This window comes from Pan paniscus, chromosome 18 (assembly GCF_029289425.2).
Source record: "Pan paniscus chromosome 18, NHGRI_mPanPan1-v2.0_pri, whole genome shotgun sequence".
NCBI classification, from domain to species: domain Eukaryota; kingdom Metazoa; phylum Chordata; class Mammalia; order Primates; family Hominidae; genus Pan; species Pan paniscus.
The window spans coordinates 79,499,178-79,776,949 of NC_073267.2; the positions used below are offsets into that span (position 1 = coordinate 79,499,178).

Consider the following 277,772-nt stretch of genomic DNA (forward strand, 5'->3'; position numbering starts at 1 on the left):
TGATCTTTTATCCACTCAGCTTCTCTTCTGGCCCATGAACCTTGCTCTCCTGGGACTCTTTTTTTTTTTTGTTTGAGGGGTCGGGGGTGGGACAGAGTCTCGCTCTGTTGCCCAGGATGGAGTGCAGTGGTGCCATCTTGGTTCACTGCAACCTCCGCCTCCCAGATTCAAGCAATTCTCCTGCCTCAGCCTACCGAGTAGCTGGGACTACAGGCACCCACCACCCTGCCCAGCTAATTTTTGTATTTTTAGTAGAGACAGGATTTCACCATGTTGGCCAGGCTGGGCTCGAGCTCCTGACCTCAAGTGATCCGCCTGCCTTGGCCTCCCAAAGTTCTGGGATTACAGGCATGAGCCATCACACCCGGCCTGGGACTCTTCTTGCAGTGAGCCAGGGCCATGGGACCCTTCAAAAGTTGCTCCACCCTAATCCCCAAAATATCTTTTTCTCCCACCTGTCCCAAGTGCCTGGCATCATACTATATGGGCCAACTGGCCGTGTTTGCTATGGAAGCCCAATTGTAGGAAGTGGGTCTTTTATCACCCGGCATAGCAGAGCTGTGGAAACTGCACTGGGAAAGATCAGGATGTGAATTAAAGCATTGGGAATGGGAAGGCAGAGACCTTGGATTAGCTGGGATGCTCCACGCACTCGCTGAGTGACCTTGGACAAGCCCTTTAGACACACTAAGCCCGTTTCCTCATCTACACGACGGGCATCCCATCTGCTACTGCACCAGGTTCTTGTGGCAATAACTTGAACTCACACATGCAAACAGGCTTTGTGAACTCCATAAACACAGGTGGCTTGGCCAGGTGTGGTGGCTCATGCCTGCAACCCCAGCACTTTGGGAGGCCAAGGTGGGAAGATCCCTTGAGCCCAGGAGTTGGAGACCAGCCTAGGCAAGACGATGAAATCCTGTCTCTACCAAAAAAAATAATAATAATTAGCCAGGCATGGTGGCACACACCTGGTCCCAGCTACTTGGGAGGCTGAGGTGGGAGGATCACTTGGGCCCAAGAGGTCAAGGCTGCAGTGAGCTGAGATTATAACACTCCAACCTGAGTGGCAGAGTGAAACTGTCTAAAAAATAAAAATAAAAATACATCAAAAAACAGGTAGCTATTAAGCATTGCTAGGACCCACACGCAGTGACCCTGAGGGTGCCGGGTTTCTGTTTGAGGGAGAAGAAACTCCTGAGCCCCTAGGTATTGTAGGGGACACGCAGTTCCAGACTGCCTTCATGGCCTGTATGCCTGGCCTCATCCCCATCCCTGGCACCCATGACGATAGCCACATTCCACTGGTGTTTCCCCAGGAAAGCCAACCCTACCTGCATCTCAGCAGAGCTTCCACGGAGTTGGAACCCCGCTCCGAGAGGGTGTGGGCTCAGGGGCCAGGGGTCACACAAACTCCAGAAGGAGGACGTAGTTGGTTTGCAAGGCTGTCCTTTGCCCTGGTTGAATAACCTTTGGTCTGCCCTGAGAGGAACGTGGGCATTAGGCTGCAGCCCGCAGGAAGCCATGTATTTTCTGAGAAACTTGGCCCATGGTGCAGATCTGCTCCAGCTCACTCTGGTGGGATCACGCCAGCCACGGCCGGGCCACGGCACATCATGGCAACGTGCTGCCCACCTGCTACGCCACCTGTTTTTCTAAAGGCGGACGTGATCCCAGCAGGACTGGAGTCAGCCCAGGGCATCACGTGCTCTGGTCCCTGCCTGCTTTGACTCCTCCTGCCTCACTCCCCCCCTGGCCTGTAGTCATGTGGGTGAGGGTGGTGGGCACCGGGGCTGGGCCCAGCCCCCGACCCTGCCCAGACAGACTTTCCTAAGGCACCCTTTTCCTCGTGCAGGTGCGGCCTCAGCCCACCCCCCTTTGAGCCCACAGATTGCACCCCTCTGGTGTGCGGTTACCTCTTGCCTATGTTTAATTCATGGCTAGGGGGTTGGGACGAGCTTCCCAAGAAACGAAAGAACTCCCCTGGGGTCTTGCCCAGTTCCTGCTCACCAGAAGGACCATAGCCGAGGTCCTGCTCCCAGGGCCCGGGGCTGGGGAGCGGAAGCCATCAGTGGGCTCGGAGGACACTGTCTCAGCCAGGACACGGCCATCGGTCACTAATCTGCAGCACTGGAATGTCCGCGGGCCAATCAGCGGGGTCTCTGGGGGCTCCCCAAGGGTGCTAATAATCCCACAATGATTAGCAGGGGCCGCGGGTCAGTGCACACCACTCTGCCTGCTGTCGGGGGCGGGCTGGCCAGGCCGAGGCCGGAGCAGGCAGGCATCCCCTGGAGTTGTCTCTTTTCATGCCAGCGCCAACAGGAGGCTGTTTGGACACACTGATTACTCACTCACCAGCCTCCCTCTTTTGTCCACCAGCCCAGCCTGACTCTTGGAGATTGTGAATAGCTCCATCCAGCCTGAGAAACAAGCCGGGTGGCTGAGCCAGGCTGTGCACGGAGCGCCTGACGGGCCCAACAGACCCATGTTGCATCCAGAGACCTCCCCTGGCCGGGGGCATCTCCTGGCTGTGCTCCTGGCCCTCCTTGGCACCACCTGGGCAGAGGTGTGGCCACCCCAGCTGCAGGAGCAGGCTCCGATGGCCGGAGGTAAGGGACACCTGGTGAGGAGGTAGGTGGAGGCACCATTACGAGCTCTGAGGAGTGGGTGCTAGGAGACTTCTGGAAGCCCGGTCCCAGGCCTGAGCCCCAGGCCGTGCGGGTGGTTTAATGAGGAAGCCCTGGGACAGCCCGGGGGCGGTCAGGGGTGGATGCTGGACTGGGGAGGAAGGAGGAGGAAGGAGGGCCAGGGCTGGGGTCAAGGAGGAACGCCCGAGGAATGCTGTGGCTGGGGCCTGGAGAAACTCAGTGGCCCAGAGGAGCCCCAGACAGGGGCCTGCTGGGAGCCAGGGCTGGCCCCCCTACACCCAGCCCCCACCGCTGTTCCCTCCCACCACCCCAACCCCAGCACTCAGCCCACGCCTGCTGTACCTGGTCTCTCTCTCAGCCTCGCTCCATTGCTATGCCCCACGTCCCCTGCACCCACCACACTCCTCTCCCATCTTGTTTTCCAAGGGCAGGGACACATGCTTATTTTGCCGTGTGTTGGGTTCAGGTCCCCCCATCCTCGGGCTGCCTGACCTTCTCTCTCCACCCCAGCCCTGAACAGGAAGGAGAGTTTCTTGCTCCTCTCCCTGCACAACCGCCTGCGCAGCTGGGTCCAGCCCCCTGCGGCTGACATGCGGAGGCTGGTGAGTACCCGACCCAGCTGGGCTCTGCCAGGGGGGTGGCCGGAGGCGCGGACCCCAGAGGGCGGCTCAGGAGGCCACGCCTGTCCAGGTGCCCTTCAACTTGACCAGGGTGGGCAGGCACAGCCAGCCACCTTGTCCCTGAGGGACGGAGGCCCTGGTTGCTGGGGGTCTCTGCAGTTTCTTAACCCCCCACCCTCAGTTCAGGAGGTCGGGCCCCTTGGCTCCCACTCGCCTGAAGGGCAGGACCTTGGGCCTTCCCTGGCATCTTGTTGCCACAGAGACCAGGAGCCACAGGAGGAGCCGGATCCCCTCCTCCAGGGAAGGGGAGCTTCACGAGGAGCCCTGCAGGATGGGCGGCCGGGCCAGGGAGGGAGAAGGTGGTGCTGGGCTGGGGAGGGGCTTCTGTGCGGCCAGGGCCCGGCGCCTCCTCCTGAGCTTATCTGAGCCACTAGGACAGGCCTTGCCCGTGTTCTCTGCTCACTCACTCGTCCACATTTTCCACATTTTCAGCAGGGGCCGGGGGTCGGGGGTATAGAGTTCCCCACCAGCCCGGCTGGGGCTGCGGGGTTGGGACTGTCATCTGGAGGCTCAGAAACGCTGCCCCCCATTGTCTGGGACTCCAGCAGCCCCAGCCCATGTTAGCAGGCCAGGGAGCCAGGGCAGGGTGGTGGGGGCGGGAGGGTTACCCATGGCTGCTTCCCATGAACTCCTCCAAGGCAGGCGGCCACGGTGGCGACCTTGAGCACTCTAGGGTCAGTTTCCCAGGAGGTGGGGGTGGGGTGGCTAAATGCGGGGGGTCGCTTCTCCCCCATTCCCAGCCCTGAGTGGCTCTGCCTCTCCTCAGGCTCAGACCCTGGGCAACCAGGGGTGCTCCCAGCTGTGACCTCCGTGGTTGGATACTCCTGCCTGGGACCCCAGGAGGGGCTGCGGTGGTCGTTGGCTGGCAGCTGGCACCCTTTCCAGGGCCCTTTTGTCAAAGTCCTAGAAAACTTCATTTCCATAAAGGTGCAAATGGAGCTCCATGGCTCAGCCTCCCTCGTGGCCCGGCCCCGAGCACCCTCCGGGCCTCTAGGGCTCCAGGGCACCCCTTCTTTGGACACAGTGGAGACTGAAGGTCTTGTGGGGGTGGAGGGCTGCTGAGGGACCCCGGGGAGCCCCCAGCTCCTGGCCCCAGCCTTCATCAGAGGTAAAACCCCGATGGACATTAGTGCAGGATGAAGTTGGCTTGGGGTGCAGCCCCGAGGGGCCCCCCTCCCTGCATCTACTCAGTGCTTGTGAGTCCTATCCTGCAGGCACCTCCCTGCTCCGTTTACAGATGAGCTCAGGGAGTCTCGGGAGATCAGGGGACTGCACCGAGTCACCCAGGGGTGGTGATTGCCAGGCCCCTGGTTTAAGAAGAGGGAGGGGGCTGGGCACGGTGGCTCACACCTGTAATCCCAGCACTCTGGGAGGCTGACACAAGCAGATCACCTAAGGTCAGCAGTTTGAGACCAGCAATGGCCAACATGGTGAAACCCCGTCTCTACTAAAAATACAAAAATTAGCCAGGCGTGGTGTCACATGGCTGTAATCACAGCTGCTTGGGAGGCTGAGGCAGGAGAATTGCTTGAACCTGGGAGGCGGAGGTTGCAGTGAGCCGGGATTTCTCCACTGCACTCCAGCCTGGGCGACAGGGTGAGACTCTGTCTCAAAAAAAAAAAAAAAGGAAGAGGGAGGGGGCGGGGTCAGCTGTGCGTGGTGGGGAGCATATGAGGCCAGGCTCCTGGGGGCAGGAGACTAGGGCAGAGAGGCGTGGCTGTAGGGCTTTTTGCATCACAGGAGGGCAGCGTGGCCGGGTGGGAGAAGTGGAGCCTTTCTGACAATGGCCAGGGCCCAAACACAGAACCAGTCTGCAACGCGTGGGCACTGCTCACATGACCAGATGGGAGAAAGACAGGAGGAGCGGGTCCCACTGCCTGGGCAGGGCCGAAGGATGCCCACGACAGGATTTGGAGATGGAGGCTCAGTCGTGAGAGGAGCCGGGCTCCTCCTGGAGGGACATCAGACAACACCAGTGCTTCCTCCAGCAGGACTCCTCATCCAGTGCTCTCTTTGCCACCTGACCTGGCACCCGGTGGATGCTCAGAGATGGCAGGGGAGTTGAATCTTTGAGGCCTGGCCCAGCAGTCAAAGGCCTCCCACAGATGTCTGTTTGTGCTGCCCCCAGGACTGGAGTGACAGCCTGGCCCAACTGGCTCAAGCCAGGGCAGCCCTCTGTGGAACCCCAACCCCAAGCCTGGCGTCCGGCCCGTGGCGCACCCTGCAAGTGGGCTGGAACATGCAGCTGCTGCCTGCGGGCTTGGCGTCCTTTGTCGAAGTGGTCAGCCTATGGTTTGCAGAGGGGCAGCGGTACAGCCACGTGGCAGGAGAGTGTGCTCGCAACGCCACCTGCACCCACTACACACAGGTGAGTGTGCTGCAGGTGAGGCCAGCGTGCCAGCTCCCAGATACAGACTTCCACTGGGCCATCTCAGAAGAGGCTGCAGTTGGTCCTAAATGTTGGGATTCCTTTTCCTCCAATTGGTTTAGTTTTACTTTTTTTTTTTTGATACGGAGTCTTGCTCTGTCGCCCAGGCTAGAGTGCAGTGGCGTGATCTCGGCTCACTGCAACCTCTGCCTCCTGGGCTCAAGTGATTCTTGTACTTCAGCCTCCTGACTAGCTGGGACTACAGGCATGTGCCACCAGGCCTGGCTAATGGCTTTATACTTTTAGTAGAGATGGGGTTTTACCACGTTGGCCAGGTTGGTCTTGAACTCCTGGCCTCAAGTGATCCACCCACCTCAGCCTCCCAAAGTGCTGGGATTACAGGCGTGAGCCACTGTGCCCCGCCACATTTTTTCTTTTTTTGGAGACATGGTCTCACTCTGTCACCCCAGGCTGGAGTACAGTGGCGTGATCTCAGCTCACTGCAACCTCCGTCTCCTAGATTCAAGCGATTCTTGTGCCTCAGCCTCACAAGTAGCTGGGATTACAGGTGTGCGCCACTACACCCAGCTCATTTTTTTGTATTTTTAGTAGAGACAGGGTTTCACCATGTTGGCCAGGCTGGTCTTGAACTGTTGACCTCAAATGATCTGCCTGCCTCAGCCTCCCAAAGTGCTGGGATTACAGGCGTGAGCCACCATGCCTGGCCTAAGCCACTTTTTTTCAATCCGAAATATAAATAATTTCAAACATAAACGTATTTATTTATTTATTTGAGACGAAGTCTTGTTCTGTCACCCAGGATGGAGTGCAATGGCTTGATCTCGGTTCACTAGAACCTCTGCCTCCCAGATTCAAGTGACTGTCCTGCCTCAGCCTCCCAAGTAGCTGGGACTACAGGCACGAGCCACCACACCCCACTAATTTTTGTATTTTTAGTAGAGATAGGGTTTCACCATGTTGGCCAGGCTGGGTCTCAAACTCCTGACCTCAAGTGATCCACCTGCCTGGGCCTCCCAAAGTGCTGGGATTACACGTGTGAGACACCGCACCCAGCCTCAAACGTAAATTTAAAACGGCCCCACTCTTACCCACTACCTAGGTTTAGAAGATGCTACTAAACTAAAGCCCTGCTCCTCCCCTTTTCCCGCTGTCCCTCCCTGGAGGGAATCTTCCCAAAGTTCAGGAGCATCACTGCCAAGCAAGTTTCCATTTTTTCTCTTCATTCAACAAATATTTGTTGAGGGTCTTCTACACACACCTGGCGCTCTTCAGATGCACTGAAAAACACAAGCAAAATCCCAGGAAATATTTAATACCTCTACTACCTGCGCAAGTGGGTTGTGCATGTTTAAATATTATACAAGGCTGGGTGCGGTGGCTCACGCCTGTAATCCCAGCACTTTGGGAGGCCAAGGTGGCAGGATTGCCTGAGCCTGGGAGTTCGAGACCAGCCTGGGCCACATGGCAAAAACCTGCCTCTACAAAAAAATACATAAATTACCCAGGTGTGATGGTGTGCGCCTGTAGTTCCAGCTACTTGGGAGGCTGAGGTAGGAGAATTGCTCGAGCCTGGGAGGTGAAGATTGCAGTGAGCTGAGATTGTGCCATTGCACTCCAGCCTGGGCAGCAGGAGTAAAACCCTAGCTCAGAAAAAAAAAGAACATGTGCCCCTACAACTAGGTGTTGCTAAAGTGCTTACACCAACTGTGCAGACCAGCAAACCAGTTCCCGCTTCCCGAAGATCTTCTGGCTCCTTAATTTTTTTTTTTTTTTTTTTTTTTTTTGAGACGGAGTCTTGCTCTGTCGCACAGGCTACTGTGCAGTGGTGCCATCTCAGCTCACTGCAAGCTCCGCCTCCTGGGTTCACACCATTCTCCTGCCTCAGCCTCCCTAGTAGCTGGGACTACAGGCACACGCCACCAAACCCGGCTATTTTTTTGTATTTTGTTTAGTAGAGACAGGGTTTCACCATATTAGCCAGGATGGTCTTGACCTCCTGACCTCATGATCCGCCTGCCTCGGCCTCCCAGAGTGCTGGGATTACAGGTGTGAGCCACTGTGCCCAGCCTTGGCTCCTTAAGTTTTGTCAAACTCAAAGGTGTGAAAAACCTAACTCTGTTTTGTTGGTGGTGGTTGTTTTTTGTTTGTTTTGTTTTTGTTTTTGTTTTTTTGATTCAGAGTCTTGCTCTGTTGCCCAGGCCAGAGTGCAGTGGTGCGATCACAGCTTACTACAACCTCCGCCTCCCCAGTTCAAGAGATACTCCTGCGTCAGCCTCCTGAGTAGCTGGGATTACAGGCGCCTGCCACCACACCTGGCTAATTTTTGTATTTTTAGTACTCCTGACGTCAGGTAATCCACCTGCCTCGGCCTCCCAAAACTGTTGGGATTACAGGCTTGAGCCACCATACCCAGCCTCTATTATTGTTCTAATTTTCTTGATGTGAATGTTTAGATCATTAATTTTAAATCTTTTTTTGTTTCTACTATATACATTTAAAGCTATAAATTTCCCTTTAAATGATTTCAGCTGCATCCAATAAGTTTTGATGTTTTTTCTATTTCCAGTCATGATGTTTTTGTTTGTTTTGAGACATGGTCTGGCTCTGTCGCCCAGGCTGGAGTGCAGTGGTGCAATCTCAGCTCACTGCAGCCTCAATTTCCTGGGCTCAGGTGATCTTCTCACCTCAGGTCTGGAGTAGCTGGGACTACAGGTGTGTGCCACCATGCCTGGCTAATTTTTTGTATTTGTAATAGAGACGGGGTTTTGCCATGTTGGCCAGGCTGATCTTGAACTTCTGAACTCACATGATCCACCCAACTCAGCCTCCCAAAGTGCTGGGATTACAGATGTGAACCACCACACCTGGCCATGATGTTGTTTTAGATTTTGAAGTGTATCTTTAAGTTTCTAAACTATGTTATCTTCTCTATTTACTTGTAAATTATTTACTTTAAATTTCATTGCATTGAATTCATAGAATGTGGCCTGTAGGATGTGCTGATTCTTTGCTATTCGTTGAAACTTGCTTAGTGGTCTAATGTGTGGTCCTCCTTTGTGGTTTGCAAAAGTCCCATGCATTCCTAAAAACGACACATATTCTTTAAGTGTTGGATACATGTATATGATCACATGTTCACATCTGCCTGCTACAAGCCAGTCTTGTACATGTCATTTTTAGTCTCTACTGGAGAGTTTGTTTCACTCTTCTTATATATTGCCCATTTGTGCTATTTCCAAGCTGTTGCTGATTCTAAGACTTTAAACTGGTTTGCAGACCTGTATCCATTAGCTTTTATTTCATGACATACTACCCCAAAATTTAGCAGCTTATGATTCTGCAGGTCAGCCACTTGGGTTGGGCTCAGCAGGGAGGTTTTCTGGTCTTGGCTGGGCCCACTCATACACCTGCAATCAACTAGGGGGCCGGCTGGGAGCTGGCTGTGCAAAAAGGCCTCTAATGGTTCATCTCTGTTCCATGAGGCCTTCCAAACTCCACCAGGCTATACTGAGTTTGTTCATGTGGTGACTGAGCATGGTTCTATGAGAATGAGTGGAAATGGCAAGGTATCTTAAGGCCTAGGTTCAAAATTGGCTCAGTATCACTTCTGTGGCATTCTGGTGGCCTAACCAGTTACAGAGCCAGCCAGATTCAAGGAGCAAGGAAAGAGACACCTCTCTTTGCTGCAAAAAGCTGCAGAGTCACATTTAAAGGAGTGGCCTAGCGCAAGAAATGAATGGTTGTGGTCACCATGCAGTCACAAGGCCCTTGATGTTCCAGTCTTTTTTTGGCTACTCCCCTCCACCCATCAACAATCTCCCCTCATTTCAGGTACCTCCCCTCTCCATCCCCCTCTCAACTAAGAAAGCCTTCCTAGGCCGGGCACGGTGGCTCACACCTATAATCCCAGCACTTTGGGAGGCCGAGGCAAGCAGTTCACCTGAGGTCAGGAGTTCAAGACCAGCCTGACCAACATGGAGAAGCCCTGTCTCTACTAAAAATACAAAAAAATTAACCGGGCATGGTGGCAGTCGCCTGTAATCCTAGCTACTCGGGAGGCTGAGGCAGGAGAATCACATGAACCCAGGAGGTAGAGGTTGTGGTGAGCCAAGATCAGGCCATTGCACTCCAGCCTGGGCAACAAGAGCAAAACTCCATCTCAAAAATAAATAAACAAATAAATAAATAAAAAAGCCTTCCTGAACTATTCCCACCCATGCTTCTACCCCTGCCCAGGACAGCTGCTGCTCCTGAGCCCTCGAGGAGGTAAGGGAGCCCTCTGTTCACCTGGATGATAGCGAAAGCTGTGTCCCCCTCCCCAGGGGTGGTTCACAATAGGGTTTCTGATCCCCTGTGTCTCCTGTAGCTCGTGTGGGCCACCTCAAGCCAGCTGGGCTGTGGGCGGCACCTGTGCTCTGCAGGCCAGGCAGCGATAGAAGCCTTTGTCTGTGCCTACTCCCCCGGGTAAGCCCTGCTACACCCTCTGCTGGGATGTCTGGGAGACAGGGAGGGGTGCTTTCACTGAGGGTGAGATTCCCACCCATCCACCCGAAAGTAAAGTCCCTGATGCCTTGCTCTGCACCCTTGGTGGGAGAGGGGAGGAGAGGAAAGGCAGAGGGTGCTAAAGATTCTGGCCACGTGGAAGGTGCTGCTCTGCGGATGTCCCTTCCTGGATACTGGTCCTGGTATCAGGGAGTTTGTCCAGGATTGGTTTGGAGGCCATCTCTTCTCTCCCAGGGAATCTCCCTATCTCACCCAGCTCCCTGACTCCCTGGCCTGGCCGCAGGAGCTGAAGGGGCCAGGGGGGCAGGCAGCAGGGCCCTGCCACTGCCTTGCCCAAGGCCAGGCCCTCCCACACCCTGTGGTGCCTGCTCGTCCTCACAGAGGCAACTGGGAGGTCAATGGGAAGACAATCGTCCCCTATAAGAACGGTGCCTGGTGTTCGCTCTGCACAGCCAGTGTCTCAGGCTGCTTCAAAGCCTGGGACCAAGCAGGGGGGCTCTGTGGTAAGTGCATGAGGGCTCAGTCTGGTGACCCTGGGGTGGGGGTGGTAGCATCCTACTGGGCTGTCCCAGAAGCCCTGGCCCTTAGCACCCAGGGAGTCTCCTGCCTGGCCTGCTGGGAGGAGACCCTTTTCTCAGAGTCCCCTCCTCCTCTGACCAGAGGTCCCCAGGAATCCTTGTCGCATGAGCTGCCAGAACCATGGACGTCTCAACATCAGCACCTGCCACTGCCACTGTCCCCCTGGCTACACGGGCAGATACTGCCAAGGTGAGGGCACTGGAGCCTGGGTGTGCCCAGCCCTGCTCTCGTGGCAGGTCCTAGGGCTGCTACACTTCCTGAGAGTCTCAAGGGTGTCAGAGGTGCTGACTGTGTACTCCCTGAGTCTGCCCACTGCATACATTCTTTCAACAAGCATTCACTGAGCACTAGCTGTTTGCCAGACCCTGAGCTGTGCAGGAGATTCAAAGTGAAATCAGGTTCAGCCCCTTAGGCTCTGGGAGGAGGACAGAATTAGGACCCAGAAGTGGATTCTTGCCCTACTGCCCCTCTACCCTAACCCACTCTGTGACCATGGGCAGGTCACCTCCCAAACTCCAATATGCCTCACTCTGCAATGGGGACCAAACCAAAGACACCAGGCGTGCCAGCAATCGGAAGCCTTGGTGGGTTCTGTCTCTGGGAGGGGTATTCTTGCTGTGGTTGGCATTCCCTGGATGTTCGAGGCCTTTGGGGGGCAGCGTGGGGTCCAGAAGGCTGGGGGCTGAGCGTCTGCCCCACTGCCGTGCCCTGGCAGTGAGGTGCAGCCTGCAGTGTGTGCACGGCAGGTTCCGGGAGGAGGAGTGCTCGTGCGTCTGTGACATCGGCTACGGGGGAGCCCAGTGTGCCAGTGAGTCCTGCCCCAGGGCCCCCAAAGAGCCAGCTCCTCTCAAGACCCCCCTTCAATGGGGCATCAGCTCCCAGGAGCCCGCTGTGTGCCTCTCTTTCCAACTCATTCAGTGACAACACGTTGAGATCTTGAAACTGGCCACAGCATGGATATTTACACCAAAGAAATTGGCAAATGCTATAAACCATGGATTTTTTTTTCTTTTGAGAGAGAGCAAGCTCAATATTCCAACTTACCAGCTCACTCCTGACCCTCACCACCCACTCTTTTGGAGCAGGTGGCCAGAGGAAGGGGCACCCTGAGCTTAGCTCCCCAGCAGGGCAGGAAAGGGCAGGGATTCTGAAGTCCACACACAAACTCAGGCTCCCCTACCCCAGCCAAGGTGCATTTTCCCTTCCACACCTGTGACCTGAGGATCGACGGAGACTGCTTCATGGTGTCTTCAGAGGCAGACACCTATTACAGAGCCAGGATGAAATGTCAGGTGACAGTCACCCCTAGCTTCCTAGGAACCCCCTAGGGCCTCAAGTGAGGGTCTTAATGCAGGGACCCTGGAGTGAGAGGTGGTTCCTTCAATGTCTCTGACCTCACCCTATTCATCAGCATAAAGCAGGGGTCGTGGACTCCAAGGCTCATAGAAGCCAGGAGGTCACTTATTGACCTGAGGGGCCAAGGTCAAGACCAATCTCTATCTAAGGGAGTTCCAGCCACTGGTTGCCTTGCAGGAATGCAAGGTCAGGGTGGCCAGAGCTTGGGGTTGTTCAAGAAAACCAGCAACCCAGACTTCCACTGGCAACTCTCAAAACCACAATTAATTACTGGGGTTGGCAATCAACTCGGATATATTTAAGACACTGTGCAGGTGAAACAGAACCTCCTCAGGGGCCAGACCTTGCCTGGGCTTGTGGGCTGCTGGTCGCGCCCCTGTGCACAGGGAGAAGAGAAGCAGACGGGAGCAGAAGGGACCCCTGCTCTTGGAAGGGAGGCTGTGCGGGCTGGGGGTGATGATAGCCCGGCCAGCACACACACATGGCATCTTAGGCCATGGGCAGGGGTGGCAGGAAGGGGCAGCCTGGGCTCTGGGAGCCTTGCCTGTGTGACCCAGGGTGGGGTTACAGAGGAAAGGCGGGGTGCTGGCCCAGATCAAGAGCCAGAAAGTGCAGGACATCCTTGCCTTCTATCTGGGCCACCTGGAGACCACCAACGAGGTGATTGACAGTGACTTCGAGACCAGGAACTTCTGGATCGGTGAGTGCCCAGCTGATTGGGGGTATGGTGAGTAAGGGGTTGTGATGCCCCACCCTGCTGCAGGAACCCTGGGCCATGGCGGCTGCCAGCAGATGGCAAGGGTGTGTTGAGGGCCTGGAGCCCAGAGCAGGGCCAGCTGCTCACCCCCTTTCCCGGGGAGGGCCCAGGTAGGGAGCACATGGGGGCTGCCAGCGCTGGGAAGAGGGGCCAGAAAGGCAGCTGGCAGCAGACTCCAGGGTCTGAGTGGGCCAACCTTGACTACCCCGGCCCAGGGCTCACCTACAAGACCGCCAAGGACTCCTTCCGCTGGGCCACAGGGGAGCACCAGGCCTTCACCAGTTTTGCCTTTGGGCAGCCTGACAACCACGGGTAAGTGTGGGGTGCCTCCCTCCCCTGGGCCTCCTTCTCACTTGGGCCTGCCTGGTGGAGCCCCCCATCCCGCTGCCTGGCTGGGCCCTTTGAGGGTCTGATCCTTCCCTGGTGCCTGCCCAGGTGCCAGAGAGTTGTGGGCACAGCTGGTGTGGGCCGGTGGTGGGGTGAGGGAGATGCAAGCCGGAAGGCACGTCACGTGGGGGAGAGAGGGACCCAGGAAGCCTCCATCCATCTGTCCATCCCCAGTGTCCCCTGGCTGTGACTCCATCCCTCCAATTCTCATCCACTCACCCCTCCCTCTGCATGCCCTCTGCCTGCATCAGTTACACTGATGCCAGCATTCCTTACCTGTCACCCACCTGCACTCATTCACAATACAACCCTGCACCTGCAGACCCACCAGCCATCCTGTAGCAAGAACCCTCTGGTCACGTGGCCCCACCCTGCTCTTCAAAGCCCAGCAATGCCCAGGGCCAGGGTGGAGGTGGTCCGGCTGTGAGGCCACCAAGGGCTCCAGCGATTTCAGCCAGCCCTCCTTGCCAGCAGCCGGCCTGTGCCCCTGACCTGTTGCCTGGAGGAAGTCTGGGCCTTGTTGGGTTCCCAGGTGTACCTCTCAAGTGGGCTGTCTATTCCAGTCCCCACCATCCCCACAGGCTGGTGTGGCTGAGTGCTGCTATGGGGTAGGCAGAGCTGTTACCCCAGGAAGGGGCTTCCCTGAGAAGTGGAGCAGGGCTGGGGGCTTGGGGACGGGCCTGGCTCCCAGCAGCCCCATCGGCAGGTGGGGGCACTGGAGCCCCTGAGATGCAGGGTCCTGATGGGTGGAGGGCTTAGGCCTCTCCCGGATCCCTGACTTCACTCTTGCCTCCTGAGCGCCACACCCTGGCCTGCAGGTTTGGCAACTGCGTGGAGCTGCAGGCTTCAGCTGCCTTCAACTGGAACGACCAGCGCTGCAAAACCCGAAACCGTTACATCTGCCAGTTTGGTGAGGGACTTCCTGAGGCTCCCCTTCTCTGATCCCTGACCCTGGGGGTGCTGCTGACCCGGTCCAGCCTGCAAGGGTATCTAGGTGGCAGGTTCAGAGTGGGTCTGGGCACACGGGGCCATAGAGGATGCCCTGTTGATGGCCTTGTACCTGTGGGCTCCTGAGCCCAGAGGGGCAACGACGGGCCCAGCTTCATACAGCAAGGCCATGCAGGAAGGACTAGAGCTACAGCTCTGCAGGGGATTTCTCCAAGGACCCTCTCCTGTCATGAAAGCTGCTGCCTGGGAACCTGTTGGGTTCCTTGGTGTTCCCGGGAGCCCCATGAACTGTGGTGGAGGCAGAGGTGAAAACTAGCATGGCACCAGCTCCCAGCAGCCTCTGCTATGAAGGCCTGGAGCGCCACAGGGACCACGGCCATGGGCACTTCCAGACCGAGTGCAGCAGGGCTGCCATCTTGGGACTGCCTGGGCTGCCACCGAGCCCTGCTCTCTTCTGCTTCCTTCCAGCCCAGGAGCACATCTCCCGGTGGGGCCCAGGGTCCTGAGGCCTGACCACATGGCTCCCTTGCCTGCCCTGGGAGCACCGGCTCTGCTTACCTGTCTGCCCACCTGTCTGGAACAAGGGCCAGGTTAAGACCACATGCCTCATGTCCAAAGAGGTCTCAGACCTTGCACAATGCCAGAAGTTGGGCAGAGAGAGGCAGGGAGGCCAGTGAGGGCCAGGGAGTGAGTGTTAGAAGAAGCTGGGGCCCTTCGCCTGCTTTTGATTGGGAAGATGGGCTTCAATTAGATGCCGAAGGAGAGGACCCCGCCAGTGGTCCAAAAAGGCTGCTCTCTTCCACCTGGCCCAGACCCTGTGGGGCAGCGGAGCTTCCCTGTGGCATGAACCCCACAGGGTATTAAATTATGAATCAGCTGAACCTGTGCATGCTCATTTCAAAGGGAAATTCAGATGATCCAGGATGACCCTGGAGAGACCAGAGGGGGCCTGAGGCTTCACTGCAGCGGCCTCCACCCACCTATTCCCTTTCCTGGTCACCTTCATGGTCCAGGACACTCTGTGGAAGTTCTGGGTCTCCCCAGTAAGAGGAAGACCAGACTCTGCCTCAGTGAGGGGCAGTTCTCATGGCTGGGGCCCAGGCAGGCAGGGTATTAATAGAAGTTGCTCTGAATGTCTGGGAGACGACACGTGTGTGTTGCCCCCACTGGCGGAGTGTCATCGCACCAGGGCCAATGGTAGTCAGAGCCTGTGCAGTCCCGCTCCCTCACCCAGCTCCTCAGACATCACCCACAAGGGGTTATCACTATCCCAGTTTACAGCGGAAGAAATGAAGGCAGAGAGATTAACTTGCATAACATCATACAGCTGGGAGTCAAACCCAGTGAGTCTGGCTGTCATTTATTTATTTTTTTTCTTTTCTTTTCTTTTCTTTTTTTTTTTTGAGACGGAGTCTCGCTCTGTCGCCCAGGCTGGAGTGCAGTGGCATGATCTCGGCTCACTGCAAGCTCCGTCTCCCAGGTTCATGCCATTGTCCTGCCTCAGCCTCCCGAGTAGCTGGGACTACAGACGCCTGCCACCACGCCCGGCTAATTTTTTTTTTCCGTATTTTTAGTAGAGACGGGGTTTCACCGTGTTACCCAGGATGGTATCGATCTCCCGACCTCGTGATCCACCCGCCTCAGCCTCCCAAAGTGCTGGGATGACAGGCGTGAGCCACCGTGCCCGGCCCTATTTTTTTTCTTTTTTGAGACAGAGTCTCGCTTTGTCATACAGGCTGGAGTGCAGGGGTGCAATCAGGGTTCACTGCAGCCTCGAACTCCCAGGCTCAAGCGATCCTCCTGCCTCAGCCTCCCAAGTAGCTGGAACCACAGGTCCGCACCACCACGCCCCGCTATTTTTTGTGTTTTTTGTAGGGACGGGGTTGCACCATGTCGCTCAGGCTGGTCTCGAACTCCCGTGCTCAAGCGATCCGCCATCCTGGGCCTCTCAAAGTGCTGGGGTTACAGGCATGCGGCCCCGCGCCGGCCCAGTCTTTCCCTCTCCCACTGCTTCCCAGGGCTTCGCCTGTCTAACCGGGCGCGGGCAGTTGTCCTGTGTCCTGGCTCAGCGCGGACCTACGCAGGGTGATCACACAGATGCCCCCAGCTCTCTCTACCTCCCGCGAAGGCGCTGAGCCCCCTGATCCCTGCCCGGGCACTGGCACAAGGTCGCCTGCGAGCGCCAGGCCTTCCTGCCCGGTGGGAGACGGGCGGGCCCTCTCTCCGGCTCGGTCTGGTTCCCCGGTCAGCCAGCAGCCGCGCCTCTTCCTCCCAGACCCGGGACCCGCCCCTTGGCCGGGGCCGCGGCCGCAGCGCCCGGAGGGGCCGCCCTGCGCATGCCCGCGGGAGGTGGGTGACCCGGGCGCGCGCTGCCCGAGGCCGGGGGGCGGTGGGGACAGCACAGGCGGGGCGGCCGAGCCGAGACCTTCCCACCCCGCCCCACGCCTGGTTGGGGACCTGACGCGCCGTCGTGAGTGGGGCGGGTGCAGGTGTCCCTGGGGGCCGGGGGCAGACACTGGTGCGGGACGACCTGCTCCCGAGGGGGTCCGCAGGCCACACCCAGAGAAACTGGGGCGCCTCCAGTCACCGCCGCGGTCCGCCCCGCCCGAGGCTTTGACCCCCTGAATCAGCGTCGGGGCAGGGATCCGCCTGGGGTGGAAGAGGCTGGGAAACTGGGGAGTCCCGGGCCTCCTCTGGAGCCGCCCGCCCTTGGCTGGCTGGTCCTTCTCTTCCGCGGCTCCCGCCGGGCTGGGCCCTGGGCCGCCCTCACTCCCTCCCCTCTGCAGCCTCCCTTGCGTTTGTCATTCACTCTGCCAGGCTCTCCTTCTGCCTCTGCATGCCCAACGATCCGGAGAAAAACACGGACCATGACATCAAAAGGCCTTGGCAAAGGAATCGTGATTATTGTGATACAAGATTCTGCACCTCAAAGGGGATCCCTGTAGTGAGTTTTGGAAAACGTACAAAGCCTGACTTACAATATGCCTGTTATCTGTGGTGTTTCATCTGGGGAACTTACTTTTCCTTGATAGGGTAAACTATTCTCATCCAGAGTATGTCCTTCAGTCTGTAAAAGTCCATGGTGCCCTACATCTATTAGGGGAGTGAGGAAGGGCAGTGGGCATTGGATCTGCTTCTTTGAAAGCCCCCACCTGTGTTTAGCTTCTGTTAGAGGCCTTTGAACCAGAGCAACTCCATCTTGAGTAGGCGCTGGGTAAAATGAGGCTGAGACCTACTGGGCTGTGTTCCCAGGCGGTTGAGGCATTCTAAGTCACAGGATGAGATGAGAGGTCGGCACAAGCAGTAAAGAAGCCGCGGCCAAAACCCACCAAAACCAAGATGGTCATGCGAATGACCTCTGGTCGTCCTCACTGCTACACTCCCACCAGCGCCAAGACAGCTTATAAATGCCATGGCAACGCCAGAATGTTACCCTATATGGTCTAAAAAGGGGAGGCATGAATAATCCACCCCTTCTTTAGCATATAATCAATAAATAACCATAAAAATGAGCAACCAGCAGCCCTCGGGGCTGCTCTATGGAGTAGCCGTTGTTTTATTTCTTTACTTTTTTTTTTTTTGACAGGGAGTCTTGCTCTTGCTCTTGCTCAGGCTGGAGTGCAGTGGCGTGATCTCGGCTCACTGCAATCTCCTTCTCCTGGGTTCAAGCGATTCTCCTGCCTCAGCTTTCGAGTGGCTGGGACTACAGGTGCCCACCACCATGCCGGCTTTTCTTTTTTTTGGACTTTTAATAGAGACGGGGGTTTCACCACGATGGCCAAGGTGGTCTCGAACTCCTGTCCTCAGATGATCTGCCCGCCTTGGCCTCCCAAAGTGCTGGGATTATAGGCGTGAGCCACCGCGCCCAGCCCTATTCCTTTACTTCTTTTTTTGAGGTGGAGTCTCACACCTGGCCTCCAATATGTTTATTCATATTGCTGAAGCAGAGGATTGCTTGAGTCCAAGAGTTTGAGGTTGCAGTGAACCATGATCATAAGCTGTATTTCAGCGTGAGTGAGAGATTGAGACCTTGTCTCACAAAATAAAAGTTAAAAAGCCCTTATCTGGAGGTGAGAAAGCCAAATACAAAGGTCTTCTCAGTTGGTTCCCAGTCTTCCCAGTCCAGCAGCCTCAGCATCACCAGGGAGCTGGTTAGGCAAATTCTCGGCCGCCCCAACCTACTGAATTGGAGACCCTGAAGATGGGGCTATCTGAATTTTAACAAGGCCTCCAGGTTTGCATGCTCAAGATTGAGAACCACTGGCAAAAGCAAACAATTTGAATCTGAAGTCAGCCCACCTGCATTTGAATACAGGCCCTGCCGCTTAATAACTGTGATTTAGAGCAAGTTATTACTTAACAGCTAGGTTGACCAATTGTCCGAGTTTGCCTGGCACTGTCCTGATTTCAGCATTGAAAGTACTACATTATCGTTGTGGCTCACGCCTATAATCCCAGCTTCTCAAGCTGTCCCTGTGGAATCCTCAATATCAGTACATTCATCCCTATCTAGCATCCCCTTCCTCCCTCGCCCGTCCTGCACCCTCAGAATTCATTCTCAGATCAGCTTCCCAGATTTTTGCCAATATCAATTAAAAAATTTTTTTAGCCAACCATGTACTGTGAGTAAGCCAATATCAATTAGCAAAATCTTTAGTTTATTTTGGTGATTCAGTATCTTCCCCCTGGAGTTTTTTGATGATTCATTACCCTCCTAGATTTGGCCCCTGGGGCCTGCGGGGATGTGACTTGTCATTTAATTCTGGAGAAAATGAGGGGTAGGGCTTATAAGGAGACTCCTTCGGGGCAGGGTCATTACAGGGTGTGTTACATAGGGAAATGCTAGCTGCTGGCTAGCTCTCGCTCTTGAAAGGCTCTTCCTCCCTCAACTGAAATGGGGAAGGGGGAACCCCGGCCGACTGAGGTCCTGACATCTTTAGCACATGGCTTCTTAGGTCACCCAGGGCATCCAGGTTACCAGCTTGGGAAACAGGAGATGTAGGGTGGAGGAAGAGGCTACAGCCCACCCTGGAAATAACTGCCATCTGTCCCACCCATATGGTTAGGCTTTGTGTCCCCACCCAGATCTCATCTCGAATTACAATCCCCACGGGTTTAGGGATGGACCAGGTGGAGGTACTTGCATCATGGGGGCAGTTTCCCCCATGCTGTGCTCGTGACAGTGAGTGAGTTCTCACGAGATCTGATGGTTTTAAAGCGTGGCAGTTCCTCTTTCTCGTGCTTACATCCTCGTAACCGTCCTGTGGAGAAGGTGTCTGCTTTCCCCTACCTCCATGGTTGTAAGTTTCCTGAAGCCTCCCCAGCCGTGTGGAACTGTGAGTCAATTAAACTTCTTTATAAGTTACCCAGTCTCGGTGTTTGTTTTTTTGAGATGGAGATTTGCTCTTGTTGCCCAGGTTGGAGTGCAATGGCGTGATCTCGGCTCTTTGCAACCTCTGCCTCTCGGGTTGAAGCTATTCTCCTGCCTCAGCCTCCCAAGTAGCTGGGATTACAGGCGTGAACCACCACACCCAGCTAGTTTTGTATTTTTAGTAGAGAGGGGGTTTCATTATGTTGGTCAGGCTGGTCTCGTGCTCCAAGCCTCAGGTGATCCGCCCACCTCGGCCTCCCAAAGTGCTGGGATTACAGGCATGAGCCACCGCACCCAGCCTTGGATGTTTCTTTATAGCAGTGTAGAAACAGACTCAGCCGTCGCTGCAGGTCATACCTCAGCTACATAGAACACCTAACTGCCCGCAAGGGAGTTCCTGCTACTAGGATCTTCAGAGTGACAAAGAGGAAGCTTTGGCTGGCAAGGGTGGTGGGGAGGGGAGGGGCTAGGTACCTAAGGCTTCCCTATCTTTCCACACAGCCTAATTTTCATAGCCTCTGGTCTCCACATTTCACTCTTTCCCAAATAAAGACCTTTTAAGGTGTGGGTCCCCTTGGTCATTCTGTAACCATTGGATCAAGTTTTCAGTTTTTTCTGCTCTCTCAGCTGCAAAATAACACATTCGAGTTTGGGTTTTTTTTTTTTTTTTTTTTTTTTTTGGAGACAAAGTCTCACTCTGTCGCCCAGGCTGGAGTGCAGTGGTGTGATCTCAGCTCCCTGTAACCTCCGCCTCCTGGATATAAGCGATTCTCCTGCCTCAGCCTCCCAAGTACCTGGGATTACAGGCACCCGCCACCACACCTGGCTAATTTCTGTATTTTTAGTAGAGACGGGGTTTCGCCATTTTGGCCAGGCACACTCGGGTTTTCTAACCATACCTTGAGCCAAGAATTTGGATTCTGAGCTTGTCTTTTCATTTAAGCTATGTGGCGCTGTTAACATGACCGCCCTGCCCAGCAGGTCTCGACTTCAGTGTAATCTTTATTCTCTTCTATGGCAGGAGCCATTAGGTCCCCCAAAGCCTTGCCTTTGATGGGTACTTAGTTCCCGGGGACAATGGGATTAGCTGTCTTGCCAGGGCGTGCCATGGGGCTGCTGGTGTCCTGTCCCTTCATACCGGCTGGATTTTCACTGTCCTCTGGCCACTTTCCAGCCTTCAATTGCTCCTGTTTCCTTTGGGGCTTCTTGCTCTGTCCAGTCCTGGTCCTATTTTTGTAAGAATCAAGGTTCTTAGTTTTAACCAACAGAAACTAATTCTGGCAACTCTAAGCAGAAAGGGACTTGGTCAGAGGTACTGGCTAGTTCCCAGGAGCTCGAAAGGGTCAGAAAATCAAATCGGGAAGAGGCCATTGGGCAAAGCTGGCCAGGTGAAGACCCCACAGGCTCTGCTGGCACAGAAGCTACAATTGGCACCACCGAAGTGGGACAGAAGCTGCCACCTGTACAAGCTAGATGTAGTCGCTGCCGCTGTCACCATCAATTTTTGAGATGATGCTTCTTCCTGCCTGCCACTTTAATTCAAAGCGAAGGCCAGGTGCAGTGGCTCATGCCTGTAATGCCAGCACTTTGGGAGGCCAAGGCAAGAGGATCGCTTGAGGACGGGAGTTTGAGATCAGCCTGGGCAACAGGGTGAGACCCCGTCTAGCCAAAAAATACGAAAAAAATAGCTGGGCAGAAAGAAAATGGCTCATGCCTGTAATCCCAGCACTTCAGGAGGCCGAGGCGGGTGGATCACCTGAGGTCAGAAGTTTGAGATTAGCCTGGCCAACACGGTGAAACACTGTCTCTACTAAAAATACAAAAAATTAGTCAGGTGTGGTGGCACATGCCTGTAATCCCAGCTACTCAGGAGACTGAGGTAGGAGAATCGCTTGAACCCGGGAGGTGGAGGTTGTAGTGAGCTGAGATCTCACCATTGCATTCCCCGCTGGGTGACAGAGCAAGACTAGTCTCAAAAAAAAAAAAAAAAAAAAATAGGGGCCACGTCGATGGAAGGACAAGAATAAAGAAACTGAGGCCGGGTATGGTGGCTCACGCCTGTAATTCCAGCACTTTGGGAGTCCGAGGTGGGTGGATCACCTGAGGTCGGGAGTTCGAGACCAGCCTGACCAACACGGAGAAACCCTGTCTCTACTAAAAATACAAAAATTAGCCAGGCATGTTGGTGCATGCCTGTAATCCCAGCTATTGGGGAGGCTGAGGCATGAGAATCACTTAAACCTGGGAGGCGGAGGTTGTGGTGAGCCGAGATCGCGCCATTGCACTCTAGCCTGGGCAACAAGAGCGGAACTGTGGCTCAAAAAATAAATAAATAAATAAATAAAAAATAAAGACATTGGGCCAGGCACAGTGGCTCGTGCCTGTAATCCCAGCTCTTTGGAAGAATGAGGTAGGAGGATTGCTTGAGCCCAGGAGTCCGAGGGTGCAGTGATCACGTCATTAAACTCCCGCCTGAGTGACAGAGTGAGGAGCTGTCTCCCCACCCCCATCCCCCAAAAAAAGAAGGTAACTGGGCAAAGAAGTTATTTTTAGTAGAGACTGGCTTTCATCATATTGGCCAGGCTGGTCTTGAATTCCTGACGTCAGGTGATCCACCCACCTCGGCCTCCCAAAGCGCTGGGATTACAGGTGTGAGCCATGGTGCCCAACCTCCTCTTCTCATTCAATCCTCAAAATCATCTCACAAAGCAGGTGCTATTAATACCCGCGTCTTACAGAACAGTTAACAGATGTGTCCAGGGCCGCATGGAGAACACCTTGAGAGAGCAATGAGATCTCGGTCTCCTGCCTCATGACTGATACACTGTTTCAAGAAGTTAGATGACATCACAGATACTCAGGGCACCCAGCTCCAGGCCTTACTGCCTTCGCACAAGGCCGCTCTCTACTAGCTTCACCCCTCATGGAATGCAATGGTCAATGAGGCCCTGGTCAGATCATGGGACTGACAAAGCCAGCACTCCTAGGCTGAGTCTCAGATCACATGGCTTGTTTGTTTGTTTTTGGGAGATGGAGTTTCACTCGTGTTGCCCAGGCTGGACTGCAATAGCACTGTCTCAGCTCACTGCAACCTCCGCCTCCTTGTTCAAGCGATTCTCCTGTCTCAGCCTCCCGAGTAGCTGGGACTACAGGTGTGTGCCACCATGCCTGGCTAGTTTTTGTATTTTTAGTAGAGATGGGGTTTCATCACATTGGTCGGGCTGGTTTCAACCTCCTGACCTCAGGTGATCCACCTGAGCACTTTGGCCTCCCAAAGTGCTGGGATTACAGGCGTGAGCCACTGTGCCCGGCTGGCTTTTTTTTTTTTTTTTTTTTTTTGAGGAGTCGCACTCTGAAATCCAAGCTGGAGTGCAAAGATGTGATCTCCCACCATGCTAGTTGTGTTTGTTGTTGTTGTTTTTTCTTTAGTAGAGATGGAGTTTCTCCATGTTGGTGAGGCTGGTCTTGAACTCCTGACCTCAGGTGATCCACCCACCTCGGCCTCCCAAAGTGCTAGGATTACAGGCGTGAGTCACCATGCCTGGCCTCAATTTCTTGAAAGACAAAGAAAAAAGACAAAAAGAAAAAGAGAGAGAAAGAAAAAGAAAATGAAAAAAGAAAAAGAGAAAGAGAACAAGAAAAAGAGAAAGAAAGCTCCATGGGTTTAAAGGCAAGAGTCAGCTTCAAGGAGGGCTGGGAAGTCAGATGATGCCACCCCTGTGCTTCCCGCAGCCAGATCACCTGGTGGAGGTATGGTTGGTTTTGGGCCCCTCTCTCAGCACTTGCTACCAGAGAGGACAGCTCTACACCAGAGAGTGAGGGTGGGAACCTGCTCACTGCTGTCTGCTCAGGGCTGGGCATGAGGCAGGTGCTCAGTAGGGGTCTGGAGAATAAATGAATGAACCATCATGGGGCCAAGCACCTGGAAGCGGGCTGGAGATGCTTGCTCTGGACTCCTGGCTCAGGAGTGGACTCCCCAGGTGGACTTCCTCCTGCATCGCCACAGCTGAGTGCATGGAGCACGGGTAGGGCAGCTAATGAGCAGGGTCATCATGAATGACAGCAGATGACACCAGGACAGGGGAGGTCAGTAGCCAGATGGGAAGAAAGCAGAATGAAACAGGTCGGCCGGGTGCAGTGGCTCATGCCTGTAATCCCAGCATTTCGGGAGGCCGAGGTAGGCAGATCACGAGGTCAGGAGATCGAGACCATCCTGGCTAACACGGTGAAACCCTGTCTCTGCTAAAAATACAAAAAATTAGCCGGACGTGGAGGCAGGTGCCTGTAGTCCCAGCTACTCGGGAGGCTGAGGCAGGAGAATGGCGTGAACCCGGGAGGCGGAGCTTGCAGTGAGCCGAGATCGCGCCACTGTACTCCAGCCTGGGCGACAGAGCGAGACAGTCTCAAAAAAAAGAAAAAGAGAAAAAAAAGAGTTCTGGCGGAGAGTGTGGGTGAGCACTAGGGTACTGGAAAGATTCCATGCCTGGGAATCGTGCGTGGATTGATTACATCCCCACTTCTGGCAAAATGCTTCATGGCCTTGTGCAAGTTAACTTTGTCTCCCTGGGCCTCTGTTTACTCATCTGAGAAACGGGGTAAAGACATTTGCTCTTCTTAGGTCACAGGGCTCCTGTACACGATGTGAAAGGACTTTGGAAAGTATCCTCCACTGTGCAAATTTCTCTGAGAAGTGCTGCGGCTGTTTATCCTTAGACTGGAATGAGAAGGGGGAGATGTGACTTTTGTGACTTTCAGGGTGGGCCAGGTGTTGTAGGTGACAGGACAATCTCAGGCTGGTAGCAGTGGCTCATGCCTGTAATCCCAGCACTTTGGGAGGCCGAGGTGGGTGGATCACTTGAGGTCAGGAGTTTGAGACCAGCCTGGATAACATGGTTAAACTCCGTCTCTACTAAAAATACAAAAATTAGCCAGGTTGGGGTGGTGTGTGCCCGGAGTCCCAGCTACCCAGGAGGGTGAGGCAGGAGAATCCTTGAACCCGGGTGGTGGAGGCTGCAGTGAGCCTAGATTGCTCCGCTGCACCCCAGCCTCAGCAACAGAGTGAAACTCCATCTCAAAAAAACAAAGACAATCTCAGATGTGCAGTTCACACCCTGGGGCTCCCTGTGGGATCAGGCTGAGGGTCACATTTAACTGAAATCTTCAGGAGTTCAGCGTTGGGGTAGATATTCCCTGAGAAGCAGCTGAGAGGTAAAGCTTCCTCCGGGAAGTACTCACTTGCTCCTTGTTGATTTCATGGGGTCTCAGGTTTCAGGAGGAAAGTAAAGATGAAAAGCCCTTGCTCTGGCATCTTGGAGGACTTCTGGGTGAGAGCCAGGAAGGGGAAGGCGTTTGGACTCGTTGCCCTCCCAGGCCTGGAGTCTGATTTTCCTGCTCTGTCTGGTTTTGGAGGTGGAGGCTGCGAAGCCGAAGCAGCGCTGGTCCTGCCAGCTCCTCCCCTGCCCTCTGCTTCCCTGGCCTTGCACAGGGACAAGGAGCTCCAAAGAGCGGCTCTGTCCTGTCTCAGCCTGGGAGGGAAGAGGGAGGTGGCATAGATGGTTCCGCAAACAGTTCAGTACGTGCCAAAGGAGGGCCTGGGAAGCCCCAGATCAGGAGAGGGTGCCTGCCTTTCCCGTGAAGGCCAGGGCTGAGCTGCTTCCTGCCAGCATCCAGTTTTGCTCAGAGCACCCAGAACGCCGTCTTGGAGGAACGGGGACAGGCGCTGACGCAGAACCCTGGAGCTGTGTCTCCTGCCTCCAGGGCTGGCTGCAGCTGCAAAGACCAGCTGGCAGGCGGAGGACTCAGGAAGACTCTCCCTGTGTTGGCCCTGCAGCCCCATGTCCCCTTCTCTGCTTCTTGGGAACAGGAGGCCTGTGTCTGCCTGTCCTGAGCATCTCAAAAGGAAACGCTATTCTAGGGATGATGAGAGGGAATCAGGGCCTGAGGCACTTGGAGGAACATTTGCTGAGCTCCCTGTGCAACAGCCCATTCCAAGGCCAAGGTTGCAAAGGTGGCTTAGATGCTGTCCCTAAACGGCCATCGAGGTTCCAAGCCTGGCAGGAAGGGCTCGAGTGGTGGGGCCACAGCAGAGACAAGGCCAAGCAGCCTGATTCTTGGGAGTGGAGGTTAATGAGCAGCGTTTGCACTTGGCTTTCTATAGGGTCAGGCTGTAGCGCAACATCCTGAGGTGCGTGGCTGCCCACAGGTGCTCAGCCAGCCCAGCCTCTGCCAAGGCAGACAGAGCCTGGGCTGGGAAGTGGGGGATCCCACTGCTTGGGGAGTCCCCTTTTCTTCTGCATAGTGGGGATGCCAGGAGCAGTGAACAAGCTCAGCAAAAAGTTCTCCAGCCCGACCCGAGGTTTCCTTCCTCCTGACTTTGTCACCTCACTGGGAGAATATACAGCTCTGTCTGAAACAAGTTTCCTGCGGGGCGCCCTGTGCAGGGGAAGCTCGGGCAGCCCAACCTACCAGATGGAAGGGAAAGATAGAGGCTGTGAGGTTCTTCTGGGCCTGCCTACAGCCTCTTCTACCTGGCTGCCCTTTGTTCAGAGTAAAGGATGCAGTTCCCAAGACATAAGCACCGCGGGCTTCAGAGTATGAAGGATCCTTCCAGATCAGCCACTTTGGGCAACTGGTGAGTAAGGCGGGTGTGCAGGGCCAGCTACATCATTTGTGGGGCCTGGTACAAAATGAAAATGTGGGGCCCTTATTCAGAAGTTACTAAGAATTTTTTTTTTTTTTTTTGAGATGGAGTCTCACTCTGTTACCCCGGCGGGAGTGCAGTGGCACGATCTTGGCTCACTGCAACCTCTGCCTCCTGGGTTCAAGTGATTCTCCTGCCTCAGCCTCCCGAGTAGGTGGGATTCCAGGTGCCCACCACCACATCTGGGTAATTTTTGTATTTTTAGTAGAGACAGGGTTTCTCCACCTGGCTGGTCTCGAACTCCTGACCTCAGGCGATCTACCTGCCTCGGCCTCCCAAAGTGGTAGGATTACAGGCATGTGCTAAAAATTTCAAGATGAGGACAGCAGAGCATAAATGAAGCGCAGGACCCTTGCCAGTGGGCCCGTCTGGGTGTGACTGCATTTGGGGAGAAGGGGATGGGGTCCTGCCTGTCCCTGCAGTCACAGCATACCACCAGTCCTGGGGCAGAGGAGCTTGGATTCAGGCCCTTGGTGCCCAGCGGTCCTGGCTCACGGACACCCCTTGTTCAGCAGCCAGGGGGTTCCTCACTGTGTCCCAGATGTCACTCTAAAGATTGCTTCAGAGGCTCCCTCCCTGAATCGTTGGAGGGACTCTGTCAGTTCCAATGACCAGCCAGCTGCCTTCAGGTCACAAAAGAATCTGGGGCTGGTCTGAGACCAGGTGTACCCCCAGACCCCATCTCTGTCCAGATCATGAGAGGGAGTCCAGGGTCCCCCGCCTCCCACAGTTGGGCTTCACTGCACAGCTGGAACTCAGCCAGGCCTGTTCCGGGAAGCAGGGCTGTGAGTGTGAGCGGTCCAGGACCTTGGCATTTTGAACAAAGAATTCAACAAAACCCACAAAGTAACATAGCAATGAAACATGGGAAGGAAGCAGTGAAAGCAGGAAGTTATGAAACAGTTAAAGCACTCTGCAGGGCGGGAGTGGGCCTAAGCAAGCGGCTCAAGAGCCTGGTTACAAAGTTTCCTAGGTGTTTTGTTAGTTTGTTTTTGTATTTTATTTTTTATTATTATTATTATTTTTGAGAAGTCTCTTACCCAGGCTGGAGCGCAGTGGCATGATCTTGGCTCACTGCAATCTCCGCCTCCTGAGTTCAAGTGATTCTCTGGCCTCAGCCTCCCAAGTAGCTGGGATTACAGGTAAGCACCCACCACGCCCGGCTGATTTTCATATTTTTTGTAGAGATGGGGTTTCACCACGTTGGACAGGCTGGTCTTGAACTCCTGACCTTGTTAATCGGCCCACCTCGGCCTCCCAAAGTGCTGGGATTACAGGCACGAGCCATGGCACCCAGCCTCCTGGGTTTTAAGTACTGCTTTTGAGGTTCTATTGGCTACCCCTTATCTGGATGAAGGATTTGGTCTGTGGCTCATAAAAGGCTAATGTGAACTGGCGCCCTATGCAGATGAAGGGATGACCCATGCTTAGCCTGCGGCTAATCCAGGACACTCTCCCTTCCCATCTGAGATGTGGTGGAGACAGGAGGGTGATAGGGTGTCTCTATATTAAACACACACACACGCACACACACACACACAAAGGCAGCCAGACTATGCACTAGGAACTGCCCTGGGAATCCCGTTGCGTTCTCACAACAATCCCATTTCACAGATGAAGAAACCAAGGCACAGAAATATTCAGTAACGTGTCCAGGTGCGGTGGCTCACGCCTGTAATCCCAGTACTTTGGGAGGCTGAGGCAGGCAGATCACGAGGTCAGGAGTTCGAGACCATCCTGGCCAACATGGTGAAACCCCGTCTCTACTAAAAATAGAAAAATTAGCTGGGTGTGGTGGCAGGTGCCTGTAATTCCAGCTACTCAGGAAGCTGAGGCAGGAGAATTGCTTGAACCCGGGAGGCGGAGGTTGCAGTGAGCCGAGATCACACCACTGCACTCCAGCCTGGGTGACAGAGCAAAACTCCGTCTGAAAAAAAAAAAAAAAAAAGAAATACTAAGTAACTTGTCTGAGGCCACTTAATTACCAAGACGTGGGAGCTGGGACTTGAACCCAGGCAGTCTGGCTGGATTCATGCCTGCAGCCTCTGCACTCCTGCTACTTACTGTGTGAGAAGCGCCTGTTCTGTGGAAGGTTGTGGGCTGAGATCTTTCCATGACTTCCACTCATTTACCCCCAAGGCTGTTCTTAAAGACGGGCATGACAGTTACGCCCATTTTACAGATGGGGCCCTGAGGCTCACAAGGGCACGCCACTCACCCATTTCCACAAAGCTATAGCTCGTCAGCAGAGGGCAGAATTCGGCCGCTTCTCCCCTAGCTCGAAGGCTGTGATTGACACAGAGGTTTTTTTGTTGTTGTTGCTGTTGTTTGTTCCTTTTTCTTTTTTTTTTTTTTGAGACAGGGTCTTGCTCTGTCATCCCGGCTGGAGTGCAGTGGTGCGATCTCAGCTCACTGCAAACTCTGCCTCCAAGATGCAAATGATTCTCGTGCCTCAGCCTCCCAAGTAGCTGGAATTACAGGTGTGCACTACCATGCCCAGCTGTTTTTTGTAGAGATGGGGTTTCACCATGGTCTCTACTAAACCCTGTCTCTACTAAAAATACAAAAATTACCCAGGCGTGGTGGCACATGCCTGTAGTCCCAGCTACTCAAGAGGCTGAGGCAGGAGAATCACTCGAACCTGGGAGGTGGAGGTTGCAGTGACCCAAAATCATGCACTCTAGCCTGGGGTCTCGCTTTTGTCCAGGTTAGAGTGCAGTGGCACAATCATAGTGGCTCACTGCAGCCTCAAACTCCTGGGCTGAAGGGAATCCTCCCACCTCAGCCTCCCAAGTAGCTAGGACTATAGGCATGTGCCATCATGGTGAGTTAATTTTTTGTGTGTTTTTATCGTCTCGAGACAGAGTCTTGCTCTGTTGCTCAGGCTGGACTGCAATGGCGTGATCTTGGCTCACCGCAACCTCCACCTCCTGGGTTCAAGCGATTCTCCTGCCTCAGCCTCCCGAGTAGCTGGGATTACAGGTGAGTGCCAGCATTCCTGGCTAATTTTGTATTTTTAGTAGAGACAGGGTTTCGCCATGTTGGTCAGGCTGCTCTCGAACTCCTGACCTCGTGATCCACCTGCCTCGGCCTCTCAAAGTGTTGGGATTACAGGCAGGAGCCACTGAGCCTGGCCTGGTGAGCTAATTTTTAAATTTGTTATAGAGACAAGAGAGACAAGAGTCTCTCTTATGTTGCCCAGGCTGGTCTCGACCCCCTGGCCTCAAGTGATCCTCCCACCTCAGCCTCCCAAAGTGCTGGGATTACAGATGGGTGTCACCGCACCTGGCCTCTGAGGAGGGTTTCATTATAAACCTGCCCTGAAGGGAGGGAATCCAATTTTACAAGAGGGTGTAGCCTGGTGAGGCCTGGATGACCTCCGCAGGCAGGGGCTTGTGCCTGGGCTGAGGCCTAAGGGACAATGGGCAGACATGAAGTTGCCCCAGGCAGAGGGTACAGTGTGGGCAAAGTCAGGAAGTGGCAGGGCTTGGATCACTCCAGGAAGAGAGAGGAGTCACGTGTCACAGGAGCTCGAGACCCAGAGAGTGAGGCAGGCAGGCAGGCAGGGACCAAGCTTGGGCACAGCCAGGAAGGCAGGACAGGGCATGGTGGGGCCAATGGAATCATTACCCAAGACGGGCATTTTCAGGGAAACAGCTTAGATAAGGCCAGCCGTACAGTAGCTCCCACCTGTGATCGCAGCATTTGGGGAGGCTGAGGTAGGAGGACTGCTTGAGCCTGGGAGTTCGAGACCAGCCTAGGCAACATAGTGAGACCCCATATCCACAAAAAATTTAAAAAAGGAGTTTGTGTTCCTGTAGTAGCAGACTTGGGAGGTTGAGGTGGCAGTATCACTTGAGCCCGGGAGTTCAAGGCTAAAGTGAGCTCATTGAGCCATTGCACTGCAGCCTGAGCGACAGAGAGATACGCTGCCTCAAAGGAAATACAAATTAAAAAACCAGCCGGGCATGCTGGCGTGTGCCTGTAGTCTCAGCTACTTGGGACACTGAAGTGGGAGGATCGCTTGAGCCCAGGAGTTCGAGGCTGCCGTGAGCTATGATTGTGCCTCTGCACTCCAGCCTGGGCGACAGAGAAAGACCCTGTCGCTTAAAAAAAAAAAAAAAAAAACTTAGATAAGAGGATGCTGTGCCTCCCTGGGGGTCTTCAGTCACCCATGGTCCTGGCAAGAGAGGAGGGCCAGGAGAGAGCTTCACCCACCTGCTGTCCTGCCCATGTGACATCCGCAGGTGCTGCCATGGCCACGACTGTTGTTACACTCGAGCTGAGGAGGCCGGCTGCAGCCCCAAGACAGAGCGCTACTCCTGGCAGTGCATCAATCAGAGCGTCCTATGCGGTGAGTCCCCAGCAGCACCATGCCACCCACCCCGAGTATCCCCTGGGCACCCTGGCATAGCCAGATGACTTCCGTGCCCCTGTTGCAATAACCACTGCTTCCAAGTCTCTATAGACCACCCCTTGGGTATACCTCATGTAAGTGATATTTATTTTATTTATTTTTGAGTCAGAGTCTCGCTCTGTCACCCAGGCTAGAGTGTGCTGATGTGATATTGGCTCACTACAACCTCTGCCTCCTGGGTTCAAGCGATTCTCATGCCTCAGCCTCCCAAGTGGCTAGGACTACAGGCATGCACCATCACGCCCAGCTAATTTTTGTATTTTTTTCAGTAGAGGTGGGGTTTCACCAAGTTGGCCGGGCTGGTCTCAAACTCCCCACCTCAAGTGCTCTGCCCTCCTCGGCCTCCCAAAGTGCTGGGATTACAGGCATGAGCCGTGGTGTCTGGCCCTAATGTGAGTGATCTTTAACACTGAGCACTTGAAAAAGAAAACCCTGAAGAAACCTAATTATTTGATGTCTGGACGACAAGGAAGAAGACAGAAATGGCATCAGATAATAAACAGTGTAAATGTTTATCAGAAAGGGGCTGGTGGTCGGGACGAGTAGGAGGATCGCTTGAGTCCAGGAGTGCATCTCTACAAAAAAGTTAAAGGATTTTTTAACATTGGCCAGGCATGGTGGCACACATCTGTGATCTCAGCTACTTGGGAGGCTGAGGCAGGAGGATTGCTTGAAGCCCAGGAGGTTGAGGCTGCAGTGAGCTGTGATCAAGCCACTGCACTCCAGCCTGGGTGACACAGCAAAATCCAGTCTCAAAAAATAATAATAATATTTTACATAACCAACCACTTCTGAAGATTAAAAAAACCCCCTATGATTAAAAAGCTCAGGTCCCTCACGCAATCATACCCGATATCAAAACAAAGCAATAACATAAGGACTGCAGTATTTATTTTATTTTTAAATTATTTATTTATTCTTTGTTAGTTTTTGGAGTGTGGGTTTTGTTTTGTTGATTTTTTTATTTTCTTCTACTCAGTTTTATTCTTATTGCTCAGGCTTGAGTGCAATGGCCCGTTCTCAGCTTACTCAACCTCCGCCTCTTGGGTTCGGGTGAGGAAGGTTCCACGTCAGCGGCCCTCCGCCTCTTGGGTTTGGGTGATGGTTTCACCTCAGCGGCCCTCCGCCTCTACGGTTTGGGTGATGATGGTTTCACCTCAGTGGCCCTCCGCCTCTTGGGTTTGGGTGATGATGGTTTCACCTCAGCGGCCCTCCGCCTCTTCGGTTTGGGTGATGATGGTTTCACCTCAGCGGTCCTCCGCCTCTTGGGTTCGGGTGAAGAAGGTTCCACGTCAGCGGCCCTCCGCCTCTTGGGTTTGGGTGATGATGGTTTCACCTCAGCGGCCCTCCGCCTCTTCAGTTTGGGTGATGATGGTTTCACCTCAGTGGCCCTCCGCCTCTTGTGTTTCGGTGATGATGGTTTCACCTCAGTGGCCCTCCGCCTCTTGGGTTTGGGTGATGAAGGTTCCACGTCAATGGCCCTCCGCCTCTTGGGTTCGGGTGATGAAGGTTCCGCGACAGCAGCCCTCTGCCTCTTGGGTTTGGGTGATGGTTTCACCTCAGCGGCCCTCCACCTCTTCGGTTTGGTGATGATGGTTTCACCTCAGTGGCCCTCCGCCTCTTGGGTTTGGGTGATGATCGTTTCACCTCAGCGGCCCTCCGCATCTTGGGTTTGGGTGATGATCGTTTCACCTCAGCGGCCCTCCGCCTCTTGGGTTTGGGTGATGATGGTTTCACCTCAGTGGCCCTCCGCCTCTTGGGTTCGGGTGATGAAGGTTCCACGTCAGCGGCCCTCCGCCTCTTGGGTTTGGGTGATGGTTTCACCTCAGCGGCCCTCCGCCTCTTGGGTTCGGGTGATGATGGTTTCACCTCAGCGGCCCTCCGCCTCTTGGGTTCGGGTGATGAAGGTTCCACGTCAGCGGCCCTCCGCCTCTTGGGTTTGGGTGATGATGGTTTCACCTCAGCGGCCCTCCGCCTCTTGGGTTTGGTTGATGATGGTTTCACCTCAGCGGCCCTCCGCCTCTTGGGTTTGGGTGATGATGGTTTCACCTCAGCGGCCCTCCGCCTCGTGGGTTCGGGTGATGATGGTTTGGTTTCACCTCAGTGGCCCTCCTCCTCCTGGGTTCGGGTGATAAAGGTTCCGCATCAGCGGCCCTCCACCTCTTCGGTTTGGTGATGATGGTTTCACCTCAGTGGCCCTCCGCCTCTTGGGTTTGGGTGATGATCGTTTCACCTCAGCGGCCCTCCGCATCTTGGGTTTGGGTGATGATGGTTTCACCTCAGCGGCCCTCCGCCTCTTGGGTTTGGGTGATGATGGTTTCATCTCAGAGCCCCTCCGCCTCTTGGGTTTGGGTGATGATGGTTTCATCTCAGCAGCCCTCCGCCTCTTGGGTTCGGGTGATGAACGTTCCACGTCAGCGGCCCTCCGCCTCTTGGGTTTGGTGATGATGGTTCCACCTCAGCGGCCCTCCGGCTCTTGGGTTTGGGTGATGATGGTTTCACCTCAGTGGTCCTCCGCATCTTGGGTTTGGCTGATGATGGTTTCACCTCAGCGGCCCTCCGCCTCTTGGGTTCGGGTGATGAAGGTTTCACCTCAGCGGTCCTCCGCCTCTTGCGTTTGGCTGATGGTTTCACCTCAGCGGCCCTCCACCTCTTGGGTTCGGGTGATGATGGTTCCACCTCAGCGGCCCTCCTCCTCTTGGGTTCGGGTGAAGAAGGTTCCACGTCAGCAGCCCTCCGCCTCTTGGGTTTCGGTGATGATGGTTTCACCTCAGTGGCCCTCCGCCTCTTGGGTTTGGGTGATGATGGTTTCACCTCAGCGGCCCTCCGCCTCTTGGGTTTGGGTGATGATGGTATCACCTCAGAGGCCCTCCGCCTTTTGGGTTTGGGTGATGATGGTTTCATCTCAGCGGCCCTCCGCCTCTTGGGTTTGGGTGATGATGGTTTCATCTCAGCGGCCCTCTGCCTCTTGGGTTCGGGTGATGAACGTTCCACGTCAGCAGCACTCCGCCTCTTGGGTTTGGTGATGATGGTTTCACCTCAGTGGTCCTCCGGCTCTTGGGTTTGGGCGATGATGGTTTCACCTCAGCGGTCCTCCGCATCTTGGGTTTGGCTGATGATGGTTTCACCTCTGCGGCCCTCCGCCTCTTGGGTTTGGGTGATGATGGTTTCACCTCAGCCGCCCTCCGCCTCTTGGGTTCGGGTGATGAAGGTTCCACGTCAGCGGCCCTCCGCCTCTTGGGTTTGGGTGATGGTTTCACCTCAGCGGCCCTCCGCCTCTTGGGTTCGGGTGATGATGGTTTCACCTCAGCGGCCCTCCGTCTCTTGGGTTCGGGTGATGATGGTTCCACGTCAGCGGCCCTCCGCCTCTTGGGTTCGGGTGGTGATGGTTTCACCTCAGCGGCCCTCCGCCTCTTGGGTTCGGGTGATGATGGTTTCACCTCAGCGGCCCTCCGCCTCTTGGGTTTGGGTGATGATAGTTTCACCTAAGCGTCCCTCCGCCTCTTGGGTTTGGGTGATGATGGTTTCACCTCAGCCGCCCTCCGCCTCTTGGGTTTGGGTGATGATGTTTTCACCTCAGCGGCCCTCCGCCTCTTGGGTTTGGGTGATGATGTTTTCACCTCAGCCGCCCTCCGCCTCTTGGGTTTGGGTGATGATGGTTTCACCTCAGCGGCCCTCCGCCTCTTCGGTTTGGGTGATGATGGTTTCACCTCAGCGGCCCTCCGCCTCTTGGGTTTGGGTGATGATGGTTTCACCTCAGCAGCCCTCCGCCTCTTGGGTTTGGGTGATGATGGTTTCACCTCAGCGGCCCTCCGCCTCTTGGGTTTGGGTGGTTCTTCTGCCTCAGCCTCCTGAGTAGCTAAGGGAGGTGTCTGGTGGCCCATCCTGTTTTTTAAAGTTTCACCTGTGAGGTAGGGCCAGTAGGGCAATCTTGAAGAATGACGATGCTCCGCTGCCGCCATTCTGACCTGTAGGGCCAAAGGAGGGAATGTTTTCACACATATTCATTTGATGGACAAAATTACCGCCACCAACACAGTCTGCACCTTCTGTTGCTGGTGGTAGATTTTTGCACCTTTCCATCCTCCAGGTTTCAAAATAGCAGTATCAGTGTCATAATATCACCCTTCCACTGAGTACTGCCGACAGCTGGGGGGTAAAGTCATTGGGACACACTGTTGTCTCCACATGCCACTGTGTCTGTCTGCAAATGTAGGCAGGCTGGGGTCCTACCCCAGGGAAGACAGAGTCATAACAGAGTAATAAAGAAGCATGTTTGAGACACAGGAGTGTCTATGTCTATCCTCATTCCTCCCTCACAGCCATCACCAGAGCATGTTTCTTGCACCAGGTCAACAGACAGTAAGAGAGGTATGAAAAGCCCATTGTCCACACATGTTGCAGGTTCTTATTGGAGAATGTTTTCCAGGCCTTTTATGTTCTGTCTCTGATTCTCAGAACTCTGCAAGGTCAGTGTGACCACCCTGCTACAAATCTAAGAAAACAGAGGTTTCCAGAGGAAGGAGAAATTGTGCCCAGGGTCACACAGCTTGCAAGAGGCAGAGTGGAAGTTGATTCCAGCTCTGCCTGCAGGCCCCTGTCATTTGCCCTCTGTTTCCCTTCTTCACAAAGGATCTTCACTCTGGAGGTGCCACCCATGAGAACAAAGAGCTCTGGAGCGATGTGGATTCCTGAAGAGCTGCAGGCGAACTGGGAGAGGGTTTTCTGACAGAACAATCTTACCTCAAGAAGTCAGTTAGGCATGGCTGTAATATTTCTTTTCACTCCCAGGTAATACCAAATTGTAAGTGCACCAGGACATAAAGAATACTTTTGTCCATGGAAAAATGTGGGAATTCTAAACAAAACAAGTTTTAAAACTGTGTTTCACTTCAAGTGTACAAGTCCCATCGCGTGTAATCATAGGACTCGGCAGCTTTTGAAGGTACAGAGGCCACACAAGAACCAGCTTAGCTGAGCATCATTTAAGGCCTTCATTTGGAATTGTCCCTGTGGGTAATAAGTTACATTCACTCTTCACTAATTTACAGTCAGGGCCCATTTGCTATTACAAATACCGAACCTCTGACACTTAGAATATTAGATCGGGGCCCCACTGGGTGGGGATGAAGGTGTTTTTGCGCAACACGGTTACCAATTGGGATGGGACTGTGATACTTGTAGGCAGCCTTCCTCTCTGCCATCTCCCTCTGCAGGGCTTGAGCACAGAGCCGTAGGGAGAAAAATGTATCCATGTCCTGACCTGGCAGACTATGTCCAAAAGCAAGGAAAACAAGCAAACTTACCCAGTTGCAAAGAGGCTTTCTTGCAGAAGGGGTGATCTGAAAAAGCCAACACATGAGAAATTGAATGTTGAGAGAGTCTAAGGGCTGTGGCATCATCTGCATCAGCACTGAACTATCCTGCAACTGCGGGGAGGAAGCTCCTTACTTTGCATTTGTAGTAGTCCTCTGCCCGCCGCCGCAACTCTTGCGCACGTTGAAACATTGCCCTATGGATTACAATCACTTTCATCAGATAAAGCACCACTTTCAGGATGATTGTAAATAATCTGCCATGTTTCTGTTATCCTCACAACTGTACCCTTCCACAATCTATCTCTACCTAGAAAATGTATTTCAGATGGCTATAAGAGTACAGTCTGAGCCGGTCACGGTGGCTGACGCCTGTAATCCCAGCACTCTGGGAGGGCGAGGCGGATGGATCACGAGGTCAGGAGATTGAGACCATCCTGGCTAATACGGTGAAACCCCATCTCTACTAAAAATACAAAAAATTAGCCGGGCGTGGTGGCAGGCACCTGTAATCCCAGCTACTTGGGAGGCTGAGGCAGGGGAATCACTTGAACCTGGGAGGTGGAGGTTGCAGTGAGCCAAGATCATGCCACTGCACTCTAGCCTGGGTGACAGAGTGAGACTCTGTCTCAAAAACAAACAAACAAACAAACAAAAAATTGGCCAAATGTGGTGGCACACACCTGTAATCCAAGCTACTCGGGAAGCTGAGGCAGAATTGCTTCAAACTGGGAGGCAGAGGTTGAGTGAGCCAAGATTGCACCATAGCACTCCAGCCTGGGTGACAGAGCGAGACTCTATCTCAAAATTAAAAAAAAAAAAAAAAAAAAGGCTAACTGTGGTGGCTCACACCTCTAATCCCAGCACTTTGGGAGGCTGAGGCAGGTGGATTACCTGAGGTCAGAAGTTCGAGACCAGCCTGGACAACATGGTGAAACCCCATCTCTAGTAAAAATACAAAAATTAGCTGGGCGTGGTGGTGGGCACCTGTAATCCCAGCTACTTGGGAGGCTGAGGCAGGAGAATTGCTTGAACCCAAAAGGCAGTGAACTTAGATTGTGCCATTGCACTACAGCCTGGGCAACAACAGCAAAGCTCCATCTCAGGAAAAAAAAAAAAAAAAGAGAGAGAGAAAGGAAAACCACTGCCAGTACTAGCAACTCCTCTTCCCCCGAAAAAATGACAAACAAGAATGTAGGAAGGGAAAGGAATTATACAGCTTAAACTAATGAAGCAGAAAGGACAAACTCAATTTTGAACCCACTGAATTTGCCACAAATATTGTAGAAAATATTCTCAAGGACTTTACAGTTGTCTACTTTGATTGGCACATGATTCATACAACAGTATTTGTGTCAAGGCACATCTTACTGTTTTTTGGCGGTCTTCCTCTTTCCATTGATTTTGTCATGATGGTTGATTTTCGTTGTCACCTTCATCTTATGGATTTTACCTCTAACTTTTGTTTCCACATGTCTCCATAGAGTAATGATGTCTTTCAGGCCAATTTTATTTCCTGGAAAGGAAGAAACTCTTTTCTTTGTGTGCATACAAATGAACCTCAGCCCTTGGTGAGAGTGAAGAGAGGAGAAGGTGAGAAACCTCAGGGCAAGAAGCTCTTCTTTCCCTTTCCAGGGCAAACTCATTTCCACACTATGGGGACTCCAACAGAGCCATACCTTCCTGTCTACGGTGGTTGGACCTCCAGGCTCTCTGCTGTACATCTGTGGATCCATCATGTCCATTTTCAGACTGGAAGGTAGTCTTCAGGAAAGACAACTAGGAAATAATAATATAAGAATGACAGCTGGGCACGGTGGCTCATGCGTATAATCCCAGTACTTTGGGAGGCCGAGGCAGGTGGATCACGGGGTCAGGAGTTCAAGACCAGCCTGGCCAAGATGGTGAAACCCCGTCTCTACTAAAAATACAAAAATTAGCCGGGCATGGCAGCGGGCGCCTGTAATCCGAGCTACTCGGGAGGCTGAGGCAGAGAACCGTTTGAAGCTGGGAGGCGGAGGTTGCAGTGAGCCGAGATCACACCACTGCACTCCAGCCTGAGCGACAGAATGAGACTCTGTCACTCACACACACACACACGAATGACATGAGGCTGGCACGGTGGCTCACTCCTGTAATCCCAGCACTTTGGGAGGCCGAGGCAGGCGGATCACCTGAGGTCGGGAGTTTGAGACCAGCCTCACCAACATGGAGAAACGCTATCTCTGCTAAAAATACAAAATTAGCCAGGCATGGTGGTGCATGCCTGTAATCCCAGCTAGTCGGGAGGCTGAGGCAGGAGAATCACTTGAACCCAGTAGGAAAAGGTTGTGGTGAGCTGAGATTGTGCCATTGCACTCCAACCTGGGCAACAAAATTGAAACTCTGTCTCAAAAAAAAAAAAAAAAAAAAAAATAGGCCAGGTGCGGTAGCTCACGCCTGTAATCCCAGCACTTTGGGAGGCTGAGGCAGGTGAATCACAAGGTCAAGAGATGAAGACCATCCTGGGCAACATGGTGAAACCCCGTCTCTACTAAAAATACAAAAATTAGCTGAGCATGGTGATGCATGCCTGTAGTCCCAGCTACTCGGGAGGCTGAGGCAGCAGAACTGCTTGAACCCAGGAGGCAGAGGTTGCAGTGAGCCAAGATCCCACCACTGCACTCCAGCCTGGTGACAGAGTGAGACTCCGTCTCAAAAAAAAAAAAAAAAAAAAAAAAAAAGACATGAATATACTTCACACAACTGAACTGTACACTTCAACGCGGTTAGATGGTAATTATCATCTTCTAAGTATTTTACCACAGGTTAACATGTTTCACAACTTGAAAAGGAAGTAATTACCTTCAGCTCTCTGAGTTCTAGAATTTGTAACATTTCACCCCCTGCTCCTTCCTGATCTGCACTGGAGCATCTTCCTTCTGTCCCTGCTCTACTCAGAGTTCACTTTCCCTTCCCTCACATCAGCTTCGTTGAGGCTGGTTTGAACTTAACGCAAAACATTCTAATGACTGAATTCCCACCAAGATTTCCATATTATCACAGTATGCTTTTAATCTTCGAAGATATTAAATATTTGTTCTCATCATAGCTAAAATGCAATGCAAATCCCATCTCAGATGTGGGTCAGATACCTATGAATCTCCTGAGGTAGTCATTGAAATAACTTTTTTCTTGAGACGGAGTGTCACTCTCAACCATGCTGAAGTGCAGTGGCGCCACCTTGGCTCACGGCAACCTCCACCTCCCAGATTCAAGCGATTCTTGTGCCTCGGCCTCCCAAGTAGTTGGGATTACAGGTGCCTGCTGCCATGCCTGGCTAATTTTTGTCTTTTTAGTAGAGATGGGGTTTCACCATGTTGGCCCATCTGGTCTTGAACTCCTGACCTCAAATGATCCATCTGCCTCAGCCTCCCAAAGTGCTGGGATTACAGGCATGAGCCACCACACCTGGCCTGAAATAATATCTTTCAAATTCTTTGTAGAATTTGTTTTTTCCTGATTTCTGCACATAGGATAAAAAAAAAATCATGTACTAGGATTTCGAGAGAAGTAATGGGTAATCTAAAAAGATGAAAAGAGCAACCACATCAATCCCACAGCTACTGCTAGATTTCATAGGAAAGGTAGCTGGCCCAGTTTGGAGCTAGGAGAAATGTCAAACACATGAAGAAATGAGAAGCAAAGAAATGCCATCACGCATGAATGCTTCATGGCACCCATGATGTCCCTGCTTAGGAGGTAATGGTATAGATGACTAGATGACAAGGACAAAGAAGACAGGTGCGAAGTTGTCCAAGTCCAACAGCTCAACTGAACTTTCCTAAAAAGTGGTAAATTAAAAAACTTCCCCTGGCTCACATGGTGGCTCACGCTTGTAATCCCAGCACTTTGGGAGGCTGAGGCGGGTGGATCATTTGAGGTCAGGTTTTCAGACTAGCCTGGCCAACATGGTAAAACCCTGACTCTACTAAAAATACAAAAATTAGCTGGGCATGGTGGTGGGCACCTGTAATCCCAGCTACTTGAGAGGCTGAGGCAGGGGAATCACTTGAAGCCAGGAGGTGGAGGTTGCAGTGAGCCGAGGTCACACCATTATACTCCAGCCTGGGCAACAGACGGAGACTCGTCTTGGGGGTGAGAAAAGAAAAAAAAAAAAAAAAAAAAAAGCTTCCTCCAGTTTATACCGAAAATTCTCTGTTCAGGACTAAGTGGCACAGAGAATGTTAAATGTGCCTAGATACCTTCATAACTCATATATTTTCTGTTTTCTACATAGCTTGAAAGGCAGTGCCAAATGACGTGTAATTATCTAGGTGGTAAAACTGAAACATACTTCCTCTTCCCTTGAATATAAAAAAGCATTGTGGTATTAGTACTTTTATCTTGGATCATTGTTGAGAAGGAGGTTCAGCCCCCAGACAACCACATTTATACTGTCATGAATGGCAAGACAAAATGTAGAGCTCAACTTACCCAAAGGAAAAAAGGCTCAAAAGACAAATTATGGCACAACTTAGCAGCCAAATTCTTACCAAGTACAGACTTTTGACATACTGATCTCTCTCCAGTTGCAAGTGGGAACATGCACTTTGAATGATGTCATTCAAAATTACCCTGCCCAGACACACTTTTCATTGATTCTCTTGGAGGGCAGTTCTAAGAGATTCTCTGGGGCTTTCTCTGCATCATGAGACGCAGTGCAGTTCTGCCCTTCACCTTCCGGCAGTTTGTCACCTCGTCCCTATGACCTCAGAGGAACTTTGTCTCAGGCCAATTGTTTGTTCCTTGGGCTCTTTCATTTCCCCTAAAAATCATTTGCTGCCCCTCTAAATGGCCTACATCTCCATCTATCTCCCTCTCCCCTCAGAAGAGGGTGCTCTTTAAGCATCAACCATCCGGCCCTTCTAGCAGTCTCATGTTTCAGCTGGTTCCCATGTTTATGCCTGTTCTATGTTTTTCTTTTCCTGTTAAGCTGTCTGTTGTCAGCTCATTTCTGCAGTGAATCTTCAGAGAGGAGATTGGAAGCTTTCCTTCCACCCATACGATAGAACTATAAAGCAGAAGAGTTTAGAAAGAATTTCCTATTTAAGTGACGAAACCTCATACTCCATTTGTGACAAATAGCACAAAGGTTAAAAAAACTTATTTTTGACCAAAAGCTCTGTTGACATTCTATTAAACAAACACTGACCTATTTAAGTTTCATAATGTAAATGGCAGATATTTTCATCATTCTTATGCTAATAAATCATTTCCCTGATTTTTTGGGTAAAACCACATATTCATAATGAAGTCCAGAAACGTGAATTGTTTTATATAATTTATTCTTATTTGTGATTACAAGTATACCTCTACAGAAAGTTAGTATACTCACCCAAAGGTAAACTGTCCAGAGGGTAACGACAACTTTATAACTTCTCAGAAACGCAATAATGATACGTAACCAAGGACTTCCACCAAAGTCAGTCCCACGATGACGATGGTCAGCCAGAGTATTGATAACCTGGAATAATAATAGTTGAAATAATGAAAAGGTCAATGACACTGACAATATTTCACTCAGAAAGAATCATCCTTAGGAACCGTCAACCTCCTCCAAAAGGTAACCACATCCCTCAGATATCACCGTGGGATTCCACTGCTACAAAAAAGAACAGAAGTTAGAAGTCACATGGTTTTCAGATGGCTGGTAGTGTTTTTAGGCATTGCAAATGTGGGGTGTTGTCTTTCTTGGTATAAAGCAGGGATATCCAATCTTTTGACTTCCCTGCCTATATTAAAAGAAGCAAAGTTGTCTTGAGCCACACATAACATACACTAACACTAACAATAGCTGATGATCTAAAAAAAACCTCTATTTTTTGAGACAGAGTTCCGCTCCACTCAGTCGCCCAGGCTGGGGTGCAGTGGCGCAATCTCGGCTCACTGCAACCTCCAGCTCCTGGGCTCAAGCCATTCTCCTGCCTCAGCCTCCCGAGTAGCTGAGATTACAGGTCTCTGCCACCATGCCCGACTAATTTTTGTATTTTTAGTAGAGATGAGGTTTCACCATGTTGGCCAGTCTGGCCTTGAACTCCTGACAGGCGATCTGCCTGCCTCGGCCTCCCAAAGTGCTGGGATTACAGGTGTGAGCCACCGTGCCCGGCCATTTTTTTGTTTTTGTTTTTGTTTGTTGTTTTTGAGATGGGGTCTCACTCTATCACCCAGGCTGGAGTGCAGTGGTGTGCTCTCGGCTCACTGCAACCTCTGCCTCTCAGGTTCAAGTGATTCTCCTGCCTCAGCCTCCTGAGTAGCTGGGAGTACAGGTGCCTGACAGTGCACTCAGCAAATTTTGGTATTTTTTGTGGAGATGGGGTTTTGCCATGTTGGCCAGGGTGGTCTCGAACTCCTGACCTCAGGTAATCTGCCCGCCTCAGCCTCCCAAAGTGCTGGGATTACAGGCATGAGCCACTGTACCTGGCGAAAATCTCCTAATGTTTTAAGAAAGTTTACAAATTTGTGTTGAACTGCATTCAAAACTGTCCTGGGCCACATGCAGCCCGTCACTCATGGGTAAGACAAGCTAAGTAGAAAGTAATTATCTTATCTTTTCTTTTCTTTTTGTTTTGAGACAAAGTTTTGCTCTGTCACCCAGGCTAGATTCCAGTGGCATGATCTCAGCTCACTGCAACCTCCACCTCCCGGGTTCAAGCGATTCTCCTGCCTCAGCTACTGAGTAACTGGGATTACAGGCGCCTGCCACCACGCTCGGCTAATTTTTGTATTTTTAGTAGAAACAGGGTTTCACCATCTTGGCCGGGCTGGTCTCCAACTCCTGACCTCATGATCCACCTGCCTTGGCCTCCCAAAGTGCTGGGAATACAGGTGTGAGCCACTGCACCTGGCCAGTGGTTATCTTTTCTTGAAAGTTATTTACTTGTTTTTTAAATTGATGTATAACATTGGATGCATTTATTATATATCACATGGTAAAAGAATCCCTCTAAATAATACTTCTCTCTTGAATTATATGAATCTTTGTCACTTAAATCTCAGCATCAGTAAAAAAAAAAAAAAAAATACAATGAAGAGATTACTTCATTCAGAAATAAGTATCAAATTTTAGTGCTTAAAAATTAACAAGGTGGGCCAGGCGTGGTGGCTCACGCCTGCAATCCCAGCACTTTGGGAAGCCAAGGTAGGTGGACCACGAGATCAGGAGATTGAGACCATCCTAGCTAACACGGTGAAACCCATCTCTACTAAAAATACAAAAAATTAGCAGGGCATGGTGGCACGTGCCTATAGTTCCAGCTACTTGGGAGGCTGAGGCAGAAGAATCACTTGAACCCGGGAGGCGGAGGTTGCAGTGAGCCAAGATCGCACCACTGCACTTCAGCCTGGGTGACAGAGCAAGACTCTGTCTCAAAAAAAAAAAAAAAAAAATTACCAAGGTGGAGATCATGAAAATGGCATGAATAGTGTGAGATTTCTCTAAGATTGTTGATATTAATTCCATTAGACTCTTATGTGAGTGAAGACGAAGACTTCCCCTGAGTAAGTTCAGACAGCTTGTGATAACATTTCTACATCGATTCCTCAGGATTTAACTATATATTCTTGAAAACATCTCAATTTTAAATGTTTCTTTCAAGATGGTGAATTAAACAGAGATAGCCCTTCAACAGGTTGAACCAGCATATGCTGAGTCTGAAATGGAAATGGAGTTAGAGAACCATACAACAATGGTAATGATTTCAGAAACATGGTGTTGAGCAGAACAAAGCAGACACAAAAGAGTACCTATGGCATGGCATGAATCTGTATACGCGAAATTCCAGAATAAGCAAGCTAACCTATGATAAGAAAGAGACTGGCTGGGAAGAGTGAGAGTTCACTTTCTGGGGTGACATAATAGTGTAGATCTTGGCTGGGCACGGTGGTTCACGCCTGTAATCCCAACGCTTTGGGAGGCCGAGGCAGGCGGATCACCTGAGGTCGGGAGTTCAAAACCAGCCTGACCAACATGGAGAAACTCTATCTCTACTAAAAATACAAAATTAGCTGGGAGTGGTGGCACATGTCTGTAATCCCAGCCACTCGGGAGACTGAGGCAGGAGAATCGCTCGAACCTGGGAAGCAGAGGTTGCGGTGAGCTGATATTGCCCCATTGCACTCCAGCCTCGGCAACAAGGGAGAAACTCTCAAAAACATAAATAAAGAAATAAAATAATTGTAGATCTTGAAAGGGGGTTGGTTTATGCTGGTGTATGTACTTTCCAAAGTTAGTAAACTTACACTTAAGGTTATATATTTTGGCCAGGTGCGGTGGCTCACGCCTGTAATCCCAGCACTGGGAGGCTGAGGCAGGCGGATCACGAGGTCAAGAGATGGAGACTATCCTGGCGAACATGGTGAAACCCCGTCTCTACTAAAAATACAAAAATTAGCCAGGCATGGTGGTCTACTAAAAATACAAAAATTAGCCAGGCGTTGTAATCTGAGCTACTCAGGAGGCTGAGGCAGGACAATTGCTTGAACCCCGGAAGCAGAGGTTGCAGTGAGCCGAGATCTTGCCACTGCACTCCAGCCTGGGCGACAGAGTGAGACTCTGTCTAAAAAAAAAAAAAAAAAAAAAAAAAGTCATCAAACCAGATGACACAAATCAAATGACGTTTCACTTTGTTTTGGTCCATTTTGTTTGTTAGAGACAAGAGTGCAGCGGGGCCATCTCGGCTCACTGCAACGTCCAGCTCCTGGGCCCAAGCGATCCTCCCACCTCAGCCTCTCCAGTAACTGGGATAACAGGTACGCACCACCAGGCCCGACTAATCTTTTTTGGAATTTTTTGTAGAGATGGGGTTTCGCTATGATGCCCTGGCTAGTCTTCAACTCCTGGACTCAAGTGATCTGCCCACCTCGGCCCCCTAAAGTGCTGGGATTACAGGCCTGAGCTGTGTAATTTCATGCCGCGTGACACAGCCCAGTAAAAAGGAAGAAACCCCCCGGGTCCAGCGTCTACTCACACAGGTGGACTGATGGCTGATAAATCCCAGCAGGAGCCAAAAGAGCAGCCACAGCACCCATCTACTCACACAGGTGGACTGATGGCTGACAAATCCCAGCAGGAGCCAAAAGAGGAACCAAAAGAGCAGCCACTGCACCCGCATGTCCTGGTCCTTTCAGGGCGCCCTGAGGCGGCCAGGACAGAGGTGGAGGTGGCTTAGGGCAGGGAGGAGGGAAGGGGACGGGGACGGGGCCGGATCTGAGTTGGGGGGGGGAGGGGAGGGGAAGGGGGGAAGGGAAGGGAGAGGAGGAGAAGGGGGCTGTTGGGCACCTGGAGGAGGTGGAGGAGGAGGAGGAGGAGAAGAAAGGGGTCTGGGATAGGATCCGGTTCAAATTAAGTTCTCAAGCGCTGGTGGAAGGTTTAGCTACAGGTCACGGAGAAGATCAGGGAAGCAACAGGACACGCGGGGCAAGGGAGCGTGAGGCTTAGGAGCAATTAGAGGGAGACAAACGTTCTGCTACCCACCAAACCTTCTTCGGTCTGGGCCCTCCCTTAGCAACCCTGGGGCTTTATACTCCCTCTCCACCAATCCCTGATGACCCCGGTGGTGCCTCACAATGGACAATGCCAAGTAGCGCCCGCATCATTCCAATGACCCCTCCCCCATCTCAGTCCCCCACACTCCTCCCAAGCACAGGTCCTCTCTGGAACCCTCACAAACCTGATTTCTGGTCCTCCCCAACCAGCTCCCTGTCCCTGCTTCTGGGCGCTCCTTCCTTCCTGAGCTCCCAGGGTTCCTCTCAAGGTCACTTTTGGCGACAAAACATAAAAAACAAATGATGGCAGGATGGCAGGAAGAACCTCATACCCAAGCAGAGTGCCAGGTTTTATAGCCTCCGCTCAGCCATTCATATACTAAGCAACAAAACATCAGCAGGATGCGGAAGGTCCCGATAGTAAACCATCTCCATCACATCCATGTAGCCATCCGTCCATCAACCTGTATCTCAGGAATAAATGTAGACACATTCATTTTAAGCCTGCATGGTACATTTACAAAAATTAACCTGACTTATTTTGTTCCAGCAAATCTCAATATATTTGAGAGCAATCAAATCACACAGCATGTTTCTGATCGTATAACTGTGCTAGAAGTCAATGATTAAAAGCTAATTCAAAATTATTATTTGCTTGGAAATTCAAAGTGCCCTTATAAGACATAAACATAAGAAAGAATCCAAAATGAAACAAGATTGCCTTTCAACTCAATGATAAGATCATAACATGGCAATAAAATGTCTCCCTCTGGCCTGGGAATTCCTCTTTGTGGCACAAGGTTGTGTGATCTCAAATCACCCCTAACCCACCTAGACATTTTAACATCCGAAACTGAGTGATGATGTCCTTATCTATATCATCTTACTGCCCCTGTGTGTGGACTTTAAATTCTGAACCCAAATGAGGGGGAGAAAACCAAGTTGACTTTCATGATTGACCTCTCAGGGATGTCCAAGGAATCTGTGCATTTCAAGAAACAAAGTTCATCAGCTTCTCTCCTAAGGTATTTGCCCACAATACCCAGAGGGCTTGGCAGCATCATGTGTGATGGGTGGGGAGCTCCAAGCAGGTGGGCAGGACCCAGGGGCCTGGTGACCAGGACGGACCCCCACTGTCCATCACCTTTCCTGGCCCTGTCCTCAGCTAAACTTCCCACAGGCCTTCTGCCCGATCACACAGAGTGTGCCCAAACTCACTCAGGCCTCTGGCGGCTGAAAACCACTGCTTTAAATCCCTTTACCATTTACTATGACATAAGGTTATTGTAAATGAGAAATATTCTATTGATGCTACAAATGGAAAGCCAATGCCTTTGCCATAAATAGAAAAACAACCCTAAGAAACAAGCAAAACAAAAACAAAACAGGGGCTCAGTGTGGTGGCTCACGCCTGTAATCCCAGCACTGTGGGAGGCCGAGCTGGGTGGATCACAAGGTTGGGAGTTCCAGACCAGCCTGGCCAATATGGTGAAACCCTGTCTCTAATAAAATACAAAAATTAGCCGGGTGTGGTGGTGGGCGCCTGTAGTCCCACCTACTTGGGAGGCTGAGGCAGGAGAATAGTTTGAACCTGGGAGGCAGAGTTTGCAGTGAGCCGAGATTACACCACTGCACTCCAGCCTAGGCGACAGAGCGAGAGACTGTCTCAAAAACAGCAACAACTACAAACAAACAAAAAACAGGGTGAACAAAACTATGGAATTCAATTCTATTTGTATGCTGCAGCCATGTTCCAGCCCTAGATTTGGCTGGGCATGGTGGCTCACGCCTGTAATCCCAGCACTTTGGGAGGCTGAGTCAGGCGGATCACGAGGTTAGGGGTTTGAGACCAGCCTGACCAACATGGTGAAACACCATCTCTACTAAAAATACAAAAATTAGCCAGGCATGGTGGCACACGCCTGTAATCCCAGCTACTCAGGAGGCTGAGGCAGGACAATCCCTTGAACCCGGGAGGCGGAGGATGCAGTGAGCCGAGATCGTACCATTGCACTCCAGCCTGGGTGACAGAATGGAATGAGACTCTGTCTCAAAAAAAAAAAAAAAAAAAAAAAAAAAAAAAAAAAGGAGAGACCAACTAAGTGGGGGTTGAAGTGAGATTAGACCAAAAGTGAATGGCAGAGAGTGCTATAATGTCCATGAAGGGTTGCTAGAGTCACCGTGATCATAGCCCAAGCAGAGACAGGGAAAGGAAGATGTGAGCAGAATTTGGGGCCTCAAACAATGGAGGTTATTCGTGCAGCCCAGGAAAGGCTCCCCAAAGCCAGGATCAACCTCCCTTGCAGGCGGTCCCTCATGGAGGCATGGCCAGGCACCTTAGATTTGAGACCAGCTGCGTGACCCTGGGCTGGTTTCCTTCCATACAATGGGAGTGCCAACGGCTGCATGCATGCAAAGACCGTCTGAGGATAGGAGGAAGCAATCTGTTGAGCACCCGTGTACCTGAGTGTCATCATCTCCCAAGGGCATCCTTCGTTCCAGAGCTGGCACCTTGGAAGGCCCTTGGTCACTGAAGGCAGTGATGATGGTAACAGCAGTAAATCATCATTTACAGCTGATGAGGGAAGGCCAGGGGTAGGGCTCCTAGGTCCTGGATAAGAATGAGGGTCTGGGCACTCCTGGGGACAGCTGAGTGGTAGGACTCCTGGGTCCCCAGGGGGCAGGTCCATCTTCAGTGGCATTGGGCCTTGGCTGGGATGCTGAGTTATCCACTGGAGCATCAGCAGTACAGGCAGGCACGGAGGCAGTGGATCCATCGGAGGTGGCAGGTGTAGGATCGTCTGGTGAGCAAGTAGAGTCACCAAGCCTGGCTGACCACTACCCCCACTACCCCCACTATCCCCACAGACGATGCCCTGTCCCTTGCCTCATGCTCCGGCAGGGTACAGGCTTGCACCTGGGGCCTCATGGAGCATCTCTCTAAGACCTCTGTGTCCTGGTCATTGAATGGGCACTTGAGTCACCCAGGGCCATTGGAACAAAGAGGAAGGATCAGGCCCCACGATGTTTTGGGAGAGTGTTTAGCACAGGAAAATGCACAGAATACATGCACGACATGGGGGCACTGTCAGTGTGGGAGCAATAGTTTACAACCTCCAGCCCTAATCTGAGCACTCTCACCTGTGCAATCTGAAAGGAACAGGAGACTTGCAGGAAAGACAGTGCCTGGACTTCACTTAAAGGAACTAAACTGTTGGAATTTGTACTCTTGATATCCTTCCAAATCAACTCTCTCAATGTTCCCATCCTCAAAACTATCATATGGGGTAACTGAGGCAGTCAGAGATGTCACTCAGTTGATTCTGAGTTCACTGCTGATTACATCTGACCAAACTGCTTTTTCTGAAGTCTACTCTGTTTCATCATGCTGGTGATGATTTTGTGCAGCTCTGGGACAAACTCCACCTGGCTGAGGATAAAGCAAATCTGCGGTGACTTAGTCCTCCTGTCATTTCCCATCAGTTCCCCACTCTCCTCCTCTGCCCCTCCACAGTCTCCCATGCAGGCTGACACCATCTGATGGCCTTAATGGAGTCTGCCGAGTATTTCAGGTTCTCTCCTGGGCCACTTGAAAGTGGATGTACCCATGGGATTTGCTTTGACCCAGGAGATGTGAGTGGAAGTGAAGCGTGTCACCTCGAGGCAAAAGAGTTGGGAGCCATTGAGACTGGCCACCCTCTCCTTCATCTCTTAGAGCAGCTGACAGCTCCCATATGGAGGCTGCTCCTTTATTCTCGTGGCAGGATGAGGGCATGTGGGGCACAGGGCACAGGAGAGCCATGGAGGATGTGCAGCATGGGCAGGAAAAGAGCCTTCAGTGGTGTACATTTCCATCGTTTGGGGCTGTTTCTTACCTACAGTGATACCTAGTCCATCCCAGCAGGCATGCACCATCTACCCCACACTCTGTGATGCAGACTAGCCTGCCGTCAGAACATGAACTGGTGGTCAGACACACGTAGGTTTCAGTTCCAGCTCTGCCTCTTATTGACTGCAACCTCAGGCTTAACTTTCAGTCTCTGAGCCTCAGTTTCAACTCTGTAAAATGAGGTGGCTATACCATCTCAGGTTGCAGAGAGAATTAAATGAAATATAAGTTCATGTAGAGCATTGAACCCCGGGCCTGGCACACACAGTGAGTACACAATGTTAGCCATGTAGCTTCATAATGCATACTGATTGTCAATATTCAGACAATGCAGTAAAGTATTACCAAAAATAAAAGTAAACTTATTTGCATATGTATTCTTTCAATCTTTATTTTTAAACAGGGTAAAACTATGCATATTCTTTCATAGCCAGTGTTTTTCTCTCATAGTATATTGTTAAAATAATTTTATCTTGGACCGGGTGCAGTGGCTCACACCTATAGTCCCAGCACTTTGGGAGGCCGCAGTGGGCAGATCACGAGGTCAGGAGTTGACACGAGCCTGGCCAATATGGTGAAACCCCATCTCTACTAAGAATACAAAAGTTAGCTGGGCATGATGGTGCACACCTGTAGTCCCAGCTACTCAGAGGCTGAGGCAGAGGAATCGCTTGAACCCGGGAGACGGAGGTTGCAGTGAGCCAAGATTGTGCCATTGCACTCCAGCCTGGGCGACAGAGTGAAACTCTGTCTCAAAATATATATATGTGTGTGTGTGTGTGTATCTATATAAATCTCAAAAATAAAAGATCATTTTTGAGATTATCATTTTAAAAGACAAGATAATGTTCAACTTAATGACTAATTTAATTATTACTATTGGACTTTTTGTAGACTGCACAGAGCATTCAAAACAAATGAAGGAGAATAAAAAATATGTATTACATGTTGTAAAATAAATGTGATGTGGTTCTTTTATTTAAAATTATAGAACATATATATGTACTATAGAATGTATTTCTTATTATGAGTCATGTTAAAAAGTAGTTTAGAAGCTGTTGATTTGAATTTCCTTTTCAAATTTTGCAGGATAATTTTTTTTTTTTTTTTTGACAGAGTCTCGCTCTGTCGCACAGTGTGGAGTGCAATGGCGTGATCTCGGCCCACTAAAACCTCCACCTCCTGAATCTAAGCAATTCTCCTGTCTCAGCCTCCTGAGTAGCTGGGACTACAGGCTCACACCACCATGCCCGGCTAATTTTTGTATTTTTAGTAGGGACGAGGTTTTGCCATATTGGTCAGGCGGGTCTCGAAGTCCTGGCCTCAGGTGATCCACCAGCCTCAGCCTCCCAAAATGCTGGGATTACAGGCATGAGTCACCATGCCCAGCCTAAACTTGGCAAGATAATAAATAACCTTTTTAAGTGTCGTTGGGCACTTGTCTGGTTGTTTTTCTTTAGGTTACCATGCCAGCAATGATTCCTTTTGAGTTTCTGACAGAAGATAAGTGGTTTTCATCCAAATAAGTCAACTACTCTACCCCATCCCTAAGCCACTTGTATGGAAAGAAAAAGAGGAAGAAGCTAGTACTGTGACTGCGTAAGCTTCCCCCAGCATCACCCGCTATGAGATGTGTGGCAGCTGAGACCCGGGAACTGCTCAAGGACACCAGGCCCCATCTGTCTGCACTCACTCACCTTCCTCAGGTACTCGCATGGGCATGTCACTGACTTTACGTGCTGCTGCAGCTCCTTGGTGAGCGGGCCCTGGTCATGGGACAGGAACTGTGGGGTCAGGACAATAGAGAGCTTCACCATTTGCAGAATGAGAACAGGGGCTCATCATGAGTGCCAACCTATTAGACAATTAAAAAAAAAAGTGTTGAGTGGAAAAACAAGGTGATGTTTGAGTCTATAGTGGTCAAGGGCTTCAGAAAAGGACAGAACCAAGTTCAAATTCCTGTACTTTGAATTTCTACTTCATGCCATGCAAAATTACTTTACCCCTTTTAACCTCAGTTTTCTTCTGTGTGAAACAGGAACAATAGTTTCATTCGTCATTCAGTTTCTCTCAAGGTTTCACGAGATCATACCTATAAAACATCGAAGTCATTTAAATGTATCATCATTTCTGTTATAATTAGTGGGATCCATTTCACTATTATTGGATATACAGTTCTGTGCCTGAAACCTACAAAAAAAGAAAATGTTAAGTCTAAAAAGCATTAGTGATTTCTCACTTTTATATTATTAATTATAACCCTATTTAATCACACAAGGCCTTGTCCGTGGCAGGTGCTCAATAAACACTTGTCGAATCAATGCATGTGGGCTCCGGAGCCACACTGTTTAGATTCTATTCTGCCTCCACCACTTATCAGCTGTGTGATCTGGGTAAAATAATTCACCTCTTTATGTCTGCACTTCCCTCTCCATAAACTATATATAATGAGAATCCTTAGCTCATTCGGTTGTGGTGAGGGGTGAATGATTTGGCACACAGGAGGGGCTTGTTAAACATTAGCTGTGATGATCTCCTTCCAAATCTTCATTTTCAGAGCCACAGATGAGGCCACAGTGCAACCAGGTGACCTTAGAGTGTAAGTACACATGATCGCCAGCTATGCTCTATCTCCACCATAGGTCCAAGACTGGGTAGTTCCGGCCTGGAGGTTTCTGCTGCATCTGCCTTCTCAGTGTTCACCTAAGGACTTTTGTATTTTCCTCCTCACATCCCCACAGATGGGGTTCAGGCTGCTGGACACAGCTGGGTGATGCCAGGGCAGTGGTCACCTGTGCCAGCCCCGTGAGGTAGCTGGAGGATCATTGTTCCTTCCTTCTCGGGCTCTGGGCAGATGCCAGGGCTGGGGTGACCCATGCCCTCAAGTTTCTTGCTTTGGTGGGCCACATTTTCCCTTGGCAAAGAGGGTAAAGGTCACAGGATGCCGGAGAGCTGTGACTTCTCTGTGCCCTGGGCCCAAACTATGAAGACCTGACACACTATGCTAAAAGTCCAAGGCTGGGTGCTCCCCAGAGCTTCTTGCCTCACCGCTTCTGCTGAGGGAGGAATGAATACTATGTCCTCCCAGAGCTTTGGGAGCTTGTAGCAAGCAGCCTGCCCAGCGCAAAATCTCTTGGAAACCTCTAACTGTGTCTGAAACATTAGTGCAAATGTTGCATCCTATTTCCCATATGTCCGCATGTTTTAGGAAAAAACCCTCAATTTCCTAAATATGCAAGAAAAATCGGTATTGTAGGACAATGTGACTTTTTAAAAAATGTTATTTAAAAATCTTCCCCACCTCCTTTTCTGCCCTTCAAGACTGCCAAATACTTGTTGAACAAATATTATTAAATGCCTACTACGTGCCAGCCATGATTCATGGTCTTGGGGACACAGCAGAGAACGAACTGACAGGATTCCTCTCTTATGTAACTCACATTCTTATATGATAATGATACGGGTTAACATTAATTAAGCTGTCACTACATGTTAGTCACGGTGCAGTCATTCCCACACATTATTACACTTAAACCTGCTAGCAAGCTTGCAAGGTAGTTGTTTTTCCTTCAAAAACTGAGTCTCAGAATGATGAAGCACTCCGTCCAATGTCACACAGCTAGTAAGTGTGGAGACCTTGCATCCAATCCATGCCCGTCTCATTCTAAACACCACGTTATGTGTTCTCCAGCCCACGGAGAATAATTTTAACACAGTCAATGAAATTTCTACACAACAATGTTCTTGTCTCAAGTCCAAGAATGCCTCCTACACCTCCCATAATACTGGCTTTCTGATGAGTAAAGATGCCATTCTCATGTGTAATCAGGTGGCAAATGGAGATATGACCAAAGTAACCATTTGCCTACACTCATAACCCTGTACACACTCTTCCTGTGTCGACTCAATTCAAGTACCCCTTTTGATCACTTAGCAAATCTGATCTTTAAAAGGGTTAAGGTTTTTATATCCATGTAAGTTTCTGTATTGCTTTGGAAGTCTCTGGTTAAATGAATACCCTTTTAATAGTGACCTGTGATTCTGTTTTGATCAAGTGTTTTCAAACTTGACATCTTTCATGGGTTTCTCCAGTGTCAAAATCCTAAATCAGGTCTTTTTGGCTTAAAATTAACTTTGGGATTTTTCAGCTGCGTCCCTTGGGGAGTCTAAAGAATGTATCTCTCATCTTGTAGCGGTATTAAGTGATTCGATTTATTTGGTAGATTTTATGGGCGGGCATTGTGAAATGTGATACTGCATGGGAGGGCACTGTCAAGTGAGGTGACATTAGATCTCATCTCAGTTATATTTATGGGTATGTTGTTGATATACACGTTCCAAAAATTACATACAATTATACAAATTTAATATGTTATGATTTGTAATTTTGATAGCTATGCTAAATATTTGTTAAAGTTATATTTGTATAAACATGTTATGAATGGCTGGGCACCGTCACTCATGCCTGTAATCCCGGCACTTTGGGAGATAAAGGCAGGTGGATCACCTGAGGTTGGGAGTTCGAGACCAGCCTGACTAATAGGGTGAAACCCTGTCTCCACTAAAAATACAAAAATTCGCCATGCCTGGTGGCACACGCCTGTAGTCTCAGCTACTCGGGAGGCTGAGACAGGAGAATTGCTTGCACAGGAGGCGGAGGATGCAGTGAGTCGAGATCATGCCACTGCACTCCCACCTGGGCGACAGAGGTAGAATCTATCTAAAAAAAAGTTATTGTTTCTGAAGATTATATGAAATTTATAAAAGTCTGGTGGTCCTGATGTGATGCTGTCAGTCATGATTCTGATTACTGTCTTAAAATGCCGCACATAAGTAATTAAATTTCCTTGTGAACTGGGAAGTTTCATCAGACTTTTATCATAACTATTGCTTCCATCATCCACAGTTAGTTTTGATTTCTTCTCTAAAACTATTTGTAATTGGCAATAGTCCAAATTTTTTTTTGTTTTCTTTCCTGTTTTTGAGACACAGTCTGGCTCTGTCGCCTAAGCTGGAGTGCAGTGGTGGGATCTTGGCTCAACTGCAAGCTCTGCCTCCTGGGTTCACGCCATCCTCCTGCCTCAGCCTCCCAAGTAGCTGGGACTATAGGCGCCTGCTACCACGCCCAGCTAAGTTTTTGTATTTTTAGTAGAGACGGGGTTTCACTGTGTTAGCCAGGATGGTCTCAATCTCCTGACCTTGTGATCTGCCCGCCTCGGCCTCCCAAAGTGCTGGGATTACAGATGTGAGCCACTGCGCCCGGCTTAATTTTTGCATTTTCAGTAGAGAGGAGGTTTCACCATGTTGGCCAGGATGGTCTCGATCTACTGACCTTGTAATCCGCCTGCCTCAGCGTCTCAAAGTGTTGGGATTACAGGCGTGAGCCACTGCAACTGACTTTTTTTTTTTTTTGAGACAGAGACTCACTCTGTCACCCAGGCTGGAGTGCAGTGGCATGATTTCGGCTCACTGCAACCTCCACCTCCTGAGTTCAAACAATTATCCTGCCTCATCCTTCGGAGTACCTGGGATTACAGGTGAGTCCCACCGTGCCCGGCTCATTTTTGTATTTTTAGTAGAGACGGCATTTCATCATGTTGGCCAGGCTGGTCTCATATCCTGGCCTCAAGTGATCCACTCTCATTGGCCTTCCAAGGTGCTGGGATTATAGGCGTGAACCACCACACCTGGCTCAGTAAGTACGTTTTTTATTATCAAAAAAGAGTAGTGTATGATTGGCATATTCCGTGTAGAATGTATTTTATTGATGTCTTCTATTTTTATGATTTCTGAGTTAAGTACTTTTTAATGAATGCTTTTTAGTTTTGGGCAGATTCAGTTGACTAAAGCACCTCATTTCCCAGATACATGAAATAAAATATTTGGCTTCTTTTCCAATTTCACACTGATGTTATTTTGTGAAAATCAGTGCTTTAAGATAAATCTTTATACTTTAAGGTAAACATGAGAAACTTGATCTAATATTTAATATTTATTCAGTTTTACACTTTATTAACTTCTACACCAGCAGATTTAAAAATTATGTAACTATCTCAAGAAGTTTCACTTGGGTGTAATGGTTCACGCTTGTAATCCCAGCACTTTGGGAGGCTGAGGTGGGAGGATTGCTTAAGGCAAGGAGTTTGAGACCAGCCTGGGCAATACAGCAAGATCCCATCTCTATTTTAAAGAAAAGTTTCACTTTGGGAGGCCAAGGCGGGCGGATCACAAGGTCAGGAGATCGAGACCATCCTGGCTAACATGGTAAAACCCCATCTCTACTAAAAATACAAAAAATTAGCCAGGCGTGGTGGTGGGCGCCTGTAGTTCCAGCTACTCAGGAGGCTGAGGCAGAAGAATGGCGTGAACACAGGAGGTGGAGCTTGCAGTGAGCTGAGATTGTGCCACTGCACTCCAGCCTGGGCGACAGAGCGACACTCCGTCTCAAAAAAAAAAAAAAAGTTTCAGCAAATTCCATCTAAGAATTCCACCAGAGTTCTGTTGTCTCCAATGTCATCTTCCACAGATTTCAAGTTGTGAAGCCCTGAACTGTTAATTTATCTTGAGAATGTATATTTAAGCTTAATTTAAGACTATATACCTAAAAATTGAGCATATAATTTCTATAATTTGTTTATGTAAGTTTCTGTAAGTCATAAGTATGTGGTTTCCAAGTGTATAATTTATCTGAATGTAATAGGCATTAATATATTTTACATTATTGGGACCATAGTACAGAAATTTCTAAATGGTTTGTAAAATAACTTGTTATTTGTGTTGTTGTAAAAGCAGTTAATACAATGGAAAAACTCACAAGAAGAAGATACATTTTAACATCAAAAAGTTTACCCAAGGTAATTATGAATACTACCTGGCAAAACTTTACAGAAGCTGTGGTATCACTTTTATGATAGAAGAATAGTGTTTGCATTTTGTGTAAAAGTACTTGGGGCTGGGCGTGGTGGCTCACATCTATAATCCCAGTGCTTTGGGAGGCGAAGGCAGGTGGATCATCTGAGCCCAGGAGTTTGAGACCAGCCTAGGCAACATGGCAAGAGCCTGTCTCTCCAAAACCTACAAAAATTAGCCAAGCATTGTAGTCCCAGCTACTTGGGAGACTCATGCAGGAGGATCTCTCGAGCCCAAGAGGCAGAAGATGAGTAAATAAATGGATGCCACTGAATGAGATGAGGTTTCTCTTGAAGGAGAGAGAAAAAGAGATTTAAATAGTAACAATTATAATAAGGCTGGGCGCGGTGGCTCACGCTTGTAATCCCAGAACTTTGGGAGGCCAAGGCAGGAGAATCGGTTGAGGTCAGGAGTTTAAGACCAGCATGGCCAACACGGTGAAACTGTGTCTCTATTAAAAATACAAAATTAGCCGGACACGGTAGTGCATTGCCTGTGGTCTCGGCTACTCAGGTGGCTGAGACAGGAGAATCGCTTGAACCTGGGAGGCATAGGTTGTAGTGAGCCGATAAATATAAAAAGTATTAGAGTCCTAACAGAGGAAAGTTTCCACTGATCACCTTTTAGCTTTAAATAATGCAGAAGCATTTGCCCAGTTTACTTGTAATTAAAAATCATGCATCATTCACAATTTATCAGTCTTTTTTGTTTGTACAAAAACTAATATAAGTTATTCTCTTTTGTCTGTATTGTGACTGGTTTGGTGAGAGGGCATTAGGCCACTCGAGAGTTTGTGTGTGTTTAAAATTTTCTGGCCAGGCACGGTGGCTCATGCCTGTAATCCCAGCACATTCGGAGGCTGAGTCAGGGGGTATCACCTGAGGTCAGGAGTTCTAGACCAGCCTGACCAACATGGAGAAACCCCCATCTCTACTAAAAATACAAAATTAGCTGGGTGTGGTGGTACGTGCCTGTAATCCCAGCTACTCGGGAGGCTGAGGCAGGAGAATTGCTTGAACCTGGGAGGTGGAGGTTGTGGTGAGCTGAGATCGCGCCATTGCACTCCAGCCTGGGCAACAAGAGCGAAACTCTGTCTCAAATAAATAAATAAATAAATACATAAACTATCACAGCATAAAGTAGGAGGGATATTTCATTACTGTCTAGTTAAACTGGTTAATGTGGAAAAGAAGTCTGGAAATTCCAGTTTTAAAGTAAAATTTTGGACATTGTAGGACTGATTATTTGGCATAGTTGTGATGTTTGTTGCTGCATTATGGTTTTGTTGGCAGGGCAGCCTTTAAGGACCGGTATATTTTCTTCTAGACTCTATATATTCCCCGTGAGTATTAGTTGCATGGTCAAACTGGCAAATTTTACCATAGGTATAAATAATAGAGAATGTAGAAGAATAGTGAATAGTGTCAGAGATAGTTAAAGGTCCATACAGAAGTAGAGAAGGTAATAAGTAATAGTGGCTTGGACTAAATATTTGTTGAATAAATGTTTTAAAAAACAGGCTACCTACAATTTGTGTTGAAGATATGAATGAATGAAGTTTCCACACCCTTATGTGGAGTCCTGATAAGTAAGCAACAATAAGGAAGGGTCCCCAGGTTGGGGAGAGCCCCAAGTTGAGGAGAATAATGAACAATTATTGTATGAACAATTGTTAGAGACAGCTAATCACAAACAACCTGCGGGCACAATGACCTCATTCCACATGTAGCACCCTTAAGCATGACCCTATAAAACTTTCCTCCAGCCCTTGCCTCTTTGCAAGTAGCCCCTTCTCTGCTGAGCTGCCCATTGCAACATATTTTCATAATTTCTCTAATAAATCTGCCTTTCTTTACCTACAACTATCTTGGTAAATAGCTTTACCACCTGCAAAACCGACCCTAGGTAGTTGCTACCCGATATGGTTTGGCTGCGCCCCCACACAAATTTCATCTTGAATTGTAGCTCCCATCATCCCCATGTGTCGTGGGAGGGACCTGGTAAGAGGTAATCGAATCATGGGGGCAGGTTTTTCCCATACTGTTCTCGTGATAGTGAATACATCTCACTAAATCTGGTGGTTTAATAAAGGGCAGTTTCCCTGCACATGCTCTCTTGCCTGCTGCCATGTAAGACGTACCTTTGCTCCTTCTTTGCCTTCCACCATGATTCTGAGGCCTCCCCAGCCTTGTGGAACTGTGAGTACATTAAACCTTTTTTTCTTTATAAATTACCCAGTCTCAAGCATTTCTTCATAGCAGTATGAAAAGTAACTAATACACTACCTGAGACACCTTAGGAGATTTGTAATAGCTGTAATGCCAGGTCCACCATATTCTTAGCATAAAGCAAATGTTTACCCATGATATGACTGCATAGGCTTGCAGCTGGAGCCATAGTAACTCAAGTAGTAACCATATCTTAGTCTGATTAAAAGTAAATATTAGTCTGGGCATGGTGGGACATGCCTGTAATCCCAGTACTTTGGGAGGCTGAGACAGAAGGATTGCTTGAGCCCAGGAGTGTGAGATCAGCCTGGGCAACATGGAAAAACACCATCTCTACAAAAAATACAAAAATTAGCTGAGCGTGGTGGCACACACCTGTAGTCCCAGCACCTTGGGAGGCTGAGGCAGGACTATCTCTTGAACCCAGGAGGTGGAGGCCGCAGTGAGCAGTGATCATGTCAGAGGCATGTGAACCAGAACAACTCCATCTTAAATAGGAGCTGGGAAAAATGAGGCTGAAACTACTGGGCTGCATTCCCTGATGGTTAAGGCATTCTAAGTCACAGGATGACATAGAAGGTCAGCACAAAATACCAGTCATAAAGACCTTGCTGATAAAACAGGTTGCAGTGAAGGAGCTGGCCAAAACCTAACAAAACCAAAATAGTGACAAGAGTGACCTCCCGTCATCCTCACTGCTACACTCCTACCAGCACCATGACAGTTTACAAATGCCATGGCAACATCAAGAAGTTACCCTATATGGTCTAAAAAGAGGAGGCATGAAAAATCCACCCCTTGTTTAGCGTATCATCAAGAAATAACCATAAAAATGGGCAACAAGCAGCCCTCCTGGCTGCTCTGTCTGTGGAGTAGCCATTCTTTTATTCCTTTACTTTCTTTTTGTTTTTTTTCTTGAGATGGAGTCTCCCTCTGTCACCCAAGCTGGAATGCAGTGGCGTGATCTCGGCTTACTGCAAGCTTCACCTCCCGGGTTCACACCATTCTCCTGCCTCAGCCTCCAGAGTAGCTGGGACTACAGGCGCCCACCACACCTGGCTAATCTTTTTGTATTTTTAGTAGAGACGGGGTTTCACCGTGTTAACCAGGATGGTCTTGATCTCCTGACCTCCTGATCCACCTGTCTCAGCCTCCCAAAGTGCTGGGATTACAGGTGTAAGCCACCGTGCCCCTCCTCCTTTACTTTTTTAATAAACTTGCTTTCACTTCACACTGCGGGATCACCCTGAATTCTTTCTTGCACAAGATCCAAGAACCCTCTCTTGGGGTCTGGATTGGGACCCCTTTCCTGTAACTATCATGCCACTGCACTCCAGCCTGGGCAACAGAGCAAGGCCCTGTCTCAAAACAAAAAAAAGTAATATGACTTAATACATTCATTTTGGAGGGTAAGTCTCTCAAAATAGGCCTTTCACTGGGGGAAAATGGTAAAAATACTCCCTGGTAATTCAAGAATTGCAGACTCCTGAGATGCTGCTCATATCAGCTGAACACTTACCAATACTTCACTTTTTTCCATATATACTCAAGGAACAAGTGCTATTTAAAGTGTTTCACTCTGCTGTGCTAGGTGCAAGACTATAAAGAGGTGTGAGGATCAACACTTTTATGAAAACCAATGTCATTCTGAATATAGTTTCAGATGCTAGTGCAAAGGAAGTTCTTGGTATATGGAAAAAGTATTCAACAATAAATTAGGCATGGTTGCTTCCATTTTCTGCCTCACATACTTTTTTTTCGTGGTTAAAGTGATACAATGTCTATGATATTTTAGATTGGCAGTTGCAAACTAGTGGTCCTCAGCGTGCTTTTTATGACACCTACAAGGTTTGAAGACGTTGATTTCATATTAAAAATCTGGGTTTCAGGCTGGGTGTGGTGTTGCACTTCTGTAATCCCAGCACTTTGGGAGGCTAAGGTGGGTGGATCACCTGAGGTCAGGAGTTCGAGACCAGCCTGGCCAACATGATGAAACTCTGTCTCTACTAAAAATACAAAAATTAACCAGGCATGGTGGCATGTGCCTGTAATCCCAGCTACTCGGGAGGCTGAGGCAGAATTGCTTGAACCAGGGAGGTGGAGGTTGCAGTGAGCCAAGATCGCGCCACTGCACTCAAGCTTAGGCAATAGAGCAAGACTCCATCTCAAAAAATGAATAAATAAATAAATAAAATCTGGGTTTCAGGCCAGGTGTGGTGGTGCACTCCTGCAATCCCAGCACTTTGGGAGGCTGAGATGGGCAAACAGCTTGAGCTCAGGAATTTCAGACTAGCCTGGGCAACATGGCGAAACCCCATGTCTACAAATAATACAAAAAAATTAGCTGGGTGTAGTGGAGTGTGCCTGTAATCTCAGCAACTTGGGAGGCTGAAGTGAGAGGATTGCTTGAGCCTGGGAGGTTGAGGTTACAATGAGCCGAGATCGCACGCCTACACTCCAACCTGGGCAACAGAGCCAGACCTTGTCTTAAAAAAAAAAAAAAAAAAAAAAATTCTGGGTTTCTGGCATCTCAAAAAAAAAAAAAAAAAAAAAAAAAAAAAAAAAAAAAAAAGGAAAGGTCAGGGCTGCTACAGTCCTCTATTAAGCAATGTGCCCTAATCCCTGGGCCATGGACCTGTACTGGTCTGTGGCCTGTTAGGAACTGGGCCACAGAGCAGGAGGTGAATGGTGGGTAACAACTGAAGCTTCGTCTGTATTTCTGGCTGCTCCCCATTGCTTGCATTGCTGCCTGAGCTCTGCCTCCTGTCAGATCAGCAGCATCATTAGGTTCTTACAGGAGCATGAACCCTGTTGTGAATTGCACACACGAGGGATCCAGGTTGCATATTCCTTATGAGAATCTAATTCCTGATGATTTGTGGTGGAACAGTTTCATCCCAAGACCATTACCATCCTGCGCCCCATCCCTTGCCGCCTGTGGAAAAATTGTCATCCGCAAAGCCAGTCCCTGGTGCCAAAAATGTTGGGGACTGCTGTGCTTTAGAATCTGCCATTAATCTGCAGCCTCTATTATATAGTTCCCTATAGACTTTGCTTCCTACCGTCTTACATTCTGCCTTATAGGCATTTGAGTTTGCAACCCTTGTTTTTGTCAGTATGCTATGCTGGTGACATTGACCAAATTGACCACACATTAATGATAAGCTTAGTTGGTGATGACCTCAATGGAATAACGTGATGTAAGTATTGTGACAATACTTCTTGCATGTATCTGCAGGTGGAATTGTAAACCTGGTGGTCCGAGATGGTCTAACTCGATCTTGCTACGTATCTCCTTATATTAATAGTGATAACATTTGTGGTGGTGATTCAGCGTTTCAATGCCTCTTCTCATGGCAACAACAAACGTTTTCCTTCTGAATCAACATTAACCTAGATGTTACTGTGGATCAGAATTAGACTCTACATTTTCAACCACAGAAATATTGGGCAGTAAAAATTTTTCTTAATAGTGATTGCCTACATACGTTGTGTAATTAGCATATGTTTATAGTTCTATGATTTGTGCGTGGCTGCTACAGAGCTGGAGGGGGTAAAGCAACAGTGTTTTCTCAGTTGTGCGAGCAGCATTACATTATAATGAATAGGTAATATTAAACTGGGCTGATAAGAGTTGCAAAAGACTACTTTAATGTTCATATGCAACCAAAAAAGAGCCCGCATTGCCAAGACAATCCTAAGCCCAAAGAACAAAGCTGGAGGCATCATGCTACCTGACTTCAAACTATACTACAAGGCTACAGTAACCAAAACAGCATGGTACTGGTACCAAAACAGACATATAGACCAATGGAACAGAACAGAGCCCTCAGAAATAATACCACACATCTACAACTATCTGATCTTTGACGAACCTGACAAAAACAAGAAATGGGGAAAGGATTCCCTATTTAATAAATGGTGCTGGGAAAACTGGCTAGCCATATGTAGAAAGCTGAAACTGGATCCCTTCCTTACATCTTATACAAAAATTAATTCAAGATGGATTAAAGACTTAAATGTTAGACCTAAAACCATAAAAACCCTACAAGAAAACCTAGGCAATACCATTCAGGACATAGGCAAGGACTTCATGTCTAAAACACCAAAAGCAATGGCAACAAAAGCCAAAACTGACAAATGGGATCTAATTAAACTAAAGAGCTTCTGCATAGCAAAAGAAACTACCATCAGAGTGAACAGGCAACATACAGAATGGGAGAAAACTTTTATAATCTACCCATCTGACAAAGGGCTAATATCCAGCATCTACAAAGAACTTAAACAAATTTACAAGAAAAAATCAAACAACCCCATCAAAAAGTGGGCAAAGGATATGAACAGACACTTCTCAAAAGAAGACATTTATGCAGCCAACAGACACATGAAAAAAATGCTCATCATCACTGGCCATCAGAGAAATGCAAATCAAAACCACAATGAGATACCATCTCATGCCAGTTAGAATGGCGATCATTAAAAAGTCAGGAAACAACAGGTGCTGGAGAGGATGTGGAGAAATAGGAACACTTTTACACTGTTGGTGGGACTGTAAACTAGTTCAACCATTGTGGAAGACAGTGTGGCGATTCCTCAAGGATCTGGAACTAGAAATACCATTTGACCCAGCCATCCTATTGCTGGGTATATGCCCAAAGGATTAGAAATCATGCCGCTATAAAGACACATGCACACATATGTTTATTGTGGCACTATTCACAATAGCAAAGACTTGGAACCAACCCAAATGTCCATCAATGATAGACTGGATTAAGAAAACGTGGCAATTATACACCATGGAATACTATGCAGCCATAAAAACGGATGAGTTCATGTCCTTTGTAGGAACATGGATGAAGCTGGAAACCATCATTCTGAGCAAACTATCGCCAGGACAGAAAATCAAACACCGCATGTTCTCACTCATAGGTGGGAACTGAACAATGAGAACACTTGGACACAGGGCGGGGAACATCACACCCTGGGGCCTGTCAGGGGGTGGGGGAAGCGGGGAGGGATAGCATTAGGAGATATACCTGATGTAAATGATGAGTTAATGGGTGCAGCACACCAACGTGGCACATGTATACATATGTAACAAAGCTGCACGTTGTGCACATGTACCCTAGAACTTAAAGTATAATAAAAATAAATAAATAAATAAATTGGGCTGATGAATCATATTACAGTAATCCAATATTTCCCTTGTAAAGTCCCTGAGGTTTACAGAAGGAAATCTTTTCTAATAACAAGAAGAGTGAGGCATGTGCTTTGGTCTTTATTTCCTAGTTATACGATCCTGGGTAAGGAGCTCAACTTTTCTCTGCCAAAATTAAATGAGGATTAAATGAGATCATATATGTGAAGTTGTGAAAGACAGTGCCTGGCACATAGTAGGATCAATCAATGTTAGTATCTCTAAAATAGAGATTGAGTCTGAAGATCCACAAAGTGGTAGAACCGATCTTAAGATTCCCAAATGATAGAATTGTGCTTTATTTGCCTAAGTAGTATGGTATTACTTATTGCATGCCCAGGGGATCTTTTTTTAAAAATAATATTTATTTATTTATTTTGAGACAGAGTCTCGCTCTGTCCCCCAAGCTGGAGTGCAGTGGCACCATTTTGGCTCACTGCAACCTCTACCTACTCGGTTCAAGCAATTCTCCTGCCTCAGCCTCCGGAGTAGCTGGGATTACAGGTGCGCACCACCATGCCCGGCTAATTTTTGTATATTTAGTAGAGACAGGGTTTTGCCATGTTGGCCAGACTGGTCTTAAACTCCTGACCTCAGGTGATCCAGCTCCCTCAGCCTGCCACAGTGCTGGGATTATAGGTGTAAGCCACCGCACCCAGCCCTAATGTTTTATTTTTTGGTAGAGATGAGGTCTCACTATGTGGCCCAGGCTGGTCTTGAATTCCTGGACCTAAGTGATCCTCCCACCTTGACCTCCCAAAGTGTTGGGATTACAGGCATGAGCCACTGTGCCCAGTTCCCTTCTTAAATAGTTTTAAGGGGGAGAAGAAAGAAAAAGACTGATTTTCTTCCCTTCCACTACCAAAACAGGCAAAACACACTGGAACACTTTGCTTAGCATTTCTTCTCTTTTCTTTTCTTTTTTTGAGAAAGAGTCTCCCTCTGCCAGCCAGGGTGGAGTGCAGTGGGGCGATCTTGGCTCACTTGAAGCTCCACCTCCTGGGTTCAGGCCATTCTCCTGCCTCAGCCATCCGAGTAGCTGGGACTACAGGTGCCCGCCACCACGCCCGGCTAATTTTTTGTATTTTTAGTAGAGATGGGATTTCACCGTGTTAGCCAGGATGGTCTGGATCTCCTGACCTCGTGATCCGCCCGCCTCTGGGCGGCCACTGGTTGTGTGTAAAGCTCCCGGATGACTCTAATGTGCAGTGGGGAGTGAGAACCCTTGTAGTGGAAAACCGAGAGTCACAAGACATCAAAATATAGGAATTCCAGCCTGGCCAACGTGGCAAAACCCCATTTCTACAAAAAATGCAAAATTAGTCCAGTGTGGTGGCTCATGCCTGTGGTCCCAACTCCTCGGGGGCTGAGGTGGGAAGATCACTTGAGCCCAGGAGGTCAAGGCTGCAGTGAGCCATGATCGCACCACTGCACTCCAGCCTGGGTGACAGAGCAAGACCCTGTCTCAACAACAACAAAAAAGGAATTCAGGTGATGACTTTTTTTTTTTGAGATGGAGTCTCCTCTGTCCCCCAGGCTGGAGTGCAGTGGTGTAATCTCAGCTCACTGCAACCTTGGCCTCCCAGGTTCAAGTGATTCTCCTGCCTCAGCCTCCCAAGTAGCTGTGACTGCAGGTGTGTACCACCATGCCCGGCTAATTTTTTGTATTTTTAGTAGGGGCGGGGTTTCACTATGTTGGCCAGGCTGGTCTCGAACTCCTGACCTCAGATGATCTGCCTGCCTTGGCCTCCCAAAGTGCTGGGATTACAGGTGTGAGCCACCATGCCCGGCCAATTCAGGTGACTTCTGAATTCTCATTCTGATTCTGGTAAGTTACATGGGAATGCTAATCTACCTAAATTTAGCCCAAAAGAAAAGAAAATGCCCCTCCAAAAAGAGCTGCTAATAACTCTAGGAGAATGGAGTATCATAAGGGCAAGCTAATCTACCCAGCAGCCCCAGAACAAAAGCAAGGGATGTCCACCGAGCCTGGTTACCTGCTGCGGTCATCAAAAGGCTGAATCGCAAACACGTGCCCACAGCTTCCAGATCCATGACTGTGAGGCCGCTCGCAGGCACCAGCTGCTTCAGTTGTTCTCCCAGCTGTGAGGAGGACACAATGAACACCCTCCTGTAACAAGGGACTCAGACGTCTTCAGGACCCGTCCTCATCCCCTCGGCCCCAGACCAAAGAGCCTCCTGGAGAGCTGGTTCCTGCTCTTTTGACTGTCTGATTACTTAGGGCAGCTTTTTTAAAATAGTAAATTTTATGGTTTTTTCTTATTAATACAAGTTCTTTGTAGAAAAACTTAGGAAATACAAGTAAACAAAAAGAAGAAAATAACAATGACCCACAATACATTACTAAGCGACACCCACTGCTGACATGTGGTCTGCCCCCAGCGTCTTTTCTCCTAGTGGCGGGCAGGGAGTTGTAGTTGTTGTCATAAAACATGCTACTTGACTGACACTGCTTAGTAACCTGCATTGATTCATTTCGTTTATGACCAGTTCCTTTCTGCTTGAGACACTCAGCTCTGTGGTCTCTCACAGCTGTGCTGAGCCCCAGCACGGATGTACCAGGACTTATCCGCCAACCCTGCTAGGCTGGGCGTGTCCAGCATTGGCTAGAACCGCTGCTGCCGCCGTCCCACACTGTTCACAAGACCCTTCAGACTCAAATCCTAGAGCTGCTATTCAGTGCCCAAAACGCTATCAAAGTGCAGGCCTGGCTCCACACTGCCAGCTGCAGATGCTCGGCAGACTCTGCCTGGGGCTCCCGGCTGTGCTGCCCAGGCTCACCAGAACCCACCGCAGCTGCCCTGCAGCCCACCTTTTGCCTGTTGTCTCACAGCCTCATACAGCAGCAAGGAAAGTGAGGGAGCAATGCTGGAAGGACTTGCCAGAGGTGACCCAGCTCGTGAGGTGGTAACGCAACGGGGAACAGAACTCCAGAGCAGGCCCAGCACTGGCAGGGCGGCTCCTCCTGTGGGCCTCAGTTCCCATACACGAGCAGGTGTCACCCTCACCAGGCAGGTCGGATGGTGATGGACGGGGACCTGAAAGGAAAGGCGGGCGACTGCCATTCTCACCCAGTGATTCAGCGCATCACACGAGTGCCTCTCCCGGCCGACTGCTGAAGGTGTCATGTTGGGCACTGGGACGGCTTTAAACACCGGATCTGACACCAAAACACAGAAAGGGAGTCACTCCCAGAAACACGGCTGACCAAAAAAAACACCCTCCAAACCCCACATCATTCCCATCCCAATATTAGCCCCAGGGCACTGACTCGTATTACTGAATTCTCATGTATTATCTGACAGAAGGGCTACATTTCTTTTTCCTCGTGATCTATGTATAACACTTGAATGCATTCACATAAGACAGAATTCTTAATTTCATTTTTGAAAAGGTTTGCTTTCAAGGGATTTCAAGAGGAAACAGCAATTGTTGTAAGTTACTAACTAGTTTACCAAGCACCGTGCAAGGTCTGTGAGTGCCACGATCATCCAACTAGGCCTCACAGTGGGTGCCAACCCATGCCAGGCACAGAGCCCGACACTTGGGACAGAAGGCAGGTAAGGTTTCTGTCATCTTGGAGCTTACATTTTAGTTGAGGAAACAGACCATAAAGAAAGAAAATCACTCCATGTGGTTGTTAGTGTCACAAGTGAAGCTGGGGGCTCTGATAGAAAATGATGGAGTCCCCTCAGGCAGGATAGGCAGGGAAGGCTGAGGATGTGGATACTTAGTGGAGACCGAAATGGTGAGGAGGAGCTGGCACCAGAAGAGAGAAATGTGTGTAAGACAGAGGGAACGCCGAGTGTTAAGCCCTTGCGGTAGGAAAGGGCAGAGTGTTCTGGAGCGCGGAGAAGACTGGTCTGACTGAGGCACAACGAACAAGAGGGAGAGTGGAAGAGGGGAAGGCAGAGGTGAATTCGGGGCAGAGTGCGCAGGCCTCATGGGGCATGGGAGAGCCTGGCCTTTGTTCGACCGAAATGGTAAGATACCCAGGGGCTCTGGGCAGGGAAGTGACACTGATACGGGAGTGCTGGGAAGGGAAGAGCGTGGTCCCTTTAAATGACACAGAAGCTGGGAAGGGAAGTGCTGGGAAGGGAAGTGCTGGGGAGAGAAAGGCGGGTCCCCTGGCTAGGACTCTACCCCCATGGACCTAGGTGAGGACAAGCACTCCTGCCTTCCCCCAAATGTTGCATTTCCCAAGACCACGCTGGCCCACCACACCAGCATCCTGGGCCTATAAAAACCTGAGACCCTAGTGGGCAGACAGAAGTGGCTGGATGGCAAGAGGAACACATTGGTGGAAAAAGACACAAGCGGCTGGTCATGGAGAGCAGGCCGGCAGAAGAGCACTCCGACAGGCACCGGCAAGCCAACAGGCCATCAACCACGGGGACGAGGCGGAGTTTGGCCAGGGCCGCTGAGCGGCCCAACTCCAAGGGAAATCTATCTCCCTTCTGGCTCCCCCATCAGCGGAGAGCTACTTTCATTCAATAAAACCTTGCACTCATTCTCCAAGCCCACATGTGATCCCATTCTTCCAGTACACCAAGACAAGAACCTGGGATACATTAATCCCTCTGTCCTTGTGATAGGGAAGGGGGTCTAAGTGAGCTAAAACAAGCTGCCTACAGACGGCTAAATTAAAAGGGCACACTGTAACACATGCCCGCTGGAGCCTTAGGAGCTGTAAAACATTCACCCCTAGATGTTGCCATGGGGTCGGAGCCCCACAGCCTGCCCGTCTGTATGCTCTCCTAGAGGTTTGAGCAGCAGCGGGGCACTGAAGAAGCGAGCCACACCCCCATCACATGCCCTGCGAGGGGGACAAGGGAACCTTTTCAGTTTCAACACCATGTGACTTCCACTTATAACCCTCACTCTGCCAGGTGGAGAATGGTCTGGAATGGGTTGTGTAGAATGTATGAAAGTCAGAGGTCAGTTGAGAGGGGACAATGGCCATCCAGGTAAAAAAAAGAGTGGTGCCCTGGACTAGACTGGCGGCACTTGGGTCATTCTTTAAAGATACAGATTCCTGGGCACAACCTATTGACTCAAAATATGTGGGAAGTAAGACCCACAAATCTTTATGTTCAAGCAACTCTTTCTTAGCCATTCCTGCACTGGTCCAGGGACTGGCATTTGGGAACCCCTGGTTTAATCACCGCAAACTATCAGCAAATTGCTAAGGCATTTCGGACTGAAGTTTTCATGAAAATTATTACATTTTTCTGAAATGCTGACTGAAGGTTGTCAGCAATAAAAATATTTTGAAATATTTAACTTGAAATGGTATCAAATTCAAAGCCTTTAACACAGATATGAAAACAACCCTCTTAAAATTCACCGACCTGAGCCTGGTAATTCTTGGAAAAATCTGAACACCACCACTGGGGAGCTGAGCTCACCTTCCACCTGGAAGAATGGAAGTCTCATATCACCAAGTAACATTCAACTCCAGACGCCTTCAAAATGAAATGCTGAGTTCAAAAACTCGCTTAGAGATGCTCTATTTGTAAATAAACACACTAAAAAGTTCAGAGATTAATTTCAGTTGCTAGAGAAAAATCAAATGTTTAGTAAAATTTTAAAAAATAACTATGAGCCAGCCTTGAGAGTACACTGTGAATTATAAGATGTTTGACACTGGTACATTGAAATTAAAGCAGGGGGAAATTTTAATAAGGGATAAACATAGGTATAACATTAAAGATTAAAACCAGTAAGAAGCAGTGAAACTAGACTCAGTGCGGAGAGAGCCCATGCTTTCAAGAATCTCAGAAATTATGCAGGATTTATTGAAACTTAAACTTTTTTTTTTTAGAGATGGGATCTTGCTATGTTGTCCAGGCTGGCCTTGAACTCTTGGCCTCAATTAATCCTCCTACTTTGGCTTTCCAAGTGTTGGGATTACAGACGTGAGACACCGTGCCTGGCCAACTAGAATTTTTCATACTCATAGGAAAAAAGAGGGGGGAACAACTACTTTCTTCCCCTTTGCAAAACCTTCGGAACAAGATGCAAGTCCTGCTGGTGATGTAGACAAGCACAGCTGAGAACTGGATCTGTGTATTTTCTAATATATTTAATTATTATTAAAGACAGGCCGAAGACGACTAACTTCATTAGTGGGTCTCCTAACAGTTGAAAACATCCACTGCGTTATGTATTATGATAATCCAGCAGCGAATTCCTGTTTTGCATCAAATAGTATACCCTGACTTGGTCAAGCCATGCGGTCAGGGTACCGTAAGCATCCATGTCCTTGGCAGGCTCTGTGGTACTGTAGAGGTGTGTGGGCGGCCCTGGGGGAGAAGATCTCTAAGCATCCAACAATCCCAGTACTATAGCTCTAGTAATAAAACTTATGTTCCAAGGCTCTGAGTGTGATGACTCACTGGTAGGGCCGCAACAGGAAATGCTAACTTGGAAAGACAAGAAGCAGTGGCCCAAGATCTTTTCTACTAACTTTTCAAAGGACCGTGTGGACAGTATTCATACCAAGCAGGATGTGAATTCAAATCTGCCAATTATTTACGGGGCCAGTCCTGTGCTAAGTGCCTTCACATCTATCATCTTTAACTTTCACAGAGACAAATAAAACGTGATACTTTTAAAGGTATGGCGGCGGGCGGCAGGGGGGCGGTGCTTAATATTTAAATAGGGGAGCACGCCCAATAAGCAAGGAGGAACAAAAAGGCAACAAAATAATCCGCCCATTCTCCCATCCTCAGCTAGGAGATGGCAGAATGAAGTGAGTGCTAAGACTGCTATGAATATTATGATCATCTTTTCATTCTTTGAACTCAGTGGTCTCAAATGTCAAAGTGTGTAAGAAATAGTATACAGGGTTAGAGACACTTCTGGTTCTAGTAACGTGATAGACTGAGTGAACACTGAAGTTGTCAATTCTGAATATCTGAAATACTGGATTAAATATAACCAAGAACCAAAAAAAGGTTGAACCATGGCTGGGCTCACACCCAAAAAAAGGTGAATCCACAAAGAAGAGGAAACAGAAAGACGACTGTAAGCTGAATGGCAGGGGATGGGAGCATGTCTGGGGCCTGGCACTGGGCTTTCAGGGCTAGGGTCTTGGGTGTTAATGCCCAGGTGAGGCACAGTGGTGAGTCTGTGTAAGGCCTTTACAAAGCTTCTATAGGAAAAAACAAACAGATTTGATTTCAGATAGTAGTAAGAGTGATGAAGACAACCCAGGGGGATGGAGTGATGTCTGACGGTGGGAGATGATCTTAGGGTGGCCAGGAAAGGCCTTTCTGAAGAGGTGAGATTTGAATTAAGATCTGAAAGATAAGAAACCAGTCATGAGAAGAATTGGGACTGGGGAGGCTGGGCGCTTTGGCTCACGCCTGTAATCCCAGCACTTTGGGAGGCTGAGGCGGGTGGACCACGAGGTCAAGAGTTCAAGACCAGCCTGGCCAACGTGGTGAAACCCCATCTCTACTAAAAATACAGAAATTAGCTGGACATGGTGGCATGTGCCTGTAATCCCAGCTACTCAGGAGGCTGAGGCAGGAGAACTGCTTGAACAGGGACCCAGGAGGCGGAGATTAGAGTGAACCGAGATCGCACCACTGCACTCCAGTCTGGGCTACACAGTGAGACTCTGTCTCAAAAAAAATAAACAGAAGAATTGGGGGTGGGGGGTGGGAAACAGTGTTTCCAGGCAGAGAGAACAGCACGTACAAAGGAGACTGTTGGGAGGGTTAAATGAAATAATTCATGTAAGGTACTTAGTACCACACATGAATTTCACAAGCAGCAGCTGGGATGGTGGTGATGGTGATGGTGATGGTGATGATGAGGACTCACAGGCCATAATGCCTCATGGTGTTAGCCAATTATTGTATCCTCTACTGAAAAAACAGCCATTGGAAGAAGGGACAGAGCAGGCTTTCTGCCTGGGCCAGTGTGGCCTACAGAGATGCTCTAAAACAACTGGTGATTAACTAGCACCACTGGGTCCCCCAATTTGAGAATAAGGGAGCAGCGATGATTGAGGAAAAGCCAAGTGCGCTCAACATGGCAGGGGCAGGAAAGCAGACGGGCCCAGCACCGCCTGGATTCTTAACAGCTTGCTCAATCTAGGCCATAATTTGCTTCTCTGTTTGCTATCAGAGGAGACCAACCAGCACACTTTCATTTGACAGTCAGGCTTGGAAAGAAAATGACTCAATGTCACAGGGCCACCCTGTGGCACTGCTCAGAGCAGAGCCCAGGCCTCTGAACTTAGATTCATCCCTTCTGCTTCTCCAGTGGTCCACTTCCTCGTCCAAGGATAGAACCCCCACTGAGCTAGAACTCGGGTCAACTGGCTCCAGACTCCCACTTAGAAGGCAGAGTAGCCACACCCCCTTCAACCAAACCATGTATTTTTTTTTCTTCCTTGAGACAGGGTCTCTGTCACCCAGGCTGGAGTGCAGTGGCGCAATCTCGGCTCACTGCAACCTCCGCCTCCCGGGTTCAAGCAATTCTTTCACCTCAGCCTCCCCAGTAGCTGGGACTACAGGCATGTGCCACCACGCGCGGCTACTTTTTGTATTTAAACCAAACCATGTTCTAAAAGAAAAATAAACCTACTGACTTGAACCCCAAATACACTCAAATGTTAGTTTTAAACTTAAGCATACCTTGCAGAATTGTCAAAGAAACACTCAGTGAACCTACTTAAATCAGAATTTGACATATATTTCCTGAGGTTCTAAAATACAATGAAGCAAAACACAAAAACTTTCAAACCTGAACTGATCCTCATTCTCTCCTAAGTCCTTATTTCCTTGTCTAGTTATGCCTAGGGAACGATCTGTTGGATTCACTCCAGGAAGATATCAGGAGAAGACAAGAGCAGGGCCATTTGCTTTTCTCTTTCTCCCACTTCACGCAAATGAAAACTGATGGCAGAAGGTTGCAGAAAGAGAAGCCCAAAGCATTCTGAGGCACAAAGTGAGTTTTCATTTTGGGAAGAGGAGTGTGCCCAAGGCCTTGGGCAGCTGAAGTCAATGGTGTTTATCTTTGTGCAATTCTGAACTTAAACCCAATAAATGAAGTACATGAAAAGCACCATAGGAATTAAACATTGTATGGTTCAAATTTCTTCGCTTCAGGCTCACTGTATAAATACAGGCAGGTTTTGTTTTTGTTTTTTGTTTTGTTTTTTACTGGAGCTGCCACAATTCCACTGAAATGTGGAGAAAATCATTCTAAAGTTCTAAAATCATTCTAAGTTGCTGAAGTTCAAAAAAAGTTATATTTTGAAAACAGATGAAATTATATACTATACCAAGATTTTGATGTAATTCACTTTCTTCAAACTTTCCTGCAACCATTGACTCTGCAAATGACAAAAAATAACACATGTAATTAGACGGACATGGGATATGAAGAAGTGGTTTTCACCAGGGGCTGTGGAGGTCTGTGAACACGGATGTCAGGCAAAGTCACCTGCCACTTGGTGGTTTCTAAGTTCAGCCACCTGTTTTTGTATTTCAACATCTGGAAATATTCACCAATCTTTCATTTAAAAGTTACATGTAGTAATTCAAGAAAAGCAGTTTCTAATAAGACACGGAAATCTGTTGTATTTGCAATGTAAGTCTGTCTTTCATTCAAAAGCTACTGAGTATAAACACGTGCAAGGCACAGTACCAAACACTAGGGGAGACCAACGACAAATGAGAGGATGCAGCACGCTCAAGAGCTGGTGATAAGAGCACAGTGCTGCCACTCATCACCTGCAGGACCACGGATAAGTCACTTCATCTGCCAGTCACCGGCTATGTAACCTGTCTATGCTTCAGTTCCCTCAATTATAAAATAGGGAGGACAGTATGTATCTCACATTGCTATGAGGAGTAAATGAGTTGATATGCAATACAAGAAGTGCTTAGAAACAGGGTCTAGAATGTAGTGTCATTAGACTAATGTCTCAATCCCAGGTCCCTCATCACTAATCATATCTAACTCATGGGATTGGAGTATATTAATTCAACAGATATTCACTGAGTACTGGACAGTAGAAAGCCCCTCAAGAAATTCCTTTTTTTTTCCTTAAAGAAAATTAATTCTGAATACACTGTCATCAGTGGAACTGACATTCTAGTGAAGTTGCAGGGATCAAATGAGATGATGCATGAAAGTACTTCATGGTGCCTGACACTGAGGTGAATGCTCAATAACTACTGAAGACGAGAAAGGAGAGAGGGAGAAGAGAAGGAAGAGGAGGAGGAGGAGGCGAATGCTGATTTACGCTCTCAGGAAATGTATGCTCCACTGTGGACTATAAGGCATGGCTATATACAGATCACCATGTCTGCTAAATGTCCATGCAGTTTAACACATGCATTGATTAGCCTTTGAGTCAGCAGCAGGACAGCATTCAAATCCTCAGGAGTATACGGTTCTGCCTGCAGGAAGATGCCAGAGCTGTGCTGACCTCAGGGTCTGGTAGTTAATGGCATCATTCTCCTGCACTCCATAGCCACGGGAAATTGAAAAAATCTCCCGAGTGCCCAAGCCATCTCTAAACTAAGTTACTAAGGCTTCTCTTTCCTAAGAACCACATCTCAAGAAGTGAGCTAATAGCACAGTGAGACACTTTTCAAAAAATGCAGTGCTTTTGTAAACATAATGAGCATCAATCTTTTTTTTTTTTTTTTTGAGACAGGGTCCTACTCTGTCGCCCAGGCTGGAGTGGAGTAGTGCAGTAGTGCTATTTGGGCTCACGGCAACCTTGACCTCCTGGGCTCAAGTGATCTTCCCACCTCAGCCTCCTGAGTAGCTGGGATCACAGGTGTGTGCCACTACACCTGGCTAATTTTTGTATTTTTTGTAGAGACAGGGTTTCACCACATTGCCCAGGCTGGTGTTGAACTCTGGGGTTTAAGTGATCCACCTGCCTTGGCCTCCCAAAGTGCTGGGATTATAGGCATGAGCCACTGCACCCAGCCCAGAGCATACTTAAAACTGTTGAACTATCCTAACATATGATGAACGAAGGGACTACTGCTAGAGCACTACGCAAATACTTTTCGTGTGTGTGTGTGTGTGTGTGTGTGTTTTTTAGATGGTGTCACCCAGGCTGGAGTGCAGTGGCACGATCTTGGCTTACTGCAACCTCCGCCTCCCAAGTTCAAGCAATTCTCCCTGCCTCAGCCTCCTGAGTAGCTGGGACTACAGGCGCCTGCCACCATACCTGGCTAATTTTTGTATATTTAGTAGAGACGGAGTCTCATCATGTTGGCCAGGCCGGTCTCAAACTCCTGACCTCAGGTGATCCACCCGCCTCGGCCTCCCAAAGTGCTGGGATTACAGGCATGAGACACCACGCCCGGCCTATTTTTCTTTCTTTTTTTAAAAGACTGAGTTTCGCTCTGGCTGGAGTGCAGTGGCGCAATCTCGGCTCACTGCAAGCTCCGCCTTCTGGGTTCACGCCATTCTCCTGCCTCAGCCTCCCAAGTAGCTGGGACTACAGGCACCTGCCACCATGCCCGGCTAATTTTTGTATTTTTATTAGAGACAGGGTTTCACCGTGTTAGCCAGGATGGTCTTGATCTCCTGACCTCATGATCTGTCCACCTCGGCCTCCCAAAGTGCTGCGATTACAGGCGTGAGCCACTGCACCTGGCCACCTATGTTTCTTAAATATAGAAATGATACTTGAGGAAGTGCTAACTCCCCAAGAATATATTTAAAACAAAGATTTCAACCCATGTGCATAATTTACTATATGAACAGACACTACTGCAAGAGCTCTACCTGTATTCGTTCCTCGAGCCATCCTGGCAATCCTTGTCATATAATTTATATTTCACAGGTAAGAAAATGGAGGTGATGTGCTTCTGAGCTTAGGTAGGGCTCAGCTCTAACCCTGAGTAAACATGACCCTGTTTTTTGGCTTTTTTTTTTTTTTGAGACGGAGCCTCGCTCTGTCACCCAGGCTGGAGTGCAGTGGCGCGATCTCGGCTCACTGCAAGCTCTGCCTCCCGGGTTCGCACCATTCTCCGGCCTCAGCCTCCTGAGCATCTGGGATTACAGGCGCCCGCCACCACGCCCAGCTAATTTTTTGTATTTTTAGTAAAGACGGGGTTTCACCGTGTTAGCCAGGATGGTCTTGATCTCACGACCTCGTGATCCGCCCGCTTCAGCCTCCCAAAGTGCTGGAATTACAGGCGTGAGCCACCGTGCCCAGCCTGTTTTTTTGCTTTCTAAATGCTATGATCTGAATATTTATGTCCCCGCAAAATTCCTATGTGGAAACCTAATCCCAAATGAGTTGAGGCCTTTGGGAGGTGATTAGGGCATGAGGATGGAACCCTCACAAACAGGATTAGTGACCTTCTGAAAGAGGCTCAAGGGACTGTGCTCACCCCTTCTGCCATGTGAGGCCACATGCAAGGCACTATCTATGAGGAACGGGCCTTCACCAGAAATGGAATCTCCTGGCACCTTGATCTGAGACTTCTCACGTCCAGAACTGTAAGCAATAAATGTCTGTTGTTTATAAATTACCCACTCTAAGGTATTTTGTTATAGAAGCCTGAATGCTCTAAAACACTGAAATATAGCATAATTATATATTTTTCACAATTAGAACACACCTAAAATGGAGAGAGAATTAGAATTGTCCCCAAGAGCCCTGCAATTTGGAAACCCAAGCCAGCTGGTTTTTAAAATATCCATGCCCTCCATAACCACCCTGTAACCTTCCTATTCCCTCACCATAGTCAGTCAATCAAGGGGAACACTCGCTCCCCACCCCTCCACCTTTTGCACACTTCTCCACTCCTTGGAAGTCATCTGTGACTTCTTTTCTGATCCCATGCTGACAGTGGTGTTCCTTTTCATCTGATTTCATCTGCAAACAAATGCTGGGACAGACAACCCAGCACTTTCTCCCAGAACTTTGAACAAGAAATATTTACATGCAGGGCGATTAGTCTCTGGCTCACGAGACAGTCAATCCAGACAACACCACTCTGGATGGAAGGTACAGAAATGAGATGTTTTTCTGTCTCTGCTGTGGCCAAGGAGTCTTTCATTTAAATGTCAGGCTTCTACTCACCAGTTGACAGGCATGCTTGATCCTCTCCACAAACCCATCAAGTCCCAAGTATTGTAAAGATAACCACAGAGGCAGGGCACGGAGTTTGTCTGTGGGCTTATTTGATATAAGACCAGCAACTAAAGTCTAAAATAGCCAAAAGAGGTTTATTAATCAAAGCCATTGCAATCTCATAATAGAACTAACCAGCTACCATTTGCTACCCACTTAGTGTGGGCTAGATGCCATACTAGTCACTAGGCTTGCATTATCCATGTGATCTTCCAACAACTCTGTGAGCTAAGTATCCTAGGTAACTTCACTCAGAGACCTCGGTTTGTCCAAGGGTTCACAGCTCAGGAGTGGCAAAGCCAGGAAAAGCCAGTGGAAAACCCAGATGGGTCACATCCCAGAACCCAGGAGACTCCCCACTTCGAAGGTAGCTCTGAGCATCCTCAAACACCTGGTCATTATTAGCTGAGCAAGACAGCATTGTTTTAGCAGAAATCACTTAAACCTTATTTTGCACGCTGACCTATACTATCAAGAACCACATTATTATTATTTTTTGTGTGTGACAGGTTTCGTTTTCATTCTGTCACCCAGGCTGCAGTGCAGTGGTGTGATCATAGCTCACTGCAGCCTTGATCTCCAGGGCTCAATCAGCCCTCCCACATTAGCCTCATGAGTAGCTGAGACTATAGGCTCACACCACCATGCCTAGCCAATTCTTTGTTGTTGTTGTTGTTTTATAGAGATGAGGTTTCACCATGTTGCCCAAGCTGGTCTCAAACTCCTAGGCTCAAGCGATCTGCCTGCCTCAACCTTCCAAAGTGCTGGGATTACAGGCATGAGCCACCACGCCTGGCCCACAACTACGATTAAAAAAAAAAAAAAATGTGGCCAGGTGCGATGGCTCATGCCTGTAATCCCAGCACTTTGGGAGGCCGAGGCAGGCAGATCACCTGAGATCAGGAGTTCAATATGACCAACGTGGTGAAACACTGCCTCTACTAAAAATACAAAATAAGCCGGGCGTGGTGGCGCATGCCTGTAATCCCAGCTACTTGGGAGGCTGAGGCAAGAGAATCACTTGAACCCAGGAGGTGGAGGTTGCAGTGAGCCAAGATCATCTCACCATTGCACTCCAGCCTGGGGGACAGAGCGAGACTCCATATCAAAAAAAAAAAAAAAAAAAAAAAAAGTTACAACCTATTGGACAATGTGGATCAGGAGGCTTAAAACTCCCCCACTCAGTCATTCCACATCTGGGAACCTATTCTAAGGAAATAATTAGAAACACAGAAAGACGTTCACTGCTCCATTATTTCAGTAACAAAACACTGAAAACATCCTATAAGTTCATAAATGGAGAATAATTAAATTGTGACAGAATATTATACAATCATAAAGTGTCATTAAAAAAAGTCTCACCTTACAAGTTTCTCTTTAAAAAAATGAAATAGAAGTGAAATTATGGGTATTTTTCACTTTTTCCTGTATTTTTCTGGATTTTGCCCCCAAAGCCAATAATGTGTATTAGCCACACCCACTCCCTCCCCAGTGAGGGGAAACTTACCAAGGCAGGGTCATCGTGTTTATACAGTGTCACCGCAGGAACAGCTGGCAAACCCAGCCACGGGCCAGGAGTCATCGTCATGCTATCACATTTGGCTGCAGCCTACCAAAACAAGAACAACTCTTTGTTAGATTATCAGAATACACAAACCTAACACCCTCCTCCATTCATAAAAACTGTGAAGAGCCAGGAGGGATTGAGTGATTTTAAATTCATTCTTAAAAACACCAATATTCAGTAAATCAACAACATACCAGCACTGATGAGGAGACATAACCCAGAGCCAATGTTGCCAGATTCACACTGGAAGAAAAAACACCAGTCTAAGAACTAATTATTTAATATTGCTTACTCACCATGTACTTAAAAAAATAAAGGCTGTGCTGTTGCAAGTTGACACTTAAGTATATTTTTAATGTTATTAGCTTTCATAACAGCAACAGAAGGTGTGCTTTATACATATGAAGGAAAATCCTGAAAATGCACTTTAATAAAAATGTGTCTCAGGAACTATCCCCGCTCATTTAATATAATGGGAGTATTATTCTCTTTCATGGATCTTATTTTCCAGTTTTATCATTCTTTACTTAGGGATCAAAAAGAAACCTCCCTGTATGATGTGGTGGATATGGGCTACTCTGGCTGCCCACGTCCGTTCCCCCTGCTTCTCTTAATGGCCCTACAATAGCCTTCTGGGGCGCCACCTCCATTTCTTCCAGCAGAACATGAGCTTTGTGGGGAGGAGACACCACTATCTGCTCCAGAGGAGGGCAAAGAACCTGAACTATCAGAGGATTACTTCTCCTTGGCCACAGTGGCTGGTTCAATATGAGACTTCTGTTAGGACTTCCAGCTGACCACGAAGCTGGAAAGAAGGCTGGAGTTTCTGCAGCTACTTTGCACTGTAACAGGAAGATCTGTCCACAGGTAGAGGAAACCAAGCCCAGTGCCTGTGACTGGGGGAGCAGAGGTGGGAGTAACACACTGGATCCTGGTTGATGTTGTGCCTGAGGCAGTCATAACACTGCTCTTTGTAGTTATGTGAGCCAGTAAGATCTCTTTGGGCTTAAGCCAATTTGGGTTATTTTGTGATCTGTGACCCAAAGAGCCCTTCGTGATAAATGTCACCAAAGTGAGAGCCTGGATGTCCTGTCCTCATGAGGACTCTGTGCAGGCCCGAATGGAGCCACCAGCCTCACCGCCGGCTTACCCCTCCACATGAAGCCATATGCCATACTGCTCACAGAGTTCTTTCAATCTCCCAATCTTGTCTGTGTGTCCTACTGCTGCCGTTCCTAGGATAAAACAAATCAGGGCATTAAAAGGAACAAATGTTTTCTAAGGCTTTATACCTTAAACACTTTTATACACATTATCGCCCTAGGAGGGAAGTGACTTATTATATCCCTATTTTATTGAGATTTTCTTTGTGGAAGGACTTAAAATCAGTGTTTGTGAGTTGACTTATTACAAGCTTTGAAGAGTATGTAATCTCTATTACATGTATCTAATTGTGTCATTGAAATCTTTTATATACTTATTTTCTATCTACTTGATCTGCTGACTCATGAGAAATATATTCAAATCTCCCACCAAGATTGTGGTTTGTCAATATATACTTGTGTTACATCAGACTTTTCCTTTAGCTTTCCTTTATATATTTTAAAGTTATGTTCACAAGCATTCATAACTGTTTTTTTTTGTTTTTTTGTTTTTTTTTGAGATGGAGTCTCACACTGTTGCCCAGGCTACAGTGCAGTGGCATGATCTCAACCCTGCAACCTCCACCTCCCAGGTTCAAGCAATTCTCCTCGCCTCAGCCTCCCAAGTAGGTGGGATTACAGGCGTCGGCCACCACGCCCGGCTAATTTTTTTGTATTTTTAGTAGAGACGGGGTTTCACTACGTTGGCCAGGCTGGTCTCGAACTCCTGACCTCGTGATCCACCTGCCTCGGCCTTCCAAAGTGCTGGGATTATAAGCATGAGCCACCGTGCCCAGCAGGTATAACTGTTATTTCTTTTAGGAGATTACATCTTTCATCAATATGAAGTCTATTTTATCCCACACTAATATGGCTATGGTACTTTCATTTTGTCAGCATTTGTCCAAGATAAACTTTTCCACCTTTTTATTTTATTGTCACTTCCTGGATTATTTTGATTTAGATATGCCCTTTATAAAAATCATATAGGTGGGCTGGGCACAGTGGCTCACACCTGTAATCCCAGCACTCTGGGAGGCCCAGGTGGGTGGATCACAAGGTCAGGAGATCGAGACCATCCTGGCTAACACGGTGAAATCCCGTCTCTACTAAAAATACAAAAACAAAATTAGCCGGGTGTAGCGGTGGGTGCCTATAGTCCCAGGTACTCGGGGGGCTGAGGCGGGAGAATGGCGTGAACCCGGGAGGCAGAGCTTGCAGTGAGCCGAGATCGTGCCACTGCACTCCAGCCTGGGCAACAAAGCGAGACTCCAGCTCAAAAAACAAACAAAACATATAGATGAATTTGTTTTGTTTCCACCCAGGTTCTTTGTAATACAGAACATGCATTCTGAAGCCAGCTTAAGCATATTAAGCACTTTCAGCCGCTCCCTTGGTAATCGATTGCACTACAGATTTTACTGCGGAGATCCCTTTTCAGGGAGAGCTTAGTTAAAACGTGGAGTCAGGCATTCCCCCAACCGTCCTAAATTTCCAGTTAGCAGCAAGCCAACTAAAAAGATTTCAAACCCTCACCAACGGCCTCAACAAACACAGCTAAAGAAAGTAGTTCCTTTGTAAGGTCTATGCCAGGAAAAGGGCTGAAAACTTTTCCCCCTCATACCTAAATCTACCTCAAATTAAAAAAAAAAAAAATCTTAACGGACACATTTAGTTTAGCTGAAACAAGATCAAATGTCAATGCATGGGCTGTGCCACAGGCTCTTCCAGCAAAATAAAAGGGTACTGCTGTGTTAGTGCCCGGACCGCATTCAGATTCTCTTTTCATATTTCTTGGCAACGTCTGGTGACTAACCCTTGACATGTGTCTTCTGACATCTGCAACATAATCACACTGGCAAGTCACTCAGTCACATGCAAACTGCAGCCCCTCCAGTTTATCATGTGATTGAATATGGGTGAATTTGTGTTTTTAAACAATAAGGCAGGAAGTGATGGTTTTCCTGTTGGCAATAAAGTGAATATTTATGTGGTTTTTCTATTTTGTCTTTTTTTTTTTTTTGAGACAGAGTCTCACCCTGTTGCCCAGGCCGGGGTGCAGCAGCGCAATCTCGGCTCACTGCAATCTCAGCCTCCTGGGTTCAAGCTATTCTCCTGCCTCGGCCTCCTAAGTAGCTGGGATTACAGGTGCCTGCCACCACAACCAGCTAATTTTTATATTTTTAGTAGAGACAGGGTTTCGCCATTTTGGCCAGGCTGGTCTTGAACTCCTGACCTCAGGTGATCTTCCCGCCTTGGCCTCTCAAAGTGCTGGAATTACAGGCATGAGCCACCGCACCCGGCCTAAATAAGCAGTTTTATTGTAGTATGATTTTTTTTTTTTTTTTTTTTTTTTTTGAGACAGAGTCCCTTTCTGTCGCCCAGGCTACAGTGCGGTAGTGCGATCTTGGCTCACTGCAACCTCCACCTCCCAGGTTCAAGCGATTCTCCTGCCTCAGCCTCCCAAGTAGCTGGGACTACAGGTGCACACCACCACACCTGGCTAATTTTTGCATTTTTAGTAGAGATGGGGTTTTACCACGTTGGTCAGGCTGGTCTTGAACTCCTGACCTTGTGATCTGCCTGACTCAGCCTCCCAAAGTGCTGGGACTACAGGCATGAGCTGCCATGCTCGGCCTATTGTAGTATGGTTTACATGCAACAAAACTCACTCATGTAAGTATACGGTCCAATGAGTTTTGACAAATATATATAGCATGTAACCATCAACACAATCAAGATTCAGAATACTTCCATCAATCCCCAAATCCCATCAACCCCAATATAATTACCCTTTCCCTGACTCCTCACTGGCCCTGGAAAATCCTGATCTGCTTCTGTCACTGTTGTTTTTTGCTTTTTTTTTTTTTTTTTTTTTTGAGATAGGGTCTCACTCTGTCGCCCAGGCTGAAGTGCAGTGGCACAATCTCGGCTCATTGCAAGCTCCGCCTCCTGGGTTCACGCCATTCTCCTGCCTCAGCCTCCTGAGTAGCTGGGACTACAGGTGCCCACCACCACGCCTGGCAAATTTTATTTAATTACTTATTTATTTTTTATAGAGACAGAGTCTCACTCTGTCACCAAGGCTGGAGTGCAGTGGTGCGATCTCACCTCACTGCAACCTCTGCCTCCCGAGTTCACGCCATTCTCCTGCCTCAGCCTCCCAAGTAGCTGAGACTACAGGTGCCCACCACCACACCCAGCTATTTTTTTGTATTTTTAGTGGAAACGGGGTTTCACCATGTTAGCCAGGATGTCTTGATCACCTGACCTCATAATCTGCCCGCCTCGGCCTCCCAAAGTGCTGGGATTACAGGCTTGAGTCACTGTGCCTGGCCTGACATCATAAAGAATTTTTTTTTTTTTTTTAAGAAAGGATCTCGCTCTGTCACCCAGGCTGGGGTATGGTAGCACAATCTTGGCTCACTGCAACCTCTCTCTCCTGGGTTCAACCCAACCTCCCACCAAAGTCTCTGGAGTAGCTGGGACTACAGGTAGACACCACCACACCTGGCTAATGTTTAGTATTTTTTGTAGAGATTTCCTAGGGCTTTCGCCATGTTGCCCAGGCTGGTCTCGAACACCTGAGGGCAATTGATCTTGCCGTCTCAGCCTTCCCAAGTGTTGGGATTACAAGTGTGAGCCACCTGTAATTTCTCTATTCTAACAGACATGTAGTAATGTCTCACGGTGATCTTAATTTGCATTTCACTAATGACTAATGATGTTAAAACATCTTTTCAAGTGCTATACATTTTCATTTTCTTTGATGAAGTATCTGCTCACATCTGTTGTTCATTTAAAAAACTGTATTGTGGGCCGGGCACAGTGGCTCACACCTGTAATCCCGGCACTTTGGGAGGCCAAGGCAGGCAGATCACCTAAGGTCAGGAGTTCAAGACCAGCCTGGCCAACACGGTGAAACTCCATCTCTACTAAAAATACAAAAAAAACTAGCTAGGTGTGGTGGCGCATGCCTGTAATCCCAGATACTCGGGAGGCTAAGGCAGAAGAATCACTGGAACCCGGGAGGCAGAGGTTGCAGTGAGCCAAGATCGCACCACTGCACTCTAGTCTGGGCAACAGAATAAGACTCCATCTCAAAAAAAAAAAAAAAAAATTGTATTGCTCGTGTCCTTATTGAGTTGTAACAGTTCTTTATATATTTTAGATAGAAGTTCTTTGTCAAATGTTTTGTAGCTTCTGGGGAAAAGAATGAAAAAGAAATTTTAAAAGAAGACAGGCCTGGGACAGTGGCTGGCTGGGTGTGGTGGCTCACGCCTGTAATCCCATCACTTTGGGAGGCCAAGGCAGGTGGACCACCTGAGGTCAGGAGTTTGAGACCAGCCTGGCCAACATGGCGAAATCTCGTCTCTACTAAAAATATAAAAATTAGCCTGGCATGGTGGCGTGCGCCTGTAATCCCAGCTACTCAGGAGGCTGAGGCAGGCGGATCGCTTGAACCTGGGAGGCAGAGGTTGCAGTGAGCCAAGGTCGCACCACTGCACTCCAGCCTGGGCAGCAGAGCAAAACTCCAACTCAAAAACATAAAAAATAAAAATAGAAAAAGACAAAAAAAAAAAGAAATAAGAAAAAAATGTTTTGCAAATATTTCTCCCAGTCTGCAACTTGCCTTTCACCTTCTTAATAGGGGCTTTCAAACAGCTAATGCTTTTAATTTTTGATAAAGTACAATTTATGGTTCACGTATTTTGTATCCTAAGAAACGTAACCTAAGGTCACAAAGATCTCCTGTATTTTCTTCGAGACATTTTATTGTCTTAGATCTATGCTTAGGTTGATGAACCATTTATAGTTAATATTTATATATACAGAGAATAAGATAAGGGTTAAGATTCAGTTTTTTTCCATATGGATATCCAAGCTCTAAGACCACTGATGGAAAAAGATTGTCCTTTCTCCCTCGAATTACTCAGGCATCTGTAAAAACCTGAAGTGTCCATATACTTCACATGAGTCTATTTCTGAATTCTCTATTTTATTTGGTTAATCTCACACAATCTTACTTGCTGCTTTACAGAAGTCTTGAAGTATGACAAGGTAAGTCTTCCAATTTTGTTCTTTTTCAAAATTCTTTGGGCTGTTCCTAGGTCCCTTGTATTTTGATATAAACTTTAGAATTAGCTCATCAAGTTCTATAAGAAATTGTAGCCTGCTGAGATTTTAAGAGGGATCGAGTTGAATCTACAGATTAGTTTGGGAAGAACTGACTTAATACTTAGTCTTCCAACCCATGTGTATGGCATATCGTTCTTGGGTCTTCTTGAATTTCTCTCAGTATCATTCTTAGTTTTCAATGTACAGATCTTGCATATATTTTGTTAAATTTATCCATAAATTTTTCATCTTTTTTGATCCTATTATAAATGACATTTAAAATTCCATTTCCAATTCTTCTTTGCTAGTATATAAAAATCCACAAAATGGTTTAGATTTGATCATTAGTTCCAGTAGCTTTTCTTTAGTTTTCTATCTATACAATCATGCCTGCAAAGTTTTATTTCTTCCTTTCTAATCTGTCAGTTATTTTTTTTTGCCTTATTGCACTGTCTTAGATTTCAAGTATGATGCTGAATGAGATAAGTGGAGCAGCAAGTGGTAGTTGCTCTGCCGCCTATAAGGTAGATATTTAAGTGTGACATTTTATGAATTTTCTTGTTTAATTTTTACAACAATCTTACAATGTCAGTACAATTATTTTTATTTATTGAGATGGGGTCTTGCTATGTTACCCAGGCTGGTATTGAACTTCTGGGCTTAAGCCAACATCTTGCTTGTCTCCTGAGTAGGGCGACTATAGGCATGTGCCACCACACCTGGCTTAAACGTGTCATTTAAAAATTCAGGCCAGGCACAGTGGCTCATGCCTGTAATCCCAGCAATTTGGGAGGCTGAGGCAGGCGGATCACCTGAGGTCAGGAGTTCGAGACCAGCCTGGCCAACATAGTGAAACCCTGTCTCTACTAAAAATACAAGAAATTAGCCAGATGTGGTGGCACGCACCTGTAATCCCAGCAATTCAGGAGGTTGAGGCAGGAGAAACACTTGAACCCGGGAGGCAGAGATTGCAGTGAGGTGAGATTGTGCTACTGCACTCCAGCCTGGGCAACAGAGTGAGACTCTGTCTCAAAAAAATAAAATAAAATTCAGTTTAGAACAGGGAAAAGAAGTACATGAAGCAGAAGATAGAGAAGCATTTACAATCTAAATGAAAAAGTATACACACACATAAAATAACTTCCAAAACAAACCAACGATTAAAGAAAAATCTAACGAGCCAACCTTACTATTACAGTTTTTGCTACAATGTGGACATCGACTATCTTAAACATGTGGTACACACACATTTCTTACGACTTTATCTTTTATAGGCTGAGGACGTAGCCTCGCTCCTATATATTCAAAATGGTAGATTCAGCATCATGCTACCTACCTGCATTTGCGACAAGCAACAGGGGCAGTCTTCCTCGCTCTATATCATCTTTAATCAGTTTCTCCAGGAAGGCAACATCCTGGAACGAAAACAAATCATTAAAAAATGAGGTGCCTAGTATAAAAGCTATAAAATGAAAAATTATGACTTGCAAAAGAAGCAGATAACTCTCAAAAGTAATGTCAAATCAATTCTTACTCTTGACAATTTTTCTGTTTTCTCTCATCATAGATGTGAAAATCAAATAGTTTTCCTTGAAGACTAGAAAAATCAGTTAAACAAGATTAAAGGTAAAAACTGTACATATGCAGGAACATTTCTTTGATTTTAAACATTTACATTTAAGTGAAATGTTCTCTTAACTCTCCTAAAACAGCCAAGAATGTATCTACTATTACTCACTGATGTACCTGAACTAGAAAATAAAACTACCTTGACAAAAGAAATAAAAAACTCTAAAATCCATCCCTTCCTTTTCCTTCTGGAATCATTAAGGAGAGATTTATCACCTGCATGTCTGAAAATAAGCAGAACTCAATTCCACGATGACAATGAAGAACCTCATTTTCAAAATCTGCCCATTCATAAATCCAGGCAACAGTGCTAACTCATTAAAAGTAGGAGCTTCAGAAGAAATTTCTGGTGCTTAATTGAGCTGCCATGTTTCTACTTAAAGCAGGCGATACAGTAATTACAAGACTCCTTAAAAGCCAGGTGCTCCTGACCTATATACCAACCAACCTTCATGGACATTCACATATTAACAGAAGCATATATTACACAATGCAAGGGTCCAAGCAATACATCAGTAAGTTACTAATTACCTGGAGGCCAGCAAAAAGAACTTCACTTGAAAGGCAGTTTCCAAACACAATCCCACATGATTTTACAAACCAAAAGTAGAACTCACCATCTGATGCTGGGATCCAAACATAGTGTTACAGGGTACACGGCACAAGCAGGGGAAGGGCAAGCCGAGCTGCAGGAAGAAACATACGACTTGACAAGAAAGCTCTCTGCACCATTCACTTCAGATTGTGAAAGGCTGTGGCTCTAAGACAAGCCACGATTATTCTTCTAAGAAATCTCTCTCCTTAGGAACTCTTAATATTATAAATTGATGTTAAAGTACATTTAGAAAGCCAAGCCGAAAAAAAAAAAAGGGTGAATTTCCAAGTGCCTTATAAGAGGATATAATGTAAAATTTTCTAAATGATTCAAGTAATTATCTTTGGTATATTCTAGAATATACCAGAAACACTTTGACAAACACAGAAACAATTGGGTCGTGAGCATTTTAGTGGGGGTAATTTTGGATTCTTTCTCCAAGCATTACTGGTAAATAACACCAGCTAAAGGCATTCAAAGAACAGTATCTTATTTATGGGTTCACCCACCCCTAAAAAGTAATAAATATGGATTAGCAGATGCACATTTCTCAAGAGAAGTGAAGTCAGTGTTATGCACAGAGACAGTGATTGTCAACTTAATTTTATATTCTTCATGTTTAGCCTCCAAGTCCTTGAGGAGTTTACAGTTTTAGGAATTGTAAACAGTTGCAGCATATTGTTCTGTATGACTAAGACTTGGTAGCATTCAGAGACCAAAAATTTAATAAGCACATTTTCTCCTTAAAGGATTAAAAATTATGAATGTGACACCCAAGTAAAACAAATCCTCAAAAAAAAAATACAGGTATTAAAAGTGAAAATGCCTAGCCCCCTACCCTAGAAGCCACCAATCCACTCCGTTAACAGTTTAATACATAACCTTTCAGATATTTTCTAGGTATAAATTTACGTATTTTTCTAGGTACAAAAACATAGGTATAAATAAAGGATACACACACTTTAAAAAATGTGAACATAACCATCTTATATATGCTGCTCTGCCAGCTGCCATTCCCAACAGAACACTCTTACATATCTTTTGAAGGTTAGACTGTTGTCCCCAAACAGCCTTGTGTCCGCAAGAGCCTGGCATGCAGTAGACACTAAGTAATTCATTTCATGTTTCAGAGGATTATTATTAAACTCCCCATTTTGTACACCCCTCAAGAAGAGGACATAATTTCTTAACACCAGTGATCACAGCTCAGAATCAATTTAAAAGTCACTAAGTGTCTCCCATCCATCCCCCTGGGACTCCTACAGCTTACAAAAGAGGAACCCTCCAACCCTACGGTTTTGCTTTTAAACGTTCTTGGCAAAGATGGTTAACAGTGTCTTATCTCGATGTAGTCCTCCCAGTTGGGCTAGAAGCACCATCAACTTTAAAAACAGTCATGCTCGGCTGGGCGCGGTGGCTCACGCCTGTAATCCCAGCACTTTGGGAGGCTGAGGTGGGCAGATCACGAGGTCAGGAGATCGACACCATCCTGGCTAACACGGTGAAACCCATCTCTACTAAAAAAAATACAAAAAAATTAGCTGCGCGTGGTGGCGGGCACCTGTAGTCCTAGCTACTTGGGAGGCTGAGGCAGGAGAATGGCATGAATCTGGGAGGTGGGGCTTGCAGTGAGCCGAGATCACGCCACTGCACTCCAGCCTGGGCGACAGAGCAAGACTCTGTCTCAAAAAAAAAAAACAAAAAACAAAAACAAACAAAAAAATAGTCATGCTCTTTGATCCAGCAATTCTAGACTGACTCTGAAAATCCATCTGAGGACCATAACCCTAAATAAAATACAGGAAGAGCTTTATGCACGGAGAAGTCCTTAACAGCACTACACAAAGAACATTACCTGAAAATGGTCACAGAAAGCAAGAGAATGCAAACACTCTTAGTTGTCCAAATATGGCAACAGTTAATTACTATATATTCACTTGAAGGAATACCATGAAGGCATTAAAAATAAACTATACTTTGAAAAATTATTATTAAAATGATATATTCCTGTTTTAACAGCAAGTGAAAAGAGCCAGATACAACCAGATAAACACAAACACACCCCCTTCCATTAAAGTCTGGGAAAAAAGAGAAAATGTTGACTGTGGATGCCCTTGGGTAATCTATCCCATATTCCTTATTTCTAAATTCAGTAATTTTTACAAATATGACAAAAGCATGTAAGACCATCTTTCTTTTCACTCAACAAGAACAGCAACTAGACAAACGGGTCAACTTTAAAACTTTCAGAACAAAATAAGACATTATTTCTTTAAAATAGCCACCTGATACCACATTACCTGATTACAAAGGTATTGGCCCAGGCCAGGTCTAGCAGCAGCACTAAGATATATGACAGGCTTCTTGTTATATAACACACTGAAGCCATCCACCACGAAGTCTTCATATCGAGAATGAATGGCAAGCCTACATATCTTTGCAAGTCCTTCTCTTTCCTCTTCGTGGAAATAAGCACACCCATTTTCATATCTGTTAAGAGATACATATTAATATGCTCTTATTTCTAGTTAAGGACTGTATAAGTCAACCTTACAATCATGGAGACAATTCTTTTCTCAAGCTAGGAATTGTCACTTTTATCAGGCAGAGAGGACAGGAATGTGAAACACCCTCATCATAGATGGCTGACACCTCATTACAGCTGAGGTTACCAAGCAGCGAGACAATAACCCTCCATCCATACCCAATTCCATAAAGAGCAGAAACTATGAAAACAAGTAGAGACCAGGAATTCTCAGATATAAAAAGCCTGAAGATCATGGTTCTGGCTTATGATGAACTAAGGCCAGCACTGGATAACACAGGCATAGTTCATAGCAGAGTTTCAGCCCTAAAACATCCAAAGTCAATAAAACTGTCAAAAATGCTCGTCAGAGGCTGGGTGTGGTGGCTCACGCCTGTAATCTCAGCACTTTGGGAGGCCAAGGCGGGTGGATCACCTGACGTCAGGAGTTTTGAGCGCAGCCTAGCTAACATGGTGAAACAACTGTCTCTACTAATTGCCAGGTGTGGTGGTGAGTGCCTGTAGTCCCAGCTACTCGGGAGACTGAGGCAGGAGAATCGCTTGAACCCAGGAGGTGGAGGGTGCAGTGAGCCGAGATTGTGCCACTGCACTCCAGCCTGGGCGACAGAGTAAGACTCCATCTCAAAAAAATAAAAAAGCTAGTCAGGCTAGCTTTCGGTTTTACTATAATCTGCTGAGGCTCCATCTCCTAGAGGAGGAGGGACAATTTCAATTACAGGCAGTAGATTTTTACTACAACAACAGAACACTGCTCCTTTAATAAAGTTGGGCAAACTTATACTCCTGCTTGTCCAAGTTCTTTCCCAACACTGAAAGTCAGGGTCTCTCAAGATAAATGTCTCAAGTTAGGCAAACATTCCTTCTCCATAAAAGTAACAGCATAAACCCAATGCCACTAGTCCTATGTCTCCTACTGAATCCTTCATCTGTTGTAATTCCTTAGTACTGCCAGGATTATCACAGAATAAAACAAATTTCAGTTTCATAGCACATATTCATCTTCCTTATGACAAGAGTTTTCTTTTCTTTCTTTTTTTTTTTTTTTTGAGACAGAGTCTCGCTCTGTTGCCCAGGCTAGAGTGCAGTGCCTCAGCCTCCAGAGGAGCTGGGACTACAGGTGCTCACTACCATGCCCGGCTAATCTTTTTGTATTTTTAGTAGAGACAGGGTTTCACCATGTTAGCCAGAATGGTCTCGATCTCCTCACCTTGTGATCCGCCCACCTCAGCCTCCCAAAGTGCTGGGATTACAGGTGTGAGCCACCGCGCCTGGCCTCAGAGTTTTCTTTCTAATAAAACGCAAGCTAATATTTTCAAAGCACAGCTGGCCCTCTGAACCTGTGGGTTCTGCATCTGTGGATTCAACCAAGCATGAGTAAAAAATCTTCAGAAACTTAAAAAGATGGGTGCCTCTGTACTATCTACAGACTTTTTTCCTTGTCATTATTCCCTAAACAATACAGTGTAACAACTATTTACACAGCATTTACATTGTATTAGGTATTATATGTAATCAAGAGATTAAAGTATATGGGAAGATGTGCCTCAGTTACATGAAAATACTGTGCTATTTTATATAAGGGATTTGAGCATCCATGAATTTTTTTATCCATAGGGTGAGGATGGGAGGTCAAGAACCAATCCCCCAAGGACACCCAAGGATAAGGGACAACTGTATTTGAATCTAGATCATTGCTCTATCTTCTACTGACATGTGCCAATTAGATACCCCACAAATAAATAACTGCTGACCCTATCAAACACATATGTGCTTCTATTCTCCACCCTTCACATGTATTAGTCCATTAGCTCATTTAATCCTCACAACGCTTCTATGAAATAGGTATTAATACTATCCCCATCTAACAGATGATGAAACAGGCATTGAGAGGTTAAACACCCCTTTCAAGGAGAAGGAAATCTGAACCCAAATAGTACAGCTCCAGAAAAAAGATCTTTCAGTCTACACCCGACTCATAAAAGTCTTCACTGGAAACTCATCATGTCTTTACCTGAAAATTCTGCATAGGCATAAGGTGGTATCTGAAAGTATCCTAGTTGTAAGTTTTCTCAGCTTCTCTTTGTCCAGAGTTGAAATATAAGCTCCCAGACTATGTCCCAACAAAGCCACATGACCTTGTTCTCCAATATTTTGGATTCTGTTAAGCAAAATTAAAGTATTAGAGTCAAACCATAAAAAAGGACATAGAACTTAGAGACACAGAATTCCACAGAAATATCTGTCAGACTCGAAATCTACTTAATGGCCCAGAAGGCAAATCAATGCATAAACAGTAGTGATAGTTTGGTGAGAAGTTTTTCTATTTTTTGAGACGGAGAAAAAAAATATATATTTTTTCTGAGATGGAGTCTCCCTCTTGATGCCCAGGCTGGGGTGCCGTGGTGCGATCTCAGCTCACTACAACCTCCACCTCCTGGGTTCACGTGATTCTCCTGTCTCAGCCTCCCGAGTAGCTGGAATTACAGGTGCCCACCACCAAGCCCGGCTAATTTTTTGTATTTTTAGTAGAGACGGGGTTTCACCATGTTGGCCAGGCTGCTCTTGAACTCCTGACTTCAGGTGATTCACCTGCCTCGGCCTCCCAAAGTGCTGGGATTACAGGCATGAGCCACCACTCCTGGCCAGAAAAATATTTTTATAATTTGAGTTCCAGGAGATAAATAGCCCTTTTTAAATTGAGTACCTACAAACTGTTTTAAAATAATTTCCTATTAAAGTATTTTAAAAATTAAATACCAGCCTTAAGAATTGTGGAGGGTAGAGCTAAGGTAAAATGAGCTGAAAGCATTTTTTAAAGAACTAAATCCTGGCCAGGCGCAGTGGCTCATGCCTGTAATCCCAGCACTTTGGGAGGCCGAGGCGGGTGGATCACGAGGTCAGGAGATTGAGACCATCCTGGCTAACATGGTGAAACCCTATCTCTACTAAAAATACAAAAAATTAGCCGGGCCTGGTGGTGGGCACCTGTAATCCCAGCTACTCAGGAGGCTGAGGCAGGAGAATGGAGTGAACCCGGGAGGCGGAGCTTGAAGTGAGCCGAAATGGCACCACTGCACTCCAGCCTGGGCAACAGAGTAAGACTCCCTCTCAAAAAAAAAAAAAAAAAAAAAAAGAATTAAATCTCAGGTCTATGCATCAAATAAGAATTATTTATTGCAATAATACAGCAAATTCATGGGGGACTAGCTATTATTTTATATATAATTAAAATTGATTATATAAAATGTTTTATATAGAATTAAAACTAATTTCCCTTATAAAGAATAACTGTAAAAAAGAAGGAATAGGTTTACAATTGTTAACTGTGAATAATAAGAAAAAGACAAAATAACCTAATAGGATCATGGACAACAGACAGTTCCTAGAAATATAAATGGGTCTTAAAACATACAAAAAGACACGTCACTTGGTTCATAATTTAAAAAACCTGCAAATTCGAATTATGCTGAAACACCATTTCTCACTTATCAGATTTCTCATCAGAATATCACTTATCAATGATCCTTCAGTCTGACAACGCCTTTGCAGGTGAAAAGTGTGGAAATAAAGTACTCTCATGCATTGCTGGTGGGACTGCTAAATGCCGCAACTCCATGGAGGGAAATTTGGCAGGATCTATCAAAATTACAAAAGCACACGCTGTGTGAGACAGCAACTCCACTTTCAGGACTTTGTCCTCCAGACACCTGCTTCTATGAGAAGTGACACATGTCGAAAGTTGTTTGCTGCAGCAATGTTTGTAACAGTGCAGCATGACAGGGGGCCAATAAAATAAAATATGGTTCATCTGTTCAAAGTAAAACACATAGCTCTGACAAAGGAGAAAGTTCCTGTGCATTAATATGCAGTGAACTCCAAGACATAAGTGAAAAAATGCAAGATGCACAGCATATGCATAGTAATTATGTATTAGAGAGGGTGGGCATAGACATTTTGCTGGTGTATAATACATATAAAATCTCTCTGGAAGAATACACAAGAAACTGGTAATGTCTGTCTCTAGAGAAGAAAACACGGTAGGGAGATAGAGGTAGGAAGGAAAATTCCCTTTGTATATCGTTTTTTATTGTCTGAATTTTGAACCAAGAGAACAATTTTACTTATTTCAAAACATTAAATTTAAAATAATTAAAGAGAAAACTAACTACATACCTAATGAATACAAGTACAGCAATTCTTAGGAAGCAGAAGCACAGCAGCAGAAAGACATGCGACACTCACTCTTCAGTCCTTCTGCCAGCGCCTCTCTAAGGCATGATACCATAAAAACTATGGGATCTAATTTCAATAAATGCCTTCATTTCACAAAATATATATTAATATAAATGTCTTTCTGAAAATAAAAAGGATTACTTTAATATCATATGTAACTCAATGAAATATAGCTTCTTATTTGAGCAACTTGTCAGAGCGCAATCACTACTGAAATCAAGAACACATGCACTTGAAAAGAGAAGCTGCCAGGTTCATTACCTGGGGCTCTGGGGCTCCTCATCTTCATCTCCATGCATCAGATTCTGAACTAACTGGAGGATGCTCACCATATCTTGTCCACTGCAGAATGAAAAGAGTTGATGGGCTGATGGGAACAGCACACATCCCCCGCCACTCTCCCGCTACTTCCCTCATTCAACCGGCGTTGCTTCAAGTTTTTTTTTTTTCTTAAGCAACTCTAAGAGAAAGAACGTGGTATATAGTTTATGCTTTTTAAAAAACAAAGCTCAAATTATAAACTGAATTCTGATATAAACTTACTTGTGGTTAAATAAATCTTCTACCTAATGATGAGTTTCATTTTAATAAATGTCACCAGTCTTTTTATTTTTATTTATTTTTTTGAGACAGGGTCTCACTTTGTCACCCAAGCTGGAGGGAAGTGGCATAATCTGGGCTCACTGCAACCTCTGCCTCCCGGGTGTAAGCGATCCTCCTGCCTCAGCCTCCTGAGTAGCTGAGATTACAAGCGTGCGCCACCACGCTCAGCTAATTTTTGTATTTCTAGTAGAGATGGGGTTTCACCATGTTGGCCAGACTGGTCTTCAACTCCTGGCTTCAAGTGATCCACCCTCCTCGGCCTCCCAAAGTGCTGGGATTACAGGCATGAGCCACCACGCCCAGCCGTTTTTTTATTTTTGGTAGAAACAGGGTTTTGCCATGTTGCCCAGCCTGGTCTCAAACCACCAAGCTCAAGCAATCCTCCTGCCTCAGCCTCCAAAAGTGCTGGGCTTACAGGCCTGAGCCACCTTGCCCAGCCACCAGTCTTGCTCTAGCAACATTTCTATACATTTCATTTGAATCTTGGAGTACAAGACAGAGAATATTTAATAAGCATGTAATAAGAGCCAAAAGTCCTTATAATATGTACTTATAATATATAAGTATATTATATACTATACATTATATAAAAAATATATAAAATATGTTATATAAAATACAATATATAATCATCCTTAGTATATTATAATGCTAGACAGTCACAGAACACTCCAATACCACTGGTATATCTAATTTTCCTCCATAGGGATCTTGTCCGTTTGGACTAACAGCCTCTAACAATGCAAGCTTCATTTATTACCAGCTCTTCCCCAAGCTGGGAACCTTGAGATCTGCTTAGAGTATAAAAACATTTTACTTCTATCCAAGATATGTTGCTATGAAATGCTCATTACATGAGGAGATGGAAAGTTATGAAAAGAATTCGAATGGCTGAAGTAGCAAGCAATGGCAAAGCAACTTGCAACAGGAATAACGTAAAGCTATTCGTCTGTTAATAAGAATAGACTAAAAAGATGTTTCCTCTTTCAAAAAAGGAAGCGCCATCAAAACAATGTCCCCAAACCAATTGTCCCCAAGGTGCTGCCCTTTAAGTGAGAGGGGCTCTGGGCCTTGGACACTGTAGAGATCAGAGCAGGCGGGGCCCTTGAGGCACACTGGCTGCCTGCCACATGACCTCGAGCAAGCTATTCCAACTTGCCAAGCCGGACGTTATGGATTTGGGAGGCTTCAGACAGTGAAGGTATGGCACTTAGCTGTGCCTGGCATGTTACTAGTCTTGAATGCTGGGTGGTAGCACGCCTAAGTGTGAATCCTCCTAGTCAGTGGCTTAAGGCTGAGAATTACAGATGCTGCTGGGAGTATCCTTCCTGGGAAAAATTCCGTGGAATTAGGAGACTAAACCTTAAAACCTTTGGTTTCCATCAGTAGGGCTGGAATGAGGAGATTTTATAGGACCTGCCTCCTGTTCTGAGCTGAGAATGCACTTCGCACCTAGCTTCACATCAGCATTATTCATGCTACGAATAGGAGTGACTGTTTTAAAGTATTAGTATCTCGGCGTGTTATTGGCACACTGTGATCCTTCCTCCATACTTTTCTTTTGCAACCTGGTTCAATCTATATTCAGGTCAAAGGATATTTAAGGGAGTTGTACTGTTTACTTATGTGCAGTTTCCTGGTTATAACAGGAAAAAAAAAATAAGTTTGTCTCAGGGAAGCTGGGCTGGGATACTAATCCCAGATTAACTGCTAATGTCTTGTGAAAATTTTAGTCAGCTACTTACTTTTTTGCTATTTTTCCTGCTACTCAAACATGACAGATTTGCTTCAGTTGCCAAACAATAAGTAATTTGACATTTTCCTTTCATTTACATTATGAAAACAATAAATCTTATCAAATTAAAATACCTCTTAGAATAAAACTCAGTCTACCAAATAGATGACAGGTTTCAAGAGTGAACTAAGTATGACACACCAGTTATAAAGATGAATTTGTATATCACTTTTATTTTATTTAATAGGGTCTCGCCATGTTGTTCAGGGTGGCCTCGAACTCCTTGACTCAAGCCATCCTCCTGCCTCAGGCTCCCAAGCAGCTGGGACTACAGGTGTGCACCACGGTGCCTAGCTCCATGTATCACTTTTGAGTCATGAGGTTGTATTAAATTGTTGGTTTTCTAAAAAATTTTTGGCCAGGTGCGGTGGCTTATGCCTGTAGTCCCAGCACTTTGAGAGGCTAAGGCAGGCGGATCACCTGAGGTCAGGAGATGGAGACCGTCCTGGCCAACATGGTGAAACCCCGTCTCTACTAAAAATACAAAAATTAGCTGGGCGTGGTGGTGGGTGCCTATAATCCCAGCCACTCGGGAGGCTGAGGCAGGAGAATCACTTGAACCCGGGAGGCAGAGGTTGCAGTGAGCCGAGGTCACACCACTGCACTCCAGCCTGGCGACAGAGCGAGACTGTCTCAAAATTAGAGAGTGTCTCTATCACTCAGGCTGGAGTGCAGTGGTACAATCACAGATCGCTGTAACCTTGAACTCCTGGGCTCAAGTGATCCTCCGTCCTTGGCCTCCCAAAGTGCTGGGATTAAAGGTGTGACCCACTGTACTCAGCCTCTATTAAATTCCAAATGGGAGAGGGAGAGAAGCCAGCAGGTGCGGCAATATCACCAACCAGACAACGACACTTCAGTTTTCTAATGTTATACTGCACATAAGTCTATTTAAATTTGCTATGTGTTCATTAAAACCAAAACCATAAATCAATGATGATAAGACACTGGTTTCAGAAAAATGAAGGCCGTGCACAGTGGCTCACACCTGTAATCCCAGCACTTTGGGAGGCCGAGGTGGGCAGATCACCTGAGGTCAAGGTCAGGAGTTAGAAACCAGCCTGGCCAACATGGCAAAATCCCATCTCTACTGAAAATACAAAAATTAGCCAGATATGGTGGTGCACGCCTGTAATCCCAGCTACTCGGGAGGCTGAGGCACAAGAAAGAACTGCTTGAACCCGGGAGGCGGAGGTTGCAGTGAGCCCAGATTGCGCCACTGCACTCCATCCTGGGCAACAGAGCACGACTCCGTCTCAGAAACAAACAAACAAAAATTTACACCTTAACTAAAGGTATGGATCCTCAGTGCCACCTACCTGCCCTGGAGTGGGCCTGGAATATCTCTGGATATGAGCTTCTTTCCATTTTCCTCTTCTGTTCTTCTAATTTAAAGAAAAGAAAAAGCTGTTCATTTGTTTCATCATACCAAATTTCTAACGCCTGAACATGCAAACATGACCATGTTGCCTATAACCTCCCAGTGACTGAGGCAGGATTTCAAACACATTTATCACATCTCCCTGCCTCCAGTTTCAGGTATCGTTTGAATTTCTGGAAAAGACAAGAATATGCAACAAAAAAGTTCCACCCACTTCTTGTTTACTTGGTGCTCTATATGACCTGACTATATAATAAGTATTTATAGAGTCAAATCAATATATTAAGTAAATGAAACTCTTAATAGACAGAATTAAATAGTATAAGTCTTTCCTCTCAATTTCAAAATCCTTTAATTACAAGGCACCTTTTACCCAAGACAAACACCAATTTTCAAGTCAGCCGAAGCTGTGTGTGACACTGTGAAGCCAAGAGGCACCTTTAACAGAAAGAACCCAGAGCCACTGGCTTCACAGCAGGCTGAACTTGTTGAACAGAGTCACCTCTGTCCTACTCACCTCTGACTGTCCTCCAGCATCTTCACTGCCTCCTTCAAGTTTTTTCCCATTTCAGCTAACGTGGGGTCTGCTATCTGGGAAAAAAAAAAAAAAGAAAAAAAAAAGAAAGAAATTTTAATAATCCTCTATTACCTCTACAACACAATTCACCCAGAAAAATTAAGTGCATAATTTCTTCTGGATTTACTGTGAAGTACATGATTTTAAAACCTGCAATAGTACAAAAGTATAACAGAAAAAGTAAAAGTCTTCCAGCCCCACTTCCTAGAGGAAGCTGCTGATTTTATTTTTATTTTTTGAGATGGAGTCTTACTCTGTTGCCCAGACTAGAGTGCAATGGCATGACCTTGCTCACTGCAACCTCTGCCTCCTGGGTTCAAGTGATTCTCTTGCCTCAGCCTCCCAAGTAGCTGGGATTACAGGCACACACCACCATGCCCAGCTAATTTTTATATTTTTAGTAGAGACGGGGGGTTTCACCATGTTGGCCATGCTAGTGTCGAACTCTTGACCTCAAGTGATCTGGCCGCCTTAGCTTCCCAAAGTGCTGGGATTGCAGGTGTGAGCCACCGTGTCTGGCCTCCTTAAGTTCCTTTTGAATTTTAGTGCCATGTGTACACCTATCTCCCATCCAAAAAGTAAACAAAATAGAATTTAAATTTTTCTGCAGAATTATAATTTTTTCACCATTCATTCTGGGAAGAACCACGTGAGGCCAAAACCAAGGACCCTACCCTTCTTCACTTGGTACCACCTTCCCACTTGACAAGTTACAAGTCCCATGGGGGTAACCACAAGGTCCCCTCAGCCTGGCCATTGTACACAGCCCCAGGGTACCGGCAACGCATGACCCACACTCCAAGGCAACTGGACAACTTGGTCTTTGGTAAGATCACTTATGATAACAAAGTGAGTCAGCTTCGCTTCAGACAAGCAATGTGGCAGTGATACAAAGACATGCTATTTTGACAAATATTATTTTTGAGACAGTCGCTCTGTTACACAGACTGGGGTACAGTGGTTTGATCGTGGCTCACTGCAGCCTTGACCTCCAGGGATCAAGTGATCCTCCCACCTCAGCCTCCTGAGTACCTGGGAATACAAGTGCTCACCACCATGCCTGGCTAATTTTCAAAAATTTTTTGTAGATACAAGGTCTCATTATGCCGCATAGGCTGGTCTCAAACTCCTGAGCTCAAGTTATCCTTCTGCTGGGATTACAGGTTGAGCCACTGTGCCCGAACTTTTTGCAGAATTAAAACATACACATTCATTTTCCTTTCTCTATTCTTAATCTCTGTAGTTATTTTTAGGGAGAAAATTCTTGTTGACTTCAATCTCTATGTAGTATGAGTTGTGTTGTAACAATAAATTATATATTATATTACATATAATACATATAATATCATATATAAGTTATAGCTCTTTTGTTCCCCTCTTACTCTTCTAAGTGTGCTGCTTAAAGGAAGAGCTGTGTTTACCTTTTCCTATTGCTCACTGTAACTAGCAATATCTTAGAGCATGGCATACAATACGTACATATTTAAAACTGCATTGCCTCCTCAAAATTGTTTTTAAGAAATTCCACTCCATTTATCAACATAAGATTCAGAAATTGTTACATTCTAGAAGGGACCTAAGGGATCTAGTCCAGGGATTTTCCAGCTGTGTTCTCCTGAGCCTTAAGGTCCCTGGGAGGACTCTGAGAAGGAAGGGTTAGGTAAGCAGTTGGGGCTTCTAACTCCCCTAGCAGATCAGCTCTGTTTTGTATAACAGGGTTTTGAGTAAAGTTTTTATTTGTAAAAAGTTTCATTGAATGATAAAGGGGATATCACCACCGATCCCACAGAAATACAAACTACCATCACAGAATACTATAAACACCTCTACGCAAATAAACTAGAAAATCTAGAAGAAATGGATAAATTCCTCGACACATACACCCTCCCAAGACTAAACCAGGAAGAAGTTGAATCTCTGAATAGACCAATAACAGGCTCTGAAATTGTGGCAATAATTAAGAGCTTACCAACCAAAAAAAGTCCGGGACCAGATGGATTCACAGCCGAATTCTACCAGAGGTAAAAGGAGGAGCTGGTACCATTCCTTCTGAAACTATTCCAATCAATAGAAAAAGAGGAAATCCTCCCTAACTCATTTTATGAGGCCAGCATTATTCTGATACCAAAGCCCGGCAGAGACACAACAAAAAAAGAGAATTTTAGACCAATATCCGTGATGATCATCGATGCAAAAATCCTCAATAAAACACTGGCAAACCGAATCCAGCAGCACATGAAAAAGCTTATCCACCATGATCAAGTGGGCTTCATCCCTGGGATGCAAGGCTGGTTCAACATATGCAAATCAATAAATGTAATCCAGCATATAAACAGAACCAACAGCAAAAACCATACGATTATCTCAATACATGCAGAACGGCCTTTGACAAAATTCAACAACCCTTCATGCTAAAAACTCTCAATAAACTGGGTATTGATGGACCGTATCTCAAAATAATAAGAGCTATCTATGACAAACCCACAGCCAATATCATACTGAATGGGCAAAAACTGGAAGCATTCCCTTTGAAAACTGGCACAAGACAGGGATGCCCTCTCTCACCACTTCTATTCAACACAGTGTGGGAAGTTCTGGCCAGGGCAGTGAGGCAGGAGAAGGAAATAAAGGGTATTCGATTAGGAAAAGAGGAAGTCAAATTCTCCCTGTTTGCAGATGACATGATTGTATATCTAGAAAACCCCATCGTCTCAGCCCAAAATCTCCTTAAACTGATAGGCAACTTCAGCAAAGTCTCAGGATACAGAATCAATGTGCAAAAATCACAAGCATTCTTATACACCAATAACAGACAAACAGAGAGCCAAATCATGAGTGAACTCCCATTCACAATTGCTTCAAAGAGAATAAAATACCTAGGAATCCAACTTACAAGGGATGTGAAGGACCTCTTCAAGGAAAACTACAAACCACTGCTCAATGAAATAAAAGAGGATACAAACAAATGGAAGAACTTTCCATGCTCATGGGTAGGAAGAATCAATATCGTGAAAACGGCCACACTGCCCAAGGTAATTTATAGATTCAATGCCATCCCCATCAAGCTACCAATGACTTTCTTCACAGAATTGGAAAAAACTACTTTAAAGTTCATATGGAACCAAAAAGAGCCCGCATTGCCAAGTCACTCCTAAGCCAGAAAAACAAAGCTGGAGGTATCACGCTACCTGGCTTCAAACTATACTACAAGGCTACAGTAACCAAAACAGCATGGTACTGGTACCAATACAGAGATATAGACCAATGGAACAGAACAGAGCTCTCAAAAATAATGCCGCATATCTACAATTCTCTGATCTTTGACAAACCTGACAAAAACAAGAAATGGGGAAAGGATTCCCTATTTAATAAATGGTGCTGGAAAAACTGGCTAGCCATATGTAGAAAGCTGAAACTGGATCCCTTCCTTACATCTTATACAAAAATTAATTCAAGATGGATTAAAGACTTAAACGTTAGACCTAAAACCATAAAAACCCTACAAGAAAACCTAGGCAATACCATTCAGGACATAGGCATGGGCAAGGACTTCATGTCTAAAACACCAAAAGCAATGGCAACAAAAGCCAAAATTGACAAATGGGATCTCATTAAACTAAAGAGCTTCTGCACAGCAAAAGAAACCACCATCAGAGTGAACAGGCAACCTACAGAATGGGAGAAAATGTTTGCAGTCTACTCACCTGACAAAGGACTAATATCCAGAATCTACAATGAACTCAAACAAATTTACAAGAAAAACAAACAAACAACCCCATGAAAAAGTGGGCGAAGGATATGAACAGACACTTCTCAAAAGAAAACATTTATGCAGCCAAAAGACACATGAAAAAATGCTCATCATCACTGGCCATCAGAGAATGCAAATCAAAACCACAATGAGATACCATCTCACACCAGTTAGAATGGCAATCATTAAAAAGTCAGGAAACAACAGGTGCTGGAGAGGATGTGGAGAAATAGGAACACTTTTACACTGTTGGCGGGACTCTAAACTAGTTCAACCATTGTGGAAGTCAGTGTGGCGATTCCTCAGGGATCTAGAACTAGAAATACCATTTGATCCAGCCATCCCATTACTGGGTATATACCCAAAGGATTATAAATCATGCCGCTATAAAGACACATGCATACGTATGTTTATTGTGGCACTATTCACAATAGCAAAGACTTGGAACCAACCCAAATGTCCATCAATGATAGACTGGATTAAGAAAATGTGGCACATATACACCATGGAATACTATGCAGCCACAAAAAATGGTGAGTTCATGTCCTTTGTAGGGACATGGATGAACTCATAGGTGGGAATTGAACAATGAGACTACATGGACACAGGAAGGGGAACATCATACACTGTTGCTTGTTGTGGGGTGGGGGGAGGGAGGAGGGATAGCATTAGGAGATATACCTAACGTTAAATGAAGAGTTAATGGGTGCGGCACACCAACATGGCACATGTATACATATGTAACAAACCTGCACGTTGTGCACACGTACCCTAAAACTTAAAAAGTATAATTTAAAAAAAATTTTTTTAAAAATTTTTAAAAAAAGTGTCATTGAAAAGAAGAAAAAAAATTCTTTGGGAGGCCAAGGCAGAAGAATCACTTGAGGCCAGGAGTTTCAGATCAGCTTGGGCAACATAGTGAGAAATAAATTAGCTGGGTGTGGTGGTGCACACCTGTAGTCCTAGCTACTTGGGAGGCAGAGGTAGGAGGATCACTTGAGCCTGGGAGTTTGAGGCTACAGTAAGCTATGATTGTGTCACTGCACTCCAGCCTGGAACAGAGTAAAACCCTGTCTCAAAAAAAAAAAAAAAAAAAAAAAAAAGTATAGCATAAAAACGTCTGATTCTGGTCTAACATTTTGGAGGTGAGGAAACTAAGATGCAGAGAGGTTAAGCGACTTGCCTATGGTCATGGAGCTAATAAATGACAATGAGGTGCCAAAACCTGGGGTCCCTGACTCCTGTTTCTGACCTCTATTATATCACACTGGCTCCCACAAGGGCTTACAAGGTAATCATTTAGCCACGACCAACTTTTTAGATAAAATAGACAAATTTTAAAACAAGTGTTTTCAATAAAATTCACCACTTTAACTATGAGAAGGCTCAGAAAGCACTCGAAAAAGGCCTCAGTGCTGACAGTGAGGAGAATGAGGAATATGATGGTCAAGAGAATTTATCTTCACCCCTGAGTCAGCTGGTGATGCTCCTGATGATCCTCACTGCTGTGACACTCCCATGTGTCCCCTACCACCTAGCCAAATGATAAGATAAACAGTTTGGCTTGATTCACACCTTCATGCTCCCAACGACCATCCTGTCTGAAACATCCTCATGACTTTTATCTATCTCTCGCCTAGCACCTATTCAATTACAAGTCAATAATTCCAGGAAGCCTTTACAGATAAAGCCACTTTTGCTCTTTCCCATCCCCTCTAATGATACTGATGCCTTTTTTCCTAAACCAAAAATCTAGATTTGTTGCTTAACAATGTTGGTTGTATTTATGGGGACAATGGGACAGAAGGCTTGCAGCTGTTGTGGCTGCCATTTATCCTCATGATTCCTTACACCCTTTACTGTGAATTGTTTTATAGATGTGCTTTCCAGTATAAATGTGCTCTCCAATTAGATTACAAGCTTCTTGAAGGCAAGGATTCAGACTCCTACTAATTTTGACTTCTCTTTAGACCACAGGTCTAAAGTTGGCTCAATTCTCCAATTGTCATATTAACCTGAAAATCCCTTAGGAAGGCATGCCAGAGTGGATATCAACATACTGTTCTCTAAGTGCAACACAGCTATTTCTTTCAATAGAATTATAATGAATATTTCCGTTAAGAATAGATAAAATATGCCAGGTGTGGTGGCTCATGCCTGTAATCCCAGCACTTTGAGAGGTCAAGCCAGGAGGATCAGTTGAGTCCGGGAGTTTGAGATCAGCCTGGGCAACACGGCAAAACCTCGTCTCTACAAAAAATACAAAAGAAGTAAGCCGGGCATGGTAGTGCATGCCTGTGGTCTCAGCTACTCAGGAGGCTGAGGCAAGAGGATTGCTTGAGCCCAGGAGGTCAAGGTTACAGTGAGACAAGATTGTGCCACTGCCTGGGTGACAGAGCAACAACTTGTCTCAAAAAAAAAAAAAAGACAAAATACAGCTTAGGCAATATGACAAAACCCCATATCTGCAAAAAATACAAAAATCAGCCAGGCGTGGTGGTGCATGCCTGTAGTCCCAACTACTTAGGAGGTTTAGGTGGGATGATCACTTGAGCCTGGGAGGTTGAGGCTCTGGTGGTGAGCCATGATCACACCACTGCACTCCAGCCTGGTCAAAAGAGTGAGAACCTGTCTCGACAACAACAAATACACATACACACACACACACACACACACACACACATCTAAATACATATATAATACATATATATATACACACACAAAATAGTTTAGAAGCCGCATTGTGTGAACATGCATTTATAAACACTAAAATCCCATGTAATGACAAGCTGCTTAAACTGAAAGGCAGGAGGGAAATGCAGATTCACAATCCCCAGATGAATCTCTGACTCTGGAGCGCACACGCAGTTTACGTAAATGTAAACTGGTTTATGTTTAAATTGTTCTTGCTGGCTGGGCGCAGTGGCTCACGCCTATAATCCCAGCACATTGGGAGGCCGAGGTGGACGATCACCTGAGGCCCAGGAGTTCGAGACCAGCTTAGCCAACATGGCAAAATCCCGTCTCTACTAAAAATACAAAAATTAGCTGGGCATGGTCACGTATGCCTGTAGTCCTAGGTACTTGGAAGGCTGAGGCAGGAGAATCGCTTGAACCCAGGAGGTGGAGGCTGCAGTGAGCTGAAATTGCGACACTGCACTTCAGCCTTGGCGCCAGAGCAAGACTGTCTCAAAAAATTAAATAAAAATAAATAAATCGTTCTTGCTCTTCAGGGAGTAAGCCCAGGGGGGAGTGGGTGGGTAGGAAAAGCAGCACTGATAGTTAAGTTTGGGTGAATAAATGTGAACAATGACTCCAATGCCATAGACCCTCTCGTGTTTGTTGCATTAATTGGATAATTCAAAATATAAAGTATTATCCAGTTTCAGGATAATATTAAGATCTAAACCAATGAATGCTCTATGAAAAGTTGTAGATTAACTGATCCCTTAAAACTAAAAACAGCGTCTTCATAAGCTTCTATTGAGGGCAGCTACCACTTCGTTCATCACATTTCTTATCCTCAATAGCTGCGGGCAATGCCAAAATAGCTGTATGATCAACATTAATAAACAACACCAGGGCAACAGCCAGACACATACCTAAATGAAGAATTAAATTGTATAAAGATGTATAAAGATGTCTATTAGTTAGTACATAGGAAACTGTTTGATAACGTTGGCAGAAAAAAAAAAACAGGCCAGGCACAATGGCTCACACCTGTAATCCCAGCACTTTGGGAGGCCAAGGTTGGCGGATCACCTGAGGCCAGGTGCTTGAGACCAGCCTGGCCAACATAGCAAAACCCCGTCTCTACTAAAAATACAGAAATTAGCCAGGCGTGGTGGGGGGTGCCTGTAATCCTAGCTATTCGGGAGACTGAGGCAGGAGAACTGCTTGAACCTGGGAGGCGGAGGCTGCAGTGAGCAGAGATGGTGCCACTGCACTCCAGCCTAGGCGACAGCAAAATTCCATCTCAAAAAACAAAAACAAAAAAACAAAGGAAAAACAGTATTCTATGTCAAGTTCCTGGGAAGAATGTCAAATAATTTCTGAATCCCTTCGCACTGAGTGCAGGGTCAGACACAGAGTAAGTATTCAATCAGATTTATGATCCTTATAATTACTAATACTTACTGGGTTGCTTACTATATTCCAGACATTGTGCTAATAATTAATGCCTCTACACACATTACTTCCTCACAAGCCCCAAATCATAGTACATTTTAGAGCCAGAATTTAAAACTAAGTAAAATTCTAGGACCAGTGCTCTTAACCACTGGGCAATACTGCTTCTCAATTTTATCAAATAAGTAAATGAAGCAACTCAACACTTTAAAAAAGCTTGTACTCAAATATCATATTTAGAACTAAGGTTTAATTTTAAAGATTATCTTTGCTTGATTAATGTTTTCACCTGGGAAGAAAGTGACTCTTTACAGGGAAAATTTCTACTTTACAACAGTCTCAACTAGATGGCCGTAAACTCATTCCAGATCAGGGCATTTTTTTTTTTTTCCTTTTTCCACCAACTCTTAAACCCAAGCATTTTTAAGAGTGAAAGCATGGCCAGGCATGGTGGCTCACACCTGTAAAACCAGCACTTTGGGAGGCCAAAGCGATGTCAAGAGTTTGAGACCAGCCTGGCCAACATGGTGAAACCCCGTCTCTACTAAAAATACAAATATTAGCTGGGCGTGGCGGTGTGCGCCTGTAGTCCCAGCTACTCATGAGGCTGAGGCAGAAGAATCACTTGAACCTGGGAGGTGGAGATTGCAGTTAGCCAAGAACGCGCCACTGCACTCTAGCCTGGGGAGCAGAGCAAGACTCTGTCTCAAACAAAAATCCCAAAACCAAAAAAAGTGCAACAAAGCATTTACAGAGTGGGTATATCTACATGCACATTTTCTGATAGATACTAATTGCTGAGAATTTAGACACAGTTTTACCTCTCTACAAATTCATAAATTATATTTCAAGTACAGTTAATTCTGTTGTATAAATGAAGTGGGTTCAATATTTCTGCTACAATTTTATCTAACACAGTTGCATGATAGGTATGATTTAATTCTCCTTTCCTAAGAAGAACCATTCAAAAAACAACAACAACAACAACAACAATAAAAAACAAGAAAACCAGGCCCACTTGGGGTCACTGGTGAATTCTACCAGACATTTAGGGAAGAAGTAACAGGTCCTCTATACAAACTGTTCCAGAAACTAAGGGAGAGAATACTGCCCCCCATTCCATGAGCCAGCATTACTCTGATACCAAAGCCAGACCGAGAAAAGCCGCTGGCTGGGCGTGGTGGCTCACGCCTGCAATCCCAGCACTTTGGGAGGCCGAGGTGGGAGGATCATGTGAGCCCCAGAGTTTGAGACCAGCCCGGGCAACATGGCAAGACTCTGTCTCTAAAAAACTAAAAAATTAGCTGGGCGTGGAGGCACAGTCCTGTAGTCCCAGGTGCTCAGGGGGCCGAGGGTGGAGGACCGCTTGAGCCCAGGAGGTTGAGGCCGCAGTGAGCTGAGATCACGCCACTGCCCTCTAGCCTGGGTGACAGAGCAAGACTCTGTCTCAAAAAAAATAATAAAATACTACAGATAATCTCTGCAAAGAGAATCCAGTAATATGTGAGGATAACATATGACTCAGCAAGATCTATCCTGGGAACACGAGGCTGGCTGAAAATGACTCGGTGTAACTCGCTGTATGGACACACAGAGGAACCACGGAGCGAAAGCATCTGAGAAATTCGGCCCCCACTGTGAGAAAGCCTCCGCAGACCAGGAACAGGGAGAACATCCTCGCCAATGAGCGTGCTTACCGCTGCGTGAGGGGAGACGTCCCCCAGGACTGGCAACAAGGACGGCACACAAACCAGGAGGGCTCACTCAAGGCTGGCCGTGGTCTGCCCTGACATCCACCACACCACCCTGCGGGTTCCAGGCCGTGCAGCGGGCAACAGAAAGGAAGTAACGTACACAGAGAGGTGAAAAGGAAGTAATGTACACAGAGGGGTGAAAAGGAAGACGAGAAACAGACCCACTGACAGACATGGGCTGTCCACGCAGAAAACCCCAAAGAACCGACAGAGAGCTTTGAGATCTAGTAAGTGTGTTTCATAAAGATGCAAAACACAAAGTCAATAAATTCTATATGCTACCAATGAACAACTGGAAACGGGAACCTTAAAAGCACCGTTGACAACAGGAAACCATCAGGAAACACTCAGAAGTCTCACAACATTCACATCAAGCGTACACGGAAAGCTACAAAAATCCTGCCGAGAGACACGGACGGCGCCTGTGGACTGGGCCTCCCGCGGCTATGAAGACCGCAGCTGGGGCCACAGGGATCCATTCACTCAGTGAGATCTCACTCAAAAGTTCAGATTTTTTGTTTTTGTTTTGGAAATGGAGTTTCGCTCTCGTTGCCCAGGCTGGAGTGCAGTGGCGCAATCTTGGCTCACTGCAACCTCCACCTCCCGAGTAGCTGGGATTACAGGCGTGTGCCACCATCCCTGGCTTTTTTTTTTTTTTTTTTGAGATAGAGTCTCGCTCTGTCGCCCAGGGTGGAGTGCGGTGGCACGATCTCAGCTCACTGCAAGCTCCGCCTTCCGGGTTCACGTCATTCTCCTGCCTCAGACTCCCAAGTAGCTGGGACTACAGGTGCCTGTCATCACGCACAGCTAATTTTTTGTATTTTTAGTAGAGACGGGGTTTCACCGTGTTAGCCAGGATGGTCTTGATCTCCTGACCTCGTGATCCACCCGCCTCGGCCTCCCAAAGTGCTGGGATGACAGGCGTGAGCCACCGCGCCCAGCCAGAAGGAGCTTATTCTTACGTGTTTTCATACAAAGGCAAAGAAACCAGAATAGCCAACGTAGCGCGGGACAGAAGCAGTGAGAAGCACAGCACAGGATGGCAAAAGTGACTACATCGCTCCAGCGTGCACCACGGGAGGCTGGTGGGGGCCACAGTCCACGTGATCACGGGACCAGCGCTCACCACCACGTCACAGTCCAACACACGTTCCCACAGGATGGCCGAGCAAGGACGGGCTGAGTCTAAGATTCACACACAGGCAGCCCAACACCAGAATGGCCCCGACAGTTCCCCACGGCGCCCAAGTCGGAGGCTTCTCACCGCAGCCAGCTCTGCCTCGGGAACGGACAGACCGTGCAGCAGTGGGACGGAGGAAGGTTCCGGAACAGAGCCCGCACACGGCACAGTCACGACGTCGAGGCAACGCTGCGGCCTGCAAAGCTGGTGTTGGGACAGTCGGACACCCGGACACCCACATACCACAAGGGGAACCTCAATCCGAGCTTCACACCCCACAGGGAAGGTTACTCAAGCGGACCCCAGACCAAAACGCAAAACATCGCAGAGGAAAATCTTTGTGGCTTTGGATTCAGGAATGAATTCTTAGATATGACACCAAAAACACCGCTGTAAAAATAACCAGTCAGTGTCTCCTCCTCCAAATTCAGAACATCTCTGAGACACCACGTGAAGAGGGGGTGAAAACATACGTCACAAACTAGGAAAAAGGCGAACACGTCGCAAATAAAGGGTTTGTATCCTGAAGACACGAAGAACCCTCACACTCCATGAGAAAGCAACCAGCCCATGGCCTCTCAGGGCCTCCGAGGTTGGAAGGCCGAAGTGGGGGCTGGAATGGCCACGGGCCCTGCAGCCTTCCCAGCAGGTGCCAGCCGTGGGATAAGGACAGACGTCGTTGGCGAAACACGTCTTGACTCGGCCTCCCCGTGCTGGGCCTGATGTGCGAAGCCTCGCGCCCAGAATCACAGAACCCCATGTGGGGGACAACGGGCGGGGGGCTCCCGGGTCCCGCCACTGAGCTGCGGTAAACGGGGTGCCGCAGGGAGACTGCACCGAGGCCCGGCCCCGTCGTCGGCTGTCCTTACCTCACCAGCCCCGTGTCAGGTCTCACCCCCTCGCCGTGTCCGCGCACCCCACCTGACTGGCCCCACATTCCCCGGCTGCACACACACCCGTCCCCCCACTCACCCATTCCCCCACTCACCCGTCCTCCCAGCGCTCTTCCGCGGTCTCCTCGGCCACCAGGATGTCGTACTCCTCAGCCGCGTACTTCTCCCAGTCCGAGAGCTCGGGGCCGCCGCTGTCACCGTCCTGGAGGAAGCACACGGGTTACGTACACGGCGTGGCGCAGCCCAGCCCGCGTGCCCGCCGCACTCACCCTGAGCAGGGAGATCTGCTCTTTCTGCTCGTGGTCGAGGTACTTCTCGATGTTGAAGAAGGTGTCGAAGAAGACGTTGGCCAGCTTGCAGCGCTTCAGGTCCTGCAGCATGATCTTCCCTGCGAGGAGGGGAGTGCGTCCAAGGCGCGTGAGCCCGGCCTCACCTTCGGGGCTTGGGTGTGGGGTGCGTGCATCCTGTCACACGTGCTTAAGGATGCGGCACGAAGCTCCGGGCTCTCACGCCACGTGTTTGACGTGAAAGGCGGACACACGAGTGTCCTGGTTCTGGGTGGGGACTGAGGCGTGGGAGGCCGTGATGCGGAGGCGGCTAGGGGCCACCGGTGCCCCAAGGACGCGTGGACTGGGACGTGGCACAGGGAGGCGCGGCCAACAGGGGCGCCCCTGGATCTGAAATTACAGAGAACGGAGCTCCCTGTGCAGGCAGAGACCAGAGGGTGTCCTGGGGACACTGAGCAGCAGGAGCCCCACGGCCAGGGAGGGGCAGGGCTGCAGGGCGGTGCCCGGGCCTCAGAGCCATTTCCAAAGTGAAAGTCCCGGAGCTGAAATCTGAAATGCAGAAGGAAGCCAGGCGGCGTGGACAGTGGGGCTCCCCTTTGCCTTAGAGGGCACGGGGGTGGGTGGGAGGAGCTGGGTCGATGATGCAGAGGGAACAGGGGTGAGGGGAGGAGCCGGGGGGGGGTGAAAGGGGAGGAGCCGGGGGGGGTGAGAGGGGAGGAGCCGGGGGGGTGAGAGGGGAGGAGCCGGGGGGGTGAGAGGGGAGGAGCCGGGGGGGTGAGAGGGGAGGAGCCGGGGGGGGGTGAGAGGGGAGGAGCCGGGGGGGTGAGAGGGGAGGAGCCGGGGAGGGGTGAGAGGGGAGGAGCCGGGGAGGGGTGAGAGGGGAGGAGCCGGGGAGGGGTGAGAGGGGAGGAGCCGGGGAGGGGTGAGAGGGGAGGAGCCGGGGAGGGGTGAGAGGGGAGGAGCCGGGGAGGGGTGAGAGGGGAGGAGCCGGGGAGGGGTGAGAGGGGAGGAGCCGGGAGGGTGAGAGGGGAGGAGCCAGAGAGGTGAGAGGGGAGGAGACGGGAGGGTGGGGGTGAGAGAGGAGGAGACGGGGGGGTGGGGGTGAGAGAGGAGGAGACGGGGGGGTGGGGGTGAGAGGGGAGGAGACGGGGGGTGGGGGTGAGAGGGGAGGAGACGGGGGGGTGGGGGTGAGAGGGGAGGAGACGGGGGGGTGGGGGTGAGAGGGGAGGAGACGGGGGATGGGGGTGGGGTGAGAGTGGAGGACCGCCTTGTGCGGCAACAGCACGAACATGGCAACTGCTCCCTCAGCCCAGTGCCGACGTCCCCAGTGAGCTCCGGCCCTAGGTTCTCCAGGTCACCCTCGGGGGTTGTTGACGCCCCGAATAGGAGTTTCTTGCGGCCCTTTCCCAGTGTCCCCTCGCAGCAGGGACAGCGCCTCACAGGGACGTCCCCTCACCCTGGGCCGTCCTCCCTCCTGTCCGTCCCCTCACCCTGGACCGTCCTCTCGCCCGTCCGTCCCTTCACCCTGGGCCGTCCTCTCGCCCGTCCGTCCCCTCACCCTGGGCCGTGCCCTCACGGGGCATCACCTTCAGTCCTCGGCTTGACCAGGTCCAGCATCTGGCAGAGGCAGTCCTGGAAGGGCAGGGCCTCGATGGCCATGCTGTCCAGCCTTCGGCACTGCTCCTCATAGAAGTACTCGAGCTCGAACATGGACAGGGCGCCATCCCCGTCCAGGTCCATGCAGCGGAACCAGTACTCGATGCTGCAGCACGGCGAGCTCTGTCAGCCCCTGCCCTGGGCCCTCCCAGCCCGTGACCTGCAGCCCCCTGGGGCAGCCCCCAACCGGGCGCGCACACGTTCCCCCTGTGCCTTGCAGCCCCCACCGGGCACGCACGCGTCCCCGTCCCCTGCAGCCCCCGGGGCAGCCCCCAACCGGGCGCGCACACGTTCCCCCTGTGCCTTGCAGCCCCCGGGGCAGCCCCCAAGCGGGCGCGCACACGTTCCCCCTGTGCCTTGCAGCCCCCACCGGGCGCGCACGCGTCCCCGTCCCCTGCAGCCCCCACCGGGCGTGCACGCGTCCCCCTGTGCCGTGCAGCCCCCAGCAGGCGTGCAGGCATCCGCCTGGGGACACATGTCACATGGGTGGCTCCCGGCCCCTCCACCGGGACAAACGCACGCCGCAGCAGGAACCCACCTGGTCGGTGTTTTTTTGTCTTCCTCAGACATCAAAAACCAGACAAAGTCGGCATAGCTGATCTTCCCTTCCTTCTGCACTTTTCTGCCTCTAGATCCAAAGCCAGGATGGAGAGACGAAGATGCATGTCAGGGAGAGCTTCACAGGAACGGAGCCCCTGCCCACGCGCCTTGGTGAGGGGAGCCCCCCGGGCCAGGCCGTCCTCCTGCCCCTCCTCCTGCCCCTCCAGGGAGGAGGTGGAGGCCCCATGGCCAGAGGGTTTCCCCCAGATCCAGGCGGGGTCAGGAGTGCACCTTCGTTACTGCTCACTCAGGCCCAGCGCCCGACAAGAACCCCCGACCTGGGGCCTGGGCCACCCCCTTCCTCAGACCTCACGTGACAGAGTCTTGTGCCACCCCCCCCACTAGGGTTTCACGTGACAGAGACACGTGCCCCCCTCCTCAGGGCCTGGGGTGACAGCCACTCGCTGTGGGGACACGAAAAGCTCATGTCAGGCAACGATGAGGAGAGGGACCCGGGTCCTCGCAGGGGCAATGGCTGCCGTCAGGCGCCTGAGCCGTACGTACCGTGTGACTGCTCCTGAGAAGATCTTGTCGATCATCTTGGTAGAAATGGCTGGAAAGGAATGGGGTTGATGGGCAGCCCGCACCGTGCCTCGGCCCCGACGTCACCACCCCCCAGAGCCGAGACTGGATGCGGTGGGGACCGAAAAGCTGAGAGGAGGCCTGGGTCTGGGAGAGCCCCGGGGCCCCGATGCCCCTGCACGGCCCCTCCTGGGTGCCCGCCACGCTTTCCCGTCAAGCAGAGCCAAGTCCAGTGTGAAATCCACAGAGCGCAAAGCTGACCGCGGCTCCAAGACCGACTTGTAAAGAGCAGAATATTCAGGCCTCAAAGGTTCAGCTTTCAGACGGAGAGAGAGACCTCGAGTGTGATCACGGAAACAAACACGTTTCAACCAAAGCTTCACTAACGAGAGGCGGGAGGGAGACCTCAGCAACAGGAGGCGGGAGGGAGACCTCAGCAACAGGAGGCGGGAGGGAGACCTCAGCAACAGGAGGCGGGAGGGAGACCTCAGCAACAGGAGGCGGGAGGGAGACCTCAGCAACAGGAGGCGGGAGGGAGACCTCACTAACGAGAGGCGGGAGTGAAAGCACCGTCGCCGTCAGCTCGGGCCGCCACGAGAAGGTCCCGCAGCCTGGGCGGCCATCCCTGCGGTCACCGGTGTTCCTGGGACGCACGAGCCAAGGTGCCCCCCTCTTCAGGCCGCAGTGCGGGAGAAACAGCGCAGCCCGGCCGCACACGGCATCCTGCCCTGGGACCGAGAGTGGGCTCCAGAGGAACGCGGAAAGCTGGGGCCGCGCCGGGGTTTCACAGGGACAGTGAGCGCCTGGTTCTGGGCCGATTCCCAGCTGTGCAGGTGCTGGCTCAGGCCACAAGGGCCGGCGCTGTGGAGCTGTGCTCTCACCGTGGCTAGGTAGGGGCCCAGGGCGCAGGTGGCTCCCTGAACTGAGCGCAGGACAAATCCAGGGAATGCTACGTCTGCTCAGGTGCGTGTCCGACGCAGGGATCTACTGCAGCCACGCGACCCACGACCAGCCCCGGGAGACGCAGACAGGTGCAGCTCACGTTCGGGAAACCAGGCATATATGAGTCGACCACACACAACAGATGCCACCGTAATTCGAAAACAGTCTTGGTCATATGGTTTTTTTGAGGTAAAAAGCACACTTAAAGGAATCCTTTAGAAAACTCCAGCCCCACAGGCCACAGGCCGCTTTGAGTTCCTGCAAGTGTGGATGACTCTTAGAGGGGCCGGGAGGCGGTGGCGGCTGTGAGGACACCTGGGCAGCACCGGCTCCCGCGGAGGTATTTGAACGACCTCTAAGCCTGGGACTCCACCTAGTCCGGGATTGGATGGAAACTGCTCCAGGCCTTGGGGGCTGCAACCTGGAGCTCCTGAGGGAAGGCGTGTGGTCTGCCCGCCCTTGCTCGGGTGTTAACAAGGAAGCCCCACAGCGCTGCTGGCCCTCGGGCCAGGAGCTTCAGGACCAGCGGCCACACTGACCCTGTAGACGCCCGCAGGCAGAGGCCTCGGGCAGAGGCGCACGCGGGGACCCAGACACGGGCCAGCGACTGGGGAAGGAGAGGCAGCTGCAGACACAGAGCGGCGAGTGGGGAAGGAGAGGCAGCTGCAGACACAGAGCGGGGAGTGCGGAAGGAGAGGCAGCTGCAGACCCGCAGGCCCTGAGAGAAGGGTGTGCTCGGTGTCCCCGCGGCCCGCCCGCCACTGTGCCCCCGCGCACCGTGGTCATTGTGCCGCGCCAGGTCGTCCGCATCGATAAGCAGGTCGTGGTCCATGTCCAGCTCCCAGAACTTGCAGTAGATGACGTAGAAATGCTCGTACGAGAAGAATTCGGTCAGCTGGTTGATGTCCGCCTCCTCCTCCAGCAGCGCCACATTCTGCCAAAGGACCCAGGCGGCCTGAGCGCGGGGCCTCTGCGGGGACGCCCCAAGTCCGCCCGGCTGCGGGCGGGGCAGGGAAGGCTGGGCGGGGCCGCTCCGTGGGTAGGGGTGACTGGGCAGCTGGGGCCGGGGGCGCTCCGAGTGGGGGCAACTCTGCGGTGGGGGGAGTTGCAGCATGGGGGTGGCTCCCTAGGCGGGCGTGGGGGTGGGGGGCAGCTCTGGGAGAGTCAGGGCTCGGCTCCCCCTCAGGGTGGTGCCCAGTACGGCCCCACCCGCCTCCTAGATCAACCGTGGACCCCCAACCGCAGGCGGCGCGGTTCCAGTGCTCACAGGCCTGGGGGTGGGCTGGGAGCGCGGTGGAGGTGGAGGTGGAGGTGGAGGTGGGGGTGGGGGTGGGAGTGGGGGGAGGGGGAAGGAGGGGGAGGGAGGGAGGGGGGAAGGGAAGGGAATGGAGGTAGGAGGAGTAGGGACAAGGCAGGGGGCAGGGGGCAGGGGGCAGGGGGCAGGGGGCCGCTCCGCACCTGCAGGAAGGAGCTCCTCCGCAGCTCGGCACAGGTGATCCTGCCGGACCAGGACCGGTTCACGGCGTAGAAGATCCGCTGGATGACCTGCGGGGGCGCCGTCAGTGCGGTGGGTGCGCAGACCCCCAGGAGCCTCGCCCCGCACGGAGACCGGGAGCCAGGAGAGGGGCGCGGCCTTGGTCTCAGCCGCACGGGGCCCGCCAGGGCACAGGCGGGGGCAGCGGGAAGGGGGCAGCGGGAAGGGGGCAGCGGGAAGGGCCCTGCGGGAGGCGCCACCCCAGGCCGCGGAAAGCGGGGAGGGTCTGGCCGGGGACGCCCCGGAGCTACACGGGCCCAGGACAGGTGGGAAAGGGGCGCGGCCACCCCGAAAACCAGAGTCCCCCCAACACTGGGCTCCCGGGCGGGCGGAGACTCTCCCAGGGCGCGGCCGCCTCCTCCGGAAGATCAGGACCCCCGGGCCCCGCCCGCCCCGCTCCGCAGAAGCCCCGCGGCGACCGCTGCAGAAACACCCGCGCCCCGCGCTGGAACCGACGGCCTCTCCGCTGGGGACCCACCGTGGTGATGTAGCGCGAGTGAAACTCGGACGCCTCCTTCAGGAACGACAGCCCCGGGTGCGTGTTCACCACGTCCTGCGGGTGGGAAGACACGAGGCGCGCGGAGTAGACGCCGGCCCTCCCGTGAGGTGTGCGGTGTGGACGCTGCAGACGCGGACCCTCCCGTGAGCGATGAGGTGTGCGGTGTAGACGCCGGCCCTCCCGTGAGGGATGAGGCATGTGGTGTAGACGCGGGCCCTCCCATGAGGTGTGCAGTGTAGACGCGGGCCCTCCCATGAGGGATGAGGCATATGGTGTAGACGCCGGCCCTCCCGTGAGTGATGAGGCATGTGGTGTAGACGTGGGCCCTCCCATGAGGTGTGCGGTGTAGACGCGGGCCCTCCTGTGAGGGATGAGGTGTGCGGTGTAGACACCGGACCTCCCGTGACGGATGAGGCATATGGTGTAGATGCGGGCCCTCCCGTGAGGCATGCGGTGTAGACGCCGGCCCTCCCGTGAGGGATAAGGCGTATGATGTAGACGCCAGCCCTCCCGTGAGTGATGAGGCATGTGGTGTAGACGCGGGCCCTCCCATGAGGTGTGCGGTGTAGACGCGGACCCTCCCGTGAGGGATGAGGCGTGTGGTCTAGACGCCGGCCCTCCCGTGAGGCATGCGGTGTAGACGCGGGCCCTCCCGTGAGGCATGCGGGGTAGACGCGGGCCCTCCCGTGAGGCGTGCGGTGTAGACGCCGGCCCTCCCGTGAGGCATGCGCTGTAGACGCGGGCCCTCCCATGAGGTGTGCGGTGTAGACGTGGGCCGTCCTGTAAAGGATAAGGCATATGGTGTAGACGCCAGCCCTCCCGTGAGGGATAAGGCCTGTGGTGTAGACGCAGGCTCTCACCTACAAGAAGGGGACAAAGTCCTCCTGCACCAGGTAGCTGCAGCTGGGGCTCATGAGCAGATGGACGAACTTGGCCGTGTCATCGTGGCAGTTCTGGAGGATTCTGGAAGGACAGGATGACTGGGCACCACCCTCACAGGGGGGTGGCTTTCGACCCCACAGACGCAGGGTGGAACACGTGTGTGGTGTTCCACGTGGTGCGTGGCAGGTGGCCGCAAACGACGGCCAGGCCTGTGCCCATACAAGGGTTTCTCCTCTCACTGCGGCAGCCTCAGGGGGCACCCGTCCTGGCACCACGGGGACCCGGGGACACCTCCGCCCTCCCGACACAGCCCCCTGCCCAGCCCAGGACTCACTTTCTCCACATGGCGACGGACTTGTGGACGGACACGGAGCCCGTGCACTCCCCGCCGGCGCCACAGAAGAGCGGCCCCTTCCAGTAGAGGGGGCAGCCGCAGGCCTGGGGCAGAGAGGGCAGGAGTGGGCAGTCAGCGGGGCCTGGACGCCGGCGCTCCTGCTGCGTACCTCGCGCCTGACCGACGCTGCCCAGAGACCCTCTGCTGCAGAAAGACACAGCACGCTTAGCGAGGCCTGTCCGGGCGTCTGCAAACTCAACGTGGCTTTCGCTCCAGCCTTCAAACAGTCATGAGAGCTGAGCGTGGGAGTGCCGGGCACGCAGTCTCCCCTGACCACAGACCACGCGTGGGCACTGTAACCAGAGGCGGCTGCATCCCCAGCGTCTGGAAATCAAGCGGCACGTACTAAGAACCAGTAAGTATGGGAATAAATGGCCCCGTCAGCCAGGCAACGCGGTGAATTGGACGGCGACAGAAACATCTCATGGAATGTGTGGGACGCACCTACAGCAGCGACCCATGGCAGGTTCACAGCCTTAAATACACGCGTGAGGAAGGAAAGTTTAAAATCGATCGTCTACACTTCTACCCCAAAGGAACAAATACATGGCAGAGATGGAACAAAAAGTAAATAGTAACAGAAAATCAACAAAATCAAAACTCGATGATTTGAAAGATTTCTTAAAAATTAATTAACCCTGGCTGGACTCGATGGCTCATGGCTGTAATCCCAGCACTTTAGGAGGCCGAGGGGGGTGGATCAGCTGAGGTCAGGAGTTCGAGACCAGCCTGGCCAACATGGTGAAACCCCGTCTCTACTAAAAACACAAAAATTAGCCTGGCATGGTGGCAGGCGCCTGTAATCCCAGCTACTCGGGAGGCTGAGGCAGGAGAATCACTTGATCCTGGGAGGTGGAGGTTGCAGTGAGCCACGATCACACCACTGCACTCCAGCCTGGGTGACAGAGAGAGACTCTGTCTCAAAAAAAAAAAAAAAAAAGAGAGCAAATACAGATTAGCCATGTCAGCTGTAACTACAGATCCTACAAACATCAGATAGTGGATGCTCATGAATCACTTTATGCCTATAAGTCAGATGACTGGTGAAACAGACTCCCTGATGAACAAGTCAAAAAATAAACTACAATAGAAAATCTGAAAGAGCTGTTTCTGCAAGAAATTGTGTCCATAATTTAAAACTGTTCCACCAAGAAAATTCCAGCCCCCAAAGGCTGCTCCCATGAGTCGACCAAACATTGAAGGAAGAAATCACACATGCATTCCCCTGGAGAAGAAAAACGAGGGGCGTTTCCCAGTGCCTGTTCCGAGGCTGGCACAGCCTGGACGCGGTCAGGGACACAGGAAGTCACAGGCCAGTTATCACTGGAGAGCAGAGACAGAAATCCCACACAGAACACACAGTAGCAAGTCCAACTCGGCAATAACTGAAAAATCATAATAATAATAGACCAGCAAGCCAGAATCAGGAGGGACACTTATTCTCATAAAGGGTGCTATGGCCTGAATGCCTGGGTCCCCAAGATCCACGTGTTGAAATCCTCTCCCCCGAGGCGATGGTGTTGGGAGGTGGGGCCTCATGAATGCGATGAGTCTCCTTCTAAGGGACCCCAGAGAGCTCCCTCACCCCTTCCACCCCGTGAGGACGCAGCGGGAAGGCGCCGTCGATGAACCAGGCACCACTCTGCCACACCGAGATCTTCCAGCCTGCAGACTTGTGAACAGTAAATGTCTTGCTGGTGACGAGCTGCCCGGGCTATGGTGTTTCGTGACAGCAGCCTGAATGCTCAGACAAAGGGCCTCTACGAAACACCCCAGCTGCTCAGACAGCGATGACACACGAACACTTCCTCCCTGTGCTGGGAACAAGAGGACAGTGTCACCACCAAGGCCGCCTGGACGGCCGAGCCAGGGCAGCAGGCAAGGGAAAGGCTGAAAGATACAACGACGGGCAGGAAGAGGCAGAACCGTCATAATTCACAAGCAACACACTGTGTAGACAATCCAAATGCTTACCAAATACGGGAATTAATAAGTATCTTCAGCAAAGTTGCTGGATCCAAGGACAATATGCAAAAATAAATTATTTCAATATACTGGCAATGAACAACTAGAAAATAAAATCTTCAATAATGCCATCTATCGAGAGCATGAAAAATCAACCTACGAAAAAATGGAACAAAAATCACACACAGTGTCTACAAAGCAAACTGCAGGGCACGGCTGGGTGAAATTAAAGACGACCTCAACGTGGTGAGGTGGACCTCACTGCTGAGTTCACAGACTGCAATTTCCTCCAGACGACTCTGTTGACCCAGAGTCCACGCGATCCCCACCCACAGAGTCCAGCAATCCCCATCCACATGCACCGAGGGCCTGTTGTTTTGGGGTTTGTAGTATACACAGACAGGCTCATGTGAAAACTTACCAGGGAACACAAAAGAACTCACAGGGGGACCAAGTTGGTGGATATAAGTCCTACCGCCCGGTTTCAACCCTTCCTGTAAAGTCAGAGTAATGAAGACTCAGTCTCCATCAGGCACCGGTGGCCTAAGAGAGCAAGGGAAGGAAGTGAGTTGGGACAGAGCCCCGTGGAATATCCACAGGCAAACACACTTCACACAAACTGAATACCAGGGGATCCCAGCCCGAAGGGTGAAAGGCCAAACAGCGGCCTTCCTGGAAGGAAACGAGGGATGCTGCACGGCTCTGCCGCGGCCAAGGTTTCTTTCACGGGACACACGTGCACTCCCTGAAGGAAGAGAGCGGCCCGCTGCACCGCCCCAGCGCAGGACTCAGGGTCAGCTACCAGCACGGTGAACACCATGACAGGACATGACACAGAGGGAGAAATGTCTCTGCAAGGCGAGATTCTGACGAGGGACTCAGAGGCAGAATTTTAAGCATCAGTGAGAAACAGGCCCGAACACGACCGAGTCTGGACATGCGCTGCCCTCTGGAGAGGGGTGCACGGCAGCCGTAGACAAAGGGAAGCGCCCAGCACTGGCGCTGGCGAGGGCAGGGTTCACGGGGCACGGAGAGGTGGCAACAAGAACATGACACGCGCGGCTGAGACAAAAAGGACTGAAGACGCCAGGCCCCGCGAGGCTGCCAGGCAGCTGGGCGTCCTCCGCGTTGCTGGGGGAACTGGGACGCCGCGCAACTGCCGGGAAAGCGGCCCACGGGGTGGCTGAGCATAAAGCCCCGTGGCCCGGCCAGGGCATCCGTCCTCCCAGAAGCACACCAGTGGGAAGAGGGCCTGTGCCCGTGAGAGCCTGCACGGATGGGGATGTCGGCTGCTTGGTTCACGGTGCCCCAGGCGAGAGGAGCCGGACGTGAGAGCAGGGACTAGAGGAATGAACTGTGGTAGAGTCGTCCTGACAGGTGCAGGGCGGGAGTGACCACGGGGGGCGTGGGGGACTGCGGAGGGGGCTGCGCGCCACAGCAGGGATTGCAGTGCAGCTATGGGAAAGGACGCTCTCCGGCTGGCGCACCTGTGCAGCTGGAGGGGCCAGGCCCTGCAGGACGCACAGGCACGTGCCGGCTCCCGTGATGAGGATCCTGACGGAGCTCAGCCCTGGCCACCTGGAAGGGCGTCCCGGTGCGGTGGGAGGGAACGAGCTGGGTGCAGCACCGGGCCCTCGGGCTGGTGCTAGTCCCATGCTTTTGACCTCATGAGACCATTCTGGCTCACAGGCTATGCAGGTTTCAAACCCCAAGCGCTCAACACCCAGGGATGGGGGGATGTGTGAGCCTTCACATCTGTGCTCCTCACCATGTGCAAGACACACCGTAATGACCCAGTGGCAGGGATGGAGCATCAAATCTATCCAGCCCTACAGGCTAGCGTCTAATGTGTCCAGACCTACAAGCTGGAGTGCAGTGTGTGATCACAGCGTGATCCATTTTTTATTTTACTTGTTTTTCGAGACACGGTCTTGCTGTTGCCCAGGCTGGAGTGCAGTGTGTGATCACAGCTCAGTGCAGTCTCAACTTCACGGGCTCAAGCAATCCTCCCACCTTAGCCTCCCAAGTAGCTGGGACCACAGGTGCGCGCTATCATGCCTGGGTAATTTTTTAAATTTCTACAATGAAGTCTCACTATGTTGCCGAGGCTGGTCTGGAACCCTTGGCCGCAAGCCATCCTCCCGCCTTGGCCTCTCAAAGTGCTAGGACTACAGGGATGACACTGCAACCAGAGACAGCTGCACCCCCGGCGTCTGGGGGATGAGAACTGAGTGGGAGAGTGCTGGGCACACAGTCCCCCCCACCACACCAAACCCAAAAATTACCTCCAAATGAATTAGCTAATAATTTAAAATAATCCTAAAGTAAATGGAGATAATCAACTCTAAAATGCAAACGATATAAAGGAAAGCAGTTTTACCTGAATGTTACAAAATCCTTATCAGAAAGGGAATAAAACATCAGATACCCTGATCTGACTTTTAAAAGTCTTTTCGTGATCGACACACAGAAAGACCAACTCCTTGTGGGGCCCGGCAACGCAGCGGCACGCCCACCCGCACGGCCAGGACAGGGAACGAGGCCGCCAGCCCTGACAGTCCCTTCCGGCCCTCCGCAGTCCACTACGGCGACGGCCCCCAGGCCTCCTCCCCGTGGCTCCGGTTCACCTTTTCCAGGACACGGCAACGGGACCCGGCCATCTGCGGACTTTTAGACCTGGCTTCCCTTGCTCAGCACGCGCGTGTGGGACTCACACACCTTGCTCTGTGTGGATCGTCTGCCCGTGTACTGCTGAACCCTATTCCATTATGGCTCTGCTGACCTCAGAGTAGCTCCCTGAGCAGGAAACACCACCGGCCCCAAGGCCCACGTGATGGTGCTGCTGAGCGGGGACTCACGAGGCGGACAAAGTCCCGAGCGTCTACACTCGCACAGGGCACGCCGACACCGACCAACGGGTGTGAGAGGACAAAGGAGGACGCCACAACCATGGCCAGCAAGTTCAGCACGCGTTTCTCGGCGGGTGACGGGACAAGAGGACAATCTGCAGACCTGTAAAGATGTGAAAACACTGCCGAGCTACGTGAGCGAGTGACATCGCGGAGCCGGAGGAGTCTTCGGGGTCACATGAACCAGTGGTGGGCTTTGGCTCGGAGCCCCCACCCAAGTCTCACGGGGAACTGTGATCATGAGTGTTGGAGCAGGGCTCTGCTGGGGGGTGACTGGGTGATGAGGGTGGACAGCCCCCTTGCTGCTCTCGTAATCCTGAGTTCTTGTGAGATCCGATGGTCTAAAAGTGGGTGGCAGTGGCCGGGCACGGTGGCTCACGCCTGTCATCCCAGCACTTTGAGACGCCAAGGCGGGTGGATCACCTGAGGTCAAGAGTTCGAGACCAGCATGGCCAACATGGTGAAACCCCGTCTCTCCTAAAAATACACAAATTAGCCGGGTGTGGTGGCGCATGCCTGTAATCCCAGCTACTCGGGAAGCTGAGGCAGGAGAATTGCTTGAACCCAGGAGGTGGAGGTTGCAGTGAGGTGAGATGGTGCCATTGCACTCCAGCTTGGGTGACAGAGCAAGACTCTGTCTCCAAAAAAAAAAAAAAAAAGAGAAAAGATGATACAGACAGCCTGTGTTTATTGAAACAATTCATGCTGTCGTTAAAAACCTTCCCACAGAGAAAACTGTCCCAAATGGCTTCACTGATGAGTTCTACCAAACATTCAAATAAAAATAACACCCATTCTAAACAAATGGCTCCAGAAAAGTGAATTCTAAAGGACATTTTCCAAGCAGCTCTCCGAGGCCAGCATCCCCCCGATGCTAAACCAGACCAAGCTATCACAAGAAAAGGAGACCGCAGGCCAGTCCTTCCGAGCGCAGATGCAACCCCTTGCAAGGCCTGGCAATGTGGACCCAACACATAGGAGAAGTGTGACACCGTGTGGTGGACTGGGGGCTGGGGGCTCACCCAAAGACTGGGGCTCACCCAGGGACCAGGTGCTCACCCAAAGACCGGGGGCTCGCCCAAACACCAGGGGCTCACCCAAAGACTGGGGACTCGCCCAAAGACCGGGGGCTCGCCCGAAGACTGGGGGTTCACCCAGGGACCGGGGGCTCGCCCAAACACCGGGGGCTCACCCAGGGACCAGGGGCTCACCCAAACACCGGGGGCTCACCCAGGGACCAGGGGCTCACCCAGGGACCAGGGCCTCACCCAAACACAGGCGGCTCACCCAAAGACCAGGGGCTCACCCAGGGACCGTGGGCTCACCCAAACACCGGGGCTCACCCAAACACCTGGGCTGCCTTCACGCTCAGACGTCAGTCAGGTCAAGACCAGTCCTTCATGACTGCAGACGCTACCCCTGCGTGGCCGGGCAATGCACAGCTGATGCACAGAAGAAGCGTGACACGCTGCGGTGGAACAGGGACCGGGGGCTCACCCAAGGACCGGGGCTGCCTTCACACTCAGACTCAGTCAGGTCCATTCACCTTTTAGAGGACCAAAGGAAAACCTCACTGCCCCCTCAATACACGCAGAAATACACACCTAGCATCCCGGACAAACTTCAAGGCACTTTTATAATTTTAAAAAGTAAACTGAGGCCAGGCGTGGTGGCTCATGCCTGTCATCATCCCAGCACTTTGAGAGGCTGAGGCAAGAGGATCCTTCCAGCCCAGGAGTTCCAGACCAGCCTGGGCAACATAACAGAACCCTGTCTCTACCAAAAAAGAAAAAATCAGCCAGGTGTGGTGGCGGGTGCCAGTAGTCACAGCTACTCGGGAGGGCTGAGGTGGGTGGATCACTGGAGCCCAGGACGTCGAGGCTGCAGTGAGCTGAGATCATGCCACTGCACTCCCGCCCGGGGGCAGAATGAGAACCTGTCTCAAAAAAAAAACAAGAGCTCCCAGCAAACAAGAAACCAAAAGGGAAGGGGCCTCCTGAGTCTGATGAAGGACGCCAGGCAGGGCCGCTGCGTCAGGGACGACTTGAGCCCGAGGCGGGAAGGGGCGTGCTCTCCACCGCCTCGGCCGCTCCACCTCACTCACGCTTGTGTGACACGCACCCGCCTCGGCCGCTCCGCCTCACCCTCACATGCCCGCAGTACCACCTCGGCTGCTTCACGTCCCACGCGTGACACGCACCTTGTGCACCAGGCCCATGTCGTCCATGGTGGCCCTCTCGTGGGGGAACCGGGCGAAGGTGCTCTCGATCTTGCTGATGACGGCATCCACGTTGATGGAGTCCTGCGGGTGTCCTCTGGGGAAGTAGAAGGTCGGAATGCTTTGGCTCGTGGCCGGGGGCAGAGGCTCTTCTTTCCGCGTCTGAACCTGAAGAGTCGACAGACAGCGCTCAGTTAGAACCTGGGAGCGTTGAACGCCTTCTTCACCCGGACAACACACGGGGCCTCTCTAGGGCCAACGGTGCTGAGGCCACCTGATCCCAGCCGGGAGAGGACACACTGCAATCCCTGCGGGGGACCACACACGTACTCCACTGCAGGGCACACCTTCACCCAGGAGGCCACACCATGCTGCCATGGACCCCACTCTGGGTGGCTGCTCTGTGCCACTGAGCCCCCACCACACCGAGCAGGGCCCTGGGGACAAGGGCAGCTACGTGCCCCAGGAGCCTGAGAGCCCAGCCAGGACCCACTCCCGATTCCCATGAGCCACACCACTGACCCCACCACACCTGGCAGGGACCTGGGGAAAAGGGCAGCCACGCACCCCAGACGCCTGAGAGCTCAGATGTGGAGAGGCACAGGTGCCGTCCACAGGCAACCCTGTCCCTGGAGCCCGGGTGACTCACATTCTGAGAGGCAGAGGCAGGGCAGGCAACCACACAGCCAGGAGAAGGGGTCGACCACCAGGTACTGCTGCGGACACGCCTCAGCCCCTCACCCGGTGCACAGCCCACGCCCACGGGCTCTTGGCCCCACTCAGCACCAGCACTCCCCTCACCCAGTATATCCGCAGGCCCCAGAACACTCACTCAAGAGTCTCCTGCTTGCATCTCTACACAACCTGCGAGGTGGACATTTGATCTCATCCCGTGATGTTAAAACACCGTCTGAAACAGTTAACGGCATCAGCAACCGTACTGCGTCCTCCTCCATCAACTGCCCAAGGGACGGGGCTGCGTCCTCCTCCACCATCAACTACTGAAGGGACGGGGCTGCGTCCTCCTCCTCCTCCAACTACCCAGGGAACGGGGCTGTGTCCTTTCCCATCAACTACTCAGGGGATGGGGCTGCGTCCTCTTCCCCCATCAACTACCCAGGGGACGGGGCTGCGTCCTCCTCCCCCATTAACTACCCAGGGGACGGGGCTGCGTCCTCCTCCCCCATTAACTACCCAGGGGACGGGGCTGCGTCCTCCTCCTCCTCCATCAACTACCCAGGGGACAGGGCTGTGTCCTCCTCCATCAACTACTCAGGGGACGGGGCTGCGTCCTCCTCCATCAACTACCCAGGGGACGGGGCTGTGTCCTCCTCCATCAACTACCCAGGGGACGGGGCTGCGTCCTCCTCCCCCATCAACTACCCAGGGGACGGGGCTGCGTCCTCCTCCATCAGCTACCTAGGGGACGGGGCTGTGTCCTCCTCCATCAACTACCCAGGGGACGGGGCTGTGTCCTCCTCCTCCTCCATCTACTACCCAGGGAACGGGGCTGCATCCTCCCCTATCAACTACTCAGGGGACAGGGCTGTGTACTCCTCGACCAACTACTCAGGGGACGGGGCTGCGTCCTCCTCCATCCACTACCCAGGGGACGAGGCTGCGTCCTCCCCTATCAACTACTCAGGGGACGGGGCTGTGTCCTCCTCCATCAACTACCCAGGGAACGGGGCTGTGTCCTTCCCCATCAACTACTCAGGGGACGGGGCTGCATCCTCCCCTATCAACTACTCAGGGGACGGGGCTGTGTCCTCCTCCATCAACTACCCAGGGAACGGGGCTGTGTCCTTCCCCATCAACTACTCAGGGGACGGGGCTGCGTCCTCCCCTATCAACTACTCAGGGGACGGGGCTGTGTCCTCCTCCATCAACTACCCAGGGGACGGGGCTGCATCCTCCTCCTCCATCAACTACCCAGGGGACGAGGCTGCGTCCTCCCCCACCAACAACTCAGGAGACAGGGCTGTGTCCTCCTCGACCAACTACCTAGGGAATGGGGCTGCGTCCTCCTCCTCCATCAACTACTCAGGGGACGGGGCTGTGTCCTCCTCAACCAACTGCCATGGAGGAGGGGTCCAGGGAGGAAGTCCCCATACCAATGGACCACAGCTCAGGGCCTTTGCACCCACAATCCTGACTGCCTGGATCAATCCAGGACTGGGTCCAAGCTCCAGTGTCCTCACAGAGAAAACAGCCCACCCAGCCACTCCCACAGGACCCTCACCGCAGGTCACAAGGGTGCCACAGTCAGCGCCCCAACTGTCCCCACCCTGCTACTGCCACAGGATCCTCACCGCAGGTCACAAGGGTCCCACAGTCAGCGCCCCAACTGTCCCCACCCTGCTACTCCCACAGGACCCTCACCCCAGGTCACAAGGGTCCCACCGACAGCGCCCCAACTGTCCCCACCCTGCTGTCCCTACAGGACCCTCACCCAAGGTAAGACTCAGTTGTTTTTCTCTGATCCCCATGTAGGAGGAACAGAGGCCGCCTCCGTAACCTGGGGCAGAGCAGGCTCCCCGCAGGAGGTGCTGACTGAGTGCTCCTTCAGCACAGCTTTACCTGAAGGGCACACCCCTTCCCTGTGATTCAGAACGTGACCTCTGTGTCCTGGGGCAGGAGGTCCCTGCATCTCCCCGAGTCCACCATCCCACAGTGCATCTCCCCGAGCCCGCGATCCCACAATGCATCTCCCCGTGCCCACGATCCCACAATGGATCTCCCCGAGCCCACGATCCCACAGTGCATCTCCCCGAGCCCACAATCCCACAGTGCATCTCCCCGAGCCCACAATCCCACAGTGCATCTCCCCGAGCCCACAACGCATTCCCGCAGTGCATCTCCCCGAGCCCACGATCCCACAGTGCATCTCCCCGAGCCCGTGATCCCACAATGCATCTCCCCGTGCCCACGATCCCGCAGTGTATCTCCCCGAGCCCACGATGCCACAGTGCATCTCCCCGAGCCCGCGATCCCGCAGTGCATCTCCCCGAGCCCACGATCCCGCAGTGCATCTCCCCGAGCCCGCGATCCCACAGTGCATCTCCCCGAGCCCGCGATCCCACAGTGCATCTCCCCGAACCCACAACGCACTCCTGCAGCGGCACCTTCCAGTCTCTCGCTGCGGGGGTCCCACTGTGGAGCCTGCGGCTCTTCCCCCTTCATCACGCTGGGTTCACACAGCTCTGCTATTTGGGGTACGGAACTGACCCCGCGAATATTCTGCAGTGAGCTCTCGGGCTCCTGTGTTTGGCAATATAGCAAATGACCTGGGTACACAAACCAACCTTCCTGCTGAAAACTGCCAAGAACCCTGGACAGAGTAGTTGACAAACGTCTTCTAGACGGCGCCCACAGGCTGGCAGGAAAGGAGGACACCTCAGGCCACAGCTGCCTGGAAGGAGGAACCCGGGGAAGGTCGTGGAGCCTGAACAGGCTCTGCCTTCAGAAGCGTGGGCCGAGCGGGCTCACCCGAAATCTCTCACAGCCTCGCAGAACTCTGAGGAAGAACAGGCAAAACACAGGGTCCTCCGGGGAAGCTCCCAGAACACATCACCTTCAGTGGGAAGAATGAGCTCCAAGTAAATCCCCAGCGCGCCTCCGGCCCCAGGAATGAAAGATGCAGCCTTCACCTGGAGCTGCTGGTACGAGCTGGGCAGGGGGCAGTTCTCCCCCGAGAACTGACGGCTACAGCCGACTCTCCTGCAGGTTTGCAAACCAAACTCACGTCACCAGGATGATGCAAAAACCCTCAAACCGGCCGGGCGCAGTGGCTCATGCCTGCAATCCTGGTGCTTTGAAAGGAGGCTGAGGGGGGCAGACTGTCTGAGCTGAGGAGTTCAAGACCAGCCTGGGCAACATGGCAAAACTTCATCTCTACTAAAAAAAAAACAAAAAAAACAAAAAAAAACAGAAAACAAAAAACAAAAAGAGTATCAAAAAAATTAGCCGGGTGTGGTGGCACATGCCTGTACTCCCAGCTACTTGGGAGGCTGAGGCAGGAGAATCGCTTCAACACAGGAAGCAGAGGTTACAGTGAGCTGAGATCGCACTACTGCACTCCAGCCTGGGCGACAGAGTGAGACTCTGTCTCAAAGCAAAACAATAAAAAAAATTAACCAGGCATGGTGGCGGGCGCCTGTAATCCCAGCTACTTGAGAGGCTGAGGCAGGAGAATCGCTTTAACCCGGGAGGCGGAGGGTGCGGTGAGCTGAGGTCGCACCACTGTACTCCAGCCTGGGTGACAGAGTGAGACTCTGTCTCAAAAAAAAAAAAGAGTGAGACGAATACTTGGACATTTTTAGCCCCAAATTTACAGAGAGCATGCACCCCATTAACAGACACTCTATGGGGCAAAAGCTGAGGAAACGCAGCAGGGAGAAGCCAAGAGCTCCCAAAGGGAGGGTTGGAATTGAAAGGGATGAAGAGCAGGTCAGCGGTAATGAGTGGGAAAACCCCGGCAGCTGACCACATAAATCAGTGATAACAATGTATGTTCAATTTAAAAAACATAAATCAGTGAAAACAACGTATGTTCAATTTAAAAAAAAAAACTCAATACAACAGCCTGTCAGTGACATGGTGACTGGATGAGTGTGAGACGGTTTGTGAGTTGGAGGAAAAGATACTGATTAATATTTGGCTTTGAAAAATTTAGTCGACGTTCCTTTTTTTTTTTCTTTAAAGAGAGGGGGTCTCGCTATGTTGTGCTGGCTGGTCTTCAACTCCTGGCCTCCAGCGATTCTCCTGCCTCAGCCTCCCAAGGCGCTGGGATCACAGGTGTGACGCCCCGTGCCCGGCCAGCCGTTGACATTTGTAGGATAAACAGTGAGCTAGTAGAAAGCGTGTACTCCAAACGAGAGAAAAGGCGACTGAGCTGAAAAAGAGCGGGAGACAGAGGTGCAGGATGATACGGTCACAGTCCATCACACGGATGAGCGGGCAACATCGACCTCAATGCACTGAGTGCTCTAGTTACAAGACAAAGGTCTAACTGCAGAAAGAAAACAGCATTCACATACACGGGAGACACAGAGGACAGAAAGACATGGGAGATATATGTGACTTAAGGACCCAGAGGCTACACATTTTTTTTTTGAGATGGAAAAAGAGCAGGCAGACAGTAGAGAAAGCTGGTGTCGCTGTATTAACATCCATGAAGTGACACAAGGTGATGGACAGACCTGGAGACAGACAGGCCACCAAGGAACGCCGAAGAGGTCAGTCAGGGGAAGACAGGATGATGCTAACTTTATCCATGCCTGACAACGCGGCCTCGGCACTCATCAAGTAAACACCACTGGACACAAACTCAGCCCGCCAGGAAAGGCGGAGCCCACCCACCCCGGGCACAGACACGGAGAAGGCTGGGACCACCCACCCAGGGCACCGACACGGGGAAGGCCGGGACCACCCACCCCGGGCACAGACACAGAGAAGGCCGGGACCACCCACCCTGGGCACCGACACGGGGAAGGCCGGGACCACCCACCCCGGGCACAGACACGGAGAAGGCCGGGACCACCCACCCTGGGCACCGACACGGGGAAGGCCGGGACCACCCACCCCGGGCACAGACACGGAGAAGGCCGGGACCACCCACCCAGGGCACCGACACGGGGAAGGCCGGGACCACCCACCCCGGGCACTGACACGGGGAAGGCTGAGTCCACCCACCCCGGGCACTGACACGGGGAAGGCCGGGACCACCCACCCTGGGCACCGACACGGGTACGGCTGAGTCCACTCACCCTGGGCACCGACGGGGGGAAGGCCGGGACCACCCACCCTGGGCACCGACGGGGGGAAGGCCGGGACCACCCACCATGGGCACCGACGCGGGGACGGCCGAGTCCACTCACCCTGGGCACTGACACAGGGAAGGCCAGGACCACCCACCCTGGGCACCGACGGGGGGAAGGCCAGGACCACCCACCCTGGGCACCGACGGGGGGAAGGCCGGGACCACCCACCCTGGGCACCGACGGAGGGAAGGCCGGGACCACCCACCCTGGGCACCGACGGGGGGAAGCTGGGCCCACCCACCCCGGGCACTAATAGACGAGAGACGGAACAAACAACACAACCACCCCATGCGGGCACGGGAGATTTCCAAGTTTAATCTCATGGACAGAAATAGACTCGGCCCCAGCACAGCTGCAGAGCACACATTCTTTTCAACACACACAGCTCACTTGGGAACTGGCCACCTCTCGGGCCGAGCAGCAGGTCTCAGGGGATTCTGAAGGAATCACAGGGACTGCTGCCCTGCCCCGAATGTAGCCGGTGAGGCCAGGCATCTACGGTAAACACAGAAGGAGCAAAAACAGGTGCGTGTGTGTGGAAGAATTCTAAAGCCAGCCGCCTGTTCATTAAAAAGTTCAGACAAACCAGAGGGACCTGTGGCGGCCAGGTCATCTACTTTAAATCCTCCTCAGTACGTGTACTTTAAAAAGTACTTCGTAAAGCGCCCGTCACCCAAAGCACACTGATAAAGGCAACACCCTGCCTCCCAACAAGCTATTTCTGTTGAGGGCACCGAGAAGGCAGCTCCCTGACTCATCACAATTCCAGAAGTCACAGATACATGTCTCGCCCTTCCAGAGTACACCCACAGTTTTGCAAAACACGTCCATATACGACCAAAAACAAAGGCTGAGCCTAACACTGAGGCCGCCTGCCTTTGCGTAGAAGTGCGTGCGCTTGATGGGTGCAGGTGAGTGTACCCCGAGAACACGGGCCATGTGCACCGTGACACATCCTCTCGCGACACCAGCCTCGGGCAGACCCCCGCATGTGCAGAGGGTGCGCACAGCAGGCAGGGCGCGGTGACCAGCAGAAATGACCCTTGCCCCAACGGCAGCAGGACCGGACACCACGATCAAAGCCACAGAGGAGGTGCCGGAGCAGCAGGGGGCCGGCGGAAGGCACGCTCAGTACAGGCTGCAACGCACAGCTGTGCCCCCAGGAGCCCCCGCTCTGCAGCAGGAGGCGGAAACACGGGAGGCTGTGGTATGGAATCAGGGACGGGGGGGTTCGGCCGGGACCCACACTCATGGATTCCAGCTGAGCCCCTCGCCCACCCAGATGATGGCCACCCCCTGGAAGGCAGGGCCTGCTGCAAGCTCTGAGCATTCTTCTCGGCCCAGCACTCGACTCCCAGGGACCCTCCGAGAGGGCTGGTAGAGGGCTGCCAGCTACACCTGCAAACCACACGCTGGACGGCTAAACACAGGAGTCAAAAAGGTCGGTGTTTACACAGAGGAGCCGAACACGGAGATGAGAGGCCCCACGTGTGGGTTTAAAAATCCCCTCTCTAGCAAAGAGGGAGAACTGGTGTGGAGGGGTCAACACAGAAACGCAGCAGGTCCAGGTGTCTGAGTTGGCCAGAGCTCACGTGGGCTAACATTCACTCAGACACATGACTGCAGCCGAGCAACCGGGCCTCAACGGACACTGAGAGACGTCGGCTGGGGCCTGCACCCACACCTGCAGCCCAGGCACTGGCGCCTGCACCCACGGCTGCAGCGAGGTGTGAGTCTCCACAGAGCTCGGAAGGCTGGGCTGGGGAACGTGGGGATCATTCTGTCCACCAGCCAACGGGTGACAGTGGATGCCACGCAACACAGCGAGGGGAGGATCCGGCACCCTCCCTGCGTCCGCAAGCCCCTGGCGGATGCTCCTGAGCTTGGTCTTCTGTGTGGACGTTCCCACCCGGGCTTCTGTTTCCCGTTAACCCCTCTTGCTGCAGCTCCCTGCCAGGTGGGGAACCCAAGCCCTGCCTTCTCCCTGCCACTGCCCAGGGAGTGGCATCCTGGGCAGCGTCCTGGCCAAACCAAAGGCTGCAAGGGTTTTGGTGACCACTGGCCTTGGGAGGGGAATGGCACGTGCCCTGGCGGTGAGAGCAGGAGGTGCGTCAGGGACGCCCAGAGCCCAGGCTGTCACCACACTGAAGTCAGTTCCAAGTACAGTGGGGCTGCCGCGTAGGGGACGGCGCTTTCAGCCGTGCGTGGTGCTGTGCAGGGTCTGTGCGTCCACCCGAAGGACCCCGTGGGGACGCTGGACAGTGTCTGTGTGACCAGGACAGGTGAAGAGGGGTGTCTGTGTGCTGAGTCAGTGTGTGGGGAGCGGGAGAGTCACTCCCCAGGCGGGGAGGGCCAGGCTAGGCAGCACGGCTGTCCTGGGCTGGGAACAAGGTCTGAGCTGTCCTGCTGTTGCCCGGGGACAGAAGGCCCGAGAATCCCTGGGCAGGAGGCGCAGGCAGTGGCTCCAGCAAGAAGAGCTCAGCCAAGCAGCTGCACGGCCCCACTCCAGGTACATGCTGGGTCCTACAGTGAGAGCATGAGCCGTGTAACACGCCATCGTCACACGGGAGCCTCCCCAGACCCACGGTGAGAGTACGTGTAACACACTATTGTCACACGGGAGCCTCCCCGGACCCACGGCGTGAACGCATGCTGTTCCGTTCCCAAGGCCGGCGGTCGCTGAACGCCCCCATCCCCCCGAGTTTGGTTTGTCAAGGATGCCGGTGACAGGGAAGTGGGCAGTGGCAGGCAGGAGGAGGAGCTTGGGTTCACCACCTGGGCAGGCAGCACCCGCCAGGAGGTTAGTGGGAACACAAGCCCAGGCAGGATGTCGCACAGTCAGAAGATCAAGCTCAGGAGCACCCACCAGGGGCTCGTGGGTGCGGCCAACGTTGGCCGCGGAAGGCTGTGCCCGTCAGAGGACCCCTGAAAACAGTACTGTGCTGCCCGGCCGGGAGCGTCCGAAGGCAGAGGTGCGGCACCCCAACACGTCCAGTGGCTCCAACACGGGTGCTCCCTGACAACCCTGAGGGTGTGTCCAAGTGGGGTGGACCCAACAGACAGAGCCCACACTCATGCGCGGAGTGAAAGTAGCCAGAAAACGTCCCCTTCTCCCCCAACACCACCCCCACAAATACCCCAAAATATGCCTGTAATTCCTCCACCACCCCTCAGACAACACGCATTTCACACGTCTGTCCTCACTCCCTAAAAACGTGGAAACCTATTTTCTGTAAAATGAAGCAAACTTCTGTAAACGGAATTCATGATTTACCAGAAACTGACTTTTAAAAAATAAACAGTCCTCACAGGTGCATCGTCACCACAGCCCCCCACAGAAGAGCCAGGGCCCCACGGCAGGGCTGAAGGGCTTCCTCATCCAGCCACGTGCGAGCTAATCACCTCATTGACTCTGCGACCAGCGAGCCCGCACCGCCCAGCACCTCCCACCATCTAGAGCAAATCCGGCACGAGGCTGATCTCACTCTTCGCAGGTTAAGAGGATTTTAAAGACACCAGCCTCGCCCTTACCCACTTACAGGCAAAATGTCAAAACCTGGAAGACAGAGGTCAAAAACTCCGAAGGAGTGCAAAACTTGATGTGAGATCTTACGGAAAACATTTCAATTAAAATATCAAAAGAAAGAAGTGGGTCTTCCTCCCCCTTCAAGCAGGATGCCTTGGTTCAGCTTGATGTTAGGCCACTAGTTCCAGACTCTTGGAACTGAGTTTGAAAAGCGCGTCTGATGTGCCACGTGGGTGTGAGGCGCCCGCCACGCACACCCTGTCTGGATGAGATTCGGATCAGATTCGGCCGCAGCCAAACCCTAAATTCTCAAATTATACCGGGATTGTCACAGGAAGACTCTTACACGTTTAAATCACATGGTACTCGTAAAACTAACCCATACAATATACACGCGGTACAGACACAAATTTTACTTCCCTGAGCACTTATGAGAACTGAAATTAAATTTCAAAGCCAGCTGGGGCGGAGGCTCACGCCCCTACTCCCAGCACTTTGGAAGGCCCAGGTGGGCGATCACCTGAGGTCAGGAGTTCAAGACCAGCCTGGCCAACATGGTGAAACCCCGTCCCTACTAAAAATGCAAAAATTAGCTGGGCGTCGTGCTGCATGCCTGTAATCCCAGCTACTCGGGAGGCTGAGGCAGGAGAATCACTTGAACCCAGGAGGTGGAGGTTGCAGTGAGCCGAGATAGCGCCGCTGCACTCCAGCCTGGGAAACAGAGAGGCTTCGTCTCAAATAAATAAATATAAATATAAATAAATAAATTTCAAAGCCACTGAGTTACTGAATAAAACCGCGCTGCATAAATAGTCCGGTACGTGAGTGATATCTCAACCGACTCTTAAGTTAGCCAGTGGGAAGGAATGCTGGGTATTGCAATAACACCGGGAAAGTTTCACCCACCCGACGCCTTTACGAAGGGTGAAGGAGTTTCCCGATGTTTATTACCAGCAATGCAAGGTATATTTAAATTAAAAATCTGTCTGCAGCGAACACTCCCAGGCGCTGACGGCTCACCCCCCTTGGTTGATCACAGCAAGGCGCGCACTCACAGCCAAAACTCCCGGGAAAGGAGCGAGTGCTCTTTTCAAAGCCTGGTTTTCCTAACAGGCTTGGCACCGCTTCCCACAGAGCAGCACCCGGTTTTCGGCGGCGTGCGGCCCGAGCGGGTCCCCTGTGCCCACAACTGGCCCTGAAAATCTGGCGTTTGGGCCCCGCCACGCAACAACGGGTGCACGGCCAGCAGCGGCGAGCGGGGGCCCACGCGGGGCCGGGAGGGCAGGGCTCGCCGGGCCGGGAGGCCTCGCCCGGTGTCGGGCAGCCGCGGGGCGCGCGGGGCTGACCTGCTGGAAGGCCTTCAGCCGCTTCTTGAACCGAGAGGGCAGCACGAAGTCGCAGCCGCGGGCCAGCGAGGCCAGCTCCTGGCACAGGTCGGGGTCCTGGCGCAGCGAGCGCTCGCGGAGTCGCATGCCGTCGGCGCGCAGAGCTCTCCGCGGGCCGGGCCGGGCCGGGCGCCGCGCTCTCGGGGCAGGGCTGGGCCGGGGCCGGCGGGGCGCTGCAGGCGTGGCCCGGGCTCAGCGCGCTCCATGCGTCGCCCGCCAGGCGCTCTGGGGCCGGGGTCCGCGCCGCGCGCATTCCTCAGGCTGAGGAGGGCGCATGGCGCCGGGGGTGGGGGCGGCCGCCTCTCCCGACCCGCGACTGTGCAGACCCGGCTGCTCCCGGCGCTGCTCTCCTCTCCTCCTCCTCGCTCCCCGCACTGCCCTCCGCTCCCTCCGGTCCTCTTCTCTCCTCTCCCCGTTCGGCTGGGCCGGCCGGCCGGGCAAGGGGGCGCTTTCTGCACCGCGGCAGCCGTCACGTGGCTCGCCCTGGAGCGCGCATCAACAGGTCCCCGAGAGGAGAGCCTGGGCGGAGCGCGCCTCAACAAGTCCCCGAGAGGAGAGCCTGGGCGGAGCGCGCCTCAACAGGTCCCCGAGAGGAGAGCCTGGGCGGAGCGGGCATCAACAGGTCCCCGAGAGGACAGCCTGGGGACGGCCTCGGGGACCCAGGCGAAGGCGCTCCCCGCGAGAAGTGAGGTTCCCCCCACCCCCCACAACACCAGAGCTGGCTGCAGGCTCGGTGCCGGCTCCGGCTTGCCCCTCCAGAGCGCAGGGCACGCCAGGTGCAGCTGCACCTCCACAAACACGCACCGCAGCCCAGACATCCCGGCAGCCCGGCATCAAAGTGCGCCGGCATCTCCGCCCCTCCCCAAACTTCAGGAGTTTCTAGAATACAGCTAAGCTGCAGTGGGCATCCAGGATCTCGTCTTCTCTGCCACTGCTCACTGTGATAACTGCGCTTGTTTGCAATCGTATTTAGAACAAGAAAAGAAGGGCGGTGGAAAAGGGGGACGGGCAACTTTAAATGAGGATGAGCTGACATTCCGGGGGCCTGCACCTTGATCCCACCGGGAAGGAGACAGGATACCTTCGGGCTGAGGGTCAGAAACTGGCCACATCCCTGCCAAGCTGAACGCTGTCAGCAGAAAGCCTCCCGGGTCCCCGATCAGGAAGGTCCTGCGTGACTGCCTGCATCTGTTACAGTCAATGAACCTCCTTGGACGGGTCACTATCACCCCAAGTCAACAGCGTGCACTGGGCTCTCCCGCTGCCGCACGCTGTTGAGTCTGGAAAAACGCAGGATGACACGGATCTACCACTGTGGGGTCACGCAGAGGAGTTTCCCTGCCCTGAAAAACGTCTGTGTGGCACTGACGCACCCAACCCCCCGCAAGCCCCGATCTGTTTCCTGTCTCCATCGTTTTCCTTTTTCCGAGTGTCCTAGACTTGGAACCAGCAGTCTGCAGCCATCTCAGATTGGCCCTTTCTTCTCCTGCAACCTTTCACACCACCTCTGACGCCCACCACAGCCCCCCACCCGCAAGGCCCCTTCCAACTCTTCTTAGGGGTATGCCCCTCTCCACTTCCTTCTCTTCCACCTCCTTCCCTTCTCCAGCCATCCCCGGATCCCTCCATCCTTCTCACTTCCTTACTGTCCTTGAGGATTCAGAAGTCGGCCTCTGACCCCCTGTAAGTCTCCAAACGGAAGCTTTAAGACAGCACCAGAGGGAATGTGCTCAAACCACCAGGAGACGATTTAAACAAGTGCACCCAGTAACCCACGATGCGGGGCGCAAACTCACAGGGCAGAGGTGTCATCCAGTCACCCACATGCGGGGCGCAAACTCACAGGGCAGAGGTGCCGCCCAGTCACCCACATGCGGGGCGCAAACTCACAGGGCAGAGGTGCCGCCCAGTCACCCACATGCGGGGCGCAAACTCACAGGGCAGAGGTGCCGCCCAGTCACCCACGATGCAGGATGCAAACTCACAGGGCAGAGGTGCCGCCCAGTAACCCATGACGTGGGGCGCAAACTCACAGGGCAGAGGTGCCGCCCCTTCAGTTCAGATCAGCACTACACACGGACGGCCTCCCAAACGCAGCTAGGGGAACCAGATTGGGTGCCAACCTCCTGTGATCTCCCTCCGAAAGTCAAAGATCAAACCCAAAATGCGCGGGAAGTGAGCCAACGGAGGTGCGATCCTCACACTCAGGCAACACACCCTGTCCTGCCACGCCGGGTGACACACACCCTGTCCTGCCACGGCGGGTGACACACACCCCTGCGGACTTTACTGCCAGGTTTCCTCTTTCCGTACAAGACTTTTGGAACACAGCCAGGCACGGTGGCTCATGCCTGTAATCCCAGCACTTTGGGAGGTCAAGGCAGGCAGATCATGAGGTCAGGATTTCGAGACCAGCCAGGCCAACATGGTGAAACCCTGTCTCTACTAAAAATACAAAATTAGCTGGGCATGGTGGCAGTTGCTTGTAATCCCAGCTACTTGGGAGGCTGAGGGAGAAGAATCGCTTGAACTCGGAAGGCAGAGGTTGCAGTGAGCCGAGATCGCGCCACTGCACTGCAGCCTGGGGGACAAGAGCGAGACTTCGTCTCAAAAAGGAAAAAAAAAAAAACAAAAAAAAACAAAAAAGACTTTTGGAAAACAGCCTCAAAATCCTGAAGTGCACACACACACAGAGATTTAACGACTCTGACCTGGAGCCCTCAAACCACCTCTGGATGCAGCCCCACTGCCTCCCTGGAGCCCCTACGTCCTGTCCCGATGCAGAACCCGCACCACCCGCCCCCAATGCAGCCACAGGGCTGTCTACACCGGATGGGGGAGGGACAGGGCTGTTCACACTCGACGGAGCCCCCACGGGGCTGTCTATCCACTACCGTGTACAGGGACGGGGCCGTCCACACTTGACAGGACCACCACGGGGCTGTTTATACACTACTGTGTACAGGGACGGGCCGTCCACACCCAGTGGGGCCGCCATGGGGCTGTCTATACTCTACTGTGTGCAGGGACGGGGCCATCATAGCATTGTTTTTGCACCACAGGCCAGCACGGAATCTGCGAGGCCTGTTTTCAGCCTGTTCCCCCCAAATTCCTACTCTGAAGAGACAACATTGCCATCTGGGCCGATGAAGCCCCTCACGGCACCCGAATCTCCACCGTCCTTCTCCCGTCGGGACACAATCGTACCATCAACCTCTAAAGGCTCCTAAAATGCCCAGAAGACCTTTATGCAAATTTTCATAAAAATCTCTTCACTTTTCATTCTCACTAAACATACATTTGTTCAGACAGCTTGTTTTAGGATAAAAATGTGTCTTCCATGAGCAAACATAACGGCTTTTCTGAAATCCTAGATTTGAAAGGCTTACGAAGGCGACCTGCCCTTTGTGAGAAAATGTTTTTCTGAACATCCAAAGCTAAAAGCATAGCTAGTAACAGGCAAGCCCATGAGACAGGAAGATGGCCCAGAATCCTGTCCTCACCCTGCAGGCGCCGTCTGCAGAGCACAGCTTCCTCCCTGTTTCAAAGGCCCTGAGAGGACAGGCTCCAGCGGATTCAAAACCCGTCCACCTCATCTCAGGAAACGGCATGGTTCTCTCTGTCAACAGAAGGGGAGGGAGGGATGAAGCTCTTTACACAGTTTCCATGGTTGCAGATTCTTGGAGGTTCCAAGAAGGGTTCTGGACACCTTCCTTCCTCCTCACAACGAGACTCTCATCGGTGCCCACTATGAAAACGTGAATAGGTCGTTGTTACGAAGGCAGTGAGAACTGAACGCAGACAGGCACGCACCTGTACAAAAGCTACAGTCCCTGGGCAAGCTCAGGGCTCCCGCACGAAACCTTCAGAAACCCTGAGCTCCTGCCCTGAGGGTTCTGGGTGCTTTTGTCTTACAACATGTTTGTTAAGAACTTCTAATGAAACGTTAAGATAAGCACACCTGTATGTACATGCACCTGTGTGTGTGTATGCATCTATGTATGTGTGTATGCGCCTATGTGTGTATGTGTGTGTATGCACCTGTGTGTGTATGGACCTGTGTGTGTATGCACCTATGTGTGTATGTGTGTGTATGCACCTGTGTATGTGTGTGTATGCACCTGTGTATGTGTGTGTATGCACCTGTGTGTATGGACCTGTGTGTGTATGCACCTATGTATGCCCCTGTGTGTATGCACCTATGTATGTGTGTGTATGGACCTATGTATGTGTATGCACCTATGTGTGTATGTACCTGTGTGTATGCACCTATGTATGTGTATGCACCTATGTGTGTATGTACCTGTGTGTATGTATCTATGTATGTGTATGCACCTATGTGTGTATGTACCTGTGTGTATGCACCTATGTATGTGTGTATGCACCTGTGTATGCACCTGTGTGTATGCACCTATGTGTGTGTGCGGATGGACCTGTGTGTGTATGCACCTATGTGTGTATGCACCTATGTGTGTATGTACCTGTGTGCATGGACCTGTGTATGCACCTATGTGTGTATGCACCTATGTATGTGTGTATGCACCTGTGTGTGTGATGCACATGCACGCCCGTGTTTATCTCCAAATACCCTGTTCTAATGTTCTAGAATGCTGGCACCTGCTCTCATAAAAATCACAGGTTAGGTGGATACCAAAACTGAGTAGCTTCCAGAAATTAGAGAAGAACTAAATAAACAGATAGATACTTAATCAAGGAGGTGCAAGAGGTGTACCCGGGGAAGTACACAACGTTGCTGAACAAAACCTAAATGAATGGAAAGTCCTTTGTTTGTGGATTGGAAAATACTGTTAAGGTATCAATTATCCTAAATTGATCCACAGATTCAAAGCAATCCCAATCAAAATTCCAACAGGCTTTTCTTGCTGGAAAGCAATTTTTAAAGAACAGGCTTGGACTCACAGTATCTGCTTTCAAAATTTGCTAGAAAGTTACACTAATCTGGAAAGTGCCATGAAGGTGAGGGGATGCACATACAGCAACGGGATGGAAATAATAATAAAACAGACGTACGTACTCAACTGACTTTCAACAACACAATTCCACGGGGTGAGAAAAGACTGTTCAATATACGGTGCTGGGGTCATCCAGATACCTCACCTCATACCACGCAGAAAAACTGACCTGAACTGGATCACAGGCCGAAACGCAAACCTAAAACCACGCTGCTTTCTCAAGATAAATATAGGAGAAAATCTTTGACACCTTGAGGTATGCAAACATTTTGTAATAAGACACAAAAAATAAGAGTCATAAAAGAAAAAAGTTGAAAAACTAAACACTTTTCTCTTTGAAAGACACTGAAGAAAACAAAAAGCAAGCCGGACTCCAGAGACATATGCACACACCACACTGTCTTACCAAGGACTTGCCAACAGTTGTATGTAAAGAGCTCTCGCAACTCAGTGAAAACATAACCCAATTTAAAAAGCAAACACACGACCTGAACAGACACTTGACAGTGGGAACCACATGAATGGCAAATAAGCACCTGAAAATTCCTCAGCGTCGCCAGGCCGCAGGGGAATGCAATCAAAATCGTGCAGTACTGGCCGGGTGTGGTTGCCCTCGTCTGTCATCCCAGCACTCTGGGAGGCTGGGGCGGGTGGATCACCTGAGGTCAGGAGTTCAAGACCAGCCTGACCAACATAGTGAAACCCCATCTCTACTAAAAATACAAAATTAGCTAGGCATGGTGGCGGGCGCCTGTCATCCCAGCTACTCGGGAAGCTGAGGGGGGTGGATCACCTGAGGTCAGGAGTTCAAGACCAGCCTGACCAACATAGTGAAACCCCATCTCTACTAAAAATACAAAATTAGCCGGGCGTGGTGGCGGGTGCCTGTAATCCCAGCTACTCGGGAGGCTGAGGCAGGAGACTCACTTGAACTGCAGGAGGTGGAGGTTGTGGTGAGCCGAAATCGCGTCATTGCACTGCAGCCTGGGCGACAAGAGCGAAACTCCATCTGGAAAAAAAAAAAAAAAAAAAAAAAAAAGGCAGCTCATCCACATGAGGTTCTTACTTCCCCTTGTAAGAACTTACTTTAAAGATGCACTTAGGGTCCCCCCTAGCAGAAGCACCCTGGCTTGCAGCATCAGCCCATCGATACTGGCGTTTTCTTTTTTTTTTCTTTTTCTTTTTCTTTTTCTTTTTTTAGAGACAGGGTCTCACTTTGTTGCCCCAGTGGGAGTGCACTGGCACAAACATAGCTCACTGCAGCCTCGAACTCCTGGGATCTTCCTGCCTCAGCCTCACAAGCAGCTGAGACTTCAGGCATGAACCAATATGCCTGGCTGATTTTACTATTTTATAGAGATGGGGGAGTCTCGCTATGTTGCCCAGGCTGGGCTCAAATTCCTGGCCTCAAGTGATCCTCCCTCCTCGGCCTCCCAAAGTGCTGGGATTGAGCCACTGCACCCGGCCAATGCTCACATTTTCTAATTTGTACCAGTTTCTCTTCCCCAAAGACGGGAAGGAGCCACTGCAAGCGCCCCTTTCAAACACAGAATGCAATCTCTCTGTTCAGTAACGATGAAGGCGTAGGTAACGTAAAACAGCCACGGCAGCGCTGGTTAGGTCTGCTTCGGATGCACCACGTGATGTTTTCACAATGGGCATGCCGTTCCTTTCACCCTTGGCTGGGGAGTTCAATGGACCTAGCGTGAACCCTCCTGACAGCTCATACTCCATTCTCTACATGTGTGGGTGAGAAAAAGTTGCTTTATTTATGAAAATCTCTTCCTCTGACCCCAGCATCGCCCCTCCCCAGCCAGAGTTTGTAGCATGGAACTGCATCCTTCACTGTTAACGTGGCCTTGCGTATTCTGTATATGGGATGGACAGGAACAAGCTCTTTTTTTTTTTTTTTTTTGAGACAGAGTCTTGCTCTGTCACCCAGGCTGGAGTGCAGTGGCGCAATCTCAGCTCACTGCAAGCTCTGCCACCCAGGTTCACGCCATTCTCCTGCCTCAGCCTCCGGAGTAGCTGGGACTACAGGTACCCGCCACCATGCCCGGCTAATTTTCTGTATCTTTAGTAGAGAAAGGGTTTCACTGTGTTAGCCAAGATGGTCTCTATCTCCTGACCTTGTGATCCGTCCACCTCAGCCTCCCAAAGTGCTGGGATTACAGGCGTGAGCGACTGAGCCTGGTCTCATTTTCACACTCTGCCCGTCATCCCTCCCAGAATGGCCTCCCTTGGTCCCGCCCCCCATACCCAATAAACTCAGTGCATTTCTCAAGTTCCACTACTCACTTCCTCCTCAAAACTTTCTCCAGGAGAGAAATGATGTCTCCCTGCTTTGAACACCTTTGGAACTTAATTTCCACTTGTTAGAGGCTTCTTGCCTGATTTACAGAATATATCATCCTTTCACATGCACCCAAATGGCCTCGTTTGCACAGACCTGACCTTCCGTCAATATTCCCAGCCCTAGGAGAATTCATGCAAAGTCACAATACTCCCTGCCCTAGGAGAATTCATGCAAAGTCACAATAGTCCCAGCCCTAGGAGAATTCTTGCAAAGTCACACAATTCAAGCATTTACCTTAGCATCTGGCTGTCATTCAACACGTTTAAGGACAAAATGGCAGCTCATTAGCGATCCCACTGAGAAAGCAAGCCATGGAGGGGAACCATCATTACTAGCACACGCTTCTTGAGTCCTGGCCCTCCTCTCACATACAACCTCCTCAGTAAATGAGGGATTTGGGCAAGAGTTCTTAAGGTGCTTCAGGTTTTGCAGCTCACTGGGAAAGTGGACTGGGCCGGAGCTCAACAGATGCGTCCTGGGGCCCTGAGTCCTCTCCTGGATCGGGATCTGGAGGGCCTGAGCCAGACGGTCTCCAAGCTGCCTCCAGCTCTAGTTCACATTTTCATCGACACGTACTTTTGGAAAACGTTCTAGATCCATCAGAAGACGTCGGACATCACCTCAGATTGCCACCCACCTCTCACTCAGCAAGTAGAGAGGCTGGTCCATTTTGGCTGGAAAACTGTGGTGCTACATAAATATCACTTTGTGACATGCTTATTAGTGCTGCTGATGGAAGGCCGGTGTTCAGCTGAAAAATTTCAAATGGTATAAACAAGTTCCAACGGAACATTCTGAATATTTCAGGCTTCCGTAGTATTCTTGGGACACCAGATGCACCAGCCATACAGGTTTCTATAACATCTGGAGCAATGTTTTATCGCTTTAAACTGCATAGTATAAAACGACAGAAAGGATTTTTAAAAATACACGGCTGTCGGCAAGCACGGTGGCTCACACCTGTAATCCCAAAACTTTGGGAGGCCGAGACAGGCGGATCACGAGGTCAGGAGATTGAGACCATCCTGGCTAACACGGTGAAACCCTGTCTCCACTAAAAATACAAAAAAATTAGCCGGGCACCGTGGCAGGCGCCTGTAGTCCCAGCTACTCGGGAGGCTGAGGCAGGAGAATGGCGTGAATCCGGGAGGCGGAGCTTGCAGTGAGCCGCGATTGCACCACTGCACTTCAGCTTGGTGACAGAGCAAGACTCCGTCTCAAAAAAAAAAAAAAAAAAAAACAAAAAACACTGTTGTCCACTTGTAATTACTGGAGATTTACTACCAGATAAAGCAAGAATAAAACCCTTAGGCTCATTAACTAAACTGAGCAGAAGAGATTGCCGAGAAGTGGGTAACAGAAACCAACCTAGAGAACTCGAAACAAACTCTTAACAGTGAGACCAACTCGGGACTATAACTGTGTAAATTAAAAGTAAAACCTGAAGGCTCACAACCGACTAAACAGACCCCCCATTCTTGGCCAAGAGAAACCTTTTTTTTTTTTTTTTTTTTTTGAGACAGAGTCTCACTCTATTGCCCCAGCTGGAGTACAGTGGCGAGATCTTGGCTCACTGCAACCTCTGCCTCCCCGGTTCAAGCAGTTCTCGTGCCTCAGCCTCCCGAGTAGCTGGGCTTACAGGCGCCCGCCACCATGCTCGGCTAGTTTTTGTATTTTTAGTAGAAATGGGGTTTCACCATGTTGGCCAGGCTGGTCTTGAACTCGTAACCTCAAGTGATCCGCCCACTTCAGCCTCCCAAAGTGCTGGGATTACAGGCGTCAGCTACTGGGCCCGGCCCCAAGAGAAATCTTAAAAACTAAGTTCAGGCTGGCGCGGTGGCTCACACCTGTAATCTTATTTTTTTGGGAGGCCAAGGCAGGCGGATCACCTGAGGTCGGGAGTTCGAGACCAGCCTGGCAACATGGAGAAACCCCGTCTCTACTAAAAAATACAAAATTACCGAGGCGTGGTGGTGGGTGCCTGTAATCTCAGCTACTCAGGAGGCTGAGGCAGGAGAATCACTCGAACCTGGGAGGTGGAGGTTGCAGTGACCTGAGATGGCACCACTGCACTCCAGCCTGGGCAACAAGAGCGAAAGTCGGTCTCAAAAAAACACAAAAAAACAAAAAAACAACTAAGTTCCCAGCCATGACTAGATGGGAGTTTGGACACACCTTATTATACCCCTCCTGCTTTGGCAGTTTAAACACAACCAACCAGCAAAAAGGGTAAAATCAACATCGTAAGACTGACAGAACAGACTCTGTGGCAAACAAGACCAAGGGCCACCTGAGGTGAGGGTTAAGTCACACACCGCCTACACTTAAAGAATAAACTACAGTTCCAACTGCCAAAGCATTTCTTTTTCTCCAGCAGCTAAATGTCCTTTTAGGTTATTCACTAGAGACCTCTGCAGAAACTCGTTTTTGAGATTCAACAAGTAAATAAAGGATGTTTTTCTTTTCCTCTATTGCTTATCTTGGCCTCAAGCTCACGCACGCAAGAAGACACTCTCTCTCTCTCTATATATATATATAATTTTTTTTTTTTTTTTTTGAGACAGGGCCTTCCTCTGTTGCTCAGGCTGGTGAGCAGTGGTGCAATCTCAACTCACAGTAATCTCCGACTCCCAGCTTCAGGCATTTCTCCTGCCTCAGCCTCCTGAGTAGCTGAGACTGCAGGTGCGCCACCACGCCTGGCTAATTTGTGTATTTTTAGCAGAGACGGGGTTTTGCCATGTTGCCCAGGCTGGTCTCGAACTCCTGAACTCAAGTGATCTGCCTGCCTCCAACTCCCAAATGCTGGAATCACAGGCGTGAGCCACCATGCCTGACCAATATAAACAATATTAAAACACCTGCAGCTTCCCGTCAGATCTGATGAACAGACCCCTCTGTTCCACCAGCCGTAACTACAGCTTTGACTGGGAAAAGACTGATTCCAGGCCAGGTGTGGTGGCTCACGCCTGTCATCCCAGCACTTTGAGAGGCTGAGGCAGGTGGATCACCTGAGGTCAGGAGTTTGAGACCAGTCTAGCCAACAAGGTGAAAGCCTGCCTCTACTAAAAATACAAAAATTAGCTGGGCGTGGTGGTGTGCGCCTGTAATCCCAGCTACTCGGGAGGCTGAGGGAGGAGAATCGCTTGAACCCGGGAGGCGGAGGTTGCAGTGAGCTGAGATTGCACCATTGCATCTCAGCCTGGGTGAGAGTGAGAATCTGTCTCAAAAAAAAAAAAAAAAAAAGACTGATTGCAATCACTTTATCCTGATAACTACTCACCACGGACTGGTTCTGGCCGGTTGACAGAGGCTGCAGAGTTGCTTCACCTTTTGACCTAGGGGGCCTAACCATAATGCATTTACATGTTAAGTCTCCGCTCCAAGGTGAACTTGGGAGTAGGCAACATGCATCTTTGTTCAATACCCATGCGTCAGGACACCCTTGGTGAATATCCATAGCTCTTCCTATAACTTCTTGAATATGAAGTTGAATCCTCAGCGAGGCCAACCCACTCAGCATAAATTCCCGTCTCATCTTTTCTTCCCTCCAAGTGCTTGTTTTTAGTTTTTTCTTTTTTTTTTCGAGACGGAGTCTTGCTCTGGTGCCCAGGCTGGAGTGCAGCCTCTGCCTCCTGGGTTCCAGTGATTCTCCTGCCTCAGCCTCCCGGGTAGCTGAGATTACAGGTACATTAGCCAGAGGCTGCGCTTCTCACCTGCAGTGTATAATCACCTTCTATGAAATAAATGGCGTTTCTTCTAAGAAATACAGTGGGATTTTGGGAGGCCGAAGCGGGAGGATTGCTTGGACCCAGGAATTCCAGAGCACTCTAGGTAACATAGCAAGACCTCGTCTCTGCAAAAAATAAATAAATAAATAAATAAATAAACAAACAAACAAAAATTAGCCTGGCGTCATGCTGCACGCCTGTAATCCCAGCTACTGGGGAGGCTGAGGCAGGAAGTCCAGCTGTGTTTGCGCCACTGCACTCCAGCCTAGGAGACAGAGCAAGACCGTCTCCAAAGAATTGTAAAATAAATAAAAAACGGACCAGGCGCAGTGACTCACGTCTGTAATCCCAGCACTTTGGGAGGCCGAGGCCGGAGGATCACTTGAGGTCAGGAGTTCGAGACCAGCCTGGCCCACATGGGGGAAACCCAGTCTCTACTAAAAATACAAAATTAGCCAGGCGTGGTGGCACGTGCCCCTAAGTCCCAGCTCCTCCGGAGGCTGAGGCAGGAGAATCGCCTGAACCTGGGAGGCAGAGGTTGCAGTGAGCCAAGATCGCGCCATTGCACTCCAGCCTGGGCAACAGAGCAAAACTCTGTCTCAAAATTAAAACAAATTAAAATAAAATAAAATTGGAAGCCTTTCTACCTTTATAAATTGTGTGATTTTTAGGTTAACAACTGTCAATGACGGAATGTTCAGTACGTGGGACTTTCTTGTCTGTATGTGTGTGGTGGGGGGGTCGGGGCGGGGAACAGACTCAATATGAAACCGTTTTGGGGTCTGACGCTCGCCCACCAGCCTCCACCGCGCAGCCACACGTCCGCTATGCGACCAGAGCCACCCGCGCAGTTGTTAGCAGAAGGAAGAGTAACTTACTACTTTCGTTCCTGCAGATCTACGGGTCCCTCGACCGTGGGGCGCGTTCCTGGGGCTGGAGGCGGCGCCCGCGGGCAGCGCAGGGCCCGGCCCGGGGGTTCCCGGGGGCTCGAGCCCGCTGGGCCTGGGGGCGGCGAGCGGGGCTGTGGGCCAGGCCCCGGGCTGCTCCCCGTCCCCCGCGGTCGGCTGGTCCCGCCCGGGCGCCTTGATCCGGCGCAGGCAGTCCTGCAGCATCCGCTGCGTGCTGGCCTCGCTGAGCCAGTACAGGAACAGCTCGTCCACCTTCATCTTCAGGACCGGCTGCAGCACTTTGCCGGGCGGCATGGCGGGGGCTGGGCCAGGGGCGCCCCCGGACGCCCGCGCCCCGCCCCGCCCCGGGGGCTTCGGTCCGGCCCGGACCGACCTCGGTGATGCGAGCACGGCCGCTGAGGGGGCGCGGCGCAGAGAACAGGGCCCGCACCTCGGGAACTGCGCGGACTCGCGGGGCGCGGGGACCGAGGAGGGGGCGCGGTCCGGCCCGCGCTGCTCAGGGCAGCTTCAAAACGGGCGCGCCGGCCGCGCTCCCAAACAAGGGCGCCCGCGTTCACGTCACTGCGCCGCGTCATCGCGACGATGTCATCACGAGGCGACGCCGCCGCTAGCCACGCGCGCCCCGCAGCCCTCGGAGCTTTTGCAGGAGGCTTTGGTGGGGCCAAGCGGCTGCGGTGAGGACGAGGGAGGGGCTGTGGCGGCCGTACCGCCCGAGCTCTTTCTGCGTTTAGGAGTTTTAGAGGCGCGGCCCATGGCGGCGTGGCAGTCTTAGAGCTGCGGACGTGCGAGCATGCGCAATGCGTGCCTGCCAGAGCGAGGGGAGGGTGGAACCTCCGCATGGAGCATGCGCCGTGCATACCGGTGGAGGCGCGGAGTTCAGGAGGCCGGTCGGGTGAGCATGCGCAGTGGCTGCCCGCGGGGCGCAAGCCAGAGGCTGGGAGGTGTGTGAGCGGGTGGGGCTGGGGGACGGGAGTGCGCCTGCGCAGTGGGAGGCACCGGGAACGAGCGAGCGTGCGGGGTGCGCGCCCGCCGAGCTCGGGAGCGAGCGTGCGTCCTGCGGGAGCGCGCGAGGAAAAGATCAAACTTTTCAATAACAGCGGGCTACCTGGGACCCAAAGGGCCCCGTTTACTTTAGCTTTGCTTATCAAACAGTAGAGACAGGTTGGAGGAGTTGGACCCCTTTAAACGTTGGTGTTCAGGGGTGAGCGTGAAGTGCGTTGAAAATTGCAAAAATCATCCACGTCCAGGGAGGTGACATTAGTTAAATAACTTTACCCAATGGTTGTTTTTGTTTCTGCTTTTAACAGTATCCATAAAAACACTGCATTATCATCTGTCTGGCACACATGCACCTGTTTCCTTTACAGCTTGCCCCGCTTTTTATTCATTTTTTATCAAAATAGGGTTTCACCTGGTGTTGCACCCTATTAGAGAGTAATTTCAAGGTCTTTTATGAGCCAGGTTCTCCTACTTCTGAGCTGCATAAATCGAGCTAGACTCAATAAGTAACTCTTGGCCGGGCGCGGTGGCTCACGTCTGTAATCCCAGCACTTTGGGAGGCTGAAGCGGGCAGATCACGAAGTCAGGAGTTCGAGACCAGCCTGGCCAGCATAGTGAAACCCCCATCTCTACTAAAAATACAAAAATTAGCCGGGCATGGTGGCGTGTGCCTGTAGTCCCAGCTACTCGGGAGGCTGAGGCGGGAGAATTGCTTGAACCCAGGAGGTGGAGGTTGCAGTGAGCTGAGATCACACCATTGCACTCCAGCCTGGGCGACAGAGCCAGACTTTGTCTCAAAAAAAAAAAAAGTAACTCTTTTTTTAGTTTTATTATTTTTTTTTGAGTTGGAGTCTCGCTCTGTCGCCCAGGCTGGAGTGCGATGGCAAGATCTCAGCTCACTGTAACCTCCGCCTCCCGGGTTCAAGGGATCCTTCTGCCTCAGCCTCCCGAGTAGCTGGGATTACAGGCGCCCACCACCACGCCTGGCTAATTTTTGTATTTTTGGTAGAGACAGGGTTTCACCGTATTAGCCAGGATGGTCTCGAACTCCTGACCTCAAGTGATCCACCCGCCTCGGCCTCCCAGAGTGCTGGGATTACAGGCATGAGCTACCATGCCCGGCCTAAATAACTCTTTTTGTTCGTTTGAGACAGGGTTTTGCTCCATCACCCAGGCTGCGATCTTAGCTCAGTGCAGCCTTGATCTCCTGGCTCAAGCGATCCTCCCACCTCAGCCTTCCAAGCAGCTGGGACAACAGGCACGCGCCACCATGCCTGGCTCATTTTTAATTTTATTGTTGATAGAGACGAGATCTTGCTGGTCTCACACTCCTGGCCTCAAGCAATCTTCCTGCCTTTGCCTCTGTCTCTGCCTCCCAAAGCGTTGGGATTACAGGCGTGAGCCACCGCACCCGGTTTAAATCACTCATCAACGATAGTTTTGTGTTGTGTACATAATGATTTGAATTTCAGTTTGTGTTTCGTGATTGGATATAAAAATCCGAGTGTACTTGGTCAGAAGAGCGCCATCACGCAGGAATTCTGTGAAGTTATTTTTCCTAATTGGGAAGCAAACGTTTGTGTGTGTGTGCGATGCTGTGATTTCTGGAGGGAAGTGAATATATTAATACAATTCTCTATTTGAGTGTGTATCGGACACAGACGTCTTTTCAAGGAACAAACGTGCTTTTCATTCTGGGTGTTTCGATGAGCTGCGAGTCACTCTTGGAAGCATCACTGCGGTTTTGAGGGGAAAGGGTTTCCTTTGAATGCCTGCACAAGAGGCCTTTCTCTGCCAGGTTACTGGGGCACAGTGTGGTGAGGCCCAGGGCCAACAGGACAGAAATCAACTCAGGGCAGAAACAGAATGCGCCTTCAGTCTGCGCTGGGGCCCGGGGGCCCACTCCGTGCAGGCTTTGCTCTGGGAGAACAAAGAGGTGCTGTCGGGCCCCCAAGGCTGGCAGGGCCTGAGGTGTTGCAGAGTTTGCTGGGATGTGGCCAGCTGCAATTATCCAAGCTGCTCCACAGCCGGATGGACGCCCTGCCCGTTCGGGTCTGTCCGTCTTGCAGGGGTGGTGGGTGGCCACCAGAATTGTCCTGGGGAGAGAAAGGTGAGGGCAGGCCGGGAGATTGCAGTGACTCATGCCTGTCATCCCAGCACTTTGGGAGGCCGAGGCGGTGGATCACCTGAGGTCAGGAGTTCAAGACCAGCCTGGCCAACATGGTGAAACCCTGTCTCTACAAAAATACAAAAATTAGCCAGTCATGGTGGCTCACACCTGTCATCCCAGCACTTTGGGAGGCGGAGGCAGGAGGATTGTTTAAGCCCAGGAGGTCAAGACCAGCCTGGGCAACATGGCGAGACCCCATCTCTAGAGAATATTTAAAAATTAGCTGGGCATCCTGGTGTGCGCCTGTGGGTCCCAGCTACTTGGGAGGCTGAGGTGGGAGGATCATTTGAGCCTGGGAGGTTGAGGCTTCAGTGAGCCGAGATCTCACCACCGCACTCCAGCCTAGGCAGGAATGAAAGACTCTGTCCCTAAAAACATTAAATTTTAAAAAGCAGCCAGACGTAGTGGCTCACACCTGTAATCCCAGCACTTTGGGAAGCTGAGGCAGGCGGATCACCTGAGGTCAGGAGTTCGAGACCAGCCTGGCCAACATGGTGAAACCCCGTCTTTATAAAAATACAAAAATTAGCTGGGCATGATGGCGGGTGCCTGTAATCCCAGCTACTTGGGAGACTGAGGCAGGAGAATCACTTGAACCCAGGAGACAGACGTTGCAGTGAGCCGAGATCACAGCATTGCACTCCAGCCTGGACAGCAGAGCGAGACTCCCTCTCGAAAAAATAAATAAAAATAAAAATAAAATAAAAAGCGAGAATGGGGAGGGAAGAGTAGCGAGGAAGATTCCGGAAGACTCTGCTCCTCTGTGGGATGTAGGTCCAGGAACAAAGAGCTGGGTCAGCGCTTCCCAGGGAGGTGAGGAAGGAGGGAGCCACAACGGTTGTAGAGGGAGAGAAGCTCCTTCCTTCATCCACCTGAGCCCAGGTCTCCTGTGTGGCCACAGCCTCTGCAGCCTCTGCCCCACCTGCAGCTGCTCAGAAATGCAAACTCACCCACTGTATGACATGCTCTGGATCTCAGTCAGCCTTCGCACCGCAGACCTGGGTGGTTGATCGAACGCTAAAGCTCCAGACCTGGAGATGCCTCAGAGGAAGCACCTGGCAAGTAGAATCTCCCTGGTCCTGCGTCGACCCAAAGCTCCCAGCTAGGTGCGTGCAGTGAGAGGTCAAAGAGGGATCAAGTTTATATCTGCCACTTGCATTCTGCACGATGACTTAAAACAAACAAACAAAACAAACAAACAACAACAACAAAAAAAAAACCCCAGCCGAGCACAGTGGCTCACATCTGTCATCCCAGCACTTTGGGAGGCCGACACGGGTGGATCACGAGGTCAAGAGATCGAAACCAGCCTGGCCAACGTGGTGAAACCCCCGTCTCTACTAAAAATACAAGTATTAGCTGGGCGTGGTGGCGGGCACCTGTAACCCCAGCAACTCGGGAGGCTGAGGCAGGAGAATCGCTTGAACCCGGGAGGTGGAGATTGCAGTGAACAGAGATCGTGCCCCTGCACTCCAGCCTGGCGACAGAGCGAGACTCTGTCTCAAAATGAATAAACAAATAGGAAAGTAGTGTGGGTCTGCATTCTGCAGGTTTTGGAAACACATTTCTGAGTGCATATTTCAGGTGAGGAGAGGTGGGGACTCCAGGCAGCGTGCACAGTTTAGACCCTAACTGTGGGCCAGGCGTGGTGGCTCACTCCTATAATCCCAGCACTTTGGGAGGCCGAGGTGGGTGGATCACAAGGTCAGGAGTTCGAGACCAGCCTGGCCAATATGGTGAAGCCCCATCTGTACTAAAAATCCAAAAATTAGCCAGATGTGGTGGCATGCACCTGTCATCCCAGCTACTCGGGAAGCTGAGGCAGGAGAATCGCTTGAACCCGGTGGAGGCGGAGGTTGCAGTGAGCCGAGATCGCGCTGCTGTACTCCAGCTTGGGTGACAGAGCGAGACTCCCTCCAAAAAAAAAAAAAAAAAAACCACCGTAACTGTGGCAGGAAGAGGCCAGGAGCTCTCACAGATACCTCCTCCAAAACCGGCAAAGGAGAGGATGGAACATTTGCTGTAGAGGTTTTCCTGCCTCTTCATAACTCCTTGAGGCTGTGTCCTCATCCATCTTCCAGAAACCAAAAACCCTTCACACATCGCCCCTTTTGTCCCGAGCAGCGCCCGCTGCCACCTGCTTGGCAAAATAAAACGTAAGTGGAAAAATGCTCCCTTTTCCATCTCTAATTGAATTCTCTCCTGACCTCTCGGTTCCCCACGGCTGTGTTTCAGGTTTTGATGATAAGGAAAAGAACTCTGTATTTGGATAATACAATTTTCAGCAACCTTCAACTCAATTTCCTGTCCCTGGAGACAGTGTATCTTATAGGATAGAATGAAATCCCTTATTCATAGGGAAAAAGTTCCAATTTAATCTGAATATTCAGCATGCCGCTGTGGCCGGGGTGATGGATGGCGTATGGAAATATCACGGTTCAAGCAATCAGATGTCGGAATGCACTCTGCTACTGGAAGAAATAATGACGCCTATCCAATATTCTATAAGGCGCAGAAATGCACGTTGCATCGTGAGGACTCCGGCTTTCTCCTATTACCTTACTAATCACATCTCCATTTAAACACAGAACAAAAAAGGAAGCGTGGTCACAAATTAAGAATTAATAGAAGTGAGACTCTGCAATGGATTCGGGGCCGAGGGCCAAAGGCAGCCGCCACGTGCCGCTATTTACATGAAGTCACAGACATGACAGGGATGAGCGGGGTCCCCTTGTCAGAAGCTGCTGGGCCAGATGAACCTGACAAGTATCTCCTAAGAAGGATTTAGAAAAGGGGAAGATGAAATCTTTGGAGGTAATGGAGAATTAGAAGCATATCATTACCTATAAATCCTGCGGCCCTGCACGCGGTGTTGACAGCCCTGAAGATGAGACTGGCTGAAAGGAAAAAGATTCTGAGCCTGGAACAAGCGGACCCAGATTCTAGGTGGCCAGGCTGTGTGGTTGCTTTTATCATTCTAGGAGACTTTCAGGAGGAAATGTTTGCAAAGAGCACGCAGATGGCATTTTCTTTTCTCTCTCTATTTTTTTTTTTTGAGATGTAGTTTTTGCTCTTGTCGCCCAGGCTGGAGCCGCCTCCCGGGTTCAAGCGATTCTCCTGCCTCAGCCTCCCAAGTAGCTGGGATTACAGGCACCTGCCACCACGCCCGGCTACCTTTTATATTTTTAGTAGAGACTGGGTTTTGCCATGTTGGCCAGGCTGGTCTCGAACTCCTGACCTCAGGAGATCTGCCCGTCTCGGCCTCCGAAAAGTGCTGGGATTACAGATGTGAGTCACCGCGCCTGGCCAGCATTTTGTATCACCCCCTAACTGCATCTATTTTGGTGGTGTTCATGATAATAATAAATGTCATGCATATCTCTGATTGAACTTGGCCCGTTCTTGAGCTCGTTAGAAACAGGTTTTCCTATGTGCCATCTCTTATTTTTCTTGGTAATACTTGGAGCTGAGATTTCTTTTTCTCTTCCTTCCTCTCTCTTTCTCTCTTCCTTCCTCTCTCTTTCTCTCTTCCTTCCTCTTTCTCTCTTCCTTCCTCTCTCTTTCTCTCTTCCTTCCTCTTTCTCTCTTCCTTCCTCTCTTTCTCTCTTCCTTCCTCTCTCTCTCTTCCTTCCTCTCTTTCTCTCTTCCTTCCTCTCTCTTTCTCTCTTCCTTCCTCTCTCTTTCTCTCTTCCTTCCTCTCTCTTTCTCTCTTCCTTCCTCTCTCTTTCTCTCTTCCTTCCTCTCTCTTTCTCTCTTCCTTCCTCTCTCTTTCTCTCTTCCTTCCTCTCTCTTTCTCTCTTCCTTCCTCTCTCTTTCTCTCTTCCTTCCTCTCTCTTTCTCTCTTCCTTCCGAGACAGGGTCTCACTCCGTTACCCAGGCTGGAGTGTGGTTGTACGATCATAGCTGCTGTCTTGACCTCCTAGGCTCAAGTGATTCTCCACCCTCAGCCTCCCGAGTAGCTGAGACTGCAGGCGTGCATCGCCATGCCCGCCTAATTTTTTTATTTTTTTCTAGAGATGGGGTCTGACTATGTTGCCCAGGCTGGTCTCAAACTCTTGGCCTCAAGTAATCCTCCTGCCTCGACCTCCCAAAGTGCTGGGATTACAGGCGTGAGCCACCGCGCCTGGCCAGAAGAAAGATTTTATGGAGAAGAATGTTGACATTATGACAGCGAATTGTGTGCCTGCTGGCTGTCTGGGTTTAACCCACCCATCACAGCCCCATCCAGCCCCCACCAATCAGAACGTAAGCCGCCGAGGACAGGAAGGTTTCTCCTTGGTCTGTTTCTCTCACTACAGGGACCCCGGGAAATAGAATGGCACCTGTCACACAGTAGCTTTCAGAGACACACATTCAGAGTCCAGAATGTTCACCATTACACCATGGAACTATCTTCACGGTAGCTTCCTAATACACGTTTGTTCCCTCAATCAATGAAACAAGGGCGTTGGGACTCCAGCCTGTCATCCCAGCACTTTGGGAAGTAGAGGTGGGTAGGTTCCTTGAGTTCAGGAGTTTGAGACCAGCCTGGACAACACAGCAAGATCCCGTCTCTGCAAAAAAAAAAAAAAAAAAAAAACACTAAATTAGCCGGGCATGGTGGCACCTGCCTGTAGGCCCAGCTACAAGGAGATGGGAGGATCACTTTAAATGTTTCAAGTCACCAACTTGGAAACATTCTTTTTGTAGAATCTCCAAAGTGACGTTTCTGAGTCCATCGAGGCTTGTAAGGAAAAATAGAATATCCAATGATAAAAGCTAGAAACAAGCTATCTATGAAAATGCTTTGATGTGTGACTATGTGTGTGTGAGGGTACGTGTGAGTGCGTGTGTGATTGAGCACGTGGCTGTATGTGTGTGCGCATGTGTGTGAGGGTGTGTGTGAGTGCATGAACGTATGAGCACGTGGCTGTGTGTGAGGGTACATGTGAGTGCGTGTGTGATCATATGAGCACGTGGCTGTGTGTGTGTGTGTGTGAGGGTACGTGTGAGTGCGTGTGTGATTGAGCACGTGGCTGTGTGTGCATGTGTGTGAGGGTACGTATGAGTGTGTGAGTGCATGAATGTATGAGCACATGGCTGTGTGTGTGTATGTATGAGGGTATGTGTGAGTACTGTGTGAGCACGTGGTTGTGTGTGTGTGTGTGAGGGTATGTGAGTACTGTGTGATTGAGCATGTGGCTGTGTGTACGTGTGTGTGTGAGGGTACGTGTGAGTGTGTGAGTGCATGAATGTATGAGCACGTGGCTGTGTGTGTGAGGGTACATGTGAGTGCGTGTGTGATCGTATGAGCACGTGGCTGTGTGTGTGTGAGGGTACATGTGAGTGCGTGTGTGATTGAGCATGTGGCTGTGTGTGCGCATGTGTGTGAGGGTACGTATGAGTGTGTGAGTGCATGAATGTATGAGCACGTGGCTGTGTATGAGGGTACATGTGAGTGCGTGAGTGATCGTATGAGCACGTGGCTGTATGTGTGTGTGTGTATGAGGGTATGTGTGAGTACTGTGTGATTGAGCACGTGGCTGTTTGTGTGTATGTGTGTGCATGTGTGTGAGGGTATCTGTGAGTGCGTGTGTGATCGTATGAGCACGTGGCTGTGTGTGAGTGTGTGTGTGATTGAGCACGTGGCTGTGTGTACATGTGTGCGTGTGTGTGAGGGTACGTGTGAGTGCGTGAGTGTGATCGTATGAACACGTGGCTGTGTGTGTGTGTGAGGGTATGTGTGAGTACTGTGTGAGCACGTGGCTGTGTGTGCGTGTGTGAGGGTACGTGTGAGTGCGTGTGTGATCGTATGAGCACGTGGCTGTGTGTGTATGAGGGTATGTGTGAGTACTGTGTGATTGAGCACGTGGCTGTGTGTATCTGTGTGCATGTGTGTGAGGGTACGTGTGAGTGCGTGAGTGTGAACGTATGAGTATGTGTGTGTGTGAGGGTATGTGTGTGTGATTCAGCATTTGGCTCTGTGTGAGGGTACGTGTGAGTGTGATTGAGCACGTGGCTGTGTGTGTGAGGGTACGTGTGAGTGACTGAGCATGTGGCTATTTGTGTGTGTGTGAGGGTATGTGTGTGCATGTGTGATCATATGAGCAGGTGGCTGTGTGTGTGAGGGTACATGTGAGTGTGTGTGATTGTATGAGCTGAGTGCATGTATGATCCTATGAGCACATGGCTGTATGTGTGTGTGAGGGTACGTGTGAGTGTGTGAGCATGTGATTGAGCACGTGGCTATTTGTGTGTGAGGGTATGTGTGAGTGTGTGTGATTGTATGAGCTGAGTGCATGTATGATCTATGAGCACGTGGCTGTGTGTGTGTGAGGGTACGTGTGACTGAGCCTGTGACTGTATGAGCACGTGGTTCTGTGTGCGTGTGTGTGATCATATGAGCGGGTGGCTGTGTGTGTGAGGGTACATGTGAGTGTGTGTGATTGTATGAGCTGAGTGCATGTATGATCCTATGAGCACGTGGCTGTGTCTCTGTGTGTGTGAGGGTACGTGTGAGTGCGTGAGCCTGTGACTGTATGAGCACGTGGTTCTGTGTGTGCGTGTGTGTCCTTGCAGCTGGCAGGGGGGTTGCCCAGGGAAGAACTGGGGGAAGTAGCTTTCTCCCCACTCAGAAGAGGGTCCGCGCAGGTGAGCGGCCACCCAGGCCGCGCAGGAGCTTGGCCTCCTGACTTGGAGTCCCTGGCAGGAACCTGATGCTGGAGTGAAGAATATGCCTCGTTTAGGGGGGCACCCTGGTTCCCACTTCCCAGCTGAGGAAGCCCCTTGGAGAAAGTGGGGCTTTGTCCCCCACACGGGGTGGGGCTGAGATTCAGAGCCCGCCCTGGGACCCACAGTCGGATCGCTGCTCTCCCTATGAGACCTCCTGAGCTCCCATTTTCCCTTCTCTGCCACAGTTGCCACCTGCGTGCTGGGGCGGCAAAGCGTAAAGGCTGGCAGGTCCTTCCTGAACCCTGGAAGGTGGGAACCACAGCACGGTCATTGTCAGCGTAAAACCCCAGGGCCGTCAGGTGCTGTGTGCAAATTGAACAGTTTCATGACGGTGCAACCTGGACAGGCTCGGGGGGTCCCCAGTGTAGACATTGAACTTCCTCTTTGTCATTTTCCTAAAGGTTGGAAGTAGAAATCGTCCTAAATCATAGCCACGCGATTTCTCTCCGGAAAGGACAACGTTTGGGTAATGTAGGGTTCACGTCTGCAAACTCTGAACTTATTTTTTCTTTTTTTCTTTTCTTTTCTTTTTTTTTTTGAGATGGAGTCTTGTGCTGTTGCCCAGGCTGGAGTGCAGTGGTACGATCTCAGGTCACCACAACCTCCGCCTCCCAGTTCAAGCGGTTCTCCTGCCTCAGCCTCCCGAGTAGCTGGGATTACAGGCACCTGCCATCATGCCCGGCTAATTATTATTAGTATTATTTTTTGAGACGGCGTCTCTCTCTGTCTCCCAGGCTGGAATGCAGCGGCGTGATCTCAGCTCACCGCAACCTCCACCTCCCAGTTCCAGCGGTTCTCCTGCCTCAGCCTCCCGAGTAGCTGGGATTACAGGCGTGCACCATCATGCCTGGCTAATTTTTGTATTTTTAGTAGAGACGGGGGTTTCACCTTGTTGGCCAGGCTGGTCTCGACCTCCTGACCTCAGGTGATTCACCCACCTCAGCCTCCCAAAGTGCTGGGATTATAGGCATAAGCCACCGCACCCGGCCACCTCTGCACTTCTTTGTGTCCTTTCTTTCAAGGAAAGGACACAATGCTGGAATTATAGGAAAGGACACGATGTTGGAGTTATTAAATAAGTCCTCTTTGAGATAAACGGGAATGGTTCGTGTCTTGACAGTGAGCATTTGCAGTAGAAATTACGCACACTCAGCAGAGGGCTGCACAAGGCCAGCCGCGCTCCACCTGCCCCCCTCAAAAATCGGCCTCCGCACCTGCTGCGGCCATTTCATTACATCTCAAAACAACGTCAACTTATTTAATAAATAGAAGAATTTTTAAATCAAGTCCTGAGGCAGGATGTATAAACTTTAGTATTGATTATGCGTCCCTAAAAGCGCTCTCAGTAAAGGGACTTTGCTTCCTTTTCCTCAGGTTCCTATGAAGTCGTTTAATCCGTCTAACTCTTATTTTATGTTGTTTTCCCCGTTTTTATTACTTTATATGACAGTATATCTTTGTAGCCACAAACTGAATAGCATAATTGTGTTTTTTTTTTTTCCCTGAGCCAACAATGTGCTTTTTGTTCGAGGAGGTAATAATTCTTGACAAAATCTGTTTTAACGTCGTACCGAAAAAAAAAAAACCACAAAACCCTTAACGGACATTTGTAGTCCCCATTTGATCTAAAACACTGTGATATTGTTTGTGTAATCTGCTTTTAAAGTCACCAAAAGTGCTTTGTTGTAAATGCTCTGTGATAACATTTGCTTTGTTAATGTATTTTAAATGAAATATAGTTATAATTTCCCTCATGACATTTTCATTTAAATATATATAATTTAAATGTCATGAGGGAAATTATAATTTAATTTTAAAAATATTTAAATTTATTTAATAAATTTAATAAATAATGTATAATAAATATATAATAATAAATAATCAAATTTGTTTAAATTTAAATTTATTTAAATTTATTTATTTATATATTCATTTAGATATTTATTTAAATTTATTTAAATTTATTATTTTTATTTTATTTCATTTTATTTATTTTATTTTATTTTATTTTAGAGACAGGGTCTCCTTCTGTTGCCCAGCTTGGAGTGCACCTGTGTGATCTCGGCTCGCTGCAGACTCCGCCTCCCGGGTTCAAGCGATCCTCCTGTCTCAGCCTCCCGAGTAGCTGGGATTACAGGCACCCGCCACCACGCCCGGCTACTTTTTGTATTTTTAGTGCAGACGCGGTTTCACCATGTTGGCCAGGCTGGTCTCGAACTCCCGACCTCGAGTGATCCTCCTGCCTCGGCCTCCCAAAGTGCGGGGATGACAGGCGTGAGCCAACTCGCCCGGCCACACAGTTGCCTTTTTATGTGACGCGCATCATGTAGATGGAAGAGAAATCAAACGGCCCCGTCTACCGGGGTGGGATTGCAGCCTGTTCCCATGTCTCATTTATTCCCTGGGTGCTGGGAGAGTCTCTGGGATGACAAGACTGATGGTTCCTAACCCAGGCCAGGGCAATGCATGACTTTTGACGCCTCGGAGAAGCTCTTCCTTCCTGGACTGTATTCTGACACAGAGTGCGTCTCACGCTTTACCCGACGGCGCCCAGAGCGACCTTCATCGCGGCCACCGGCCAGCGCCGTCTTCTGGATCTTCAGCGGCTTGAGGAACTTTCTGTCCCCTTCTGGGTTGACTGAATTTTTATAGTGAAAAGGCACTGCCTTTGCTCAAATGCTTTTCCTGCATTTCTGCAAATGGTCATGTGAGTTTGGCCCCTTAGCCATGAATACAGTGCGTCACATTCACTGGTTTTCCAGAAAAGAGCTGTATAGAGAGGTAATTTACACAGCTGACAATGTATCCGTTTAAACTCTTCCAACCCGTGGCTTTCTGCATGCAGAGACTTGTGCCACCATCACCACAGTCTATTTTATTGCTTTATTTATATTTGTTTTTTTTTTTTTTTTGAGACAGGGTCTCGCTCCTGTAGCCTTGGACTCTCAGGCTCAAGGGATCCTCCCTCCTCAGCTCCCCAAGTAGCCGGGCAATGTGGCTTCTCCCGAGTAGCTGGAGGATGCTGTTTCTCTGGAGTAGCTGGGTGACGCGGCTTCTCCAGCGTAGCTGGGTGACGCTGTTTCCCCAGAGTAGCTGGTGATGCCGTTTCTCCAGAGTAGCTGACTGACGCCGTTTCTCCCGAGTAGCTGGGTGACGCGGTTCCTCCTGAGTAGCTGGTGACGCCGTTTCTCCCGAGTAGTTGGGTGACGCGGCTTCTCCTGAGTAGCTGGTGACGCCGTTTCTCCCGAGTAGCTGGGTGACACCGTTTCTCCTGAGTAGCTGGGTGACGCGGTTTCTCCCGAGTAGCTGGGTGACGTGGTTTCTCCCATGTATCTGGGTGACACTGTTTCTCCGGAGTACCTGGGTGATGCCATTTCTCCCGAGTAGCTGGGTGATGCTGTTTCTCCTGAGTAGCTGGGTGACGCGGTTTCTCCCGAGTACCTGGGTGACATGGTTTGGCTATGTCTCCTCCCAAGGTTTACCTTGAACGGTTATCATCCCCACATGTCAAGGGCAGGGCCAGGTGGAGAGAATTGAATCATAGGGTCAGTTTCCCCCAGACTGTTCTCGTGATAGTGAATAGGTCTCATGAGATCTGATTTTTTTTTTTTTTTTTGAGACAGAGTCTCGCTCTTGTCACCCAGGCTGGAGTGCAATGGCATGATCTCGGCTCACTGCAACCTCTGCCTCCCAAGTAGCTGGGATTACAGGCGCCCGCCACCACACCTGGCTAATTTTTTGTATTTTTAATAGAAACGAGGTTTCACCATGTTGGCCACGTTGATCTCAAACTCCTCACCTCAGGTGATCCACCCTCCTCAGCCTCCCAAAGTGCTGGGATGACAGGCGTGAGCCACCGTGCCCGGCCGAGATCTGATGGTTTTATAAATGGGAGCACCCCTCTATATGCCCTTTTTTTGCCTGCCACCATGTAAGATGTGACTTTGTTCCTTCTTCGTCTTCCGCCATGACTGTGAGGCCTCCCCAGCCATGTGGAACTGTGAGTCCATTAAACCTCTTTCCTTTATAAATTACCCCATCTTGGTTATGCCTTTATTAGCAACCTGAGAACAGACTGGTACACTTGGACTATAGGTGCACAACACCATCCCCAGTTAAGTTTTTTTGTAGAGAGAGGTTCTCCCTATATGCCCAGGCTGGTTTTGAACTCCTGGCCTCAAGTGATCCTCCTGTCCCAGCCTCCCAAACTGCTGGGATTATGGGTATGAACCATGGTGTCCAGACATCAGAATACATTTTATTTTATTTTTGTTTTACTTTATTTTATTTTTTTTGAGGCAGAGTCTCACTCTGTCGCCCAGGCTGGAGCGCAGTGGCACGATCTCGGCTCACTGCAACCTCCGCCTCCCGGTTCAAGCGATTCTCCTGCCTCAGCATCCTGAGTAGCTGGGATGACAGTCACCTGCCACCACACCCAGCTAATTTTTGTATTTTTAGTAGAGATGGGGTTTCACCATGTTGGCCAGTCTGGTCTCAAACTCCTGACCTCAAGTGATCCACCCGCCTTCACCTCCCATAGTCCTTTTTTTTTTTGAGATGGAGTCTCGCTCTGTCATCCAGGCTGGAGTGCAGTGGCATGATCTCGGCTCACTGCAACCTCCGCCTCCCGGGTTCAAATGATTCTCCTGCCTCAGCCTCCTGAGTAGCCGGGATTACAGGTGCCCGCCACCACACCTGGCTAATTTTGTATTTTTAGTAGAGACGGGGTTTCTCCATGTTGGCCAGGCTGGTCTTGAACTCCTGACCTCGGGTGATCCACCCGCCTCGGCCTCCCGAAGTGCTGGGATGACAGGCGTGAGCCACCGCACCTGGCTGCCTTCGGACCTCTCGGTGGGAGGAACGTGTGGGTCCTATTCAAGCATCAGCTCTGTCTCCCACCTGCTCTCACCTCCGTGGGCACACCTGGTTCTCGGCACCCGTGGCAGCTGGGCTGTTGAGCCTCGGCTGGGGTTTGCAGAGGTTTTCTGGGAAGAGCTACTCCAATTCAGGCGAGACTGGCAGATCTGGAGAATTCCACGGCCCCGGGGACCCAGGGCAGCTGTCGTGACTGTGGGGTGCAAGGACCTGGTGGCCAGGTGGATCCCAGGCATTGCGATGGGCTCCATGGTGAGCTGTGGAAAAGAGCCTGGGTCCTGGATTTTATATCTGGGAATCTGCTTGCCCACAACCACACTTGCCCACGGCTTTCCTCGTAGTGTTAAAAGCAGCTACTTTTAGGCTGGGCGCGGTGGCTCACGCCTGTCATCCCAGCACTTTGGGAGGCTGAGGCGGGCGGATCACCTGAGGTCAGGAGTTCGAGACCAGCCTGGCCAACATGGCGAAACCCCGTCTCCACTAAAAATACAAAAAATCACCTGGGCATGGTGGCATGTGCCTGTAATCCCAGCTACTCAGGAGGCTGAGGCAGGAGAATCGCTTGAACCCGAGAGGCTGAGGTGGCAATGAGCTGAGATCGTGCCGTTTCACTCCAGCCTGGGTGACAAAGACTGAAACTCTGACTCAAAAAAAAAAAAAAAAAAAAAAAAGAATGTTGCTGGTATCTGCCCCAAAGCAGCTTGCTTTAGTTATAGTGTTAAAAGCGGCTACTTTTGGGCCGGGCATGTTGGCTCACGCCTGTCATCCCAGCACTTTGAGAGGCCAAGGTGGGCGGATCACCTGAGGTCAGGAGTTTGAGACCAGCCTGGCCAACATGGTGAAACCCTGTCTCTACTAAAAATACAAAAATCACCTGGTCACGGTGGCGGGCGCCTGTAATTCCAGCTACTTGGGAGGCTGAGGCAGGAGAATTGCTTGAACCCGGGAGGCGGAGGTTGCAGTGAGCCAAGATCGCACCACTGCACTCCAGCCTCGGTGACAGAGTGAGACTGTGTCTAAATAAATAAATAAATAAATAAATAAATTGGGGCCGGGCGCGGTGGCTCACACCTGTCATCCCAGCACTTTGGGAGGCCCAGGCGGGTGGATCACGAGGTCAGGAGATCAAGACCATCCTGGCTAACATAGTGAAACCCCGTCTCTACTAAAAATACAAAAAAAATTAGCTGGGCATCGTGGCGGGCGCCTGTAGTCCCAGCTACTCGGGAGGCTGAGGCAGGAGAATGGCGTGAACCCGGGAAGCGGAGCTTGCAGTGAGCCGAGATCGCACCACTGCACTGCAGCCTGGGCGACAGAGCGAGACTCCATCTCAAAACAAAGAAACAAGCAAACAAACAAACAAAAAAACTTAAAAATTAGCCAGCTGTGGTGGTGCACACCTCTAGTCCCAGCTACTTAGGAGGCTGAGGCAGGAGAATGGGGTGAACCTGGGAGGTGGAGCTTGCAGTGAGCTGAGATTGCACCACTGCACTCCAGCCTGGGTGGCAGAGCGAGACTCTGTCTCAAAAAAAAAAAAAAAAACCTTAAAAATTAGCCAGATGTGGCGGTGCACACCTATAGTCCCAGCTACTCAGGAGGCTGAGGCAGGAGGATTGCCTGAGCCTAGGAGGTCAAGGCTGCAGTTAGCTGTGATCGCACCACTGCACTCCAGCCTGGGCAACAGACCAAGACCTCGTCTCCAAAAAAAAAAAATAAATAAAGTTGCAATGACTCCCATTGCCGATTCAAAGAGCTTTTATGAATGTCTCAATATACTTGCCTAGCCTACATGCCTGTTTTTGGATTCAAACGCAAAGTTTTGTTCACCGTAGGTGGGAGATCAAGTTGGCAACAATAGTGTTCCAAGGTAATACACCCTGTATCTCAGAGAAATTGAAATATAACCATCTCAGAGGTTTTTTGTTTCTTTGGTTTTTTGAGACTGTCTCAAAGAAAAAAATTGAAACCCTGCTCCAGGGCTAGGAACCCACAAATTTGAGGACAGCTGTCACTGTCGGTATCAAACTTGTCTTTAGTTTTTCAGCTGAGGTCTTGCTCTGTTGCCCAGGCTGGAGTGCAGTGTTGGGATCTCAGCTCCTTGCAGCCTCAACCCTCTGGGCTCCACCAATCCTCCTGCATCAGCCTCCCGAGTAGCTGGGACTACAGGTGTGCGCCACCATGCCTGACTAATTTTAAATTTGTTTTTTGAGAGATGCGGGTCTTGCTATATTGTCCACACTGGTTTCAAACTCCTGGCCTCAAGCGATGCTCTCATATCGGCCTCCTGAGTGGTTGGGACTACGAGCGTGAGGCACCATGCTCGGCTAATTTTATTTTTAAATTGTTTGTAGAGGCCAGGTGCAGTGGCTCTTGCCTGTAATCCCAGCACTTTGGGAGGCCGAGGCCGGTGGATTGCTTGAGCCCAGGAGTTCAAGACCAGCCTTGCCAGTATGGCAAAACCTCATCTCTACTAAAAAAAATACAAAAAAAAAAATTAGCCAGGTGTGATGGTGTGTGCCTGTTATCCCAGCTACTCGGGAGACTAAGGCAGGAGAATTGCTTGAACCTGGGAGGCGGAGGTTGCAGTGAGCTGAGATCGTGGGTGACAGCGAAAGTCTGTCTCAAAAAGAAAAAAAAAAATCAATGCTTTGTGAAAATACAGCCGGTGACCACGGACCCCCCTAGGCACAGCCTCAAGCCACCCAGAAGAAGATGGAAAAGGATTTTCTTTTAAATCAGCGAGATTTAAATAAGCATGGCGAGCACAGCTGGGAGGCCCCGCCAGGAATTCCAAAGGTTGAAAGGGGCCGTGTCCGCTCCCCCATCCTGGAAATAGTCTCCATGGAGCTGCGGAGTCCGGGTGGGCGCCGGGGACGAGCTTTCAACAGCTCACCTGGCCCCAACATTCCGTCCACACATTCCACGACCAAGACAGCCGCCCCTTGCGAGGGATTAACCGAGGGTCACGCTTAGTGGCAGGAATGCACGCGCCCGATTTAGACATCCCGCTTGGCATCGGCGGTCGGGGTGGCTTGCAAAGGCCCGGGGTGGGTGGATGCCGGAGACGCTGGAGCTCTGAGGTCTACAGGAGGAATTGCTTTTCCGATGGGTTGGTCAGGGAGGAAGGAAGCTGGGGAGAAGCCGGGAGTCCCAGCCTCCACAATGCCTGACCTTCCAAAACGAGCCAGGCCCCTCGGACAGGATGGCAGCCCCCCTCCCGGCCAGCATGACTTCAGGCCTGGGGAAGGTGCCACCTTCCGAATTAGAAGGGCACTGGTTCCCACCCGCGGGGAACCGTAACACAGCGTCTCCCTCCTTCCTCCAGGACCCACGGCTGAGCTCGGAGCTGCCCAAGAGCTCGGGATGTGGGGTGCAGAGCAGAGGAGAACCCCCCCGCCCGAGTCCTTGGGGCATAGGGTCTTTTTCAGGGCCATCTGCGGAAAGAGGACCTGCGTGTTTACCACCCAGGGGCCCTTGTCTTTGCTGCTTAGCTGTGTTTAGGTCCCCGTTGCTGGGTGATACTGGGGAGACGTAAACAGACCTTGGTCAGCCGGGGCTGGGGCAGGAGCAGGTGCAGCTGGACTCCAGGGCAAGGGCCGGCTGCTGCACACAGTCATGCTGAAAAGCATGTCAAAAATAAAAGGAGCAGGGGAAATGGCACCTTTTATTTTTTATTTTATTATTATTATTATTATCATTTTTGAGATGGAGTTTCGCTCTTGTTACCCAGGCTGGAGTGCAATGGTGCCATCTTGGCTCACTGCAACCTCCGCCTCCCGGGTTCAAGGGATTCTCCTGCCTCAGCCTCCCGAGTAGCTGGGATGACAGGTGCCCAACACCACGCCTGGCTAATTTTTGTATTTTTAGTGGAGATGGGGTCTCGCCGTGTCGGCCAGGCTGTTCTTGAACTCCTGACCTCAGGTGATCCACCTGCTTCGGCCTCCCAAAGTGCTAGGATTACAGGCGTGAGCCACCGTGCCCGGCCTATTTTTTATTTATTATTAATATTTTTGAGGCGGAGTTTCACTCTTGTTGCCCAGGCTGGAGTGCAGTGGCGGGATCTCGGCTCATTGCAACCTCCGCCGCCTGGGTTCAAGTGATTCTCCTGCCTCATTCTCCCAAAGTGCTGAGATTACATGCATGCACCACCATGCTTGGCTAATTTTGTATTTTTAGTAGAGACGGGGTTTCACCATGTTGGTCAGGCTGGTCTCGAACTCCTGACCTCAGGTGATCCACCCTCCTCTGCCTCCCAGAGTGCTGGGATTACAGGTGTGAGCCACCGTGCCCGCCTTCAATTTTCAAAACCACACATTTATGGATAATGCAGCACTCGGGAGAGGGATGACTCTGGGTACACTATTGTGGGTATTTTTTCTGTGTGTGTGTTCTTTTTCTGGAGACAGAGTCTTGGGATGATACTGTGTCTGGTGACCCCCAGGGCCTGGGGGTCTTTTGTGAACTGCTCTGCCTCCGTAATCCAGCTATCACAGTCTTTGAAGAAAGATCAATAATTAACCAATTGCAAAACACAGCGGAATTCGATTCCTGGTGCTCCTGTAACAAAGAACTACCAGGAGGGTGGCCCCTACCAGGAGGGTGGCCCCTACCGAGAGGGTGGCCCAAAGCAACAGGAACATATCCTCTCCCCATCCTGGAGGCCGGAAGTCTGAGGTGCAGGTGTCTCAGGGCCGCGCTCCCTCCAGAGGCTCTAGGGGAGGGTCCTTCCTGCCTCTCCCAGCTCCTGGGGGCTCCAGGTGTCCCTGAGCTTGTGGCTGCATCACTGCAGTCTCTGCCTCCATCTCCACGTGGCCTTCTCCTCTGTGTCTGTGTCTCCTCTTCCGTCTCTTAGAAGGACACCTGCCATTGCATTTAGAGCCCACCCTAATCCAGGATGATCTCATCTCAAGCTCCTTGAGTTAATTATATCTGCAAAGACCCTATTTTCTTTTCTTTCTTTTTTCTTTTCTTTTCTTTCTTTCTTTCTTTCTTTCTTTTTTTTTTTTTTTTTTTTTTTTCTGAGACAGACTCTTGCTCTGTTGCCCAGGCTGGAGTGCAGTGGCACAATCTCGGCTCACTGCAACCTCCGCCTCCTGAGTTCAAACAATTCTCCTGCCTCAGCCTCCTGAATAGCGGGGATTACAGGCATGCACGACCACATCCAGCTAATTTTTGTATTTTTAGTAGAGACGGGGTTTCACCATGTTGGCCAGGCTGGTCTCAAACTCCTGACCTCAGGTGATCCACCCACCTCGGCTTCCCAAAGTGCTGGGATGACAGGTGTGAGCCACCTCACCTGGACCTATTTTATTTTTATTTTTTATTTTTTGCAAGGAAGGAATGAAGGGATTTATTGAAAATGGAAGTACCCTCCACAGCGTGGGAGGAGACCCAGAAGAGGAGCTCAAAGACTAAAGGGACGGGCTTTTAAAGACATTTAATTAAAAGGAATTAAATTTCCCTTATGACATTTAGAAAAAAAAAAATCAAGTCCAAATGGTACAAAACGGTCAGCTTGCTTTGTGCCTTGGCGGCCGCATATGGAACATCATTAGAATAGAACCGGAAGCGTCTAGATTTTCACTTTTCACCCTGATGAAAGCAGTCACCAATTTTCTCTAATTATTTTGCAATTAAGCATCCGAGCATCCCAGGTAGCGTGGACTCCCACAGCTCTTAAACCAAATACCTGACTGTTTGAAATTAATTATAAAAATGGATCAAGGGGTGGTTTTCACGTGGTGGCTGATGAATGCTTTCCGAGTCTTGTTTTCCTGTTCGTTTACTGTGGTACGTAAGACGTACAGAACATAAAATTCACCGTGTGAGCCATTTTTGTTTGTTAGTTTGTTTCTGAGACGGAGTCTCGCTATGTCGCCCAGGCTGGAGTGCAGTGGCGTGATCTCAGATCACTGCAACCTCCACCTCCTGGTTCAAGCGATTCTCCTGCCTCAGCCTTCTGAGTAGCTGGGATGACAGGCGCCCACCACCACGCCTGGCTAATTTTTTGTATTTTTAGTAGACACAGGGTTTCACCATGTTGGCCAGGCTGGTCTCGAACTCCTGACCTCGTGATCCGCCCGCCTCGGCCTCCCAAAGTGCTGGGATGACAGGCGTGAGCCACCATGCCCGGCCCGAAGCCTGGTTTTCACATGGTGGCTGATGAATGCTTTCTGAGTCTTGTTTTCCTGTTTGTTTACCGTGGTACGTAACACGTACAGAACATAAAATTCACCGTGTGAGCCATTTTTGTTTGTTAGTTTGTTTTCGAGACGGAGTCTCGCTCTGTCACCCAGGCTGGAGTGCAGTGGTGTGATCTCGGCTCACTGCAACCTTTGCCTCCCGGGTTTACGCCATTCTCCTGCCTCAGCTTCCCGAGTAGCTGGGATGACAGGCGCCCGCCACCACACCCGGCTAATTTTTTGCATTTTTAGTAGAGATGGGATTTCGCTGTGTTAGCCAGGATGGTCTCGATCTCCTGACCTCGTGATCCGCCCGCCTCGGCCTCCCAAAGTTCTGGGATGACAGGCGTGAGCCACTGCGCCCGACCCGGTGTTTATTATTATTATTTTTTAATGCAAAAGAACATATTTAGATGAAAAGTAGTTTATCCGAAAGATGCAGACATAGGCACATACATTTCTAGGAGACATACATGGAAGGAAGTGTTCAGTTCTGTCCTTGTCCTCCTGACCACAGGCATGCACCACCGTGCCAGCCTCATTTTGTATTTTCTGTAGAGATAGGGTCTCCCTATGCTGCCCAGGCTGGGGTGCAGTGGCATGATCTTGGCTCACTGCAGCCTGCAATCCTCGGGCTCAAGCAATCCTCCTGCCTCAGCCTCCCAAGTACTGGGACCACAGGCATGCACCACCGTGCCAGCCTCATTTTGTATTTTCTGTAGAGATAGGGTCTCCCTATGTTGCCCACGCTGCTCTGAAACTCTGGGCTCCAGCGATCCTCCCATCTCGGCCTCCCAAAGTGCTGGGATTACAGGTGTGCACTACGGCTCCCAGCCCTGATGATGGGCTTGGAGAACAAGAGGGTGATAACGTCGCCAAATTCAAACTCACGTCCTCCTGCTTCTGAGCATGTTGAGAGCTGGTGGGCGGGGAGGTAGGTGTGGGGCTGCGGCTCTGGGCTCCCCAGGTGCCCACGCTGAGCTGTCCAGGAGGCTGACAGGGAGGACGTCCCTTCGGTATCCCCCTTTTGCCGCAGAAGAGCCCGTGTGGACCCCTGAGTCCCTGACCACCAGGCAGCCAAGGCCATCCTGGGGTCTCCGGATTGAGACCCCAAGAGGGGGTTCCTGGATCTCGTGCAAGAAAGAATTCACGGCAAGTTTGCAGTGCAAAATAAAAGCAAGCTTATTTAGAAAGTAAAATGGGGCCGGGCGCGGTGTTTCACGCCTGTCATCCCAGCACTTTGGGAGGCCAGGGCAGGTGGATCATGAGGTCAGGAGATCGAGACCAGCCTGGCCAGCATCGTGAAACCCTGTCTCTACTAAAAATACAAAAAATTAGCCGGACGTGGTGGTGGGCACCTGTAATCCCAGCTACTCGGGAGACTGAGGCAGGAGAATCACTTGAACCCGGGAGGTGGAGGTTGCAGTGAGCTGAGATCATGCCGCTGCACTCCAGCCTGGGCGACAGAGCGAGACTGTGTCTCAAAAAAAAAAAAAAAAAAAGAATTGTCTATATGGGTACACGTGCTCTGCTACAAGGGTTTGTGATAAAGGATTAATTTTCTTAATTACTATACTTTGCAAGAATCAGTATTATTGTTATTATTTTTTGAGACGGAGTCTCGCTCTGTCACCCAGGCTGGAGTGCAATGGCGCGATCTCAGCTCACTGCAACCTCCACCTCCTGGGTTCAAGCCATTCTCCTGCCTCAGCCTCCTGAGTAGCTGGGACTACAGGCATCTGCCACCACGCCCGGCTAATCGTTGTACTTTTAATAGAGATGGGTTTTACCATATTGGCCAGGCTGGTCTCGAACCCCTGACTTCCTGATCCGCCCGCCTCGGCCTCCCGAAGTGCTGGGATTACAGGTGTGAGCCACTGCACCCGGCCGAGAATTGGTATTATGTTTAGAGCAAAATTAGGAATATGCCTTTGTTGTCCAGATATTAGGATACCTGGACACTCCCAAGTCTGGGTCTGTTTAGTAAATACTTTTTTTTTTGAGATGGAGTTTCGCTCTTGTTGCCCAGACTGGAGTGCAGTGGTGCGATCTCAGCTCACCTCAACCTCCTCCTCCCGGGTTCAAGGAATTCTCCTGCCTCAGCCTCCCGAGTAGCTGGGATGACAGGTGCCCACCACCACACCCGGCTAATTTTGTATTTTTTAGTAGAGACGGGGTTTCTCCGTGTTGGTCAGGCTGGCCTCGAACTGCCAACCTCATGTGATCCACCCGCCTCGGCCTCCGAAAGTGCTGGGATTACAGGCGTGAGCCACCGTGCCAGTAAACATTATCAATTTCTTCCTTTTTTTTTTTTCTGAGATGGAGTCTCACTCTGTCCCCAGGCTGGAGTGCAGTGGTGCAATCTCTGCTCACTGCAACCTCCACCTCCTGGGTTCAAGTCATTCTCCTGCATCAGCCTCCTGAGTAGCTGCGATTACAGGCACCCGCCACCACGCCCGGCTAATTTTTGTGTTTTTAGTAGAGATGGAGTTTCACCATGTTGGTCAGGCTGGTCTTGAACTCCTCACCTCAAGCGATCCACCCGCCTCGGCCTCCCAAAGCGCTGGGATTCCAGGCGTGAGCTACCGCGCCCGGCGTAATTCGTTCCCTTAACCGTAAACGTCTCCAGGCGAGGAATGCTGAACTTTCTGAGAAGGCAGCCAGCAAGTTCCAGCCTCATTTTCCAGCCGTCAGTCAAGATGGAGTCACTGTGGTTCATTCGCCTCTGACAACGGGTCCTCCCGGACGCCACGTGGCTTGTTCTGAAGCCAGGCCGGAGACACCGTCTGGACCCCACAGTGCTCCCCAGGGACGCCTCCAAAAGGATCCCACCCCAGGGAGCCGTGCAAACACCATAAATCCTGCTAATTGCTACGTTCCCGGCAGCCAGAATCCGTGGTCTCTCTATAGTGGCCTCACGGTCTCCAGCCAAGAGCTCAATCTTGCTTCTGGACAAATATTACCGAGAAACGTCTGCAAACCCCGGGCGCCCGGCTCCCACATCACAGGGGCTGCGTCTCAGAAAACAACTTGTTTCTGCCGATCCACCCCCCACCGCCGCCTCCCCGGGCACCTCGCCACACAGGACGCTCTGGGCTTCCCATAAGAACACCCGTGTCTGTGACCTGCGGGTGGGGTCACCTCCCCGGCCTACATGCAAGGTGAGGCAGGGTGGCTCACCTGGGGCTTACCTGCCTGAGGGGGTCCTGCCCACGGCTCTGCAACAGAATAGAATAATCAGGGCATTGTGTGGCAGTGCCTTCTCCCTGCCCCAGCCCGAGGCACTGTGCCCACCATAGGAGGGAGGGCACTTGTTCCCCTCCTATCTCAGCCACTCTGCCCACGTGTGTCCCCACAAAACGGGGTCCGTGCAGCCCTGGGGCCGGTCACCGTACTGCATCCTCCTGACAAAGCCAGAAAGAAACCGGCTCTTTGATTTTAACATTAAAAAAAAAAAGGGCTGCCTTCTGCTTGCAAAAGAAATGCACACAGGCTGCTGGCAGAAAGTTCTGGAAGATGATAAAGGAAAAAATAAATTAATTCGAGAAAACTTTGAGACACCTAACGGCACAAATACCCTCAGTCTTTAGAGAACAGTTGGGGATACACATTCTAGCTCATTTCCCCATGGAACTTTTATTTTTATTTTTTGAGATGAGTCTCTCTGTGTTGCCGAGGCTGGAGTGCAATGGTGTGATCTCAGCTCACTGCAACCTCTGCTCCCGGGTTGAAGCAATCCTCCTGCCTCAGCCTCCCGAGTAGCTGGGATTACAGGCGTGTGCCACCACGCCTGGGTAATTTTGTATTTTTAGTAGAGACTGGGTTTCACTATCTTAGTCAGGCTGGTCTCGAGCTTCTGACCTCAGGTGATCCATCCGTCTCGGCCTCTTAAAGTGCTGGGATGACAGGCATGAGCCACCGCATCTGGCCTTGCCTTTTTTTTTTTTTTTTTTTTTTTTTGAGATGGAGTCTTGCTCTTATTGCCCAGGCTGGAGTGCAATGGGTGAACTCGGCTCACTGCAACCTCTGCCTCCTGGGTTCAAGTGATCCTCCTGCCTCAGCCTCCCGAGTAGCTGGAATTACAGGCACCCGCCACCACGCCTGGCTAATTTTGTATTTTTAGTAGAGATGGGGTTTCACTATGTTAGTCAGGCTGGTCTCGAACTCCTGACCTCAGGTGATCCACCTGCCTCGGCCTCCCAAAGTGCTGGGATTCCAGGCGTGAGCCACCATACCTGGCCCCTGCAGCATTTTTAAAATATCATTACCCCTTCAAAGACACCTCCAGGAGCAGCCAAAGTTGGTACCCGTGTTATTCCCCATCTCAACACCCTGTGAATTCATTTCTCCAAAAGAACTCATCACAAGCAGGCCACGTGCGGTGGCTCACACCAGTCATCCCAGCACTTTGGGAGGCCAAGGCGGGTGGATCATCTGAGGTCAAGAGTTCGAGACCAGCCTGGCCAACAAGGTGCAACCCCCTCTCTGCTAAAAATACAAAAAATTAGCTGGGCCTGGTGGCGGGCGCCTGTAGTCCCAGCTACTCGGGAGGCGGAGGCGGGAGAATGGCATGAACCCGGGAGGCGGAGCTTGCAGTGAGCCGAGATCGCGCCACTGCACTCCAGCCTGGGCAACAGAGCGAGACTCTGTCTCCAAAAAAAAAAAAAAAGTGCTGAAAAGAAGCACGAAGGAGGAGCTGGCTGTGCGCAGGGAAAAGCAATGCAGGAAGAAGGATCAGCGTGTGCAAAGACTCTGAGCTGGGAAAAACCTCTGTGTATTCCAAGAACCAAGACAGGGAGGCAGGCTTAGGGTGGAGAGGAGGATGGCAAGGTGGAGGGTTGAAGGGTTGCCCAGCAGCCTGCAGGGCTGATTGGGAGCTCAGATATTCCATGACAAGGACAAAGGGAAGGGGTCTGTATGCAGCTGTGTCTCCGCTCTCTTTCTTGCTCAGAGCATGGAGACCTCGAGTCCAGCTTCCTTTGCATGCGTAGGGGCCTCTCTGGGTGATGGAGCCCTCCTGAGTGGTAGGTTGGGAGAACCACAGAATTAACCGCACCCTCCAGAGTCTCTCTCAACCAAGGGCTGTCAACGGTGGGTGCATAAATACCTGGGAGGGGCCGGGTGCGGTGGTTCACGCCTGTCATCCCAGCACTTTGGGAGGACAAGGCGGGTGGATCACCTGAGGTCAAGAGTTCGAGACCAGCCTGGCCAACATGGTGCAACCCTCTCTCTGCTAAAAATACAAAAAATTAGCTGGGTGTGGTGGTGGGAGCCTGTAATCCCAGCTACTCGAGAGGCTGAGGCAGGAGAATCGCTTGAACCCGGGAGGCGGAGGTTGCAGTGAGCCGAGATCGTGCCATTGCACTCCAGCCTGGGTGAGAGAAAGAAACTGTTTAAAATAAATGAATAAAGGAATAAATAAATAAATAAATGAAAGAAAATAAAAGAAAAAGATTAAAAAATAGAAGACATTCTAGAATCAAACCCCCTAAATTCTAGATCTTGCCACCAAATGATCATGAGCTCCAGAAAACAGGGAAAACACCTCTGGGGCTTATGTCTTTCCCGCCTGCATCCGATGAGCCTTAGGTGACCGCTGGGGACGGTACTGAGGGTTCCGGGCAGATGAAAGCCACATCTGCATGCAGAGAAAACTCCAGTGGGGTCAGAGGTGGTGCCGCTAGCAGGTGCACCCTCTCAGAGGCTGCAGCATCGTGTTTAGAAGCCAGGTGGGGGGCGGGGGGGCAGGTGTGTCTCATCGCACACGTGTGAACGGAGTGCCGGGGGCCCCTCTTCTCCTGAGCCCCCAAAGGCACGAGCCGGTGGGTCTCGGGAGTTGTGGGGCGATTCCTGGAGGGGGCTCTGTGCAAAGTGTTGTCATATCAGCCAGGAAAACACCCCCTTGCCACAGCCTCAAGTCAACCCAATCTCGTCTGAAAGGCTTGGATGGAGGTGGGGGGGTTTCTGGCTTCCATCGCTGGAGCGGTGGCCGCAGGGCTGGTCTTCACCGTCATCATGATGTCACCATCATCCTCACGTTGGGTGTCTCCCTGGATTCTCAGCTCTCCAGGGAGGCGGTGACGGCCCATCCCACCAGGTGCCCACGGAGGCAGGGTCCCCGGGATGCAGGCTTGACCTCAGAGGGAAACCCACCTGAGCCACTCTAGGGGGAGGGGACACAAGGACCCCCCAAAGGCCTGGTCGGCTGAGGTCATGGTTTATCCCGGGGTTGGGGGAGGGGACACCAGGACCCCCCAAAGGCCTGGTTGGCTGAGGTCATGGTTTATCCCGGGGTTGGAGCAGAACGGGCCATGGAGGATGGAGAATGGGCCGTGGAGGATGGGCTCAGGGAGTGTTTGTTCACGGCGTGAATTCACACAGAATCTTCCTCCTTCCCTTCCTTCCTTCTGTCCCTCTCTTCCTCCCTCCTTCCTTCCTTCCTCCCTCCTTTCTTTCCTTGTTTCCTTCATTCCTTTATTCCTTCCTTCCTCCCTCCTTCTTTCTTTCCTTGTTTCCTTCATTCCTTTATTCCTTCCTTCCTCCCTCCTTCCTTCTTTCCTTCCTCGCTTCCTCCCTCCTTCCTTCCTTCCTTCTTTCATCCCTCCCTTCTTCCCTTCCTTCCTTTCCTCCTTCTCTCCCTATCTCCCTCCCTCCCTTCTTTCCCTCCTTCCTTTCTTCATTCCTCCCTCACTCCCTTCCTCCGTCCCTTCTTCCCTTCCTTTCTTCCTTCTTTCCTCCCTCCCTCCTTTCCTTCCCTCCTTCCTTTCAATTTCCTCCCTCCCTCCCTCCCTCCCTGCCTTTCTTCCTTCCTTTCTTCCTGGACAGCCTGGCATCTGCACCGTGTCCTGCTGAGCCTCCTGCCAGCTCTGTGGCCTCGTTGGGGGGGGGGGCATGTCTCAGCATCTTTGCACCTCAGCTTCCCCATCTGTGAGGCAGGGACGGCAGCAGGCATCCCTCGAGGTCACCCCTCCAGCATTTGTTTACAGCTTTCTCACATGAACTTAGATCCATGGAAAAGCGTCACCCTGACTCGTCAACCTGCAAAAATGGCCCAGGACAGAGAGGGGGGCCCTTGGGATGGTGGCAGCCGGGACCCGAGGCTGTTGTCCGGTCGTAGAGCCTTAGAGGCTGTTGGCGGTGTAGACGCAGGTCCCAGGCTGCAAGCTGCCTGTCTCCTCTGCCTCATGCTCTTCTTTTCTATTTATTTATTTTTAAGACAGGGTCTCACTCTGTCACCCAGGCTGGAGTGCAGTGGTGCGATCTTGGCTCACCGCAGCTTCCAACTCCTGGGCTCAAGCCGTCCTCCCGCCTCAGCCTCCCGAGCAGCGGAGACCACAGGCATGTGCCCGGCTAATTTTCTAATGTTTTGTAGAGATGACGTCTTTGCTACCTTGCCCAGGCTGGTGTTGAACTCCTGGGCTCAAGGCCTCCTCTCGCCCTGGTCTCCCAAAGTGCTGGGATTAGAGGTGTGAGCCACCACGTCTGGCCAACATGTCTTTTGGGGGGGACATAATTCTCAACCAAATTGCCTCTGTCTCTCCTTCTCACTCTCTCTCTCTACACACACACACACACACACACACACACACAGCTTGTATGTATATATGCATTTATATAGGTGTAGAGGTATTTGTGCATATAGAGATATATATGATCTAGATGTATATTTAACCCATTAGAAGATGATTTTCATGGCTGATGTTTCACTGAATATCTCTCCTTCTCTCTCTGTCTCTCCACAGACACCTTGTATGTATATACGCATTTATACAGGTGTGGAGGTGTTTGTGCATATATAGCTATATATGATATATACGTATATTTAAACCATTAGAACATGATTTCCATTGCTAATATTTCAGTGAATATCTCTTTTCTATCTCTCTCTCACTCCACACACACACACAGATACACACACACCTTGTATGTATATATGCATTTATATAGGTGTAGAGGTATTTGTGCATATAGAGATATATATGATCTACATGTCTGTTTAAACCATTAGAAGATGATTTTCATGCTGATAGTACTTCAGTGAATATCTCTTAAAAATAATGATCGCACACTTCCCTCATGAAAAGCAATGGTTCCCTAAACACAGACTGTCTGGTCCATCTCGGAGTTTCCACAGTCATGACTCACATGCAAGCAACGTACAACTATCGCAGGGGTGGGGTCCTTCCCTCCCAGACAGGCTCACGAGGAGGCCGTGCAAAGCCTCAGAGCACTGGAACCAGGACGGCCACTCCAGTGACATAAAAGGCACACGGGTGACAGTACGGCCACCGCAGTGACAGGACGGCCACCCCAGAGACAGCACGGAGACCCCAGAGACAGGACGAAGACTCCAGAGACAGGACAGACACCCCAGAGATAGGACGGACACCCCAGAGACAGGACGGTCACCCCAGAGACAGGACGGAGACTCCAGAGACAGGACGGACACCCCAGAGACAGGACGGAGACTCCAGACACAGGACGGACACCCCAGAGACAGGACGGAGACTCCAGACACAGGACGGACACCCCAGAGACAGCACGGACACCCCAGAGACAGGACGGAGACTCCAGAGACAGGACGGACACCCCAGAGACAGGACGGAGACCCCAGAGACAGCACGGTCACCCCAGAGACAGGACGGTCACCCCAGAGACAGGACGGAGACTCCAGAGACAGGACGGACACCCCAGAGACAGGACGGAGACTCCAGACACAGGACGGACACCCCAGAGACAGCACGGACACCCCAGAGACAGCACGGAGACTCCAGAGACAGGACGGAGACCCCAGAGACAGGACGGAGACCCCAGAGACAGGACGGACACCCCAGAGACAGGACGGACACCCCAGAGACAGGACGGAGACCCCAGAGACAGCACGGACACCCCAGAGACAGGACGGACACGCCAGAGACAGGACGGAGACCCCAGAGACAGGACGGACAGCCCAGACACAGGACGGACACCCCAGAGACAGGACGGACACCCCAGAGACAGCACGGACACCCCAGAGACAGGACGGACACGCCAGAGACAGGACGGAGACCCCAGACACAGGACAGAGACTCCAGAGACAGCACGGACACCCCAGAGACAGGACGGACACCCCAGAGACAGGACGGAGACTCCAGAGACAGGACGGACACCCCAGAGACAGCACGGACACCCCAGAGACAGCACGGAGACCCCAGAGAAAGGACGGACAGCCCAGACACAGGACAGACACCCCGGAGACAGGACGGACACCCCAGAGACAGGACAGACACCTCAGAGACAGGACGGAGACTCCAGAGACAGGACGGAGACTCCAGAGACAGCACGGACACCCCAGAGACAGGACGGACACGCCAGAGACAGGACGGAGACCCCAGACACAGGACAGAGACTCCAGAGACAGCACGGACACCCCAGAGACAGGACGGACACCCCAGAGACAGGACGGAGACTCCAGAGATAGGACGGACACCCCAGAGACAGCACGGACACCCCAGAGACAGCACGGAGACCCCAGAGAAAGGACGGACAGCCCAGACACAGGACGGACACCCCAGAGACAGGACGGACACCCCAGAGACAGGACAGACACCGCAGACACAGGACGGAGACCCCAGAGACAGGACGGAGACCCCAGAGACAGGATGGAGACCCCAGAGACAGCACGGACACCCCACAGACGGCACGGACACCCCAGAGACAGGACGGACACCCCACAGACAGGACGGACACCCCACAGACAGGACGGACACGCCAGAGACAGCACGGACAGCCCAGAGACAGGACGGAGACCCCCAGAGACAGGACGGACACCCCAGAGACAGGATGGACACCCCAGAGACAGGATGGAGACTCCAGAGACAGCACGGACACCCCACAGACAGGACGGACACCCCAGAGACAGCACGGACAGCCCAGAGACAGGATGGAGACCCCCAGAGACAGGACGGACACCACAGACCCAGGACGGACACCCCAGAGACAGGATGGAGATCCCCAGAGACAGGACGGACACCACAGACCCAGGACGGACACCCCAGAGACAGGACAGCCGCTCCGGCCCCGTGTTTTTCATCACATATTTTCTCTTCGGCCACACGATGGCAGTGGCACCTACGGAAACGGTGGACCTTTGTCGGACCCTTTGCTGAGTTTTGAAACACGTCACTGCCTTCACCCTTGTGGGTCCCCAGGCTGCGAACCCCGGGACCCCCTTCCCGCCTCGTGGGCCGGCGCTCAGGTCTTTAAATTCATCCCGAACCGGGATCAAGCCCCTTCCCTCCCCCGGCTCCCAACCCCGTGCCGTTCAGACCCTGTAACCGGCTACTTCAGAACCGACGTCGTGAAACCTTTGCTCGACTGTGTTTCTGACGCTCCCCTCACAAAACAGAAGCTGTCGGGAGTGAGCAATCATCTAGCCCAGGAGATGAAAATCAGCCACGTTTCACTTTGCACCGTCTCCTCATCCCCCCCATTCTCTGCCACATTTCCAAGATTCCAAGGAAGGAAGCCGCTTCTCGGACCCGGGTCTCAAGCTGTGCGGAAAAGGCCAAGGACACATTTCCGTGTCTGTAGACGCAGCAGGCGGCCGCCATGGCCTCTTGGGCAAAAGACTCCCATTCCCGGCTTTGCCTGCAGACACCCCTCCTCACACGGGCTCTGGAGGTCTGTTGGGGTTTTCATCAAAAAGTTTATTTTTTTTGTGGTTTGTTTTTTCTAGACAGGGTCTCATTCTGTCATCCGGGCTGGAGCACAGGGGGAATGATCTCAGCTCAGGGCAGCCTCCGGCTCCTGGCCTCAAGTGATCCTCCTGCCTCAGCCTCCCGAGTAGCCGGGACCACAGGCACCTGCCAACCACACCCAACTCATTTTTTTGTATTTTTTTGTATTTTTTTGTTCAGACAGGGTTTCTCCACGTTGCCTGGGCTGGTCTTGAACTCCTAACCTCAGGTGATCCACCCGCCTCAGCCTCCCGAGTAGCCAGGACCACAGGCACCTGCCACCACACCCAACTCATTTTTTTTTGTATTTTTTTGTAGAGACAGGGTTTCACCTTGTTGGCCAGGCTGGTCTCAAACTCCTGACCTCAGGTGATCTGCATGCCTCAGCCTCCCAAAGTGTTAGGATTACAGGCATCAGCCACTGTGCCTGGCCGTGTGAAATCCTGTTTTTAAAGACAGGCGATGGTTGTTTTTGCAGGCAGTGCCTCACACGACACAGGAGCAAACTCTCGCCAACCTGCATTGACAGCACAGCTGTCACCCTCACCCAGGGGTTAAGGGGTCGGCTTCTGCCTTGGGCTCAGGACCCTGGAGGTGGAGTCTGGGGTGTTGGGTGGACTCTGGGTGTTGGGTGGAGTCTGGGTGTTGGGTGGAGTGTCGGTATTGGTGTGGTGGGTGGAGTCTGGGTGTTGGGGTTGTGGGTGGGGTCTGGGGTGTTGGGGTGTTGGGTAGAGTCTGGGTGTTGGGTGGTGGGTGGACTCTGGGCGTTGGGGTGTTGGGTGGAGCCTGGCTGTTGGGTGGTAGGTGGAGGCTGGGTGTTGAGGTGTTGGGTTGAGTCTGGAGTGTTGCAGTGGTGAGTGGACTCTGGGTGTTGGGGTGTTGGGTAGAGTCTGGGTGTTGGGTGGTGGGTGGACTCTGGCTGTTGGGGTGTTGGGTGGAGCCTGGCTGTTGGGTGGAGTCTGGGTGTTGAGGTGTTGAGTAGAGTCTGGAGTGTTGCAGTGGTGAGTGGACTCTGGGTGTTGGGGTGTTGGGTGGAGCCTGGCTGTTGGGTGGTAGGTGGAGGCTGGGTGTTGAGGTGTTGGGTAGAGTCTGGAGTGTTGCAGTGGTGAGTGGACTCTGGGTGTTGGGGTGTTGGGTGGACTCTGGGTGTTGGGTGGTGGGTGGAGTCTGGGTGTTGGGTGGAGTCTGGGTGTTGGGGTGTTGGGTAGAGTCTGGAGTGTTGCAGTTGTGAGTGGACTCTGGGTGTTGGGGTGTTAGGTGGAGCCTGGCTGTTGGGTGGTAGGTGGAGGCTGGATGTTGGGTGGAGTCTGGGTGTCGGGATGGTGAGTGGACTCTGGGTGTTGGGTGCTGGGTGGACTCTGGGCTCTTGGGGTGGCAGCTGGAGTTGAGGGCTGATGGGGAGGACACATCTCTCTGTGGAGCCCAGCGTCTCAGTGCCCACTGCAAGGGGCATGTGAGCCTGAATGCTAGACGCTTCCATGGACCTGGGGAATGTCATCCTGGGGGTGCTCTGTACGGGGGATTCACATTGGAGTCGGGGGACCCAGGGCTTCCCTCTCGCGAGTGAGCAGAGAACCACCTTCTCTGAGGCTCAGAGGCACAAGACCAAGATTACACGTACTTAGCTCAAGTCTCAGCTGACTGAGGGACCCCGTCCTCAGTGTGGGTCATCATTGGCCGCAAAGGACCCAACCAGTGCAGAATGTGCACCACATTGGGTGGGAGGCAAAGAGAGACACCTCAAATCTTCAGCTCTCTATCCGGCTCCATCCTTTGGTTTAAGACCCAGGGGTGAGTGAAGGAAAATGGTTGTTCTTCCTTCTAGCCCTATTCACAATATCGAAGACGTGGAATCCATCTAGGGGCCCATCAACCATGGACAAGACAAAGAAAACGTGGCTGATGTTGTAAAACTGAAGCTCCAAGCCGAGGGCGTCTCCATGTGTGAGATTCAGACGGGCCTTTAACTCTTGTTGTGCGAGGGTGCGATATTGGTGAAGTCTAATGTTCCATTTTTTACGTCCCTTAAGTGGAGGGAGCTGTGGTTTCATGGGCTCATAGAGATGCATAATTAATTATGTAAAAATGGAACATTCCCCAAGACCACAGAAGGTGGGGCAACCAGAATTCCACTGCTTTAAATGTGCCATATGAAAAAAAATCACTTTGGGTCGGGCGCGGTGGCTCATGTCTGTCATCCCAGCACTTTGGCAGGTTGAGGCAGGTGGATCACCTGAGGTCAGGAGTTCGAGACCAGCCTGGCCAACATGGTGAAACCCCGTCTCCAATATAAATATATACACATACATATATTAGCTGGGTGGGGGGTGTGTGCCTGTAATCCCAGTTACTTGGGAGGCTGAGACAGGAGAATCGCTTGAACCCTGGAGGCGGAGGTTTTAGAGAGCCAAGATCGGACTACTGCATTCCAGCCTAACGACAGAGCGAGCCTCTGTCTTAAAAAAAAAAAATTACTTTTGGCTGGACTCAGTGGCTCATGCCCGTCATCCCAGCACTTTGGGAGGCCGAGGTGGGTGGATCACCTGAGGGCAGGAGTTTGAGACCAGCCTGGCCAACATGGTGAAACCCCGTCTCTACTAAAAATACAAAAAAAAAAAAAAAAAAAAAAAAAAAAAAAAAAATTAGCTGCGCGTGGTGGCAGGTGCCTGTAATCCCAGCTACTCGGGAGGCTGAGACAGGAGAATCACTTGAACCCGGGAGGCGGAGGTTGCAGTGAGCTGGGATCGGAGTGCTGCATTCCAGCCTAATGACAGAGAGAGACTCTGTCTCAAAAAAAAAAAAAAAAAAATTACTCTTGGCTGGACTCTGTGGCTCACGCCTGTAATCCCAGCACTTTGGGAGGCCGAGGCGGGCAGAACACCTGAGGGCAGGAGCTCGAGACCAGCCTGACCAACATGGTGAAACCCTGTAAAAAAAAAAAAAAAAATAGCTGGGCGTGGTGGCAGGCACCTGTCATCCCAGCTACTCGGGAGGCTGAGACAGGAGAATCACTTGAACCCGGGAGGCGGAGGTTGCAGTGAGCCGAGATCGTACCATTCATTGCACTCCAGCCTGGGCCACAGAGCGAGACTCCGTCTCAAAAAACAAACAAACAAACAAACAAAAACCAAAAACAAAATCAGTGTTACCAAAACTGCAAGCTCAAGAAACATTCTAAGAATCCAAGTTTACAGAAGTAAAGTGAGTCTTTGAAGACGTCACATGGGTTTAATAATTTCGGCTTAAGAAAGAAACCCAGCTCTCTGCCTTTTCTCTGATCGAGGTGAAATACAAAAGTGTGTGCTTTCCGTCTTCATACGGGTTTCCTGATCAAATAAACTACCCTCCTGAGACTATGAACAATGCACATTTGTGTGCGATTATGTCGAATCATCATTCTGACAATTTTTTTTTTTTTTTTTTGAGACACAGTCTTGCTCTGTCATCCAGTCTGGAGTGCGGTGGTACGAGCATAGCTCATTGTAGCCTCAACCTCCTGGGCTCAAGCAATCCTCCCGCCTCAGCCTCCTGAGTAGCTAGGCCTGCAGGTGCACGCCACCACGCCTGGCTAATTAAAAAAAATATCTGTGGCCGGGTGCAGTGGTCACACCTGTAATCCCAGCACTTTGGGAGGCCGAGGCAGGTGGATCACCTGAGGTCAGGAGTTCGAGACCAGCCTGGCCAACATGGTGAAATCCTATCTCTACTAAAAATACAAAAAAAAAGAAAAAAAAAATTATCCAGGCGTGGTGGCATTACACTTCCTCTCTCACTCTGTGGCCCAGGCTGGAGTGAAATGCCACAATCTCGGCTCACTGCAACCTCCACCTCCTGGGTTCAAGTGATTCTCCTGCCTCAGCCTCCCAAGTAGCTGGGATTACAGGCACGTGCCACCACCCCGGTTAATTTTTGTATTTTTAATAGAGACGGGGTTTCATCATGTTGCCCAGGCTGGTCTTGAACTCCCAACCTCAGGTGATCTGCCCGATTTGGCCTCCCAAAGTACTAGAATTACAGCCTTGAGCCACGGTGCCTGGCCTAATTTCCCATCTTTTATTCAGACAGCCAACAGATCTTTTTTTTTTTTTTTTTTTTTTGATGGAGTCTCGTTCTGTCACCAGGCTGGAGTGCAGTGGTGCGGTCTCGGCTCACTGCAAGCTCCGCCTCCCGGGTTCACACCATTCTCCTGCCTCAGCCTCTCCAGTAGCTGGGACTACAGGTGCCTGCCACCACGCCTGGATACTTCTTTGTATTTTTAGTAGAGACGGGGTTTCACCGTGTTAGCCAGGATGGTCTCGATCTCCTGACCTTGTGATCCACCTGCCTTGGCCTCCCAAAGTGCTGGCATGACAGGCGTGAGCCACCGCGCCCGGCCCAACAGCTCTTTAAGTGGCTTGATTATGACCCTTGCACACTGGCACCTGTCTTTGGGATGTTGGCAAGGGCATGGACCCATGGATTAGTCAAGCACCAACAGGGGCTCAGAAGGAAGGAGAGAATCTATATGGGAGGCTGGCACATGGCAAGGGATGATTCCTTCATTGCTGCAAAGGCAATGAAGAAGGAAGAAGGAGGCAATGAACAAAGGAAGAAAGAAAGGAGGGAAGGGAGGGAGGGAACAAAGGAAGAAAGGAAGGAAGGAGGGATGGAAGGAAGTAAGGGGAAGGAGAAAGGGAGGGAAGGACGAAAGGAAGGAAGGAGGGAAGGAAGGAAGGGGAAGGAGGGAGGGAGGGAAGGAGGAAAGGAAGGAAGGAGGGAAGGAAGGAAGGAAAGGGAAAGAGGGAGGGAGGGAAGGATGAAAGGAAGGAAGGAGGGAGGGAAGGAAGGAAGGGGAAGGAGGAAGGGAGGGAAGGATGAAAGGAAGGAAGGAAGGGGAAGGAGGGAGGGAGGGAAGGAGGAAAGGAAGGAGGGAGGGAAGGAAGGAAGGGGAAGGAGGGAGGGAGGGAAGGAAGGAAGGAAGGGGAAGGAGGGAGGGAGGGAAGGATGAAAGGAAGGAAGGAGGGAAGGAAGGAAGGAAGGGAAAGGAGGGAAGGATGAAAGGAAGGAAGGAAGGAGGGATGGAAGGAAGGAAGGAAGGAAGGAAGGAAAGGAGGGAAGCTTCCCTCCATTCTTCCATTCTAGCAGCAGCATACACTGCCCAGCCCGGGCTGCGTTTCCAGACTCTCTGTGACCTGGTGTGGCTGTGAGTCTTACTCAGTGTGCTTGAGCCGAAATGTCACCAGCTGCCCGCCGACCTGGGATGTCACCTTGGGCCGTTCTGTTTTCTCCCGTTCACCGGTCAAGACACTGAAACTCGGGAGCTTTTGGCGGCCGAGCTGCATGAAGGGACTTCAAGAGATGAGGAGACGGACCCCGTGGAAACCTCTCCCACCTGGCGATTGGTGAGGGGGACAGAGGCGACGGCAGAGGCGGTTTCATTTTGTGCTTTGAGACGGCCGTTTTGAGGTTGGGAGGCAGCCGCGATGGGAGTTGGGTTTGTCAATGGCATTTTTTTTCTTTTTTCTTTTTTATTATTATACTTTAAGATTTAGGGTACATGTGCACAACGTGCAGGTTAGTTACATAGGTATACATGTGCCATGTTGGTGTGCTGCACCCACTAACTCGTCATTTACATTGGGTATATCTCCTAAAGCTATCCCTCCCCCTCCCCGAGGAAACAACAGGTGCTGGAGAGGATGTGGAGAAATAGGAACACTTTTACACTGTTGGTGGGAGTGTAAACTAGTTCAACCATTGTGGAAGTCAGTGTGGCGATTCCTCAGGGATCTAGAACTAGAAATACCCTTTGACCCAGCCATCCCATTACTGAGTATATACCCAAAGGAATATAAATCATGCTGCTATAAAGACACATGCACACGTATGTTTATTGCGGCACTATTCACAATAACAAAGACTTGGAACCAACCCAAATGTCCAACAACGATAGACTGGATTAAGAAAATGTGGCACATATACACCATGGAATACTATGCAGCTATCAAAAAGGATGAGTTCATGTCCTTTGTAGGGACGTGGATGAAATTGGAAATCATCATTCTCAGTAAACTATAGCAAGGACTAAAAACCAAACACTGCATGTTCTCACTCATAGGTGGGAATTGAACAATGAGAACACATGGACACAGCGTGGGGAACATCACACATCGGGGCCTGTTGTGGGGTGGGGTGGAGGGAGGACGGATAGCATTAGGAGATATACCTAATGCTATACCAACATGGCACATGTATACGTGTATAACAAACCTGCACGTTGTGCACATGGACCCTAAAACTTAAAGTATAATAATAATAATAATAAAACTGACCAGGATTTCCCCTCAGAAGGGCCCTTTCCCTGAGGGTCTTCGCTCCCCGAGGCGGACCCTACAGTGATCCGTGTGGGGGTTCCTGGGCGGCGGTCGTCCCCTCCCAGGTCTCCTGGCACTGATCTCACCTGCGGGGGCCTCTCCGGCCTGGCTCTTTGATGTGCAGAGATGGCGAAGAAGAAAATAACTTTAAAAATGGTGAGAAGCTGTCATTGAAGTTAACATAAAAGAGGATGATGCGGGGTGTTAATTGGTCTGTCTCTGGCATAATTTGGGCCCGGGAGACGGGGTCCCTGGGCCCCTCGCCCGAGAGCAGAGACTCACATCTTTAATTCAGCAATCTTTGTATTAATTACCTCTGGATAGGTACGCTTTGATTGGGAGCGCTTTCTTATAAAATCACAGCGTATCGTCTGCCTTAAGATAAATAGATGAGAGTTGAGCTGGGGAAAGAGAAAAAAAAAGAGTTCATTCGACTCTGAATATCAAATTCAGGATAAAACACCACTGATTCTCGGTCATTCTCAGTGGGGGAAGGAGCTTCTATTCTTGAGCCAGCCCACGACACGGACCGTGGCTGTCAGCGCTGTGAGAGGCACCTGGGTCTCCCCGAGCTGAGGACGGATGAGATTTGTACCTACAGCTTTGTATCCGGTCCTGGGAGGTGCCTCCTTGCCAGTGAAGGACCAGAACTCACGGCCGGCCGTGGGTGCCTGGCGCCGGGATGGGCAGGAGCTGTGGCCCCAGGTCCCGGGTGTGGGTGAGGCCCCAGGAAAGGGGAAAATTCACTGGGAAAATGGAGAAGTGAGCAAAGAGGAGGGGAGGGGTCCTGCAGGTGGAGGGGGTGGGAAAAGACAGGGGTGTCCCAGGGACCCGTCCAGACCGCAGGATGGTGTGAGCCCCGGAGGTGGACGCGGCGGTGAGCTGTGATTGCACCACCACACTCCAGCCTGGGTGACAGGGCAAGACCCTGTCTCTCTCTCTCTCTCTCTTTTTGTTTTTGGAGATAGAGTCTCACTCTGTCACCCAGGCTGGAGTGCAGTGGCACGATCTCGGCTCACTGCAACCTCCGCCTCCCAGGTTCAAGCGATTCTCCTGCCTCAGCCTCCTGAGTAGCTGGGATTACAGGCACCTGCCACCACGCCTGGCTAATTTTTATATTTTTAGTAGAGACGGGGTTTCACCATGTCGGTCAGGCTGGTCTCGAACTCCTGACCTCAGGCGATCCGCCCGCCTCGGCCTCCCAAAGTGCTGGGATGACAGACGTGAGCCACCGCACCCGGCCAAGAGTTTTATTTTCGAGACAGAGTCTCGCTCTGTCACCCAGGCTGGAGTGCAGTGGTACGATCTCGGCTCCCTGCAACCTCCGCCTCCTGGGTTCAAGCAATTCTCCTGCTTCAGCCTCCCGAGTAGCTGGGATTACAGGCACCTGCCAGCACGCCTGGGTGATTTTGTATTTTTAGTAGAGACGGGGTTTCTCCATGTTGGTCAGGCTGGTCTTGAACTCATGAGCTCAGGGGATCTGCCCGCCTCAGCCCCCCAAAGTGCTGGGATGACAGGTGTGAGCCACTGCGCCTGGCCAGGAATAAGTTTTTATTACGCTCAAAATCCCCTAAAAACTAGGCACCAGGGGAGGATGAACTGGCTCAGAGAGAAAGAGAGAGAGAGACAGAGACAGAAAGAGAGAGAGAGACAAAGAGAGAGGCAGAGAGACAGAGACAAAGAGAAAGAGAGAGAGAGAGACAGAGATACAGAGAGAGAGAGACAAAGATAGAGGCAGAGAGACAGAGACAAAGAGAAAGAGAAAGAGAGAGAGACAAAGAGATACGGAGAGAGAGAGACAGAGAGAGACACAGACAGAGAGACAAAGAGAGATGGAGAGACAGAGAAAGAGACACAGAGAGAGGCAGAGACAGAGAAAGAGAGACAGGCAGAGACAGAGAGATACAAAGATGGAGAGACAGAGACAGAGAGCAACAGAGAGATACAGATACAGAGAGAGACAGAGACACAGAGACAGAGACGTAGAGACACAGAGACAGAGACAAAGACGGAGAGACAGAGAGAGACAGAGAGATACAGAGAGACAGAGATAGAGACAGAGAGAGACACAGACACAGAGACAGACAGAGAGAGAGGGACAGAGACAGAGAGACAGAGAGATACACACAGAGAGACAGAGACAGAGAGACACAGAGACAGAGAGACACAGAGAGAGACAGAGACAGAGACACAGAGAGAGACAGAGACAGAGAAACAGAGACAGAGACAGACAGAGAGATGGAGAGAGAGACAGAGAGACACAGAGAGAGGCAGAGACAGAGAAACAGAGAGACAGAGAGATACAGAGAGACAGAGACACAGACAGAGACAGAGAAGGAAGGGAGGGAGGGAGGGAGGAAGGAAATGAAACCAAAGAAAGGAAAGAAAAAACCCCGAAGAGTCACAATCAATATACGTCCTGCACAAATTCCTCCAGTTTCCAGGAGGTTCCTACAGCTCCCCCCGGCCCGCCACCCCCCACCCAGTCCCAGAGCTGCCTCCTTCAACACCCCGACGTGCTTCATTTACCACGAGGCCCACGGCGGCTTTCGGAATGCGACAACTTTTTAGAAAAAAGTTTGCAGCCCGTCGTTTCCAGCATTTGTCTTTTTTTTTTTTTTTAAGGGGGTAAAAAAAGATAAAGCAACACGGAACAGCACACTCCTCCCAGCCTTCCTTCTTCTGACACCGTTTTCCTTTAGAAGATCTCAAACTACAAGTCAGGACATGACACGGGGAGCGTCCCAGGCACACGCGGCCTCTGCTGTTTGATTTCTGACGTGAGTCTATAGGTGAAGCTGACAGGTTTCAGATGGAAGAGGCAAGGCAGACGCCTTTCAAGAGAGGCGCGTTATCTGGGTCAATCTATCAAGGGTGCGTCCTGGGAGACGACGGGCCGCCTTTGTAGAACGCCACGGCACGGGGGCCCCCACGCTGGGCGCACACCCCGGCTGGCTGACAGGCGGCCCCCGTTTCACCGTGATCACGAATAAAAGCCAGTTCCCTGCAGGTTACGGGGCTGCTGTGTTTTGACATTGACCTTAATACATAATTTAACCACAAAGCATATGAGGTACGTGCAACCTGATGAGGAAAGACCACAGGACTGGCAGGTAACGTGATGTTGAATCAGAAATGATATTTGTTCCTGATCGTGCAGACGTGGGGGCCTCTGCCGAAGAGGCGGAGAGGGGAGGAGGGGGAGGAGGAGGCCGCGGTTGTGTCTGTCCCAGGGCTGTCGAGGAGAAGTCGGTCTGGGGTCCTGGATGAGGAGCAGAGCTCAGGGGCTGTTACGTTTCCTGGGACACCGATGGGCTTGGAGAGCCTCACTGTGCACACGTGTGGCCTGTTTTTTTTTTTTTTAATTTTTATTTTTTGAGATGGAGTCTCGCTCTGTCACCCAGGCTGGAGTGCAGTGGCGCGATCTCAGCTCACTGCAATCTCTGCCTCCTGAGGTCAAGTGATTCTCCTGCTTCAGCCTCCCAAGTAGCTGAGATTATAGGTGCCCACCATGCCAGGCTAATTTTCTTTTTTTGAGATGGAGTCTTGCTCTGTCGCCCAGGCTGGAGTGCAATGGCGAGATCTCGGCTCACTGCAACCTCCACCTCCTGGGTTTAAGCGATTCTCCTGCCTCGGCCTCCTGAGTAGCTGAGATTACAGGTGCCCACCATGCCAGACTAATTTTCTTTTTTCTTTTTTTTTTTTTTTGAGATGGAGTCTTGCTCTGCCGCCCAGGCTGGAGGGCAGTGGTGTGATCTCAGCTCACTGCAACCTCCGCCTCCTGGGTTTAAGCAATTCTCCTGCCTCTGCCTCCTGAGTAGCTGGGATTACAGGTGCCCACCACCATGCCCAGCTAAATTTCTTTCTTTCTGTTTTTTTTTTTTTTTGAGACAGAATCTTACTCTGTTGCCCAGGCTGGAGTGCAATGGCATAATCTTGGCTCAGTGCAACCTCTGCCTCCTGGGTTCAAGCGATTCTGCTGCCTTAGCCTCCTGAATAGCTGGGACGACAGGCACCCGTCACCACGCTCAGCTAATTTTTATGTTTTTAGTAGAGATGGGGTTTCTCCATGTTGGCCAGGCTGGTCTCGAACTCCTGACCTCAGGTGATCCACCCGCCTCAGCCTCCCAAAGTGCTGGGATTACAGGTGTGAGCCACTGCTCCTGGCCAAAAAATTATTTTTTATAGACCTGGGGTTTTGCTATGTTGCTCCGGGTGCTCTCCAATTGCTGGGCTCAAGCAATCCTTCCACCTCAGCTTCCCAAAGTGCTGGGATTACAGGCACGAACCGTAGCACCCGACCGGCCTCTTTATACTATTTTGCAGGAACATTAACTTGCTTTCAGTAAGTGCAGTTCCCACGAAAAAGCCGCGAGTATGGAGAAGTTTGCCTAGAAAACTTAGGCAGTTACTCCTTTTAGATAATTTAAGTTCAAAGTTGAAACAGGGCATCGCAGAAAGGATCTGAATTTAGAGGTATGTTTTATTGAATCACTCAAGGCCTAGAAATAGAAATGATCAAAGGGTGTTCGCGAGTGTGCTTTCCAGCTTCCGCGGAGCTGAGCCCAGCTCACTAATGATGGTAATTGTGGTCATAGGTGACTCGCCCCCGAGCTGGGGGGGCTCTGAGCACCTCTGCCTTCCACCCTACTGGGGAGCAAGGCTGTGGGGCTGCCTCTAATGATTGGTTGTTATTGTCTGAGGATATCTAGAAATTCAAGAGAGATCTACTTTATACTCTGGAAATGAAAAGCCTTTTGTATTCAGCAAAGGGATCGGTGTTGAGAGGGGGCTTCACGGGTGTACACCGTGGGGAGTATCCCTCCTGGGTTCCAAGCTCAGACAGGTGGCCCAAGACAAGATGTCTGGCTTTTTAAATTTTAATTTAATTTTAATTTAATTTAATTTTAATTTTATTTAATTTAATTTTAATATTTATTTATTTATTTATTTATTTATTTTCAAGACAGAGTCTCTCTCTGTCGCCCAGGCTGGAGTGCAATGGTGCAATCTCGGCTCACTGCAACCTCCGCCTCCCGGGTTCACGCCATTCTCCTGCCTCAGCCTCCCGAGTAGCTGGGACTACAGGCGCTCGCCACCATGCCCAACTAATCTTTTGTATTTTTAGTAGAGACTGGGTTTCACGGTGTTAGCCAGGATGGTCTCGATCTCCTGACTTCATGATCCGCCTGCCTCAGCCTCCAGAGTAGCTGGGATTACAGGCGCCCGCCACCACACCCGGCTAATTTTTTGTATTTTTAGTAGTAGAGACGGGGTTTCACCGTGTTGGCCAGGATGGTCTCGATCTCCTGACCTTGTGATCTACCCACCTCGGCCTCCCAAAGTGCTGGGATGACAGGTGTGAGCCGCCGCGCCCGGCCCGTTATTTTTATTTTTAGTACAGATGAGGCTTTTCTCTGTTGCCCAGGCTGAAGTGCAGTGATGTGATCAGGGTCCTTGCATTTTTTGTTTTGAGACAGTGTCTTGCTCTGTCACCCAGGCTGGACTGCAGGGATGTGATCCCAGCTCACTGCAGCCTCAGCCTCCTGGGCTCAAGCCATACTCCGACCTCAGCCTCCCGAGTAGCTGGACTACAGGTGTGTGCCACTATGCCTGGCTGTTTTTTTCTAAATGATTTTTTTTTGGTAGAGATGGCATCTCACTATGTCTCCCAGGCTGAAGCTCTGTGGTGTGATCACAGCTCACTGCAGCCTCGAACTCCTGAGCTCAACTGATCCTCCCACCTCAGCCTCCTGAAGTGCTGGGATTATGGGTGTGAGCCACTGCATTCAGCCAACAGATAAAGATGGGGTCTCGCTATGTCTCCCAGGCTGAAGCTCAGTGGTGTGATCAGAGCTCACTGCAGCCTCGAACTCCTGGGCTCAAGTGATCTTCCTGCCTCAGCCTCCTGAAGTGCTGGGATTAGGGGGGGTGAGCCACTGCACTCAGCCAACAGATAGAGATGGGGTCTCGCTATGTCTCCCAGGCTGAAGCTCTGTGGTGTGATCAGAGCTCACTGCAGCCTCGAACTCCTGGGCTCAACTGATCCTCCCGCCTCAGCCTCCTGAAGTGCTGGGATTAGCGGGGTGAGCCACTGCACTCAGCCAACAGATAGAGATGGGGTCTCGCTATGTCTCCCAGGCCGAAGCTCTGTGGTGTGATCAGAGCTCACTGTAGCCTCAAACTCCTGAGCTAAAGTGATCCTCCCACCTCAGCCTCCTAAAGTGCTGGGATTACGGGTGTGAGCCACTGCACTCAGCCAACACATCTGTAAATATGCCTAAGGCATCTATACCGTAGTAGGTTTGCTACAAGGATCAAGCAAGATGGTGTTCTAGAAATACAAGCCTCACCCTTACGAAGCTGTTTCAGCAGGTGTAACAAATGACCATTCACAGAATGGCTCAAAAAAACACACATTTGGCCAGGCGTGGTGGCTCATGCCTGTAATCCTACCACTTTGGGAGGCTGAGGTCGGAGAATTGCTTGAGACCAGAAGTTTGAGACTATAGCCTGAGCAACAGAGTGATGTAGTGATACTTTGTTTCTAGAAAAATAAAAAATAAAATAATTAGCTGGGTGTAGGTGGGGGGGTCTGTAGTCCCAGCTACTCTGGAGGCTGAGGCAGGAGGATCCTTTGAGCCCAGGAGTCCGAGGCTGTACTGAGCTAGGATTGCACCACTGCACTCCAGCCTGGGCAACAGAGCAAGACCCTGTCTCAAAACGAAAACCAACACACAGACGAGTGCGGTGGCTCACGCCTGTAATCCCAGCACTTTGGGAGGCTGAGGCAGGTGGATCATTTGAGGTCAGGAGTGCGAGACCAGCCTGAGCAACATTGTGAAACCCTGTCTCTACTAAAAATACGAAAATTAGCCAGGCGTGTTGTTGCACACCTGTGATCCCAGCTACTCCGGAGGCTGAGGCAGGAGAATGGCTTGAACCCGGGAGGCGGAGGTTGCAGTGAGCCCAGATCGCACCACTGCACTCCAGCCTGAGCGACACAGCGAGACCCTGTTTCAAAACAGAAACAACAAGAACAAGAAGTCCTGCCCATTCTTTTTTTTTTTGAGACAGTTTTGCTCTTGTTGCCCAGGGTAGAGTGCAATGGCGTGATCTCGGCTCACTGCATTTTCTGCCTCCCAGGTTCAAGAGATTCTCCTGCCTCAGCCTCCTGAGTAGCTGGGATTACAGGCACCCACCACCACGCCCTGCTAAGTTTTGTATTTTTAGTAGAGATGGGGTTTCACCATGTTGGCCAGGCTGGTCTCAAACTCCTGACTTCATGTGATCCACCTGCCTCGGCCTCCCAAAGTGCTGGGATGACAGGTGTGACCCACCCTGTCTGTCCCCTTTCATTTATCTTTTACAACTCCAGGACTTTAGCATAAGCCTACAAGTCCTGCCCCTTCTTTTAAGATGTTTTTCCTCTTCAATTTCACTCAGCTGAGAGAAAGGGGAGACCCCCCCCCCCGCTCCTTTTCGCCAAACACCTACTCATTTTCCCAAGTTGTACCCACCATACTCACAGCAAATTTCATTTAGGATAGACATTTTATTTTATTTATTTTTATTTTCATTTTTTTGAGACAGAGTCTCGCTGTGTCACCCAGGCTGGAGTACAGTGGCACGATCTCGGCTCACTACAACCTCCGCCTCCCGAGTTCAAGTGATTCTCCTGCCTCAGCCTCCGGAGTATCTGGGATGACAGGTACACGTCAACCACAGCCCACAAGGTGGCCCAAGGCACGTGGAGTTCACATTGCACACACCATGGGTCGAAGGTGGGCGTCTGATTCCTCCTGAAGGGTGGGGAGCTGTAATGTGAACAGGCCACTTCAATGGGACAGATGTGATCTCCATTTGGGACTAAATACAAGCCCACGGAGGGTCCACAGAGCACCAAGGAAAGCTGGCATTTCATGTCTGCCTCGTTTGTCTAAACCACACCACACCACACACCACTCTGGGGTCTGTCTGACCACAGGGAATGTCAGCAGAGCTGAAGCTGACTGAGATACTGACTGAGGGACACTATCTATCTATCATCTGTCAATCAATCAATCAATCAATCATCTGTCTATCCAGTATCTATCTATTTATCCACCTATCATCTATCTATTATCTCTCTCTCTCTCATTCATCCATTCATCCATCCATCATCTATTCTATCTTCTATGTATCTATCCGTCTATTCATCCATCTATCTATCCTGTATGTATTGATCCATCCTATCTATCTATCTATCTATCTATCTATCTATCTATCTATCTATCTATTTATCTGTCTATCAATCAATCTGTCATCTATGTATCTATCCATCTATTCATCCATCTATCCATCCTGTATGTATATATCTATCATCTATGTATCTATCCATCTATTCCTCCATCTATCTGTCCTGTATGTATTTGTCCATTCATCCATCCATCCATCCATCCATCCATCCATCCATCCATCTATTCTATCATCTATCTATCATCTATGTATCTATCCATCTATTCATCCGTCTATCCTGTATGTATTTATCTATCCATCCATCCATACATCCATCCATTCTATCATCTATGTATCTATCCATCTATTCTTCCATCTATCTATCCTGCATGTATTTATCTATCCATCCATCCAACCATCCATCTATTCTATCATCTATCATCTATGTATCTATCCATCTATTCATCCATCTATCTCTCTTGTATGTATCCATCCATCCATCCATCCTTCCATCCATCCATCCATCATCTATCATGCATCTACTCATCCATCCATCCTCTATTTATCATCTCTATCATCTATAAGTCAGTTTATCCATCATCTATCAATCACCCATCCATCTATCTTTATCTATTATCTATCACCTATCTATTTATCTATCTATCCTGTATGTATTTATCCATCCATCCATCCCTCCATCCATCCATTCCCTATCTATCTCTATCATATAGAGAAAAATGGCAGCAGAGTCCACACTGGCCTCAGAACTCTCTGGTGAGGTTGCACCAATGAAGCAACAGATTATGAGGATGTCATTTTTCTGGTTTTTTTTTTTTCAAGATGGAATCTCACTCTGTCACCCAGGCTGGAGTGCAGTGGCACGATCTCAGCTCACTGCAACCTCCACCTCCTGGGTTCAAGTGATTCTCCTGCCTCAGCCTCTTGAGGAGCTGGGACTACAGGTGCCCACCACCACGCCTGGCTAATTTTTGTAATTTTAGTAGAGATGGGGTCTCACCGTGTTGGCCAGGCTGGTCTTGAACTAGTGACCACAGGTGATCTGCCCGCCTTGGCCTCCCAGCGTCCTGGGATTACAGGCGTTAGCCACCATGCCCAGTGATGTCACTTTTCTTTGAATAGTTTAGATCAAACCGCACCAACTGTATGTGACTTTGTTATATCTTTTATTATATGTATAACAAAAATACATAGTTATATGTGTTGTATTTGGAAGTGCATCACTGAATGTGGTTCTGAGGACCTTGGGGAATTATTTAATTTAATTTAATTAATTTATTGTAAAGACGGGGTGTCATGAGGTTGCTCAGACTGATCTCAAACTTCTGGGCTCAAGGGATCCTCCCGTCTCGGCCTCCTAAAGTGCTGGGATTACAAGTGAGAGCCACTGTGCCTGGCAGGGGAATTATTTTAAATGCTTCCTAAGCACAATAAATAATGCATGAGACACTTACTGCATCTGCTCCTCAAATTCCTTCCAAAAGTGCTTTGGGGCTGGGTGCAGTGGCTCACACCTGCAATCCCAGCACTTTGGGAGGCTGAGGTGGGAGGATCGCTGGAGCCAGGAGTTTGAGACCAGCCTGGGCAACATAGCAAGACCCCAGCTCTATAAAAAAAAATCTTGGGAGGCCGAGGTGGGCAGATCATGAGGTCAGGAGATCGAGACCATCCTGGCTGACACGGTGAAACCCCGTCTCTACTAAAAATACAAAAAATGAGCCTGGCATGGTGGCAGGCGCCTGTACTCCCAGCTACTCGGCTGGTACATGATGGTTTCCAGCTCCATCCATGTCCCTGCAAACAACAGGAACTCATCCTTTTTCATGGCTGCATAGTATTCCATGGTATATATGGGCCACATTTTCTTTATCCAGTCTATCATTGATGGGCATTTGGGTTGGTTCCAAGTCTTTTGCTATTCCCAGCAGGTTTTCAAAGCCCATCGTCTTTGCTTAGCATGCACCATGATGTCAGCTCTCTGAATTCACCGTCTTTCTAGATGAGTCCCAGAGTTTTTCTTCATCACTCAGTATTTGGCAACAGGGAAGTTTTTCTAAGCAGTCAACCCATCAATGATAGACTGGATAAAGAAAATGTGGCACATAGACACCATAGAATACTATGCAGCCATCAAAAAGATGAGTTCATGTCATTCGCAGGGACATGGATGAAGCTGGAATCCATCATTCTCAGCAAACTCACACAGGAACAGAAAACCAAGCATCACATGTTTTCACTCCTAAGTGGGAGTTGAACAATGAGAACACATGGACACAGGAAGGGGAACATCACACACCGGGGCCTGTCGAGGGATGGGGGGCTGCAGAAGGGATTGCATTAGGAGAAATTCTCACCATCTATGAATCCCTCATTTCCTCATCGGGAAAAATGTACCTGAAAATAGCGCCTGCCTCTGCGTGTTGTGGTAAGGAAGCAATGCCATTATTTATGTCTCATTTATGTCTCTCACACTGTGGCTTGAGCCTGTGTCTGTTTATGCTGCTCTGGTTTGTGGTGGAGGCTGCCATCTGTCAGCCTCTGCACCTGCCATCTGTCAGCCTCTGCACCTGCTCTGAAGTTTTCCTCTGGGAATAAAAAGGCTCTTTTTGTGCTGAAAAATTGAGCCCAGGGGTTCAGCCAGCAGAGGACTCTGTGGGTATAAATATGAATGGAGAGGATTCTAAATATATAGCAGAGCAGAAGTCAGATGTTTGTGGAGAGGTGAAACGGCCTGGCCCTGTTCTTGGAACTTTAGAAATGAGGATGGCTTCCGGGGGATTTGGGGAGCGACCGTTCTCAAGCGGGGATGAGCATGCACCCCGGCGGACACTTGGAACTGTCTGGGGCGTTTCTGGGTGTTGTAACTGGGAGGGGGTGCTCCTGGCACCTGGTCTGTGGAGCCTGGGGATGCTGCTCAGCTCCTTACAGTGACCACAGAGAACCCTCCAGCCCCAAATGTCAGCAGAGGTGAGGCTGAGAGACACTATCTGAGGGATTCCATCTATCATCTGTCAATCAATCAATCAATCTCTCAATCTATTATGTATCTATCTATCATCTATCTATCTATTATCTATCTATCCACGTATCATCTATCTATAATCTCTCTCTCCCAACCATCCATCTATCCATCCATCCATCCATCCATCTATCCATCTATCCATTATCTATCATGCATCTATCTATTCATCCATCATCTATCTATCATCTCTATCATCTATAAATCAATTTATCCATCATCTATCATTCATCCATCCATCACCCATCTTTATTATCTATCATCTATCTATCCATCTATCATTCATCTATCATCTACCCATCCATTACCTATCTATCTCTGTCATATATAAATCAATCTATCATCTATCTATCATCCATCAATCTACCTATTTATCTATAGCTATCTATCTACCTTTATTATCTATCATCTATCATCAATCTTTATCTATTATCTGTCTATGATCTATCTATCCATCATTCATCTATCATCTATCCATCCATTACCTATCTATCTCTATCATCTATAAATCTATCATCCATCCATTATCTGTCTATATTATCTATCTATTACCTATCATCTATCTATCTACAGATCTATTTATTCACCCATTATCTATCTATCTATCTATCTATCTATCTATCTATCTATCTATCATCTATCTATGGATCTATTTATTAACCCATTATCTATCTATCATCTATCTATCTATCTAATCTGTGCTTTTCAGCTGCTGATGATTGTCTCCTCTGAGGACACTTTGTCAGTCTCTGGGGACACTTTTGGTTGTCTGGATTGTGGAGTGAGGGTGCTCCTGGATTGGGAGTGAGGGTGCTCCTGGTCGCTGGTGGGTGAAGCCCAGGGACGCTGCTCAACACCCTACAGTGCACAGATCAGCCCCACCAGAGAGAATCGTCCAGTGCCACGTGTCAGAAGTACCAGGGCTGAAAGACACTGCCTGAGGCTGAGACAATCTCTGTCTATCTATCGCCTATTAGTGATCTATCAGTCAATTATCTACCTATTAACTGTCTATATCAATTATCTGTCATACCTATCAATCAGCTATCAATCATTAATCATCTGTCTATATCAATTATCCATCATACCTATCAATCAACTATCTATCATCAATCATCTATCTATACTAATTATCCATCATACATATCAATCAACTATCAATCATCAATCATCTATATCAATTATCCATCAAACCTATCAATCATATATCAATCATCAATCATCTATCTGTGTGAATTATCCATCATACATATCAATCAACTATCAATCGTCAATCATATATATCAATTATCCATCATACCTATCAATCAACCATCTATCAATCATCAATCATCTATATCAATTATCCATCATACTTATCAATCAACCATCTATCTATATGAATTATCCATCATATCAATCAACTACCTATCATCAATCTATCTATATCAATTATCCGTCACACCTATCGATCAGCTATCTATCAATCATCAATCATCTATCTATATCAATTATCCATCACACCCATCAATCAACTATTTATCAATTATCAATCATCTATTTATATGAATTATGCATCATACCTATCAACTATCATCAATCATCTATCTATATCAATTATCCATCATACCTATCAATCAGCTATCATCAATCCTTGATCTATATCATTTATGCATCAATCATCAATCATCTATATCAATTATCAATAATCTATTTACCTATCAGTCAACAATCTATCATCTATCATCATATCAATTATCCATCAGTCAGTTATCTACCTGTCTATTCAATGGTTTGCAAACTGGATGATTTTCTTTTTTTGAGAAGAGGTCTCAAAACTTTGTTTTGGGCTGGGCACGGTGGCTCACGCCTGTAATCCCAGCACTTTGGGAGGCCAAGGCGGACCGATCACCTGAGGTCTGGAGTTCGAGACCAGCCTGGCCAACATGGTGAAACCCTGTCTCTACTACAAATACAAAAACTAGCTGGGCGTGGTGGCAGGTGCCTGTAATCCCAGCTACTGGGGAGGCTGAGGTGGGAGAATTGCTTGAACCTGGGAGGCGGAAGTTGCAGTGAGCTGAGATTTTGCACTCCAGCCTGGGCAACAAGTGTGAAAATTCGTCTCAAAAGTTAAAAATAAAAAATAAAATCTTCATTTTGTCCTGAGTTGAAACTGAAGGGCCGGCATCGTGCTTCCCAAAGATGTCCTGTTTTATGCTGGAGGTGGCAGTTTCTTGTATTTGCAGATATGTGTGAAAAACCAGACCTTGGCAATGGCCTTGACAATAGGCGGTAAATAACTCCCAGATGCTTAGCGTTCCAATAATGGAACGCTAGGCATCGATAGGTTTAAGCCCCCTATGATTTTAGCACTGATATGGAAGTATGGGATTCCTTCATGGAGAAAATAAGACACTGGTTTTGCTTTCTGTTTTCTTTTCTTTCTTTTTTTTGAGAAGGAGTCTTGCTCTTGTACCCCCAGGCTGGAGTGCAATGGTACTATCTTGGCTCACTGCAACCTCCGCCTCCCGGGTTCAAGCGATTCTCACGCCTCAACCTCCAAAGTAGCTGGGGTTACAGGTGCACGCCATACCTGTGCACCATGCTGGCCAGGCTGGTCTCGAACTCCTGACCGCAGGTGATCTGCCTGAGCCACCACGCCTGGCTGCAAACACCCCATTTCAAATATACTGAGTCTTTAAGCTTGGAGGTCAGAAATGGCCAAGGGCGGCCGGGCCGGTGGCTCACGCCTGCAATGCTGCAGTCCTAGCATTTTGAGAGGCCAGGGTGGGAGGATTGCTTGACTCCGGGAGTTCAAGACCAGCCTGGGCAACATAGCAAGACCCCCATTTCTACACAAAGTAAAAAAAAATTAGTCAGGCATGGTGGCTCACGTCTGTAGTCTCAGATACTGGGAAGTCTGAGGAGGGAGGATCGCCTGAGTCCAGGCGTCCGAGGCTGCAGTGAGCCATGATTGAGCTACTGCGCTCCAGCCTGGGCAACAGAGCCAGACCCTGTCTTAAAAATAAGATAATAATAATAAAAAATAGGCCAGGCGCGTTGGCTCATGCCTGTAATCCCAGCACTTTGGGAGGCAGAGGTGGGCAGATCACCTGAGGTCGGGAGTTCGAGACCGGCCTGGCTAACACGGTGAAACCCCGTCTCTACTAAAAATACTAAAATCAGCCGGGCGTGGTGGCAGGTTCCTGTAATCCCAGCTACTCGGGAGGCTGAGGCAGGAGAATGGCTTGAACCTGGGAGGCGGAGGTTTCAGTGAGCCGAGACTGCGCCATTGCACCCAGCCTGGGCAAGAGCGAAACTCCATCTCAAGAAAAGAAAAGAAAAAAAAAAAAAATGCTCAGGTACATTTTTGCTTTATTTCAGGATTTCTTTACGTTGCTGCGAAAACCTGGATGTTGGGGGCTCTGTCTGTGTATCGTAGACAGAGTTTTGAATTGCTCCAGTGAAACACAAGTATTTTACCTTATGCTGTCAACCTGCTGGGGGAAACGTGAAGACAGTTTAACCTTCTGGCTCCGGTAATCATCTTGTCGCAGAGACCTCGGAGAGCTCCCAGAGCCTGGCTGCCACGGTGGTTCTATATACTCACCCCGGCCCTGGCCTGCCTTGGGACACCCCTCTCTGCCTGCCGGCCCCAGAATTTCCCCACACATGCGGTCATCACAGCCCGAGATGTTTAATGACAGCTTCATGCACCATGCCCTAAACACGGGTGACAGGCCAAACACCCACTGATTACCTAATTTAATTCAAGCCCGCCTGGCCCCGTGGAAAGGCTGAGCCGGGGATGCACACAGGTGCCCCGTCGTTACCTCCGGATGTCAAATTGAAGTGAGGTTTTCCCGCGTGAGCCGGAGGAGCTGTTTCTACCCACCAAGATTTCCACGGTTTGCAGGAGAAACAGTTTTGTGTCTGCCCTCTGGATAGCCCTGTCAGTTTTATCGAGCGTGTCTGATTAAGGAATATTTAAAGGTATGTGTTCGGAAGCGTTTCTCCCCTTCTTTTGTGTGTGTGTGGCTATGTTTAAAAAAAAAAAAGTAAAACCAGTTACAAGCAAAGTAGGCTAGTTTGGTGCTGAAATAACGCCGTCGTTCATGAGCCGGCTTAAATAATGCAGTTGTTAGAAACCAGCTCTCAAAGCTGTGGGTTGGCTGAGGAGGGTTTGTACGAGGTCCTGACCACAAACCTGTGTGTATCTGGAGCCAGCGGGAGACATTTGGCCTGGACTATGAGGCTGGCTAGATCTGGAAGGTCCTCAGTGTTAGAGGGGCTGTTTCGGGAAGGTTTTCTGGCAGCTGAGTCCCAATTCCAGGAGGAAGTAGGCACTGAGTAGATAATTTCAGCTCCCCCAGTGAAGGCGTCCAGCCTGCAGAGAAAGATAGCAGTGGCCCCCTGACCTATCCCGGCAAAGCTGACCCTGAGAATGCCCGGGTCACAAGCCCACGTGGACAGTGTCTCCTTGTGCCTCGGAAGAGAATTCTGCATTAGAAAGGAATCCAATGGGAATGGGGAGAAAAGGCCCGAGATATGTGAGCAGAGGTGAGCCGTGCCAGGGCTGAGCCACGCTTCAGGAGAGACCAGCTATGTCTCTCTCTGTGTTGGGAGCTGTTGGGTAAAGCGGGGACTTCTGGGTGAGCCAACATTACAGACTTATTTGGGGATTTAAGGCTCGGTTAAATATGCCCCTCAAAAAAGTTTCCTGAGTTTTTTTGATACGCGAGTTTCATTATCAGGGGGCTCATCAGCCGGGGACGCGGTGCAGGACGGATGGAAGCCGTGGGCCGTGTCAACTCTACAGGGCTGTATTTTTTTTTTTTCGTGCTCATTACGATTCTTGGATGTGTGTAATTTACATCTAAATGCACTGACTAATTTTGATCCAATCATGTCAAAAATGATAGGTACTGTGTGGGAGGAGATGACAGCCGTACCAGCGCGGGTTGCCAGAGTGAGAGTCCCTCGGGGCAATGATTTAATGCCCCCAGTCAGCCAGGCCTGTCAGCATCGGAGGCCAAATTATGACACATCATGTCGACGATTGGTCCACACGGAGGCTGCGGTGGGGGGAGCCCTGGTTCACCCAGCACCGTCCCGGCCGACCCCCGCCCCCTCTGGCCCCGGCAGCCGCCCCGTGCCCCGTCACACACGCAAGATGCAGAGTGGGGAGAAATGATGCGCTAACCCCCCTGTAAAAGAGTCATTTGCATCTGTATTTTTTACTCCAGCAACGGCACGTCAGGTGTTTGCAGGAAGGGCAGGCTGGACGGCCTCCATGCAGCGTGAGCGTGTCCGCGTGTGTGTGTGCACGTCTGTCCACATGTGTGTGTGGTGTCTGCGTGTGTCTGTGTGTGTCCGTGTGTGCGCACGTGCCCGTGTGTGTGCATCTGTGTGTGGTGTCAGCATGTGTCTCTATGCGTGTCCATGTGTGTATGTGTCTGCGTGCATACGCCTGTGTCTCTGCATGCATGTGACTGTGTGTGTGTCTGAGTGCATGATTGTAAGTGTATGTGTGTGAGTGTGGGCATATGCCTATGCACCTATGTGTGTGTGCGTGTTTTTGTGTGTCTGTGCATACGCCTGTATGTGTGTCTGTGTGCATGCATGTGAGTGTGTGTGTCTGTGTGAATGTGGGTGTGCCTATGCACCTGTGTGTGTGCGTTTCTGTGTGTCCGTGCATGCACGCACCTGTATGTGTGTCTGAGTGCATGATTGTGAGTGTGTGTCTGTGTGAGTGTGGGCGTGCCTATGCACCTATGTGTGTGTGCGTGTTTCTGTGTGTCTGCATACGCCTGTATGTGTGTCTGTGTGCATGCATGTGTGTGTGTCTGTGTGAGTGTGGGTGTGCCTATGCACGTGTGTGTGTGCATGTTTCTGTGTGTGCATACGCCCATATGTGTGTCTGTGTGCATGCATGTGAGTGTATGTGTATGTTAGTGTGAGGGTGGACGTGTGCCTATGCACCTATGTGTGTATGTGTCTCTGCATGCATGTGACTGTGTGTGGTGTGTGTGGGCGTGCCTATGCATGTATGTGTGTACATGTTTCTATGTGTCTGTGCATATGCCTATATGTCTGTGTGCATGTATGTGAGTGTGTGAATGTGGATGTGCCTGTGGACATATGTGTGTACATGTTTCTGCATGTCCGTGCATGCATATGCCTGTGTGTCTCTGTATGCATGTGAGTGGCATTCATGTGTGTGTATTTGCATGAGGTGGGCATGCCTATGCACATATATGTGTACATGTTTCTGTGTGTCTGTGCATGCATATGCCTGTATATGTGTCTGTGTGCACATGTGTCCACATATGTGTGTCTGTGTGAATGTAGGTATGCCTACATATGTACGTGTGTACGTTTCTGTGTATCTGTGCGTGCATCTGCCTGCCTGTATATGTGTCTGTGTGTGTGCACATGTGTCCGTATATGTGTGTCTGTGTGAGTGTAGGTATGCCTGTGTACATATGTGTGTACATTTCTGTGTGTGCATGCATATGCCTGTATATGTGTCTGTGTGTGTACAAATGTGTGTGTGTGTGTCTGAATGTGGGTGTGCCTTGTACGTAGGTGTGTACATGTTTGTGTATCTGTGTATCTGTGTGTGTATATGCCTGTATATGTGTCTGTATGCACATGTGTCCATATATGTGGGTCTGTGTGAGTGTACATATGCCTATGTACGTATATGTGTACGTTTCTGTGTATCTGTGTGTCTGTGCGTGCATCTGCCTGTATATGTCTGTGTGTGTGCAAATGTGTCTGTATGTGTGTGTCTGTGTGAATGTGGGTGTGCCTTGTACGTATGTGTGTACATGTTTCTGTGTATCTGTGTATCTGTGTACCTGTGTGTGCATTCGCCTGCATGTCTGTGTGCATGCATGTCAGTGTACATTGGTGGCCCCTCATCAGGGCCCCTCTTGCCTGAAGGAAATGCCACCCCTAGACCCCCTTTGCTTTGTTTTGAGTCTTGGGAGTGACGTCACTGTCGGCTCCGCGGGATCCTCCCATCCTTGTTCGTCCTGGGCTTGCGGGATGAGTCTGTCAGGAGCAGACACGCCGTGGTGGGCCGTGCACATGTTTACACCTGCTCTTAGAAGTCCTTTCCCCGAGGAGGAGGCTCTGTTGGAGAGAGAGACCCTTGGGCACCTGTGGGCCCTCACTGCTCTCGTTCTGAGACTGTGGTACCGGCCGTCTCCAGCCCTGGCCCGGTGACTTCCCCAGGGCACCCCAGGAGTGTGCCAAAGGAGGACTCACCGGGGAGGGTGGGTGAGGTGCATGCCCGCCGTGCCGAGACGCTCCTGAAGGCAGAGGCTGCTCAGGAAGGTCGGCTGCTTCCTAATCTCCGTCCGTGCTCACCCAAAGTCCTCGGTCGCCGTCTGCCACACGCTTATTTTATTTGGCAGAAGTTACAGCTCAGGCAATTTCGTTAGGAAACTTGTTGGGGTTTCTTGGTTCTATGCAGGATGCCTGGTGCTTTAGGAGGAGGTGGGGATTAGAAAGAGTCTTGAGGCTGGACGTGGTGGCTCACGCCTGCAATCCCAGCACTTTGGGAGGCCGAGGCGGGTGGATCACGAGGTCGGGAGATCGAGACCAGCCTGGCCAACATAGTGAAACCCCATCTCTGCTAAAAATACAAAAATTAGCCGGGCGTGATGGTGCACACCTGTCATCCCAGCTACTCGGGAGGCTGAGGCAGGAGAATCGCTTGAACCCGGGAGGCGGAGGTTGCAGTGAGCCGAGATCGCACCACTGCACTCCAACCTGGGCGACAGAGGGAGATTCCATCTCAAAACAAAAACAAAAGAATGTGGAAACCGCCATTGAAAACAGTTACAGTTTTTGAAGAACCACTTGGTGGTCAGAGTCTTGTAACCGAAACCATAACTTCTAATCTTGCGGCTAATTTAAACAGCAGCTTGGCTGTTAGAAGCGAGATGAGGCTGTCAACATCAGACCTTTGTCAGGGTCTGAGTTACAATTTTGCAATGGCGGTTTCGAGGATTTATTTTTTAGATGGAGTTTTGCTCTGTCGCCCAGGCAGAGGGTTCAGTAAGGCCAGACGTGGTGGCTCGCACCTGCCTTCTAACAGCCAAGCTGCCCTTATTCACTCCTGGGCAGGGGATGAGCTAACTTTGCAAGGAACTTATAGTGTTTAAAACCAAGACGACAACAGCCCTTTCCCACAACGGACCTCCTTCCTGCCTGGGGACATGATTCCCTTTACAGGACCAAGAAATTAGCCTCAAGATCAGAAGTTATGGTTTCGGCTACAAGACTCTGAGCCTCCCTACATGGCTCCTAAGATCAGTGTTTGAGATATTTCTCAGACAGTGTGCTTGATGGATCAGCTGGCCCCACCCACTAGCTCATCTGATCCTGTGGTCCTCACCCAGGAAGAGGCTCAGTGTGAGAAGATTTCACCTCTGAACAATCGGCACTCTTCCACTCAGTGGCCTCCCAACCACCCACCAAGTCGTTCTTCAAAAATCTGATCCGTGGGGGCCAGACGCGGTGGCTCACGCCTTGTCATCCCAGCACTTTGGGAGGCCGAGGCGGGTGAATCACCTGAGGCTGGGAGTTGAAGACCAGCCTGACCAACATGGAGAAACCCCGTCTCTACTAAAAATCCAAAAAATTAGCTGGGTGTGGAGGTGCGTGCCTGTAATCCCAGCTACTCGGGAGGCTGAGGCAGGAGGATGGCGTGAACCCGGGAGGTGAAGGTTGCAGTGAGCCAAGATCGCACCACTGCACTCTAGCCTGGGCGACAGAGTGAGACTCCGTCTCAGGAAAAAAAAAAATCTGATCCCTGGGGTCCGGGCATGGTGGCTCAGCCCTGTCATCCCAGCACTTTGGGAGGCTGAGGTGGGTAGATGATCTGACGTCAGGAGTTCAGGACCAGCCTGGTCAACATGGCAAAACCCTGTCTCTATTAAAAATGCAAATACTAGCCGGGCATGGTGGTGCATGCCTGTAATCCCAGTATTTTGGGAGGCCGAGGTGGGTGGATGATCTGAGGTCAGGAGTTCGAGACCAGCCTGGCCAACATGGTGAAACCCTGTCTCTATTAAAAATGCAAATACTAGCCAGGCGTGGTAGTTCACGCCTGTCATCCCAGCACTTTGGGAGGCTGAGGTGAGTGGATCATCTGAGGTCAGGAGTTCGAGACTAGCCTGACCAACATGGTGAAACCCCATCTCTACTAAAAATACAAAAAAATCAGCCAGGTGTGGTGGTGGGCACCTGTAGTTCCAGCTACTCGGGAGGCTGAGGCAGGAGAATCGCTTAAACCAGGGAGGTGGAGGTTGCAGTGAGCCGAGATCACACCAATGTACTCCAGCCCGGGTGACAGTGTGAGACTCCATCTCAAAAAAAAAAAAAAAAATTAGCCAGGCGTAGTGGCAGGTGCCTGTAATCTCAGCTGCTTGAGATGCTGAGGCAGGAGAATCACTTAAACCCGGGAGGTGGAGGTTGCAGTAAGCCAAGATAGTGCCATTGCACTCCAGCCTGGGTGACAAAAGTGAGACTACGGCTCAAAAAAAAAAAAAAAAAATACAAATACTAGCCAAGCGTGGTGGTGAACACCTGGAACCCTGGCTACTTGGGAGGCTGAGGCGGGAGAATCATTTGAACCCGGGAGGCGGAGGTTGCAGCGAGCTGAGGTCGCGCCTGGGAGGTGGAGGTTGCAAGATTCTGTCTCAGAAAAAAAAAACAGAAAATATGATCTATCTGTAACATTGAATACTACACAGCCATGAAACAGAATGAAATCATGTCCTTTGCAGAAATACGGATGCAACTGGAGGCCCTTATTCTTTTTTTTTTTTTTTTTAGACGGATTCTCACTCTGTCACCCAGGCTGGAGTGCAGTGGCACGGTCTCGGCTCACTGCAACCTCCACCTCCTGGGTTAAAGCGATTCTCCTGCCTCAGCCTCCCGAGTAGCTGGGATTACAGGCGCCCGCCACCACGCCTGGCTAATTTTTGTATTTTTAGTAGAGATGAGGTTTCACCATGTTGGCCAGGCTGGCCTTGAACTCCTGACCTCAGGTGATCCACCTGCCTTGGCCTCCCAAAGTGCTGGGATTACAGGTGGGAGCCACTGCACCCAGCATTTGTCTGTTGTTTATAAGTTGCCACATCTGCGTTTGTGTGTGTGTGTGCGTGCACGCTTTGACATTTGGTGGTGTTGGATTTTCTCTGAAGGTCTTTTTTTTTGAGATGGAATCTTGCTCTGTCGCCCAGGCTGGAGTGCAGTGGTGCAATCTCAGCTCACTGCAACCTCCGCCTCCTGAGTTCAAGTGATTCTCCTGCCTCAGCCTCCCGAGCAGCTGGGATGACAGGCCCCCGCCACCACACCTGACTAATATTTTTTGTATTTTCAGTAGAGGTGGGGTTTCACCATGTGAGTCAGGCTGGTCTCCAACTCCTGACCTCAAGTGATCCTCCCGCCTCGGCCTCCCAGAGTGCTGGGATCGCGGACGTGAGCCACTGCACCGGCCAACATTCACGTGATTTTCAGAATTAGCAGATGAAAATTAGCTAATTTTCAGAATTAGCAGCCACCCGTCTGGGTCCCCACAGTGTTTGGGGAAAGGGATTTGGGGGTGTGGTACACCCCGTGTTCCCCGGCAGGCAGCTGGGGCTGGACTCCCTTCCCGACAACCCCCTTCTCGTGCTATGGGTTCCATTTAGCCTCCCTCAGAATTAGCTAAAAACCCACCGGCTTGATTTCTGGCATTTGCAACGGCCGCACTCAGGAAACCTCCTGCCTCCTGAAAATGCTCATGCTGGTGGAACGGGAAGGCAAATAGGAATCCGTGGATGATAAATAGGCGTTTTAAGCAGCAGTTTACTTAATATCCCCATTAAACGAGACTCTGCATTAATCACTTCATTCTCCAGCAGTCTATAAGGCCCTTTAATTGCTTCTTAAATGAGGCTGGGATTATATATTTATCTACTATTGAGACGGAGTCTCGCTCTGTTGCCCAGGCTGGAGTGCAGTGGCATGAGCTCGGCTCACCGCAACCTCCGCCTCCCGGGTTCAAGCAATTCTCTTGCCTCAGCCTCTCGAGTAGCTGGGATTACAGGCACCCGCCACCACGCCTGGCTAATTTTGTATTTTTAGTAGAGACGGGGTTTCTCCATGTTGGTCAGGCTGGTCTCGAACTCCTGACCTCATGATCCACCCACCTCAGCCTCCCAAAGTGCTGGGATGAGAGGTGTGAGCCACCACACCTGGCTAATTTTGTATTTTGAGTAGAGATGGAATTTCACCATGTTGGTCAGGCTGGTCTCGAACTCCTGACCTCTAGTGATCCACCTGCCTTGGCCTCCCAAAGTGCTGGGATGACAGGCATGAGCCACCGTGCCCTGCCTGGGATTATTATCACAAATAACACCTATTCATTTTTACAAACCATATTTATGTAGTTATTCAAACCTAGGGCTAAAAATGATGTGGCTGCTGGGGTGACCTTTGGGGTAGGATCGGGCATTGGGGTGTAGCCCTCCTCCAGGCTCCATAGACCTCAGCACCCCCAAGTTCTGTTTCTGACTTGTTCATTCTCAGAAAGTTGTCAGGGACGGCCTGGGTTTCTTTCCCACCTTCCTTGTTTGGGAGGAAGATTCTGGAATCCTTTTTTTTTTTTTTTTAGATGGAATTTTGCTCTTGTTGCCCAGGCTGGAGTGCAATGGTGCCATCTCAGCTCACTCCAACCTCCACCTCCCAGGTTCAAGCCATTTTCCTGCCTCAGACTCCCGAGTAGCTAGAATTACAGGCACCTGTCACCACGCCCGGCTAATTTTTGTATTTTTAGTAGAGACGGGTTTTCACCATGTTGGCAAGGCTGGTCTCGAACTCGCGACCTCAGGTGATCCTCCCGCCTCGGTCTCCCAAAGTGTTGGGGTTACAGGCGTGAGCCTCCACGCCCAGCCGGGTTCTGGAATCTTGAAGCTCCCCAGACACCAAGGCTGGTTGGAAAGTTAGGCCATCAGAAAGCAAATGGGGAGAGGGTCTTGGGAATAGCGAGGGCCTCATGTAGTGTTTTGCTTTATGTGAAATGGGGCAGAAAAAAACAGCTGTTCCCTCCACCCCCCAGGCTGGGAAATTTATCTCCAGTATTCATTCTGGTAAATGAATGCCTGTGTGTTAGTAAGAGGGGGAGGAGCTGCTAGTCCTTGACGTCAGCTGAAACCTCCTTCAGAGCCTCCAGCCTGGCCTTGAGCCCAGCTCACCGCATGTGAGCAGCCAGGACCCCCGCCAAGACCTGCTGTTGCCCCTCTTTCCTGCCCTGCCCCAGTGCCGGGGTCCTGTGGATGTAGATTTTTTCTTTTTTTTTTTTTTGAGATGGAGTTTCGCTATTGTCCCTTAGGCTGGACAGCAATGGCGCAATCTCTGTTTACCACAAGCTCCGCCTCCCGGGTTCAAGCGATTCTCCTGCCTCAGCCTCTGGAGTAGCTGGGATTACAGGCACCCGCCACCATGCCTGGCTAATTTTGTATTTTTAGTAGAGATGGGGTTTCACCATGTTGCCCGGGCTGGTCTTGAACTCCTGACCTCAGGTGATCCACCTGCCTTGGCCTCCCAAAGTGCTGGGATTACAGGCGTGAGCCGCTGCGCCGGGTCTGTTGATTCTTATCTGGCTTCCACGGGACCACAGGGGCTCCTGAAAATGTGAAACAGAGAATTTCCATAGAACCCAGTAATACCCCAGCTAAGTATGTACCTAAAAGAATAGAAAGGAGGGGCCGGGAACAGTGACTCGCGCCTGTAATCCCAGCACTTTGGGAGGCCGAGGCAGGTGGATCACCTCAGGTCGGGAGTTGGAGACCAGCCTGACCAACATGGAGAAACCCCGTCTCTACTAAACATACAAAATTAGCCAAGGGCGTGGAGGTGCCTGCCTGTAATTTCAGCTAAACTGAGGAGGCTGAGGCAAGAGAATCACTTGAACCCGGGAGGCGGAGGTTGTGGTGAGCTGAGATGGCGCCATTTCACTCCATCCTGGGCAACAAGGGTGAAACTCCATCTCAAAAAAAGAAAGAGGGACTGGAAGAGATATCTGCTCACTCACGTTCGTAGGAGCACACACATGGAAACCACCCAGGTGTCCCTCAGTGGGTGAATCGATAAACAAACTGTGGTTCACTCACTTTGTGCCCACCCAGTGGAGTACTATACAGCCATGAAAAAGAGTGAGGCTCTGACCTAGGCTGCAACGTGGATACACCCTGAAGAAGTCACTTTTGGTGATATTTCCTTTGGCTTATTGTACAATCCCCTTACGTCAACTGTCCGGAACCGGCCAATGCACAGAGAGAGAGCTCAGATGAGTGGTTGGTTGCCACAGGCTGTGGGGAGGGAATGAGGAGGAACTGCTTCCTGGGGAGGGGGTCTCCTTTTATGGGGAGAAGGATGTTCTGGAAGTAGACAGAGGGGGTGGTTACACAGTGCAGTGATGTACTCAATGCCACTGAGATTTTCATGGCGGTTAAAGTGGTGAGTTTTATGTTGTGAAATTTATGGTGAATTTCATATAATACGTTTTATGTCATCGCAGTGAAAAACAACACAATGCCGGCCCTCCTACAGCCCCCGCCTTCCCTCTGTGTCTGCGGTCTGTGCCTTATGAACGCCTAGGACACTAGACGGGATCCCTCCCCACAGAGCTCTATAGGAAGGTGAACGCAGTCTGGGGTTCCTGAGCTGCTACGGCTCACTGCTTCCTTTCGGAAATTGGTGTATCGTCTTTGGAAAATGACTTCACACAAACCTGCTCACAGATATACCCGGTCCCAGATATGCCTAACTGAGCGGAGACCACTGTGTCCTGAAACAGCATCTTCTCTTTTAAAAAATGTTGTTTTTTTTTTTTTTTTGAGATAGGATCTCACTGTGTTGCCCAGGCTGGAGGGCAGTGGTGTGCTCATAGCCCATTGCAGCCTCAACCTCCTGGGCTCAAGCAATCCTCCTGCCTCAGCTTCCCAAGTAGCTGGGATTACATGTGTGTGCCACCATGCCTGGCTAATTTTTTGATCTTTTGTAGAGATCAGGCCTCACTATGTTGCCCAGGCTGGAGTGCAATAGTGTAATGACATAGCTCACTGCAGCCTCAACTTCTCAAGCAATCCTCCTGCCTCAGCCTCCCAAGAAGCTAGGACTACATGTATGCACCACCATGCCTGGCTAATTTTTTGATCTTTTGTAGAGATCAGGCCTCACTATGTTGCCCAGGCTGGAGTGCAATGGTGTAATGACATAGCTCACTGCAGCCTCAACTTCTCAAGCAATCCTCCTGCCTCAGCCTCCCAAGAAGCTAGGACTACATGTGTGCGCCATCAGGCCTGGCTAATTTTTTGATCTTTTGTAGAGATGAGACCTCCTTATGTTGCCCAGGCTGGAGTGCAACAGTGTAATCATAGCTCACTGCAGCCTCAACTTCCCAGGCTCAAGCGATCCTCCTGCCTCAGCCTCCCAAGTAGCTGGGACTGCATGTGTGTGCCACCACCCCCGGCTAAGTTTTTGATCTTTTGTAGAGATCAGGCCTCACTATGTTGCCCAGGCTGGAGTGCAGTGGTGTAATCATAGCTCACTGCAGCCTCAACTTCCCAGGCTCAAGCGATCTTCCCACCTCAGCCTTCTAAGTATCTGGGATTACAGACATGCACCATCACGCCCAGCTAAGTTTTTGATTTTTTTTTGTACATACAGGGTCTCACTATGTTGCCCAGGCTGGTCTTGAATTCCTGGGCTCAAGTGATCCTCATTCCTCAGCCTCCCAAAGTGCTGAGGTTACAGGCGTGAGCCACCATGCCTGGCCTCTTTTTTGTTTTTGAGACAAGGTCTGAAATAACAACTATCTTAAAAAAAAATATATATATATGTATATATAGTTTTAATGTTATATATATAAGGTTTTAATGTTATATATAAATGTTTTATATTTATATATGACATATATAACATTTTAATGCTATATACATATAATTTTTAGTGTTATATATACATACAAATATATAAATATATATATATTTTTAAACAGGGACTTGCTCTGTCACCTGGGCTGGAGTGCGCTGGTGTGATCACAGCTCACGGTTGCTTCGACCTCCTGGTCTCCAGCGATCCTCCTGTCTCAGCCTCCCCAAAATGCTGGGATTACAGGTGTGAGCCGCCGCTCCTGGCCAGCACCTTCTCTTATGCGGTACCTAGAAAGTCCTACATCATGCGAACGTCTCCACCAGGTACCTGGGAGGTGGCATTCGGGGAATGAGGGGGACCAGGGCTCAGAGCATCCACAAAGCAGCTTCCTTGCCTCATAGGATCATCCCCTTAGCCCAGAGCTGGAGGTGAGTGGGGGCGTGAAAGAGGCATCTTCCCTTCCAGAGGGCGGCAGTGGGGTTGAATGGATAACTTTAATCCTGACACACGTATTTCAGAAGACCTACCGCCAACTTTCCAGCTACGGGCAGCAGGTGGGATGAACACACGGGCCCCGGTGAGGGTTGAATGGGCCCAGACGGCAGGGCAGAGAGGTTTGCATTCATTTTAATGTTCTCAGAAACTAGGATAAGCACTGGCAGCGGACGGAATGAGGAGAACTGCATATTCGGTGAACTGTGTTGAAAGCACAGGGTTTTCACGGAAAATAAATAATGTCAAATACAGCTAAAATACTGTGTGCCACCCGTAAGCCGGCGTTTATCCAGAGCTCTGAGTGTCTGTGAGATTTTAAGGAAAAGAAAGGAAGCTGGAAAAAAAAAATAATCCAGATGAATCACAGACCAACGATCCCTAAAAGGTTTGCTTTAATAATTTTTTTTTTGTGACTGTGGAAGATGACTCGGATTCAAAATAATGAGGATGTTTATGTCTGCAGTCTGTTCCTCTCTTGAAGATTCATTCTAAATAATGCAGGTCTCCTAAATGCTAGCAAATAGTGTCATACACTTCTTTTCACAAAATAGCTTTGACTTTGGGGAAGGCAACTATCATTAACTGGGCACCGGCACCTTTAAGCAAAGGTTTCCTGGAATAACAGTCTGCTAAGGAAATATAATGAGAGCTATTTCTTGCCCTTACTGCTCGAAACCGTTGGCTGGAACTCAACCAGCCTGCCCCTCAGCTGAAGCACGTCTGGTTTAATTCATACGGCATAGATTTACAATTTTTAAACGACTGGATATGTATTTTTTTTCTACGCTGTTTGCAGACCTGGTGGACACCTGTTGTTTCTGGTTAGCAAAGGAGGAGATAATTGGATACCAGAGAGCCTGACTTCTTGAGCCACCATTTAACCGGCTGATTTCAGCAATAAATTGGAGGGGGGCGGGGGTGGGGAAAAAATAACACCCAAGAAACATTCAGACAGATTTGCAACCACGAAGTCTGTCTCCTTTATTATTTTAATTTTATTATTATTATTCTTTTTTGCTTTGTTTAACATAACATAAAAATGATCTAGGCGAGTCCTTCTGGGCTGATGTGTATGTGCTTTTTCCTGCCTGGCTATCCTGTGGCTTTATCTAAGGCAAATCGGAGAAAGTGTAAATAAATTAGTTCAACCATTGTGGAAGACAGTGTGGCGATTCCTCAAGGATCTAGAACTAGAAATACCGTTTGACCCAGCCATCCCGTTACTGGGTATATACCCAAAGGATTATAAATCACTCTACCATAAAGACACATGCACACGTATGTTTATTGAGGCACTATTCACAACAGCAAAGACTTGGAACCAACCCAAATGCCCATCAACGATAGACTGGATAAAGAAAATGTGGCACATACACAGCATGGAATTCTATGCAGCCATGAAAAAGGATGAGTTCATGTCCTTTGCAGGGACATGGATGAAGCTGGAAACCATCATTCTCAGCAAACTCACACAGGAACAGAAAACCAAACACCGCATGTTCTCACTCATAAGTGGGAGTTGAACAATGAGAACACAGGGACACAGGGAGGGGAACATCACACACCGGGGCCTGTCAGTGGGTTGCGGGCCAAGGGGTGGGATTGCATTAGGATGCTATCCTAATGCTAACAAATATCTAATCCATCCGGGGCTTAACACCTAGATGACGGGTTAATGGGTGCAGCAAACCACCATGGCACATGCACACCTATGTAACAAGCCTGCACATTCCGCACGTGTATCCAAGAACTTAAAGTAAGATAAAATGTAAAAAAAAAAGTAAATTGTCTTAAACACACTTTTCCCTGTAGCGTATTAAAATGCATCGGTTACTGCTTATTAAAAACATAGGATTTTGAGGATCATTTTTTTTCCTCAAGCACAGAGAGGGTGTTGCTATATTTTCTGATCCAAACTGGGGTATTTTTGAAGGTGAGGAGGAATATCTCACTACCCAGGTACGGAGCAAAGTGGCCAGGGCTCTGAGATGGCTTGGAGACCTGTTCCACAGACCTTTGTTTTGGGAGTGGCCTGTTTTCCACACTGTTGGGGTCGATGGACAAATGCCTCATGGTTCAGGGATTTTGGGGTGTGATGTGGAATGAAATGTTGGCCGGGCGCGGTGGCTCAGGCCTGTAATCCCAGCACTTTGGGAGGCCAAGGCGGGTGGATCACCTGAGGTCAGGAGATCGAGACGAAGCTGACCAACATGCTGAAACCCCGTCTCTACTAAAAATACAAAAATTAGCTGGGTGTGTGGTGGTATCTGTAATTCCAGCTACTCAGGAGGCTGAGGCAGGAGAATCACTTGAGCCCAGGAGGCAGAGGTTGCAGTGAGCCGAGATCATGCCACTGCACTCCAGCCTGGGCGACAGAGCGAGACTCCATCTCAAAAAAAAAAAAAAAAACAATAATACAAATACAAATGCAAAAATTAGCCAGATGTGGTGGTGCGTGGCTGTAATCCCAGCTACTCAGGAGGCTGAGGCAGGAGAAACACTTGAGCCCAGGAGGCAGAGGTTGCAGTGAGCCGAGATCACGCCACTGCACTCCAGCCTGGGCGACAGAGCGAGACACCATCTCAAAAAACAAAACAAAACAAAACAATAATACAAATACAAATACAAAAATTAGCCAGATGTGGTGGTGCGTGGCTGTCATCCCAGCTACTCAGGAGGCTGAGGCAGGAGAATTGCTTGAACCCAAGGGGCAGAGGTTGCAGTTAGCCGAGATCACGCCACTGCACTCCAGCCTGGGCAGCAAGAGCGAGACTCCGTGTCAAAAAATAAATAAATAAATAAAAATACAAATACAAAAATTAGCATGGTGGTGCATGGCTGTCATCCCAGCTACAGCAGGAGAAACACTTGAGCCCAGGAGGCGGAGGTTGCAGTAAGCTGAGATCACACCACTGCACTCCAGCCTGGGTGACAGAGCGAGACTCTGTCTCAAAAAAAAAAAAAAAAAGACCAGAGAGATGAATTTGAGAGTCCCTTCCCGTCTCCTTGTTTAGATGCCCTAGGACCATTTAACTCTTTCTCTGCTGCAAAGCCTGCTGTCTCGGTGTCTTGGTCTGCTACCGTGCAGTGGACATTGGAACCTCATGGTCTGGTAACAAGACTAACAGCTAGTATTTCTCACCCTGCCTGTGTCTTCTTGATTTTCCTGTTCCTCTGTTCTAAGTTTGACCTCCTCCCACATTTGTGGAACAAATTTCATGTGTTGGGTACGTGTTGATGGTCTTCTCTTTTTTTTCTGCATTTCACTCGAGGTAAATTACAAGGAAAAGAATGACAATGCATGAGACAACCTCAGGTCTTACTGGGCTGGGGTTTACCAAGAGCTGCCTCGTGCAAGTCTCACAGATGACAGCAGGTTTATTAAAACAAAGACTGTCACCGGGCATGTTGGCTCATGCTTATAATCCCAGCACTTTGGGAGGCCAAGGTAGGAGGATTGCTTGAGGTCAGGCATTCAAGACCAGCCTGGGCAACATAGCAAGATACCGTCTATACAAAAAAAAATGTAGGCCAGGCATGGTGGCTCATGCCTATAATCCCACCACTTGGGGAGGCTGAGGTGGGCGGATGATGAGGTCAGGAGATCCATCCTGGCCAACGTGATGAAACCCCATCTTTACTAAAAATACAAAAATTAGCTGGGTATGGTGGCGGGCGCCTGTAGTCCCAGCTACTCAGGCGGCTGAGGCAAGAGAATCTCTTGAACCCGGAAGGCAGAGATTGCTGTGAGCTGACATCATGCCACTGCACTCCAGGCTGGTGAAAAAGCAAGACTCCGTCTCAACAAAAACAAAAAAAATTTAAAATGAGGTGGGTGAGGTGACTTGTGCTCATAGTCCTAGCTAGTTGGGAGCCTGACTGGAAGAATCTCTTGAACCTGGACAACATAGCAAGACCCCATCTCAACAAAAAATACAAAATACAAAACATTATAATAAATAAAGCAAAGATGATGACTCTGAACAGGGTTTTTGAGTTCTCAGAGATTCGGGGTTCTCCCAGCTGGACTGCACCCCAGTGACCATTTTTAAGGCCCTGCCACGTGGACGAGGATCTGTATTCGGTTCTGCGTTTCATCCTGGATGGAGCTGTCAACATGTAAACATCCGTTTCACATTTCAGCCTTAACGACTCCTTTAAAACACGCACAAGTCATTTTGTGCAAAAATAAAATAAGTACTCGAAAATGTATTCAATTATCCTTTTGTAAAATGAAATCGTGCCGGGGTTTTGACAGGTAAACAGATGGATCTTATTACACCGGTGATTACGGGTGGAGGTTATTTAGTATTCGTATTTTATGGTGGTGTTGGAGTCTGCAGAGGATTGGACGTCTTGTTGCTTCATTTCCAGCATCGATTCTTAGATAAGGGACCTCCTTTGAATAATTAATATACTCCTGGTGATAGATGATCCGCACGGTCTGGATATTAGGTTATCAATCACGACCCACTTGTTTTAACGTAATCCTATTGAACACGTGTCAGGAGCTGTTTACCCAGAGGTGACGGCTACACAGCACCCCCGTTTCCGGCCAGAAAATCGTACCATTTCCTTTCCTTAATCTGCCACCTCCTGACCCTTTTCCCCGTTTCCAGCCAGAAAATCGTACCATTTCCTTTCCTTAATCTGCCACTTCCCAACCCTTTTCCCCGTTTCCAGCCAGAAAATCGTACCATTTCCTTTCCTTAATCTGCCAGTTCCTGACACTTTTCCCCCAGTGTTTTAGTACAGATGGAGTTTCACCATGTTGGCCAGGCTGGTCTTCAATGCGTGACTTCAAGCGATCCACCTGCTTCAGCCTCCCAAAGTGCTCGGATGACAGGTGTGAGCCACTGCGCCCGGCCTCCAGTGTTTTTCAAATTGTGGTAAAACGCACATAACACAAAGTCTAGAGCATTAACCATGTATTTTGTTTTAAGACAGAGTTTCACTCTTGTCGCCCAGGCTGGAGTGCAGTGGCACGATCTCGGCTCACTGCGAGCTCTGCCTCCCGGGTTCAAGTGATTCTCCTGCCTCAGTCTCCCGAGTAGCTGAGATTACAGGCGCCCGCCACCACGCCCGGCTAATTTTTTGTATTTTTAGTGGAGACCTGGTTTCCCCATGTTGGTGAGGCTGGTCTCGAACTCCTGACCTCAGGTGATCCACCTGCCTCAGCCTCCCAAAGTGCTGGGATGACAGGCGTGAGCCACCGCGCCCGGCCGGCATTCGCCGTGTGTAAATGTACAGCTCATCAGTTTGAACTGCAGTTGGCTTCTGCAACCATCACCACCATCCATATCTCCAGAAGTTTCTCATCTTCCCAAACAGAAACCCTGTTCCCCTTACACACTCACTCCCTTTCCCCGGCTGCCACCAACCTCCTCTCCATCTCCATGACTCTGAGGACTCCAGGGACCTCCTATAAATGGAATCACACAGTGTGTATCTTTTTTTTTTTCTTTTTTGAGACAGAGTCTCGCTCTGTCACCCAGGCTGGAGTGCAGTGGCACAATCTCGGCTCACTGCAAGCTCCGCCTCCTGGGTTCAGGCCATTCTCCTGCCTCAGCCTCCTGAGTAGCTGGGACTACAGGCACCCACCACCATATCTGGTTAATTTTTTTGTATTTTTAGTAGAGACGGGCTTTCACCGTGTTAGCCAGGATGGTCTCGATCTCCTGACCTCGTGATCCACCCGCCTTGGCCTCCCAAAGTGCCGGGATGACAGGCGCGAGCCACCGCGCCCGGCCCCACAGTGTTTATCTTTCTGTGTCTGGCTTCGTCACTGCTCCAAGACTCACGTTTGTTGTAGCAAGCACCAAATTTTCTTCCTTCTTTTGGCTGGCTTATGAGGATTTTAGGAGGGACTTCAGTCTCCCAGTTTGTTATTTATTTTCTACGTGCTTTCTACGTCACGCGTTTCCTGTGTTTCTGTCCTCTTGTGTGTTTCGTTGATTTATTTTTATTTTTGTAGACACGAAGTCTTGCTCTGTCACCCAGGCTGGAGAGCAGTGCCATGATTATAGCAATCCTCCTGCCTCAGCCTCCCGAGTAGCTGGGAGCACAGGCATGCACCACCACGCCCAGCTAACTTTTCTGTTTTTGGTAGGGACAGGCTCCTGGGGAAGAGGCGGAAGGAAAGGAGTGGTCTTGGGCCCTGTATTGTAGGAGTTTCTGGGGTTCTAACAACAGCAACGTGTCTTCTCCCAGTCCTGGTGTCCAGGAGTCTGAGATCAAGGTGTAGGCAGGAACCACAGTGCCTCCAGAGGTTCTAGGGGAGGGTCCGTCCTGCCTCTCCCAGCTCCCGGGGGCTCCAGGCATCCTGGGCTTGTGGATGCATCACTCCAGTCTCTGCCTCCGTCTCCATGTGGCCTTCTCCTCTGTGTCTGTGTCTCCTCTTCCGTCTCTTAGAAGGACACCTGCCATTGCATTTAGGGCCCACCCTACTCCAGGATGATCTCATCTCAAACTTCTTGAGTTAACTGTGTCTGCAAAGACCCTATTTTCAAATACGTTCTCATTCACAGATACTGGGAGCTTAAAACAACAGAAATTTATCCTCTCCCAGTCCTGGAGACCAGGAGTCTGAGATGAAGGGGTCTCGGGGCTGAGCTCCCTCCAGAGGCTCTAGACGAGGGTCCTTCCTGCCTCTCCCAGCTCCTGGGGACTCCAGGCTTCCTGGGCTTGTGGCCTCATCACTCCAGTCTCTGCCTCCGTTCTCCACGTGGCCTTCTCCTCTGTGTCTTTGTCTCCTCTTCTGTCTCTTACAGGGACACCTGTCATTGGATTTAGGACTCACCTAGTCCAGGATCATCTCATTTCGAAATCCTTGACTTAGTTACATCTGTAAAGACCTTATATCCGAATAAGATTCCATTCATGGGTTGAGGGAGTTAGGATGTAGACATAGCTTTTCGGGGAGACTATGGTTCAACCCATTCCAGTTGTATCCAGTTCCCTCTGGAGGCTCTAGGGGAGGGTCCTTCCTGCCTCTCCCAGCTCCTGGGGGCTCCAGGCATCCCTGGGCTTGTGGCCGCCTCACTCCACTCTCTGCCTCCATCTCCACGTGGCCTTCTCCTCTGTGTCTGTGTCTCCTCTTCTGTCTCTTAGAAAGACACCTGTCATTGCATTTAGGGTCCACCCTCATTCATGGTCATCTCATCTCAAGATCCTTCACTTAATCACATTTGCAGAGACCCTATTTCCAAACGATATCTCATTCTAGGTTCTGGGCTTTAGGATGTGGACAGATCTTTCTGGGGGCCACTGTTCAATCCATTACAATTGTATCCACTTCCTTGTAGAGGTTCTAGGGCAGGATCCTTCCTGCCTCTCCCAGCTCCTGGGGGCTCCAGGCGTCCCTGGGCTTGTGGTGGCATCACTCCAATCTCTGCCTCTGTCTCCACGTGGCCTCCTCCTCTGTGTCTGTGTCTCCTCTTCTGTCTCTTAGAAGGACACTGGTCATAGGATTTAGGGCCAGTTGTAATCCAGGATGATCTCATCCTATAATCCTTCACTTATTAAATCTGCAAAGACCCTATTTCCAAATAACTCCCTGTTCTGAGGTTGCAGGTGGATGCATCTTTGGAGGAGGGTGTGGCACGGAGAGACCTCAATGGCACCTCACGGAGGGCAGAGTCATTCTGTGGACAATGGCCCCTATGAAGATTTTTTTTTTCTTTTCTTCTTTTTTGAGACAGAGTCTCGCTCTTTCACCCAGGCTGGAGCCCAGTGGTGCAATCTCGGCTCACTGCAACCTCTGCCTCCTGGGTTCAAGCGATTCTCCTGCCTCAGCCTCCCGAGTAGCTGGGACTACAGGCGCCCGCCTCCACGCCTGGCTAATTTTTGTATTTTTAATACAGACAGGGTTTCCCTATGTTGGTGAGGCTGGTCTGTAACTCCTGACCTCAGGTGATCCACCCACCTTGGCCTCCCTAAGTGCTGGGATGACAGGTGTGAGCCACTGCGCCCGGCCACCTGTGAAGGTTTCTAAGCAGCAGGAAGCAGGCTGGGCTGTCTTCACCATGGCCCCCCCTGTTCCCTGCTGGGCTGAGCTCCGAGGAGGCGTGAGTCTCATACAGTCCATGTCATTTGCTGCCTCCCATCTGGGCCTCCCCTGGCCTCGCGTGACGCACCCAGGAGCTCGCTGGGCCAAACCCCAAGACCCATTTCTTTCCTTAACTTTCTGAGGTCTTCTCAGGACTCAACCCTGTAGAGTAGCCTCTGTCCGGACCCACAACCCTCCTGCCCTGACCTCCCAGCCTTGTTAACGTTAAGAGGCTCCACCCTCCCACCCTCACCTGCTGTGGCTCACTGGGGCCTCAGCAGCAGCCGCCTTTGCAAGCCCTTCCCGGGTGACTCCAACGACGGTCAATGTTCAATGCCCCCAAGTAGAATCTTCCATGTTCAGCGTTCAACGTTTATCTGTCAAAGACATCCAAGCGTGTAACTCCGACAGAAGCCCTCTCCCGAGACCCCGGTCCGCACAGACAGCTGCTCAGGGGGGTGTGTCTGCCCCGCAGGTCCTCAAGCTCATCTTCTCCTCCTCATGGCCCCTCTCTGGGGGCTGCTTCTTCATGTACTGGCCTCGAGCAGAAACTGGGACCACACAGGAACCACCCAGGTCTCCTTGTGAGAACGCTGCACCCCCAGCCCTGTGCACCCCTCACCCCCACACCCACTGGTCCATGATTCATCATACTGCACCTGTGACCTCCCTCCCTCCCTATAAGAACCCTGCACCCCCCAGCTCTGTGCACCCCTCACCCCCCCACACACACTGGTCCACAGTTCATCATTACTGCACCTGTGACCTCCCTCCCTCCCTATAAAAACACTGCTCCTCCCAGCTCTGTGCACCCCTTATCCCCACACAATGGTCCATGATCCATCATACTGCACCTGTGACCTCCCTCCCGCCCTATAAGAAACCTGCAGCCCCAGCTCTGTGCACCCCCACCCCCACACCCACTGGTGCATAGTTCATCATGATTACACCTGCGACCTCCCTCCCTCCCTATAAGAACCCTGCACCTCCAAGATCTCTGTGCACCCCTCACCCCACACCCACTGGTCCATGATCCATCATACTGCACCTGTGACCTCCCTCCCTCCCTATAAGAACCCTGCACCTCCCAGCTCTGTGCACCCCTCACCCCCACACCCACTGGTTCATGCTCCATCATACTGCACCTGCGACCTCCCTCCCTCCCTATAAGAAACCTGCACCCCCCAGCTCTGTGCACCCCTCACCCCCACACCCACTGGTGCATAGTTAATCATGATTACACCTGCGACCTCCCTCCCTCCCTATAAGAAACCTGCACCTCCCAGATCTCTGTGCAGCCCTCACCCCCACACCCACTGGTTCATGCTCCATCATGACTGCACCTGCGACTGCTCTCTACCCGTAACCACCCTCTATGGTGTTTCCTGTGAAACTCAAGCTTGCCACCCGCCTGGAGTCCCCTGCGGTACACCGCTGGGCACAGGAGACCCTCTGAGCTTCCTTGCCTGGCCTGAGGGTTCTTTCCACAGCTGATCCCGTGTCCTCTTCCTGCTGCGGGGAGGCCGAGTCACCCCCATTCCTGAGGGCACTGCACGGCCCCCTCCCTCTCCCTGCCTTCTGTTCCAGCTTCCTTTGTCCTTGGAAACACAGAAGTACCAGCTCTGCTGAGACATCATTATTGGCCGGGGCTGGGGACCCTTTCCTGGGCATCTCGTGGATATTCTGGTCACGGTGTGCGTCATGGATGTCCAGCACTTACCTGGAGATGTCAGCGTCCCTCTCGGCACAGACCATCTCCCAAGCAATTGTCCCTCTGGAAATGCTCCCAGGAGGTCCACGCTCATATACTGAATTCCTGCACTGCTGTCCACCCTCCCCACGGCCGCTGGGTGGGTGGATGGCCTGGAGTGTTTCCAGGACACAGCCCCTCCTGCCTGTGTCCTAAAGGGGCATAAAATCATGCTGCATAATTGTCACGTGTGGTTCACGTTCCATATGCCACATGTTCTGTCTCGATCAGAACTTTCTTATAAATTTGTTAAAGTTCCTTCTAGATGTTAGGTATTAGACTTTTTTTTTTTTGGTGGACAGGAAGTAGGATTTATTGGTAAATGCCGAGACCAGCTCGGTCGGGGAGACCCTAACCCAGCGGTGCTACAGGAATTAAAGACACACACACAGAAATATAGAGGTGTGAGGTGGGAAATCAGGGGGCTGACAGCCTTCAGAGCTGAGAGCCTCAAACAGAGATTTACCTACGTATTTACTGACAGCAAGCCAGTGATAAGCATTGTTTCTATAGATTATAGATTATAGATTAACTAAAAGTATTCCTTGGCCGGGCGCGGTGGCTCACGCCTGTAATCCCAGCACTTTGGGAGGCCAAGGCAGGTGGATCACGAGGTCAGGGGATCGAGACCATCCTGGCTAACACGGTGAAACCCCATCTGTACTAAAAATACTAAAAATTAGCCGGGCATGGTGGTGGGTGCCTGTAGTCCCAGCTACTCGGGGAGGCTGAGGCAGGAGAAATGGCGTGAAGCCGGGAGGCGGAGGTTGCAGTGAGCCGAGATCGCGCCACTGCAGTCCGGCCTGGGTGACAGAGTGAGACTCCATCCCAAAAAAAAAAAAAAAAAAAAAAGTATTCCTTATAGGAAATAAAGGAATGGGCTGAAATAAAGGGATGGGTCTGGCTAGTTATCTGCAGCAGGAGTATGTCTTTAAGGCATAGATCACTCATGCTATTCCTTGTGGATTAAGAACACCTTTAAGCGATTTTCTGCCCTGGGTGGGCCAGGTGTTCCTTGCTCTCATTCCGGTAAACCCACAACCTTCCAGTGTGGGTGCCACGGCCATCATGAACATGTCACAGTGCAGCAGAGATTTTGTTTATGGTCAGTTTTGGGGCCAGATTTTGGGGGGCCTGTTCCCAACAGGTAAGTATTAAGACGGGGCTGGGGCTGGGCGCAGTGGCTCACACCTGTAATCCCAGCACTTTGGGAGGCTGAGGCAGGTGGATCACGAGGTCACGAGTTCGAGACCAGTCCCCTCTTAATACTCACCAATAAATCCTACTTCCTGTCTACCTTTAAAACAAAAAAGTCTGGCTGGGCACGGTGTCTCATGTCTGTAATCCCAGCACTTTGGGAGGATGAGGAGGGTGGATCACCTGAGGTCAGGAGCTCAAGACCAGCCTGACCAACATGGAGAAAACCTGTCTCTACTAAAAAAATACAAAAATTAGCCGGGCATGGCAGTGCATGCCTGTAATCCCACCTACTCCAGAGGTTAAGGCAGGAGAATCGCCTGAGCCCAGGAGGCGGAGGTTGCAGTGAGCCAAGATCACACCATTGCACTCCAGCCTGGGCGACAGAACCAGGCTCCGTCTCAAAAAAAAATTTTTTTTTTTGTATTTTTAGTAGAGAGAGGGTTTTGCTGTGTTAGCCAGGCTGATCTCGAACTCCTGACCTCATGATCCACCCGCCTCAGCCTCCTAAAGTGCTGAGATTACAGGCGTGAGCCACCGCGCCTGGCCTCATTGTTTTCTGTTCAATTTAATTCCATTGCATTCTATTCCATTTTATTCCATTCATTGTTTTCTATTCTATTCTATTCCATTCCATTCCATTTCACTTCATTCCATTCCACTCATTACTTTCTATTCTCTTCCACTTTATTCCATTAATTATTTCCTGTTCTATTCTATTCCATTCATTATTTTTCATTCTATTCCCTTCCACTCATTCTTTTCTATTCCATTCAATTCTATTATTTTCTATTCGATTCCATTCCATTGCATTCCATTCCATTCTATTTTTTTCCATTTCTTCTTCTCTGTCCTATTTTTCCTATGTTATCGAGCATTGTTATTGGCACACATCCATTCTATTTTCTATTCAGTTCCCTCCCATCCATTGCATTTCATTCCATTCTATTATTTTCTATTCTGCTCTATTGCATTCATTATTTTCTGTTCTATTTCATTCCATTGCATTCTATTCCATTCATTATTTTCTATTCTATTCTATTCCATTCAGTTCCATTCCATTCATTATTTTCTATTCTATTCTCTTCCATTCCATTCATTATTTTCTATTCTATTCTATTCCATTCCATTCATTATTTTCTATTCTATTCCATTCCATTCCCTTCATTATTTTCTATTCTATTCTCTTCCATTCCATTCCATTTCACTTCATTCTATTCCATTCCATTCATTATTTTCTATTGTATTCTATTCCATTCGATTCCATTCCATTCATCATTTTCTATTCTCTTCCATTCCATTCATTATGTTCTATTCTATTCTATTCCATTCAGTTCCATTCCATTGATTATTTTCTATTCTATTCTATTCCATTCCTTTTCACTTCATTCCATTCCATTCATTATTTTCTATGCTCTTCCATTCCATTTCACTTCATTCCATACCATTCCATTCATCATTTTCTATTCTATTCTTTTCCATTTGATTCCATTCCATTCATTATTTTCTATTCTCTTCTATTCCATTCAATTCCATTCCATTCATTATTTTCTATTCTATTCTATTCCTTTTCACTTCATTCAGTTCCATTCCATTCATTATTTTCTGTTCTCTTCCATTCAATTCCATTCAATTTCATTGATTATTTTCTATTCCATCCCATTCCACTCATTATTTTCTATTATGTTGTATTCCATTCCATTGCATTGCATTTCATTCTATTCTATTTTTTCTTTTCTCTTCTTCTCTATCCTATTTTAGGTATGTTATCCAGCATTCATATTGGTACACACCATCCAGGAGAAATATGAAACAGAGCAAAGGAGAAGACAGCAAGACACAACAAAAGCATGAGGAGTAAATGGCAGCCAGCAACAGCTAAGCCAGCCTTAAAGAAGGAGGTGCCTCCCCTTGGGTGTCATAGCATCTCATTTCCTCTTTTTCTTCTCTGGAGAGAGGCCACCTGAAGGGCATTCAAGGCTAGGATGGGTCGTGGGCACCTGAAACATGTAGGAAGCTGAGATACAGTCATGATGGGTTCAACGGTGTGCACAAATAAGGTACATCCATGTCCTGACCCTAGTGTGAATCTTCTAGGGCTGTCACGACAAAGTGCCACAGCCTGAGCAGCTTTCACAACAGACACTTATTCTACCAGGATCCTGGAGGCTGGAGGCCCAAGATCAAAGTGTGAGCAGGGCTAGTTCCTCCTCATACCTCTCTCCTGGGCTTGGAGACGCTGTCTTTTTCCTGTGTCCTCACAGGGTCATCCCTCTGTGTGTGCCTGTGTCCTCATCTCCTCTTCTTATGAAATGTCTTAGTCCATCTCAGGCTGCTATCACAGAATATCATAGACTGGGTGGCTTATAAACAACAGACATTGACTGTCCCACAGTCCTGGAAGCTGGAAGTCCAAGACCAAGATGTGGGCAGGGCTGGTACCTCCTGAGGCCTCCCTCCTTGACTTATAGATGCCATCTTCTCCTGGCTTATAGACACAATCTTCTCCCTCATAGGGTCATCCCTCTGTGTGTGTCTGTGTCCTCATCTCCTCTTCTTATGAGATGTCTTAGTCCATCTGGCTGCTATCACAGAATACCATAGACTTAGTGGCTTGTAAAAAATAGACATTGATTCTCGCACAGTCTTGGAGGCTGGAAGTCTGAGATCAAGGTGTGGGCAGGGCTGGTTCCTCCTGAGGCCTCTCTCCTGGGCGTGGAGATGCCGTCTTCTCTGTATGTCCTCACACGGTCCTCCCTCTGTGTGTGTCTGTGTCCTCATCTCCTCCTCTTATGAGGTGTCTTAGTCCATTTCAGGCAGCTATCACAGAATACCATAGATTGGGTGGCTTATAAACAACAGACATTTATGGCACTGACTATCCCACAGTCCTGGAGGCTGGAAGTTCAAGATCGAGGTGTGGACAAGGCTGGTTCCTCCTGAGACCTCTCTCCTGGGCTTGTAGACACTGTCTTCTCCCTGTGTCCTCACAGGGTCAGTCCTCTGTGTGTGTCTGTGTCCTCATCTCCTCTTTTATGAGGTGTCTTAGTCCCTTTCATGCTGCTATCACAGAATACCATAGACTGGGTGGCTTGCAAACAACAGACATTGATTCTCCCACAGTCTTGGAGGCTGGAATTCTGAGATCAAGGTGTGGGCAGGGCTGGTTCCTCCTGAGGCCTCTCTCCTGGGCTTGGAGATGCTGTCTTCTCCCTGTGTCCTCACAGGGTCGTCTCTTTGTGTGTGTCTGTGTCCTTGTCTCCTCTTCTTTTAACGACACCAGTCCTATAGGATCAGGGCCCACCCTAGTGACCTCATTTTACCTGAATCACCTCTTTAAAGACCACCCCATCTCCAAATACACGTTCTGAGAAACTGGAAGTTAAGGTTACAATACATGAATGTTTGGGGGTGTGGGAGGGGAACACAGTTCAGCCTATATCAATCCACAATCTTTGAATAGGAGCTATTCTGGAAAAACGGTCTTTGCAGATGTAATTAAGAGATAAGTTATGATGAAATCATCCTGGATTAGGGTGGGCCCTACATCCAATGACAGGTGTCCTTCTAAGAGACAGAAGAGGAGACACAGACACAGAGGAGGAGGCCACGTGGAGACGGAGGCAGAGACTGGAGTGATGTGGCCACAGCTCAGGGACGCCTGGAGCCCCAGGAGCTGGAAGAGGCAGGAAGCATCCTCCCCTAGAACCTCCAGAGGGAACATGGCCCTGAGACAACTTCATCTCAGACTTCTGGGATGGGGCAAATGAGGACCACCAAAAGATACGTCCACCTCAGACCTGGAAGTGGGAGCATACTTGGAGACAGGTTCTTTGGAGATGTCATTAAATTAGGATGAGGTCATAGGAGATTAGGGTGGCCCTACATCCAATGACGGGTGTCCTTCTGAAAGACAGAAGAGGAGACACGGACACAGAGGAGAAGGCCAAGTGTAGACAGAGGCAGAGACCGGAGTGATGTGGCCACGGGCCCAGGGATGCCTGGAGCCCCCGGGAGCTGGGAGAGGTAGGAAGGATCCTCCCCTAGAGCCTCCCAGAAAGAACCAAACACAACTGCAATGGGTTGGTTGGTGATGTCCAAAAGATCTGTCCATGTCCTGACTCCCAGAACCTGTGAATGGGATCTCATTTGGAAAAAGATTCTTTGCAGATATAATTAAGGATCTGGAGATGAGATTATTTAGGAGTAGGGTGAGCTCTAAATGCAATGAGAAGTGTCTTTCTAAGCGACAGAAGAGGAGACAGAGACACAGAGGAGAAGGCCACGTGGAGACAGAGGCAGAGACGGGAGTGATGCGGCCACAAGCCCAGGCATGCCTGGAGCCCCCAGGAGCTGGGAGAGGCAGGAAGGACCCTCCCCTAGAGCCTCCAGGAGGAACAAAACACAATTGTAATGGCTTGGATCATGACCTCCAAAAGATATGTCCATGTTCTCATCCACAAACTTGTGAATAGAATCTCATATAGAAATAAGGTCTTTGCAGATGTAATTAAGTTGAGGATCTTGAGGTGAGATCATCCTGGATTAGGGCAGGCCAGAAATGCAATGACAGGTGTCCTTCTAAGAGACGGAAGAGGAGACACACACACAGAGGAGAAGGCCATGTGGAGACAGAAGCAGAGACTGGAGTGATGTGGCCACAAGCCCAGGGACGCCTGTAGCCCCCAGGAGCTGGGACAGGCAGGAAGGACCCTCCCCTAGAGCCTCCAGGAGGAACAAAACACAGTTGTAATGGGTTGGATAATGACCTCCAAAAGATATGTCCGTGTTCTCATCCGTAAACTTGTGAATAGAATCTCATTTGGAAATAAGGTCTTTGCAGATGTAATTAAGTTGAGGATCTTGAGGTGAGATCATCCTGGATGGTCTCCAAATGCAATGACAGGTGTCCTTCTAAGAGACAGAAGAGGAGACACCGACACAGAGGAGAAGGCCACGTGGAGACAGGAGCTGGAAGAGACCGTGGCTCTGAGACACCTGGACCTCAGACTCCTGCTGTCCATGAGTGGCAGAGGATGAATTTGTGAATTTTTAAGGCTCCTGGTTTGTGGCAGTTTGTCGTGGTCACCAGAGGAGACTCCTGGAGCAATGGTCTCACTGAAGGGGATGTTGGTGTCCAAAGCCCCCGATAGTTCTGGAATGTGAGTCCAAGGGCCGCATCTCAGCATCTGCTGGGTCTTCTGCCTCCCTCTGGGATCCTGGAGCCTGGACAGGTGAGAAGGGCTGGGACTAGGTCCGATGTGGCACTGCCGCAGAGGTGTGTACCCACCGCCAGGGACTCTTGCTGTTTCTTGGAGGCTGGTTTGCTTGAATCACAAGATGTTCCATTTCAGCCAGACGAGCACGTCCCGACCCCCAGAGGTGCCCGTGTATCCTGGATGGGGACCCGCCGTGGCTCTTGCCTGCACAGATGGCTTCCTGCTTTCTGAGCTCTGACGGCTTCTGTGTCCCTCCCCTTGCAGCCTAACGTGGCTGTGGCTGTGATGGGCCACATCTCAATCTCATAGGACACAAAGACCCCCGTGGGTCCTATCCAGGGCAGCCCTGGCGCAGGGCCCTGTGTCAAAGCCCAGCTGAGCCGTGGGTCTGTGGGGGTCACCGGGTTGGGTGGGGTGGGGCTTGTCATGTGCTCTCATCCTTGTTGATGTGCACTGAGGCCATCTCGGAGACCACCTGTCCTTCCCTGGGTGCAGACGGCTTCCTTTCACTCCAGAGAACCTCCCCTGAGCTCGTCTTTCAGTGTCAGCTTCGGCCACCAGTAGGTTCATCTGCACAGCTTCCTACGAATTGCTTCCAGCGACTTTTGCATGTGTGGGTGGCTTCATGGAGACAGCCCCTTTCTCTCCTGTTCCTTTTTATTTTTCCCTACCACGGAGGACGAGGACCTGTCATTGCATTGGGAGCCCACTCTAATCCAGGATGATCTCACCTCAACATCCTCAACTTAATTACATCTGCATGTGTGAGTGGCTTCCCGGAGACACCCCTTTAGTCTCCTGTTCCTTTTTCTTTTTCCCTGCCATGGAGGATGAGGACACGCATGCACGGGAACTCAAGTTTAACCCCATGAGTATTTTATGCGTGGGGCATTTTCAGCCCAGGTGTATGAAAATGGTCTCATTAAGGGGACTGCTTGGATGACCCATCCAGTGAGGGTGGCATTGCCTGTGTGGCAGTTCAAAGAATCGGAGACAAGCTCTAGAGAGAGAGAGGACACACACAGGTGCCCACGCGGGCACGCACACACAGGTGCACATGGCCATCACACCGGCCGCGTGAGAGGTGTTGCTTATATTGAAACGGTCTTCAGCCCAGAAGGTCACTGGTGGCAATAATGGTCTCATTAGACATGCCATCCATCATTCAAATAATCGCAATTTAGAGCCCGCGTTTCATGCCGGGCTGGTTTAATCATTAGCAGCAGTTTGTGAACGGCCTCATTCACCTGGGATTCAGGGATATTGCATGATTTAGCAGGTGACCCCTGACCTCTGCGGGGGGGCGGAGAGCCTGCCTTGGAGGCAAAAGTGGAACAATGAGGCTGACTCACTCAGGGACAATTATTATGCTTAACAGCCTCACTGTCATCTTAGAAGGAAAAAGAGCCAAAAAAAAAAAAAAAAAAAAAATCCATAGGATGCTGAGCATTCCTTCCAGATCCTTCAGCATTCCTTCCAGATCCCACTTTAGAAGAAGGCAGTGGGGTCAGTTTAAACGCACCCAGCATGCTCCTGAAGATAATGTTTTTGTTTCCGTAGACGCGGTGGCAGCTTTCTGGCGATTTCTAGGCAATGTACAGGAGGAAAGAAAGAAGGAAGGGGAAGGCACGGAGAAGCTCCGGAAGGCTGGATGCTTGGGGAAGGAGGTCAGGAGGCAGGACTGGCCGGCCGCCCTCCAGACGTCCAGATGTCCAGACGTCCAGCCAGCCGGAGACCGGTCTGCACCTGTCACAGGTGAGCAGCATTTGTTAGCGACGTCTGCACAGGCATCAGTTGGGTAAAGGATGTTCCCGTGTTGTACCTGAGCGAGTTAGAGAAAACGCCACACTTTGAGACGAATTAAGAGTCCGTTTATTTAGCTGGCGGCCAAGAGATGGCTAACGCTCAAAGTTCTCTCAGCCCCGAAGAAGGGGATAGATTTTTTTTTATACTTTGGTTTAGAAAGGGGAGGGGGGTCTAGTGAAAACCATTTTACAGAAATAAAGTAAGCAAAAAAGTTAAAAGGATAAATGGTTACAGGAAAGTAAACAGTTCCAGGTGCAGGGGCTTTAAGACTATTACAAGGTGAAAGACGTGGGGCTTTGGGCGTTATCAATAGGACGAATTCCTGGGAACTGCGGATATAGCTTGCCACAGTATCTTATCAGTTAATTGCATTCTTGGATGTGCTGGGAGTCAGCTTGCACGAGTCAAGTCCTTGAGGAAGGGGCTGCCAGTGAAAGAGCCAAGATGGAGTCTGTCTGGTTCTCTTAGCGAAGGGTGAGTCCATTCAGGTGGAAACAAGGCTAGGTGATTGAAGGAAAAGGGAGAGTCTAAAAACAGGGTTAGTAAAAACAAGGTTGGGCATTACAGGTGAAACCCCGTCTGCCTGTGCTAACAAATGCTGCTCACCTGTGACAGGTGCAGACCGGTCTCTGGCTGGCTGGACGTCCGCAGGGCGGCCGGCCGGTCCTGCCTCCTGGCCTCCTTCCCGAAGCATCCAGGCTTCCGGAGCACAGGCAGACGGGTACAGGATGGTCCCCAGGCCCTCATTCACTTGGAGGCAACAGGAGAAAATTCTCTATTGCATTTCTGCAGCCGTCCGCATTTCTGCGCACAGAGACGGTTAAATGCTTGTCATTTAACTTGTCATTCTGTCCGTAACGCAGTGTTCTATTTTTATTTCCATCGGTGCAAAGCTCATCACTCTCCGTCCCCTCCTGCCTGGGATGCTTGCAGCCTCCTTCCTGAGACGGTGGCGATCCCCCAGTACCAGATTTTTGGTGATCCCAGGGGGCCACGGGGTGTGCCTGGCATCTCTTTTTCTTGTGATCATTTAAAATTCATCCTCACTCCAAAGAAGATTATCTGTGTAGCAGTGTTGCCTCCATGAGCCGTCCTGATTTTTTTTTTTCCGGTATTTCAAAGGGAGGTTAGGGGATCGGGTTATTTTTGGTGATAACAGCGGGAAACCAAGCCCTGACTTCTGGAGTCCCTGTGGTGCAGGAGAGGGGTCTCTGAGGACCATGGTGGGAAAATAACTCATCCCTCCTTTGGTCATCTTTGGAGATGAGCTGAAACCAGGAGGGGCTCTAGTCACTTATTTATCTGTTTCTTAAATTTTATTTTATTTTATTTATTTTTTTTGAGACAGAGTCTTGCTCTGTCACCCAGGCTGGAGAGCAGCGGTGCGATCTCGGCTCACTGCAACCTCCGCCTCCCGGGTTCAAGCGATTCTCCTGCCTCAGCCTCCTGAGTAGTTGGTACTACAGGCACCCACCACCATGCCTAGCTAATTTTTTGTATTTTTAGTAGAGACGGGGTTTCACCGTGTTAGCCAGGCTGGTCTCAGTCTCCTGACCGCGTGGTCTGCCCGCCTCGGCCTCCCAAAGTGCTGGGATGACAGGTGTGACCCACCGTGCCCGGCCCAAAGATGCCTTTTAAGAAACAAGATATTTGGGAGGCTGAAGAGGGTGGATGGCCTGAGGTCAGGAGTTCGAGACCAGCCAAAGATACCTTTTAAACAAGATATTTGGGAGGCTGAAGAGGGTGGATGACCTGAGGTCAGGAGTTCGAGACCAGCCTGGGATGACAGGTGTGAACCACCGTGCCCGGCCCAAAGATGCCTTTTAAGAAACAAGATATTTGGGAGGCTGAAGAGGGTGGATGGCCTGAGGTCAGGAGTTCGAGACCAGCCAAAGATGCCTTTTAAGAAACAAGGTATTTGGGAGGCTGAAGAGGGTGGATGACCTGAGGTCAGGAGTTCGAGACCAGCCTGGGATGATAGGCGTGAGCCACCGCGCCCGGCCTCATGCCTCCTGTTTTTAGGACATACAGGGTAACTTCCTGCGTGGCTATGACATCTGTAAACGGTCCTGGTGCTGGTGGGAGTGTCTTTTAGCAGCAAATGAATTACAATTAGTGTAAGGTACAATTAGTGCGGTGAGGACAACCTGAGGTCACTTTCGTTGCCATCTTGGTTTTTGGCGGGATTTCGCCGGCTTCTTCACTGCCAGCTGTTTTATCAGCAACTCTTTATGACCTGTGTCTTGTGCCAACCTCCTCTCTCATCCTGTAGGTTAGAATGCCTTAACCTGGGGAGGCCGAGGCAGGTGGATCACCTGAGGTTGGGAGTTCGAGATCAGCCTTACCAACATGGTGAAACCCCGTCTGTACTAAAAATACAAAATTAGCAGGACGTGGTGGCTCATGCCTGTAATCCCAGCACTTTCGGAGGCCAAGGCGGGTGGATCACCTGAGGTCGGGAGTTCGAGACCAGCCTGGCCAACATGGAGAAACCCCGTCTCTACTAAAAATACAAAATTAGCGGGACGTGGTGGCAGCTGCCTGTCATCCCAGCACTTTGGGAGGCCGAGGCAGGTGGATCACCTGAGGTCGGGAGTTCGAGACCAGCCTGGCCAACATGGAGAAACCCCGTCTCTACTAAAAATACAAAATTAGCCAGGCGTGGAGGTGCACGCCTGTAATCCCAGAACTTTGGGAGGCCAAGGTGGGTGGATCACGAGGTCAGGAGTTCAAGAACAGCCTGACCAACATGGAGGAACCCCGTCTCTACTAAAAATACAAAATTAGCCAGGCGTGGAGGCGCATGCCTGTAATCCCAGAACTTTGGGAGGCCAAGGTGGGTGGATCACGAGGTCAGGAGTTCAAGACCAGCCTGACCAACATGGAGGAACCCCGTCTCTACTAAAAATACAAAATTAGCCAGGCGTGGAGGCGCACGCCTGTAATCCCAGAACTTTGGGAGGCCAAGGTGGGTGGATCACGAGGTCAGGAGTTCGAGACCAGCCTGGCCAGCATGGTGAAACCCTGTCTGTAATAAAAATACAAAAATTAGCCAGGCGTGGTGGCACGTGCCTGTCATCCCAGCTACTCAGGAGGCCGAGGCAGGAGAATTGCTTGAACCCGGGAGGTGGAGGCTGCAGTGGAGCCGAGATTGCGCCACTGCACTCCAGCCTGGGTGACAGAGCGAGACTCTGTCTTAAAAAAAAGAAAAAAAAAACCCTTAACCTTCTGAGAATGCAGCCCAGAAGGTCTCAGCCTCATTTTACCCAGCCCCTGTTGAAAGTGGAGTTGCTTTAGTTCCAACACCTCTGACACTGCTGTTTGGGAATCTTCCGAATGATTAGAGAGTTACAGAAAGTGAAGGCGCCTTGATCGGGAGAAGGTGGTGCCGTCTCTCTCACGGCGTCTGTGGGACAATTGTCCGGGAAGAGGGCGGCTCTGGGCACTCCGGGGGGCTGGAGGTGGGAGCTTCGCATCCTGGAGGTGGCTATGTGTTTTGGAGACTCATTGTACCACATAAAACACCCTTAAATATCCTTGCCTTCCCCTGCTATTTTGTATAATAATAATATAATTATGTTTTATAATTAATAAAATATTGTTTTATAATAATTAATAAAACATTGTTTTATAATAATTAATAAAATATTTTAATAATTAATAAAATATTATTTTTAATAATAAAATATTATTTTAAATAATTGATAAAATATTATTCTTAATAATTAATAAAATAATTCTATAAATGACATATAACAAAATATCCTATAATAATAAAATAATTATATAATATAATTAATAAAATAATTTTATGATAAATTTTATAAATAAATTTTATAATAAATAAATAATTTTATAATAAATATAATTTGTAACAAAATTCCATAATTAATAAAATAATTATATAATAATATAATTAATAAAATAATTTTGTAATATAATTTGTAATAAAAATTCTATAATTAATAAAATAATTATATAATATATTATGTGATATTACTACAATAATAATTATATTAATATATAATTATGTATATACACGTTTTTTGAGACGGAGTTTCGCTCTTGTTGCCCAGGTTGGAGTGCAGGGAAGCGATCCCAGCTCACCACAACCTCTGCTTCCCGGGTTCAAGCGATTCTCCTGCCTCAGCCTCCGGAGTAGCTGGGATGACAGGCATGCGCCATCACTCCCGGCTAATTTTGTATTTTTAGTAGAGATGGGGTTTCTCCATGTTGGTCAGGCTGGTCTCAAACTCCTGACCTCAGGTGATCCGCCTGCCTCAGCCTCCCAAAGTGCTGAGATTACAGGCGTGAGCCACTGCGTTTGGCCAATATATAATAATAATAATCGCATATTATTAATTAATATATTATAATTAATATATACATAATATAATTACATATTTTACTATGTTAATATATAATATAAAAGATTATATGATTAATATATAATTATATTATTATATATTATATTAATATATTTATTATATTTTATATAACATTTACATTATATTATATAACATTTATGTATTATAATATAGTATTTAATATATAATGATGATATATAATATTTAATACATAATAATATATATTTATATATTATAATATTATATATTATACATTATAATATGGTATATATTTTATAATATAGTAGTAATAATATATTCCCTGCGAAGTATAATAATAATAATAATTATTATTATTAAGAGACAGGGTCTTGCTCTATTGCCCAGGCTGGAGTGCAGTGGCAGGATCATAGCTCACTGCAGCCTCAACCTCTCGGGCTCAAGCAATCCTCCCATTTTAGCCTCCTGAGTCACTGGGACTACCGGTGTACACGACCATGCCCAGCTAATTTTTTAATTTTTTGCATAGAAGGCGAGTCTCACTATGTTGCCCAGCCTGGTCGGGAACCCCTAGGCTCAAGCACTCCTCCCAGCTTCCAAAATGCTGTGGTGACAGGTGTGAGCCACCATGCCCGGCCAGGTTGGACAAGTACTAACATACTGTCCACAACATAAGCTGTATGCCGGATGCATGCAGCCGGCCTATAGTTTCTGCAAATCCAGAAAAGCTTACTGCAACTGCAGAAAGAAAAAAAAAAGAAAGAGAGAAAGAGAGAGAGAGAGAGGGAGGGAGGGAGGAAGGAAGAAAGGAAGGAAAGAAGGAAGGAAAGAAGGAAGGAAAGAAGGAAGGAAGGAGAGGGAGGGAGGAAGGAGAGGGAGGAAGGAAGGAAGGAGAGGGAGGAAGGAAGGAGAGGGAGGGAAGGAAGGAAGGAAGGAGGGAAGGGAGGAAGGATGGAAGGAAGGAAGGGAGGAAGGAAGGAGAGGGAGGAAGGATGGAAGGAAGGAAGGGAGGAAGTAAGGAAGGGAGGAAGGAGAGGGAGGGAGGGAGGAAGGAAGGAGAGGGAGGGAGGAAGGAAGGAGATGGAGGAAGGAAGGAGAGGGAGGGAAGGAAGGAAGGAGGGAAGGGAGGGAGGAAGGAAGGAAGGAGATGGAGGAAGGAAGGAGAGGGAGGAAGGAAGGAGAGGGAAGGAAGGAAGGAAGGAGGGAAGGGAGGAAGGATGGAAGGAAGGAAGGGAGGAAGGAAGGAGAGGAGGAAGGATGGAAGGAAGGAAGGGAGGAAGTAAGGAAGGGAGGAAGGAGAGGGAGGGAGGGAGGAAGGAAGGAGAGGGAGGAAGGAAGGAGACGGAGGAAGGAAAGAGAGGGAGGGAAGGAAGGAAGGAGGGAAGGGAGGGAGGAAGGAAGGAAGGAGATGGAGGAAGGAAGGAGAGGGAGGAAGGAAGGAGAGGGAGGGACGGAAGGAAGGAAGGAGGGAAGGGAGGAAGGAAGGAAGAAAGGGAGGAAGGAAAGAAAGAAGGAAGGAAGATTCTAATTCAAATCAGTTGCTTAAGAGGGAGAGATCAGGAAATTCCCAACTAAAGTGCTGGGGTGACAGGTGTGAGCCACCATGCCCGGCCAGGTTCCCCAGCTGTTTGGACAAGTAGTAACAAGTAGCTAACTGCAAACGCAAAAAGAAAGAAGAAGGAAAGAAAGAAAGAGAGAGAGAGAGAAGGAAGAAAGGAAAGAAAGAAAGAAGAAAAGAAAAAACCAATTCTAATTCAAATCAGTTGCTTAAGAGGAGAGATCAGGAAGAAAGAAGAACAGAAGGAAAGAGAAAGAAAAAGAAAAGAGAGAAGAAAGAAAGACACAGAAGAAAGAGAGAGAAGGAAGGAAGGGAAAGAAGGAAAGAAGGAAAGAAAAAGGGAAAAAGAAAGAAAGAAAAGAAAAAAAATCCTAATTCAAATCAGTTGCTTAAGAGGGAGAGATCAGGAAGAAAGAAAGAAGGAAAGAGAAAGAAAGAAAAAGAAGAAAGAAAGAAAGAAAGAAAAACAAATCCTAATTCAAATCAGTTGCTTAAGAGGGAGAAATAAGGCAATTTCCCACCAGGAGGATGCCATCTAGATCGGACGGCGTTGTTGGTACATCCCTGACTCTGAAGTCACTAACAAAACTCCCAGGCTTTGTGCAAAGGAGAACCTCTAAGCCCCCGGGAATGGCGTTTTCTCGCTCTCCACCATGAGTCTGGCTGGCTCGCCTCCTTGTAGAATGAGGTGGCCGCAAGTTTGGCGGCCTCTGGAGAAACGGCGGTGCATTTCTTGACGTAAGAAGTAATGTAGAGGGTGGGGGAGTGTCTGTTCCATGATAATTTCTGAATAGTGCTTTTCTCCGGAGCCATACGTCATTGTCAAGTCAGAAGATTACACGTACCGTTTCCTTTGTGAACCAGGGACTCGGGGTGGGTGCAAATGTCCCCAAATGCAAATCCGCCTGGTAGATAGAGTGAGATAGATATGAATGTAGACACCACGGGTCTCCTTCCCCGACAACCCACCTTTTTTGTTTGTTTGTTTTAGGTGATTCAGGGACAAAACTTTCCTGAAACAACAAGGCTCAAATTATATCATAATTACAGACATCCCTCGGCAAGCCCACGTTTTATTTCAAGGCCGGGAGCTGAAATGATCGTGTTCAGTCACGCACACCATCCATGATAAGGTAGGTCTGGGTGGGAAGGGAGGTGCAAAATACATGCGATCATTCATTGAGATGAAAATAAAGTCAATTGAGCTCTCTCCCCCAGGAGGGAACAAGAAGGCAAACGTTTATCTGGCTGAAAACACAGGCAAAAAAATTTAGACAATGTATATAGCTGCAACCAGATTTGGAGACAGCGGCCAAGCACCTGAATCGTTGCCCCAACTTTCCAGTTTTAACCTGATATTCGGTATGTCATGTTATTTTGTTTTACTATTATTTTATTTTATTTTATGTTTTTAATTTATTTTTTTCAGACGGAGTCTCGCTCTGTCACCCAGGCCGGAGTGCAATGGCGCGATCTCGGCTCACTGCAACCTCCACCTCCCGGGTTCAAGCGATTCTCCTGCCTCAGCCTCCCGAGCAGCTGGGACTACAGGTTCCCCCCACCACGCCTGGCTAATGTTTGTATTTTTAGTAGAGACGGGGTTTCACCCCGTTGGCCAGGATGGTCTCGAACTCCTGACCTCGTGATCCACCCACTTCAGCCTCCCAAAGTGCTGGGATGACAGGCGTGAGCCACCGCGCCCGGCCCTATTTTTTTCTTTTTTGAGACAGTCTTGCTTTGTCGTACAGGCTGGAGTGCAGGGGTGCAATCAGGGTTCACTGCAGCCTCGAACTCCCAGGCTCAAGCGATCCTCCTGCCTCAGCCTCCCAAGTAGCTGGAATCACAGGTCCGCACCACCACGCCCCGCTATTTTTTGTGTTTTTTGTAGGGACAGGGTTGCACCATGTTGCTCAGGCTGGTCTCCAACTCCCGTGCTCAAGCGATCCGCCATCCTGGGCCTCCCAAAGTGCTGGGGTTACAGGCATGCGGCCCCGCGCCGGCCCAGTCTTTCCCTCTCCCACTGCTTCCCAGGGCTTCGCCTGTCTAACCGGGCGCGGGCAGTTGTCCTGTGTCCTGGCTCAGCGCGGACCTACGCGGGGTGATCACACAGATGCCCCCAGCTCTCTCTACCTCCCGCGAAGGCGCTGAGCCCCCTGATCCCTGCCCGGGCACTGGCACAAGGTCGCCTGCGAGCGCCAGGCCTTCCTGCCCGGTGGGAGACGGGCGGGCCCTCTCTCCGGCTCGGTCTGGTTCCCGGGTCAGCCAGCAGCCGCGCCTCTTCCTCCCAGACCCGGGACCCGCCCCTTGGCCGGGGCCGCGGCCGCAGCGCCCGGAGGGGCCGCCCTGCGCATGCCCGCGGGAGGTGGGTGACCCGGGCGCGCGCTGCCCGAGGCCGGGGGGCGGTGGGACAGCACAGGCGGGGCGGCCGAGCCGAGACCTTCCCACCCCACGCCTGGTTGGGGACCTGACGCGCCGTCGTGAGTGGGGCGGGTGCAGGTGTCCCTGGGGGCCGGGGGCAGACACTGGTGCGGGACGACCTGCTCCCGAGGGGGTCCCCAGGCCACACCCAGAGAAACTGGGGCGCCTCCAGTCACCGCCGCGGTCCGCCCCGCCCGAGGCTTTGACCCCCTGAATCAGCGTCGGGGCAGGGATCCGCCTGGGGTGGAAGAGGCTGGGAAACTGGGGAGTCCCGGGCCTCCTCTGGAGCCGCCCGCCCTTGGCTGGCTGGTCCTTCTCTTCCGCGGCTCCCGCCGGGCTGGGCCCTGGGCCGCCCTCACTCCCTCCCCTCTGCAGCCTCCCTTGCGTTTGTCATTCACTCTGCCAGGCTCTCCTTCTGCCTCCGCATGCCCAACGATCCGGAGAAAAACACGGACCATGACATCAAAAGGCCTTGGCAAAGGAATCATGATTATTGTGATACAAGATTCTGCACCTCAAAGGGGATCCCTGTAGTGAGTTTTGGAAAACGTACAAAGCCTGACTTACAATATGCCTGTTATCTGTGGCGTTTCATCTGGGGAACTTACTTTTCCTTGATAGGGTAAACTATTCTCATCCAGAGTATGTCCTTCAGTCTGTAAAAGTCCATGGTGCCCTACATCTATTAGGGGAGTGAGGAAGGGCAGTGGGCATTGGATCTGCTTCTTTGAAAGCCCCCACCTGTGTTTAGCTTCTGTTAGAGGCCTTTGAACCAGAGCAACTCCATCTTGAGTAGGCGCTGGGTAAAATGAGGCTGAGACCTACTGGGCTGTGTTCCCAGGCGGTTGAGGCATTCTAAGTCACAGGATGAGATGAGAGGTCGGCACAAGCGGTAAAGAAGCCGCGGCCAAAACCCACCAAAACCAAGATGGTGATGCGAATGACCTCTGGTCGTCCTCACTGCTACACTCCCACCAGCGCCAAGACAGCTTACAAATGCCATGGCAACGCCAGAATGTTACCCTATATGGTCTAAAAAGGGGAGGCATGAATAATCCACCCCTTCTTTAGCATATAATCAATAAATAACCATAAAAATGAGCAACCAGCAGCCCTTGGGGCTGCTCTATGGAGTAGCCGTTGTTTTATTTCTTTACTTTTTTTTTTTTTCAGAGGGAGTCTTGCTCTTGCTCTTGCTCAGGCTGGAGTGCAGTGGCGTGATCTCGGCTCACTGCAATCTCCTTCTCCTGGGTTCAAGCGATTCTCCTGCCTCAGCTTTTGAGTGGCTGGGACTACAGGTGCCCACCACCATGCCGGCTTTTTTTTTTTTTTGTACTTTTAATAGAGACAGGGTTTCACCAAGATGGCCAGGGTGGTCTCGAACTCCTGTCCTCAGATGATCTGCCAGCCTTGGCCTCCCAAAGTGCTGGGATTATAGGCGTGAGCCACCGCGCCCAGCCCTATTCCTTTACTTTTTTTTTTGAGGTGGAGTCTCACACCTGGCCTCCAATATGTTTATTCATATTGCTGAAGCAGGGGATTGCTTGAGTCCAAGAGTTTGAGGTTGCAGTGAACCATGATCATAAGCTGTATTTCAGCGTGAGTGAGAGATTGAGACCTTGTCTCACAAAATAAAAGTTAAAAAGCCCTTATCTGGAGGTGACAAAGCCAAATACAAAGGTCTTCTCAGTTGGTTCCCAGTCTTCCCAGTCCAGCAGCCTCAGCATCACCAGGAAGCTGGTTAGGCAAATTCTCAGCGGCCCCAACCTACTGAATTGGAGACCCTGAAGATGGGGCTATCTGAATTTTAACAAGGCCTCCAGGTTTGCATGCTCAAGATTGAGAACCACTGGCAAAAGCAAACAATTTGAATCTGAAGTCAGCCCACCTGCATTTGAATACAGGCCCTGCCGCTTAATAACTGTGATTTAGAGCAAGTTATTACTTAACAGCTAGGTTGACCAATTGTCCGAGTTTGCCTGGCACTGTCCTGATTTCAGCATTGAAAGTGCTACATTATCGCTGTGGCTCACGCCTGTAATCCCAGCTTCTCAAGCTGTCCCTGTGGAATCCTCAATATCGGTACATTCATCCCTATCTAGCATCCCCTTCCTCCCTCGCCCGTCCTGCACCCTCAGAATTCATTCTCAGATCAGCTTCCCAGATTTTTGCCAATATCAATTAAAAAATTTTTTTAGCCAACCATGTACTGTGAGTAAGCCAATATCAATTAGCAAAATCTTTAGTTTCTTTTGGTGATTCAGTATCTTCCCCCTGGAGTTTTTTGATGATTCATTACCCTCCTAGATTTGGCCCCTGGGGCCTGCGGGGATGTGACTTGTCATTTAATTCTGGAGAAAATGAGGGGTAGGGCTTATAAGGAGACTCCTTCGGGGCAGGGTCATTACAGGGTGTGTTACATAGGGAAATGCTAGCTGCTGGCTAGCTCTCGCTCTTGAAAGGCTCTTCCTCCCTCAACTGAAATGGGGAAGGGGGAACCCCGGCCGACTGAGGTCCTGACATCTTTAGCACATGGCTTCTTAGGTCACCCAGGGCATCCAGGTTACCAGCTTGGGAAACAGGAGATGTAGGTTGGAGGAAGAGGCTACAGCCCACCCTGGAAATAACTGCCATCCGTCCCACCCACATGGTTAGGCTTTGTGTCCCCACCCAGATCTCATCTCGAATTACAATCCCCACGGGTTGAGGGATGGACCAGGTGGAGGTACTTGCATCATGGGGGCAGTTTCCCCCATGCTGTGCTCGTGACAGTGAGTGAGTTCTCACGAGATCTGATGGTTTTAAAGCGTGGCAGTTCCTCTTTCTCGTGCTTACATCCTCGTAACCGTCCTGTGGAGAAGGTGTCTGCTTTCCCCTACCTCCATGGTTGTAAGTTTCCTGAAGCCTCCCCAGCCGTGTGGAACTGTGAGTCAATTAAACTTCTTTATAAGTTACCCAGTCTCGGTGTTTGTTTTTTTGAGATGGAGATTTGCTCTTGTTGCCCAGGTTGGAGTGCAATGGCGTGATCTCGGCTCTTTGCAACCTCTGCCTCTCGGGTTGAAGCTATTCTCCTGCCTCAGCCTCCCAAGTAGCTGGGATTACAGGCGTGAACCACCACACCCAGCTAGTTTTGTATTTTTAGTAGAGAGGGGGTTTCATTATGTTGGTCAGGCTGGTCTCGTGCTCCAAGCCTCAGGTGATCCGCCCACCTCGGCCTCCCAAAGTGCTGGGATTACAGGCATGAGCCACCGCACCCAGCCTTGGATGTTTCTTTATAGCAGTGTAGAAACAGACTCAGCCGTCGCTGCAGGCCATACCTCAGCTACATAGAACACCTAACTGCCTGCAAGGGAGTTCCTGCTACTAGGATCTTCAGAGTGACAAAGAGGAAGCTTTGGCTGGCAAGGGTGGTGGGGAGGGGAGGGGCTAGGTACCTAAGGCTTCCCTATCTTTCCACACAGCCTAATTTTCATAGCCTCTGGTCTCCACATTTCACTCTTTCCCAAATAAAGACCTTTTAAGGTGTGGGTCCCCTTGGTCATTCTGTAACCATTGGATCAAGTTTTCAGTTTTTTTCTGCTCTCTCAGCTGCAAAATAACACATTCGAGTTTTGGTTTTTTTTTTTTTTTTTGGAGACAAAGTCTCACTCTGTCGCCCAGGCTGGAGTGCAGTGGTGTGATCTCAGCTCCCTGTAACCTCCGCCTCCTGGATATAAGCAATTCTCCTGCCTCAGCCTCCCAAGTACCTGGGATTACAGGCACCCGCCACCACACCTGGCTAATTTCTGTATTTTTAGTAGAGACGGGGTTTCGCCATTTTGGCCAGGCACACTCGGGTTTTCTAACCATACCTTGAGCCAAGAATTTGGATTCTGAGCTTGTCTTTTCATTTAAGCTATGTGGCGCTGTTAACATGACCGCCCTGCCCAGCAGATCTCGACTTCAGTGTAATCTTTATTCTCTTCTATGGCAGGAGCCATTAGGTCCCCCAAAGCCTTGCCTTTGGTGGGTACTTAGTTCCCGGGGACAATGGGATTAGCTGTCTTGCCAGGGCGTGCCATGGGGCTGCTGGTGTCCTGTCCCTTCATACCGGCTGGATTTTCACTGTCCTCTGGCCACTTTCCAGCCTTCAATTGTTCCTGTTTCCTTTGGGGCTTCTTGCTCTGTCCAGTCCTGGTCCTATTTTTGTGAGAATCAAGGTTCTTAGTTTTAACCAACAGAAGCTAATTCTGGCAACTCTAAGCAGAAAGGGACTTGGTCAGAGGTACTGGCTAGTTCCCAGGAGCTCGAAAGGGTCAGAAAATCAAATCGGGAAGAGGCCATTGGGCAAAGCTGGCCAGGTGAAGACCCCACAGGCTCTGCTGGCACAGAAGCTACAATTGGCACCACCGAAGTGGGAGAGAAGCTGCCACCTGTACAAGCTAGATGTAGTCGCTGCCGCTGTCACCATCAATTTTTGAGATGATGCTTCTTCCTGCCTGCCACTTTAATTCAAAGCGAAGGCCAGGTGCAGTGGCTCATGCCTGTAGTGCCAGCACTTTGGGAGGCCAAGGCAAGAGGATCGCTTGAGGACGGGAGTTTGAGATCAGCCTGGGCAACAGGGTGAGACCCCGTCTAGCCAAAAAATACGAAAAAAATAGCTGGGCAGAAAGAAAATGGCTCATGCCTGTAATCCCAGCACTTCAGGAGGCCGAGGCGGGTGGATCACCTGAGGTCAGAAGTTTGAGATTAGCCTGGCCAACACGGTGAAACACTGTCTCTACTAAAAATACAAAAAATTAGTCAGGTGTGGTGGCACATGCCTGTAATCCCAGCTACTCAGGAGACTGAGGTAGGAGAATCGCTTGAACCCGGGAGGTGGAGGTTGTAGTGAGCTGAGATCTCACCATTGCACTCCCCGCTGGGTGACAGAGCAAGACTAGTCTCAAAAAAAAAAAAAAAAAAATAGGGGCCACGTCGATGGAAGGACAAGAATAAAGAAACTGAGGCCGGGTATGGTGGCTCACGCCTGTAATTCCAGCACTTTGGGAGTCCGAGGTGGGTGGATCACCTGAGGTCGGGAGTTCGAGACCAGCCTGACCAACACGGAGAAACCCTGTCTCTACTAAAAATACAAAAATTAGCCAGGCATGTTGGTGCATGCCTGTAATCCCAGCTATTGGGGAGGCTGAGGTATGAGAATCACTTAAACCTGGGAGGCGGAGGTTTTGGTGAGCCGAGATCGCGCCATTGCACTTTAGCCTGGGCAACAAGAGCGGAACTGTGGCTCAAATAAATAAATAAATAAATAAAAAATAAAGACATTGGGCCAGTCACAGTGGCTCCTGCCTGTAATCCCAGCTCTTTGGAAGAATGAGGTAGGAGGATTGCTTGAGCCCAGGAGTCCGAGGGTGCAGTGATCACATCATTAAACTCCCGCCTGAGTGACAGAGTGAGGAGCTGTCTCCCCACCCCCATCCCCCAAAAAAAGAAGGTAACTGGGCAAAGAAGTTATTTTTAGTAGAGACTGGCTTTCATCATATTGGCCAGGCTGGTCTTGAATTCCTGACGTCAGGTGATCCACCCACCTCGGCCTCCCAAAGCGCTGGGATTACAGGTGTGAGCCATGGTGCCCAACCTCCTCTTCTCATTCAATCCTCAAAATCATCTCACAAAGCAGGTGCTATTAATACCCGCGTCTTACAGAACAGTTAACAGATGTGTCCAGGGCCGCATGGAGAACACCTTGAGAGAGCAATGAGATCTCGCTCTCCTGCCTCATGACTGATACACTGTTTCAAGAAGTTAGATGACATCACAGATACTCAGGGCACCCAGCTCCAGGCCTTACTGCCTTCGCACAAGGCCGCTCTCTACTAGCTTCACCCCGCATGGAATGCAATGGTCAATGAGGCCCTGGTCAGATCATGGGACTGACAAAGCCAGCACTTGTAGGCTGAGTCTCAGATCACGTGGCTTGTTTGTTTGTTTTTGGGAGATGGAGTTTCACTCGTGTTGCCCAGGCTGGAGTGCAATAGCACTGTCTCAGCTCACTGCAACCTCCGCCTCCTTGTTCAAGCAATTCTCCTGTCTCAGCCTCCCGAGTAGCTGGGACTACAGGTGCGTGCCACCATGCCTGGCTAGTTTTTGTATTTTTAGTAGAGATGGGGTTTCATCACATTGGTCGGGCTGGTTTCAACCTCCTGACCTCAGGTGATCCACCCACCTTGGCCTCCCAAAGTGCTGGGATTACAGGCGTGAGCCACTGTGCCCGGCTGGCTTTTTTTTGTTTGTTTGTAGGAGTCGCACTCTGAAATCCAAGCTGGAGTGCAAAGATGTGATCTCCCACCATGCTAGTTGTGTTTGTTGTTGTTGTTTTTTCTTTAGTAGAGATGGAGTTTCTCCATGTTGGTGAGGCTGGTCTTGAACTCCTGACCTCAGGTGATCCACCCACCTCGGCCTCCCAAAGTGCTAGGATTACAGGCGTGAGTCACCATGCCTGGCCTCAATTTCTTGAAAGACAAAGAAAAAAGACAAAAAGAAAAAGAGAAAGAAAGAAAAAGAAAATGAAAAAAGAAAAAGAGAAAGAGAACAAGAAAAAGAGAAAGAAAGCTCCATGGGTTTAAAGGCAAGAGTCAGCTTCAAGGAGGGCTGGGAAGTCAGGTGATGCCACCCCTGTGCTTCCCGCAGCCAGATCACCTGGTGGAGGTACGGTTGGTTTTGGGCCCCTCTCTCAGCACTTGCTACCAGAGAGGACAGCTCTACACCAGAGAGTGAGGGTGGGAACCTGCTCACTGCTGTCTGCTCAGGGCTGGGCATGAGGCAGGTGCTCAGTAGGGGTCTGGAGAATAAATGAATGAACCATCACGGGGCCAAGTACCTGGAAGCGGGCTGGAGATGCTTGCTCTGGACTCCTGGCTCAGGAGTGGACTCCCCAGGTGGACTTCCTCCTGCATCGCCACAGCTGAGTGCATGGAGCACGGGTAGGGCAGCTAATGAGCAGGGTCATCATGAATGACAGCAGATGACACCAGGACAGGGGAGGTCAGTAGCTAGATGGGAAGAAAGCAGAATGAAACAGGTCGGCCGGGTGCAGTGGCTCATGCCTGTAATCCCAGCATTTTGGGAGGCCGAGGTAGGCAGATCACGAGGTCAGGAGATCGAGACCATCCTGGCTAACACGGTGAAACCCTGTCTCTGCTAAAAATACAAAAAATTAGCCGGACGTGGAGGCGGGTGCCTGTAGTCCCAGCTACTCGGGAGGCTGAGGCAGGAGAATGGCGTGAACCCGGGAGGCGGAGCTTGCAGTGAGCCGAGATCGCGCCACTGTACTCCAGCCTGGGCGACAGAGCGAGAGAGTCTCAAAAAAAAAAAAAAAAAAAAAAAGAGTTCTGGCGGAGAGTGTGGGTGAGCACTAGGGTACTGGAAAGATTCCATGCCTGGGAATCGTGCGTGGATTGATTACATCCCCACTTCTGGCAAAATGCTTCATGGCCTTGTGCAAGTTAACTTTGTCTCCCTGGGCCTCTGTTTACTCACCTGAGAAACGGGGTAAAGACATTTGCTCTTCTTAGGTCACAGGGCTCCTGTACACGATGTGAAAGGACTTTGGAAAGTATCCTCCACTGTGCAAATTTCTCTGAGAAGTGCTGCGGCTGTTTATCCTTAGACTGGAATGAGAAGGGGGAGATGTGACTTTTGTGACTTTCAGGGTGGGCCAGGTGTTGTAGGTGACAGGACAATCTCAGGCTGGTAGCAGTGGCTCATGCCTGTAATCCCAGCACTTTGGGAGGCCGAGGTGGGTGGATCACTTGAGGTCAGGAGTTTGAGACCAGCCTGGATAACATGGTTAAACTCCGTCTCTACTAAAAATTAGCCAGGTTGGGGTGGTGTGTGCCCGGAGTCCCAGCTACTCAGGAGGGTGAGGCAGGAGAATCCTTGAACCCGGGTGGCGGAGGCTGCAGTGAGCCTAGATTGCTCCGCTGCACCCCAGCCTCAGCAACAGAGTGAAACTCCATCTCAAAAAAACAAAGACAATCTCAGATGTGCAGTTCACACCCTGGGGCTCCCCGTGGGATCAGGCTGAGGGTCGCATTTAACTGAAATCTTCAGGAGTTCAGCGTTGGGGTAGATATTCCCTGAGAAGCAGCTGAGAGGTAAAGCTTCCTCCGGGAAGTACTCACTTGCTCCTTGTTGATTTCATGGGGTCTCAGGTTTCAGGAGGAAAGTAAAGATGAAAAGCCCTTGCTCTGGCATCTTGGAGGACTTCTGGGTGAGAGCCAGGAAGGGGAAGGCGTTTGGACTCATTGCCCTCCCAGGCCTGGAGTCTGATTTTCCTGCTCTGTCTGGTTTTGGAGGTGGAGGCTGCGAAGCCGAAGCAGCGCTGGTCCTGCCAGCTCCTCCCCTGCCCTCTGCTTCCCTGGCCTTTCACAGGGACAAGGAGCTCCAAAGAGCGGCTCTGTCCTGTCTCAGCCTGGGAGGGAAGAGGGAGGTGGCATAGATGGTTCCGCAAACAGTTCAGTACGTGCTAAAGGAGGGCCTGGGAAGCCCCAGGTCAGGAGAGGGTGCCTGCCCTTCCCGTGAAGGCCAGGGCTGAGCTGCTTCCTGCCAGCATCCAGTTTTGCTCAGAGCACCCAGAACGCCGTCTTGGAGGAACGGGGGCAGGCGCTGCCGCAGAACCCTGGAGCTGTGTCTCCTGACTCCAGGGCTGGCCGCAGCTGCAAAGACCAGCTGGCAGGCGGAGGACTCAGGAAGACTCTCCCTGTGTTGGCCCTGCAGCCCCATGTCCCCTTCTCTGCTTCTTGGGAACAGGAGGCCTGTGTCTGCCTGTCCTGAGCATCTCAAAAGGAAACGCTATTCTAGGGATGATGAGAGGGAATCAGGGCCTGAGGCACTTGGAGGAACATTTGCTGAGCTCCCTGTGTAACAGCCCATTCCAAAGCCAAGGTTGCAAAGGTGGCTTAGATGCTGTCCCTAAACGGCCATCGAGGTTCCAAGCCTGGCAGGAAGGGCTCGAGTGGTGGGGCCACAGCAGAGACAAGGCCAAGCAGCCTGATTCTTGGGAGTGGAGGTTAATGAGCAGCGTTTGCACTTGGCTTTCTATAGGGTCAGGCTGTAGCGCAACATCCTGAGGTGCGTGGCTGCCCACAGGTGCTCAGCCAGCCCAGCCTCTGCCAAGGCAGACAGAGCCTGGGCTGGGAAGTGGGGGATCCCACTGCTTGGGGAGTCCCCTTTTCTTAGTGCTTTTCATAGTGGGGATGCCAGGAGCAGTGAACAAGCTCAGCAAAGAGTTCTCCAGCCCGACCCGAGGTTTCCTTCCTCCTGACTTTGTCACCTCACTGGGAGAATATACAGCTCTGTCTGAAACAAGTTTCCTGCGGGGCGCCCTGTGCAGGGGAAGCTCGGGCAGCCCAACCTACCAGATGGAAGGGAAAGATAGAGGCTGTGAGGTTCTTCTGGGCCTGTCTACAGCCTCTTCTACCTGGCTGCCCTTTGTTCAGAGTAAAGGATGCAGTTCCCAAGACATAAGCACCGCGGGCTTCAGAGTATGAAGGATCCTTCCAGGTCAGCCACTTTGGGCAACTGGTGAGTAAGGCAGGTGTGCAGGGCCAGCTACATCATTTGTGGGGCCCGGTACAGAATGAAAATGTGGGGCCCTTATTCAGAAGTTACTAAGAATTTTTTTTTTTTTTTTTGAGATGGAGTCTCACTCTGTTACCCCGGCGGGAGTGCAGTGGCACAATCTTGGCTCACTGCAACCTCTGCCTCCTGGGTTCAAGTGATTCTCCTGCCTCAGCCTCCCGAGTAGGTGGGATTCCAGGTGCCCACCACCACATCTGGGTAATTTTTGTATTTTTAGTAGAGACAGGGTTTCTCCACCTGGCTGGTCTCGAACTCCTGACCTCAGGCGATCTACCTGCCTCGGCCTCCCAAAGTGGTAGGATTACAGGCATGTGCTAAAAATTTCAAGATGAGGACAGCAGAGCATAAATGAAACGCAGGACCCTTGCAAGTGGGCCCGTCTGGGTGTGACTGCATTTGGGGAGAAGGGGATGGGGTCCTGCCTGTCCCTGCAGTCACAGCATACCACCAGTCCTGGGGCAGAGGAGCTTGGATTCAGGCCCTTGGTGCCCAGCGGTCCTGGCTCACGGACACCCCTTGTTCAGCAGCCAGGGGGTTCCTCACTGTGTCCCAGATGTCACTCTAAAGATTGCTTCAGAGGCTCCCTCCCTGAATCGTTGGAGGGACTCTGCCAGTTCCAATGACCAGCCAGCTGCCTTCAGGTCACAAAAGAATCTGGGGCTGGTCTGAGACCAGGTGTACCCCCAGACCCCATCTCTGTCCAGATCATGAGAGGGAGTCCAGGGTCCCCTGCCTCCCACAGTTGGGCTTCACTGCACAGCTGGAACTCAGCCAGGCCTGTTCCGGGAAGCAGGGCTGTGAGTGTGAGCGGTCCAGGACCTTGGCATTTTGAACAAAGAATTGAACAAAACCCACAAAGTAACATGGCAATGAAACATGGGAAGGAAGCAGTGAAAGCAGGAAGTTATGAAACAGATAAAGCACTCTGCAGGGCGGGAGTGGGCCTAAGCAAGCGGCTCAAGAGCCTGGTTACAAAGTTTCCTAGGTGTTTGGTAGTTTGTTTTTGTATTTTATTTATTATTATTATTATTATTTTTGAGAAGTCTCTTAACCAGGCTGGAGCGCAGTGGCATGATCTTGGCTCACTGCAATCTCCGCCTCCTGAGTTCAAGTGATTCTCTGGCCTCAGCCTCCCAAGTAGCTGGGATTACAGGTAAGCACCCACCACGCCCGGCTGATTTTCATATTTTTTGTAGAGATGGGGTTTCACCATGTTGGACAGGCTGGTCTTGAACTCCTGACCTCGTTAATCGGCCCACCTCGGCCTCCCAAAGTGCTGGGATTACAGGCACGAGCCATGGCACCCAGCCTCCTGGGTTTTAAGTACTGCTTTTGAGGTTCTATTGGCTACCCCTTATCTGGATGAAGGATTTGGTCTGTGGCTCGTAAAAGGCTAATGTGAACTGGCGCCCTATGCAGATGAAGGGATGACCCATGCTTGGCCTGCGGCTAAGCCAGGACACTCTCCCTTCCCATCTGAGATGTGGTGGAGACAGGAGGGTGATAGGGTGTCTCTATATTAAACACACACACACACACACACACACACACACACACACACACACACACACACACACACAAAGGCAGCCAGACTATGCACTAGGAACTGCCCTGGGAATCCCGTTGCGTTCTCACAACAATCCCATTTCACAGATGAAGAAACCAAGGCACAGAAATATTCAGTAACGTGTCCAGGTGCGGTGGCTCACGCCTGTAATCCTAGTACTTTGGGAGGCTGAGGCAGGCAGATCACGAGGTCAGGAGTTCGAGACCATCCTGGCCAACATGGTGAAACCCCGTCTCTACTAAAAATAGAAAAATTAGCTGGGTGTGGTGGCAGGTGCCTATAATTCCAGCTACTCAGGAAGCTGAGGCAGGAGAATTGCTTGAACCCGGGAGGCGGAGGTTGCAGTGAGCCGAGATCACACCACTGCACTCCAGCCTGGGTGACAGAGCAAAACTCCGTCTGAAAAAAAAAAAGAAATACTAAGTAACTTGTCTGAGGCCACTTAATTACCAAGACGTGGGAGCTGGGACTTGAACCCAGGCAGTCTGGCTGGATTCATGCCTGCAGCCTCTGCACTCCTGCTACTTACTGTGTGAGAAGCGCCTGTTCTGTGGAAGGTTGTGGGCTGAGATCTTTCCATGACTTCCACTCATTTACCCCCAAGGCTGTTCTTAAAGACGGGCATGACAGTTACGCCCATTTTACAGATGGGGCCCTGAGGCTCACAAGGGCACGCCACTCACCCATTTCCACAAAGCTATAGCTCGTCAGCAGAGGGCAGAATTCGGCCGCCTCTCCCCTAGCTCGAAGGCTGTGATTGACACAGAGGTTTTTTTGTTGTTGTTGCTGTTGTTTGTTCCTTTTTCTTTCTTTTTTTTTTGAGACAGGGTCTTGCTCTGTCATCCCGGCTGGAGTGCAGTGGTGCGATCTCAGCTCACTGCAAACTCTGCCTCCAAGATGCAAATGATTCTCGTGCCTCAGCCTCCGAAGTAGCTGGAATTACAGGTGTGCACTACCATGCCCAGCTGTTTTTTGTAGAGATGGGGTTTCACCATGGTCTCTACTAAACCCTGTCTCTACTAAAAATACAAAAATTACCCAGGCGTGGTGGCACATGCCTGTAGTCCCAGCTACTCAAGAGGCTGAGGCAGGAGAATCACTCGAACCTGGGAGGTGGAGGTTGCAGTGACCCAAAATCACGCACTCTAGCCTGGGGTCTCGCTTTTGCCCAGGTTAGAGTGCAGTGGCACAATCATAGTGGCTCACTGCAGCCTCAAACTCCTGGGCTGAAGGGAATCCTCCCACCTCAGCCTCCCAAGTAGCTAGGACTATAGGCATGTGCCATCATGGCGAGTTAATTTTTTGTGTGTTTTTATCGTCTCGAGGCAGAGTCTTGCTCTGTTGCTCAGGCTGGACTGCAATGGCGTGATCTTGGCTCACCGCAACCTCCACCTCCTGGGTTCAAGCGATTCTCCTGCCTCAGCCTCCCGAGTAGCTGGGATTACAGGTGAGTGCCAGCATGCCTGGCTAATTTTGTATTTTTAGTAGAGAAAGGGTTTCGCCATGTTGGTCAGGCTGCTCTCGAACTCCTGACCTCGTGATCCACCTGCCTCGGCCTCTCAAAGTGTTGGGATTACAGGCAGGAGCCACTGAGCCTGGCCTGGTGAGCTAATTTTTAAATTTGTTATAGAGACAAGAGAGACAAGAGTCTCTCTTATGTTGCCCAGGCTGGTCTCGACCCCCTGGCCTCAAGTGATCCTCCCACCTCAGCCTCCCAAAGTGCTGGGATTACAGATGGGTGTCACCGCACCTGGCCTCTGAGGAGGGTTTCATTATAAACCTGCCCTGAAGGGAGGGAATCCAATTTTACAAGAGGGTGTAGCCTGGTGAGGCCTGGATGACCTCCGCAGGCAGGGGCTTGTGCCTGGGCTGAGGCCTAAGGGACAATGGGCAGACATGAAGGTGCCCCAGGCAGAGGGTACAGTGTGGGCAAAGTCAGGAAGTGGCAGGGCTTGGATCACTCCAGGAAGAGAGAGGAGTCACGTGTCACAGGCGCTCGAGACCCAGAGAGTGAGGCAGGCAGGCAGGCAGGCAGGCAGGGACCAAGCTTGGGCACAGCCAGGAAGGCAGGACAGGGCATGGTGGGGCCAATGGAATCATTACCCAAGACGGGCATGTTCAGGGAAACAGCTTAGATAAGGCCAGCCGTACAGTAGCTCCCACCTGTGATCGCAGCATTTGGGGAGGCTGAGGTAGGAGGACTGCTTGAGCCTGGGAGTTCGAGACCAGCCTAGGCAACATAGTGAGACCCCATATCCACAAAAAATTTAAAAAAGGAGTTTGTGTTCCTGTAGTAGCAGACTTGGGAGGTTGAGGTGGCAGTATCACTTGAGCCCGGGAGTTCAAGGCTAAAGTGAGCTGATTGAGCCATTGCACTGCAGCCTGAGCGACAGAGAGATACGCTGCCTCAAAGGAAATACAAATTAAAAAACCAGCCGGGCATGCTGGCGTGTGCCTGTAGTCTCAGCTACTTGGGACACTGAAGTGGGAGGATCGCTTGAGCCCAGGAGTTCGAGGCTGCCGTGAGCTATGATTGTGCCTCTGCACTCCAGCCTGGGCGACAGAGAAAGACCCTGTCGCTTAAAAAAAAAAAAAAAAAAACTTAGATAAGAGGATGCTGTGCCTCCCTGGGGGTCTTCAGTCACCCATGGTCCTGGCAAGAGAGGAGGGCCAGGAGAGAGCTTCACCCACCTGCTGTCCTGCCCATGTGACATCCGCAGGTGCTGCCATGGCCACGACTGTTGTTACACTCGAGCTGAGGAGGCCGGCTGCAGCCCCAAGACAGAGCGCTACTCCTGGCAGTGCATCAATCAGAGCGTCCTATGCGGTGAGTCCCCAGCAGCACCATGCCACCCACCCCGAGTATCCCCTGGGCACCCTGGCATAGCCAGATGACTTCCGTGCCCCTGTTGCAATAACCACTGCTTCCAAGTCTCTATAGACCACCCCTTGGGTATACCTCATGTAAGTGATATTTATTTTATTTATTTTTGAGTCAGAGTCTCGCTCTGTCACCCAGGCTAGAGTGTGCTGATGTGATCTTGGCTCACTACAACCTCTGCCTCCTGGGTTCAAGCGATTCTCATGCCTCAGCCTCCCAAGTGGCTAGGACTACAGGCATGCACCATCACGCCCAGCTAATTTTTGTATTTTTTTCAGTAGAGGTGGGGTTTCACCAAGTTGGCCGGGCTGGTCTCAAACTCCCCACCTCAAGTGCTCTGCCCTCCTCGGCCTCCCAAAGTGCTGGGATTACAGGCATGAGCCGTGGTGTCTGCCCCTAATGTGAGTGATCTTCAACATTGAGGACTTGAAAAAGAAAACCCTGAAGAAACCTAATTATTTGATGTCTGGACGACAAGGAAAAAGATAGAAATGGCATCAGATAATAAACAGTATAAATGTTTATCAGAAAGGGGCTGGTGGTTGGGACGAGTAGGAGGATCGCTTGAGTCCAGGAGTGCATCTCTACAAAAAAGTTAAAGGATTTTTTAACATTGGCCAGGCGTGGTGGCACACATGTGTGATCTCAGCTACTTGGGAGGCTGAGGCAGGAGGATTGCTTGAAGCCCAGGAGGTTGAGGCTGCAGTGAGCTGTGATCAAGCCACTGCACTCCAGCCTGGGTGACGCAGCAAAATCCAGTCTCAAAAAATAATAATAATATTTTACACAACCAACCACTTCTAAAGATTAAAAAAACCCCCTATGATTAAAAACCTCAGGTCCCTCAGGCAATCATACCAGATACCGCAACAAAGCAATAACATAAGGACTGCCGTATTTATTTTATTTTTATATTATTTATTTATATTTTGTTAGTTTGTTTTTGGAGTGTGGGTTTTGTTTTGTTTTGTTGACTTTTTAACTTTCTTCTACTCAGTTTTATTGTTATTGCTCAGGCTTGAGTGCAATGGCCTGTTCTCAGCTTACTCAACATCCGCCACTTGGGTTCGGGTGATGAAGGTTCCACGTCAGTGGCCCTCCGCCTCTTGGGTTCGGGTGATGATGGTTTCACCTCAGCGGTCCTCCGCCTCTTGGGTTCGGGTGATGATGGTTTCACCTCAGCGGCCCTCCGCCTCTTGGGTTCGGGTGATGAAGGTTCCACCTCAGCGGCCCTCCGCCTCTTGGGTTCGGCTGATGATGGTTTCACCTCAGCGGTCCTCCGCCTCTTGGGTTCGGGTGATGCAGGTTTCACCTCAGCGGCCCTCCGCCTCTTGGGTTCGGCTGATGATGGTTTCACCTCAGCGGCCCGCGGCCTCTTGGGTTTGGGTGATGATGGTTTCACCTCAGCGGCCCTCCGCCTCTTGGGTTCGGGTGATGATGGTTTCACCTCATGATGATGGTTTCACCTCAGTGGCCCTTGGGTTTGGGTGATGTGGTGTCACCTCAGCGGCCCTCCGCCTCTTGAGTGTGGGTGATGATGGTTTCAGCTAAGCGGCTCTCCGCCTCTTGGGTTTGGGTGATGATGGTTTCACCTCAGCGGCCCTCCGCCTCTTGGGTTTGGGAGATGATGGTTTCACCTCAGCCTCGCTCCGCCTCTTGGGTTTGGGTGATGATGGTTTCACCTCAGCGGCCCTCCGCCTCTTGGGTTTGGGTGATGATGGTTTCACCTCAGTAGCCCTTGGTTTGGGTGATGACGGTTTCACCTCAGTGCCCCTCCGCCTCTTGGGTTTGGGTGATGATGGTTTCACCTCAGCGGCCCTCCGCCTCTTGGGTTTGGGTGATGATGGTTTCACCTCAGCCTCCCTCCGCCTCTTGGGTTTGGGTGATGATGGTTTCACCTCAGCGGCCCTCTGCCTCTTGGGTTCGGGAGATGATGGTTTCACCACAGCGGCCCTCCGCCTCTTCGGTTTGGGTGATGATGGTTTCACCTCAGTGGCCCCCCGCCTCTTGAGTTTGGGTGATGATGGTTTCACCTCAGTGGCCCTTGGTTTGGGTGATGATGGTTTCACCACAGTGGCCCTCCGCCTCTTGGGTTTGGGTGATGATGGTTTCACCTAAGCGGCCCTCTGCCTATTGGGTTCGGGTGATGAAGGTTTCACCTCAGGGGCCCTCCGCCTCTAGGGTTCGGGTGATGATGGTTTCACCTCAGCGGCCCTCCGCCTCTTGGGTTCGGGTGATGAGGTTTTCACCTCAGCGGCCCTCCACCTCTTGGGTTCGGGTGATGATGGTTTGACCTCAGCGGCCCTCCGCCTCTTGGGTTCGGGTGATGATGGTTTCACCTCAGCGGCCCTCCGCCACTTGGGTTCGGGTGATGATGGTTTCACCTCAGCAGCCCTCCGCCTCTTGGGTTCGGGTGATGATGGTTTCACCTCAGCGGCCCTCCACCTGTTGGGTGTGGGTGATGATGGTTTCACCTCAGTGGCCCTCCGCCTCTTGGGTTCGGGTGATCATGGTTTCACCTCAGTGGCCCTCCACCTCTTGGGTTTGGGTGATGATGGTTTCACCTCAGTGGCCCTCCGCCTGTTGGGTTTGGGTGATGATGGTTTCACCTCAGTGGCCCTTGGGTTTGGGTGATGATGGTGTCACCTCAGCGGCCCTCCGCCTCTTGAGTGTGGGTGATGATGGTTTCACCTCAGCGGCCCTCCGCCTCTTGGGTTTGGGTGATGATGGTTTAACCTCAGCGGCCCTCTGCCTCTTGGGTTCGGGTGATGATGGTTTCACCTCAGCGGCCCTCCGCCTCTTGGGTTTGGGTGATGATGGTTTCACCTCAGTGGCCCTTGGTTTGGGTGATGATGGTTTCACCTCAGTGTCCCTCTGCCTCTTGGGTTTGGGTGATGATGGTTTCACCTAAGCGGCCCTCCGTCTCTTGGGTTTGGGTGATGATGGTTTCACCTCAGTGGCCCTTGGGTTTGGGTGATGATGGTTTCACCTCAGTGGCCCTTGGGTTTTGGGTGATGATGGTTTCACCTCAGTGGCCCTTGGTTTGGTTGATGATGGTTTCTCCTCAGTGGCCCTCCGCCTCTTGGGTTTGGATGATGATGGTTTCACCTCAGCGGCCCTCTGCCTCTTGGGTTTGGGTGATGATGGTTTTACCTCAGCGGCCCTCCGCCTCTTGGTTTTGGGTGATGATGGTTTTACCTGAGTGGCCCTCCATCTCTTGGGTTTGGGTGATGATGGTTTCACCTCAGTGGCCCTTGGTTTCGGTGATGATGATTTCACCTAAGTGGCCCTCCGACTCTTGGGTTTGGGTGATGATGGTTTCACCTAAGCGGCCCTCTGCCTCTTGGGTTTGGGTGATGATGGTTTCACCTCAGTGGCCCTCCGCCTCTTGAGTTTGGGTGACGATGGTTTCACTTCAGAGGCCCTTGGTTTGGGTGATGATGGTTTCACCTCAGTGGCCCTCCGCCTCTTGGGTTTGGGTGATGATGGTTTCACTTAAGCGGCCCTCCGCCTCTTGGGTTTGGGTGATGATGGTTTCACCTCAGCAGCCCTCCGCCTCTTGGGTTCGGGTGATGAAGGTTCCACCTCAGCGGCCCTCCGCCTCTTGGGTTCGGGTGATGATGGTTTCACCTCAGCGGCCCTCCGACTCTTGGGTTCGGGTGATGATGGTTTCACCTCAGCGGCCCTCCGCCTCTTGGGTTCGGGTGATGATGGTTTCACCTCAGCGGCCCTCCGCCTCTTGGGTTCGGGTGATCATGGTTTCACCTCACTGGCCCTCCGCCTCTTGGGTTTGGGTGATGATGGTTTCACCTCAGTGGCCCTCCGCCTGTTGGGTTTGGGTGATGATGGTTTCACCTCAGTGGCCCTTGGGTTTGGGTGATGATGGTGTCACCTCAGCGGCCCTCCGCCTCTTGAGTGTGGGTGATGATGGTTTCAGCTAAGCGGCCCTCCGCCTCTTGGGTTTGGGTGATGATGGTTTCACCTCAGCGGCCCTCCGCCTCTTGGGTTTGGGTGATGATGATTTCACCTCAGTGGCCCTCCGCCTCTTGGGTTTGGGTGATGATGGTTTCACCTCAGCGGCCCTCCGCCTCTTGGGTTTTGGTGATGATGGTTTCACCTCAGCGGCCCTCCGCCGCTTGGGATTGGGTGATGATGGTTTCACCTATGCGGCCCTCCGCCTCTTGGGTTTGGGTGATGATGGTTTCACCTCAGCCTCCCTCCGCCTCTTAGGTTTGGGTGATGATGGTTTCACCTCAGCGGCCCTCCGCCTCTTGGGTTTGGGTGATGATGGTTTCACCTCAGTAGCCCTTGGTTTGGGTGATGATGGTTTCAGCTCAGTGGCCCTCCGCCTCTTGGGTTTGGGTGATGATGGTTTAACCTCAGCGGCCCTCTGCCTCTTGGGTTCGGGTGATGATGGTTTCACCTCAGCGGCCCTCCGCCTCTTGGGTTTGGGTGATGATGGTTTCACCTCAGTGGACCCCGCCTCTTGAGTTTGGGTGATGATGGTTTCACCTCAGCGGCCCTTGGTTTGGGTGATGATGGTTTCACCTCAGTGGCCCTCCGCCTCTTGGGTTTGGGTGATGATGGTTTCACCTAAGCGGCCCTCCGCCTCTTGGGTTCGGGTGATGATGGTTTCACCTCAGCGGCCCTCCGCCTCTAGGGTTCGGGTGATGATGGTTTCACCTCAGCGGCCCTCCGCCTCTTGGGTTCGGGTGATGAGGGTTTCACCTCAGCGGCCCTCCGCCTCTTGGGTTCGGGTGATGATGGTTTCACCTCAGCGGCCCTCCGCCACTTGGGTTCGGGTGATGATGGTTTCACCTCAGCGGCCCTCCGCCTCTTGGGTTCGGGTGATGATGGTTTCACCTAAGCGGCCCTCCGCCTCTTGGGTTTGGGTGATGATGGTTTCACCTCAGCAGCCCTCCGCCTCTTGGGTTCGGGTGATGATGGTTTCACCTCAGCGGCCCTCCACCTGTTGGGTGTGGGTGATGATGGTTTCACCTCAGTGGCCCTTCGTTTGGGTGATGATGGTTTCACCTCAGCGGCCCTCCGCCTCTTGGGTTTGGGTGATGATGGTTTCACCTAAGCGGCCCTCCGCCTCTTGGGTTTGGGTGATGATGGTTTCACCTCAGCGGCCCTCCGCCTGTTGGGTTTGGGTGATGATGATTTCACCTCAGCGGCCCTCCGCCTCTTGGGTTTAGGTGATGATGGTTTCACCTCAGCGGCCCTCCGCCTCTTGGGTTTGGGTGAGGATGTTTTCACCTCAGCGGCCCTCCGCCTCTTGGGTTTGGGTGATGATGGTTTCACCTCAGTGGCCCTTGGTTTGGTTGATGATGGTTTCTCCTCAGTGGCCCTCCGCCTCTTGGGTTTGGATGATGATGGTTTCACCTCAGCGGCCCTCCGCCTCTTGGGTTTGGGTGATGATGGTTTTACCTCAGCGGCCCTCCGCCTCTTGGTTTTGGGTGATGATGGTTTTACCTGAGTGGCCCTCCGCCTGTTGGGTTTGGGTGATGATGGTTTCACCTCAGTGGCCCTTGGGTTTGGGTGATGATGGTGTCACCTCAGCGGCCCTCCGCCTCTTGAGTGTGGGTGATGATGGTTTCACCTCAGCGGCCCTCCGCCTCTTGGGTTTGGGTGATGATGGTTTAACCTCAGCGGCCCTCTGCCTCTTGGGTTCGGGTGATGATGGTTTCACCTCAGCGGCCCTCCGCCTCTTGGGTTTGGGTGATGATGGTTTCACCTCAGTGGCCCTTGGTTTGGGTGATGATGGTTTCACCTCAGTGGCCCTCTGCCTCTTGGGTTTGGGTGATGATGGTTTCACCTAAGCGGCCCTCCGTCTCTTGGGTTTGGGTGATGATGGTTTCACCTCAGTGGCCCTTGGGTTTGGGTGATAATGGTTTCACCTCAGTGGCCCTTGGGTTTTGGGTGATGATGGTTTCACCTCAGTGGCCCTTGGTTTGGTTGATGATGGTTTCTCCTCAGTGGCCCTCCGCCTCTTGGGTTTGGATGATGATGGTTTCACCTCAGCGGCCCTCTGCCTCTTGGGTTTGGGTGATGATGGTTTTACCTCAGCAGCCCTCCGCCTCTTGGTTTTGGGTGATGATGGTTTTACCTGAGTGGCCCTCCATCTCTTGGGTTTGGGTGATGATGGTTTCACCTCAGTGGCCCTTGGTTTCGGTGATGATGATTTCACCTAAGTGGCCCTCCGACTCTTGGGTTTGGGTGATGATGGTTTCACCTAAGCGGCCCTCTGCCTCTTGGGTTTGGGTGATGATGGTTTCACCTCAGTGGCCCTCCGCCTCTTGAGTTTGGGTGACGATGGTTTCACTTCAGAGGCCCTTGGTTTGGGTGATGATGGTTTCACCTCAGTGGCCCTCCGCCTCTTGGGTTTGGGTGATGATGGTTTCACTTAAGCGGCCCTCCGCCTCTTGGGTTTGGGTGATGATGGTTTCACCTCAGCAGCCCTCCGCCTCTTGGGTTCGGGTGATGAAGGTTCCACCTCAGCGGCCCTCCGCCTCTTGGTTTCGGGTGTTGAACGTTACACCTCAGCGGCCCTCCGCCTCTTGGGTTCGGGTGATGAAGGTTTCACCTCAGCGGCCCTCCGCCTCTTGGGTTCGGGTGATGATGGTTTCAACTCAGCGGCCCTCCGACTCTTGGGTTCGGGTGATGATGGTTTCACCTCAGCGGCCCTCCGCCTCTTTGGTTCGGGTGATGATGGTTTCACCTCAGCGGCCCTCCACCTGTTGGGTTCGGGTGATCATGGTTTCACCTCAGTGGCCCTCCGCCTCTTGGGTTTGGGTGATGATGGTTTCACCTTAGTGGCCCTCCGCCTGTTGGGTTTGGGTGATGATGGTTTCAACTCAGTGGCCCTTGGGTTTGGGTGATGATGGTGTCACCTCAGCGGCCCTCCGCCTCTTGAGTGTGGGTGATGATGGTTTCAGCTAAGCGGCCCTCCGCCTCTTGGGTTTGGGTGATGATGGTTTCACCTCAGCGGCCCTCCGCCTCTTGGGTTTGGGTGATGATGATTTCACCTCAGTGGCCCTCCGCCTCTTGGGTTAGGGTGATGATGGTTTCACCTCAGCGGCCCTCCGCCTCTTGGGTTTTGGTGATGATGGTTTCACCTCAGCGGCCCTCCACCTCTTGGGATTGGGTGATGATGGTTTCACCTATGCGGCCTTCCGCCTCTTGGGTTTGGGTGATGATGGTTTCACCTCAGCCTTCCTCCGCCTCTTAGGTTTGGGTGATGATGGTTTCACCTCAGCGGCCCTCCGCCTCTTGGGTTTGGGTGATGATGGTTTCACCTCAGTAGCCCTTGGTTTGGGTGATGATGGTTTCAGCTCAGCGGCCCTCCACCTCTTGGGTTTGGGTGGTGATGGTTTCACCTCAGTGGCCCTCCGCCTCTTGGGTTTGGGTGATGATGGTTTCACCTCAGTGGCCCTTGGGTTTTTGGTGATGATGGTTTCACCTCAGTGGCCCTTGGTTTGGGTGATGATGGTTTCTCTTCAGTGGCCCTCCGCCTCTTGGGTTTGGGTGATGATGGTTTCACCTAAGCGGCCCTCCGCCTCTTGGGTTTGGGTGATGATGTTTTCACCTCAGTGGCCCTCCGCCTCTTGGGTTTGGGTGATGATGGTTTCACCTAAGCGGCCCTCTGCCTGTTGGGTTTGGGTGATGACGGTTTCACCTCAGTGGCCCTCCGCCTCTTGAGTTTGGGTGACGATGGTTTCACCTCAGTGGCCCTTGGTTTGGGTGATGATGGTTTCACCTCAGTGGCCCTCCGCCTCTTGGGTTTGGGTGATGATGGTTTCACCTAAGCGGCCCTCCGCCTCTTGGGTTTGGGTGATGATGCTTTCACCTCAGCGGCCCTCCGCCTCTTGGGTTCGGGTGATGTGGGTTCCACCTCAGCGGCCCTCCGCCTCTTTTGTTCAGGTGTTGAAGGTTACACCTCAGCGGCCCTCCGCCTCTTGGGTTCGGGTGATGAAGGTTTCACCTCAGCGGCCCTCCGCCTCTTGGGTTCGGGTGATGATGGTTTCACATCAGCGGCCCTCCGCCTCTTGGGTTCGGGTGATGATGGTTTCACCTCAGCGGCCCTCCGCCTCTTGGGTTCGGGTGATGATGGTTTCACCTCAGCGGCCCTCCGCCTCTTGGGTTCGGGTGATCATGGTTTGACCTCAGTGGCCCTCCGCCTCTTGGGTTTGGGTGATGATGTTTTCACCTCAGTGGCCCTCCGCCTGTTGGGTTTGGGTGATGATGGTTTCACCTCAGTGGCCCTTGGGTTCGGGTGATGATGGTTTCACCTCAGCGGCCCTCCGCCTCTTGAGTGTGGGTGATGATGGTTTCAGCTAAGCGGCCCTCCGCCTCTTAGGTTTTGGTGATGATGGTTTCACCTCTGCGGCCCTCCGCCTGTTGGGTTTGGGTGATGATGGTTTCACCTCAGCGGCCCTCCGCCTCTTGGGTTTTGGTGATGATGGTTTCACCTCAGCGGCCCTCCGCCTCTTGGGTTTGGGTGATGATGGTTTCACCTAAGCGGTCCTCCGCCTCTTGGGTTTGGGTGATGATGGTTTCACCTAAGCGGCCCTCCGCCTGTTGGGTTTGGGTGATGATGGTTTCAACTCAGCTTCCCTCCGCCTCTTGGGTTCGGGTGATGATGGTTTCACCTCAGCCTCCCTCCGCATCTTGGGTTTGGGTGATGATGGTTTCACCTCAGCGGCCCTCCGCCACTTGGGTTTCGGTGATGATGATTTCACCTCAGTGGCCCTTGGTTTGAGTGATGATGGTTTCACCTCAGTGGCCCTCCGCCTCTTGGGTTTGGGTGATGATGGTTTCACCTAAGCGGCCCTGCGCCTCTTGGATTTGGGTGATGATGGTTTCACCTCAGTGGCCCTCCACCTGTTGGGTTTGGGTGATGATGGTTTCACCTCAGTGGCCCTTGGGTTTGGGTGATGATGGTTTCACCTCAGTGGCCCTTGGTTTGGGTGATGACGGTTTCACCTCAGCGACCCTCCGCCTCTTGAGTTCGGGTGATGATGGTTTCACCTCAGCGGCCCTCCGCCTCTTGGGTTTGGGTGATGATGGTTTCACCTCAGCGGCCCTCCGCCTGTTGAATTTGGGTGATGATAGTTTCACCTCAGCGGCCCTCCGCCTCTTGGGTTGGGGTGATGATGGTTTCACCTCAGCAGCCCTCCGCCTCTTGGGTTTGAGTGATGGTTTCACCTCAGCGGCCCTCCGCCTCTTGGGTTCGGGTGATTATGGTTTCACCTCAGCGGCCCTCCGCCTCTTGGGTTTGGGTGATGATGGTTTCACCTCAGCGGCCCTCCGCCTCTTGGGTTTGGGTGATGATGGTTTCACCTCAGCGGCCCTCCGCCTCTTTGGTTTGGGTGATGATGGTTTCACCTCAGCGGCCCTCCGCCTCTTGGGTTTCGGTGATGATGGTTTCACCTCAGTGGCCGTTGGTTTGAGTGATGATGGTTTCACCTCAGTTGCCCTCCGCCTCTTGGGTTTGGGTGATGATGGTTTCACCTAAGCGGCCCTCTGCCTCTTGGGTTTGGGTGATCATGGTTTCACCTCAGCGGCCCTCCGCCTCTTGGGTTCGGGTGATTATGGTTTCACCTCTGCGGCCCTCCGCCTCTTGGGTTTGGGTGATGATTGTTTCACCTCAGCGGCCCTCCGCCTCTTGGGTTTGGGTGATGATGGTTTCACCTAAGCGTCCCTCCACCTCTTGCGTTTGGGTGATGATGGTTTCACCTCAGCCGCCCTCCGCCTCTTCGGTTTGGGTGATGATGGTTTCACCTCAGCGGCCCTCCGCCTCTTGGGTTCGGTTGATGATGGTTTCTCCTCAGCGGCCCTCCGCCTCTTGGGTTCGGGTGATGGTTTCACCTCAGTGGCCCTCTGCCTCTTGGGTTTGGGTGATGATGGTTTCACCTCAGTGGCCCTCCGCCTCTTGGGTTTGGGTGGTTCTTCTGCCTCAGCCTCCTGAGTAGCTAAGGGAGGTGTCTGGTGGCCCATCCTGTTTTTTAGTTTCACCTGTGAGGTAGGGCCAGTAGGGCAATCCTGAAGAATGACGATGCTCCCGTAGGACCATTCTGACCTTTAGGGCCAAAGCAGGGAATGTTTTCACACATATTCATTTGATGGACACAATTACCGCCACCAACACAGTCTGCCCCTTCTTTTGCTGGTGATAGATTTTTGCACCTTTCCATCCTCCCGGTTTCAAAATAGCCGTATCAGTGTCATAATATCACCCTTCCACTGAGTACTGCCAACAGGTGGGGGGTAAAGAAAAGTCATTGGGACACACTGTTGTCTCCACATGCCACTGTGTCTGTCTGCAAATGTAGGGAGGCTGGTGTCCTGCCCCAGGGAAAACAGAGTCATAAGAGAGTAATAAAGAAGCATGTTTGAGACACAGGCGTGTGTATGTCTATCCTCATTCCTCCCTCACAGCCATCACCTGAGCATGTTTCTTGCACCAGGTCAACAGACAGTAAGAGACCGTAAGAGAGGTATGAAAAGCCCATTGTCCACACATGTTGCAGCTTCTTTTTGGAGCATGTTTTCCAGGCCTTTTATGTTCTGTCTCTGAGTCTCAGAACTCTGCAAGGTCAGTTTGACCACCCTGCTACAAATCTAAGAAAACAGAGGTTTCCAGAGGAAGGAGAAATTGTGCCCAGGGTCACACAGCTTGCAAGAGGCAGAGTGGAAGTTGATTCCAGCTCTGCCTGCAGGCCCCTCTCATTTCCCCTCTGTTTCCCTTCTTGACAAAGGATCTTCTTCACTCTGGAGGTGCCACCCATGAGAACAAAGAATTCTGGAGAGATGTGGATTCCTGGAGAGCTGCAGGGGAACTGGGAGAGGGTTTTCTGACAGAACAATCTTACCTGAAGAAGTCAGTTAGGCATGGCTGTAATATTTCTTTTCACTCCCAGGTAATACCAAATTGTAAGTGCACTAGGACATAAAGAATACTTTTGTCCATGGAAAAATGAGGTGGGAATTCTAAACAAAGCAAGTTTTAAAACTGTGTTTCACTTCAAGTGTAGAAGTCCCATCGCGTGTAATCATAGGACTCGGCAGCTTTTGAAGGTACAGAGTCCACACAAGAACCAGCTTAGCTGAGCATCAGTTAAGGCCTTCATTTGGAATTGTTCCTGTGGGTAATAAGTTACATTCACTCTTCACTAATTTACAGTCAGGGCCCATTTACTATTACAAATACGGAACCTCTGACACTTAGAATATTAGATCGGGGCCCCACTGGGTGGGGATGAATGTGTTTTTGCGCAACACGGTTACCAATTGGGATGGGACTGTGATGCTTGTAGGCAGCCTTCCTCTCTGCCATTTCCCTCTGCAGGGCTTGAGCACAGAGCCGTAGGGAGAAAAATGTATCCATGTCCTGACCTGGCAGACTATGTCCAAAAGCAAGGAAAACAAGCAAACTTACCCAGTTGCAAAGAGGCTTTCTTGCAGAAGGGGTGATCTGAAAAAGCCAACACATGAGAAATTGAATGTTGAGAGAGTCTAAGGGCTGTGGCATCATCTGCATCAGCACTGAACTATCCTGCAACTGCGGGGAGGAAGCTCCTTACTTTGCATTTGTAGTAGTCCTCTGCCCGCCGCCGCAACTCTTGCGCACGTTGAAACATTGCCCTATGGATTACAATCACTTTCATCAGATAAAGCACCACTTTCAGGATGATTTTAAATAATCTGCCATGTTTCTGTTATCCTCACAACTGTACCCTTCCACAATCTATCTCTACCTAGAAAACGTATTTCAGATGGCTATAAGAGTACAGTCTGAGCCGGTCACGGTGGCTGACTCCTGTAATCCCAGCACTCTGGGAGGGTGAGGCGGATGGATCACGAGGTCAGGAGATTGAGACCATCCTGGCTAATACGGTGAAACCCCGTCTCTACTAAAAATACAAAAAATTAGCCGGGCGTGGTGGCAGGCACCTGTAATCCCAGCTACTTGGGAGGCTGAGGCAGGGGAATCACTTGAACCTGGGAGGTGGAGGTTGCAGTGAGCCAAGATCATGCCACTGCACTCTAGCCTGGGTGACAGAGTGAGACTCTGTCTCAAAAAAAAAAAAAAAAAAAATTGGCCAAATGTGGTGGCACACACCTGTAATCCAAGCTACTCGGGAAGCTGAGGCAGAATTGCTTCAAACTGGGAGGGAGAGGTTGAGTGAGCCAAGATTGCACCATAGCACTCCAGCCTGGGTGACAGAGCGAGACTCTATCTCAAAATTAAAAAAAAAAAAAAAAAGGCTGACTGTGGTGGCTCACACCTCTAGTCCCAGCACTTTGGGAGGCTGAGGCAGGTGGATTACCTGAGGTCAGAAGTTCGAGACCAGCCTGGACAACATGGTGAAACCCCATCTCTAGTAAAAATACAAAAATTAGCTGGGCGTGGTGGTGGGCACCTGTAATCCCAGCTACTTGGGAGGCTGAGGCAGGAGAATTGCTTGAACCCAAAAGGCAGTGAGCTGAGATTGTGCCATTGCACTACAGCCTGGGCAACAACAGCAAAGCTCCATCTCAGGAAAAAAAAAAAAAAGAGAGAGAGAAAGGAAAACCAATGCCAGTACTAGCAACTCCTCTTCCCCCGAAAAAATGACAAACAAGAATGTAGGAAGGGAAAGGAATTATACAGCTTAAACTAATGAAGCAGAAAGGACAAACTCAATTTTGAACCCACTGAATTTGCCACAAATATTGTAGAAAATATTCTCAAGGACTTTACAGTTGTCTACTTTGATTGGCACATGGTTCATACAACAGTATTTGTGTCAAGGCACATCTTACTGTTTTTTGGCGGTCTTCCTCTTTCCATTGATTTTGGCATGATGGTTGATTTTCGTTGTCACCTTCATCTTATGGATTTTACCTCTAACTTTTGTTTCCACATGTCTCCATAGAGTAATGACGTCTTTCAGGCCAATTTTATTTCCTGGAAAGGAAGAAACTCTTTTCTTTGTGTGCATACAAATGGACCTCAGCCCTTGGTGAGAGTGAGGAGAGGAGAAGGTGAGAAACCTCAGGGCAAGAAGCTGTTCTTTCCCTTTCCAGGGCAAACTCATTTCCACACTATGGGGACTCCAACAGAGCCATACCTTCCTGTCTACGGTGGTTGGACCTCCAGGCTCTCTGCTGTACATCTGTGGATCCATCATATCCATTTTCAGACTGGAAGATAGTCTTCAGGAAAGACAACTAGGAAATAATAATATAAGAATGACAGCTGGGCACGGTGGCGCATGCGTATAATCCCAGTACTTTGGGAGGCCGAGGCAGGTGGATCACGGGGTCAGGAGTTCAAGACCAGCCTGGCCAAGACGGTGAAACCCCGTCTCTACTAAAAATACAAAAATTAGCCAGGCATGGCAGCGGGCGCCTGTAATCCGAGCTACTCGGGAGGCTGAGGCAGAGAACCGTTTGAAGCTGGGAGGCGGAGGTTGCAGTGAGCCGAGATCACACCACTGCACTCCAGCCTGAGTGACAGAATGAGACTCTGTCACACACACACACACACACACGAATGACAGGCTGGCACGGTGGCTCACTCCTGTAATCCCAGCACTTTGGGAGGCTGAGGCAGGCGGATCACCTGAGGTCGGGAGTTTGAGACCAGCCTCACCAACATGGAGAAACGCTGTCTCTGCTAAAAATACAAAATTAGCCAGGCATGGTGGTGCATGCCTGTAATCCCAGCTAGTCGGGAGGCTGAGGCAGGAGAATCACTTGAACCCAGTAGGAAAAGGTTGTGGTGAGCTGAGATTGTGCCATTGCACTCCAACCTGGGCAACAAAATTGAAACTCTGTCTCAAAAAAAAAAAAAAAAAAAAAAAAAGGCCAGGTGCAGTAGCTCACGCCTGTAATCCCAGCACTTTGGGAGGCTGAGGCAGGTGAATCACAAGGTCAAGAGATGGAGACCATCCTGGGCAACATGGTGAAACCCCGTCTCTACTAAAAATACAAAAATTAGCTGAGCATGGTGTTGCATGCCTGTAGTCCCAGCTACTCGGGAGGCTGAGGCAGCAGAACTGCTTGAACCCAGGAGGCAGAGGTTGCAGTGAGCCAAGATCCCACCACTGCACTCCAGCCTGGTGACAGAGTGAGACTCCGTCTCAAAAAAAAAAAAAAAAAAAAAAAAAATGACATGAATATACTTCACACAACTGAACTGTACACTTCAACACGGTTAGATGGTAATTATCATCTTCTAAGTATTTTACCACAGGTTAACATGTTTCACAACTTGAAAAGGAAGTAATTACCTTCAGCTCTCTGAGTTCTAGAATTTGTAACATTTCACCCCCTGCTCCTTCCTGATCTGCACTGGAGCATCTTCCTTCTGTCCCTGCTCTACTCAGAGTTCACTTTCCCTTCCCTCACATCAGCTTCGTTGAGGCTGGTTTGAACTTAACGCAAAACATTCTCACTAATGACTGAATTCCCACCAAGATTTCCATATTATCACAGTATGCTTTTAATCTTCGAAGATATTAAATATTTGTTCTCATCATAGCTAAAATGCAATGCAAATCCCATCTCAGATGTGGGTCAGATACCTATGAATCTCCTGAGGTAGTCATTGAAATGACTTTTTTCTTGAGACGGAGTGTCACTCTCAACCATGCTGAAGTGCAGTGGCGCCACCTTGGCTCACGGCAACCTCCACCTCCCAGATTCAAGCGATTCTTGTGCCTCGGCCTCCCAAGTAGTTGGGATTACAGGTGCCTGCTGCCATGCCTGGCTAATTTTTGTCTTTTTAGTAGAGATGGGGTTTCACCATGTTGGCCCATCTGGTCTTGAACTCCTGACCTCAAATGATCCATCTGCCTCAGCCTCCCAAAGTGCTGGGATTACAGGCATGAGCCACCACACCTGGCCTGAAATAATATCTTTCAAATTCTTTGTAGAATTTGTTTTTTCCTGATTTCTGCACATAGGATAAAAAAAAAATCATGTACTAGGATATCGAGAGAAGCAATGGGTAATCTAAAAAGATGAAAAGAGCAACCACGTCAATCCCACAGCTACTGCTAGATTTCATAGGAAAGGTAGCTGGCCCAGTTTGGAGCTAGGAGAAATGTCAAACACATGAAGAAATGAGAAGCAAAGAAATGCCATCACACATGAATGCTTCATGGCACCCATGATGTCCCTGCTTAGGAGGCAATGGTATAGATAACTAGATGACAAGGACAAAGAAGAGAGGTGCGAAGTTGTCCAAGTCCAACAGCTCAACTGAACTTTCCTAAATGGAATTGTTAAAAAGTGGTAAATTTAAAAACTTCCCCTGGCTCACGTGGTGGCTCACGCTTGTAATCCCAGCACTTTGGGAGGCTGAGGGGGGTGGATCATTTGAGGTCGGGTTTTGAGACTAGCCTGGCCAACATGGTAAAACCTCGACTCTGCTAAAAATACAAAAATTAGCTGGGCATGGTGGTGGGCACCTGTAATCCCAGCTACTTGAGAGGCTGAGGCAGGGGAATCACTTGAAGCCAGGAGGTGGAGGTTGCAGTGAGCTGAGGTCACACCATTATACTCCAGCCTGGGCAACAGAGGGAGAATCGTCTTGGGAGTGAGAAAAGAAAAAAAAAAAAAAAAAGCTTCCTCCAATTTATACCGAAAATTCTCTGTTCAGGACTAAGTGGCATAGAGAATGTTAAATGTGCCTAGATATCTTCATAAATCATATATTTTCTGTTTTCTACATATCTTGAAAGGCAGTGCCAAATGACGTGTAATTATCTAGGTGGTAAAACTGAAACATACTTCCTCTTCCCTTGAATATAAAAAAGCATTGTGGTATTAGTAATTTTATCTTGGATCATTGTTCAGAAGGAGGTTCAGCCCCCAGACAACCACATTTTTACTGTCATGAATGGCAAGACAAAATGTAGAGCTCAACTTACCCAAAGGAAAAAAGGCTCAAAAGACAAATTATGGCACAACTTAGCAGCCAAATTCTTACCAAGTACAGACTTTTGACATACTGATCTCTCTCCAGTTGCAAGTGGGAACATGCACTTTGAATGATGTCATTCAAAATTACCCTGCCCAGACACACTTTTCATTGATTCCCTTGGAGGGCAGTTCTAAGAGATTCTCTGGGGCTTTCTCTGCATCATGAGACGCAGTGCAGTTCTGCCCTTCACCTTCCGGCAGTTTGTCACCTCGTCCCTATGACCTCAGAGGAACTTTGTCTCAGGCCAATTGTTTGTTCCTTGGGCTCTTTCATTTCCCCTAAAAATCATTTGCTGCCCCTCTAAATGGCCTACATCTCCATCTATCTCCCTCTCCCCTCAGAAGAGGGTGCTCTTTAAGCATCAACCATCCGGCCCTTCTAGCAGTCTCATGTTTCAGCTGGTTCCCATGTTTATGCCTGTTCTATGTTTTTCTTTTCCTGTTAAGCTGTCTGTTGTCAGCTCATTTCTGCAGTGAATCTTCAGAGAGGAGATTGGAAGCTTTCCTTCCACCCATACGATAGAACTATAAAGCAGAAGAGTTTAGAAAGAATTTCCTATTTAAGTGACGAAACCTCATACTCCATTTGTGACAAATAGCACAAAGGTTAAAAAAACTTATTTTTGACCAAAAGCTCTGTTGACATTCTATTAAACAAACACTGACCTATTTAAGTTTCATAATGTAAATGGCAGATATTTTCATCATTCTTATGCTAATAAATCATTTCCCTGATTTTTTGGGTAAAACCACATATTCATAATGAAGTCCAGAAACGTGAATTGTTTTATATAATTTATTCTTATTTGTGATTACAAGTATACCTCTACAGAAAGTTAGTATACTCACCCAAAGGCAAACTGTCCAGAGGGTAACGACAACTTTATAACTTCTCAGAAACGCAATAATGATATGTAAGCAAGGACTTCCACCAAAGTCAGTCCCACGATGACGATGGTCAGCCAGAGTATTGATAACCTGGAATAATAATAGTTGAAATAATGAAAAGGTCAATGACACTGACAATATTTCACTCAGAAAGAATCATCCTTAGGAACCGTCAACCTCCTCCAAAAGGTAACCACATCCCTCAGATATCACCGTGGGATTCCACTGCTACAAAAAAGAACAGAAGTTAGAAGTCACATGGTTTTCAGATGGCTGGTAGTGTTTTTAGGCATTGCAAATGTGGGGTGTTGTCTTTCTTGGTATAAAGCAGAGATATCCAATCTTTTGACTTCCCTGCCTATATTAAAAGAAGCAAAGTTGTCTTGAGCCACACATAACATACACTAACACTAACAATAGCTGATGATCTAAAAAAAACCTCTCTTTATTTTTTGAGACAGAGTTCCGCTCCACTCAGTCGCCCAGGCTGGGGTGCAGTGGCGCAATCTCGGCTCACTGCAACCTCCAGCTCCTGGGCTCAAGCCATTCTCCTGCCTCAGCCTCCCGAGTAGCTGAGATTACAGGTCTCTGCCACCATGCCCGACTAATTTTTGTATTTTTAGTAGAGATGAGGTTTCACCATGTTGGCCAGTCTGGCCTTGAACTCCTGACAGGCGATCTGCCTGCCTCGGCCTCCCAAAGTGCTGGGATTACAGGTGTGAGCCACCGTGCCCGGCCATTTTTTTTGTTTTTGTTTGTTGTTTTTGAGATGGGGTCTCACTCTGTCACCCAGGCTGGAGTGCAGTGGTGTGCTCTCGGCTCACTGCAACCTCTGCCTCTCAGGTTCAAGTGATTCTCCTGCCTCAGCCTCCTGAGTAGCTGGGAGTACAGGTGCCTGACAGTGCACTCAGCAAATTTTTTTATTTTTTGTGGAGATGGGGTTTTGCCATGTTGGCCAGGGTGGTCTCGAACTCCTGACCTCAGGTAATCTGCCCGCCTCAGCCTCCCAAAGTGCTGGGATTACAGGCATGAGCCACTGTACCTGGCCAAAATCTCCTAATGTTTTAAGAAAGTTTACAAATTTGTGTTGAACTGCATTCAAAACTGTCCTGGGCCACATGCAGCCCGTCACTCATGGGTAAGACAAGCTAAGTATAAAGTAATTATCTTTTCTTTTCTTTTTGTTTTGAGACAAAGTTTTGCTCTGTCACCCAGGCTAGATTGCAGTGGCATGATAGCTCACTGCAACCTCCGCGTCCCGGGTTCAAGCGATTCTCCTGCCTCAGCTACTGAGTAACTGGGATTACAGGCGCCTGCCACCACGCTCGGCTAATTTTTGTATTTTTAGTAGAAACAGGGTTTCACCATCTTGGCCGGGCTGGTCTCCAACTCCTGACCTCATGATCCACCTGCCTTGGCCTCCCAAAGTGCTGGGAATACAGGTGTGAGCCACTGCACCTGGCCAGTGGTTATCTTTTCTTTAAAGTTATTTACTTGTTTTTTATGTATAACATTGGATGCATTTATTATATATCACATGGTAAAAGAATCCCTCTAAATAATACTTCTCTCTTGGATTATATGAATCTTTGTCATTTAAATCTCAGCATCAGTAAAAAAAAAAAATACAATGAAGAGATTACTTCATTCACAAATAAGTATCAAATTTTAGTGCTTAAAAATTAACAAGGTGGGCCGGGCGTGGTGGCTCACGCCTGCAATCCCAGCACTTTGGGAAGCCAAGGTAGGTGGACCACGAGATCAGGAGATTGAGACCATCCTAGCTAACACGGTGAAACCCATCTCTACTAAAAATACAAAAAATTAGCAGGGCATGGTGGCACGCGCCTATAGTTCCAGCTACTTGGGAGGCTGAGGCAGAAGAATCACTTGAACCCGGGAGGCGGAGGTTGCAGTGAGCCGAGATCGCACCACTGCACTTCAGCCTGGGTGACAGAGCAAGACTCTGTCTCAAAAAAAAAAAAAAAAAAAAAAAAATTACCAAGGTGGAGATCATGAAAATGGCATGAATAGTGTGGGATTTCTCTAAGATTGTTGATATTAATTCCATTAGACTCTTATGTGAGTGAAGACGAAGACTTCCCCTGAGTAAGTTCAGACAGCTTGTGATAACATTTCTACATCGATTCCTCAGGATTTAACTATATATTCTTGAAAACATCTCAATTTTAAATGTTTCTTTCAAGATGGTGAATTAAACAGAGATAGCCCTTCAACAGGTTGAACCAGCATATGCTGAGTCTGAAATGGAAATGATGGAGTTAGAGAACCATACAACGATGGTAATGATTTCAGAAACATGGTGTTGAGCAGAACAAAGCAGACACAAAAGAGTACCTATGGCATGGCATGAATCTGTATACGCGAAATTCCAGAATAAGCAAGCTAACCTATGATAAGAAAGAGACTGGCTGGGAAGAGTGAGAGTTCACTTTCTGGGGTGACATAATAGTGTAGATCTTGGCTGGGCACGGTGGTTCACGCCTGTAATCCCAACGCTTTGGGAGGCCGAGGCGGGCGGATCACCTGAGGTCGGGAGTTCAAAACCAGCCTGACCAACATGGAGAAACCCTATCTCTACTAAAAATACAAAATTAGCTGGGAGTGGTGGCACATGTCTGTAATCCCAGCCACTCGGGAGGCTGAGGCAGGAGAATCGCTCGAACCTGGGAAGCAGAGGTTGCGGTGAGCTGATATTGCCCCATTGCACTCTAGCCTCGGCAACAAGGGAGAAACTCTCAAAAAAATAAAGAAATAAAATAATGTAGATCTTGAAAGGGGGTTGGTTTATGCTGGTGTATGTACTTTCCAAAGTTAGTAAACTTACACTTAAGGTTATATATTTTGGCCAGGCGCGGTGGCTCACGCCTGTAATCCCAGCACTGGGAGGCTGAGGCAGGCGGATCACGAGGTCAAGAGATGGAGACTATCCTGGCGAACATGGTGAAACCCCGTCTCTACTAAAAATACAAAAATTAGCCAGGCGTGGTGGTCTACTAAAAATACAAAAATTAGCCAGGCGTTGTAATCTGAGCTACTCAGGAGGCTGAGGCAGGACAATTGCTTGAACCCCGGAAGCGGAGGTTGCAGTGAGCCGAGATCTTGCCACCGCACTCCAGCCTGGGCGACAGAGTGAGACTCTAAAAAAAAAAAAAAAAAAAAGTCATCAAACCAGATGACACAAATCAAATGACGTTTCACTTTGTTTTGGTCCATTTTGTTTGTTAGAGACAAGAGTGCAGCGGGGCCATCTCGGCTCACTGCAACGTCCAGCTCCTGGGCCCAAGCGATCCTCCCACCTCAGCCTCTCCAGTAACTGGGATAACAGGTACGCACCACCAGGCCCGACTAATCTTTTTTGGAATTTTTTGTAGAGATGGGGTTTCGCTATGATGCCCTGGCTAGTCTTCAACTCCTGGACTCAAGTGATCTGCCCACCTCGGCCCCCTAAAGTGCTGGGATTACAGGCCTGAGCTGTGTAATTTCATGCCGCGTGACACAGCCCAGTAAAAAGGAAGAAACCCCCCGGGTCCAGCGTCTACTCACACAGGTGGACTGATGGCTGATAAATCCCAGCAGGAGCCAAAAGAGCAGCCACAGCACCCATCTACTCACACAGGTGGACTGATGGCTGATAAATCCCAGCAGGAGCCAAAAGAGCAGCCACCGCACCTGCATGTCCTGGTCCTTTCAGGGCGCCCTGAGGCGGCCAGGACAGAGGTGGAGGTGGCTTAGGGCAGGGGGGAGGGAAGGGGACGGGGACCGGCCGGATCTGAGTTGGGGAGGGGGAGGGGAAGGGGAGGGGGAGGGGAAGGGGGGAAGTAAGGGAAGGGAAAGGAGGAGAAGGGGGCTGTTGGGCACCTGGAGGAGGTGGAGGAGGAGGAGAAGAAGAAGAAAGGGGTCTGGGAAAGGATCCGGTTCAAATTAAGTTCTCAAGCGCTGGTGGAAGGTTTAGCTACAGGTCACGGAGAAGATCAGGGAAGCAACAGGACACGCGGGGCAAGGGAGCGTGAGGCTTAGGAGCAATTAAAGGGAGACAAACGTTCTGCTATCCACCAAACCTTCTTCGGTCTGGGCCCTCCCTTAGCAACCCTGGGGCTTTATACTCCCTCTCCACCAATCCCTGATGACCCCGGTGGTGCCTCACAATGGACATGCCAAGTAGCGCCCGCATCATTCCAATGACCCCTCCCCCATCTCAGTCCCCCACACTCCTCCCAAGCACAGGTCCTCTCTGGAACCTTCACAAACCTGATTTCTGGTCCTCCCCAACCAGCTCCCTGTCCCTGCTTCTGGGCGCTCCTTCCTTCCTGAGCTCCCAGGGTTCCTCAAAGTCACTTATGGTGACAAAACATAAAAACAAATGATGGCAGGATGGCAGGAAGAACCTCATACCCAAGCAGAGTGCCAGGTTTTACAGCCTCCGCTCAGCCATTCATATACTAAGCAACAAAACATCAGCAGGATGCGGAAGGTCCCGATAGTAAACCATCTCTATCACATCCATGTAGCCATCCGTCCATCAACCTGTATCTCAGGAACAAATGTAGACACATTCATTTTAAGCCTGCATGGTACATTTACAAAAATTAACCTGACTTATTTTGTTCCAGCAAATCTCAATATATTTGAGAGCAATCAAATCACACAGCATGTTTCTGATCGTATAACTGTGCTAGAAGTCAATGATTAAAAGCTAATTCAAAATTATTATTTGCTTGGAAATTCAAAGTGCCCTTATAAGACATAAACATAAGAAAGAATCCAAAATGAAACAAGATTGCCTTTCAACTCAATGATAAGATCATAACATGGCAATAAAATGTCTCCCTCTGGCCTGGGAATTCCTCTTTGTGGCACAAGGTTGTGTGATCTCAAATCACCCCTAACCCACCTAGACATTTTAACATCCGAAACCGAGTGATGATGTCCTTATCTATATCATCTTACTGCCCGTGTGTGTGGACTTTAAATTCTGAACCCAAATGAGGGGGAGAAAACCAAGTTGACTTTCATGATTGACCTCTCAGGGATGTCCAAGGAATCTGTGCATTTCAAGAAACAAAGTTCATCAGCTTCTCTCCTAAGGTATTTGCCCACAATACCCAGAGGGCTTGGCAGCATCATGTGTGATGGGTGGGGAGCTCCAAGCAGGTGGGCAGGACCCAGGGGCCTGGTGACCAGGACGGACCCCCACTGTCCATCACCTTTCCTGGCCCTGTCCTCAGCTAAACTTCCCACAGGCCTTCTGCCCGATCACACAGAGTGTGCCCAAACTCACTCAGGCCTCTGGCGGCTGAAAACCACTGCTTTAAATCCCTTTACCATTTACTATGACATAAGGTTATTGTAAATGAGAAATATTCTATTGATGCTACAAATGGAAAGCCAATGCCTTTGCCATAAATAGAAAAACAACCCTAAGAAACAAGCAAAACAAAAACAAAACGGGCTGGGTGTGGTGGCTCACGCCTGTAATCCCAGCACTGTGGGAGGCCGAGGTGGGTGGATCACAAGGTTGGGAGTTCCAGACCAGCCTGGCCAATATGGTGAAACCCTGTCTCTAATAAAATACAAAAATTAGCCGGGTGTGGTGGTGGGCGCCTGTAGTCCCACCTACTTGGGAGGCTGAGGCAGGAGAATAGTTTGAACCCGGGAGGCAGAGTTTGCAGTGAGCCGAGATTGCACCACTGCACTCCAGCCTAGGCGACAGAGCGAGACTCTGTCTCAAAAACAGCAACAACTACAAACAAACAAACAAAAAACAGGGTGAACAAAACTATGGAATTCAATTCTATTTGTGTGCTGCAGCCATGTTCCAGCCCTAGATTTGGCTGGGCATGGTGGCTCACGCCTGTAATCCCAGCACTTTGGGAGGCTGAGGCAGGCGGATCACGAGGTTAGGGGTTCGAGACCAGCCTGAGCAACATGGTGAAACCCCGTCTCTACTAAAAATACAAAAATTAGCCAGGCATGGTGGCATGCGCCTGTAGTCCCAGCTACTCGGGAGGCTGATGCAGGAGAATGGCGTGAACCCGGGAGGCAGAGCTTGCAGTGAGCCAAGATCGCACCACTGTACTCCAGCCTGGGTGACAAAGCAAGACTCTGTCTCACAAAAAAAAAAAAAAAGAAGTACTGATTGCTACTCGCAACATTCTTCTCTTCCCATGGTGTGAATGAGAACATCCCTGCTTTCCACACAAACACAGGCTCTCAAGCACACAAGAAGCATGCCAGGTGTCAGGTCCTTTCTGTGAAGTCGGTTGTAGGCAGATGTCCAGTCCACTGATGGCAACAAGAATTTCAGAGGGAGGAGGGAGGCCTCCCCCACAGCCATGCCGGTGCTGCAGGGAGGTAAGATAAACACCTGCATCTTAGCGACCTCAGATCCAAATTCATTCTTACACTGTGGTAACATAGGTATGTCAAATGTTTGTCTGTACACTGTTTATCCTGTGTGGTAGCAAATACATTTACCAAGTCACTGCAGATGAAGATTTCACAAGAGGACTTCACAAGTGTAATTAAAACGTCTGTTTAGGGCAGGAGGTGGTGGCTCATGCCTCTAATCCCAGCACATTGGGAGGCCAAGGCAGGTGGATCTCTTGAGGTCAGGAGTTTAATGCCAGCCTCAGCAATATAGTGAAACCCCACCTCTACCAAAAAATACAAAAGTTAGCTGGGGACGGTGGCACACACCTGAGGTCTCAGCTATTCGGAAGGCTGAGGTGGGAGAATCGCTAGAGCCCAGGAAGTTAAGACTGCAGTGAGCCGTGATTGCACCACTGTGCTCCAGCCTGGGTGACAGAGTGAGAGCTAATCTCAAAAAATAAAAATAGGCTGGACGCGGTGGCTCACACCTGTAATTCCAGCACTTTGGGAGGCCTAGGTGGCGGATCACGAGGTCAGGAGTTTGAGACTAGCCTGGCCAACATAGTGAAACCCTGTCTCTAATAAAAATACAAAAATTAGCCCAGCGTGGTGGCGCATGCCTGTACAGTCCCAGCTACTGGGGAGGCTGAGGTAGGAGAATCGCCTGAACCTGGGAGGCAGAGGTTGCAGTGAACCGAGACCACGCCATTGCACTCCAGCCTGGGCAACAGAGTGAGCCTCCATCTAAAAAATAATAATAAAATAAAAACACTCAATCCCCTAGAAAAAATAGTGCATCAGTGGTTATGAGAACCTACTAAGGACAAGACCCATCATTGACAATGAAAGGGGCGTTAGGACTTACTTCCTTTTTTTTTTTTTTTTTTTGAGACAGTCTCACTCTGTCGCCTAGGCTAGAGTGCAGTGACACAATCTTGGCTCACTGCAACCTCCGCCTCCTGGGTTTAAGCAATTCTCCTGTCCCAGCCTCCCAAGTAGCTGGGATTACAGGCATGTGCCACCACGCCCAGCTAATTTTTGTATTTTTTAGTAGAGATGGCGTTTCACCATATTGATCAGGCTGGTCTCGAACTTCTGACCTCACGTGATCCAACTGCCTTGGCCTCCCAAAGTGCTGGCATTATAGGCATGAGCCACCGCACCCAGCCAGACTTAGCATTTTGGAGTGGAGGCCGATCATGGTGATGGAGAAGGAAATCAGGGACAGATCTATACCATTTGTTTGCTATTTACTGCACGTAAACAGAATGACATCAACACATTAAGTATTTCACTTGATTTCATCCACCATCTCTTGCAGACAACCAGGTTTCTCCCAAATTCATGTGCCTGGAAATGGCTTGAACCAAATGGTTCATGAGGAAAACCTGTGATATTTTTCATGAAATTGCCACATCTGGGCATCAGGAAAGCCTTCCCTGAGAATGTCTCAAATTGGTCAGCCGTTTTCTCTTTTTTTAGACAGGTAGGTGTCCCCAAGCATTCAATCCTAGCTAAAATATGGAAGTATTTATCCAGCACAGGAGCCTATGGCATAGTTTCAGTCCACTGTCTGGCAGACCTCATCTGGGCTGTCTTTGTGTGATTTGACTGGCCAGTAAATGGGGTATAAACTATGTAGGCTGTGGCCTGGCCTTGTGACAGAGGGGTCCCTGGAACTTGACTGCCACTCCCTAAGAGCAGAAACCACCTCTTTCTTGTACACTGCTGGATCCCATCATCCTGCACAGTGCCTGGCTACAGGTGGCCAGCAATAAAACACAAGATTGGGGCAGGCACGGTGGTTCACGCCTGTAATCCCAGGACTTTGGGAGGCTGAGATGGAAGGATCACTTGAGGCCAGGAGTTCAGGCCCAGCCTGGGCAACATAGTGAGCCTATCTCTACAAAAAAAATTTTTTTTTTAAATTAATAAAACACAAGATTGGTTCGTGTGGTGAGACAGTATTGAATCCAACAAACGGGAACTGGATAGTGTGGCCCAAGATGCAATGGTGGCTGCAGCATGAGACCCTTATGCATATAATATTCAGTGGAAGAGGTGCCAGGCACTGTTCTGGGTGCTGAGAATAAAGCTATGCATAAGACTAAGGTTCTGTCGACAGAGATCGTGTCACACCAGTGGAAAAGACAGTCATCAAACTTATATCCTTGAGTCAGTGATGAGTTCTAGAAGGAAAGAAAAGGCTGATGTGACGGTGAGGAAGGGATGAGTGGAGACTTCTCTGAGACTTCAGTGATTCCTCTTCCTCTGAGCTGAGCCAAGCTGAGAAGCTGAGAAGAGTAAGATAGGGCCGGGAACTCAGGTCCGTTAGTCCGTCCTCCGAGGTGGGGCGGGCCAGCAGAATGGACTTCCGATCTACTCTGTGAGAGCCTCGCCCAAGAAAGCCCAGAGCCACTTCCAAGATCCGCGCTCCCACGGCGATGAGAAGCGTTTTCCCCCGGGACTGCTTGGCTTAGGA

At 50.2% G+C, this 277,772-nt stretch overlaps 6 protein-coding genes and 2 long non-coding RNA genes across 22 annotated transcripts; 4 read left to right on the forward strand and 4 right to left on the reverse strand.

Moving 5' to 3' along the window:
• The first annotated feature begins 587 nt into the window (after window positions 1–587).
• Window positions 588–15,128, forward strand: LOC117976274 (C-type lectin domain family 18 member A). Of its 5 annotated transcripts, none has more exons than XM_055100414.2 (13): window positions 588–1,855; window positions 2,380–2,609; window positions 3,159–3,250; window positions 5,457–5,696; window positions 10,084–10,181; window positions 10,602–10,723; window positions 10,881–10,988; window positions 11,515–11,607; window positions 11,985–12,091; window positions 12,804–12,855; window positions 13,128–13,224; window positions 14,098–14,209; window positions 14,716–15,128. In XM_055100414.2, the coding sequence occupies exons 2-13, from the start codon at window positions 2,486–2,488 to the stop codon at window positions 14,758–14,760; spliced, it is 1,290 nt and encodes a 429-aa protein (XP_054956389.1). In that variant the 5' UTR covers window positions 588–1,855; window positions 2,380–2,485; the 3' UTR covers window positions 14,761–15,128. The 5 variants fall into 5 exon arrangements, with proteins under 5 accessions (XP_054956389.1, XP_034796473.3, XP_054956390.2 ...); XM_034940582.3 differs by having other exon boundaries at window positions 597–1,855; window positions 12,726–12,855; XM_055100413.2 differs by having other exon boundaries at window positions 618–1,855; window positions 12,726–12,855; window positions 14,118–14,209.
• Window positions 15,129–31,623: 16,495 nt separating this feature from the next.
• LOC117976273 (putative pyridoxal-dependent decarboxylase domain-containing protein 2) lies at window positions 31,624–110,042 on the reverse strand. 9 transcript variants are annotated; one of them, XR_008621474.2, is made up of 18 exons: window positions 109,938–110,042; window positions 98,077–98,150; window positions 97,498–97,563; window positions 94,042–94,122; window positions 91,559–91,705; window positions 89,303–89,492; window positions 87,025–87,093; window positions 86,115–86,193; window positions 79,669–79,753; window positions 78,713–78,761; window positions 78,459–78,560; window positions 76,901–77,026; window positions 73,121–73,171; window positions 69,171–69,234; window positions 66,891–66,979; window positions 65,796–65,901; window positions 51,468–51,556; window positions 51,181–51,319 (listed from the first exon to the last, which is right to left on the reverse strand). XR_008621474.2 is itself a non-coding variant. In XM_055100421.2 (18 exons), exons 2-17 carry the CDS (start codon window positions 98,124–98,126, stop codon window positions 51,557–51,559), a joined length of 1,452 nt encoding a protein of 483 aa, XP_054956396.1. In that variant the 5' UTR covers window positions 98,127–98,146; window positions 109,938–110,019; the 3' UTR covers window positions 51,186–51,319. The 9 variants fall into 9 exon arrangements, 5 of the variants coding, with proteins under 5 accessions (XP_063453791.1, XP_063453793.1, XP_063453792.1 ...); XM_055100421.2 differs by lacking the exon at window positions 51,468–51,556 and adding an exon at window positions 51,557–51,654 and having other exon boundaries at window positions 51,186–51,319; window positions 98,077–98,146; window positions 109,938–110,019; XR_008621475.2 differs by having other exon boundaries at window positions 51,188–51,319; window positions 51,478–51,556.
• LOC129394118 (nuclear pore complex-interacting protein family member B12-like) lies at window positions 31,692–34,220 on the reverse strand (the record flags this gene model as incomplete). The annotated part of the gene is made up of 1 exon (XM_055099317.2): window positions 31,692–34,220. A coding segment is annotated over one exon (540 nt), but the record flags the coding sequence as incomplete, so codon positions are not given.
• LOC100970249 (serine/threonine-protein phosphatase 2A regulatory subunit B'' subunit beta) lies at window positions 108,950–147,266 on the reverse strand. Its single transcript, XM_034940576.3, is given in 13 exon segments — window positions 108,950–109,145; window positions 109,938–110,044; window positions 110,112–110,230; window positions 111,716–111,891; window positions 112,324–112,413; window positions 112,890–112,938; window positions 114,627–114,783; window positions 115,308–115,394; window positions 115,862–115,936; window positions 116,743–116,845; window positions 117,099–117,202; window positions 124,233–124,418; window positions 146,919–147,266. Coding segments are annotated over 13 exon segments (1,761 nt in total). The 5' UTR covers window positions 147,243–147,266; the 3' UTR covers window positions 108,950–108,961.
• Window positions 147,267–164,929: 17,663 nt separating this feature from the next.
• On the forward strand, window positions 164,930–169,663 carry LOC129394119 (protein GVQW1-like). Its single transcript, XM_055099318.2, has 3 exons — window positions 164,930–165,073; window positions 167,964–168,081; window positions 169,256–169,663. The coding sequence occupies exons 1-3, from the start codon at window positions 164,930–164,932 to the stop codon at window positions 169,312–169,314; spliced, it is 321 nt and encodes a 106-aa protein (XP_054955293.1). The 3' UTR covers window positions 169,315–169,663.
• A 22,370-nt stretch (window positions 169,664–192,033) lies between these two features.
• LOC117976276 (uncharacterized) lies at window positions 192,034–237,721 on the forward strand. Of its 3 annotated transcripts, XR_010110287.1 has the most exons (6): window positions 192,034–192,667; window positions 199,574–200,182; window positions 224,380–224,678; window positions 229,398–229,592; window positions 236,539–236,680; window positions 236,766–237,721. It is a non-coding gene; the product is annotated as an uncharacterized LOC117976276 (long non-coding RNA). The 3 variants fall into 3 exon arrangements; XR_010110286.1 differs by having other exon boundaries at window positions 236,539–237,721; XR_004666901.3 differs by lacking the exon at window positions 224,380–224,678 and having other exon boundaries at window positions 192,035–192,667; window positions 236,539–237,721.
• A 21-nt stretch (window positions 237,722–237,742) lies between these two features.
• Window positions 237,743–240,170, forward strand: LOC134729308 (uncharacterized). Its single transcript, XR_010110288.1, has 2 exons — window positions 237,743–237,909; window positions 238,372–240,170. It is a non-coding gene; the product is annotated as an uncharacterized LOC134729308 (long non-coding RNA).
• A 22,767-nt stretch (window positions 240,171–262,937) lies between these two features.
• Window positions 262,938–269,053, reverse strand: LOC117976278 (nuclear pore complex-interacting protein family member B12-like; the record flags this gene model as incomplete). Its single annotated transcript, XM_055099319.2, has 5 exons — window positions 262,938–263,510; window positions 263,620–263,680; window positions 264,842–264,986; window positions 265,150–265,249; window positions 268,859–269,053. Coding segments are annotated over 5 exons (792 nt in total), but the record flags the coding sequence as incomplete, so codon positions are not given.
• Between the last annotated feature and the right edge of the window lie 8,719 nt (window positions 269,054–277,772).

Coding starts and splice junctions, on each gene's coding strand:
- LOC117976274 (XM_034940582.3), top strand. CDS start 2,486: ATGTTGCATCCAGAGACCTCCCCTGGCCGGGGGCATCTCCTGGCTGTG. Junction 2,610..3,158: donor GCAGGCTCCGATGGCCGGAG/GTAAGGGACACC, acceptor TCTCCACCCCAG/CCCTGAACAGGAAGGAGAGT. Junction 10,182..10,601: donor GTCTGTGCCTACTCCCCCGG/GTAAGCCCTGCT, acceptor TCGTCCTCACAG/AGGCAACTGGGAGGTCAATG.
- LOC117976273 (XM_063597721.1), bottom strand. CDS start 51,281: ATGGTGAAGCTCTCTATTGTCCTGACCCCACAGTTCCTGTCCCATGAC. Junction 45,849..48,038: donor TGGGAGATGATGACACTCAG/GTACACGGGTGC, acceptor TGTCGCCAAAAG/TGACCTTGAGAGGAACCCTG. Junction 37,567..37,729: donor CAACCACCGTAGACAGGAAG/GTATGGCTCTGT, acceptor CTTCCTTTCCAG/GAAATAAAATTGGCCTGAAA.
- LOC129394119 (XM_055099318.2), top strand. CDS start 164,930: ATGACTTCAGGCCTGGGGAAGGTGCCACCTTCCGAATTAGAAGGGCAC. Junction 165,074..167,963: donor CCAAGAGCTCGGGATGTGGG/GTGCAGAGCAGA, acceptor TTTGTTTGTTAG/TTTGTTTTCGAGACGGAGTC. Junction 168,082..169,255: donor CTCCTGCCTCAGCTTCCCGA/GTAGCTGGGATG, acceptor CTGTAATCCCAG/CTACTCGGGAGACTGAGGCA.